The sequence below is a fragment of the Centropristis striata genome, chromosome 3 (genome assembly GCF_030273125.1).
Source record: "Centropristis striata isolate RG_2023a ecotype Rhode Island chromosome 3, C.striata_1.0, whole genome shotgun sequence".
NCBI lineage: Eukaryota > Metazoa > Chordata > Actinopteri > Perciformes > Serranidae > Centropristis > Centropristis striata.
In genome coordinates, this window is record NC_081519.1 from 17,381,803 (window position 1) to 17,670,160 (window position 288,358).

Consider the following 288,358-nt stretch of genomic DNA (forward strand, 5'->3'; position numbering starts at 1 on the left):
GCTCTGTGAGAGGTTACCTAAGGGGTTAACATCGCCAACCTTTCCCATCTGTTGCTAAGGAAGTGTTGCCTGTTGTGCAGGAAACAGGGAGAGCGGTTTCCTGTTATGAAGAGAGATTTTTTTTTAAAGGCTTGCATTCATTCAATCATGCAACAGATGCCGGTCCAGGAAGCCCGGCCAATAGCAAAAAGGCTTTGGTGTCCTAGAGAAACTGTATTTGGAAACTGCTTTTAGGAAACCTCTCTATGCACTGTTCTGCTTCAGGAAATAATACACAAGCAAAACATGGTGGAGAAAACACTGAGGATAGATTCTGAGTATCTGATATACAGTATATACTGTGTAATCTCTATACATGTTCCAGTCAGTTAAAGCATGAAAAGTATGTCATTGCACAGCTCATGTAACTGTGTTGGTCTTAACTTTCTAACTGTCAATCTGTCAGTTCAGTGAAGGGACATGCATGAAGAGACAGATGTGATTTAAAAAAAGAATTGCTTTGTGCAAAAATACTATGTGCAGATTTAAAGCTGTTGCACATTGCAACACTGGCTTATAGTCCAAATCATACTGAGTGGATTTGATTTTACTCAACTGGTTCTATAAAAAGGTACACATCTGTGGAGCAAAAAAAACACAAAACAAAACACACGACCAGGTATGGCTATAAAACAGCTCATATATAACCCTGTGCATTGCAAATTGAAGCATATAGAGAGTGGGTTTGGTTCTTGCCGTGCTGTAGCTCTGGCTATAGTCCTGCCTCAGGAAGCGCCGAGCAGCACCTCCCGTTTCCACACCAGAGCGCACCAGTTTACTGTAGCATCAGCACTGGAGGTGCACGCCGAATAGAAGCTCAGATGCGAACACGGCTTCCTTCCACACTCTCACTACTGGAGGAAAAAAAGAACAAGACATGTTTCGAAACTCAGCTTTTACAGCTTGAATTTCCCGCAATGTGTTTGTTTCTGGATTAAGTTTGCACGTTATTTCGAGTGACGTGGTCGGTTTGTGGGGAAACATGAGGATAACAGCCGGTTCCCGTGGATGATGATGCCCCACAATGAACGCAGGTTGGTTGTTAATCTTTTATGATCCTGCTAAGAGTCCAGAAACTTTAAATGTTTTATTGCAAACAAAGTGAGCAGGGTGTGTTAATGTGGCAAATACTGAAATAGCTTAATTCTGCCTGAAAACACACCTCATCTGTTTATTTACCAATTACTTTACATATAAATTGATATCCAACCATGCTGTGCTGCTTTAAATTAGTTGTTCCGTAGGTAAAATGAAATAAAAAAACAGAGCTGTATGTATATATATATACATGCATACATACATATATATATATATATATATATATATGTGTGTGTGTAGAGAGAGAGAGAGAGAGAGAGAGACTGGTGGGATTTTAATGGAAATGATGCAACTAGAGTTTCTATAAATGTCGAGGGACGAGTTCTAAATACAGTAATTTGGAGTTTAAATCCAATTTGAATAGAGTTGCTTTTAGTGGAAGTCTCGTTTGGGATTGTTCTAGGGATAGTAATATGGTTAGAGCGAGGATTATAATCACTGTCTGTGAATGTAGACAGAGCCATGGCTCTAAGGTCACCTGTCATGCACTGTCCTGTGAATCAAGTCTCTTGTGTGTGATTTCTGTCATAAGAAATCTTTCTTTTAAAAAAATCCCATTTTGTTCTTTAGCCTTGTAACTTTGATTTCAGACAGGTTATTCGGGCTTAGCGGGTGACATTTCATGATGAGGACACGGTCTGAAATCATATCCTGTGAGTTTGGCACAGCCAAGGTCCCAGTGTCTATCCCTTCCTTTGTTTTTCAAACATTTGTTTTAATTGAATTCTTGTTGCATAATTCATATCCTGTTGTTTGCAGTTGGGTGCTTTGTCAGACGGGGACCCTTGTTTTCTCTCCCAGTTTTATTGTTCTTTGACGCACTCAAAGGACCCTTTTCAGCAAAAAAAAGGAAAAAGTGTGTGTGTGTGTGTGTGTGTGTGCGTGTGTGTGCTCGTGTGTGTGTGTGTGTGTGTGTGTGTGTGTGTGTGCATGAGTGTGAGTATGTTTCGTGAGAATCAGGGAAGAATGACGAGAAGGAAGTCCATTTGTGTTGTGAAAATGTGTACTCCTAGAGAGGTTCATGGAGGAGTGATGGGGGGCCATGGTGTTAATGTCCTTCCCCCCCATGGACATCCTGTGTGGAGTCTGACGAGGCTCTGCTGGAGCAGCTAATGAACCTGGAATTCTTATAAGAAAGAGTGTGGTGGCATTATTAGAGAATAAATATACATAACTGTGGCAATGAAGCAATAAAGAGCAATAAAAGCCAGTTTCTGTAAAACTCATATTAAACTGATGTCTAGAGAGTAAGGGGGAGACACTGATAGAGAGAGAGAGAAACACTCAGAGATAGCCAGAGTGCACACAGGGTTTAATAGGATGTGCGTCAGGGCAGGTACTAAATAACAGGAAGAGACAAGGGGTGTACACACTTTGTTAAGTACGGGTGTGTTTCATGACAATTCTAAATTTCGAAAGCAACACTCTTTAATGACTTAACAATTTTAACACTTAACTAAAGGCTTCATTCAAAAGCAAAATATAGACACACAATGTCTAAATTAAAATGTTTTCATTTCAGATTGGAGCTGCTTGATTATCCATTTCAATACAGATGAGGATATTTGCAAATAATTTTGATGACAAATAGCCAATCATTTTAAAAATCTGACTCCACTCCAAGCGCCCAACCTGCATGTGTCATTTCCCAGACAGGGAGATGTTATTGTTCCTCCTCTAAGTACTCTGTGGCTCTGTTGTTTTTCCTGCTGATAATGTCCCCTGCAGCATTCTGCATGTCACTGACTATTGAACAGGACTTGACTTCCTCTAAGCATTCTACACCAAAACAGGAGCCACAAATGTATCATTGTGTAAGCTTAGATATTAGGTACAACAGAAGAAATTAAAATATTATTAATGCAGTCCCTGTGATTTGAGAGCCTCTTAGTCTGCTGTACTGTGATGTATTTCCCAGTGCAACAGAATATTTGAGTGGAGTACAGAGAGATTTAAATCAAATCCTTTGTATTTGATTGGGCTGCTAAAAAGTGTGTGGGAGTTTATCTCCATATGAATATACAGAGGACTGTTGACTCCAAACACACACCTCCCTCACCTGTTGTTGGAGCAGGTTGAGGACAAGGGAGGAATGAATGGGGAAATCTGCCAACTTTCCTTTTTTTTCTTCTTTTTTTGGTATTGATAGTGGAGAGAAATAGAGCCATAGGGGGAGACAGAGGGGAAGACACGTAGGAAAGGTCTCCTAGCCGGACCCAAACCACCTGCTTGTGAGGACTTACCCTCTGTGGTATGCGTTTCACCAGGTGTGCCAGTGGGATTTCCAAAACGTGCCAATTTTCAACTGGCTCCTCGTAACTGCAGTGCAGGCAGCACATGCAGGTGAACAGCGGCTGGCCTCCCAGTCCCTCCATGCTTCTGTTCACCTGCCAGATAAAGCCAGCATGTATTGCCCAGTAACACATTGTCGGCTGAAGAACGGCAAAGCCTCCATAAAATAGACCCCAGCCACATTGTTTTGGAAATTAAAACAATGTGTTTGCTCACTGGTATTCAAATACACACCCCCTATCTTGCTCTGGCAGATACTATGACCCACACATGGTGAAGTGCAGTTTATATGAATAGTGCTAGTCGCCCAAAATCTTGTTTGATTGGATTCATTCTTGTAAACCCCCCTGACTGCAAGATCAAGCATTGAAACCATTTTCCTAATTTGACTAGGGAAAATATCAGGAAAATATTCAATACTCGATACCATTTTCGATACCACAAGGATAAAAACAAAGACCCCAAAATTTAACAGAAATATTTTTATTAACAAGAAAAATGTAACATGTAAAAATTAACAGAACCACAGGTTAAATATTTATAATAAAAAAAAGTTGTGCAAAAAGAAACTGCAACTATGATAACAAGCTTCGGGTCTGAGGTAGTGCAAAAAATGAATACAATAAAAAAAATAACAATTGGAACAATATTTTGAGGTTGTATGCTGTGTACAGAGGAAAGCTTGATTTAAAAAAAGTATAAATAAGTTAAGTGTTCATTCCTTGGCCAGGTATCGATACTTTTGCGAATGAGTATCGTATCCGGATACAACGTTTTAGTATCGATACTTTTGACCACCGTAAATTTGACATTAAGTGGCTTTTCTTAATTCATTAATCAACTTTAACTCTGTTTTCACAGATTTTCAAAATCCTCTGCAAGTCCCTCGACCAAAGGTCCGCAGTCATCTGACCATCACAGTGCAGTCCAAACTGATGTCCAGGCCGTGTCCCCCACACCGTGGTCCAAAACCTCCAGTCGCCCCCAAGCCCAGACCTCTGTATGAGCCTCACGAACAAGAGGAGCCCTGCCCCCCACAGCGCCTGAGTAACGGAGACCTGGCTCACTCTGATGGGGAGACGGAAGATCTCCATGATATGGCAGAGGAGAATCAGGACAAAGAGGAGAAAAGTGAGGCAGAGGATGGGGTTCATGACAATGGCACAGGACACAATGACAAAGAGGACATAGCAGGAGGAGAAACTGAGGAGGAAGCAGAAAAGGAAGCAGACATATTAGATAATGATGGCGACAGCATTGGTTCTGAGGACACAGTGAAAGCAGATTCTATTATTGACACTACTGAGGATGAAAACACTGACAATGACTTGAACCAGCCTGAAGGTGGCATTCACACTGATGATGAGAATACATCAACGCCTTCCCTTCCTCCTGCTGAAAATGAGAAAGAAACAGGGGAGGAGGCAGAAGAGGAGGAAGGTGAAATAGTTTGTGGTTCTACAGGACACTCGGACGACCATGTAGAGGAACAAAATCTTGATCAAACGCAACCACTCAGTCAGGGTGATGAGGACAATGATACAGGACTTAAGAAAGTGGGCAGTGAGGACTGTGTGAACTGTGATTTACACACAGATGAGACCGAGCTGGAAGCTGGAGGATTTTCATTTGGATTCAACGTGCTTCCGACTGTAACTGAGGAGTATCCCTATGATGTGATTGGCCCTACAGATGATGCTAGTGACACATGTGAGTCATGTGACCCAGCTGAGACAGGGGAGACAGAGGTTTGGCAACCAGAGCGGGCCACCAAGGACCTCTCTGGTTGTTTTCGATTCACTGCCAGCACTGAGGATGTGTATGGGCCTTATTCGGTCATTGAAGCACTTCCGCCAGATATGACCGACACCGCTGACCCAGAGTGGAGTCAGGATGATACTGATGACAAACCTTCAAATGAAATGCAAACGACAGGTGCTTCTAACCAAGAACCTCACTATGTGTCATCAGATGACGTGGACAACCTGGAGGATAAGCAAGCCCTCTCAGAACAGGGCGAGATTGACGAAAGCGCCGATCAATCGAATCAGCACAAAGACATAGCAAAAGACAGCGAGTCAGCAGATGAGTATGCAGACATTGAGGATTCACTCTGCCTCCAAGCAGAGGAGGAGCAGGTGGAGTGCGTCTCATCGGAGGATTACGTCGAGATAGGTGACGATGACGAAGAGGAAGAAATCGAAAAGAAACATATCAAAGGAAAAAGTGTAAAAGTGAGAACGGCTAAACGAGATCAAGCTTTCCTCAGCAAGCGAACAAGCTGCCAGCCTCGCCTCAGGTTGTGCAACATCACAGTGCCAGCTGACCTAGACGCAGGCCGCACCCCGGAGCTCACCAACAGGGTGGTGTTTGCCCACACCACTGAGGCCTTTGAAGAAGACATTGAGGAACTAGACTGCCACATTGTGCCTTACTATGAGGACACAGACTCGGACAGTGAGGAGCATATATACGAAGAGGCAGGGTTTGACTCAGAGGGGGAGAACTTTGTTGCGCTTGATCGGAAGACGATTGTCACAAGATCCCGCTCCTATTCTGGGAAAGTTCCAGGTTATGTCCCAGAAACTGTTCCAGAAGAGACAGGGACAGAGTACCAGACTCATGACTACTGCACAGTGGCCTTAGATAAAAACAATGAACCACTTGGCCATTCACAGCTGCCTGGGGTCAACTGTTTGATCCCGTCTATGAAGTCTCGTCGCTTCTTGTTTTATTCCCGGTCTGCAGAGGGTCCAGAATTGACCTTGACCACTCCAACAGAGATCAACCAATCCATGAAGGATGAAATCAGGATGAAAAGGAAAGATGATAACCTTTCACTCCCATGTGTCATTACCTCTTCTGGAAGCTTCTCCCAGCGTAGCCATCGATCGTCTAGTGGTGTTTCTACACCAACCTCTCTAGTGGACATACCGCCACCCTTTGAGCTGGCATACATAACTAAAAGACCAGTCACCAAGAGTTCCCCATCCCTCCTGATCCAGCATGAGCCCAGTGAGATACCTAAGAAGAAGACTTCCTCCTTCAAGCGCTTCTTGGCACTCAAGTTCAAAAGGAAGACGGATTCGAAGGGTTTCAGTGACGGAAGTGTCCGCTCTTCTCGTTCTTCATCCGAGTCCAGCCATCATGGCCCAGCAAGAGTCATAGAGCTTGATCGTAGAAGCACTGGCAGCTCTCCTCAGCTTCAGTCCCGCATTGTGAACCCCCAGCAGCATCCTTTTGTCCTCTACAAAGACCACCAGAGGAGGAAAGGTGACCCCAAAACTTATGGCAGGGGCGTCTCCAGAGTGGAGTCCTTCGAGGAGCGTTCTCGGCGCTCCGCCATGCCGCTGCCTTTGACCAAACCTCGCTCTATCTCCTTCCCCAGTGCAGACACCTCAGACTATGAAAACATCCCAGCCATGAGCTCAGACTATGAGAACATCCAGATCCCAGGCAGACCCACCAGATCCCACACTGTGACAGAGTTTTTTGAGGACCCAAATCGCACTACAGTTGCCTTCAATGAGAACGACGGCTATGTGGATATGAACAGTTTCCCTGGGATTGACAGCATAACCCAGTCATCAAAAGCAGACACTGAAAGGTATAGTAAAAGTTCCTTAAAGTTAAAATGGCTTTGTATTATCTCATGAAACCTGAGTCCCAGTTAACAATATGTGACCTTTTCTCGAGCTGTATTTAATCATTTGTTTTTAATTGTCCAGGTTTTGAGATTGCTTTCTTTGAAATTTCTGCTAACAACTCACCTAGGTGGACCTAAATAACCTTTCCAATGAAAAACTGTCCCTGAATTGTCAATGCTATGACTGTCCCAGATTAAACTCCATTCAAGTTAGTTGTATTGGGGTTGAATCTTAAAATTCAGAGGCTGATTTCTCAAAATATTAAAAATATGTGAACATTAAACCATAATTACCTGTATGGCTTGATACCACAAAACTTATGTGTGCAAATAATTCAATATATTACATATTCTTCAATACTGTTTGAATACATCAGATTCTGGGAAACCAGGGTTACAATTTTTAACAGTTTTCATAGTTTAATAAACTACCACTAATCTTCTTATACATTAAGTGTAAAAACAAAGCATCCTGTTTGTTCATTTTGTAGTCTACAGAACAGGTGAGCGTGTTTATCTCTGGAGCCACTCTTGAAGTAGTCAGCTGAGTGGTTAGGCTTGAACCTATCCGCTCAGAGGGGCAATCTTGACCCCTGAACAGCTGACAGATATACTTACACTGTATCTCGGATGAGCGGCGGGCACCTGGCTGAGTGGAATCAGATCTCCCTCTTGTAGTAAAGTGTTCAGCGAGAGATGAGCAGCCTGCTGTGTCAGGCATCGCTGGCTTCGGGAAGATGGACAATGCTTGTGGGAGAGCTTACTTCTGTTTTTCATTTGGTAGATTTAGAGGTCACATCTGGTGCCGCTGCTTCCCATGCAAGTCTGCGGTGATAGAACAGGTAATGGTTATCGGGTAGCTCGCTGAGCGCAGGCGACTCACATTATAGTAAGTCATTATAGGGTGCAATTAAAAGTGAAAAAATGTGGGGGAGTTCCTTTCACACAAGAATGTGGAAAACGATGAGGAAAAAGGTGAGAGAGCTGAGAGAGGCGGGTGTTAACAGAAGGTGCAGAAGAGCAAGAATACAAAGAGTAAAGCGATAAAGTCATATAGAGGAGGGGGAGGGGGAGGTAAGAACAGCAGAAAGGAAGCAAGAGCAGCTCTGGTGTAATTGCTCTCCTGTACCTGACACTTATTGTTAAGTTTAGGAGAGCTTTTATTAAAGTAGGTCTCTCCCGAGTGCTTCTCTTTCATTGGACCCTTAAGGGGCCACAGGATTTACTGCAGTGTGTGATAGAGTGAGGAAGCACCGCGGTCAGACTGTACCAAATTACCTCAGCCTGTGCCACAGCTTTAGTCACTATGGGCTTCAGTCTTTCCCCAGTCTTAATAAAATGGTTATGTTTGATGACCTGTGTGCAGTCAAAGGGACAAGCCATTACCAAGAGCTTCTTAAAAAGCTTAAGATAATCTTGGTGCAAAATGCTTCTCTATTTGTTTTTATTTCTTGTGGTATCTTTTTCTTTTCTTTTCTTAAACATATTTTATGTGCAGCTTACTGCTGTTTAATTTCCACAGTTTTTCACATTATCATATCTTCCTAACGTTTTTTAGGGTATATCATATATTACGGTATTTGTGTTAAATAAATGAATACATTTATTTATTAAAAACAAATAAACGTCAAAGCTGAACTGCTGGTGATTGACATCATTGTAGGTTAGCAGGTCTACAACATTGTCAAGCCTGCAGTACTCTTAATTTAATATGCAATTAGCCTACTTAGACATCATGTGTCTAAATAATTGTAGGGGAAACTTTGCAGATATTCAACCAGCTGTGTGTGCATTGGGCACATAAACAACCTGTTTCACCAATAGAGACTGACCTCTAGTGGGGCGCGCAGTGCACTACAATACATCACCTCAATACAGCATCTCACCATCCAAGAGGAGCACCTGTATTTTTGTCAGTGTTGAAAATACTGTTGGGACAGTGACACCCCTACAAGCCTTGATCAGCTTGTAGTTTAAATAATTTATACAACTTTAGACACACACACCCTTCCATACATTCTGGGCAGCAGTCGACACTTTACTGTGATTTCCCCAGTGTTTATTTACAGTGTACTTTAAACTTTATACATATCTCAACATTTGAAACCCTTCCATTTCCCAGACAATGGTCCCTCAGTGAGGGCTCTTTTTCTCCCAGTGATGTTATCGATGTGGCCCATTGTCTGGTGGAGGTCTCACACCACTCACAATGATGCAAAGAACCTATCTGTCCTGTTGCCTCGCCTTCACCGCATTCCCCCCGGAGATTCTTCCGTTGCCAGGGCCACTCTTTGGTCTGTCTATACGGGGCTTTTTATGTTTATTTGAGTGTGTGTGTGTGTGTGTGTGTGTGTGTGTGTATATACGTGTGTGTGTGTATATACGTGTGTGTGTGTATACGTGTGTGTACACAATATAAGTCATGTGTAGTCAGTGTATATAGGTGTTTGTCTCTGCCTTTGTGTGTTCATCTTCCACTAAACACTGCTTGACATTGCCGCCGTCCCAGGCTGCCTAGCTGATGATGGCAGTGATTTATTGAGAACACATTCAACAGTCAACGTGGTTTTAGACCCACAGAGGAAAAAGTGGATTTTTGTGGTGAGGAAAATGACCAAATGGCCCCAGAGCACACAAAAACACTGTGCCTACAGTAGCAGACATGCATCTTAAAGAGAATTCAGAAAGCTGCTGGTTCCACAGACTTGGCTTGTTTCCACTAGTGTGATTAATGTACAGCACCATTCAGACACTACTTCAGCACCAGCATTCAGGGTAAGCAAAGAGACATGTTCATTAGTAAGATACCACAGTGTAGAATGGAAAAAAGGCACTAATAATTCATCCCAGACCTAGACAAGGTGTTTGTTTGTGGGTTTGTGTGTGCATATATGTGCATGCACAATAAGTTACAGCTTAATGCTGCTTTATCAAAGATGGGGCTCCTGCTGATAATGCAGACTCAGCAGAATTGTCCTTGCCAAGTAGCCTTGTAGCAACAAATGAGTGTTGAAAAAGGTGTTTTAGCAAAGAAAGCCCAGAAATTGTGATTGTGCTGACCCCATTAAGTGGTCTTTATGTCAACTTTAAGCACTTCCAGGTCGTCCAGTAACAGTAATGCAGATGTGTTTTTGTCCCTGTGCACAGAGGAAACAGAGCTATAGTGGTATGTTGATTAAGATACTGTGAATGCATGCAGAAAATGTACATTTTTAGCTTACCCTTTGGTGCCATTTTCACTTCAAACAGTTCAACATGAACTGATGACAAAGCCCTGCCATGGCCTCTAAAACAGCTCCTCCACCCACTGTTATGTTAGTGTTAGTAGTGATGAGGGAGCCATCTTAAGTACATTGTTGTACTGGGTGGTGGCTGTGTGGCGAGGTGGTGGACAGGGTGTGGCGTTTGGCTCACCATGCCTGGTGCCATGCGCTCTGAGGTCATTGCCAGGTCATCCCCGGGGAGGAAGCGTCCAGCCTAGGAGCTTCCCACCCGCCTGTTTACAGGAAATGCAGGACGAGGGCGGGGCTCTGGCGGGAGGCCGGGAGGTGGAGACAGGAGAGGACAGATGAAGAGAGGAGAAGGGGGTCACCGTGGTGGGGAGGAGGTCCAGACTCTCCCTTGAACAACAAGATGAGGTGTGGTGCCGTCAGGAATGCCAGGTCTGCTGTTATTGTTACTCCAGTCAGGAATGCCTTCAACCTTCCACCTCATACACCCACAAAGTACTCTACAAGGGATTAATGCTGGGTTTAAGTTTTTAATTGGTTTTCCCAACTCAAATCGATCTTCTTTTTAATAATCTGAAACAGATTCATAATGGTTGCACTTTATTGGGTCTACTGCTGTAGTGTGTTCATGATAAATAAAAGGTACATCAATGTATCTGTATCAGCTTTGATGTCAATTCTTAATGTACTTAATGTAAACAACAGTGCAGTTTAGGGGTAAGAGTTCTCTGAGGATCTCTTTTATTTCCAAGCATAAATGGTATTGTAGCAGGTTGAGGTGGAGCTCAATTGAACTATAAGGTATTTTATCCCATTGATGATATTTTATATGGTTTTATACAATACATTTACATATAAAACCTACATTTGAAAAGTAGCCAGTGGCTCCAGATACTAGATGATTGTAGGGAAGTTTAAAAGTATCTGTGAAATGTAGAGAAGTAGAAGAATCAAAATGGTTACCCAGTGAATCGGAATTGAATTATAAGATACCCAGCCGTAACAGGGATAGTACAATACCTTTTTGTCATGTCCGATCCCAATACCAATCTGATACCATACTTTTTTCTGTATTATATAACTTAATGATAAATGTATTAAATAATACATTTTTATGGATGCACTTTGCTTTACCTAGCCATTTAAATAGACCAGAACAAATATTTAAACTTTTTCATACAGCTGCTCATATTTCTTACTAGAAAAAACATCAAGTATCATAACATATCTGAGAGCTAAGCTAATGGACCATGTTGAACTTTTTTCTGTGATATCGAATCCATTTGGTAAATATCAGATTGGCGCATCTCTACTCAGCACCGTGTTAAAGAGGATAAATCCACTGAAAATAAGTGCCCAGAGGCTTTAACACAGTTGCATATAATATGGCCCTGATTCACAGCCTGTCACATGATTTGGGGCTACTATTATTATTATTATCCAAAGCCGACTTCTACCGTGTCACAGGTAAGGTAGCAGCAGCAGCAGTCAGAGCATCAACGTCTTCACAAATCACTTCATCACTCTGTCACAGCAGCAGTAGCACAACAGCCACAGGCTACATGTAATCATCATCATCACTAAAAGCAGCTACCTTCCAAACTACCTTCCAATCTCTTGATCCCCCATCAGTGTCCCACTCTTCTATAGTTAGCAGGCTAATGAACCTATTCAGCTGCTCCTATTTCCGATAATAGTGCCATTAGAAGTTGAAAAAGGCCTGTCTGATTGCACCTAATATATATTTTAATACTACGCAGTGTTTAGCTCAATTGAGTTACATATTACAGGCATCATGAAATTCACAGGAATTTGGTGAAATACAGGTCTTTTTCACAGAGAGTCATTGTGTCCTCCTCAGAATCTGACACAGTAGATTTAACTTTGCCATGTTATAAGAGGCGTTTCAATCTGCTGGAATAATAGTATTACCTTAATGGTCTTCTTAAAGAGTTTCACATGTTACCATATTACAGTATCACATATTTGCAGGCTTAAATACGGAAACTTTATAGTAAGCTGACTGGAGGAAAACAAATATATTAAATAAGATCAACTGCGATTTAATATTAGTGAACTTCCACAAACTTTTTAAAACCTCTGAATAAATTAAAAACATAGAGAGAATCATAAGAAAATGATCAAAATAAATTATATCAAATATGTTGAAGTGCACTGCCATATTCCACTAAAATCTCCCAAACACATATTTAACATTTTGGTTAACCATTAACATATTCCACAACTTAACTTAGGAAAGGGGTGCGCTGGATTTATAATGAGACAAATAGAGACAAAAGAGCAGCTTCATTGAGGAATGGAATGGGTCACAATAGTTGTTTTATCTTGTTTTCATAATCACTGGAAGCCAAAATCAGAATTTACTTTTTTAGTTTAGGAGACTGTGTTTGAGCATAAATATCATTAAGCCATTAAGATCAATTGTTTTTTAATTTTATGTTGGGCTTTTCTGGAAGACATTATTTTAAATTGGGCGCATCCTCCATTACTGCACAGACAGCGTGTTTTCACAGATTGTGCTGTTGATGGTCGAGGGTGAGAAGGTGAAGGTGAGAATCTGCGGTGCATTTCTCCTGAACACATGAAGGAATTCCCTTCAGTCATAGAATAAATCAGAGCTTAAGATGAGTTCAAAGAAGACCCATCCCTCCTGTTTCTCTTCCCTCCCAACATCACCCAGGAGCCCACAGCAGGTTGATCTGTCTACTCTGAGGTCAAACATGAGTAATGGCCTGTAGGTGCTTTCTTCAGCCCACCCAATAGTGCTGATGGGTGTCTGTGTGTGTGGCGTAGTGTGAAACTCATGAATTATTAGTGTGTCTGAATGGGGATGAAGTCCAGCGGGTAACTCTGTTAACCTTTGGTCTTCTAATAGCTGTCTACTCTCTGCTCACACAGGGGGCTGTTTAAGGCATCAGGAGAAACATTCATTATTCATCTGAAATGCCAGAGAAAAGTGAACAATTTCTCACAATCACAGTTTTCTAAAGCACATTGTAACGTCTTGAAAATGCCTGTTTTGTTTCCCAACAGACCAAAACCTAAGATATTCAGTTTATTATCACATAAGATGAAGAAAAGCAGCAAATTCTCACAATTGAGAAGCTAGAACTAGAGACTGCTTAGCATTTAGGACTTAAAACAATAATTGATGAGCAAAATATTGGCTATTATTTTTCTGTTAATTGATCAACACCTATATGGTCGAAAATTCATATTCTCCAGTTCTGATGCAGCTTTGTTGTTTGGTGTAAACTTTATATTTCTTTTGGATAATCAGCCAAAATGTAATTAAATAAAATACATAAATTTTTCTCAGAATCAAATGACACAGAAGGTGAGAACTTATTTAGGTTTGGCAAAACATCCACTTTCACTCACTGAAGAACTCAAGAATTGGTACACTAATTATGACAAAAAAAATCAGATGTATGTCTAATAGAATAAAGTCATTAAGTTACAAAAAAATTTTTATCCAAAAGGTCAAAGGTGAACTTCACTGCGACATCATAATTCTCTGACTATTATTCAACACCACAACACTTATCTTGGGTTCCCACCTTGAAACTTGAAACTTTAAATGATTAAAGAGAGTCATAATTTGAATTTGTCCCTTCATTGCCCCAACATCCTTATTTGAAGCTTTGTTTACTGTGTTGGCTACATGAGTCTGGACAGACTTGATGTATTTTGGCAGCAACTTGGCTAACAACATTGTCTCTGATCCCCGCCATGCCCTGATTAGTGAATATGAATTATTACCATAAAATCAGTGATACAGGGTTCCATGATTTTCTGCACTCGTAAGACTGAAGCAGTCAGTCAGTCCTAAAAATAAATATTGAGTTTAATCCCAGAAGAAATGAACACTGTAATAATTTGTGTTTGCGTTTGTTGATGCTGCAAATAGAGAAGAAAAATTTCACACTAGATCTGACAATAAAGCATCATCATCATTATCACATGGCATAGCAAATATGCTATAAAACCTCCTATAAGACAAGGTGTCCTGCAGCTGCTTTGAGAATACTTGTTATCAGGCAATATCCGGACAGTATAAATACTGAATGGGTCTTAATGGGCCAGAGGACATTAATAATTACCACAGGTAGCATTTAAAGGGATTACATGTGAAATGACCTACAGCATGCCCCCCTCAGGTACAGCAGAGCACAAAAGGATTACCAGTGTACGAACACAACTGGGCCATCTGTGAGAAGAACTAATGATGAAAGAGATTACAGTGTGCCACTGGGGGACTCCATATGAGGGGTGGACACATTCAGAGACACACACAGGAAAAAGGAAAACATACATATTTACAGGGGAATTACTGCTCAGTGTTTTGAGAATATGTTGCTGGAAGGATTACTGTACATTTGAAGTAGTGTTATCAATGCATCCCTATACATTCCCAACTGAAAACATTCAGTCTCTCTTTATGGTTGCTGTAGTGTAGATGCTGTTATAGTATTAAATATTCATATTTCAGTACCGGTGCAGTTTTTCTGTAATCATACTGTCTTTTCTTCTCTTGGCAGTGCCTACACAGAGCCTTTCCCAATGAACACCGTTTCTGCTGGGCTGTCAGCGGATGAGGACCACGGGCGTACCTCAGAGGAGGAAGAGGGGGTGGCTGAGCAGAGTTATGACCGACAGGTGAGATATAGGAAGCAGAGACAAATGAAAGCAGAAAAGAAGGTGGTTAATTCAAACCTCTGAGCTACCAACAGCAAATCAACATAATGAGCAGAAGATGCTGCAATGCCTATTAATAAGCCCTAGATTGGAATTTTAAAGTATTTTAGACATGCAGTTGTCCCATTTAAATAAAGATGACTTATAATATAACATAGAAGGAGTGAACAACAGAAGTGAATGACAATTACTTGCCAGATATGAGTTAGAATGAAAATAGACCTTTTTTCAGCACCAATTTTGTATTAATATGACTATGCAAAGTTACTCAAAAGGCTGCTTTCTTAAACAAATAAATTCATTTTAAAGTATTTAACATTGTTATACACTATGCTTACACGTCAACCAATTCTAGAAATAAAAAGGATATAAATCAAATATAGAGCAAAATAAACATCAGTACCATATGTTCAATATCAGTCAGTGCTGACAATTTAATTAAAATATAAAAAATAAATAGAAATAGCTAAATAGTGCTGTATGTTAAACATCAGTCAAATTATTTCTGACTATTTAAATAAAGAATTAATAAAATATAATAAATAGCTAAATGGTACTGTTTGTAGTATTTGTTTATTATCAGTGAATTATTGAATATTTAAATAAAGCAAAAAAATGCAATAAATAACTAACAACATTTCTAAAACAACTGAAGCAAAATATGTTATGGAAAAACATTTTTCATGTATACCAGTACCAATAGATACCAAAATGCCTGCGATGCCATGACATCATAATGGGGGTCGACCTTATTGGGAAAATGCTTCATAATGCTGTGGCTCACATTCACCTGCATATATGGCTTTGGTTGAGCTTTCTGTTGGACATGTGCAGGTCTACAGAGTTAAAACTAGTTGAAATGTTTTGCCTTACACTCCCCACACTTCTGTCCAGTAAAAAGCAGCCATTTTACAGGAGCTCAGAGACAGACCCCACCCGTCCTGCTACCATAATAATATCAGGCCACAGCTCCCTTCACGAAATGCATTTCCTTGTTTTCTTCTTCTTCAAAGACAAAAAATACAAAAAAATGAGGAAAAAACAGAGAGGAAGAGGGTCAGACAAGAGACTTGCCCCCAGGAACAGTTTCATTTAATGGAACTGTGTTTTGGTTTTATTTCTAGGAAATGAGGATCAGCATGCTTTTGAAGCACTATTTGTGAAATGCCCCACATAGGAAAAAATAACACTGACAAAGCACAGGAGTGTTGCCGGTAAACCCCCTAAATGGCTTCAATGTTATGTTTTGGCTCGGATGTTTTGAGACCCTGTGATTAGCCTCTAAATCAATGGGCAGTATTGTTGTCGCCACACACACTGCGTCTCATACATAATTCATCTGAATTTAAAAGTCCCATATTTGAGAAAGCCTTCATGTCTATGCTGCACTGTAATGAAATAATCAGTCTTATTTTGACAGTGGGAATCTAACACAAAAAATTTGCCTTTTTGCCATTCTCCTTGGCTGCTGCGTAGCTGTTCCTATTAATGTTTGGGAATAAGTGCCCACAGAGAGCCTTTAAACATTAGCTGTGTTCATTCATCTCCCACTGTTCTCCCTCCCTGTCACCCAGATTGATGGGCGATCCAGAGCGTTCTACGTCGCCAAAGAGCTCGTTGACTCAGAGAGACTGTGAGTATCTGCGCTGGGTCTCCCCATTTCCCCTGCATGTCATCACACACAAATATCAAAATCTGATTTATTTTTGTCTTTTATCGCCCTGTAACTTCTCTCCTTTTCTTCGCTTTCCTGCAACTGTGTCTCTTGTGCTCCTTTGCTAATTCATCGTGCATGCAGAGTAACTGACAGCCAATTACACAGGTGTCTTGTGTAACTTATTAAACACACCAGCCTTGCCCTTGCCCCGCTACACACTTAACCATTCTTCTGATGTAGTTTTCTCATCATGCATAATTTAGATAATTTAATGAGTCTTGTAGAAAGATTAACAAAGATGTGTAGAAGGTTGTAAATTCCTCTTTTACAGTTTAATTAAATCTCGTGTTTCTCTCTTCTTGTTTTCCAGACACGTCAGCGCCCTCAAGTACCTTCACAAGGTAAAAAAAAAAAGCTTTGCTGCCACCACATAAGTGTGGCACATTGGCTTTAAATGTCTCCTGCCTATTAAACTGTCTTGATAACATCACATCCTGTGTGTCTGCTCCCCAGTCTCTGTCTCCGTCTTGTCCTCCTCCCCCCCTGTTGTAAGGCTCTGCTCAAGTTTATCAATGTTGTTGCAGCAAGATCTACTTCCTGGTCTTGACAAAGTTGACATGTTGTACTCTGGAGTGGTCAGTTGTAAGATGACGCAGCGTGCATACACAAGCACTGTTGGTGATGCTGTCCTTGTGTCCCTCCTCTACTGATATGTGTATACCCATCTCAGCTGGCAATCTGCCACCTAAAGGTCATAAAAAGGCTGTTGGGGCCCTTTATAGTGGTTGTACTGGGTGCATAGCATGAGCTCCTTATGACCATGTTGGCCATAAAATGGATAATTTTCTTCTCAGTACGGTATCAAGTGTGGTTAATGGCGGACTGAGGATTTAAAGGTGAGCTGTGGTAAGCCCCTTGAGGTAGATGATGCATCACTACTAACATCCATTTCCATCATTTCCCACTCACTGCCTGTCAAAACAAGACCACATCCCTGCAGGGTTAGGAACAAAGATGGACATTTTTGAATTGCCCCTCCACTCAAAATTGTGATTTTCCTTTTTTTTATGCAGCCTAAAATGTCTGGCCTTGACTAAAGTTTGTCACTAGAGAGGTGTTAATATTCTTCTACTGAATGGGGAGCTGCTTGTGCATTTCTCTACGATCTGAGATTCAAAAATACGCCGGGAAGCTAGATGAGGTACATCACAGTTATAAAAAGCCAATCAAAAGGCGTAAAAGAAACCTCCGGCAAAGAGTAGGGCTGTGCCCAAATATGTATATGGCAAATATCGTGATCATCAACATCAGCATTTTAGATGTTTATGCGCATATTGATGCAGATGGAAATGCCACTGTATCGATACAACAGCAAATTATGTGATGGCACTTTTGATAGAGAAGGATTATCTATGGTGCAGTGCACAATGAAGCCGATGGGTGACAGTAAAGGTGAGTCCACATTACACAACAATAAGGCTAAGAGATTTAAGTTTAACGCTGGGATTAGAAACAGAATATTTCTGTGGGGCTGAATTATAGTTGTTTTCAATTTTGATTTTGCTTTAATACAGAATAATAAAGAACGGTTGTTGTAGTCAATTCCGTGTAGTACATGATCCCCATTTAAAATTTAACATGTATTGCAATATTTTTGTATAGCAGCTTATATTGTACCATGAGGTTGAAGGAAATACCAAGCCCTAGTTCGGAGTGAATTTGAACAGAGAGTGATAACAAACTGTAATATCATAGCAGATATTATTGTATGTTTCACAACCACTAACCCTGTGTCAGCCACTGCCAGTTACAAGCTCACAAGCTAACAAACAATATAAAAGATGCTAACAACACTTACCATTCTGTTTTTTGTGCTGAACATTCCTCGACTGAGTTTGGAGACTTAAACATGTATGGCTGAATCTGTTCAATGTTTCCTCGAACGCCAATCATCTTGATGCGCACTGCGCTTTTACTGGTCAACCTAGCACGAGCACCTGTGGTGGGCGAGGCCAACACAGAATTTAGAAAGAGTAGACATACTTCCAGCCCATACTCAGTGGTTGTTGTTGCTTTTTGTTGGGAAAACTATGTTAAACAAATATTAATCACAGTAGAATATTTACATATTTTAAGATGTGTCTGGAGGGAGAGTTTAACAAAAACACCACAAATTGACACTGAAACAGTAAAAACAATTCCATGGTGGCTCATAAATTTGGAATAAAATATTTGTTACCTCTTTCCATGAAATGATTGTGACAATGTGATTTATTCTTGACAAATAAAGTGTTTATCTTCTCAAAACGTTATTAACCAATCTCTTTCAAACATATCACAATGAAAATTAAACCACAATTAACAGAGGATTGTGTCTGAAAACTAAATTATTCCAACTTTATGGGCAACTGTGCATTTAATTTGATCAAAAAGGAAAGTCATACGGGAAAGGTCAGATAGGCAACACCTATTCAAAGAATGGTGTGGAGGAGTTGCTATTAAGGTGATGGTTGCCAGTACAAATCTGACAGGTAGAGTCATTGAACACAGAGAAGCCCATCAGTCAGCCTGTACCTTATAACCTTGAATAAGGTCATAACCTGAATTTCTTATGTGTGCCCCCTCACTGTGATTTATGAAAGCCTGCTGTGGGTACAAAAGCAGCTGCTTTGTGTAATGTGTAATTTGATGCCATTAAACAGCAAGTAATGCAAATGTTATACAATGGACGCCTCTAATAATCATAAATCTGCAATCTCATCATGATGCTCAATTATGCTAATTAGCTGCTGCAGACAGAAGCATATGCTGCAAGTAAATATGGGCATCAGTGCTTCAGAATGACATGTTGTCAGTGTAGCCTGAACCATTAAATCTATCTTTTCTTCAGTGTAAATTTTCGTTTTTCAACAACTTCTCACTTGAAAAGATACTGGGTCACCTTGGCTCGAGATCCTCTTCAGTGTTACCATACCAACTAATTGAATCTTTTTGTCACCTTTGAAAGGTGACATTGAAGGCTTTCTCATCCTGCTGTTGCATAATGCATAAGTGCAGTGTTAGTGTCTTATTATTCTTCATTCCTCAAACACAGATGCCTTGAGATATTAGTTACTGTTTGATGCGTACTGATGTCATAATTAGCATGAAACACAGTATCTCAGCTGGGAAACACTCCAGCAGCACAACATGCTCAAACACACAGTTGGGGGGGTGTTAAGTGAGAGGCACATATGAGCTATTGTTCCATTGTTTGATAAGGAATAACAAGAATACAAAGAATTTCCAGCCCCTGTCTCCTCATAGGAAGGGAGGCCGTGCTCTTCTTTTAAAGGACTTTCCCTAAAACAGCTACAGCACTGGTGGACTCGGGGAGGGAGGTTTTGCTGCGGCAATCCGCAGCAAAAGTGCCCTCTTAGATGCCCCTATGGTAGCTTAAACAAGACGCAGTGCCCTCTAGGGTGCCCTTCCATTAAAGAAAACAAGATGCAGTACAGTAATGGGTGCCCTTAAATGGAAAAAAACAGATGCAGATGCAGTGTCATTCCAGAGAAGAAAGCATGCAGGACCCTCTACGGTTTTGAGAAAACATAATGCAGTACGGGAGGCTGTAGTGCTTCCCCATTCTGGCCCACCTTCCTCATCTGTCTGAATAGCGGCTGGGTTTAGCAATTTGGCGAGCAGCACACTGAAACGAGCTAACTAGCTAGCTAGCTAGCTGACTAGCACATATTCTACTGCAAAACGTTTCTCCTGTGCTGTCAATTGACGAGGTGAGCTCATGCCAGCCACCTCAATTTACATATAACGAACAATAAGACACTTTTTGTATAAATTATGACAAGTCATGACTCTTCTTAGAGCAAAGTCTCTGCTGGCATTGCATCAAATAAAAATATTAAGTTATATCTCAATCTGGGTTAATGAGGCAACCGGAGCCACTACAGTGAATTGGCACTGGGGTAAAAAATTATAAATTTTAAATTAAATGTGTTTTTCAGAAAATATGCATTAAATTGTGCTTAATTTTGACTGTTTAAGGCAAAGTGTGTTCTTTCTTGATTAACTAATGATCGACTAGTGTACATTTAATTCATACAGTCTATTGCGAAGCTTCTGTTCTATCCGTCTGTCGGTAGGAACATCCACATGCTGATTCTGGCCTGTGTATACAGTAGTAACATTGTATATATATTAATAATAGGTTAAATTTGAGTATTATCATGAATGAAATTAGAATGGGATTACAGGGGAGAATCAACAGCTCCAATAGGCAATAGGCTGCTCTACATGCTCAAAAAGTTTCTGCCCACTGGTGTCCCACTGCATGCAGCTGGTGGTGTTTCATATTTTTCGCCCCTGCCCCTCAGACCACCTGAATCCTCCTCTGAGCTTCAACATATGAGGCTCAGAATTATTATTTTTCCTCATTTGTAACCCGTGACCTCTGAACAGGTTCTCTGTGCTGAGTTATGACCGAGCATGACTGGCTGCTCAACCAACTGCTTAACGTTGCTTCTTGACCCGCCTTACGTGAGGGAAATAGGGATAAGGTGGAGAGTGGACCGGTGAAATGGAGAGTAAAGCTCCTCTTATTTCTGGATCTGTGGGTGTGTGTGTGTGTGTGTGTGTGTGTGTGTGTAACCTGGGAGACAGAGTCAACCAGACCTGTTAAAGTAGCTGTTCTTCTCCCCGGCAGATGTGATGAATGTTAACTCATACGCGATCGATCGTGCATGATGAACGGCGTGTTCTGAAGCGACCCGTGTCACCACATTATCTCACAGCCGACTGGGACAACTCTATTTGTTTTATGTCTGTGCTTTACTCAGAACTGGAATAGATGGGCTCCAGACACTTATCCCTTACAGACACACAAGGCTTTATATATGTATGACATTAGTTTGCCAGACAGATTGCCCCTCAGAGAAAACAGAGATTTTTTAAAGCATGTTGATACCTCCTAACGATTCACCTACTTTTATCTATTTTTTGTCTTCATTTGCTGAGTAGATTAATAACCTCTGAGCTGTTTTTTTTACTCCCATGTGCCATAACTCCTCATATTAGTCCTCTTAGTCTCTGACACTGCAGCTATTAATGCCTGTTGCTTATGTTTATGTGTGCTGAATGGACTTCAGTCGACCTGGTTTCATTGTATATCAGTGGATTTTTCAGTTCTTGTCTACAGAAACATGAAAAGTGGGGACTACGTACAAAACAGCATTGTGTCATTGAGTACCAAGGTCTTTATGCAACAACACCTGGTGTGTAACTCATGTGCAAGCAGTGCCGCCTTTCCTGAATGCCTGGACAGAGCCCAAAGTGGTGGGGAGGTAATTTGAAGGGAGGGTGGCAGGAAGGATGTTTAGGAGGATCTGACCTTCCTTCCATTTTTCTCCCCCTTTTCATTCCTCCATGCCTTTCATTTCTCCTCACTTCCTCCTTTCACCCTAAAGACCATTTCCTCCATTCCTCTCTCTTTCTACCTGGCATTTTTGTCTTGTTAAAAGTCTCGACACCTTACAAATCCTTTATCCCCTCTCCTGTGCAGGACTTTACGTCAGCAGTGACAGAGGCGGTGGGTGAGGAAGGAGAGCTTGTGCTGGAGGAGCAGAGGTTAGGAGAGATATTGGGGGTGCTCCCTGAGGTCTACACCCTCCACAGCAGCATCCTTACTGAGCTGGAGGAACGCATCAGTCAGTGGTAAGAAACAGCATGGCTATTACTGTTGGGTGTGCTGTTGCCTGTAGTCATATACTAGACCTGATCCTCAGTTTTCATAGCAGTGTATTTAGTATGTTGCCACAATACACGTTTCATTTTATTTTATTTATTTTAATTACAGAAATATTTCCAAGGTTTTTACAAGGTTATTTTGCCTTAAACAGCAGCAAAAAATCAAATAAAAAAAACAAACAGCTTAAATACAAACAGCAAATTACATGTGCAAAGACGTTAAAAGCACTTTTATCAAAAGCAGTACAAAGGCTAAAGCTACTGACCCAGAGAACAAGTAAAGAGGCAGTCCATGTTAATGTTCCAAAATTCTATTTTACGGTCTCATACAAACTGCTATGATATGTGCAGAAACCCAAATCAAAGACAAATTGTGCCCCAATTGATTTACAGGTCGCTGTGATAGCAACCTGTAAATCACAGGGTAGCCCCACCATAAATCACACCCTGCTCCCTGCTTTATCATCTATTTTACTCAAAATGAGACTGTCATTTACAAAATGGACATGATGATGTATTGAAGAATAATTGAAACTAGTGATTGAGAACATAGTCAATCCTCAAAATGTTTACTGCGGTAATAAATCAAGTGAGAAGTAGGGTAATTTACTTACGACCTGTATACAGTTGGACTTCTTTTTGCAACCAGTGGAGTCGCCCCCTGCTGGCAGCTAGGAAGAATGCAGGTTTAAGGTACTTCCACATTGGCGTCACCCAAAAGAAAATGAGCTCTTGAAATGCAGTGCACAACGAAAACGTTGGGATCTTCCCTTGATTTAAATGGCAAACCCTCACTACATGAAATGATGAAAGAAAATGTACTTAATCTCTGATTTTCCTTTCTGTGTAGGGAGGAGAGCCAAAGAGTAGTAGATGTGATCCTGTCCCGGCAAGAGGACTTCCGGGTGTTTGACACCTTTATCTCAGAGTATGATCGCAGCATGTCTTTACTGGAGGAGAGCTGCAGGGACAACCAGGCCTTCGCCAACATCGTCAAGAAATTTGAGGTAAAACATTGAACAGTCTGACTGGAATGTCTTTTAATTGTGTCTCCTGGCAACAGTTAGTCTTGGAGTTTACTGTTTCACTGAGCATACTGAATGAGGAGTAATGCTCAATACCAAAAGATCCCCTCTTCAAAGAATAAGTGGAAGGAGAATTTTAACTGTCACATATTCAAATGGTTAGTTCTCAGTTTGTGGAGGGAAAATGAAGCCTTGTGTATGTTTTCAGGGAGCAGAGATCGAACCTGGTATTTCCCCCGGCATTCACTCAGTGGCTCTCAACTTAGATTTTGTCACCCAGCTTCCAAAGGGAGATAATGGCCTTTCTAAACTCCCTCTATCACGCTCCTCTCCATGGGACTGACCTTTCCACTGTCATGCTCGCATATTTTATACCCACTCAACACCAAATACTCATTCTTTGTCCAGTGCGGATGTCTTCATCCTTGATGCTCCCTGGAGAGCAGGGAAGTGGGATTTGGGTGACGGGACCAAAATCATAAAAAAGCCAATTTCTAAAGCCTTTACAGTGGCCTGCAGATTGTCTACCTGGTCCACTTAAGCAACACTTGATCGTTATGATGAATAGGAATGGGTATAGTCCAAGCGGTAACAATAAAATTGACTATTTTTAACTAAAAGACAGGATATTAAGAGAGCCTATAGATAAATCCACAGAGATGCAGCAATAGATTTATCATTTTCATGCAGCTATGTCCTGGTGTCTATAGAATTGATTCACAATTTCCAACTGCTGTGTAGCAGCACACAGGTCACCCTGAATAATAAAACAGATAAGCCTTTCCCAAGCTTCTGTCTATGTTAAACTTTGGGTTTCACAAAGCTACCTATTCAACTCAGCACCTTTCCCCCACCAAATGTACGCATTACCAGTTCTATGCGGTAGTCTGATTCACTGTGAGTGGCTGACACAATGGTTCCAGGCGTTTCTAGTTTGATAAGAAAAGCGAACGGACAAGGCACCAACTGTCCCCGCTCATGAATATTCAGAAGCAGCTGCCCCCTTACCAGAAAAACTTTGGCTCTGCCAGACTTTAGTGGAGATAATGTAAATAGAAGGGATTGGAGGTGAGAGATGAAGACTAAACATCACACTGACCTTTAGTATCTTACAGCATGTTTTCAAACCTGATCTAAGCCAGCTAATAATTTAGCCCTTCATAACCTTGATCAAAGTCAATAATGTGCCACTTTATTGTAGTCTCATGAAGGTGATATTAGTCCTTTTTCACATCATAAAGCACTAATTGCTATCTGGAGTAGTCATAAAAGGGTTGATTTGCAAAGAAGGATAAATGTATGAAATATATCTCATCTAAGGACACAAGTATACATAGTGCTTAACAAATTTATTATACCACCTGTCATAAAAACAAGAAAACATAAATATTTTGGGAATCTTTCAAAAGCTTGTTTAAAACTAAAATGTTATTGTTTTTTATTTGGCAAATAACAAACTGAATTCACCTTTTTATACCCAGATTTGCTCCGGCTCACTGGGTCTGAAATTAATCAAGCAGAACTTTCAACCACTAAAACAAATTTTTCTGTTCAGGGATGCAAGCAAATAACTATGGATTGACATCTTAATCAAGAAATAATAATGTGCTAAAACAGTAATACAATTCTGGTTAAAGATCTTCTACATACTATACATCTCATATAAAATCTGCCTTTGTTCAATATTTCTTTCCCCTTTGTGTCAATCTAAACTATGATTTATCTTACACTTCTAAAATGAACACCCAGAGGCATATTCAATAACATTTTCTCAGTGCACTGGCAGATTCACCACGGCAATGTACACACTGCATATTGTATTTCTGTTTCCCATATTGCATATAAGCCTATTGTCTGAGGACTGCCTTTCTACCCTCTCACACCAGGGCATTGCTTATGTGTGTGAGATGGATGCTTCATTGAATCAGAGCACTGTCTTGGGAATTGCAAGGTGTGTGTGACCCCGCTGTAATGAGGGAGAAGGAGGGTCGAGGGAGAGCAAAGAGGAGCGTAAGGGTCACAGGATACACTATACGTACTACTGAGAGGGACAACAGTCATTTATCTGTTGGCTGTGTGACACTTCACACATCATTATACTTTACAGGAGTGGACTTTGAATGCTTTTTTTTAACTGCTTGCAGATATTTTTGTGACTTTAAAGGGACAGATCACCACATTTTTTTCCTCTCACCTGTAGTGCTCCTTATCAGTCTGGGTTGTTTTGGTGTGAGTTGCTAGTTGGCTGTATAGATGACTACCCTCTCTGGGATACAATGGAACTAGAGGTCACTCAGCTTTTGGTGCTCAAAGCGGCAAAAATATATATTTGAAAAACTCAACAGCAATGTCTCTTTCCAGGAATAATGACCCAGCTGCAATCACTATTTGGTACAGTTGCATGTAGGAACTGTTTTCGCCAACCGTATCTGATTGCAAAAGGAATAGTTCAATGTGAACTCACCTGAGTTAGTAAAAATTACAGCTTAGCCGAGAGGATGCTATCAAACGGGACCAATTATGCTTTTTTTCAGGTTTGTACTTCAATGTGTTTACATGCGGTAATGTTTTAATGTTTTTTTATTATGTTTCTAATCCAGTATGTTTGACATTTTAGAAACATAAAAATGCCAGTCTGCTATGATTGGCTTTTATTTTATAAGTATCTAGATGTATAAATAGGGGCAGAGCCGCCTCTTTTTCTTAAGGAAGCTCAGATCTCTTGACATCTGTAGTAGACTAACTGAATTTGCCCTCTGGGATAAATTAAGTAATTTTGATTTGACTTGATGATTTCACCTCTTCAAAGGTAGCCAAACTGGAAACCCCAGACACCTAAATATATGCGCACAAGCACTGCCAAAGAAAGCTTTAAAACAATATTTCCCCTTAAATGTTTACATCTCACTGTGTCACGAGCATGAGCCTCATGCCCTTGATTGGATGCACGCTTCCCTTTGATTTGTGGAAAGAGACATTGCTGTTGACTTTTTTTAAATGTATTTTTTTGGCACTTTGAACCCCACAAGCGATGTACTATCTAGGACCATTACATTTGAGAGAAGGCAAACATCTCTACAGCAGATATCTCCAACACTCAGCAACTTACACCAAAACAATCTAGTTTTATAAATAGCACTAGAGGTAAGGGGGAAACCTTTTATTTATTAGTATTTGGGGCAAACTGTCCCTTTTAAAATGTTCATCTTCACAAAATCTGATTTTGTTTCAAACTTAAACCCTTACCTCCTTCACACATCTCTTCCTTCTCCACTCTCCCAAACCACTTATACTGCTGGACCCAAAGTCCAGCAGTATAAGTGGTAGTAATTTCATTGTGGATGTGGTGATGACAGTGATGAAGTAGCCACAGACCATGATCAGATCAGAGCTAGACCCTTACAGGATTAAAGCCTCCTCTCCACAGCCAGTTGCTTGTTTACCGCACCATCTATAAACATTGGCCAACACGTTGCAGTGTGTGTGTGTGTGTGTGTGTGTGTGTGTGTGTGTGTGTGTGTGTTTGTATGTGTGTGTGTGTGTGTGTGTGTTTGGTGTGTGTATGTGTCTCCTTTGTGTGTTTGCACCTTGTTACATTGGAGTCGGATTGTTTGGCCTGAGCATGTCTATACATTTTTGTGTTGATCTTGTGTAACTAGTTTTATGAAATCTCTTTCAAAAGAACACCAGCTTGGATTTATATTCATGCCATGGCCCATGTTTGTGTGTTTTTCTCTTGCGCAAGACGCCCCGGAGGAAAGGAGGAGGCTGTGCAGCAGGTGGACGGAGAGCGATAGAGGGAGAGAGCGATGGAGTGAATTCCTTGTAAAGGCAGCTGGGCAATGAGGCAGACAGAAGCTAATTAGAGAAGCAGCCTCCTTTACAACTCCCCAATTAGATCAGTTGTGTGTGTGCAGGCAGCAAATCAGCTGGCCGTGTCTGAGTCTGAAAGGTGTGTTTGTTTGTCCGTGCGTGTGTGTGTGTGTGTGTGTGTGTGTGTGTGTGTGTGTGTATGTGTTTATCCCCAGCACGAGGCATCACACGCTCCCTCCTCTCTCCTCCTTCATTTGGCTCGCTCACCCAAACAAACCGCTCGCTAATTACCATCTCTGGAAAAGCCACTTCCTCTGAACAAGTGTCAATTGGATGACAATTTACAAGCGACACTTGAGGAGAGCGGATGTTCTGAAGCCAAGCGCGTTTAATAATGAAGAGCTGGTTATTATTGTACTCGATGCATCATGCAGTGATCAGGAGAGAGGAGGAGGAGGAAACAGAAATGTGGGACGTACAAAGGTTGTTTCCTGAAGACTGAAGTTAAGCAGAAAAAGATGAGACATAAAAAGAAATAGAAACAAAAGAGTATTCATGAAGGCCTGCTCATTAAAAGCAGCATCAGCTCTCTGTTTTACTTTGACTCCTGCACTCCAAATTGTGATAATGAAGAGAAAGAGTGGTGTGTTTAACTCACATCCCATCCCTCCCCTTTACAGGTCAAATCAGTGTTATCTCAAGGTCTGTGTGTGTGTGTTTTTATCTGCTTGTGTGTGGCGGGGCGCATCAATAATACATTGTATGTGTCTGAGATGAGTTCAGTTTGTGTCTGCGTGGGTTCTTGTGTGTGTGCAGTGTAAATAAAATGAAGATGCTGTTTCCCGCAGGGTGCTATCTGTGCCTCTAATGAAGGATAGGACTTCATTGGATTAGAAAAGACTGTGTGTGTGTGTGTGTGTGTGTGTGTGTGTGTCTGTGTGTGTCTGTGTGTGTGTCGCGCCCCTAGTCCCCCGTTGCTCCTCTACCGCTCAGGGCATAAATACCTGTCAGAGACAATTAGATCCTGATTGATTTTCTAAAGCTCTTTTTGATTGTGCCAATTTCTGTCCCCTTTCACCTGCAAATGAGTACTCTGAGAAGGAGAATGGGAGTTGTTCAGGTTTTTTTGTGCGCTTGAAAGATGCGTGAAGGTCAGCCAGTCCGATAGTGTCCCCGTGGTGACTTGTGACCTTGACTTGCAGCATTGTATTATAGAGGTTACCTTCATAGAGCTGTGGTTTTCTGGCTACACCTTAGGGATGCGCTTCGATTAGGGCTGTACCAATCCGACTATATTAATTCGGATGACTGGGTTGTTGCGGGTATTGGCTAGTACCAAGAAACAAACCGATACCACTGTTTAATTAATGATCTGTTTAACTCATTGTGGAATTGACTGGGGTCATCAGCTTGACTAAATATTGCTTTTCTAAATTTGTATGTAATTTAAAAGATAAAAACATAGATATTAATCAATCAATCAGACTTTATTTGTATAGCACTTTTCATACAAGATATAACAACAAAGGGTCACACGGTGGTGTAGTGGTAAGCACTCTCGCCTCACAGCAAGAGGGTCGCCAGTTCGCTTGCGGCTCTTCTGTAAGCATGTTCTCCCCTGGTCAGCATGGGTTCTCACCCGGTACTCCGGCTTCCTCCCACAGTCCAAAAACATGCACTTAGGTTTATTTGGTGACTCTTAATTGCCTGTAGTGAATGAGAGCATGATTGTCTGTCTCTACTGTGTCAGCCCTGCGATAGTCTGGCGATCTGTCCAGGGTGTACCCCGCCTCTCGCCCATACAGCCCTATGTCAGCTGGGATCAGCACCAGCCCCTGCGACCCGACTGCGGATAATCGGTTAATGATAATGAATGAATGAATGAATAATAACAAAACATAGAAACAAGCAAACACCCTCCGCCCATCCCCAACATACATTTACTGAATTGTTATTTATTATTAAAAGAATAAATCATGCACCACAACTTGGTCAAAACATTTTCATTGTTTACAGTATCCGAATATTTTTGTAGCTCATGTAAACTTGTGATTTCTGTATGTTTACCTCTTTCTAAAATGTGTGTTTTCAGACGAGAAGCCCAGATGAAGCTGAAGTCCCACTGAAACACCAGCTGCTGCAGGTTATAGTGAGAGTACTTCAATATCGAATGCTACTCACAGGTAGCACACTTTTACTTTTTACTTGTTAAAGCAATCTTATGTATTATTTGATATATATTGAGACTAGTATAAGTAATTATGGGATAATAATAACTGCTTTAGCCTAGTGTAACAGCACATGTAGAGATTAAAGATATCAAGAGCTATATGCTATCAAAGCTATGCTAACGTTAGCTAACAGTAGCCACCATTAGCTACTGTTCAAGTACCAAAGGCTGTAGCAGTTAAACAGCTGAGCAAATTAAAATGAACAAGGGAGTGTTTTATTCCTCATGGAATTAAATGTTCATATGTAAGAGTAACAATGCGTTATTTCTTCTATAAAAAAGCTGTATAATCTCACTTTTAAATTCACAAATGCTGGAAAGGAGTACTAGCATAATGTTGTGGGTTAGTCTTATGCACTGAAGAAATTGTACTAATTTTACAGACAATTTGTCACCATATTGTTAGTTAAGACTCTTTCAGACACAGTGCAACAATGAGTATTGCGCTCCAAAACCTATTATTTCCAACAGCTTGCAACAGCTCATTGTTGTGTCCGGCAAAAGCAAGACAGATAGCCAGAACTGTACAACACAAGTTGTAACTACACCTCAGGAAAAAAACCTGTCTTGGAAATCCAACTAATTTATATATATATATATATATATCTCTGTCGAAGATGAAGAGGAAACTTCATCTTATATATATATATATTATATATATAGAGGAAACTTCATCTTATATATATATATATATATATATATATATATATATATGTATATATAAGATGAAGTTTCCTCTTCATCTTCGACAGAGACAGTGCTTCTCAGCCAGTAGAGATGCATCTGAAAACTATTCTGCTCTGTCTTGCTACTTTCCTGGTGAACCCAGCCGCGAGCCCAATTAACATCATGTTGTGTCTGAAGGGCCCTAAGCATTAAATTGTATTTTTTAGCAACTATACAGAACTTTCATTTTGTGTTGATTGTTGCAGCGACAAAATCAGTTGTGTTTCCGTAGGGTCCCCCCGCCTCATGTCGTAAAGATCTGGATCTGATTATATATAGCAATAGTCTTCTTGCTGATATTCTCCTCATGTAGGTCTTATAGAGGCATTAATATTAACATTGAAACTGTTTCATAACCAGTTATAAACTCCCTTGTAGTATGTGTAAATTATATTTTCACGTCTTGACTAGTCTTCTGTGTTCTCCAGATTACCTGAACAACCTCTCTCCTGATTCTAAAGAATACGAGGACACGCAAGGTAAACCTGCAGAATGGAGCTCTGTGATATTTTATAACCAGAACCATAAAAGTGTTTTTTTCACTAGTCAAAGACATACTGACACACATGCGTACACGCTGCAGCTGCTCCACATGTATCAGGCCCTATTTGTTGAGTCACAGTCACTGAGTGTGTCTTTATTGAATTCGGGTAGTGCATAAATCTCTCTCTTTCTCTGTTTGTGTTGCAGCTGCCTTGGTGATCGTGTCCGAGGTGGCAGACCAGGCCAATGACAATCTGAAACAGGGGGTGAGTTTACTCTGGATACACTCCATGTGTTTATAACATTCAGACTGTTTAGCTCCTGTTGAGTTTGATATATTCACAGCCCAGCGTGCTGTTATTGAGACACGTCTTTATATTCCGCCTGGCAATGAAAGAGCAATTTTCGGATGGAGCTCAAGCGTGAAGAAGTCAGACAGCTGAGGTCTTCCTGTGTGTGAATCCCTCTTCTAAATGACACGCTGCAGTGAAGGAGAGGTCTATCCCTCTTTGGCGTCAGCCTCCGCAGCTTGTTGATTAACGCTAGGGACGAGGAAAGATGATGTCATCAGAAAGTCCCAGGTGTATCATTACAAAGGGAGCAGTGTTAGGGTGGACATGACTTACGCTCCCCCTCAAACATGTGCAATTCATGGAGATAATTTACAAACCCTCCCCCCACTGTTTTTCTCGCCTATCACTGTCAGGATCCCCTGTGCCTTCCTTTGGCTTGCTTGCTCTGTTTATCACACTTTTTTTCCTCTCCTGTGCACATGCACCAACACACGCGCAGGCTGACAGACAGTGGAAACACAGGCCCCTTCTATCTCTGTCCCCCCCTATTCAGTTTTCAGTATCACATCCCTTTCTGCCTCCCTCCTGTTCATTCACGAACAAACAGGGACAGTTTCATTCTTTGTCTCCTCTTCCGTCGATCACTGGATAATCTCCCTCCATCTCTGTGCTCTCTCTGCTCCCTCAGGAGAACTTGCTGCGTCTGGTCCACATAGAATACAGCGTGAAGGGAAAGAGGGACCTGCTGAAGCCCGGAAGGGTGAGCATCATCTGGCCAGTGTCTCACTGTCAAAACACAGCAACACATTGTTCTGTTATGACAGGCCTTATGAGATCTAAAACAAAGTTGATGTAAGCTGCAATTTGACAGCCTAATGTGCCATTCTTGTGCTTTTTCTCTGTGTGTGTTGTTTCTTTTGGCAGATGTTTGTCAAAGAGGGCACTCTCATGAAGGTCTCGAGGAAATGCAGACAGCCCAGACACCTGTTTCTGGTAATATGTCTATCATCTTTCCATTTCACAGTTTGGACACATTATTAGGCTGTATTTGCTGGTGCTTAAGCCTTTTGAATATTGTTTTCCCCTTTTGTTTCTTCCCGCAGTTTCAAAGTAATAGTTTGAGATTTGGGGAAATATGCTTAAAAGCTCCAACAGTCTATTAGCTTAAATTTGCATAAAAACTGGAAGTAGAAGGAAACACCTAGTCTGGCTCTGTCCAAAGATTAAAACATTATCACACCAGCACCTCTAATGTTCATTAATTTCTTGGCCAGGCATTGTGACTTGCTGTAATCTGTGATGTTTTTGTCAAAGTATTTATTACCATAGACTAATGTAATACCACCATTTTCTTTGTGGAATACACTTTAAAGCCTCAAGTTTAGGCATTTTGGCTGTCGCTATATTGTACGGAAGCGTATTGCTGCCACCCTTATAAAAAAAATATCCTCCATTTATCTCGTTATAACGAGATACTATCACGTTATTTCGAGATAATGATCTCGTTATAACGAGATACTATCACGTTATTTCGAGATAATGACAGTTTCTCGTTAAAACGAGATAATGAAAGTTTCTCGTTATAACAAGATACTATCATTATCTCGTTATAACGAGAAACTATCATTATCTCGAAATAACGTGATAGTATCTCGTTATAACGAGAAACTTTTATTATCTCGTTATAACGAGAAACTGTCATTATCTCGAAATAACGTGATAGTATCTCGTTATAACGAGATAAATGGAGGATATATTTTTTTTATAAGGGTGGCAGCAATACGCTTCCGTAATATTGGTTGTTGGAACCAAAAGTAATCATATTTGGAAGAAAGAGTGAAGCTGGGCAGAAGGACGCAAGTGCTAGCTAGCTAGGTTAGCAAACCACATTGGTAATTCAAAATGAACGGATGATTTTCATGACCTAAAAACACACAGTAAAAGTGTAAAATTTCTAAGATGAAAATGAGGGTGGTATCAATCTTCTACTCTAAATGTCTGCAAGAAAGCGAAAGCAAATGTCCCAAAACTATATTTTGCAGCTTGTTAAAATCATTCCACACCGTCATGCAGTATATTCTATATGAGCTTTTTCCAAATCTTCATAGAAGCTAAATTATATTTACACTGTGAGTGACACATTTAAAGACTCAAGTAGATTGTGAAACTTTAAAACTCCATGTTGGCATCATTTTATTTCCCCAAAATCCAGCATCACATATTCTTTGGAAACTCTGGGATCTGGGTTTGACCAGAATTAGGATGCATACCATGAGTTTATCATAACAAAGGGGTAAATGGTTGTTGCATCAGTGATTGTACGTGGTGCACTACAGTAGAAAACACCTGCCATGTTGTCAAAGTAATGGTGAAAACAAAGCTATCATGTTCTGTGAAAATATGTGGGAATGTTGGGTGGAGGTTGGTCTGGGAGGTAGGTGAGGTTGGGAGTAGGGGGTGGGGGGCACGAGGCCAAGGCTGTAAGACCTCCACTTGGCACCACACCCATCCAGCGAGGGTCTCCCTCTCCGCTCTTCTCCTCTCCTCCCCTCTCAGGACTTGTTTTCCAGGTCCCCACTTCCTTACAGGATGTTTGGTGTGGGTCACTGGATGCTGGCTTCCTGTGTATTGGGAGGGGACTGACAGCAAAGTGAAGGCCAGACACCCTGTAGAATGCAGGGAGGAGGAGGAGGAGGAGGAGGAGGGGCGGTGGCGCTACACAAACACATAACGTGAAATAGAGAAGCCCACTCTATTGTTCCATGTGCAATCAGTGCTGTCTCATGTTATGAATTATGCTTGAGCTACATATCCGTAGGCGCAGCATTTATGATCTTAGTCTATCCTAGTTGATCCAAATAGAATATAACGTGAAGATATGGATTTATTTTATTTTTTTATCTTTATCTTGCTCTGTTCCGTTATTCTCCAAGTCCCTCTAAACAGCGATAGCTGAAAAGTGTTGGTGGATGATACTTGTAGGCTATTAGGGTTATATAGCCATTCCCTCCCTTGAAGTTGACGGCTTCAGTGGGTCAGGTGTTATTTATGGGCTTTTAAGGAAAGAGAATCCAAACAACAGTGAAGATGAAAGCCATCACTCAGCTCAGAGATGGAGAGAAGCTGCAGCCATGTCACAAGCCTGGGCTCAATGAAGAAAGAGGCGCAGGGTGAATGAGTGAGGGAAGGGATTAGAAGGAGGATGGAGATAGAGAAAGCTGCCAAAGGGAGGAAGAGAGTGTGAGTGAAAGAGACAGGTGAATGAGGTGAAAGGTTAGCGGATGAGATGAAATGCCACCGTTGAAAAGCCAAATATCTTCGGTGCCGAGGGGTCAAGTAAGTACATGTTGTGTATGGCTGTCACGATTCTCCAAATCCACATATTGATTTAGACAGTTTGATTTTAAGGTCATGATTCGTCCGTTATTGTCATTCACATTTTCAAAGTCCTCGTTGAAAAAATGCTACCTGGTATCAAATGCGGTATGACTTCCATATTCTCTCATGTACCACACTAAGGCCATATGGTCAATTTTAACCTTTTAACAATCTGATAGCGTGCTGGCAGGCCCGACCATTTTTTTTACCTTCAGAGGCTGGAGTAGGCTCAAGACCTAAGGAATCTATTGGAACCATGTCATGTTGTCTTCTTGGGAAGTGGGTGAAATAATAACCTCTTCAGCGCAAAAAAATGTATTTTTGCTATTGTATTTGAATATTTCTGCATACTGGGGTCCCTAAAAAGTCTTGAAATTGGGCATGACTGCAAAGTTTTTGTGGATTCAATGAGCCCAACTGTATTCACGTGTGATAATGTTAGTCACCCATAGTAGCATTTAATTGTAGTTAGATTATTTGAAACTTGACCTCACTTTATAAAATGACCTGCTGTGACCTCCAGGATAATCACAGCCTCATGAAACTTTGCAACCACAAACACGAGACCTAGAGCATTTAGAGGACATATGTGTTTCCTAAGTATACTGACAATAACTTCATTCACCAGTCAACTGAACAAACTATAAACACAAAAATAAATCGAGGAATCCCTTCCTCCTTTTTCTGTGGATCCTGCTTTTTATTACGATAATTGAAATTGAAAGCTCCTTTCAATCCACTTTCGATTCAGAATTGGATTCGTGACAGCCCTAATGTTGTGTCTCATCTGGGAAAGTCGTTTGTGAAGTCTGTTAACTTGGCACTCGGTTGGGTTTCTGTGGAAGGAATCTTCGAGTAAACGAGCGGCGCAGGGTGGAGCAGACGAGCTGTGGTGGCTGCAGCCCAGAGGTCGCGGGCAGGGCTCGGACTTGGCTATCATGCACTGTTTTGTCTCCAGCCAGTCAAGCCAGTGAACCCGTAACTGCGGCTGTTTGTGTTGTTGTTGTTGTGGTGAAGGTGGCCGGTTCCACCCAGTCCTGGTTCTCAGTGTAGCCTGAGAAAGGCTGAGGAGGGCGAGGGAAGGTCTGGAGTCCGGAGCAGGGTGGAGAATTCCTGGATGCTGCCTTTACGGCCCCAGCGGATGTTTAGAGCACACATTAGGTGTGACCAATGATGTCAACTCTTTTGTCTGGGAAGAAATGAAATACCTCTCATAACACAATGGACTTCTCAGTGTGTTCGGGGGATCACAATACTTTTGGCCTGACAAGCAAATAAACACTTTTAATGCCTTATTTTGTTGTCTGTGCATACATGGGATTTTTTTGTGCACAGACCTGTCTGGAAGCTGTGAAAGGAAACATGATCTCAATAGTTGAGCACAGAAAGTTGCTTTCAAGAAAGAATAAACAAAGAGGTGTGTGCTGCAATTTGAGCTATTTCTCTCAAGGTAACACCACCACCTTGTGGTAATTAGGGGTGTTACATTAGGAAGAGCTGGAAATTCAAGTTCCTTATTTTCTTACAAAATTTAAACAAATAAGTGAAATCTAACATAATATACCTCTTCTTTCCTCTTTCTATGTTCTTATCAGATGAACGATATAATGCTGTACACCTACCCTCAGCAGGATGGAAAATACAGGCTAAAGAACACACTATCTCTGTCTGGGATGAAGGTACATTAACATTTCCCTTCTCTGACGATCCCAGGTCATCTCCTTTACTTTACTTCTGCCTAAACTGTGATGTTTTCCCCCCTCACACACACACGCACACAGGTGAGCAAACCTGTCCTAGACAACGTGCTGAACTGTCTAAAGATTGACGTGTCTGACATCACTATTACACTCTCAGCCAGGTGAGCATCTGACTGCCAAGACCTTGAAATTAATGTATGAATTTGTTTATCACTTTCCCTCTTGGTATACTCCTGTAGTTCAAAACTATTAATTTTTATACATGAAATCTATTAAATCTAAACCCTTTCAGAATTATTGGGTGTGATTGTTTTTCTGTTTCTCTCTGCAGTTCAGTTGGAGAGAGGGAGGACTGGTTTCACACATTGAGTCGAGCCATAGCAGACCATGCTGCAGGACTCTGTACGTTTGGTGGACCCTGCAGTGAGGTAATAAGAGTCTTTCTTAACAATAATCTTTACTCGGTTTTTAATCAAGGTTGGCTCATAACATTTTACAGCAGCATGACTAGGCAAACTACATACTTGAAAAATGGATATACAAGAAGACATTGATGACTGAGTGGAATGTGGCTTGTTTAGAATTGCATAAACAGACAATAAATACCAGGTTTGAATTACTGTAATATAAATTTGCCATAACTCTTCACATTTTATCATGTCCAGTCATATTCCAGATGTTTTTTCTAAATATTTAAACAAGAAAGGAACACTATTTCACCATCACGGAGAATGTCCAAAGATTTAAAACTTCTGGAAGGATGCCTTAAAATGTTTGTCACAGATGTTTAATACCAAAGTCCCTTTAAATGTCATACTCTGTGTGCGTCGGAGATATCTGGAGGACTTCATACAAACATTGAAACAGACTAAACTTTTGGACTTCTCCAACCTAAAGGAGCTATTACACTTTGTTGGAAGAGCTCCATCATTATTGAAAATGTAGATAAAGAAGTTTTGGGCTGTATCAGTCTAGTAAGACTTACTTTCATTGCTGAGAGCAGGACTTGGTTTAGCTCTGGGAGCCATACATGAACAACATGAGAGCTGGAAATGTAGGCTTTACCTGAAAGGCAATTGTAAAAAATGTAGGGAAATATTTAGTTTTATTTGTGTTTAATTTGATGTCTGAGCAAGTTTAGTGTGTGTGTTTCTGTGTAATAGGCTTGAAACTAACGATTATTTTCCCTATTGATTAAACTGATTATTAGACTGATTATTTTCTTGATTATTCGTTTGATCCAAAAGTGTCAGAAAATGCTGAAAAGTGTACATCCCAGTCAAACTGATGTCTTAAAATCTTGTGTTTTGTCATTTCAAAACCCAAAGATATTCAGTTTAGTTTTATTCACAATAGAGAAAAAGCACTAACTAAGCACAAACTGGATTTTCTGTCATTTTTGCAAATACACTTTAACGATTAAAAGAAAAAAAATCCAAAAAACAATTCTATTGATCAATAAGTCAACTAATTGTTGCAGCTATACTGTGCAATGTATGTATTTCTCAATTTAAACTGTTGTATTGTTACCGCATATTTCTTCTATGTGATGTTTTCACATAACAAAATGACAATACAAAATGAATAGGTGGTGAGCGGGCATTTCCCTATAAAATCTATTGTATGTATTCACAGGCCCGTGAGAAGTTGTGGATGGCCCTGGGTGAGGCTGCTCCTGTACTGGTGCCAGTTTCTCATGTGATGATGTGCATGAACTGTACCTCTGACTTCAGCCTCACGCTGAGACGACACCACTGCAACGCCTGCGGCAAGGTCAGATATACAGAGCTACAAAAAAAAGTGCTGTGACTCGTTATTGTTCACCTACAGTATATGACAGTAGATGTTTCACTGTACTGGATATCACGTTTTATGGGATTACTTAACCGGACTTGAGGTACTAAAATAAAGTACATTTAAATGTATCCAATTACGTATTATACACATTTTTTTCATTTAATCTCCATAAATTATTAAATGAATCAATTATAATGTGACTAAACAAATTACATAAATTACAAATGTTGCACTCGGTTTTTTCTCCTTTTGTGGCAATTATCAAGTGTCAGAAAGTCAAAGATTGCCCATCTATGTCTATGTGATATGTAAATCTATGTTTCTGTGGTATGTAAATCTTTGTCTCTCTGAGCAGGTGGTGTGCCGCACTTGTTCCAGGAACAGATACCCACTGAAGTACCTCAAAGACAGGGTGGCAAAAGTGTGTGACCACTGCTATGCCGAGCTCAGGAAAAGAGGTGAATCTCAGCTTTGTGTATGAAGAAGTGTCTCAGTGTTAAGGGAGTACGGCAGAAAGACAAATATCTTGGTTGGAATCCTTTTCTCCAATATATTACTGTGTGTGTCTGCAGGTGGCAGCGTGTCTGGGGCGTGCGGTAATTCCAGCCCTCGGACTCACCGGGCAAGCCGTCCCCTCTCTGCTGTCTTCCAGAGCCTGCAGCCTCCGAGTTTGTGGAAGAGCAGGAAGAGCACCATTTCACTCAACCAGGTGAACCACACTGACAATCTGTACCTCTTTTTCAGTTCAAACGATTCATTGACAAGCTTCTAAATATGGCATTTTACACGCCCAGTCACAATCTATGCTAACTGCAGTTCTACTCCTCATTGTACAAATCGCTAAGGTATACATTTAAGTGAGGCAAGTAGGATTCCATTTTGCTTTAGAGCTTATTTTCAACGAAAACATGCTTAATTGCAACACATTATTATCATTAGGTGGGTTTCCATTCAGTATTTTTTGGAAAGTGGCTGAGTGTTTTGGCTACGCCCACTAGTTAGTTCCCCTTGGCCTCCTTAAACACTCACAAGCGGCCAAGTCCTCCCGCAGCAGTCTCTCCCAGCTGCAGTCAGCAGAACAGGAGCTGTTAAGCTCTCAGTGTCCAGTTTGCACCAGTCTGCAAATGAATCACGCATGCACAAAATCGCCTCCTCAACCATATCCAAAGCGGCTCACTAGAGGGAAAAGTACCTACTGTGAACTTAGCCATTAAGTCATAGGTTTACAATTAAATAGCCTGAATAAAGATTGTTCCCTGACCGGGAATCGAACCCGGGCCGCGGCGGTGAGAGCGCCGAATCCTAGCCACTAGACCACCAGGGAGCTGTGTGTGACCAGTTTGTATACTGGTATTTGTGGCATGTATGACAGCTGGAACACTACAGATGCTGGTGTGTAATGCACAACAGCTGCCAATAGGGGTCACTATCTAACTCTCTCTGCCTCTGAAACTGTGGTCAGGGGCCCTCATTTATCAAACGAGCATACGACAGAAAGTGAGCATAAAGTGGGCATACAATCATTTCTACGCAAGGCTCGGCATTTATCAATTTGGATGTGAGCGGAGGGTATGATCAGATCTCACGTCTGCTCTCAGCTCATGTACGCAAATTTGAGTCAGCGTGAAATCCACACGTCTGAGTCGGAGAACTGATCTTAGACTATAGTATCGATGCCTGGAGCTGATAAAACACTGTCATGTTTTGTTTTTTAATGGTGACAAACCAAAACATGTTTAGACTATATTATTATCATTAAAACATCATTAAGGTTAAATACACCCTGCAACCGTGAAATTCTTTAACCAGAATACTAGCTGAAGCTATTAAATGTTGTTGTCTTCTGCTATTTACCGTTCCGGCTCGGACACTGGTGCGTCAGCGTCCCCTCCACCGCCCGAACAGAAACATTTCTGATCAGCGCTGCCACACCTCCCTCTGGGAAAGAATTCTTACTAAATGTTAAGAAGTGAATAATATCTCTCCATCATAATAATAATAATAATATTTTGATATTATATAGGCTATTAGGCTTTATATATCACAATGTATAAATTAAATCGGCTATTCCAACGTCATTGGGAGTTGAATGGTCTGCTACTCTGCTGACAGCGGCACTAATTTCCTTCCTTTTCACTTTTTATGCTGCCAAACAAAACCATTTTGTTCTGTTGCAGCTGTTGGATGTCAGCGTTTCACTTTCTGCCTCTGAGAAATTCCTCTTCATTTGGGATTAAAACTTAATTTAAAACATTGTTTACCTCCTGGCTGCAACCAAAAAAAATTGGAAAATTTAAGTCTGTGGTCCAAATGTAAAATATTCAGTGAACTTGTTTGAGTATATAATAAACCTCCAAATTTCTGTAAAGTGTGTATTTCGCTCCTGTTGTTATTAATGAAAAAAAAGTCCTCTTTTTCTTCGGTGTCATACTCTTGGTGTGAGCCTTCTGAATCGGATATATATTAGGGCGTGGTATTTAAATGACGCTTGTTTCGAGCCACCACATTTAACAACGTCCGACCGTTCTTATGATGTGATTGGTGAGATACAAACGCTGGTCTCTACGCTCGTTTGATAAATGACGGCCAATGTGTAGAGCTTCTGTGCTGCCTGGTTCAAGATGTGTGCGAAGCATCCATGCTTGAGAATTTGTGGCTTCTTTGCAGCAACATCCATATATAAGTTTTGTCTACTGCCGTCTCTATATATAAGTCTGGATAGACATGGATGTACACTGAAACTTAGCTGACTGCCAGAGGCATATAAATGCATTTTGGCAATAATAAGCATGGAGGCACTGCTTTGCTAACATGGGGTTGAAGCATACAAAATAAGCTTTACCACGTGATTATTTTATATACACAATTTAGTTATTAAATTACCAGAAAAAAACAGATTGTTATGAGATATTGTTATTGAGATATGAATTGACCTATATCTGGAGAGACTATTTTGGCCATATCACCCAGCCCTACATATGTTCAAGATAGATGTTTGGGTGAGTCTTTTGACATGTGATTTGACTTTGGTGTTTGTTTGAATGAAAACACACTCATTACCTATTTAGTACTGTATTTTACAGGTTTTTAGCCAGATGGAACCTATTTATTAGGTATTAACATAGTTGTCTATTAAGTAGTGTATGTTGCAGGTTTTTAGTCGGATGAAACCTATTAACTAAATATTGTTCCCGCGGCGGTGAGATCGCCGAATCCTAGCCGCTAGATCACCAGGGAGCTGTAAGATGTAGTCAGGCTTGTGAAGGGGAATTGCTGGCATATAGTATATGACAGTTGATATGCTGCAGATGCTGGTGTGTATTGCAAAACAGTTGCCAGAAGAGGTCACTATGGGGTAGGTTAGTGTATCATTCCTATATTCATGTGCTGGAAAACAAAACAGGAAATGAATGCAATCCTGCATAAAAATGTAATTAGATATTTTTATTATCAATTCTAGATTTAACTATAACTATATGTATATCATCAAAACTATATAAAAATGTCTATTGCATATATTTCTCTTCCTCCACAACAGCTGCTGCAGGAGGCATTATGTAGTCAGGTTGTTTGTTCGGATTAACTAATTGGTGATCAAAAGTCAATCTCACTATAGTATGACCTTGTGTCTGTCCCATATTTGTGAATGTGATATCTCAGGAACATTGTGAGGAAAATTCTTCAAATGTGGTACAAATTTCCACTTGTACTCAAGGATAGACTCATTAGATTATGGAGGACAAAAGTCAAAAAAACATATTCTGGTGTGTAGTGCCAAACAGCATTTTTGGCCATAATTCATATCACAAAGCCCTATATGGGGCCTGATTGACTTTTAAGGCGAGACCAGTGATGGCTGTTTTAGCCTCAGGGTTTTGTTTCGATCATTAACATGCTTACTTTCAACACATCATTGCCTATTGTAGTACTGGTTGTCAATGTTTTTTTAATCAACTGGCCCCAATTAACTAAAGGCTGTTCGAACACGGGCCACGGCGGCAAGAGCACCAAAATCTAACTACTAGACCACCAGGGACCTGTTGTGCTGGGTGCTGGAATATCAGCCATGTATGACAGCTGATACACTGGTGTGCAGTGTAAAACAGCTGCCAGTAGGGTTCACTATCTGCCTCTCTCATCTTCAGTTCCATCATCAGGGGCTAGACAAAAAGCAGGAATGTAATCCTGCTTCTTAAGTAGAAATTTATTTTGGTCATTTTGTAGTTACATTATATTATATCTGCATTAATCTTGGTTCATGTGTATCTAATATGTTGCACATTTCATCAGGTATCGCTTACTGTGGAGGGCTCCACCATGAGTGGCAGCCTGCAGCGCCGGAAGAAGAGCAAGAGGAAGTGGAAGCGGCTATGGTTCCTCCTCAAAGACAAGGTGCTCTACACCTTCACAGACCGTGAGGTGAGGGGGCACAGAGTCTCCCACACCAGCCCCAAAACTCTCACACACTCTCATGATCTCTCAATCTCAGAGGCATTTCCTCACAACCTTGTCTTTCCTTTTTCTTCTTCACATCTGGCCGAAGCAGTACAGACCTATTTAACACTGACATTTCCACACTTCAACCTTTCCTCTTGGGCAAAAACACTTTATGTGACTAATAGCAGGATTCTCTGTGCTCTCTCTGTTTCTCTTGACAAGTGTTGCACTGCTTTGTTCTTCTTGACGCATGAAATTCTTGTTATTCACATATTGCTCTTGACAGCAAGATTGGTGTTTTTAACTTGTATGCCTGTGTCTGATGTCTTTGCTTTGGTTCCTTCAGGATAAAGTGGCTTCAGAGAGTCTACCTCTGCAGGGCTTCACTGTCAAGCTTACTGAGAGGCCAGAGGGAGAGGAAAGCAGCAACGTGTTTCATCTCTACCACAAGAAAACCCTGTACTACACCTTCAGGGCTGACGATCCACACACTGCACGCAGGTCAGCACGGTGGTTGTTCACGTTGATATGAGGGCTGTACCAATAGTTTTAATTAATTAGTGGGTTAGAGGTATGTTGAGTCGAAAGAAAGAATAAAAAGAGTTTGTGCACAGAGCCTGAGGAAGAAAGCTTATAAATAATGGCATTTGTATCTGTACTGGAGCTGTAACTGCAATTAAAATCACATTCCCTGACCAGGAATCGAACCCAGGTCGCAGCAATGAGAGTGCCAAATCCTTGCCACTAGACCACCAGTGTGTATGTAAGGGGGCTATGTGTAACTGACAGGCAGCAAGGATTAACTGCGCTGTGCATACCATTCTGTGCTTTCCTCACCCCCCTATATGACCTGTATAGGTATGTAAGATTGCTGTCCCAAGTCATAGAGAGAATGCCTCAATAAGTGTTAGTTAACCCAGTTTTTCTGGAGTCAAAACACTGCTATGTTTGATTCCATGCTGTCATGTCTGCTGTATGTTTTACTTGTTTATTCTTTCTGTATATGGGCACTATATTGCTGAGATTATAGTAAAGCATGCGAATCTGACAGCATTAAAGTCTGTATCTGTGAAAGATGATGACATCAAGTGAAGGCCTTGCACCGTTTTGATGAGTACGTGGCTTTTTGCAGCATTCCTATACTGCCAGTAACCTATCAAGATGACAGAACATTTATTGAAGTGCACTGGCTTTGTATATCTCAGTCAACTTAATCTGACCTTAATAAAATGCACCAATTAACAAAAGGGATATGGACAATTCATCTGGATCAGTTTTCCTTGTCAAAGGAAGAGTTCAAAGTTGTGTTGAGTGCATATTTTTCATACATGTACACATATATTAGCGATTTTTAGGCCAGTTTTCTACTGACTTTCATACAATCAGACTTCTTTTTGCAACCAGCAGAGTCGCCCCCTGCTGATCATTAGAAAGAATGAAAGTTTAAGGTACTTCCACATTGGCTTCATGTTTCAGACCCAGAGGTGGAGTTATCCTGAACTCTAAATCTTAGTGTGGGTCAAGCTCCAAAAACACCAGATCCTTCATTTCTCATAGTGCAACCAGTAGTATCTTTTTATGAGATCCTCCCTTGCTCAAAACAGTAGTCAGGGGCTAGTAAAGTGACTTTGTTGTGAAAAATCTAAGGCGTGACACTTTTAAGTTTTCCATAAATGACTGTGTTAAGCAAGTCTATTTCTTGTGTTTCAGATGGGTCAACGCCATGGAGGAGGCTACTGTTTTATAGCACCTGCTCAGTTCAATGAACACGCCCTGCTGTCTGTGACTGCTAGAACTCCTCTGTGGAGCACAACATAGCTACCTGCTGCTTCTGAACTCAGACCATCACATCCAACCTGTTCTGGAATATTATGTGACAATTTAATTCCCAATAAAAACTCAGACAAGGCTGCTACCCGGTGGTAGAAAGGTGAAAATGGAAGATGACACCAAGTGGAAAGGAGAAGTGGGATCATTATGTTGGAGTATGATGTATCATATGAAAACTCTTTGGTTCCCAATGCAGTTAAGTTCACAGGAGCCTTCACTTTCTAGGAGCAGCTTGGATACATCAAGTACTGCATCTCTCTGTTTCACCTTTTTACAATGACCTTCCCACACAAAAAAAGACAACTCTTTCAGCTTTGCTGTATTTTTGTTGTATTTTATCTGAGGTTCCATTGGATTATTAAAACGCTCTTTTGATTCCACAGGAGAACGTCATACCCTTCATTTTTATCTGTGTTCGGTATAAAATGACAAACAAACTTTGCTCCATAGTAGTATTAGCAGCTGGTAAAGGGGAAAATATTGGTCAGCGTTTTAGAGAGATAATCTAAATATATATTGTGAAATATACACTGCAGATATTGAAGTGAACTTATTATTAGGATATGTTTGTATAGAAATGGTGTTGCAGTACAAGATGTTCAGAGTAAGAGGTCATTTTAATCATCCCAGTGTGTGTACATCATATTTCTTGTGGAGTTTTACACAGTGTTACTATTATATTGAATCTGCAAAGCTATGGAATGACCCTCAGCATGACAACAGTGTATCTAAGGATGAACACTTTGAAAGAGACTTTGTATTTGAATTTGGAAAAAAAAAAAACTGTCATACCGTTCTGAAGTGCCAATTGATTTCTTCCATTTGAATGCTGTGCAATTTACAGTTGATGATGAATGTGCCTGAAATGAAATTGTACTCCTTGTTCGTCTTTATATTATCAAAGTACTGTACTACTGTCACATCTCCAGAAGAGAGCTTGATAACATTAGCTTTTTATCTATTCTTATATACTTTTACCTTGTAGTATTTTGAACAGTTCTGTTACAGTCCAGTAACATAAGAATATACTATTGTGCCATTTTTATTAATGCCTTTTTCATGCTGTATATACAATGCTGGATAAAATCACACCTAATGGAAACAGCTGACAAAAAAAGCCATTGTCATACTACCTATAAACTGCCAGGATTAAGATTCATCTGAGCCGCTCATGTCTTCAGCAGTAGTGACACTGGAGCTTCACACTTTTCTACTGTTCTAACATAATCCATAGTTTCTCTTAAATAACCTACCTAATGGCATCATCTGCTGTACCACATCTGGTTTTTCACCTATCAAACTGCATTATTTCTAAAGCACACATGTGTTCATCAAGTACTGTTCAGCTTTTCTACTGGTTTCTTATGTGCCATATCTATAGTGTTATTATGGATTGTACCTCTTGCATATAGTGCATTGTAAATGTTTATGTATATAGATACATATAAAAATAAACTCTTTTAAAAGTTTACTTAAGGTGCTTACAAAGTGTTGTACTGCCTTGGCTCACACATGAAGCTGTTTCTTTATTATAAATTGACATGAACAATAACATGAAAACCTGCACAATAATACCAATTCCAACATAGTAGCCCCTTTCAGTTTCTATTTTGTTGAGAATATGTTAGAACGGGTCACTTGTATGGATTTTTAATTTAATTTATAATTCTAATATGTTACTTTAAATTCTTGGCAAAGAAAAGTCAATATTTGTGAACATGAGCTACTTCCTAATATACTCAAAATGCTCCCCTGGGTGCTCTTAGTGTCATCCACAGCATCTTTGCCAATTTATTGTCTATGAAGCAGTTCCAGACTTTATACGTGATAACATCACAAATTTGATTTTAAGCTCTAGTTTTTGGATTTGAGATAATTTTTCATGTGAGTAATATTTTTCAGCTGTCTTAGACCATAGGAATACCATTTATGAATTTTAACAATGGGCATTGTTCCTCTTTAAGGCAATATTTTGTATGTATACGATCTTATTTCATCTTAACATGCTCATATAATTCTGTCTTTCTTCTCAGCCCCTATATCCACATGTATATTAGGATACAGAGTCATCTGTATACTAATATGTATCATCTGTATGAACGCTGTATGCTCAAAGCAGCAATATAAAGTAGTTTAATCAACTGACATAATCTCAGCAGCTATAATTAGTATAAGCCCCACACAAGCAGTACTGTAGTACTGAAGGGTTGTTTATAGTACATATTGTACCTATGTGTATCCTTTGTTAGTAGCTCGGATTAGTTAAATGTTTCTTTCTTCCAGCAGAGGGCAGCAGTACTTCATTCCAAATAGATCTTATTTACATGTAGTCATTTAGCAGACGATTTTATTCAAAGCGACTTACAGGGAGAAAAAAAAAAAAAAGGAAACAAAAAGTTATAGTGCAATAAGAGCCATTAGTGCAGCAATAAGTGCTGGTGACAATACTTTAAGGAGTAGAATTGTAGTGTGGTGCTAGGAGAGAAGATGCTCTCTGAAGAGCTGGGCCTTCAGGAGTTTTTTAACCCTCTGGAGTCGAGCCCTGTTGTCAACTTCTCTCTAAAGAAATGGCTTGAAACTTTACTACAGCTTTTGTTTGATTATGATTGTCTGAGTAAAACCAAAGATATGGTCAAATTTATTTAGCATAGAAATATAGAACCAGATGTTATCCTCATTTTATCTCTTATATGTTATATTTGCAACCTGTGTTCACATTAACAACATTTAAAATTCTTCAGTGAGCATGACTGTGTGTTAAAAGTAAAATAAAACACAATTTTCATACTCTAATTATCAGGTCATATAGGTGAGGTTATGCTGAAAAAATGATACCAACATGGCATGGCAAACATTGTGTGTAGGTGGTTTATAGGGGCGGATAAAACTGAAGATAAAACTGAATATGTGCTGAAAAAATATTCAGTCTTCTTACTGGAGTCATATCTGTGATTCTGAGGATGAATTGTATCAGACGTGTTAATGACTGAAAATCCTCCTGCATTGTTCTGTTTGTCCACCAATGTAGATGGCATTAGCCATGTTGGAGTTCAAGAAACATAAAGAAAATGCAATTACAAAAGTTTAGCGCAGGATATGTAATAAAAGTTCAGACAGCTCTATTTTTCCTCATTAATGTAAAAATAATTGAACATTTTTTTTGGACAAAGAAGGCGGGAGAGAGCAAAAGAAATACAAAAATGCTATTATATGTGCAAGTAATGTCACACATATTATCTACCAGGGGTCTCCTTTCTCCTCTCCATTATTCTTTGTCTAAGTATTCCTACATGCAGATGCACAAGATGAAATTTAGGCAAATTTTCTTGTTGAACTGCAACAGCTTTTGCTTGAGAATTACATTGGTGACTGTTAGAATGGCATTTCAAGATGTAATGTTGGTGTGTTTAAGATCCAAACACTATTTTACACAGATGTATTTCTAAATTGGTATTTCACACTTTATTTTCACATCTTTTTATAAAGAGTGTGGCATGCAGAAATTCAACAACAGCAGACTTTACAGCAGTAATTCCATTAGTGACAGTAAACTAACTATCCGAGCCAAACATCTGAAGTTTTGTGAATATAATATTTCAATTGACTTCATATTTCATAACTTCAGTTGACTCGTGTTAGTTTGCAATAAGAGTTCAGAATTTCACTTGGCGACAGTTTCCCAAGCTCTTTTGATCTTCTGATCATCTTCACTTTTTTGCCCTTTCTTCTTTTTTTCACCCCCCAGTGATATCCTGAGGCTTCACACGTTCAACACCTAAATGTATGGATCTACTGTTAGTACTGTTGTACTGTTGTAAAATCATGGGCTGCCCTCGGCCCTCTCATATAGAGCCAAAACATGCTAAAGGACTCTTGTCATCCTGGACACAAACTGTTTGACCTATTGCCCTCTGACAGGCACTACAGGACCATCAATACAAAAAAACACCAGACTTACAAACAATTTATGATTCCCCCTTACCTGCAATATGTCTTCGTAAGGCACACCTACTGGATTATGTGCAATAATTTATTTATTTAATAGTAATAATAGGGCAAACTATTACTTTTATTGTACTGCTATAATTACAATCACATTACAGCAGAAGTTAGGCATTTTCTAGTGCAATACATTTTCTAATTTACTAACTAACTAATTTCAATTATTTAATTAACTGTTGTATTTTTGTAGTGTTTTGTTTCTTTATTGCACTTATTAGGAACCTGTACAAAGACAATAATGGTTTTCTATTAAAGGTCTATGATCCCTCCACTAAAAACAAGAAATACTGTATTTGTCAAGCCGAGTCATGTTTGATCAGAGTTGAACATACTGCATTCCATTAATTTTCACTCCACTGATGGACCCCAGGGAGGCCCTCTAATTTTAGGTCAAATTAAGGTGACATATTTGTATTGCCCAGAGGATCATAAATGGTAACTGTTGCCTTGTTGCTGATGTCATTTGGCCAAATATAAAACACACATTCCCATCCACAGGGACCATAATGCGCCCTTCATTTCTCCAGGCTTGTCACTTCCCAGCCCCAGACAGACTGCTGGGTAATACGAGCCATCTCAGATAAGTTAATTAGTTATACCAAAGAGTTCCACTAAGCCAAAACAGCGTCAGAAAGACAGCAATGGACCTCGACCAGGAAAGCAGTGCTCACATAAATATTTAAAGACAAAGAAACAGCACAAAATATTTTGGCCTATTTCTTTTTCAACATCTGCAATATTAATGACCAGAGCAGGCCCAATGTGAGAACTAAAGAAAAGGGATGGGGCTTTAATTTATCAGTCAGTCAAGGCCCTTTGATAATTCAAAACTTGTATTTGATTAGCTCATTAATAATTCTTAAAGGCTGTCTGTACGGATAACAAGAACTGAAGGGAACAGAAGGGATGTTTGCTGAGGACACTGGATACAGAGATCAACCGCAAAAGATCACTTCCAATTAGATGAGTAAAGATGATTGCATGTCAGTCAGAAAATAGGCAGAACAGAAAATAGGAAGATTGGGGTTGCTCTAGATATGTGATCCCAGGAGTGTCAGTGACCCAATACTCCAAAAGAGAGCGAGAGAAGTGAGAAAGGCGTTGTAAGCAGGGAAAGTTTTTCATTTCCTTCAAGCACCTTTAAGTTAAAGACACCTTGTTCCACTTCTCTTCTTGAGCGTGAACTCAGTCACATTGTCACTCACAAACATGTTCACAAAACCTTCCCCTTAGTATTCAGGGAACCAGAGATGCAGAGAGTGATTAGGTAACTGCCTGCATGTTGGAATCAATAGCCTTCAATTTCTTTAGTCTCTTCAAATTGTAAGAAAAGGACCTCCAAAAATAGTAAAAGGACAGCTTCTCCTTGTACACACTCAAAGTTTCAAATGCACATCCAGGAGACCAATAATAAGTCTGAAATGTAATAGAGAGTGCCTGAAGTGCACTGCCAAAAATCTATTACTGTGCAGGCAAAATGTTTCAGAATCAAACAGAAAACCGATAAATTAATGGGAAAAGAGAAAGATCTTGTGAGATTTAATTAAGGAATGAACTCACGTAGCCCTGCATGCATTCCCAATGCAAGTTCCAATTGTAGAATGAATAATGAAGAGGATCTAAGCCCTAAATCTCCAATGATGCTAAAATTGCCCTTACTACTCCTACTTCTACTTGGAGTGAAGCTAAATGTTTCAACTGTTACTTTTAGCTAACTACTACAACTGGTTATCCACTCTATTATTGAAAAGGCCTACTGGGTGCAGGTCCAGTGATCCAAAGGGTCAGGGGCTCTGAAAAATGGATTTTACCTGCAAAATGTAATTTGAAATTAATACACAAAACAACTACAAAGAGACTCAGAACTACAAAGAGACACAAACAACCACTAAAAGACACACACTGACTAGAAAGAGACTCAAAACAACCACAAAGAAACAGAATGCAAACAAGAAAGCACAAATGACTACAAAGAGACACAAAACAACTACAAAGAAACACAACATGACTACAAAGAAACAAAAAATTAATACAAAGAGACTCAAAGAAACCACAAAGAGACACAGAGACACTTTAAGGGGCACAAAACAAATGCAAAGAGACAAAAAATGACTACAGAGAGACACAAAATGATTACAACATTATTCATAACAAGAGACATATAGGATTACAAAGACACAGAATTATACAAAGAGATTCAAAGCAACCAAAAAGTGACACAAGTGATTTTAAAGGGACACAGAAAAATTACATTTAGGCACAAAATGGCTAAAAAGAGATGCAAAACCACAAAAAAGAGGCAACCCCATCTTCGTGTCTTCCTCGTATGTAGGAGAGTTGGTGGGGCCTTTTGCACGTCTGTGTATTTTATACAGTCTGTGCCCAGGGGTTCCATGACCTTTAAGTAACCTGTTAGTTGTTATGTTTAGCTATCCAACCATGTATTAATGACTTGTATCTAGCTGTTTCAACTTCTGTGCTTGCCTGCAAATAGTTTCCACACGTTTTGCATAACTGCAGGTAATAGAGATAGATTTTTTTTCATCAGATCATTATTATTATTATTATTATTATTATTATTATTATTTTTATAACTAGTTCTTCTCCACAATCTTTCCATGACAATTACATTGAAACCAGCATAGGCAGGTGAGTAACTGCTGTAATCTCTAAAACATCTTTACACCTAACCAAACTTGAAGGTAAGGGTTTTTTGAAGGGGGAGTTTTCCATCTGATCTTTCTTTATTGTCTAATGCTCCTATTCACAAGAGATGAATGTAGAGCATGTTATACAACAGAGGCAAGTATGAATGACAGCATCAAGTAAGCAGCTGAGTACACTAATGACCTCAACACAATGCACCAAAGCACTGTTGATATTCCAGCTCAGTGTGTTATCTGCTGTGGTAGCTGGCTCTATATATTAAACCAGAGACTACACAAACACTTTCTTGTTGGCTAATGTTCTTTTGGCATTTTTTGTCACCACTTGAGAGGAAACAGTGTCTAAAAAGAGGAAAGTAAGGTAATGCTGTTTTTTAGAGAAAACCCATAATGTTGCAGCAACAAATGGTGTATGAGCTATGCCTAAGCTATCTATCTTAACACTGGTCTGGTTTACCTCAAGGCCATTTCAATGAAGAACCTGTTGAACTTCTCTTTGTCTACAAACATGCAGTCGTCGGTCTTGAAACATGAAAAGATATAAAGGAAAGAAGAGAGGACTGAAAGTATTGAAAACAGCTGAAGAGAGAGACAGAGACGATAATGAGGAAAGATAGGGAAAGGCAGATTTAGTCTGTGGCATGTCTCTTGGTGAAAGGACTGTTTCTCTCCTTTTTTTTAGGGATTGTTTTTTCATCCTTGCCTCCCTCCCTCTGTCTGTTCCTCTCATTACTCACTCTGATGTTTGCCCTGGCACTGCTGGGATGGCAGAAATGGCCATCACAACAGGAACCGTCTGGGTCCCCTGCCCAAGTCTAATTCACGCAGAAAATATGAAGCCAGTAGTTTCATACAGTTTGCTGTGTCATGTCATGCTATTAGAGTTCTTACGGGGAACAGAGACTCAACAACAGTCAGCTTTGTCCCTTTCAACTCAAGCTGGAATTCCTACAGCAGACAATAATGCCTTTAATTTAACCTTTAAAACTGCAAGGGTAATTTTCCTCTCCTGCAACCCCAGGTGTTATGGGAAATTACCTTTTTTACAGTGTAATAACTTGTGACGTTAGAAAACTATGTGCCTCTGTCCTATTTCTTCCTTAGGTGGTAATAGTGACAATTCTTCTTAGTGTGCTCAAGTTGAGGAGAAAATCTTGCTTCCCCAATTTGATGTAGGTCCTGTTGAACCAGAATGGTGGGCGGGACAAAACGCAGGGAGGGGTCACTTCAGTGCAAATCCAATGGATATCAGTTGGGAAAGGCAGAGGCAGGTTTATTTGATGGGAGTGGCAGCCAGGGGTCACAGATCGAAAGTCTGTGATTGTTTTATTGGGTGGATTTTTTTATTTACAGCTACTAGTGCAGAGTGAGGTCATCAGTGAAGATAGACAGTTTCCAGGAAGTGAAAGTTTAATGGAAAAAGTCACATTTTCCTTTCATGGGCCTTTATGTTTTTAATGGTTGTTTTTGTGTGTTAGATAATGGAAACCTTACTAGCACTGGTACAGTAAATCTTTTGAATCGGTGGGGATCTGTAAAACTACTCTTTGTCACAACCATAAATTATGGTTTGGGGTGATCTTGAAATTGTATGCTTGACTGCAAATGTGAGTCCAATTGCCAAAGCTCCCTGAGTGGTGGGAGATTTCTATTGTAGTAAAATCTTTTGTCCTTCAGATGAGTTGCTGTCCCATGCTGCAAACGTTTGTGGTGGTGATGAGGTGATGAGTAAGTCCATAGTCTTACTCAGTAATCTCTATCAGTAACAACCCAAGTCACCCATTCTGTGTCATTGTTATACCCTTTTTAGAGCTATAAATAGCCCTTTAGGAGTTGAGACAGGCTGTCTAAATTTACTGGTCCGTTCTCTTATAGTCATACAGTTTTGGTGGGTGGGGGCTGATGACTCAGCACCACATGGATTGCGCTTTGCCTTGTGTGGAGGTGATGTGGGCAGGGCCGATGTGGAAATGCATGGCTGTTTGGCTCAGCCCACAAACTGCATTCTGTCTAAACCTGTGTGTGTGTAACAGAGACAGTTGGGAAAAAAAGGCAGACCAGACCAGTTGTGTATCCGAGCATACACATTGCATTGATTTCCTGGTTTGCTGGTTCTCCTGCCATATTCTTTCTTTTTTTTTACTGAAGGGAAAAAATGTTGGTGGACATTAACACTTAATGTTCAACTGCAGAGCTCCATATTCACTTCATTAGTTTGCATTTCAACACTGATATGCTGTCTGCCATAGTGTCAAGTTCAGGGACGACAAAGACAAACTGAACCCAAGGAAGACACAACGGCTAGGAGAAGCCAATATTCAATGCAAAATATCAGGTTTCAAATGTTGTCAGTCCGGTCCTGCCAGTGCTTAAGCCGAACATGTAAATAATAATAACCACAGAGCATATTAACACCTGTCCTCAGTTATATTAGTATGACTTCAGGTATGACTTGTGTGTCTAATGACACACTAAAAAAACCATAGTCTCATTTCTGTTTGTCTTTTGTATTTATTTTTTACAAACACTGCAGACACATACTCAACATTGTGGTACAGAGGAAAAAAAGAATACTGATTTAAATAAATAAATACAACATAAAATAATAAAACAGTTTATTATTAAACTCATATTCAACTTTTTTGTGTGTTTATAAGTTTGAGAGTCTTAAAATGTGATTTAAATCCACATACAAGTCCAACGTGCAATGATATAGGCCTATTTTTTATCATGTTTAAAATGTTTAATGACATTTTTTACTCTAAGGTTTACACAATAGCTTTTATGATCTTTCATTTGAGTCCAAAATTTACTGCATATATTTAATGGTAAAATAAATGCATTAAATATTCTGGTTCATCACTGTAATCCAAAAATGTGGATAAATATAGATTTGTTGTGTTTAAATTTGGGTGTGTAGTATACTTCTTTGATGATTCAAAGTTTAATAACGCACGCCCTCTGCCAATCAGCAGGCTCCCTGTCAAACGTTGACCCACAAAGCCTGTGGAAGTATTTTTCCATTTGTCATATACAGTATTACGTTGGCCCACATGTGCATTGTTGTATCTATCTTTGATAACATCAATAAAGTTTATTTGTGTGTCCCGGTAAGTGTGCATGCGCATGTGTGTCTTTGGGAATTTACCTGGTTGACGTCACAAGTTGACTCCTATGCACCGCGCGCTGCCACAGAGCCGCAGTACAGAGCCAGAGAGAGAGAGAGGGAGAGAGAGAGAGAGAGAGAGAGAGAGAGAGAGAGAGAGAGAGAGAGAGAGAGAGAGAGAGAGAGAGAGAGAATTAACAGCAGCCGACTTGAACACTTCCTTAAACACTATTGAAGACTTTGAAGTCGAACCTCCTGGAAAACCGTCGTTCAATAAACAAACCCGGTTCAAACTCGCGACAAACAAGACATTTTCCAGCTCGGCGGGAGAGGTAAGTCACAGTTTCTTGAGAAGCGGTTAAACTTCTTCGCGGTTGGGAAAACTTGGTGTTGTTTGACAGTTTTGGACAATAGCTCTTGCTTGCCCGCTTGCCTGCAGGGTACTGGGTGTCAAGAGTCGCCTGTCTTTACTTTAGCCCGGCTTTGGCAGATGTTTTGTCACACAGAGAAGCAAAACTGGACTGCAAACCTCGGCTGGCATCAGCGGGAGAAGTAAAAGGACTGTCCTGGGAGTGAGAGGAGTTGCTGTCGCGGAATGACTCCCTCTCTCGCCGTGTTACAGTTGTAGTTACGTAACGTTAAGCCATGTTTCAATGCTTGCAGGTCCGGTTAATGTAACTCAACTTTACTTGTCTCCCCCTGCGACCTGGGAAGCAATATCCACTGTAACACCGGGAGGCTAGTTTGTTTGCTTCATAAATTCCTCTAGCGAAGTGTTGTATCCTTTGGCAACAGAGGGTCTGCTTCAGTGATGTAGCTATACTTAGTGGAAATATAAATGGAGGTAAATGACGTTTATGCTAACGACCACAAAACAGTCTCCCTTTTTTTAACATTGCAAGATGGGGCATTTGTGCTGCGTCCATGTGGTATCTGAATAATCACAAAAATGAGTGCCTGACTGGGAAAAATAATTTGAATGCCACTTCAAATCACCATGTTAAAATTACATGCCAAGCTGGAGGTATACGCTCTCCGTGTGCCTTTCTAGTTCCTACGTGAAACTGCTTACAAGACTCTGAAGTAACCGGGTCATCACTTCTGGAAAGTGGCATTGCTGTTGAATTTTCAAATGCATTTGTATGGCGTTTTTAGCACCACAAGCCAAGTCCATAGGTCCATTATATTTGAGAGTAGGCAGACATCTCTATGGCCTGCATGTCCTAACACTCTGCAACTGCACCAAAATAATATAGATTGATAAATAGCACTACAAGTGGCACTACAGGTTACATAAGAAACAGGTATTTTTGATTTGGGGGTGAACTGTCCCTTTTTAAAGTAATTTGATAACTTATAAAGGTAAACTAACAAAAAATGCTGTACTGACAATTATACGGTCTATATAAACTTACCATTGAGCGCAACATATTATATACACTGAGTAACTATTGACTGTAATATCTCATTCACATCTTTATGATTCACTGAATGTACATGTAGTCACAAAATGTGGTTATTATTGCCCATATTTCTTGAAGTTGAAATGCAGATAACTTGAGTTTGAGGTGACTGTTTTAAGTCCCAGGTTTCATCTTTTGGTTTCTGGTAGGGTTTGACTGAAAGCTGCTAGTGTCACGGTCATTACGAAGACAATACAGATAGTGACCAACAGCACTTTGCTCATTGTGTTCTAACTTGAACTGAAACCGGTTTGTGTTGTTCAGCTGAGACCAAAGTCCATGAGCCTGATGTGTCAAAGGTCCCTTCCTCATTTTACTCAGGTGTAGCAACTATTTCCATCACGTAACTCCCTTACAATCCTTCATCACATTTTCTGGTTGAAGGCAATGATTAAGAAGCAGACGTCATGTAAAACACAATGCCAACAATGTATCTGGGACCACAGAAAGAAGTCCCATGTGTCAGTAGGTTGATTAAATAAGTCTCTGTGTGAAGACTGCCCTGCATTCTTGTGGCTTTCAACAAGTCAGCCTTCTGAATCCACAGAAGCTGACATGTCTTGTCAGTTTTCAAGGTACACTAAACACATTATCCTATTTTGAAATAATCCTTCCATCGCTTGCAAAAAAGTCTTGTGTCACAGACGACACAACACAATTCTGCCTTTGTGGCAAGACTCTGTATCCTGTTGTTATCTTCTGGAGGTAATGCAGCTTTGGGAGTGCAGGTAACACTATCTGCCTGCAGTTACTGGTGTGTCAATATTGGCTTGTGGCTTCATGAGCTGCTTGAAGGACACAGTTGGGACATCTGCTCAGTGAGGAGTTGCCCATGCAGCACTGATCCCTTGATAGTACACGTATAAAAACATCACAGACTAATTGAGTTAATGTTTAGTTAATGTTAATGTTTATTAGGCTGTGTTGTGTGTATGAAGGAGTCAAGTAACATTCAATAGGTACAGCAAATGAAGAGTCAAAAACCCTCAACTAGTTACTAAGTTAGTCCTGATGCTAGTAACTGCCAAGCACTAAATGTTGACATTAGTAATTACTGATTGACTAAGATATACAAATGTGAATCTCATATATTTTTAATTTTAGGCAAAGTGGCACTGCTGAGTCAACATTCAGTTGAGAACTTTGATTCATATCATTAGCAGAAATTTGTTTTTTTTTTCTTCTTCTTGATATTGACACGTGTTATTTCAGCAATAGTGTCAGAAAAATCTACAATAGTTAAAACCTGAATATGAAAGTCAAGGGCAGTATGTTAAAATATCTACAGCAGTATTTGACACCACCTGGCTCAACACTAACTTTTAAAATGTAGGCAGCCAGGAATCAGCATTTGGTTGCTTAAACTGAAATTTAGTTGTCATTTGTATTAATTTTATCTCTGTTGTAACACTTTTGTTGCAATGTACAATACATGAATCTTCTTAAATGCACCTGCTGTTAACTACACAAACAGACAGACACTCGCACAAATACAGACCTTTGGCACAAATTGAGCTAAATCAGCACTGGATGATGGTAGCTCATGCCTTGCCCTTGGCCTCTTGTTACTACCTCTCTGTCTCTCTGTCTCTCTCCCATCATGCTATCCTGCTTGGCTCTCTGTGCTCGGATGCTATTTTGTCCGTCTTAACGGACGAAGGCTTTGTGAACTGTGAGCGAGGCAGAAATGGACACCACTCTTAATGCATGTGGAGTGAGGACACACCCACGCACACAAACACACACACACACACACACACACACACACACACACACACACACACACAGTGGCAGGATTCATTCCATGCTGGTATAGCAGGTTTGACACTGTGCCAAAGAGCTCAGTGATACTCAGGAGGAAGGAGAGAAAATCAGTAAAGGTTATCACACCACACACACTAAAGTTTGTCTCTACCTCAATTTCAGCATCCAATTGGCAGTTATTTACAGCTTGTTTTGATTTGGTCTTACTGTTTATTCAAAACACAATGTTAAAATATAACAATTACTGGAATAAGTGTATCAAAACAGCTACTCATCTGATTCCAAACTTGAAACAGTAAACTCGGCTCTCTTTCGTCTTCAAATTTAACTCCCTTTTCTGTCCTGTCCTACTTTGTGCTGATCGCTGGATATATTTACTGTACTGTACGTGTGAGAGGAAGACAGAATTTAACATCACAAATGGGGAGTGCTACACATTATCGTGCCTTTTTGTATATAGGTGTTGATTTCTCCCAAGACAACATCTGTAATATGTCTGTTGACGTGACCTCTGTGAGTGTGTGGTTCGGAGGTGGGGAGGGTGGGTGTGTTAGACATTAACCTTGGTTAGTGAAAGAAAGGAAAGCTTTGATTCTTTCAAGCCAGTCTCCACTGAAATTCATTAAAGGCTGCTTTGTTCGAGGTTATTAGTGTGTGTGCAAGCACAACCACACATAGGTACTTTGGAGGCAGTGTTAATGTGGTAATAATACATGCCACCATGCCTCAGTGGAAGACTGGTGGATTAAGGAAAGTTTTGTGAGAACTACGTTGCTTTGTTTGCATGAATTTGTCAAAATTAGACATGAAATAAGAAAATCAAGGGATTGATTGATCTCAAAAGTTGGTAAATGGACTGCACTTGTATATCGCTTTTATCCACAGTGCTTTACACTACAGATTGCGCTCATTCGGGCACACATTCATACTGGTGGCCAAGGCTATCTTACAACGGTGCCACCTGTCACCATTGGGAATACATTCACACACCGATGAACGCAGCATCAGTGGGGTTTAGTATCTTGCCCAAGGATACTTCAACATGGAGGCGGCCATGGTCAGGGATCGAACCACGACCTTCTGATCAGTAGGTGACTGCTCTTCCAACTGAGCCGATGCACCACTGAGTTTCATTGTACATGGTTGATATCAAAGAAAGTTATTTTCTTCTTAAGGCTAGTCACCAAATTCTTGTAGGCATGAGCAATTTAACATACATTGCCATAATCCCTAAATAAATTGTTATAATGCAATTTTGACCACATGTGCTCATCAACACTCACAGCTAGAGAAACATCATTATTTTAAATGGCCAAAACTCTGTGCTCTTTATCTGACTCAATTGAAATTGTATACTTTTCATCTGCACGGCCGTAATAAGCCTTAATATTCAAAGAATTGTGTATTCTGCAATGATCGTCTTTTACTATTTGGATGCAGATGATGAAGATAGAAACCGCATCAAAATAATTCATAGCTTTGAAACTTCTCCATTCAAACACACCTGGATCCTATTTGTAGCTAAAAAAAATTGTATATAGTTTTGCTCACAGCCAATATCTACAAGAGTTCTTTGATTTACAACCGAATCAGTATTTTAATAGACACAGCAGTTAGGAACAAACCTTTTCCATGAATACTGTTTAATTTCCAGTGTGGAGGGAATGTTTTTCTGTGAGCTGTCATAAAGAGCAGTTTCATGATGCACTAGTTGTTTGGACACTGAAATACACACCAGGTTATTAGCTTAAGGCCCATGTGTAGCCTGTCTGACTCTGTCGATGCTTGTTCAGGTGTAATATAACTAAGTGTATGGAGCGTGTTTGTTCAGCTCTTAATTTGCTTGGCCACTGTCTGGCCCAGCTCCACATAGCCAGGCTGCTCTGGGTCTCTCTCACGCAGCTTTGCACTCCCCCTTTCTATTTGTGTCATTGTGTGTTGACAGCACAGCCTCTTGAAGTAACTGTAAAAGGAACACAAAGTGGGAGGACAAGGAACCAAAGTTTGTGAACTGAAAATTGTTTTCATCACATGAGTTACAAGCCCAGGGTGCATTTTTTTCCTTCACATTCCATCCATATTTCCTGATATTGATTACCGAAAATACTAACCGTATACTGTACGGGAATGTGTAAAATACTTCCTGGTTGTTTGCCACGCCATGGGCAGCGTCATGTAAGCAGAAACCTCTAAGCCTGTTATACTACAGCAGTTGGTTTGACATGTAATTTTACAAGACTAAAATTGTCAAAATATGTTGTTCTGTTACCTGCGTCCTACTTTTCATCTTCTAGCTTACTTTTGCATCCTGTCAGGCCAGTTTTTATTGCTCAAGGTCTTCTTCTGTCACTGAGGCAGACATAATTTTTAGAAAGGTTTCTCACAGCCCTGTTTCTTATTAACACCAGCTAACATACCTGTACTGAAAACATGTGTGAAGATATTGAGTCAGTGTCTTTAAAATATAATCAAGTACTGGGTCACATGGGCCAGTTTGGGCTGGTCTTTATAACGTTACTCATTACTTTAAAACATTTCTCATCTGAGTAAGTTTAAAGGAATTCTTCACCTTTTACAATAACCATTTTTATATCAATTATCCTCCCTTTTACAATGAATTCTTGATTTATAAATATTTTTCCTTTGATGACACCACTGTGAATGGAGAATTTGAAAAGGGATGAAATCATTGATGAATTAAAGTAAATAGCGGTTCCAGCTAACAACAGCAAAACAATATGAAAAACATGCATTTATAATCAGTATAGTCCAAGCCCAGTTTATCCAGTTGCATACTTCAGACTACCCAATCACAGGTATTTTCACTAAAATTGCAGATGCATGACATTGGTGGCAGAGTTGTTCTACAACAGGATAAACAAGACTTGCTGCATGAGTTGTGAGAATTTGTAAATCGATGTTTTGATATAATTTTGATGTATTTCAACACGGCCCGCATTGACTTAAATTCATTAAGAATTTACTCCATTTTCAAATTCTCAATTCAGCATTGAAGCAATGTTTCTTCAAAAATTTTAGGTCACCCGGAGTGAGTAATTAATAAAGAAATGGTCTTTGTCTTAAATCTGTTCTACTGATGTGGCCTTTTTCACAGAAGCCACTCTGGTCTGTCAAAGCGGGAAAAGCACGGGTGTTAATAATGACAGTAACGATGGCTCTGTTCTATTCAATTGTCTCACTAATGCTGGGCTTACACCAAACGATTTTTACAGTCCCAGACTAAAAACTGAAAGTCTTCAATAAATCTAGGAGTTTTACTGGAGTCACAGCGCGCTCCCGACATCTCGATCGTCAAGTGTAAGGTAGTAATCTGCGCTGTTTCATATCAGTCTTTTCCTAGTCTTGGGTTTGTGATCATATCAATGGTTTGATATTATTGCAAGTCGCAGTGACGTAACACAATCAACAACCAATAGATGAGCGGGGGAAAGGTCCCCGGTTCCAGACCGGCCAGTAAAACCACTTAGACAGGAAAAAATAACATCACAATAATCATCGTAAGCTCAGTCCTAAATAAAAATATAGTGATGTCATATATTTACGGCCACAAGCGGGATTTTGGGGGCGCTGTTTCTTAGTAAAGAGAACAGTAAGGAGACCCAGTTAAAATGCATAAATAAATGTATACATAAATAAGTAATAAATAATCGATAATTAATGTTTGATTAAGTAAATGAGAGTTGAAAGAGCTGATAAATATAACTATTCAATTAAACACATAATTAAATAGGGCATAAATGTAAATCATGAATTCATTTATACATTTTCCTTTCCTTTATTCTTCCTTATATCTGGTTTTTTTTTACTTTAAACAATTTTTTTACTGTAAAATAGTCAACTTTTCATGTCAGAAAAACAGAAACCCTTTTTCAGCTTTGTGAGGGGGCATTTTGTGGCATCTATTCTTCTTTTTATTGTTTGTGGGGTTTTTTCAACACAAACCACTGCACACACTAGAGCAGCTGTCGCCAAAAGCTGCTTCTCCAATTTGTAAGTTTTTACTTAGAGCATGATGAGGAAAAAAAATTGCATGGTAGGTAAAAAATGCTAAAAGAATCTAGTTGTAGTCTTGTAAATACTCTAAACACTTGTCTTTAGATGTAAGCAGGTGTGAGGTGATAGTCTTCCAGGAGTCTTTCTGGTGTATAGGTAGCATAAGCCATGAGAGTGAGCCACCATGCACAAAAACAGGACACTGAAACTGCAGCTTTTTTGTTTTTTTACCTTGTGCTCTTCCATCTGACTTGTTCAAATGTCAGAATAGAAAAGGTACAGGAGTAATTAACACCATGAACAATGGCTGCATTCCAAAGATGAGACAGCTCCAGGGTCCTGATGCATGCTGCCTCTCTGGAATGCCTTACTGTAAGATTTAATGACGCTTACGGAAACTGAGCCATCATTATTTCTGGTTACACCTGCACACTTCCTTCTATGACAAGTCAAAATGTCTGTGCTGTGGAAAAAAAAGCCCATGTTCAGATTTAGGTGCCTTTAGTCCTAAATGTCTTTTATCGTGAAAAAAACAACAACCCTAAGATAAATAAATAAAATCTTGCTTTTTATGAAGAACTTCTAGATATACAATGTCAAAATGCTGTGCAGTCACGGACTACTTGGACATTGGCACATTTACCTTCACATCATAGAACATGTGGGAATTTTAGCCCTACTAGTTATATAATGTTTCATATTTGGTTTCTTTGTAATCCGTGACAGCAGTAGGCCAGTAGACACTTTCTGGTACATTTCCTAACGATGCTCTAACAGGCGTGCGGTGCAACCATGTTCACTTCTTACTCATTTCAGGGGTCTTTGCCTCAAGTTTGGCAAGTAAAATGCATACTCGGTTAGACTGAGGTCAGGTAACTGTCTTTACTGTTTAGTCATGAACATTCCACTGTTTGCTCATAAAAACTGCTCTTGTCTACAAGATTGTTGTCCTGCTGAATTGTCCTCAAATTGAGGGACCATACTATAAGGCTACAAGTTCTACACTGTTTACAAGGGTTGGGAATCTCAAGGCACCTCATGATTTGATTAAATTCTGATTCAAATGGCTATTAAACAACTATCAGTGCATCTTGATGCATACATTTTTTAAAATGTTGATAAATGTTTTATTTTTTGTTGCTTTTTAAAAACATAGCATATTTGAAATGAATTAAAATAAACAGATCAATTTACTTATATTATCTTTTACTAATATAATAGTTGCTAGTTCTCATTGCTTTATTTTATTTACTTCAGTCCAGAGGAACTTTTCCATTTTTAAAAAACCTGTTAGCCGTGTAAACAATAGACAACACAAACAGCTCATAATGCAAAGAAAGTTGAAGAAAACAGATGACAGTGAAGCCCAACCTTTGCAAAGCATATATCCGCTGGGGGAAATGCAACTCGATTTTGACTCCGTCTTCCCAATTATTGGCTTTTCTGCTTTTGGATACACTCTTTCAAAACTGAAATTGCAATTTGAATATCTGAATCCCTTTGAGCTGTTTTGCAGGCAGCTCTATGGCTGATGAATGAGAAAAAAATCCCTACGCTAATAATATATCAATAATCTAATCATCGCTGTCATTGATTTGTGGATTTCCTATTTGACTGCGAGTAGCAGAATGGAATGCGCTGGAGAAAGGAATGAAATTCTGTTGTTGTTGCTTTCTGTGTAATTACACCTGTCTTTGTATATTCCTACTGATTAAAGGTTGACATTCAAAAGCTCCCCAACCTGCTAGACCAGCTTGATCACTCCTTCCACTTATTCCAGTACATACCAAACCTTTGACTTATTTGCGGTGCATCACAGAGTGTGACTTGATCTATTGTAGACAGGCACGCATCTCTTTTTACCCTGTATTGTGTTGTGTTAAATACATGCTTTTTAATTGAGTATTGGTTTCACATCATTACAGGTAAAGGCTATTTCCTTGTTTATTGATCTACTTATTTTATGAGGTACTTGTTGAAATGTGTGATTGTCCTGTTCATCACAGGATTAACTGTTCCAAGAATCCTTTTTTGAAGTTGTAATCATTAACTGCTGATTCTGACTAGGCCTGGGACGATAACAAATTTTGCTGGACGATATATTGTCCCACAAATTATTGCCGATAAACGATATTATTGTCAACATGATAATATATCATAATAATGCACACCCTTTCAAATACAATACACTTTTATTTCTCAGTGTTTTTTACCATTGTAATTGTAATTTTAAGAACGTTTAAATATCCTAAATAAATAAAACAAACATTTTTTTTTTTTTTTTTAAAGGGCAGCATTTATTTTGCGATGTAGCAAACTCCACTTTCTGTGAGCGCACAGCGTTTATATTTACTTTGTCGACCAGTGTTGACTGTCGGGACGAAGGCTCTGCATCTCCAGGTGCAGTTTTTTTCCCCAGCTGGGAAAACTGGGTCGGGTGGTTCTGCTTTAGATGGGCATGCAAGTTTGTTGTGGTGGCTTTTTTTGTTGCCACCACTTTTGAACAAATTCGGCATACAGGCTCGTCCGTGTGTTGATGGGCTCACCTTTTTCATTCGGTTTGAAACCGACATATTCCCACACCGGGGCTGTGGCATTTGGCTTTGCAATCATCTTTTTTCCTCGCGTTGCTCCGCACGAGGCTCACCTGCTGCACTCTGTGTGTAGCCAATGCTAGCGGCCCAGCCTTCCCCACAGAGACAAAGAGACTGGATGACTGACAGGAGGGTTCACTCCGCTCATTCTGCTATGGAACAAAAGCGCCCAGGTGCTGAGATCGAGCACAGAGTGAACCCTCTTGTCATCAAGCCTGCTTGGAGGCAACAGACGAGGAAAACAAACACGCATGCACATGGCGATATATCGAGGCTGGCAAAATTATTGAGTTCATTTAATTTATCGTGCGATTAATTGATTTATTGATTATCGGCCCAGGCCTAATTCTGACATAGACTGCCATCAAAGCATATGGTTTATTCATTATATATAGGTCATTAAACTTCCTCTCTGATATGACAGGTGATAGGGATTTCATGTGAAGTCAAGTGTCATTTAATGGCATGTTCATATTACTTACATCTCGTTGTTATGCCTTTTTCCAGTTGGTGCATAATTTATTAATTATTTTGTGTTGAACCAAGTTAACCCATAAACCACAGGCTGGTAATCCAGCTTTACATTTACTAGTACGTGGCAGTCCTTTCTAGGACAAAAGTTAAAGACTAAAAGGCTCCTTGAGGCCATACACACGCACATGAACAAAATCCGTCTTTCTGGAAGTTGACTTCATTATGGTTGGACTTGTGGAAGCAAATCTGGTTCTATCATTCAGTCTGATTTCTCCTCATGTCCACTGGTCTGCCTTCCAGTGTTTTTTTTTCTTTCCCTCCCTTTTGCTCTTTTCCTCTACCCACCCCTTCCCCAATTGCATGTGCTCATTTTTTCCACTCTCTCTGGGGAACAAGGCTTTCTTTTCTATGTAGCAGTGTGAGTGTATGTGTACATTAAAGAGTGTGTGTGGAAAGCTTATTGGAAATGGTTTCTCAAATGTATGTCTTAGTGTGTATTTCACATCTGCATCTACATAACTTTGATAAATATTGATTTTGTGAGTGTGTCTGTATGTGAGCATGCGTGGGCAGTATTGTGAGAGCTCTAGTGTTTCCTCGACCCGCCTGACCTCACTCAGAAACAGTTGCTTGTTTCAGAGTCTTTAGATCCCAGACAGGCATGGGTCAGCCAAAGCCTTCAGCAGTAACAACAAAAATGTGTCATTCAAATGAGAATGCACAATATTCAGAATCTACCTAGCTAAAATATGTAAATATATTTATCAACTTCAGAATTTAACACAAACTGTCCACCAAATCAGAGACAAATTAAGTTATAACATGTCGATCCCCAGGTGAAATTTCACTTAAAAGCAGTTTAGTGATGACAGAGTGGACGGCAAATGTGTGTGTGTGTGTGTGTGTGTGTGTGTGTGTGTGTGTGTGTGTATACAGTCTACTGTTAGAGCATGGACTGTGGTTTACTCAACAAAAGTCGTTGAATTAGAAAATTGTCTGTATGTTGATTTCACGAATTAACATTTCAAAATGTATGCCGTGTTTCTTAGCCACAACCAAAGTTACGTCAATGGCTCCAAAGAATTATACATCAAAGACTTCACATGCCATTTTTCTAACCACTTAACATTAAAATATACTGGAATGTTGATATTTCCTCACCTATTTGCTGGCTAATGAGTACCCTCTGACTTTTGGAGCAGTTTTGGGTGAAGAATCTTGCTCAAAGTGCACCTTCATGATTGTTCCTGAGACAACAGTGTTAGTCATTCACGTCCACATTCACCTTGTCTGGGATATCAAACCAGCAAATTTTGGATCACAGGCTTTCTGGCTCCAGTGCCTTTTACACACTACTGACAAGTCATTTTATCAAGGATTATGGTCAGCTGCACACATTTATACAATTGCACACAATTTCACCTGATACCTGTGCAGTGCAGCAATGTCTTGGACTGCTAAGCAGGTTCACATAGTGATTTGGGGGGAAAAAATAGCAGAGAATTAGAGATCAGGTTTCCACTTTCAAAAACCTTTAGCTGAAGTAATAGAATACCCTCTCTAAAACCCTGAGTGTCACTCAGCTCAATATAACAACCAAGTCCCTTTGTATGCTGAGCCGCATACATGTATATTTATCACAGCATGCACCAGTTCAGTCACTCAAGACCTAGGCTTTACATTTAGCAATGTGAAAAGGAACATGAACACAGGCAAAACATGTCTCGTTATGAATGATTAATTATGAAAGCATGCAGAGAATACAGTGTATTCCAGTCCAGGAGTTTAAAGTACATATTCATACTCACTTAAGAGAAGGTTATCTGCACATTTTCATTGAAGGAATTACTGTACAGAAATGACATTTCATAAAGAAGCTAAACTTCATTGTGTAGTAGAATGAGAGGCCACTTGCCTCAAATCACAGGCATGCCATATTAAGCCAAGATTATGTTAATGGGGCAAAAGACGAAAGCTACATGAGATCAAGTTAAGGAACTTAAAAGCTCACAAAATGTGGTCTGGGGAGGAATGTTGTGGGATTTTATTGCTGCTTTGGGAATTAAGATGTAGGCTGATATGCCCTCTGGGTCCTGCTAGTCTGTGACATAGCATAAATGGCTTTTAGGTGTGAAACTTTCTTGATAACGTGAAAGGTTCAGTAACTGTTTGTTGTGGTTTTCAGCACAAGGCATGACTGGCTGCTTCCTTAAGTTTAGAAAATGTCACCCATTATAATCTGTAACAAGGCCCCTTAAAGAGGAATGTCACTAATACTGACACTGGCTGCTCCTTTAAAACATGTTTTTCTTAACACGTGATAGTTTGCTAATCTTTTTTGACATATATTTAATTGAAAATGATACAAAGACTATATTTTATTTTTAAACTGATAAACCTTTTTGTTAATATTCATTCAGAGTCCTGAATTAGATGCTTTGTGTTTTTATTTATCTCTCACACAGCGTCCCACTTGTTTTTGAAATGGGTATTTATGTTTGTGTATTTATTTATCGCCATATTTACATACATTTGACATCATGCTTACATCTGCTTTATAATTATTATGTATAGCAGGCCTGGGTGTGTACATTACTGGCATTATTATGACATTTTATTATTGTTATATCTGTAGCATAAAAATATCTTAAAACAAGAGAAATATTGTTTTTGCAAGTATTTCTGGGTTAATTTATATTTCCCAACAAAAATTAGCTATTGTAACAAGGTAAGCGTAAAAAAGGGATCACATGAACCTGGTAAACCCCACAAGAAGCACCCAAAGAGGAAGTGTGCAAAACACATGGAAAGTAGTGTTGTACAAGTCTGTCAGTGGAGCAACACATCTTAAATGATGCAAGGGGGTGGATATTTTTGCAAGCTGTGGTTTCTGTTTCAATTTTATGCTTTTGAAATGAAGTGCAGAATTGAATTTGTACTTAAAATGTAAGAACAAAAAAGCAATATATATTGTCTTATCAAATATATATATATAACAAGTACCTTGGGATAATTCTTATACTGTAATTTAACATGTGGCCTTTAGACAGAGACATTATTCCAAAATACAGATAAACAACACTTGAAATTGGCAAGACTGATCCTCGTGATGACGATTTCCCTGTGATGTAGTGCTGCAAAAGACCTTAAAGACTGGCCACTGATCCAAATGTATACAGCCAACTAAGTAGAGCCAGCTAGAAATAAGCAATTAGGATTGAAGAATTTGTGTTACAAGGAATTACAAGGAAAAAAGACTTCACTGCTTATCTTTAAACCTCTGTTTGGTCTTTTTCCTCTAATTCCGTGACTAATTCTGTGTGTCTTGGAGATGTGTGTCTCTTATCCCAAACTGTGCACACGAGAACAGGATGAGGGAATGACATAAAGGCAGGTAGTTTCCAAAGTTATGTCCTTAGTTGAAACTTCTGCTTCCTCTGTAGTTCTGATCTGAGCACATTGTTAACCACAGATTCTCTTCCTTCTTGTTTTAAGTGCAGAACTTAAGCAATCCACGTACAAGATGAATATGCGTGTGTGGGTGCATGTGATGTTCTAACTATGAGTTTATGTCTTTGTTCTAGGAAGCTTTGGTGAGTGGTCACCATGGCACCCTTCCTGCGTATCTCCTTTAATGCTTATGATGTTGGTGCTCTGCCTCCTCTGTCGGACCCTCCCATCTGCGCTATCAAGATGAAGGAGTCTGTCAACACAGGTATGTTCAGATACAAACACATGCAGTCATAATCTTATCTAGATATGGGGAATGGCACAGGAAGTAGGCAGACCAGACGTGCCGAATTTAATTGCCCTTAACAGCCACCATCTGCTGCGCTCAAAAATTTCACAAGCAAGCTCTCTGCCAACTCCAGGCTGTACTGTAATCACTGCTTTGCTGTGACTTTCCTGAGAAAGGAAAAGTTAAAGATGGACATTCTGCTCCCATTGATGATCTCATTCTTATTTCACAGAGCGAGGAAAGACCTTGGTCCAGAGGAAGCCCACCATGTATCCAGTCTGGAAGTCCACTTTTGATGCTCACATCTATGAGGGGCGAGTCATAGAAGTGGTCCTCATGCAGAGTGCTGAGGAGCCACTGGCCAAGGCCACGGTGGGCGTGTCCGTACTGGCAGAACGCTGCAAGAAGTCCAAGACTAGCGGCCGTGCTGAGTTCTGGGTGGACCTGCATCCTTCAGGGAGGGTCCAGATGGCTGTGCAGTTCTTCCTGGAGGACAGTGATGCAGGTAACATCTTCATCAGCTGCATCTTAATGTACCTGTATATCTCTGGTATACAGTAACTTTGGATGTGATTGGATAAATAAGCAAGTTAAAGTTCAGCAAAAAGGATTGTTATATAATATTAAAGATTTTATAACTCAAAAATATCTGCTTCATCTCGACTGTGTTGGTGTGGTTCGATCAGATTAAATCTGATACTGGCCTAGCAACAATACAAAGAACCTCACAACTGTCATTTAAATGTAGATTCAAATATTTGTAAATGTTGCTTGGAAATACATGACATTAAATCACCTTTTTCTAAATAAGCCCAACCCATATCACATGATTGAGAATATCACAGACAAAATCTCTCATGTCCAATAATCAACACTGTTACAACTTTGGCAGGAAACTGTGTGTTCTTGTCGGACCCCATCACTTAGTAGCTGATTCAGGGGAAAAGTTTACATGGCTTTTAAAAGAGTGTTCCCTGACCGGGAATCGAACCCGGGCCGCGGCGGTGAGAGCGCCGAATCCTAACCACTAGACCACCAGGGAGTGATGAGCTGCATGAAAGAAGATAGTCTGCTGGCATAGCTGTTTCCCTGCCCCCCTCCCCCTTTCTGCGTCTCTCCCACAACCCTCATGTAGACCCACAAAAAAATCACTCTCCTTCTGTGTTGATATGTGATGCCCTCTGCTGGAGGAAAAGATTCTTCATCTGGTGTTAATTTCCTTTCACTTTCAAAACCACAGCTTGTCATGCTAGTTATTGTGGTCCTCTCTATGGAGTTTTGAGTTGTCGTGCTCTGGGCCAAACCTCAAACTGCCATGGGTTAATCCACATGCTGGTGACATATCTCACACTAAGCTAGTCAGCTGACAACAGGTGTGTCATAAAGCCAGTGCACTGCAACAATCATTCAAGGTTATGTAGTCATTAAACCTCGGGGCTGGCTGTACTTTGAATCAGTAGCTCAAATACTGAACACAACAATTAATGTTTATGTATATGAGTATGGCTCAGAATATCTGACAAGTAGTGCTATGGCATTTCTTTTGATACAGTGTACCAATGTGTTGAGGGTTAAACAGGCACATACAGTATATTAGGCCTATATTTGTATGTCATGCTAAGATTTTTTTAAATTATTTTAGGTTGACAGGAATGAGGGTAAACATTCACCATTTAAATATTTTGGTATGATCAGGCCATACATAAATACAAAGTTATACGATAAACAATATAAAAAAGTAAAATAATTTTAATAGCGTGATTTTGCCCTCTTCCTGACAAGATTTCACTGTCTGGCAGTGCCTTATTCAACTGTTAGCTCACCACCCCTCATGGGGAACCCAGTCAATGGTCACCACTGCTGTCTGCCAACATGTGAACAGTGAGATTTACAAAATTGTGTTCAGGGGGAATTTCTGCGTGGGAGCAGCACAGTTGGGGTTCAGTGTTCAGGGTTGGAGCGGGTCATGAGAGGAGGCTCTGTCCCTCACTCACTGCGTTATGAAAGAGCTCCATACTCCATCAGCTGTCTCCTACACACTCCGCAGGTTTCCTGAAAAGCAGCCCGTAGTATTTTTAGGCATGTGTGAACAGCCCTCAACTCTGTCTGCCTCCCCCTGTCTGTCTTCTTTCACTCACCCTCTCTCTCACTCCCACTGTTGGCTCAGCTCACTGAAGCGCAGTCCAAACATAAACATCTGTCAGTAGAATGGCAGAGAGGAAATTAGTTTATCTCACTCACCTCATCACTCTTCCCACTTTTCCCTGTCTATCAATTGTCTCTTTAAGGCTACTCCATTTTTGAGTTGTCCCTCTATCTCTCCCCTCCCTCCCCCACATCCACCCACTTACCCTTCCTATCTCTCCCAGAGTTTCTGTCTTTGTTTACCTCTCTCACGCCTCTTTTGCAGTCTTCTCTGGGTGACTTTTGACCCCACCCCGTTGACTTGCGTCAGTCGAAGCCGCTTATCCAAGATGGCTTTTTTTCTGTGTTTACCCTCCATCTAACAGCAGCAACAGTGGCCTCCTTCTGTAGCTAGTTGAGCTTTTTGACTGAATACCCCTTGGCTTTTAAAGCTGATGACTAATTTATGATAATGCACACTGTGACGTCCTTTAAAGAACATCCAAAAAGCTCATCAGCTTGATTTAAAAAAACAAACTGCTTGTCAACCCCTGTGCATCCCTTTAAAAAAGGACAAAAGTGTCTGTGTCAAATAACTGCCTTTAAAATTATATATTATTTCCCACTTTTACAGAGTAAAATCTTTTAACCCACTTCAGTCCTGATCATAACTATCAAATATCCATTCATTTTCAGGATTTTAGATATTTCAAATGTCAGCTTGTTTACATATTGGCGTTGTTATTATTTATGAAAGAAAAACAAAACACAAAAATTGTATTATTTTCTGTATACTTAATGTTAGTGAGATTTTTTTATAGCATTTTTTATTTCTTTGTGCAGTGTCAGATTTAAAATAAATAAATACATTTTAAAAATAAAATAACCGCCACCTGTCTGACTTGTAAATTGATCTCTCCTGTTAGCAATGTGTCAGCCATCAGTGAAGGTTTCTCCTGAAGATGGACTCACAACCCTCAACAGGAGGAGAGGAGCCTTCAAGCAGCCCAAGGTTCACTTCATCAAAAACCACGAGTTCACCGCCACCTTCTTCGGTCAGCCCACCTTCTGCTCTGTGTGCAGGGAGTTTGTCTGGTGAGATGCCAAGTCTTGCCTTGTTTACATCACAGCTGTCACTATGATGTCACCATTATGTTTGTGTACTTTCGCAGCTTTGCAAAGATTTCTTTCACTTTGGACCTTCAGTATGTTTTGAGTGTATTCCAGAGAGAGACTATAGTAGTAATTTCCAATTAGACTGTCTGGGCATGACTTCTCCAGCAGCAGCCAATTTGGCTGTCTACTTGTTCTTGTGCATTATTATTACAATCAGCATTGTGTTTTTATTAAGATGCCACTGGAACAGCTTTGATAATTCAAGACCATTTATGCTGTTAGCTACTACATGTGCTCTGAGTACTAAATGAGACAAAAACATCATTTATCCAATCAGAAAGGTCCAGCCCCCTATGGGTGCTTCTCAAAAGACCAATTAGTGGTGGTTCTAGTTTCCTAAATGGAACTGTTGGGGGAGTTTGTAATGGTAGACACAACAGCAGGACTGCTATTGTGAGAATGAGTCACTGTCTAGGGAAATCCCACAAAGCTGTGTTCCAACTATGTCAGCAGCACTAACCTGTGAGCCAAGCTCCTCCTCCTATCTCCCTAACTCCAGTATAGTCTGTCCCCTGCAGAGACAGGCCGGAGGAAATCTGAAAGTTTCTTTAGTCTGTGCATATGTGTGTGTGACTCTCTGGCCACTTATCATCTGAGTATTTTTAAACACACACCTTTCAATCTCATGATCAAACATGTGAAAGACATCTTCTAACTCTGGTGAAAACAAATAAAACCCATGAGTCATTGCTGTACCAACTGAAGCAATGGGTCTGTCATGCCGTTCCCATGCTTGTTTTTGTACTTGCTTAATACTTTGGAGAAAAGTTGCCACATTACTGATGTAGTTGCATAACATTCATAGTAATCTTGTGCTCTGCTAATTATCTGCATGCTACATCACTGTCATAACCACAATCATTATACTAAAAACTATCCTGAATATATTGCTCTCATATCAGCAGTCATATTTTTCTTTTCATGGCTAAAGTAAATTCCTTATTTTACTTCTTCTCACCCAATACAATGATTTCATTAACATTCCTTTTTTCATATACAGGGGGCTCAACAAGCAAGGTTACAAGTGCAGACGTAAGTGTTTTTTTTAAATTATTAACTGCTACATGGATTTTTATAACATTACATCCTTTTGTATTCTTCACAGCTAACCCAATATTTATTTATTTCACCCAGAATGCAACGCGGCAATCCACAAGAAATGCATCGAAAAAATCATTGGCAGGTGCACTGGGACAGCAGCCAACAGTCGTGACACTATGGTGAGAAAAGTTTCCCAACATCAGTGCAAAACCTCACCTCACATCTGACAATGAACTGCATTAGCTCTTATTGCTTTTTCCAGCTTTGGTTCAATAATGACTTGGTATTCCCTCCTGCTTTATCTGATTGCAAATTACTTATGCAATGTTATGAGATAGCCCATTAATCATTAATTAGGTCAATATGTTTTTCCATACTTGAAACAATGCAATCTTCAGTACAAATTAAAACAAGACATCACAGGCAAAAACATTGTATTTTCAAGCACTGGCCAGTTTGACATTTGTGCTGTCTTCTTCGGAATAGTGCAAAGAAAACATCCAAAAATACACATTGAGGTGTTTATTTTACTACTCAAAGTTTTAAAAAACAACTCTGACCTAGAAATAACTATATATATATATATATATATATATACATATATATATATATATATAGTTGCTACTCAAAAGCAACCGAAAGTGGCAAAACACACACAAATATATATGGATAGCAGCTTTCTGAGCGTTTAATGGATCTCTGTGTGTTTGTAGTTCCAGAAGGAACGCTTCAAGATTGATATGCCTCATCGCTTCAAACACTACAACTATAAGAGTCCCACTTTCTGTGACCACTGTGGCAGTCTGCTGTGGGGTCTCTACAAACAGGGCCTTAAATGTGAAGGTGGGTCTAATGTGTTTGTTGTTGTTCTTTGTTTGTTAGAAATCTTATATCTGCCTTTCTTTTGCCCGCTTTCATGCCTCTGACATTTTTTTTCATTGTATTCCAATTCAATGTATCTTTCAAACCTCTGACCAGACTGTGGCATGAACGTACATAGTTACTGTCAGAAGAAAGTGGCCAATCTGTGTGGAATCAACCAGAAACTACTGGCAGAGGCTCTGTCTCAAATCAGCCAGGTTTGTACTGTAATTTTTTTAAATTTTATGTGGACTATGTACATTTTATGCATTTAAAATTGTTTTTACAAATTATTAATAGCTGATTTACAATATTAAGGAACAAACTTGTTTTATCCCTAGAAATCTGTGAAGAAGCCTGATAACTCCAATGCATCCGATATTGGGATCTATCAAGACATCAACAGTGCAAAGGTGGAGCCTAGTGGTAAGATGTGTTCATTGCAGTACACACTGTAGCACTAAGTTGTTTGATTTAAATCAAGTCTCCTCTCAGTAGGTGAAATTGGAAAGTAATGTTGCTGATAGTCTGTTTAACTAACTTCACATTCTCAAATATTTTCCTTTGTATGAGTTTGCATGTGTATTTAACTAACTTCACATTCTCAAATATTTTCCTTTGTATGAGTTTGCATGCAGCTTTGCATGTGTATTTACTTTGTGTGCAAATGTGCATTTACAGCAGATGGCACTGGCAAAGGCCCTGCCCCTGCCACAGCTGCAACTACAACTCCCCGGGTACGCCTCAGTATGAACCACCTGATATTCCACAAGGTGCTGGGAAAAGGCAGCTTCGGCAAGGTAGGCCCCCATGCCCCCATTGGTATGTCAGTTCTTGGCTGCTGTAGAAAGATGGTGTTACAACATGGTGGGCTCTATGGAAAAGGACCGCTCGCTATGTAGATATGAAGGGCTCATTCTTAACTAACAGAAACACAATGATTCCTAGCTTCAGGTGATTTAACACTATTGAAAAACATAGTTATACATTTAATTTCCCCTTTCTGCCAATAGATTTCCTGAATCTTGCACACTGGACCTTTAAACCATATTTGATTTGTTTTTTGATTTTGTTTTACAGTTATTAAATTAATTACCACCTACCTAATTTCTGGTGTACGGAGCCCCCCAGGGGACACGGGGAAAAAAAAAAGATGGGTGAAAAAAAAAAAAAATGATGGGTGAAAAAAAAAAAAGGACGGACTTTTGCGAGATCCCGAGTTACTTTTGCGAGATCCCGAGATAGTTTTTCGAGATCCCGAGTTAGTTTTGCGAGATCCCGAGATACTTTTGCGAGATCCCGAGATACTTTTGCAAGATCCCGAGATACTGACGAAAGAAGAGGAGCAATGGAGGAGCGATATTCGCCTATTTTCCAGCCTTCTAACTGGAATAGCGTCACGAAAACCGCACCAATTTCCCCCAGGATGGTTTTATTTTGTACAGAAAACTAAGACTGACATTTCACAGGCTTGATCAACTCCCCAAAATCAGCGAGTCTGGCGAAAGATTAAAGTAACCGGGCCGAATATACGTCCTAGTGCCCAACGGCAGCCAGAGTGCTTAGGGACCGTCGCAAAAGTGCAACGTCTTTCTTTTCTATTTTTAATAACTCACTGGAAATTCATCTAATAAACACCAAACGACTTCTGATGTGTTCATGAACTCACTGTGGACTTCCCACACCCTTTATTTTCAATACACACCTTTTCAATTCCTTTTATTCAGTGTGTACAATATTTAAGCCTTTTATTTTGTAATAGCTCTCTTGTTTTTATAGATAGCCTATCAACACCAAACCACTTCTGATGTGTTCATGAATTCATTGTGGATTCCCCACATCCTTTATTATTAACCCAAACTAAAGGGTTGTGACTGATTCAAACAGCTATCAAATAAGAAAGGCCTTATATATGAAAGAACTATACACACATATTACTTGTGCCTTTAAAAAAGGGGGTTTATTGAAAATAAAGGGTTGTGGGAAATCCACAATGAGTTCATGAACACATCAGAAGTGGTTTAGTGTTGATATCTATAAAATCAAGTGAGCTATTATAAAATAAAAGGCTTAAATATTGTACACACTGAATAAAAGGAATTGAAAAGGTGTGTATTGAAAATAAAGGGTGTGGGAAGTCCACAGTGAGTTCATGAACACATCAGAAGTCGTTTGGTGTTTATTAGATGAACTTCCAGTGAGTTATTAAAAATAGAAAAGAAAGACGTTGCACTTTTGCGACGGTCCCTAAGCACTCTGGCTGCCGTTGGGCACTAGGACGTATATTCGGCCCGGTTACTTTAATCTTTCGCCAGACTCGCTGATTTTGGGGAGTTGATCAAGCCTGTGAAATGTCAGTCTTAGTTTTCTGTACAAAATAAAACCATCCTGGGGGAAATTGGTGCGGTTTTCGTGACGCTATTCCAGTTAGAAGGCCGGAAAATAGGCGAATATCGCTCCTCCATTGCTCCTCTTCTTTCGTCAGTATCTCGGGATCTCGCAAAAGTATCTCGGGATCTCGCAAAAGTATCTCGGGATCTCGCAAAACTAACTCGGGATCTCGCAAAACTAACTCGGGATCTCGCAAAACTATCTCGGGATCTCGCAAAAGTAACTCGGGATCTCGCAAAAGTCCGTCCTTTTTTTTTTTTCACCCATCATTTTTTTTTTTTTTCACCCATCTTTTTTTTCCCCCGTGTCCCCTGGGGGACTCCGTACTGGTGTACGTCATTTTTTATAAATTAAGCTTATTAGACCAATAAATCTACTTGCTGCATTTTAAATGATGACTTTCCTCATGCTGAATGAGACATTGTTTTCAGTTGAGGAAAAAGATTGGTTATTCATCAATCACTATAGATGCAGGACAAAATTTGACAAAGACATACACTCTACATGAAGGCTGACCTATCTGAGGAAAACAGAGAAGCAGATGATGGAAGTTTCATCTAAATCCAATGTATTACAGCGAGATCATACATCCAGTGTCCTCCTATAGGTACACTGAGAATGAGCCTCACCAAAACATGAAGATATAAAAAACTACTCATATTTATGTTGCGTTACTGTGATTATATTCCATGAAACTGGCGTGATCACACTGATGAAGTCCTAACTCTATGTGGCTTTGACACTCCAGGTGCTGCTGGCAGAGCTGAAGGGACAGGGCCAGTACTTTGCTGTGAAGGTTCTGAAGAAAGATGTCGTTCTCATGGATGACGACGTGGAGTGCACCATGGTGGAGAAGAGAGTCCTGGCCCTCGCCTGGGAGAACCCTTTCCTCACACACCTCTACTCCACATTTCAGTCTAAAGTAAGTACACTGAACAAAGATATTAGAAAAATGTATAAAAGCTGTTTCAAATGTTTTTGTTGAGAAGCGTCATTTTCAAAGACAATGGCCATGCTTCTTTTCAAATAAACAAACATAATGCAAAAAAGATAATGAAGAGACATAGAAAGAACACAAAAATAATAATGATATAATTTTAAAATAGAGAAACATTAATGCAGAAATAAAGGAATACTATTTATAATAATAAATACATTAAGTAAAAAACAAATAATAATAACATCAATAATACTATTACTTTTAAGATCCCCTGGAACAGTAAAATGTATAACAGCATGTTCTCTGTTAGAATCAGCCTGTGCAGCAGCGACAGGACTGGCAATTCCCAGTTGTTGATAAAGACCCACACTCCCGGCCCCCCTTATCTGAATCCATTCTCTCTCTCTCACACACACACACACACACACACACACACACACACACACACTCTTCATGTCTCATTTGTCTGTGACAATGAGCTGACAATAATGTGTTGTTTGAACAGGAGCACCTCTTCTTTGTAATGGAGTACCTGAATGGAGGCGACTTGATGTTCCACATCCAAGACAAAGGCCGCTTCGATCTCAACAGAGCCACGTAAGTACACTCAAAGTGCTATGAGTAATACAGTAACTGTCATTTTCCACAGTGAAGGATCTATAACTTGAAACTGTAAAAACGGTCTTAATTGGTTGTTCTGCACATTTCAACCTTCAGATTCTATGGTGCTGAGATCATAGTGGGACTTCAGTTCCTGCACACAAAAGGAATTATCTACAGGTAAGATCCCACCGACACTCATATTCAACCTGTTTCTGTGGAGGCTGGAACTGAATCTATTGTTGCTGTTTTTATTATAGTAATTTTATCCCAATGTAATGCAGTTGAACTGGTTGTACATTGTATATATCTCTTCCTTATGTCTCTCCTCAGAGATCTGAAGCTGGACAATGTGATGCTGGACAAGGACGGACACATAAAGATAGCAGACTTTGGCATGTGCAAAGAGAATGTGTTTGGAGAAGCCCGAGCCACCACATTTTGTGGGACACCAGACTACATTGCACCTGAGGTTAGTTTCAGGACCCGGCTGATGTCACATTTCATACCACTACTTTCCTATCAAATTCCCTAAAACCTATGTATTCTGCAATTTTGTGTAGAATATATTTTATCTCCCTTTAAGTAATTTACTCTGTGTCCTTAGAGGACAAAAGAAACAAAAAATGTGTCGTAAAAATATTTTATTTTTAATATTTTTTCCACTTTCACTGAATTAAAACTTTGACCAACTTTAGTCCTATTATAGTCCTTAATATTGTTAAATTTTAAACCTTTGAACACTGGTTTGTTTATTAAATGCCACTGTTGATTTTTTAATACAAAGAATAATTTTCTGGATACTAAATGGTAAGGGATTTTTTCCCCCACAACCTGAGATACATCAGTGATTAGCACAACATTTATTTGGATGCATCACATCAAACACTGCAGTGCTTGATAATACAGCAGCAATAACCCTAGTGAAAACCAGGAAAATAGCATTTATTTGACATAAGGAAGTGGCTGACTAAGGTGGAAAATTGTAGGACCTACAGTTTTGAAGCCAGGGTTGTAGACTAAAAGTCTGATGTAATAGAGACCATGATTTCATTCTGTAATGGCAGTGGGATCAAAAATTGTGGTTTGAATGGATTTCATCAGATTTAGGCTCATACTTTATTAGGGCCACTCAAAGAGTTGCAGGACAAGTTATACATCAAAACGTGCGGTTTGATCGGGATCGGTGTGCTATTACTTTTCTCTATGACGTAAGTCGCGAAAAACTAAACAACAAAATTTTGCATTGAAGTCAATGGGACGGCCAGAAAAAAATGAGCGAAAAAGATCAATAATAGGAGATTTTCAAACATCTACTTCTCCGGCATAATTTCAGAGACTCCATTTAAACTTTAAACAGTAGACACAAGTATTGTGTATTGGTGTATTAATCCACGTTTCGATAGGTCATATAGCTTTTTATCAATCCCTGTTCAATGACCATGATCATTTTTGGAGAAATTCTGAGATTATAATGGGTGTGTATTGCACAGAATGTTCGTGTCACAGTGTGTGATGTCATCGCCCAGAGTGTAGAGTGAGAGAAAAAATTGTCAAAAAATACATTTGAAAACTGCGCTCCAGGCCAAAAATTCCACTCAACAGAAATAATTTATACATAGAAACGTAGGAAAAATTGTCTTCTCACTCACACTCCTCTTGTAAAGCTGTCAGAGTTATAGTTTGGGCGTAGGACGCACAGATGCGCCACCAACACGCACCAACAGCCTCACTGACTCCCTTAGTAAAAACGTAGGAAGATTTCTGTAGAAAGGCATATTTAAAAGTTTTTCAGATGGCTCTTACAAAGCTATTTCTTCATTTTTCTTCAATAAAAAAACATATGTAGATGTTCAGGAAGAACTCGGGACGCTCAAAGTGAAGTCGGATCAATGATAGGTATTATTGTTTTGCCAAAAATGCTTTCTGTTCGAGGCCAGAAATTCCAGTCTGTCCAATTCTGGCTGCTATCACTGTTCCGGGACCTTCTACAGGTGGCAGTTAATTCTGTTGATTGCTCTGCTCTGATTGCCTTTGATCTTTGCTCTGATTGTCTTTGATCCTTTTATGTGATTACAGTTACAGATACACGCATGCGCACAAACATGCGCGAATAATCGTGCACACTCCTTCAGATACACATGCTTCACACACATACACATTTTGAGGTTAAAGGGCATAGGTTGCTGTATAAATAAATACTTGAAAAGGAATGCTTGTTGTAGGTGTGCTCCTTGTTTATAATATAGCATCATAATATTACTAGTATTCATTGTTTGAAATCTCTGAAGAATCTCATCATAGTGTACACACACAGGCAGTAGCCCCCGTGGCCCTTTCAGAATTTCCCCAGAGGAAATTTTCTAGTTATAGACTTATTATAGGAGTTGAGGTTCAGCTTTCAAAATTCCAGAAAAATACTGTAAACTTGCCATTTGCATTAACACAGCCGAAAATTATTTAAATAAAAAAATATTTTAAAAAATGAAATTGCCCCTATGAGGCACAAGGCTTACATGTTGCCACCTATTCACCCTGTCATGCATCCTTTCATTCATTCAGGCTATGCTCCTCCTAGTGGTTATCAGGCTCTACACATGTTCACTAGGCTGCTGCAATACCAGTGAACAACAGCAGATTTCTTCCAACTAGACAGTGTGTGTCTTTATTCTGCCTTCTAACATGTAATCTGTCTCTGCTCAGATCCTGCTAGGACAGAAGTACACCTTCTCAGTGGACTGGTGGTCATTTGGTGTTCTGGTGTATGAGATGCTGATTGGTCAGTCACCTTTCCAAGGCGACGATGAGGATGAACTGTTTGAGTCGATCAGGTCGGACACCCCTCACTACCCTCGGTGGATCACCAAGGAGGCCAAGAACCTAATTGAACTGGTACTTAATAGGATACATATGTTATAAGGCACACTTTGTTTCACAGAAAGACGTGTTTACATCATACACATGAATTGATTCCAATGCAGACATTTCCTCCTTACCACATTATAGTATTATAGTGAATTGTTAGCGGTATTTGTGTTTTGAATGTCTTCTTTCTCTCCATTATTAATCCAGTTGTTTGAACGAGATCCCAGTCGCAGGTTGGGTGTGGTGGGAGACATCCGTGCCCATCCGTTCTTCAAGACCATCAACTGGCCAGCACTGGAGAAGAGAGAAGTAGACCCTCCTTTTAGGCCCAAAGTGGTAAGAACCTATGATTTTTTTTTCTAGACAAGCTATATAGGTACCTGAAATCCATTCTTCTAAATATTATTACATGCATCCAGAATAGTGATAGCATCAGCATCCTTTGTTACACCTAACCTAACTGAAATCTCTGATCTGCCACCCACAGAAATCCCCCAGTGACTGCAGCAACTTTGACCGAGAGTTCCTGAGCGAGAAGCCACGGCTCTCCCATGCGGACAAGAACCTCATCGATTCCATGGACCAGACAGCATTCGCTGGCTTTTCCTTTGTCAACCCCAGACTGGAAAACATGATCAGCAAATGAAATGGCTCCTCTGGGAACATGGTCTTAGCCCAGCACTTTGGAATAGGCTCTCATTCTATTCACGTTATCTTCATAAGTTCAACTGGATGGATAAAAAGAACATGAAATATTTGGGCTTGACTGTGACTTCTTTTGTTCGTCTTTTGTAGGATGAGAGATGAAATGAAATGCTGGCATCCTAAGCAATAATCTTGTCTCAGCTGTCAAACTGTATAGGTGTATAAAATAATATAAAGCTCCAGGAAATTAAGGGTGATTGCTATGAAACAAGGGTTACTATAATCAATGCTGGGGGTAAAAGTCAATGATGCATTATTTTTCTTACTTTTCTGTCTATTTTTTATTTTTGTGATGTTGACACCTTGAATCTATAAGAATCACCCAATGTACTGTATCTGAAAATTTTAAAATCACAGGCACAACCATGACATCTTATTTAGTTATACAAATATATACATCCAGCACTGCGCATGCAAGTCAAGAGAGTTCAGTGATACATACGGTGTTCACTCGCACTGTGTGCTTTGCCTGCTGCATGCCTCGTATTACACCCCACCTGTACTGTATGTGTTTGTGTGTTACTGCATGCATACAAATTTGTGGCTGTGCAGGTATTTTTTTGATGCAAACGGTGCTACTGTAGTCATGAACGTTGTTGAATTAGTTCTCAGTTGATCCCTCTGGTAGACATATAAGGCATCATACAAAGAACGGCTCTATAAAGTTGCAAGAGGGATTTAAATCCCTCTGAACTGAAGGTTATTGCAGAAATGAATAGTTTTTTCCATCACTGACAGCACTGTTGTGAGAAATTGAAGGTGCTCTAAGCACACCCCCGAGTCTCACATAATCTCAAAAGCATTAATCTGTTTATTTTTTATTTTTTATTTAGCACATGATTCCTACATGGCAGTCTTTTGTGTGCCATTTGTGTCAAACCTCTTGCTGTATATCAAACTGAAGCATAGTGCAAGCAATCGTTCCATACATTAATTGATTTTTGGGGACTTAAGACTTTTTGGTAAGAGTTGCAGCAATGGTATGGTACTATACCTGAACATCTATATGTGTTGAAGGATGTGTTATTTTGTGTGGGAGGGATGGGCATTTCACTGTTAACATTTGGTCTCTAAAATGTGTTATATTACTTGAATGTAGGAATTTTAACATGAAAATAATAGTGCTGTATATGGAAAATTAATATGTACATTACAATGAGCTGCCTGTGAGTTATGGGTGTACTTTTTTACTCTCTGCGTCTTTTACATCTGATTATAAATAAATGCATTGTAAACTCTTAATTAAATCCCTGTCAGACGGTGTCACTTGATTGTATTTTATATTGCATTAAAATTTTTTGGAGACCACTGTATATTGTAAGGCTTCACATGTGGAAGGTCCTACAAAAATCATATTGTAAAGACTGGCGTACCATAGAAATTCCAGTTGTAAACATTGCATTCCTGCTGTTATGGTGTGTTCCTCTGGTCACTGCTGTTTCCAGTAACTGTTTGCTATATTTTATGATTGGCCATCAACATAGATTCTGCAGTAGTTTACCTCATAAAATGTGAAGTCCTGTTAAAGGGCACCAACACATTTCCAAGTACCACAGGGACTCTTAGCATGAGATAAAGACCTGTCAGGCTTTACTGCCATCTAGAGGTCAGGTGCTATAATTGCACCTCCGCGTGTAACGTGTGGAGGAAAGGCGAGGAGACATTCCTGCAGTGCGCACGGCTTATGACCTGTTCGCGTCCTCTGTCCCCAGCAGTAATCTCCGGTTTGCTGCAGGATGTGGACAGTGGACAAATGTAAAGCAAATTTAAAAAACAGCGATCTGCACTGAACAACAAACCTGTTCAAGTTGCTGAGACATCTGCCTTCATGCAAACAGTCATATAGACTGATGCAGCATTAAAGTTGTAAACCCCTTAAAAAATAAAATGACCCCACACAATTGGTAGATTAAAATGCATGATCCAAAATGCGAAAAATAACAAAAGCATTTCTTCTCTGTTTATTTACGAACCCTTATTCCCTAATATTTGTTGTTCAGCAGTCTGTTTGAAGGCTTATATCGAGAGCCCCTCTATACTTTAATAAAATGACTGATTGAATTTGGGAGTAAATGCCTGCCCCCTTTTTTGATTTATTCATAGCTCTCCGATTGTTTCGACTGTTCAGGCAAGATCCGATCGCTTTTCTGTAGCCCACATTTATTGTACGGTTTCCACCTCAACGCGTGCATATTTTTTTCTTTTGTTAGAATAGGCATCCGAAGGGTTGGTCTTTTGTGGAGGATTATCTGAGGCAGAGGCATATATATTTGGTCCAAGTGAGCGGCAAAACATGTTTCAGGCTCTTTCTGGCTCCTACAAACGCATTTCAAACATGAGAAATACGCTTATTTAATAAAGAAATCACATTTATAATAGAAAATAGGAGGACTCTGAGCATTGCACTCACAGTGTCAAGGCAGATTTCCAGCAGTTTCTCCCGCCCTCTTCTCCAAAAACCCGACTTGATATCCCTGTGCAGTAGAAGTACCGTAGCAGCAATGACATATAGAATTGAATCCAGTCATTATAATATGGCGTAACTGTGATTTATTTAAAAAGTAGTTACCCATTCAGCCTTTTTTTGCGCATTAGTGGGGTTATTTTATTTACTTAACAAATATTATATTGAAGGAAAATTAAGCAAGTCGAGGTCACCTTCAATTGCACAATCTATATTCTACTTAATTACAGAACGAACTGTTTTTTTCGTGACGAAAAACACTCCACTTATCGAAAGTGGGTCGGTGATATGTGCAATTAATTCCAGCTCAACCATTAACTAAGTGTTGATTCCGCTGGGGATAAAACACCTTAACGACTGTTCAGGTTAACCCTCGTGTCTTCTTAAGAATTAAAGCAAACAGTAACATTCTGCTTTATTATTTTTCTTTTGTGCGTGTTATAGATTTTAGTCTTGATATTCTGGTTGTGTGATATTTTATTGTGTGTGTGTGTGAAGATGGAAGTCAGTGTGATGTAGCCGGGCTCAGAGGCATATAGGCGGCAGAACATGCGCAGTGGCCATTTGTGCCATATTGGAATGAGGTCGTGAACGAGAACTGCGTCAAGCTAGCGAGGCGTAGCTACAGCAACACCGGAAGTCTCGCGATTTAACCCGCCACGCTAAAAGAACCGCTGCTGCCTGGACTACGGCTGTAACTTCCGCTTTCATCGCCATTTTATTTTGAAACGCCTAACCGGGGCTCACTGTTTCTCTTCCCGTTAGCTTAACATTGCTGCGAGCCAGCAGGCGGAGAGGAACGGCATCTAAAAACCGACTTGGAAAAACTACTTAGCGGTAAGGAGCGAATTCTGCGACTTAATATTCACGTACTTTGTGTTGTTAGTTACAGATTCCCAGCGGTGTTTTGCATTGTGGTGGCGCATTCGTCTTTTTTCCCGTCTCTCAAAAAGATGAGTCGGGTTCGGTCGAGTGTAAGCGCCCTTATTGCTCGTCAGCCTGCTCTTATTGCTCAAGCCGTGACGTTCAGTAACTTGACTCGGACACAGGCGATTTTACCATGTGTCCAGTGAGTCCCACACGGTCGTTATACATGTAGCACCGCGTTTTTATTCATTAGACTGCAATTTGATAATTCTCTTTATCGGTATTTGCCATGTTCTGCTCAGTGTGAAAGTTAGACCGTCGGCGCTGTAGTCTCTCTGCAAAGCCATTGCGTTAATGGCCCATCTCTGCTTCTCAATGCTGCGGTTAGTCTGTGCAAGCAGTGCAATCTTAAGCTAGTTTCAGTTCATGGTTTGTGTGGAAATTTCCAGTGATTTGTCCTTGAATAACTCAGTATATTTACAATGTCGAAGCCTTACATAATGACGGCCAGCCGATGTGTGTTTATGTGTAGCTCCCATCAAACAACCCAATAAACTCAGTTGTTTATGAATGTCAACCCCCTTGGGTTTGCTTTTAACAGCTGATGGACGGGATGATGCTCGCAAGGTTGTCATTTTGTTGTCATAATTCACGCTGACTTATTGCAACCTATTTTTCTTCTGGCGCTTAACTTCCCTATTGTGCAACTTGAGTGATCCGCTGGCAGCAGCGCTGCTCGGGTTGACGTGCCGCTATGCAATGGCAACGAGCAGCAGCATGATTGCAACTGAATGAACCCACCTTGATATCTATGCGTTCTGTGAGGAGGCAATGTGGATTTTTCATTTCCGGACCCTATTTGTTGTGAAGTTCTAGCAGGTCGGCCAGTGGGCAATATTAGAAGTGAGTTAGAGCTCGTGATTGGCCGTCCACTGAGCAGGTCAGCTCATATAGCTGACCTGCTCAGTAGTCCGCAGAGCAACCGTTTGTTGGAGACCATAACGTCCAAAATATTGACGTCCAGCGTGTTTAAAATGATCTTAACCCTCTGAAATCGTGGGCTATTATGTCCTTTAAAAAATCTGTTAAAAATCTTTACCATGCCATGTTGGTATCAGTTTTTTCATCGTTATCTCACCTATATGTCCTGATAATTCATTTTTAACTTTGACTTACTTGATTAAAAATGTTGAACCCAAAAGAAACAAAAGGAAAACATAAAATCTGATCTTAAAAATTATATTTTCAATCACCCATTCAATTCAATTCGGTTTTACTTGGCCGAATATAATCCCCAAAAAATCTGGCATGGAGTTTCAAGCCAGAACTTTAGAGGGAAGCTGATGGCAAGGCTCGATGTTGCTTCATTTTTATGTCTTCATGTCATGAAAAAGTGATGTGCGGGTGGTTTTATGGACTCTTGAGGGTTAAATGCCTTGGCAGGTGTCATGTCATCACAGATTCACAGATGCCTCATAGGAACTTTCACTGGGCTGCACAATAATTTGCTTCTCACTTTGAACATAACTATTGTAGTGTTAAAACCCATCCTAACTTTATTTACCAGCCTTTTAAAAAAAAGTAATTTAACTAGTGTTGCCGCTTTTAGTCAACTAGTCGACTAATTGGTTGTTTTGGTCTTGGTGGACTAAGATTTTTTTAGTCAATTTGTCATTTCTATCCGTTTATCAAGCCCAGTAACTAAGAGGTGACCCTAATCTCTTATGATCACAAGATTTAAAGTGATTCTTTGAGGAGAAACTCTGTCGATTATATCAACTAATTGATTAGTATTAATCATATGAGTGTTAGTCGACTAAGAATTTATGGAGTCAAGGACAGCCCTAAATTACAAAATGCTCCCATATTTTTTTCCTTACCTGTACTGCTATTGACTTATCATCAAGTCTTGAGACACAGTCAATACAACGTCTGCCACCACCCCAATACAAAAGAGGGAAATTTCTATATGTGGTGCTCACAACATTGGCTGTCAAATCAGGTAATCCAGACTTTACCATGGCCAGTTTATTGGAACTACTTTCTGCTAGAGAAACTTCCTATGAAAGCTGTTGAATCATGTGTTGGTCATTTAGACTTTAGTTGCTGTTTGAATGGAACTTTTCAGTGTTTTGAGCACCAACAAGAACATTCAAATCCATTCCGTTGTGTCAGGGTAAAGCAGACATTTCAAAGATTGATATGTCAAAACCAAGCACTATAAAATCAAAACTAATTGTATGGCTTGGTCGCAAGAGACAAGAAATCAACACATGGTTCCTACATGCTCTGGACATGCTTGAAGACACTTGAATTTTCATGTGGGATTTTCAAGAATTCAAAGTGAAATTTAGGTTGTATAGGTTGCAAAGTCTATATGTAAACAGACGACACATTTTGAAACATGAAACTGTTTTAATTCATCAGCCCTCTGTAAAATGCTGTCATAAAAATTATAGTTTTTAATAGCACAATGACATTTTATTAAATGTGATGAAGAAGTTACATAATTATTATAATGTTTATACCAAAAGTGCTGTATAAAAATGTGTAATTTACCATGGCTGTAAGGTGCTGGAGAAGCTTGAAAATGCACCTTGAATAAGGCATACGAACCCTGTTTTAAGCTTTCAAGTGATAGAAATTCATAACACACACACCATGGTGTATATAACCAATTCAAATAATAATTAGAAAAACTATTAAGTACTTTATGGAAAAATCATTTTTCTTCATGTTATTGAGTGTGGACATCAGCAGGAGGACATACTAATTTTCTGCTACATTACTGTAATGCCATGCCATGATCAGCAGGTGCCATTAAATAGTGTTTGGGGAAATACTTCAGCAGCTAATTTCTATTGAGAGTTTTATTTTATTTCCTGCAGAAGCCGCAGTATGTGTTTGAATATGTATTTTTGTCAGATTGCGTTTCCCGCCCGGGGACCTCAGAGGTTCAGGAAGGTTTATTTAGAAAATGCTCAATCGAATGCTAAGTGCTGATGAGAATATGATTCAGTAAGTGCTTGTAAAGAGGATGCAGTGTGGATTCCAGTTGTCTGTGAGTGCTTGTTTGTGTGTGTGTTTGTGTGGGCGTGCACACATTCGGCCCATTCTCTTTCAGGTTCAGCCAGAGTCTCGGGTGGTGCACAAAGATTGAGGCAGACTGCTGCTAGCTGTTGTCCACACAGACCACTTGCTGTATATAAAAAAAAGGAAGTTTCATTTCTTCCTGTCTGCCTGTATAAGCCGAGGCCACACTGTTGTGCAAACTTAAGTGCTGCAGGAACCTACACAGCTAAGGCAGCCGAGTAAGAGCAAATATTGAAAGCTTGCCTATGGAAATTTAAAATGACAGCTCTCAGAAGTGTTGTAATCAATATACTTCTTAAAGGGTTCATAGAGGCTGTTTTATTCTTTTGAAGACTGACTGCTTCTATTTCATCCTGTTTAAACTGCATCAAAAACGTTCACATACGTAGAAAAGCCATAACATCAACTGTTCCAGGAGTTTGTAGGTAGACATGTCATATGTATGGCTGCAACTAACAAATTGTTTTCATTATTTATAAATCCGCACATTATTTTCTCGGTTAATCTTTTGATCTAAAACTTGTTAGAAAACAGCAAAGAATGTCCATCCCAGTTTCTCCAAGTCCAACATTTTGTCTTGTTTTGTCAGTTCAAAACTCAAAGATATTCAGTTTAACATAATAAAAGCAGAAAATGTCCATATTTTAGAAAAACAGTATTTTCAGCCATTGTTGCATTGAAAGTTTATCAAAAGATTATCAAAATACTTGGCAATTATTTATTGTCAATTGACCAATCTCCTTGATGCTCTATTCAAAAGAAAAATCCAAGAAGAACTAATTAATGAACACATAGAGCTACAATGAATAGTTGATTAATCGATTTGTTGAACAACAGAAAAAAAATTGCCAGCTACAATCCCAGTACCAAAAATGTCAGGATGCTGTGTAAAAACGTAAATAAAGACGCAATGCATCAAATTCAGAGTGTATATTTATTAACAACAAATTCTTATTAGTTTGCACAGGAAGTATATTATCTTTGTACAGATTTAAATTCAATATATGGTTAAAAAGGATCAGCAAATTATTGCTTGTTTTATTCACGTTTAAACAATGTCCCTATTTTTGGAACTGGATGTGTATTTTGATCATCAAATAATTGTTTAGCAATTTTTTTTGCTTCCAAGCAAAGAAGCCAAACATTTGCTGTTTTTTGCTTCTGAAATGTGAGAATGTACTGTTTTTCTTTGTCAAACATGATAAACTGAATAGATTTGGACTTTTGGACTCTTGTTTGGATCCAACATATCATTTGAAGGCACTCTGGGAAATTACACAGGGCCTTTTTTGCTCTCTGACATTTTATTGACAAAGCAACTTAGTGAGAATATAATTGGCAGATTAATCTTTAATGAAAATAGTTTTTAGTTGCAGCCCAACTAATACTTAGCATCAGGTGTTAGAATACAGCTCTGTATTTCTTCTCCTGTCTCCACGGCTCCACTCCGATGTCAGGAGTGTGACCCCCAGAGACAATAAGGCCCTCTGGTGTGTTTGTCAGAGGGAGGGGGAGAAAGACAGAGAGAGTCTGGGGCAGGGTCGCGGGTGAAAGGTGGCGCTGATCCCGGTGGAGCACGGGGGTCGCTGTGGCAGTCCGGTCGCCGGGAGGGGGTGGCTTTCTGATGGCGGCTCTGGTTTTAATAGAGACGTCAGACATGACAAAGACGGGCCTGACAGGCCGGCTGAATGGAGCTGCTGTGACAGAGCAGCTCTCCTCAGCATCCCATACACCGCTCTGTCCACTGTTGTCACGCCCTGTGCTCCCTTCTTTCTCATTCATGCCATCTCTCTTGTTGCATTAACTTATTTCATCGCCTTTTCACAAAGCTCTGGGTCAGTTTGATGTGTCACACCTCTATGTGTGTGACCACATTCACGTCAAAGAGCTATTTGAAATCTTCACATCGGGGTAGGAAAAGGTATACGGTTTTAAAAAGATGAGCCCAAATGAGTTTCACGAGTAGAAGTGGAGCTGGATGAGATTTGCATAGTTTAATATATTTACCGGCGATCACGTACCATCTGGTGTGTTACTTAGGTGGTAGCCTGCGCCGCCCTAATGAAGTGTGCAGCATGTAATTTGTGATGTTATTCAACACTTTCCTGTTTTGTATTGATTGAGTGCAGAACCAAATGGAAGCACTTGAATACTGATGCAGTAACATAACCAGGCTTATTGTCAAGGCTTAGGAGACCTTGATTTTCAAATGACTAAAAAAACAAAAAAAACAAATGCAAATTAATTTCATTTTGAAACCAAATTTGTGAATTAAGGCTGTTTAATCTTGTCTTTGTTGATTTGACCTCTGCTAGTTAGTGTCATGGCTGCTGGTAAATTAATGCGTTTGAATGATAATATTTGTTCTTTCTGCAGTTGTTGGTGGACACACATTTATGTGTCTTAGGTAGTGTGTATGGTAGCCAGCTAGAGTAAGCCTTGATCTGTTTCCAGCTCTTTTGTGGAACCTTTTGCTGATACAGTTTGGCTACTGAACTGCTGAGCGGGCTGTTACAAGCCAGTGGTATCCTCCGTCTCATTAATCTTACAGTTGTTAGAAACAGTAGCGAGTTCAGATTATTTTGTGATGTTAAATTCTACAGATTGTGATTCTGATTGGGCATAGTCATAGCATTATAGAGGTGGGGATCACCAGTATTCGATTATACCTCTATACAATGTTAATTACTATACTTAAATCTACTACAAGGTGTTTTAACTAATTTTCAATTTAATACCGATTCTAATCTTTATGACCTAAGCAAACAAGAGGAAATCACGCTGCTGGAGGCCCACGCCATTTTGCTGGGCCCACTGGAGGGAGATGAGGCACAGAAGAAGCAGAACAAGGGTTAATCGGGGCAGACTATCAGACCCTGCTGCTGACAAATGAGCAGTTTTCTAATGGCAGTCTGGTGCTCATGGAAACACTGGCATTTGTCCACAGGGGCCACCAAACTCAACAGAAAATGAGGGTTCCTTATAATTGCTTTAAATCACAAGACAATATTATTGAAGTATTAAACATTTTGCAATATGATGAGTATTGTGTGCCACTTTATTAGGTGAAGTGTGTACCTAATAAAGTGGCGGTGTGGTCTTGTGCTGCAGTCGGACATGTTGTGTGATCAGAGATGCTCTTCTGCATACCTTGGTTGTAATGAGTGGTTATTTGCGTTACTGTTGAACCAGTCTGGCCATTCTCCTTCTCTCACTCTCCATTCTTTGGCTCACTGGATATTTTCTCTTTTTTGGATCATTCTCTGTAAACCCTCGAGATGGTTGTGTGTGAAAATTCCAGTAGATCAGCAGTTTCTGCCTGTCTGGCACCAGCAACCATGCCACGTTCAAAGTCACTTAAATCACCTTTCTTCTTCATTCTGATGCTCACTTTGAACTTCAGCTGGTCCTCTTCACCATGTCTACATGCCTAAATGCATTGAGTTGCTGTCATGTTATGGGCTTATTAGATTTGTGTTAACAAGCAATTGAACAGGTATACCTTATAAAGTGGTCAATTTATTTTTTGGGATATATCTCAATTTATTACCTATCTTCCACTGCCTGTTGTTGACCAAAGGACACTTGTTGGCATCTCTTTGAAGCAGACAGGTGAAAAATATTATTAACTGTGTTCAATGTAGCATGCACCTGACAGAATCACGATATTATCGTATACGTAGTTCAAATCAAATTTACATAAAATAACACATTTCAACTCAGCACCAGTGTCCAGACAAGAATTGTATTTTATTATCCTTGTAGCCAAAAGCTTAATTTATATATTTGCAGTATTGGCAATTTTTATAATAAAATATGAATACATCCATGTATTGATATCAGGTGACTGATATAGCTGCAGTTGTATGTTATTTCTCTTTGAACCAGCGCTCATTCATTGACTCTCACTGGATAATAATCCTCCTCCTCTGTTCCTCCTCAGAGCTCCTACTCTCGGCCTTGAAGGGGCACCAGCATGAGTCAGGAGTCGCCAGAGTCTGGTAAGAACTACTCTGTGAACACCTGCGTGAAATGAGTAAGATAATATGTTGGGAAGTGGTTTGGAAAAGACAAATGCCTTGTGTGTGTGTTTCAGACAGAGACTCTGCTCAGGATGCGTCTGACTTCAACTGGGATGACTACCTGGAGGAGACTGGAGCCGTGTCCGTGCCCCATCACGCCTTCAAGCATGTGGGTGCTTTACAGCTAACACACTTTACAGGATAGACTTGTGCCAGATATTCATTAAGTTCTTACTAAGTTACAAGAAACTCAATTCTGAAAGTATGACTCGAATTTATGAAATGTGTCAACTGGTAAAGCCCCTAGAAACAGATGCATAAAGCAATCAGCAGCATGAAAAGAGAAGTCACTGTAGCAGCACCAGCAGTTACAAAGCTTCCTTAAATAACGGTTTGAACACATGATACTTGGCTGCATTCAGGCAGGTAGGTTTAATAGAAGTGGCAATGGCAGCATAGAATTTAAGCTTTATTTTCTTTTCTTTTCTTTTCTTTGTGTGCCTTTCCTATGTTGTTTTTGTGTAACCAGCTGCAGAACACAAATAAATGTGGTTTAAAGGCCGTGTCTCTGTTCTTCTGTCCTTGTCTCAGGTGGACCAGGGCCTGCAGACAGGACTCACTCCAGGCATGAAGCTGGAGGTTTGTGTACGCTCAGAGGCAGACAGTCCTTACTGGGTGGCCAACATCATCACCACATGTGGCCAGCTGCTGCTGCTGCGCTACGAGGGATACCAGGATGACCGGCGTGCCGACTTCTGGTGCGACTTAATGACAGCAGACCTCCACCCACTGGGCTGGAGCCACCAGCACAGGAAGACAATGAGAGCCCCCGAGGGTGAGGCATGGCTGGTGTTTTTTTTTTTTTTTAAAGTGAAAAGTACTAATCCACCTACGGAAACTTGAGAAACCACATGGTGTCTGTCTTTCACATGGAGCTGAGTGATCATATAAAACATGGTTGGTGTGCAGAGGATTAACAAATATCAGCCATGAAATGTTGGTCTGGTGCCAAATGTTAATCATTTATTACCTCAGCCAAGGAGGATATGTTTTTGGTGCATTACTTTTGTTTTTCATTTTCATTAACCTTGATGGAAGGGTGTAGCGTGGACCAAGGAAGAGCCCATTACATTTTGAAGCAAATTGTTATCATGGATAGTTAAGTTAATTTTCACTTTTGTTAACATAGCGGCATAGGACATTTGTGCTGCATTCATGTGCTGTCGGAATAATCTGAAAAGATTAGTTCCAGATCATATTTCATGGCTCACCTGATGTGTTTTCTTGCTCTTGGTTGTCATGCAAATACTGGAAATGCAAATATCAAACGACTTCCCAATTTAGGAAACGGGACCATCCAAGCACAGGAAGGCACATTACCTCAGCAGATGTCTTCTTTCTCTAAATACCATTCTGGTTTTGCTGATGTAATTCTGTCATAGTTAGTTTTGATGATAAATTGCACATCGATGATAAGCTGCAATGATTAGTCAACTTAGTAATTAGACAGAAAAATAATCACCAACTATTTTGATCATCATTAAAAGTAATTTTTCATGTAAAAATAGCAGGACATGCTATTTTTAGCCTCATGGATATTAATATTTTTATGTTTAACTGATATCTTTGGGTTTAGGGCTGACTATACAAGGCATTTAAAGACAGGAGCTTCAACCTTGAGTAACTGGGATGGATATTTTCACTATTTTCTGACATTTTATAGACCAAATGATGAACTGATTAATTGAGAAAATAATCAGCAGAATAATCTATAATCAAAAGTTAGAGCCTTAGTTTATACAAACTAACTTTAGTGCCTCCACTTTAGATTTTTTAGTGTATTTGTTTTTCTGTGAGTGCTTCAGGGACAGATGAGTGGTGGAGAGAGCACACAGTTTGTTGTACTGTGTGTATACGTTGTCAAAATGCTATTTAATGGTGGAACTCCACTAAGTAATTGCACTTCTGTTCAGCATAGCAAGTAGAAATGAATATTTCTGTTCTATACGGTGCTGCCACTGTTGTCACAGTTGTGTTGCCCTTCTCATGTTCTAGTTTTGTGAGAAATTGCAATTTCACTGTCATTCTTCTGATCATTTTTAATTAATGCAACCTAATTAGCACTTGACAATGAGGCACGCTAAAAGACCAGGCATCGGATTTATTTCGTGTGTGTGTGTGTGTGTGTGTGCGTGTGCGTGTGTGAGAACCTGAGCCCACCTGCTTGTTTGCTTAGTCAACGGAGCACTGTTTGTGTTTGATCCACCTCAGGTGTGCGTGAGAAGCACCAGGACTGGGAGGCTCTGCTGGAAAAGGCCCTGGCTGAAGAGTGCAGCGCGCCTGCCAACCTGCTGGAATTGGTAAGACAGGGGAACGCAGCAGCTGTCCTCACAAACTGCTCACACCCCGAGTGGGGAGTCAGCCTTTGTCTTTCTCTCAAGACTGTCTGTACCAAGAGTCCTCCTCAATCAGTACTGACTTGGTTAATCAAAAGACACATAATGCCATTAATAAAACTCCTGAGGATGTCGTAATAAAGTATGTTTAAGTGAGGCATGTCTGGGAAATACAACTGACTTTAGAAAAAAATCAAGTTGACAGTTTTTATCCTCAGGTGATGAGAATCATGAACTGTGACTGTGCAGTCTTGATATACAGATTTGTGCAGCTGTTATGCTTTACTTTTGTTACTTTATAGAGTAGATTTAAGTCCCCAAGCACTTTTTAATGGCAAAAAGATGGGTCAAAACACTTATAATGTCTATTGGAATAAATGTGAATTCAACTAAATAAGATTCTGTAGCTATTATGAAGTCTTGCATGCATACCTTGCATGAACTCCCATGTCTACAAAGACCAAGGCTGTGAGCTTTTGTTTACAGCACCAAGGTTATGCTGCTTGAAGATAATTGGCTGATGGATAAGCCTGTGAAATTCTTTCGAGCCATGCGTTAGCTTTCAGTGACTGAGCTTCAGTTCTGCCACTTAGTCATGCAGTGCATTCTCTCCCAGTACAAATTCCTCGTCTTGCCTAGGCGTGTGTTCATTAGTGTTTGTGTAAGTGTGTGTGTGCTATCAGCTTCTTCTTTACCACCCCCAACAGCCCCAGCGTGGTCGAGACCCAGTGGAGCTTCTTTGCGCCGGCTGCTATGTGGAGCTCCAGGACAGTGTTGACCCGGGGCTGGCCTGGGCTGCTGAGGTGGAGGAGAACGTCGGAGGAAGGCTGAAGCTGCGCCTGGTGGGCACCGAGGGCCTACCAGACACGCCCGCAACCCTCTGGCTCTTTTACCTCCACCCACGCCTCCACCCACCAGGCTGGGCCAAAGAGCATGGCTGCACCCTCAGGCCGCCCTCAGGTCAGTGGCACTGGCACGGAGCGGATTTTATATTTAGAACAAAAAGAAGAAAGGAAAAACTATGCCCAACCCTCTGAACCCCGAGCACTTCCAAATCGTTTTTTACTCTTGTCACGTATTACTCACTGTGGACTTGTTTGTCACTGCAGTATTTAAGTCCTGCACCTCAATGGAAACAGCACAATCATAGCTAGAAGTAGGGGGAATTCAGTAATGTCTTATAGCATAGTTAAAATGTGATCATAAAAAAACAAAAAGCACACAATGAATTTCTTGGATAATTTCTTTTTACAAAACACAGAATTAAATGAAATGTATATATACACATTTTTTAAGTATTGCCAATATTGTAAAGAAAAAAAAAAGGTGTGGCTCCACATGCTATACATATTGAGTTATTTACATTTTAAAGTCTCTTCTTGAAACCTCTCTTGTTCTCTTCTCTCTAATCTGTGTAAACAGCCTACAGTCAGTTCAGTCAAAATTTCACTGACATTTTTGTCATTTTTGCCAAGTTGCACTGAGTTGCACAGAATTTAATGTTTTTTACAGGATGTGCTTATTGCAAACAGGGCATGCAGATTTAAGCGTTGTACTGATCTGTTCTAGAACTGTTGGAAAGTTGAAAAATCCAACAATAACTCCTGTTTTTACAGATTCAGTCCATGATAAATAGTGTAATTCGACCACCTGCGAGTTTTGTGGTTCAGAGGGCTAGATCTTGAGGTTTAGACATGAGTAATAGTTTCTGATGGAAGGACACATGAAGAACCCACACGGCAATCATGGACTGGATGCATGTCCAAATACATAGCATAATCCAATGATTACCCATCAAACTATGTCAATTATATAGAATCACTACATTAGATCCAAAGCTTTGTCTCTAAGCATGTTGTGGGTGTTAATCGCAATTTCCAATACTTTGACAAGTGCATGGCGCTGAAACACAAAGCCGCAATATTCAAAGTGTGATGGTATCAGTAGACCTTGAAATTGATTTTCCTTGCAGGATTAGATAGATCATTGTTTTCAGGGCCACAATCTGCTAATGCTCCTCAAGTCAACAAAGTTTGTTAATATGCGAGATGTAGGAAACACCTGGTACCGCTACAGCTAAAAACTTATTGATATTTAATGCCAGGCTTTTATTGCCTATAACTAGATATGTTTCATTTTAATAACAGAATATAGTGTGCAGCAGTGGTGCAATAAACTGACTTGTAAAAAAAATATAGTTTTAGTAGTAATCATAGCCTTTTGTATTACCTGCATTTCATCGTTTTCTAAAAGAATATGGGACATGTAATGATTTTTATATGTAATTAAAGGTACAGTAACAACTAAAGTTCAGAACAAAGAACAACAGGCACATCTTGGTTCAGTTATTTAAATAAGGAAAATGCAGTGTAAAGTTTAATTAGATGTATGTTTTGCCTCTTTATTATACATGGCTTTGATAATCGAATTATACTGTACTCAAACTACAAAATAGAAAACTATACTCATCAGGGAGTCAGGTTTCGCTCTTCAGCAGCTGATTTGTGTATATTTGTTTGTTTCAGACCTGCTGGCCCTGCGGACAGAAGAAGAGTGGGCGGAGGTGAGACAGAGGATCAGTGACCTGCCTCAGGATGAAGCTTTGACTGCAGAGTTCAGTAAGGTACTGCCAACCACACTCTTACTCTGCTAGTTTAGATTTGATAATAATGCATCAAGCAAAGAGTTGTGACATCCTCCTCTAAACTGGACGCTGATATTTTGTTGTTTGTTTCAGGATCAGCCCGCCATCGCTGCTCATTGTTTCAAGGAAGGAATGAAACTAGAAGCTGTTGACCCTGCTGCTCCTATCTCCATCAGGCCTGCCACTGTCACCAAGGTAACAGAATTTCCCATCAAATCTGTCCTGCCTATGCTGCAATGTTTTTCTCTTGTTTGTTGTTTATCAGCCATAGTTATTCATGCCTTCTGTCGTCATTACCACACTAAATACAAATGATCACCCCAGAGTCTTGAAAGACCGAAAACATGACTGAAACTATGTCCTGTTTATTCATACAGTCTAGTGTCATACTATCCGTCTTGAAATGTCCTGAAACGACATCCTCTCCTCCTCAGGTGTTCAGTGAGCAGTACTTCCTCGTGAAGGTGGATGACCTTTGTGGTATTGAGGAGTCAGAGGGTGCTGGGAGGTCCTTTCTGTGTCATAGAGACAGCCCAGGGATCTTCCCCACTCAGTGGAGCCTCAAAAATGGACTCACTCTCAGCCCACCACCAGGTCTGCTCTGTTAAATGTTGTCTCTTTTTATAACCACTGACTTTATCAGTGATATCAGAAAATAAAGGAATGACAGTGATTAGATCACTCATGCCCCTCGCTCTGTCTCTCTGTGTCTCTCTCTCTCTCTCTCTCTCTCTCTCTCTCTCTCTCTCTCTCTCTCTCTCTCTCTCTCTCTCTCCCTGTCTTTATTTGCTTTCTTTATCTGCCCTTGCTTCTCTCTTTCTCTCCATTTTCTCTCTTCTGTCTTTATTTTATCATATGCAGGATACCAGGGCCCAGACTTTGACTGGGCAGATTACCTGAAACAATGTGAGGCAGAGGCAGCTCCTCAGCATTGCTTTCCAACTGTAAGTCAATCTCAGTTTTACTTTTACACCCAGTTCACACTGGTCAGGCTTCAGTGTAAAGGATTGTTAAATGTCAGGGAGACATACATACAGATCAGATATCAGTTATATATACAGTTGAAACCAGAAGTTTACATACACTATATAAAAAGACACATATGCTTTTTTTCTCACTGTCTGACATGAAATCAGACAATCACTTTTCCTGTTTTAGGTCCGTTAGGATTACCAAAATTATTTCTATTTGCTAAATTCCAGAATAATGAGAGAAGGATTTTTTTAGACAATTTTTTATTACTTTCTTCAAAGTCAGAAGTTTACATACACTAACATTATTATGCCTTGAAACAATTTGGGAAAGCCCAGATGATGCTGTCATGTCTTTGGAATCTTCTGATAGGTTTATTGACAACATTAGAGTTAATTCAAGACACACCTGTGGATGTATTTTATGGCACACCTGAAACACACTGCTTCTTTGTGTGACATCATGGGAAAGTCAAAAGAAATCAACCAAAAGATCAGGAAGATAATTGTGGACTTGCACAAGTCTGGTTCATCCTTGGGTGCAATTTCCAGATGCCTGAAGGTGCCACATTCATCTGTTCAAATAATTATACCCAAGTATGAACACCATGGGAATGTCCAGCCATCATAGCGCTCAGGAAGGAGACGGGTTCTGTGTCCCAGAGATGAACGAGCTTTGGTCCAAAATGTGCATATCAACCCAAGAACAAAAGCAAAAGACCTTGTTATTACAGTTTGCAAATGCACACAGGGACAAAGACCTTAATTTTTGGTCTGACAAAACTGTAATCTGTCTTTTTGATGTTTCTTTTGGAGTAATGGCTTCTTCCTGGCAGAGTGGCCTTTCAGCCCATGTTGGTACAGTACTCGTTTCACTGTGGATAATGACACACTCTTACCAGCTTCAGCCAGCATCTTCACAAGGTCTTTTGCTTTTGTTCTTGGGTTGATATGCACATTTTGGACCAAAGCTCGTTCATCTCTGGGACACAGAGATTGACACAAAAATTGTCTAAAAAAATCCTTCTCTCATTATTCTGGAAAAATATATATAAAATACACATTAAGAACATAAAAAGATAATATGAAAAGTAGTAAATAAATGTAGAATAATGAAATGAATCAGATATGAATGAGTGCCATCATCTGGATTATCAAAATAACAAATACTATCTTCATGGTTTAAGAAAGAAGACACAATTGGTATCTTAAAAGGTGAATAATATTATGATCCCAAAACATTTGGGGCATTTAACAATCAGAAAATATGTGAAACATTATTTTTACGAAGGCTACAAGACATTTCAGTGTCTTGTAGCAATGAGCAGGGTATGCTTTATGTAAAAGTATAAAAATATATCTCATGTTTCTAGGTACACTTTCATTCTTTCTTTGAAAAGTTTGGTGAATATGCTTCTTGTTAGCATTACCAAGCTAAAGCCTCCTTCCTGTTAATTGAGTTGTGTTATCAGGCTACTGAAGAAATCTTTTTTTGATGGTAACAAAATAAGCATTTTATAGTATACAGGTTTAATTTCATGTAATTTAAAAGTAGAATGACATTGATTGTATTCCTGTGAAACATTGTCCTGTAGCAGCCTATAAAGTGTTACTGTATTTCGTGCCCACCTGTTGTATAAACTGCTCATCATATGGAATGGTTTTCTGCTAAATGAGCCTGTTGGGGAACAAGGTTTCAGATCAACCACATCTGTTTGCAGCCTTTTAACCAATATACTTTGAGAACATAGGCTTTATATTTTCCTCAGAAAGAAATGTTCTGATCGTAACATCAACTATTTAATTATTTATGACAAAGTATAGGTAATTAAATTTTACCTATTAGACAGACAATACAATAACAGACAAGCATAACCTTCTCACACACTGCTTTTTCCCTCTTTGTTTACCTGCCAGGAGCAGGGTGAGCACAGCTTCAAAGAGGCCATGAAACTGGAGGCTGTCAACCTGCTGTCACCCGAGAACATTCACGTGGCAACTATCACCAAGGTCAAAGGTCAATACGTTTGGCTCAGCCTGGAAGGTGAGAGGGATACTGAAAGAATGTGTTTATCTTCATCTATGGAAGTACATAATTAACCTCTGATTTCTATGCAGTTCTGCAACATAGGTTAATACTTAATACGTGTCACGTAGAGCATTAACCTACAGCAAGTGGATCTAATCAGATTTTTTTGGCTCACTAGTTGAGAAGCTACCTTTCTGCTTGGTATGGAGAATGCAGGAGAGTGAGAGACATAGATTATAGTGTTTTTACAACAGTTTGTACACAAGATCACTGCTTTTGAGATTTAGAGTCTGCTACAGAAGCACACTTCAGACACAACATCTTAATATTCTCCTATATTTGAAGCACTTCAAAACTCTTTAAAGGGTGTTACCAAGGATTAAAAAAAAAAAGATGTAGTTAGTGTAGCTCTCAAAAGATTCCATATAACTGACAGTGGCGTCTCCCTGACAATATGCATTACTAGATTTTGTCACAAATGAATCTGCAAGTATAAGTAAATAATTTTAAACACTTTGGGACACATGGATGTCTGTACACTGCAGATACACTATTGTAATTTTTTAAATAAAATATAAGTGCATGTGTTGCCTTTGAAACATAGAAAAATGACTGTGTGTGCATGCATTCATCCATGTGTGTAAACTTGCTTTCATGCAAAAAGTAGATAAAGAAGGTTAAAGTTAGTTTTACTATTGAGTGACATTCGTTAAACTATAAATGTAAGTATTGCTCAAATCAAGGGCTGATTATTTTCACTATCTATTCATCTATTTTCTAGATTAATTGTTTGGTCAATAAAATGTCAGAAAGTTGTGAAAAAGATCAACCTCAGCTTCCAGGGAGTCCAGGATGATGTCTTTAAATGTCAAATCTAAAACTCTGAAATATTCAGTTTAACAAGATATAAAACAAAGAAAAACAGGAAATCTCCATATTTGAGAAGGTTTTTTTTGTTGCCATTCAACTAGCCTATTGTAGCTCTACTTAAATCTGTGTGTGTGTGTGTGTGTGTGTGTGTGTGTGTGTGTGTGTGTGTGTGTGTGTGTGTGTGTGTGTGTGTGTGTGTGTGTGTGTGTGTGTGTGTGTGTGTGTGTGTGTGTGTGTGTGTGTGTGTGTGTGTCTGTGTGTGTGTGTGTGTGTCTGTGTGTCTGTGTGTGTGTCTGTGTGTGTGTGTGTGTGTGTGTGTGTGTAGGACTGAAGCAGCCCATGCCAGAGCTGATAGTACATGTGGACTCCCTCGACATCTTCCCAGTCAGCTGGTGTGAGACAAATGGTTACCCACTCGTCTACCCTATCAAACCCTCAGGTATACAACATGAGTCATCACAGCTTGTGTAACAAACATAATACAATCAGTTTTTACCCTCACTTTGTAAATTAGTGGCATGATGCAATCGTGTTACTGGGAACACATTAGTCTGTTCTTGTTTTTCAGTTGAAAAAGAGCGTAAGATTGCTGTGGTGCAGCCGGAGAAACAGTGAGTATAAGAGGAAGGGTGGAGGTGTCTACTGGTTTATTGGTTTGAATAGATCCTATTACCTATCTGACTCAATTTTCATCACTTTACAGCCGAGCTCCACCGAAGTCATCGTCACCTGATGCTGTCAAACAGCAGATGGCCAACCAGTCAGAGACAGGTGAGTGGTTTGTCTCAGGTCGCATTGAGGGATACCAAACTGTGACATGCCCCATCCTCTGTCTGTGTGGTCTGTGGTTGATTCATCATTTGTATCCCACTGTGTTTCAATGTGCAGGACAGGGGAACGGGAAATACTGCTCTCCCAAGATCTACTTCAACCACCGCTGTTTCTCTGGGCCTTATCTAAACAAGGGACGCATCGCAGAGCTTCCTCAGTTCATTGGCCCTGGTAACTGTGTCCTGGTGCTCAAAGAGGTGAGGGGCTAGTGCAGCTGTTCAAAAGCGGGTTGATCCCTCAATCATTAAACACAAACAGGAAGGTCCATGGTAATATGTTCAGGCTTACTGTAATAGCATTGGGTCTGCCACCATTGAAAGAATTGTCATGAAGTTTGGAAGGGTTCCCACAGGATAAATTGTAAGTCATTTTTTAGTCCAATTCTTTGTTGTTGTTTTTTAAAGTAAAACAAATTCCAGCAAAACTAAAGGCATTCCCATCAGTCTCAGCTATACCTTGTGTCTATGATGGCATGTTTGCGTAACTACGACAGAGAACATGGTCAAAGTTATGCCTGCTAAGCATCTGTATGTTAACATGCTACAGTAAGCATTAAGCTGAAATCACTGGTGTGCCAAAGTCTCTAAGCTGCAACCATGTTGTAGCATCATAGCATGGCATTATATCCTTTCATTTCATAATGGATGGCCAAGAGTATCCTATGCTAAATCAGATATGATAGGAAGCACGGAAGCAGCTTTCCTTAGCATTTAGATAATTCAGCCAGCTCTCATTATGGCTGCTACTTGGGTACTTTCTGGTCATTTTACTCAGTTAGGAACATTCCTAATCAAATACAGCCTTATATTTGCCCCCAGTGTGTGCAACTAGTTGTGTTTCCTTTGAATTTACTTTGTTGGAGATGACTAATATCCTCCTCTGACACAATGGTGTTGAGACCACAGTTCACATAACCCTATTGCATTCTGACAAAGAGGAAGTTGCTACTTGTGCTCCTTTCCCCCTTAAAAAACACTTTCAACCCAATAGTCATAACTGCACTTAACACTGCAAAATGATTATGAAATTTACATATGACTTATAACTGGCACTTTATGGGGATATGGATATATTATATTCTATATCTATTCTCACTTCTCTTTCATCAGACTTTTGGTCATTCTGCCATGGTGTAATTGCAAAAAGCACAGACTTTCTTTTTAGTTTCAGTTACAATAGAAGAAGAGTCCTTTGCTTTGTGTGGAAAAACGGTTTCCTTATAGCACAAAGCAATCTCACCTATTAATAACCAATAGCACACAATGTAGAGGCCAGTGAATGCTGCTAATGTACTGTCAGAACAAAAGTCACATGTTTACAGTAATAAAAAGTCTGTGAAAGTAATGAAAGAACTGTTTGATGTTAAAATTCTCCACATGGCACCATTGTAAGGATAAAATACATAACGTTCCAGCCTGCAGATAACCAGTAAGTGTTGTGATTCTCTGCATGTCTTGTATCCAGGTACTGACTCTACTGATAAACTCTGCGTACAAGCCCAGCCGTGTGCTCCGAGAGCTGCAGCTGGACCAGGAAAGCCGCTGGCAAGGCCATGGAGAGACGCTCAAAGCCAAGTGAGGGGAAGCACCATTTAATTCTCAGCTCAAAATACTCCACTCTGGAGAAAACCTGCACAAGTAGTAGGAGTGTTCACAGCTGGCCTATTTTAGGACACATGCTGGATTAAAGTTGTACTTGGATGCACAAGCGGAAGCTTCTGATACTTCATTAAAGCAATCATTTAAACAACAGAATCCGGGTCAATTTTAAAAGAGACATTGCAGGTTGTGGTAAATTTGTTTGATGAAACCTAAGCTAAGCTTGAGTGTTTAAGAAAAGTCAGATTTGTTTTACCTTTTATTTTTAGAAATACACCAGTCATTTTTAACCAAATATTGTGTGGAAATACAAATGATTTATCACTATTTATTCACTGTTCAACCTTGGTTTTATTTTGATGTCAGGTACAAGGGAAAGAGTTACCGGGCCACTGTGGAGATAGTCCGCACTGCAGACCGTGTCGCAGACTTCTGCAGGAAAACCTGCATCAAGCTAGAGTGCTGCCCGAACCTGTTTGGACCCCGCATGGTTCTGGAGCGCTGCTCAGAGAACTGCTCTGTCCTCACCAAGACCAAATACAGTAGGTGAAACTACAGATTGCTTATTGTGGAAACTCTGAAGGATAAATCAGAGGCCTTTGTTATGGAGCAAATTCAACATTGGCGGTGTAGATTTGCCCCAGAAAGAAGTCAGCCATGACACAAAACTAAAGCCACCTCACTAACCCCTTTCTTACCAAAGCAGACGTCCAACATAAGCTCTAATTGCAGTTGTGACCTTAATTCTAAACTATATTCGAACTTCCTCCGATTTAACACAAAGCTCATTAATTTCTCCTTTTTTCAGCAACCTTCAGTTCTTCTCATTTGTGTTGCTCATGAATATGTCTTACAGAAAAAGGAAGATACCTCACACTGCTCCTGCTCATCATGACAATATATTAATCACTAACGTTTTGTCCCTCTGGACCTTCCTCAAGAGAGCTCTTGACCAGTTGACTCTCCAACCTGCACCTGAGATAGTTGGATGGGCGGATATCTTTTTTGTTGTTGCTCATGAATAGAAATGATTGAGTGCATACATACTTCCTGCGAAGCAGAGGGGGAGAATTTGTTATTGAGAAATTGCATTAACTTTCCACAGGCAGTGAATATAAAGTAAGCTGAAAATGTGTGTTTCTCAATTGGCCTCTTTTACCTTCTGCTGAACCATTTCAACAGCAAAAAAGACACAGATTTGTTGATGTGTTTACTTGTAGCTGCGCTGCAGTGTTGGGGTTAAGAAACTGATGCAATTGATAGTAACAGACAAATGATTACACTTTCTCTTTTGTCGCTTATGTTTTCACTCCAGACAGCTCATATCATCCACAGACATGCTTCTACTGCCTTTTTATTCATTTATTTTGCTTTTCCTGTAGAGAATACATTCATTAAAAAAATACAAGTATTGAACGACTAATATCCTTCTATATCAATGACATATTCAAATCCTTCAGGCATGTCAAATGCAGCATTTCACAATAAGCCTGTTGTCTTGTCTCCAGCATATTACTATGGAAAGAAGAAGAGTAAACGAGTTGGCCGTCCACCCGGCGGTCACTCCAACCTGGAGGGTGGGGTGAAGAGGAGAGGGAGGAGGAGGAAGAGGAGGAAGCAGCTCTTTGTCCATAAGAAGAGACGTTCCTCAGCCTCAGTGGACAACACACCTGCTGGGTCTCCACAGGTAACACACACTCATACTTTTCCCCATTAAGCACAAGTTGTATCAAAGTTTAACTTTAATTCTTCCTCACATTTTACTCGAATCTGTGCTAATAGACTGTTTGTTGCTCTTATTTTTGCCTCACAGGGCAGCGGAGAGGAAGAAGATCTAGATGAAGATGACTCCCTGAGTGACTCTGGCTCTGAGCTGCAGGATGATCTCCAGGACGATTCTGAACAATCAATTGGGAAGTCTCAGCCCACCACGCCGTCCCCCTCCCCGCCAGCAACACCCAGACCCACACGCCGGCGTCGGAAACCTCGCTCACCCTCATTCTCTGATGATGAGAACCGTCCTCCTTCACCAAAGGTAATGAAAGTCGCAGAGTTTCAGAGTAACTACCAAAATGTTCAATTTGGGTTTTTTGTAGTGCCCCCTTGTGGACAAAAGTGGTAGTGTTTCCATGAGCACCGTCACCTCATGTGGTAAAGATCTTTATTTTTTAAACACAGCTGTTTGAAGGAAGTATAGTGAAGAAGTAATGTATCTATTTGTGGCTATTTAATACTAATAACTATAGTACACATTGGTGAAACTAAGTACACTTTGTTCAAGTCACCAACATAAATTCATATATTGATGCAACACAATGTCTCCTGCCTGTCGAGGAGGAAAAGATCACATTATTGTTTTAAATCAAATTCCACAAATCTCTATCTGTTGAATGAGTGTCTTTTAGCTTTTGTTTTTCTTCTCTTTTCTTTGCTCATCCTACCCCAGTATCAGCCATAACTAGAAAATATAAAGTCAAAAATAAAGTTCTATCAAGAAGAAAACTTCCTTTTAACTGGCTGACATACTACTTTCTGCCTTGTGAAAATGTAAAAAAAGGTTCTTCCAGCTTGTGTGCTGCAAACACGCATAGTTAAATGTCTAATTTCACAGGTAATCAGACCCAAGGACAGGCTTTAAGAATGAAGGTTATGTATATACGCACGGTATAAAACTAAAAACTCCTTGTAGTTGCTTTAGAATAACTAGGTAACCATAAAAACAGAACATTTGAAAAACATTTATCGTCTGGTATATAAAGATCAAAGTTTACCTTTCAGACAGTGTGTCAATGGTGTTCAATTAATATTCTAATGTTTACATCTAAAATATAAATTCTTGCTTGTACAAAATTAAAGATTTCATGTGCAATCCCACCCCTTTACTCCTTCCGTCAGATACAACTGCCATTTTCTGCCAAACAAATCCATTTCAATTACATGTGGAATGAAGGTTCTCACTGTGACCTAAACTTGCTCTAAACAGCTTATGAGGAAATCAACATAACCTTAACAGCTGCTGTTTCTTTTTATGAAATGTTCAAGTCTGATACCCTCCTTCTCAGCATGAGCTGTGAGCCTTTTCCGCTTCAGCTGGGAGATCTCTCTCTGACTCACCCTATCCGTGTGTTTACAGACCTCAAAGATTGAGCCACCTCAGAAGTTGTGTTTGGACACCAGCCCGCTGGAGTGGAGCGTTACTGATGTGGTTCGCTTCATCAGGACCACTGACTGTGCACCTCTTGCACGGATTTTCTTGGATCAGGTAAGAAACACTCTCTGACTGAATGGCCACTCAATATGAGTGCTCACTCCACTCTAGTGCAATAAGTGCGTTATACAGTTGTATCCATGGTCACAAATACAAAACATCACTTTACAAGCCGTCGATAGTTAGCCAAAACTAATTTTAGAAACAGCATCTGATATGAATTTTTGTTTTTATAGGAGATTGACGGACAGGCTCTGCTGCTTCTGAACCTCCCAACTGTGCAGGAGTGTATGGACCTGAAGCTGGGACCGGCTATCAAGCTGTGTCACCACATTGAGAGGGTCAAACTGGCATTTTATCAGCAGTTTGCTACGTAGCTGTTGGGGAATGAACACGGACGTGACTACATACTGTTCTGTGTATTAACTCTGTGAAAAACACTGTATTTTACAAGTTTGACTTTTCCAACAATGGACATCCTTCAGAATCCTGCAAGTACCACCACATTGTGTCTGAAAAGCATAGACACGAGGTGGACAAAGAAATGTTTTCTGATCATTGAAAAGAATAAGAAGAGCTACATAAGGTCTAAAGTTGGTGTTCTTTTGAAAGACACTGGGAAAGACTAAAATAATTAAGACACTTCAAGACAAATAAGTGCAAAAGCCTTTGCTAATTCCAGCATGTTTTGCAACTAAAAAAAGCCATCAAGGACTTATTTCCCAGTTTTAGTTAGGTTCTAACAAAGAGAATGTGTCTCAGATTCTCCTCTTCCTTTATGAGGAGAGTGCCAGTGTTGCAACTCCACTGGCCCATTCATAATTTCCAGCCTGTCCCAATGTCTCTAAAAGGAAATACCAATGACTGACACCTTTTACTTATACTCAACCCAAGAATATTTGGTAGCCGTTAGTCAGCATTTCCAATTGTCTGCTTGAATCAGAAATAAGGTGGTCCTGCCTGGTAATATCACACTTAAGTCTAATTTCATTGGGTAAAAAAGTGCAACATTTTTAGTGCAGGTGAGGCTAAACAATGTATGTAAAAGCCCACTTACACTGAAGCACTTAAAAACATTGTTTTCACAAACCCATTTCACTGTTAAAGCTCCAAGCTGTATCTTAATGCTTTGTCTTTTAATTTCTAGTTTAGAGATTGTTATATTCTTTGAGATAAATTGCCCCCTTAATTTGCACACATAAAACTGGAAGTTGCACAGGAAATACGTTTTCCAAGGTTCTTGACAGCCATAGGCAATATTATATTAAATATACTGACCGTAAATACAATAGAACATTCACAGTGTGCAGTTGCAAGGTAAGGAATTTGAGGATACAATCTGCTCAAAAACAGATGTAAACAGGGCCTTCATCCCAAGAGATCAAATTGCTCTCTCTTTCAAGCTTCTACAGTATGTAAGATCAGTTTATATTGTAAGAACTCCGTACTACAAGCACAAGAAAACCATGTACTGTATGCTGGTGTGCAAATACAACAGTCCATGTTTGTACATAGTGTAAATAAGCAAATATCTTCTAGTGCAACAGGGTGATTAGAAAGAAAATATTGAGCAATTAACTAAGCAATGTGTAAATGCCCTAAATATACAGTATATTTGCACAGAATTTGCCCAAACTTTCTCAAATGGGGTGTATAACTAATTGAGCTTCAGTTGATTATTTGAGCCATTATCAGTTCAATAGCCATTGTTTTCAACAGTTACCTTCATGGTAAATGGGCAGTTTAAAGCAAGAAGATATTATCAAATGCTTTTGTAAATCAGTTTTTCCCTCTTTTTACCAGTTTGTGTAGTGTGGTTTACTGTAATGTGCTTCTTTTTGTGAGAAAAGCCTCCGTAGGTTTTTTGTTTACTAACTTGTAGTTTCAGCTGTATTCAAAGCAGTTGAGCAGCCTTTTATTCCTATTTGAAGATTATAACTGCTATTTAATGAAAAGACTGCAATAAAAAAAAAAGTGAACACATTTTAACCGGCTCCTGTTTTCATACATTTCCCAGCATGCAGTTCAGGCCAACGTACGTCACGTGACATTACGTCTGTCAACATGAGTGGGCACTGCTGGGCAGGGAAGCAGCTGAATATACGCGAGCCGTGACCTGCAATTTTTCCTTTTCATTTCTTGACATATACTGACGAGAACATTCTACAACCGCCAAAAATACGAGGAACCGGTGCACTCGCGGTTTTCAATGCCTGAGATAAAAACAAGTTTTGTAGCCTGGTGTTAGCTCATGGAACTGAGCGGTTAGCTTGGAGGCTAGCTAGGTAGCATCTCAGCCGCTGGATCTCCTTACTATGGACGCTTGTCTGTCGGCGAAATTCCACTTCTGGTATACCTACACATTTAAATAAGTTATGACGCGGTTTATTTCTGTTTTAATAGCTACATGATTCAGGTTTAGCTTCTTGCGTGTCTGATAGTAGTGCTAGCTCGCAGCCAGGAACTGTTCACTGCTTCACGGAGCAACTAAAGTAGCTATTGATTTTTAATGTTGCAGTGCGTAGACGAGTCACTTAAAGCTAACGGTCATTGCAACTTCTTGCAACCTCTTAGAGCGACGGCATTACTTATCCTATGGAAAAACAATTATGACTGCATGGATGTCTGAAGCAGGAGAATGAGTGGGCGCTTGGAAGTGAGAGGATGCCACCAGCTTTCACCGAAGACTGTCCAGCTTAACATATCGATTAGCTGACTAATAACTGCTGGAGAGGTCTGGGAAGCACACAGTCCGTGTGTGAGAAGCTCCTGCTCTTCATCAAGTAGTCTGGTGCAGCTCTTATGTCCAATGGCTGCTGTTAGCGGTGTCAACATGCTGTCCCAGCTCGGAGCCGTAGCATTGGCAGGTCCAGGAGTAGCAGCGCTGCCCGCCGTGTCCTTTTCCAACACATCGGTGCCCACCAGTCCGACGCCAGGTCCTGATAACCGGGGGTGTGAGAATGGCGCCTTAATGGACTCGTTAGGGATTTTCCTGCAAGGACTTCTGGCGGTGATGGCTTTCAGCACGCTGATGTGTGAGTATGCCTCCTGGTCTGCTGTGTGTCAGATATCTGACACCAGCGGCTGATGTGACCGGCAATTATCCAATAGCATCACTCAGTTAATCAAATGCGATATTGATTTCAGCTGGGAGGCTCATGCCCCAGTCTATAACAACAAAAGGCAAACATCACTCAGATATACAGACTTTCTGTTTTTAAAAACTTAAATTATTACTTCAATGTAACACTACACCTGGTGACTTCTTCTCTTGTTGAAGTTATTTGCTGTGGTTGTAATAAAAGCTGCTTACACTATATTCTTCGTGATACATGTTTGACCTTCCTGCTATGTAATATTGATAATGTCCACTCAGTCATGATAATGCCTAACTGGAAATAAGCTTATATGGTTTACACCATAGGGGTTTTGTTTTGCAGGTGACAGTCAGTTTGTAAAAAGTAATGAAGTTAAGGGAACAATGGCAGGGAAAAAGAATTTGCTTGATGATGTGAGTTGGAGGTTCTCTGAAACTGTGATTGCCCGAAGGTGACAAATCACTTGTGAAATACTGATTTACAGACAATATACTGTCCCTCTGTTAATTTAGAAAAACTTTTGCAAAGTAAGGTACCTGTAGTGGATGCTACTTAATTTATCTTTACTGAGGACTTACTTTTTGTAAGAATTGGTATGTGTGCATTTCAAAAACATTGCACAAATTGATTTTTCACAACTGTTGTCCACTAAGGTCATTATTGTTTAATTTCTCCAGCTGTTTCCACTGCACAGGTTTGTTTCCAGCTCTTTCTGAAGTGGCTTTAACATTAGATCTGGGCAGCCAAAATCATATTTAGATAGAGAGGGAAACATTTGCACAGCAAGAAAAATCACACTTCGGCTTTAGCCATGGTTCCGTTCAGTCAGTGTCTGGCACAGCACAGACAGCTGTGTGACCTAATGAGAGCAGCCTCAGTTTCTTGTGTCCCAGTAGCCTTGCAGCAATGAGGAATGTTCAGCATTTTAGACCTTTTTTTTTCCAGAGGCAGCTCTGTGAGCAGAAGGAGCAGGCTGAGGCCTCTGCCTGCGTTCACATCACACCCAGCTGCACAAAGGGTGTGTTTGGACTGAAGTCACACTTGTGTTCAGAGCAGAAACTGAGGTCACAGCTTGCAGTATAGGCTGCCTGCATGAAAGCACAAAAAGTCTTGAAGAAATAGTCAGGTACCACCACAGGATTCAGTGCAAGTTTTGAGAGGTTGGATTGTTTGATGGGTTCACTGTAACTTAAGGGAGCTTGTGTAGAAAGTAATTATCCAGCTGAGATATCACAGCTTTGATCAATGCATTAACAGTCTGTGTTAGAAAATGTACTCAGTGATGTCATAAAGTGGTGAAGCCCCCCTCTCATCATGCAGCTCTGTCTCATTTGGAGATAAAAGAAGATGGTAGTGGGGGTGTCATGGAAAACAAGCCACTATTGTGTTGGACACTGCTTTCAATGATCAGCCTTTTTACATAAAACCCTTCTTATTCCTTCACACACTGGGATTTTATAGAGTTATTTGCAAACTTGTATGCCTCATTCATACATGCATGCACACACACATTAATTTAGTATTTGCAGAGTTTTTTCTTTGTGACACAACTAAGTCCTATTTTTTTTTAGTTTAATCGTAATTTTATCAATGCTATGTTTCTTAACTTAGCCAGGTTTTGATAATGAAACATGGAAGTATTTAGAGTCTGATTCACTTTGATGAGACTTTGATCTCCCTTTGGCCATCTCTTATGACATGTTTCCCTGTTTCCTTTAACATACAAGTGAGCTGAAAATGAGAATATCAGTTTAATTATTTCACGGCTGCTGCATGTCATATTACAGGGTTTGTATGGATGCTTGAAATCCTTGAAAATGCTTGAATTTGACCACTGAAAAAGTGTGCGAACCCTGATATTAGGTCATGGTCTGGGGTAGTACTTCTGCTTCCTCTTTGACCAACAACATATTGCTCTTGCTCCTGCTCTTGCCCATATATAGATCTGTATCGTTCAGTTTGTCTCCCTTTAACTCAAACCGTTGCTAATCATTTCTCTGTCAGCACGATGAGAAGCTGTTTGATATCTTTGCTGTGAGCCTACTCGTTTTGGTTGCACTAAAGAGGATGTCAGCCCTCATCTCCAAATCATAAATATGTCAGTGAAAGGAAATAATTTCAGTTGAACTAAACAGATCTTCTATAAAACCAACAAAATGTTCATTGTACCCTTGGCAGCTCACAGGAGGGTTGTAATTTGGTTAAATAAAATGAAATAGATTCTGTTTGATTTGTCCTGTGTGCCTCTGTGTTTGTATGAGTGATCTGTATTAAAATCTTTTTGTTACACTCTTTCCTCCATAGTGAAACGCTTCAGGGAGCCAAAACATGAGAGAAGACCCTGGAGGATCTGGTAAGGCAGCTGAGCCAGCTTATATTAATTTCTGTGCAAAGGCATCAAATGAATCCTGCTGGAGTGCTTTAGAAGCATATCAACTGTCCCATCTCTCTGCAGGTTCCTGGACACCTCAAAACAGGCCATTGGGATGCTGTTCATCCACTTTGCCAATGTCTACTTGTCAGACCTCACAGAGGAGGATCCTTGCTCACTGTGAGTTGGTCTTGTTATTGAGTGTTCTCCTCAGAGCTCCTTGGGCTCCACATGTTACAGATATTTTTCCAAGAAATTGTGTTAAAATGAAGTATTTAATTCTTACCAAAGAGTCACAATGATGTCCAATAGGAAAGCTCTCACTGCAGATTCAAATTACATTCACTTTCCCGTCTGTACCAGATACCTCATTAACTTCCTGTTGGATGCTTCTCTGGGAATGTTGCTGATCTATGCCGGGGTGAGAGCTGTCAGTGCTATTGTAGAGTGGAGGCAGTGGGACTCTCTGCGTTTTGGAGAATATGGTAAGGACCATGTGTGTGAGTGATAAAGTGGGAGCTCCAGCACATTCCTCAAGTGCCTGTAATGCCCAATGGATGGCAGTAGCTGCCCTTAATACTGCAGTGCTGCAGTATCATTTCTTATAGTGCTAGTGCCTTCTTTTGTCCCTGAAACTGTTTGTGTAGCAGTGAAATCTAATAAGGATCCTTGCAACATAAGCTGAACACATACCTACGCAGATTTTTGACAGTAACCTGTCTCTTTTTTCCTCTGTGTGTGTGTGTGTGTGTGTGTGTGTGTAGGAGAGCCAGTGCAGTGCACAGCATGGTTGGGCCAGTGTATCCTCTACATCCTCATCATGATGTTTGAGAAAGTCCTCATCATGCTGGTCCTCCTCATCCCCCAGTGGAAGAAGGTTAGGAAAAAAAACAGCTGAACGGATGTTAAAATATTCAGTAGCAATTCACTGTAGTCCCCAGGAATATTGAATTATCCTTTTGAAAGACAAATTATCAATATATACAAATGTTTCAGCACTCTCCAGAACAATTATTGATTATTGACTGAAGAGAAAAGAAAAGAAAAGCACCAAAATTAAACTAAAACTTAAAGTTTGATTTCTAAAACATCTGATGAATTTTGCACATTTTGTGGCACATTTAAATCTGCAGTTATGTTTTGATTTCACACGGTAAGCTGGGGTATGAGTGTGTATGTAAACATACTTCTTCGTCTAAGAAAAGTACCTCTAAATTGTATGCAATGCTACATAAAAGACACATAAAAAGCTGTTCCCTGACCGGGAATTGAACCCGGCGGTGAGAGCGTCGAATCCTAACCACTTAACCACCAGGGATGCTGAGTCAAGTCAAGCTAACCATGAGACAGGATGATTTAGCACAAACTTCTTGACCAAAACAACTAACCATACCTTGATTTGTCACATAAATCTTGACTGTTGTGTCTAGGTGGAATACATTTAAGTCCAGTGTACTGAGACATAACATAACATCAAACTCAGTATGGTTTTTACATTGATCAACCAGTATCAGTCAACCGCTGACGGTTTAAATAAGGAATACATTTAAATGAAATCAATATCCAAATCAACAGAAGCAAAGTTTTTATATTCACGCATGTTGGAAAACACATTAGCTGATATCTAAAGATACCCATATGCCTGCGCTGGCAAACAGCCGAACGATATATCGGTCAGTTGATTTCTTTAGCATGTATGGTTTACTGGCTTGCAGTTTTCCTGTGCCTTTGTTTGCACATTAGCTCCTCATGTCTATCAGTTTTGTGCTGTGAAACAGGAATGTGTATTGCTTTCACTACTGCATATTTTTATGCGCATTCTTGAAGTGACATAATAAGGTGTTCCCTGACCGGGAATCGAACCCGGGCCGCGGCGGTGAGAGCGCCGAATCCTAACCACTAGACCAACAGGGACTTCTGGTGGGGGTCTTGTCTGTTGAATGTCATTTGACAGCTGTTGAAGCATCATTAGGTCTCTAGTCGGGGTTTAGAAGCACCAAAAGATACAGTAGCAACTAGAAGGGCTCCAGCCCGCACCCAAAAAAAATGTATGACCATGTATACAGACCAAGCCCCACAAAACAGTTCTTCATTAACTTAACAAATTTTAGATTTTCCCCCATTGGTATATATATATATATTTGTGTTTTGGTCAAACAGTGCCCCTGCAGCACACATCAGTAACAGTGCAGTTGGAGAGTGGCACTGCAAAAAGGGACACAGATGAAGTTCTGTGAGAAGTTGATGATGGAAAAGCAGCTAAAATCTTGAAGACATCACAGTAACCGTTGAAAACACTTTTTTGTGTTGAAGTGGTTGTTATAAGGAGGACGTCACTCTCGCCAGACTGCTTCTCCTAATTAAATCAATTTTTTTTCTTTTTTCAAGGTAATGAGAAACACGGTAAAAACAAAACGTGGTCTTTGGCAGGTTACGTGTTTGCTAAATTACAGGAAGTGTTTGGAAAGATTCAGAAACAATGGTGAATCTATCAGTACATCTTTTTGGCAATTTGAGCTGCATTGTTGTTTTGGACAGGGTCCTGCTGAAACACAAACAGGACAGTGCTAGCAAGCTGGCTAGCAAGGTTTATGTTTTATTTATATTTTTAACCTCATTTGTTGACTCCATCCTTCTAGTTAATCTCCGGCGGAGAGCATGCCAAATCCTAGCCGCTAGACCACCAGTTGTTCTTAAAACAACTCGATCAAGTGACGGGGAATGCAGTGTGAGCACACTTTATTTTCAACTTAATTTGTTGACTCCATCCTTCTGATTAGCGCTTGCTAAATCCCAGGACCCACTGATTATTTTTTGACAGTTTAAACCAGCCCCTCGCAGAACTTTTGTGTTGTCCTGCAGGATCCCAGTTCCAATGTACCTATATAAGGACTATCTTTCAAAGTTAATGAAAGTGAATTATAATTAATGTGCATTGTTAATTAGATTGGTGCATGTAATGGGTTCTTCCTTAACACATGATCCACCCAGTTTCATGAAAATCAGGCCAGTAGTTTTTCTGTAATCCTGTTGACAAACAGACAAGCAAACCACACTAAAAAAACCCTCCTTGTTGAAGGTAATAGTTATAAATGTGATGGCACAGTAGTTATTTTAAACTTGATAAGTCCTGTTTAGCACTTGCAACGCTCATGCAGAAATGTATGCCATTTTGGTAGCCTGCTAGGCTTGCAGATTTTCTTCTGTAAAGGTCATTAGCACTGTTAAGCATTTTAAGGTGCTATCATACAGCTTTTCTAGATGCATTACATACTTTCTTTTCTTTAGTAGACAGAATATAAACTCATGAGACACAAAGTACATTTTGTAACAGGGGTGGTTTAACCGTCACAATCCCTTCAGCAAATTTGTTGAGCAAATTATCACATATACTAAACGTTCCCTTAGGTTATTTTCGGTTCAAGCACCAGGTAAACTCATGCAGATGCAAGGTTGTGGTGTTTGCTCCAGTGATCTATCTTACTTTATTATTTCCCAACTGAACATTGAACACTTATGCCTTGTCCACACCTACACAGGTATTTTTAAAGCTGTAGCTTTTTCTGTGTACTTACACCTTTCCTCCAAACGTAAATGGCGAGAAAACAAAACAAAAAAAAGGTTTTGAAAGCCCTTATCTCCTTTGTGAACCTTCAGAAATGAGATGACATTTTGGAGGGACGTGGTCAAAATGCTGCCGGCCTCATCTTGCCATAGGGACTATTTAAACTCTTCCAATACATTGAGGAACAGAGGCAGCAGCGTCTTTAGACTTAGGAGTCTTATGAATAGCTCCAGGCTTTATAGGTGGAGAGCAATTCACCTTTCAGGTCAAGCAGAGGCAGGCAGGAGAAGTCACTCCTACATTGGTCTGGAAAGTGTGGGGCTATTCGTGAAATATTTGCTGCTATTGGCTTAGACGCCCAGGCCTAACACTGCCACTGGACAAAGGTGCTGAAAGAACTACAGAGCAATCGATGCACCCTTGAACCCCATGGATATATTTAGGTATAATAATACATCAATATTGCAGTCAGGTAGCCTCAAGGTAGACTCATATTGAGACAGAGAATATGGGAAAAAACATATTTTTAAAAAGTATTTGACAAGACATTAGTCTGAGGCTAGGTGTGCTGTCTCCGTTGCCATATATATGCTTATATCTGTGCTTGTGTGTGTGTGTGTGTGTGTGTGTGTGTGTCGCAGCTGGCTCTCCTCAACCCCATAGAGAATCCGGAGCTGGAGCTGGCCATCGTCATGCTCATCGTTCCGTTCTTCATCAATGTAAGTCTGCTGTTACGATGTGTTTTTCTTTGCACACCGATTGATTTTACAGCTCCTGCTGCACCAACAATTCATGTTTCCAGTGAGATTTTAAATCAATACTGCTTGTTCACACCATAACCATTGTCTTGTGTATGTTTGAATGTAAAATCTTTATAGTTTTAGTGTATAATATAAAAATCACATTAAATGTCGTTCACCACAGTATGCCCTGTGTTCCCTTCAGGCCCTCATGTTCTGGGTGGTAGATAATTTCCTAATGAAGAAGCACAGGACAAAAGCAAAGCTGGAGGAGAGAGAGGAAGACTCACGGGGTAACAGCAAAGTGCGCTACAGACGAGCTTTGTCCCATGATGACTCAGAGTCAGAGGTAAGTCTCAGTGTAGTAATACAGCTGTAGGGCACACCATGGATAAGACTTAAACCGTGGTTTCAGAACCAGCTTCTGTTGGAGCAGCAGTACCAACTGATTCTGATATTTTTATTGGGCTCAGACAATACACTTTTCTGTCAATTCAATACTATGACAATACTTGGGTGACTATTCCATATGTATGGGGATTTTAACTCTTTTGCACTTCAATATTACGATTACTTCTGTACCCTCCTAGACAACCAGCTTCAGCAAGGCTTTTTCTTGTGTCAGTCTGAGCTTATTTATGTCTGTAGGAATTTAATAACAAAAATCAAAGTCTTAAGTCTTCAATGGGGAAAATGATACAATTAAAAATATACTAAAAATGGTTAAACAATACAGATGCAAACAGAACCATTAATCTCCTACTTGTTATCTCCTCTTTTATTACAAGCGATGTTGATTTATAACTCAAACATGCTTCACTTCCCTTTTAACTGCTGTTGAACGGGCTGTTAAACATGTGATACCGTTCTTCCTGTGGTCAGATAATTAAGCAGAGATGAGAAGTATAGGTCAAACAGAAGTCAAGAGGAAGAAATCTGGTATGCAGGTTTTGACTGCTGATCTGTGTTTTCTGATGATGGCACAACACAGTGGGCAAGGGGTGCAATGATTAATGCATTTGACAATAAATCAGAAGATCCTAACTTTGACTCCGGGCTGACTCATGACCAACTTTACACATTATGTTGATTCATTGCGCCTTTCAATTGACCTGCATCACTGTGTTGGGCTGAAGTGGGTATAGCAGCAGACACAAGCTAGACACTCAGTAAAACGAATTATTGCCTTAATCAGACTATAACTGGACAACTGAAGTGCATGTTAACGTGTTAGTCCGACTAATTTCAGAGTTCTCCAACTCCAATTAAGACACCCAGATAATGCGAAATTCGATTTTTGCCGGCATGTATGACAAGACAACACATGTATGCATGCTGCAACCCCCTCCACCCCCGTGCTGGCGTATGACAAAAACAAAACAAAAACATCCAAGAAAGCCAGTCGCAGTAGCAGGTTGCAGTAGCAGGTCAGTTGCGACGGCACAAAGTGTCGAACCCGAAGACAGGCCACTGTTGTAGCCCTTCAACAGCATCTGGTGCTCGTGTCTATAATAAAATCACTGTCTATCTTGTTGTTTGAAAATGCCGGTTTCCCGCCTTTCTCCACTTGTTTATTTTGACGTAATAGGTCAACTGGAAAGGGGGCCGTATTAACCCGCTGAAACGACGCATATCGCCACCTAGTGTTGAGGAGGAGGACACGTTCCCATCAACTATTCGATTTTTTTCAGTTGCATGTAAACTGGGACCAGGACAGAAGTCAGATTAGACGCCAAAATTGAATTTTAAGCATAGCTCGATTAAACTGTGCATGTAAACGCACTGACTGTGTACACAATAATTTTACTAGAATGTGTTGGTCAGTGAGGGGTCAAATGAATGCCACAATCAAGGCCAGATAACATTATGTCCCTGCAGTCTGTCCTATGGTGGACTTGAAATCTCCTATTTCGGGCACATTCAGCTTTTAAGTCAACATCATTCAATCCTATTTGTGTTTGAGTTTATGGAAATGGTACATGGAACAAAAGCATTGTGCTGACTCTAAGTCATTTATGCCTACTTTTTTTTACTAATTATTTCATAAAAAACACATGAATTCAATATCAGACTGGAGTCTGAATTTTGTTTTGTTAACAGACAACACAAATCTAATTGCTGTTTAGATTATTGACCAACACAGTGTTCTTGCTGTTATAATTAGTTTCTTCTTGGTGGACAATATGTTAATATGTTTTTAGATCACAAAAGGAAATGTAAAGCTGCTATTCAAAACATTTTAACATCTCAGTGGGCAAAGCCAGCAGCATCATGGTCTGTTTCACTACCTGCTCGTGTTGTGCAGATGGCCACAGTGCTGTCAGCAGAGAGTGGGGGGGATGGGCACAGCTGCACTGAAACATGTATTGCTCTCAGCAGCGGTAGGCACATGGCGGGCCAGTGGCGCAATGGATAACGCGTCTGACTACGGATCAGAAGATTCTAGGTTCGACTCCTGGCTGGCTCGTGTAACTTTTTCCCCCTCCTGGTTTTCATGAGGCTGTAATGCAGCATTCACTCTGAAGAAGCTTTCTAAAGTCTGGAAATAACCTTTGATGATGTCGCCAGGGTTATTTTGATTTGGGCTTGAGACAACATTTAAAAAAGCTTCACCCTCAGGGCCCACTAAGGATATTTTCAGCCATTTCAGAAATTTTTCACTTTATTTTTGGCAATAATTTTGGCTGTGATACTGCAAATGACATGATTTTTGGAAGAAGGATTTCTTTCTTGATATATTTTGAAATTCTAATTTAATTTTTTCTAATGGCTCTATAATACACTGTGTACAAACTTACTACCCTTTCGAGCCCTTTCGGGCTGAAAATGTCCACCTCCAAAGAAATGCTATAAAAACTTTACAGATTAATATTTTTTTCTACTTTTTTCTGCATAAACCTCTCAAACAACTTCTGCCCTGCTCAAAACTACCAAACATTAAAAGATTTTGAGAATTTTAACCCTTTAAATGCCAGTTTGATTTCACAATGTCACTGTTTTTCAAAGAAAAAACACAAAAATAAAAATAATAAAAAATAAAAGAAATAGATAATTTTTGGCTGGGGCATTGGTTTTTATCACAGCCTTGGATAGGTCAAAGATTAAGAACAAAATTGATTTTGATGCATTTTTAGTTTTTGTGTAGTGTCAGATTTCAATTGTAAAAACCCCTTTTTGGCCACTTGATAGCAGACATGTCCACTTCTAAATAACGCTTTAAAAATATTACTGAAATATATGTTTTTCCAACTTTTTGGGGTTAAATCTTTTGATCAACTTCAGTCCTGATAAAAACTATCAAATATTCAATTATTTTCAGGATTTTAACCCTTTAAATGTCAGCTTGATTCCATGATGTCACTGTTTTTCAAATAAAAAAGATTAAAGATTAGCAACAAAATTGATTTTGATGCATTTATAGTTTTTTGTGTAGTGTCAGATTTAAAATGTACTACCCTTTTATGGCAGACATCTCCACTTCCAAAAACACTATAAAACTATTAACTGATATTTTTTTTTTCAACTTTTTTGGGTTAAATCTTTTGATCAACTTCCGTCCTAATCAAAACGATCAAATATTAAATAAACATCAGGAATTTAACCCTTTAAATGCCAGTTTGACTACATTATGCTAATATTTCTTTTGAAAACAAGATTTGCTGTGTTTTGTTAGATGTGTGTGTGTTTGCTGTTTCATGTGTCTAGACCTTACTGTAAACTTGTAATGTCTAATAAAGTTACTCCTGTCATACAGAGCCATATGTTAACTCTTTCAAGTCAATAAAAACATGGTCCCTCTTCTCTTACTAGACTTCAAAGAGGTCACAGTGGAGAAAACAAAAACGACGGTTTGTAAGTTTCTGCACCTGGCTGGAGTCCTGTCACAAACTGTCTGTAGCTTTTTTTGAAGTGCCCATGTTTTTATTGACTTGGAAGAGTGCATATATGGCTGTATATGACAGTAGTAACTTTTCAACAGTGAGGTCTAGACACACGAAACAGCAAACACACACACATCTCACAAAACACAGCAAATCTGTTTTCATAAGAAACATTAGCATAATGTAGTCAAACTGGCATTTTAAGGATTAAAATCCTGATGATTATGCAATATTTGATGGTTTTGATGAGGACTGAAGTTGATCAAAAGATTTAACCCAAAAAAGTTGAAAAAAATAGATATCAGTAATAGTTTTATAGTGTTTTTGGAAGTGGACATGTCTGCCATAAAAGGGTAGTACATTTTTAAATCTGACACTACACAAAAAAACTATAAATGCATCAAAATCAATTTTGTTGCTAATCTTTGACATATCCAAGACTGTGATAAAAAATAAATGCCCCAATAAATGCCCCAGCCAAAAATTATCTATTAAATGGAAAATAACTCAATTTTTGTTTGTTTTTCTTTGAAAAACAGTGACATCATGGAATCAAACTGGCATTTAAAGGGTTAAAATCCTGAAAATAATTGAATATTTGATAGTTTTTTATCAGGACTGAAGTTGATTGAAAGATTTAATCCAAAAAAGTTGGAAAAAATTATATATCAGTAATATTTTTAAAGCGTTATTTAGAAGTGGACATGCCTGCCATCAAGTGGCCAAAAAGGTTTTTTTTCATTTTAAATCTGACACTACACAAAAACTAAAAATGCATCAAAATCAATTTTGTTCTTAATCTTTGACCTACCCAAGGCTGTGATAAAAAACAATGGCCCAGCCAAAAATTATTTGGAAAATATTATTATGGAAAATAACTAAATTTTTTCGTGTTTTTTCTTTGAAAAACAGTGACATTGTGCAATCAAACTGGCATTTAAAGGGTTAAAATTCTCAAAATATTTTAATGTTTGGTAGTTTTGAGCAGGGAAGAAGTTGTTTGAGAGGTTTATACAGAAAAAAGTAGAAAAAAATATTAATCTGTAAAGTTTTTATAGCATTTTTTTGGAGGTGGACATTTTCAGCCCAAAGGGCCTGAAAGGGTATTACATTTTAAATCTGACACTACACAAAAACTAAAAATGCATCAAAATCAATTTTGTTCTTAATCTTTGACATATCCAAGGCTGTGATAAAAACCAATGCCCCAGCCAAAAAAATGTATTATATGAAAAATAACTACATTTTTGTGTTTTTTTTCTCATATAAAACATCAGTGACATCATGCAATCAAATTGGCATTTAAAGGGTTAAAATCCTCCAAATCTTTGAATGTTTGGTAGTTTTGAGCAGGGTAGAACATTACATTTACATTTTAAATCTGACACTACACAAAAACTAGAAATGCATCAAAATCAATTTTGTTCTTAATCTTTGACATATCCAAAACTTTGATTAAAAACCAGAGGTTTATGCAGAAAAAAATATTAATCTGTAAAGTTTTTATAGCATTTTTTTGGAGGTGGACATTTTCAGCCCAAAGGGCTCGAAAGGGTAGTAAATTAAAGTGGGCCCTGAGGGTTAATATTTTTACCAACCAACCACAAGATAATGCATTATCTGTTCATTTGTGAAGTGCAGAATGCATCTAAAGTGTCTAATTTGTCTGTCTCTCTCTCCTGTTTTATAGATCCTTTTCTCAGCAGACGATGAAATGGATGAGTCGGACGAAGATGATGTTCGTCGACTCACCGGCCTGAAGACAGTGAAGAAGAAGAAGCTTCGCATGGGGATCCCTGTTTGACCCATGTGCCTGGCTAAACTGCTAGGATCAGATTTCCTCTGGTTGCTGTTCACCTTGCAGGCCCACATATACATTCCCCATACCTCCACAGGTTCTGTGTCAGCCTTGGAGTTGGCACAATCTTTTCAAACATAGGATGACAGAAGAAAATACTGTAATTGATTTCCCGTTAATGTTGACTCCTGGAGGACTTCTGTATTTCGCACTGGGAGATATTTTTGCAGCCAAACAGGTACTTCGGATCACTGTTCATTTTGATATGGTACAAGTAGTGTTTATAGACACAGTTTGGGGAAAAAATTGTACCATAAACAAACCCAATATGGTTTTATCCTTTATGTACGTATAATAGAAAACATTAACACTGGTTTAATACTGTTTGGACTTAAGTGGCACTGTGTATGGGCGCAGTGGTCCAGGATAAGGTTGGACAAATCTAAATGGCCACAACGGAACCAAACATGATGCAAACAAACTGTTCAATGACTTTGTTACATTTGATAGCCTAACATGTCCTCTAAGTGATTGTATTCCTGATGTTGATTCTATGTAAACTTTGTCTTTGTTTTCTCATATAGATGTACCACCATGGCCTGTGATGCGTGTGTGTACTTGTGTGTGAGAGGGTGTGTACAGTTGGACCAACCTCAAAATCTAGAGAAGCATAACATCAGTGTTTGAATCACTGTATTGATGCAACTCTTGAAACTTTCCAGCACAGATACACACTTAACTACTGCATATCTTGTATGTAATTTTATCCATTTCAAAGGGAGCACATTAATGCTTGCAGCAACCTTCCAATTTTATCTCCCGACAGACTTCTTTCAACTGTTAAACCTGTAGGACTGCAAGCACCACACTGCAACAACCCTCTAATATCAGCTCCGCATGTGTCGTCTGTGTGTTGACACAAAGACTGCAGTCTCATTTTGTTTGTGACTGTTTTACTAATGTGCTCTGTGTGTTATTTGTCTTTGAATGTTGTTTGTCCCATTTAAGTTGTGGGCTTTTTTCTTTTTTGTATAGTTTTGAGTGTTATTTTTCGGGCCAAAAAGGTGACTATGCTTGTTCCAAAAGTGTTCTTTATTCCTTATATCCAACAGGGAGAGTAGATATGGGAACTATTCTTGCACAATTTCCCATTTATCACAGCTTTCACCTTTTCCTTTTGTGTTTGTGTGATTCAATTTTGTTACAATAATGTGCCTGAGTGAAATTACCAGCAGGTGTTTTTGTGTTTTTGTTGGTTTGATTTACTTTTGTTTTGTTTTGTTTTTCTCTGACGGTTTTAACCAGAGCTCCAGATGTTCAGGCATGAAGCAGCATTCAGCAGGCTCTGATGTTAAGAATGTGACATGCATAGACCTCTAAACTGTTAAGTAAGTGTGGACCAGACAGTCGGGAGAAAGGGTGTGTGTGTTGTGTGCATGCCAGTGTATATATACAGTATACCTGTATGTACTGACGTGTGTGGATGCATGTGTTCAAGTGTGACTGCTGGTCCTCTTTAAAGTAAATAGAGAGTGACATATACTGTGACTGTGACGAGTACGGTGCTGGAGGTGGTGATGATGATGATTTCATTTTGATGTTTTTGGCATGTTGGCAAGGAATAAATGACTGTGCATTATAAAGGAGGAAAGTACAGCATATTGCAGCAGTTATAGTAACTCTCAGCTCAGCCAGGACAAAGAGGGCTTTTAGTATTTTGAAAAGTGAAAACACTAGATGATTATAAAGACAAGTGATGGAGGTAAATTATCATTCTAAATGCTTTTCCAATAAAGGATGTGATAAACTATTCAGCGCTGAGAGTCCTGATTTCAAAAAGTGAGTTCCCTGACCGGGAATCGAACCCGGGCCGCGGCGGTGAGAGCGCCGAATCCTAACCACTAGACCACCAGGGAAGATGAGGGGACGCGGTTTCGCATTAGTATACAAAAAATGTATACTGCATAATTGTCAGGAAGGATCGTGAAAGTAAAATGGATTATGTGCATTGCTTGTTCTTAACCACACGAGGCCATGCTTTTGACGTGAGCAAATATTTGGAGAGGTACAGCGCCTGGCCTTCAGTCTGTCCAAAAATAAATCGAGCTATTACTTATAGCTTCTTACAAATACTTAAGGGAAGACACACATTTAGCACCAAGCGTCACCCTTCAACAGCTCTTAAGAAAATACATGACATCCTGCCTCATCAGCTTTAGTCAACACACAAACGCCAATTTTCCATTTATTACTCTGACTGTGCGCTGACACAAGCATATCATTTGTTGTGTTTGTTGTTTTTTTCCTCAATCCCTTGTAACAATAAGTGTCACGATTTTAAAAGCCACTGGTCTAACTCCAAGTACAGGTTGTAGTGAGCCGACAGTGGACTGGGTTGAGAGAGATATCTTACCGGTAAGAGTAGGTAGGAATAGGCTGCACACATCACAAAAGGGATGCTAATTACCATAAGCCTTGCCCTTGTAAGGGCCTAATAAGCACCTGCACACACGTACTTTATTGTGAAACATACAGCAGATGGCTAATATAATAACTTTGACTAGACTCAGTGGGAAAACTCACATACACGCAAAGAGACAGAGTGTGTGTCGTTGGTTTTTCATTCCTCTTAAGTTTGTAAATCTTTATGTCACCACAGATGAAATAATCTCAAAGACTATCCTTGTACTGTGATGCTGCTTTAGTGAGACTGCAGGCTTTCACATTATATTTGCATCTCCCATGTTGTTGTTTTAAAACAGTGAGTCAGTTTGTGCATCATCACGCAGTTAACGCCTCAATTTCAGATGATGATGCCAGCTTTTCTGACTGCTTAGTATTGCCATAACTTTCTACTTGTTTCATTTTCAAATATATATCAAAATATATCACAAGAAAAAACTCCCCTCTGCATTCAGAAAATCTGTCATATTCACTATAAAGCAAACCCAGTAAACTTTATAGTACTTTTTTTTTAAAACAACAACATATCAACAATAATACAATCAAAATAATGTAGTAATTTAGTACAAACATGTCAAAATGGCACATGATATCTACTTGATCTTCCCAACTTGTTTTTCTTGTTCCGAGAGTTGTTTTTCATTCATTTTAACAGGCATTTTGGAGATTCCAGCATTTGCTGAATCATATTAAGAAAATGTCCTCGAGTATATGCAGATTTTTATCACCAAACCAAATAGTACCATAATTTTAATGATAATTTTAACAACACTAAATATTTTTTATTTAAAATAAAGACCTGCAAACACTAAAAGAATGAACCTGATATGAACATAAACTATTATTAAATATTTATTTGTACTTGTTAAGCAGTTGATATTTTCCTTAGCTCCCTTGGTCCAGCCCTCATTTAGTTGCTATAGGTGTTAACTGTCTGGAATTGTTTTTTTCTTTTAAAGGCCCAAAAAGCCATTCCCTTAGGCTTGAATCAAGTTGTGGACACTCTTGATACCCCTTTCAGTACAAAGTTCCACAACAACATTTTAAAATGAGAGTATCTCTGCCAGGGTGGGAAGGGGTGTAGGAGACAGACCGCCACTTGTGTTGTGTCCAGAATGATCAGCTGTTAGCCTGTAAGCTTATCGTAGAAGATGGGAGACTCATTCCAGCTGCATTCTAGCTCCATCCCTCACGTCGCACCTAATAATAAACACTGACAACAGGCAGAGTGGGACAGGGGGTAACTGACTCACTGGGTCTGGACCAGGACTATATATAATGTCAGACTGGCTGGGAGACAAAGACACACACAAGAAAAACAACCACAGAATCTATCACTCTGGAAAGAGGTGTCTGTGGGATCGGTACACCACCTACCTTTAATCACCATGTCACAGGTAAGTTAGGTCAAATAGGTTGTTTTGGTTATTTACAGGATTTAAACACTGTTAATGCTTTATGTGTGATGAAAGGAGTGTTAACGCCATTTACTCTAACACTCATTCACTTAACACTTGTAATCATGGCATCTTTTCTAAAATCACGCCAGCCAGGCGAGGTGAAGAAGAAGAAGCGCCCCCCGATGAAGGAGGAAGACCTGAAAGGAGCTCGCAGTAAACTGGGACTGAAGGGCGAGGTCAAGAGTAAGACCTATGAGGTCATGGTGGAGTGTGGTAAGTATAGCCTTTTGTTAGTGTTGTTTCCTCAGACACTGAAAAACAACACTAGTGGTATCGTCAGTTGAGGTGATGCTCACATTTTGCCTTTCAGTCTTTACAAAAGTAAACTTTGTTTTATTGTTGCTTGGCCTGTAGATCTCAAATGTAATGTTTTTCCACAGTTAATTTAACTTACTATCCGACTAACAACTTAAATATAGAGAGGCTCTAACTAACATTGAGTAATGTGATCTGAACGTGGTGGATACAATTCAGAGTGCTATGTACTTTGGCCTCTTCTATGGTTTAACAAAACGTTACTTATTTATCAGTAAATTAATAAATACATAGATTAATGTCGAAATAAACACATATTTAATATATATTTGAGTTGATAAATTAAATTATATCATTTAAAGACAAATACTAAAATGCAAAATGAAATTGATAGATACATATTGGAAATGTATAACTATAATAAATAGATACATTTATCGTTGATGTATTAATGCGTCAAAGTTAATTGATTTCTGCAACTGTTAGCTTTACATTTTCAGTGTTGTTTTGATGCGATTTTAAAAAGCAAGTTCCCTGACCGGGAATCGAACCCGGGCCGCGGCGGTGAGAGCGCCGAATCCTAACCACTAGACCACCAGGGACTGACAGAATCCAGGTCGAACAGATCTGTTTTTAAATATGACACACATAGACACACATACGTGTATGTTGTTACTTGCTAATATGTTACTTAATTTTTTACATCTGACTGCAATAATAGACTGCGACAGGAGGCACCATGTGTTTTGCTGTTACATTCTGCTGCAAGCATACTCCTACTCTAACTCAAGTTAACATTTACGTAACATGTCTTCAGTACAGTTTTAGACAAACGTTAGTTGAAGGCTACTTTACTTGAGTAGGCTACTTTCACTAGTCTGCTAACGTTAGGCTACATCCTCCATTTCATTTCAACATTTCAATTATTGGTCCACTTGACCTCCACTTCAGTTACTTCACAGGTGAATATTGTTCAGTTAGTACCATCTTTATCACAATAACACATTGTATTTTTGCATATTAAATAACACAAACAGAAGACATTTTGCCTTAATTTTGATGTTTTAATTTCGCTGATATATAATATCACAATATTTAAAGGTATGACTTATGTAATAGGCCTATAATTGGCAAGAAGACTGATGGGTTGACCAAATATGTAACACGCTGAAATGTCACCCGGTGCTAAACCTTGTTTCATTTTTATTTGGTCAAGTGGAATTTTATGTTGCTGTGTCAATGCTGTAATGTCTGTTGTGGGTCTTGCTGATTGTTAAGAAAGGTTAACTTGGAAACACAGCAGGAATTTGTACAGACTTTGATTTAATTCCTGCCTGTATTATATTGTATAAGTCCTTAATGAACTTCTTTCTTATGGCCCAAAAAAAGAGTAATCTGCAGCTGCCTTTAAAAATATGCTTTTGATTACATAAGCTAACACCATTCACACAAACACACGCACAGACAGACACACACGCACATACTTGCTGCACTTGCATATCTTCCCCCCATTGTTAGGTTTGCCCTTTACTCAACTTTGCCCACTCACACAAATATTGTCGCAATCTAAATAAACACCCAAACTTCACCGTCTGAAGCTCACTAAGTGAAGGGTGATTTTACATGCGTGAATAGAGTTGAATGATTAAAAGAGATCATGTGAGCTGGAAATGAAAGGTAGAGTCAGTTGGCGAGAGTGCTGCATCCTTGACACAAGTACAGCAGAGTGATGGAACAGAAGCAATTGTTGCAAACATTTTCCCCCCACATATTACTACCCAAGTGCAATTCTTAATACTTGTTGAGGATGAGCAGTCACCAAGGTTTTCCCCCGATAATACATATCTGTGTCTCTCTCTGTGTTCAGAACGTATGGGCAAAGTGGCTCCATCTGTGTTTAGTGGTGTGAGGTCAGGGACAGAGACGGTCCTGGACAAGTCGGCTGCTGCCAAAGCTCCTGGAGCCAGCGTGTTCAGCAAGTAGTTCAGCTGAATCAAACAGAAGCACTGAAGAAACACACTCTGCTCTTTGTTTCTGAGTCAATGGTGATGCAGATTTTCTTCAAATGAAGTGTGAATAAGGAAAGATGAATTGGAAATAGATTGTTTTTACATCACTACTATGTAAGCATGTATTGGACTTTGTAGTTTTCAAATTGCCTCAGACTTGGCAGTGATTAATGTGGTTAATGATCTGTAAATGAGTTGTGACATCAGTGTTGACAAAGATTGTTAAAATAGTTGCTTTTTTGTTCATTTTTTTACATGACAATTTTTCTGAATAAATTATCCCCCTGTTTTGAATTTAAATGTTTTTTTTTAATCTGTAGTAAACTACATTTTCTATGGAAATGGAAAACCTAATCACAACTTTTTCAACAGCACAATCATAATGACGAGCACAGTAAATCGTAAAATAACATCTGTTTTAATTCAGATATACATACATGCAAATGGGTTGAGTAATGTAGAATGCAATACAATAGCAGACGCTGATGATGATCTATCTAGACAAAGTCAGTAACTCCACCCAAGTGGAGTGTTTTTGCAGGTTTACATAACTTAAATCCGTATATGAATTTAAATGATAGGGGCCTTAAGGAAACACCAGTCATAAGGGCCTGTCTTAGTAATTGAACGTTATACCTTCTTGGTTAGTGGCGTCTTCCAGTATCTTTGGCCTGTAGGTAACACGCAGGTTACTAACTATCTTGTGTTGGATGAAATTCTTTAATCAACACCAATACAACCAACTTCACTTTCTGTGGGTTCACAGCAACCTGTCCAACTGTGGCACGTGTTACTGCACAGTTGGATGCAACATCAACATTGCACTATCAACATTGCAACATTGCACTATCAACATCAACATTGCACTAACTTCAGAACCAACTTGTGCATCAGAATGTGTAGTGCAGGGGGAAAAAACCCTCTCTGATGCCATGTAATGGCTATCCAATGCATTAGTATAACAAAGCTGGTGGTGCTGCTGCTGTCCTCTGCTGAAGGCAGCCAGGCATCCTCGCCACAGCAGGCATCATTTGGTATCATTAATATATAATAGCACAAATGGTCTAGATGCTTTAAATGGTGCAAAACATCTTGTTAGATTTCAGTTTAGTGTCAGCCCTACCAACTCACACACTTTTCAGACTGAGCCCATAGACACTTTTTTGTCCCTCCCCCCGGGGCAGAGAGCTTTTAGCTCAGCAGTGAAGTCAGTCACTGTTCAGTGGAAGTTTGGTCATGTCTGGACTGCAGGGTGTTGGACTGCTGCTGCTGTGGGGCAGCGCCTGCCTTTGGCTGCCCGGCCTGGCCCGGGGGGCTCTGGTTATCTCCGGGGAGCATGAAGCTCTGCAGGTAACTTCACACACTGACCTTTTTGTACTCTGGTTTTAATTTTAAATTGCATTATTTATAGCAGAAATATTTGTTCTATCAAGTGGTTGCTTTAGAACTAGGGTTTTACTATTACATTCCTCCTGCTAACTGCTCTTTGTATGTATATGTGTGACGCAGCATGGAAATGTTGTTTTTGATAAGCAGATTCATGTTATATCAGTAGCTTTTTAGCTTTTTTAAAATCTTTGCACCCTGCTGTGTTTGTATTTCAGGAGACAAGAGGAGGTGCCAAATCACTGCAGGTATTTGTCAGAAACGATTTCCCAACAGTCCTTATGGTGAAAATTTTGTGCTAAAGTTGCATCTTTTAACTTGTGTATTATAATGCTTAAAATAAAATAAATAAAGCTATTTCCTAATACATAAATAACTATATAAATAGTCTTTTTTGGATTTTTGGACTGCCAAAAGAATGTCCTTGTTGTGATGTTTCTTTTTTATGTTACAGAAAAGAAGTACAAATGACGTCACAGTAAGAAAATAATCTGTTTTTATCTCTATTGATGATAAATGTTCAGTTCAATTCAGTTCTATACAGCTTAATCCTGTAAATAGTTTACAACAGCTCACCATTCAAATCAACAGATACACACACACTGCATATGATAAAAAAAACAACTATTTAAATATAATATAAAATATATTTCAAATGTATTTGGAATGGTAAGGTACTAAGTACATAAATAGATACATACATAAATATAAATATATAGAAACTAAGAAATAAGACTGTACAAAAGCATACATTTACTATCAAGATTTGAGAAGATGGACAGCAGAGGGAATTAAAGACTAACAAATACTTTTACAAGCGGATAGAATGAAGAGAGGAAAGAAAAGAGGATTCAAATTAAAGTGCTCTGGTAGTTAATGATTTGTTGATAGGAAGTCTGTCTGTCTGTTGACTCCAGATATCTTTGACGATATTTAAACAACACTGTTCAGGCTATGAACCCAGCTAATACAAGAAAAGGTCAATAGAAGCTATAAAATAAGTTAAAAGACTGGAAATGTTTCCATTATATTTATCATATATACTGTATGTCCTTGCTTAGAGCCTACAGCACCCAGGTTGACTCACCCAATCTGTCTCACACAACACTCCCAAAGTGGAATCAGTGATGTAATGTCTTTTTAAACATGTTTTCAAGCTGTTATGATTTTCTTTGGCACCAATCAGGGCAGCATACTGAAGCCTGAGCCCAATAGAAAAAAAAAACATTAGTTTGAAATAACATAAAAATAGCTATATGTGAAGTGTTTGTGAAAGGATGCTTACCACAGTGGTTAAATCTTTCTAATCTTTCTGTCCCTCCCTCTCTTTCTGTCTCAGGTGGAGGTGTACAGTGTGAAAGTGGACTGCACTGTGACGTCTCGTTTCGCCCACACCGTCATGACCTCCAAGGCTCGGAACAAAGCAAACCTTTCCCAGGAAATCTTCTTCGAAGTTGAGCTGCCCAAGACCGCCTTCATCGTCAACTTCAGCATGTCCGTCTGTCCTATTTCCTACTTGTTTTATGACCATTTGTGTGTGACATTATTTATCCTGTAGTGAAACATCACTTAACCACATCACTTGCCGAGCTGGGCCAGATCACCAGTTCTGGGTTCATCAGGTGTCTCAGATCTTAAAAAATCATATATTGTTCTTACTTAAGTTGCATAATGTCGTTCTCCATCTTTGTTCCTCACAGGGAAATTGAAGGTCAGGTGTATGTTGGGGAGGTGAAGGAAAAAGAGAAAGCAAAGAAACAGTATGAGAAGGCTGTTTCCTCTGGACAGACTGCTGGACTGGTCAAGTGAGTCAGTCAAGATAAATATATATATATATTAAATACATGTTCATAGAAACATACTGTATCTACATTCCTATGGACTTATAGGAGAAATTGATGATTTTGTGTTTCATATTTTTATTGATGCATGTACAAAAACAACAGAGGGACATACATATATCAGGGTACATTGGTGTCGACATTAAACATGTTGTACACATCCTTAGATTTAGATTTTCATAATTTTAAGAACAACGGTCACATAAAATGAAACCAAATAAACTATACAATATTTAGATATTTAGACATAGTCTGTATTAAATGACTAAACTGACCACATAAACATAACAGATAAAATACATAAATAATAGTAAAAGAGAGAGGGGAAAGAGGAGGAAAAAAAGAAAAAGAAAAGAAAAAGAAAAGAAAAAGAAAAAGAAAAAGAAAAGAAAAAGAAAAGAAAAAGAAAAGAAAAAGAAAAGAAATAGAAAAGAAAAAGAAAAGAAAAAGAAAATAAAATATAAATCTGTCCATAAACAGTTTAGTTAGTTAGGTTCTTTATTGTCCCCAATGGGATAATTGTTCTCACACAGTCAGGTTTTTTTCAGGACAGCATACATTTAAGGGAAAAAAGGCACAGCACAGTGTAGCAACACTGTGTAGCACACAGGTACCAAATACCCCCTCTTCCCACATATACAACATATAACAGATAACCCCTCTTCCCACATATGTCACAGAGAAACATATAAGAACATAGACCAGCAGCAAACATAACACCCATTCACAACCCTTCACATGACAGATAACAAACCTCACCACAAACCTCTCACCACAGAAAAACATCTAGACCAGCATAAACATGACATGGACAATATACAGTGATGCCAGTGGAATCTACATATTCTTATTCAGTGCTATGATGGCTGTGGGGACAAAACTTTTTTTGAAGTGGGCCTTTTTGCAGTCCAGTACCCTATATCTGCGGCCAGATGGGAGAAGAGTGAAGAATTGGTTTAAGGGGTGGTCCGGGCTGCTGACTATGACACATGCCAGGCGTGTAATAGCTTGGTCATTTGTTTCTGACAGGCTGGGGGTGGGGAGGTTGATTAGTTTGGATGCTGTGTGTGGGATTTTGAGGAGTCTGTTTTTGCTGGTGACAGTAAGCAGGGTGAAGAAGCAGGGGGAACAGTATGTTAGGTTGGGTTGGATGATGCTTTTGTAGAGAAGTAAGAGGAGGTGGGCACAAATAGAGGTTTTGTGAATGACTTTCAGTGCGGATTCCCACCAGCATTCTTCATGGAAAAATTGATGATTTCAACGCTAGTGTCTGTCAGTAATGTTTGTGTTTCATTACAGGGCTTCAGGAAGAAAGATGGAGAAGTTTTCAGTGTCCGTCAACATTGCAGCTGAAAGTAACGTGACTTTCATTCTGACCTACGAGGAGCTCCTTCAGAGGAAACTGGGCCAGTATGAGATTCTGACTCGAGTTAAACCCAAACAGCGAGTCCAGGAGTTTCAGGTGAATCCATGTCCATGTTGAAATCATAGATATAAAACAGTTTTATCGATGTTTCAAATCCTGTCTCTTGGTGATTTCAGATATTACATGAGTAGTTTAAGCTACCTTACAATGATGTGCGTTATTAACTTTGTGTGTGTGTGTGTGTGTGTGTGTGTGTGTGTGTGTGTGTGTGTGTGAAAACAGATTGTGACAAACATCTTTGAGCCTCAGGGCATTTCTCATGTGGACACTCATGCAACCTTCCTCACCAATGAGCTGCTCCCCCTGGTGGAGAAAACTGTCACAAACAACAAGGTACACATTACAGCAGGCCTTGGAGGAAGTTGTCTGATTATATTTGCCTGTGTCCCAACTCTTTTGTTTTTTAAGTTATCAAAATGATCTTTGTCTGACTTTCTTATCTTCACATTAAACATCAAACAAAAATACTGACACAAGAACTAAGTGTAGCTGATATAATCATATCCCATTTACAGGCACACATCTCTTTCTCACCAACTATGGAGCAGCAGAGGAAATGTCCAGATTGTGATGGAACACTCATCGATGGAGATTTTGTCATCAAGTATGACGTGAACCGAGCAAAGAGTCTCGGGGACATTCAGGTCAGTGGCCAACAAATACTGTACTCAGTATCTGATGAATGCATGTGTAAAGATACATATGTAAAAATATACAGACTATCTTTATATGTTCTGTAAAATACCATTGATTAATCTGTGATTAGATTGCACAACAACATTAAACGTATCGACTATACTTTAAAAGGGAAAACAACATTTGCAATCTCCTTGTTGCCTTGTCATTCCTTCTTGTATATTACTGCTCTTGATGACTCTCTTCCCTTCAGGTTGTGAACGGATACTTTGTGCACTTCTTTGCTCCCCCTGACCTGCCCAGAGTCCCAAAGAATGTGGTGTTTGTGATTGACAGGAGCACATCAATGAGGGGAAGAAAGATTATTCAGGTGAAAGACTCTCAGTCTTCACTCTTCTGTTATAATATAAAATACGAATACACTAATGAACACGCGCGCACACGCGCGCGCACGCACACACACACACACACACACACACACACACACACACACACATTTTGACCTCTGAACCTATAACTCTTTGCAGACAAGAGAAGCATTGCTGGCCATCCTCAACGACCTCCACGAGGAGGACCACTTTGCCCTCATCCTGTTTGATAGCCATATTGTTTCTTGGAGAGAATCACTTACCAAAGCAACCAAGGAAAATGTGAAAGAAGGAATGGATTATGTCAGAAAGATACATGAAACAGGATGTAAATAGAAAGAAAAGACACCAGCTTTTATGCTGAACAAAAAAAATCCCGTAAATACAAAAAATACACTCTCATATTATACATAATGTGTTGTGTGTTTCCCATCTAGCAACTAATATCAATGATGCAGTGTTGAGAGGTGTGAACATGCTGGTCAAAGACAGGCAGGAGAAGAAGCTCCTAAAGAGGAGCATCGATATGATTATTTTAATGACAGATGGAATGCCAAATGTTGGTGAGCATGCCATACTGGAGGATATAATGTATATTTGTGTCAGAACAAATTGAATTAACATAGTCTCTGCTCAGCATTAAATTTCTGCATGTTGTGTGTTTGAAGGAGAGACCTCCCTCCCGAGGATTCAAGAGAATGTGCGTTCTGCAATCGGAGGAAACATGTCTCTGTTCTGTCTTGGATTCGGAAATGATGTGGATTATTCCTTCTTGGATGTGATGAGCAAACAAAACAAAGGAGTGGCCCGCAGAATCTTTGAGGGTTCAGATGCAGCCGTTCAACTTCAGGTGGAGGCTCTCAAAAAATATTGATTTAGCACGTTTTGATCCAGAAACATGTAATACGATGCGTGAATGCATTTATTCCAGGGTTTCTATGAGGAGGTGGCCAACCCTCTGCTATCAGAGGTGGACCTGCGTTATCCTGACAACACAGTGGACTCCCTGACTACCAACCACTACAGCCAGTTGTTTAACGGCTCAGAGATCGTCGTGGCCGGGCGACTGATGGACAATGACCTGGACAACTTCCTAGTGGAAGTGTTCGGCCAGGGGGTGAGGAGAAGAAAATGACAGACATTTTAAGACAGAGCTGAGGTGGAGGGAAAACTTGTGTTTAATAATCTGTTGGGTTTTTTTCTCCTTTTCTGTCCCCTGTAGTTTGAGGAGGACTTCGAGGTGCAGGGCCAGGCCAGTGCTATGGACTGGGACATGATGTACCCAGATGAGGAGTACATCTTTGGGGATTTCACAGAGCGTCTGTGGGCTTACCTCACCATCCAGCAGCTCCTGGAGAAGAGGTGTGTTTGAGTTAATTCACTTAAGCTGAGACCTTGATTTCTTTATCTTGGAAATCTTTGTTTTCCATTGGTTGCAATAAAATCTTTGCTAATCTTAGGCCAATGACTGAGAGCCTAGAATTGATCTTGTAATATAAAATGATAGATTCCATGGTGGTTTTCTGACTGTCATTGTCATCTGTGTTTCTACTTGCAGCAAGAGTGATGCTCCAGACGAGAAAGCCAACACCACAGCCAAGGCCCTAGACATGTCTCTGCGTTACAGCTTTGTCACCCCTCTCACCTCCATGGTGGTCACCAAGCCTGAAACTGAGGATGGACCAGACAGCCCTCTCATCGCTGATAAGCTGACTGAGGGTAAGGCAGGGTCTGAGATGTGATACTGGTCGGGTTCTGCTGAACATGTTTGCTGTCAACCTTTCCCCCTGAAAACAAAACCTTACTGTAACACATTCACAAGCAGCACTGACTATTCTATTTATGTTTTCAACATATTGTTTCTTCAGTTCAGTTTGAACTGTGAAATGCACTAAGTTGTTTTATTTCCATCTGTTTTTTTGTGACAGAGCAAAGACAACAGGCAGAAAGAATGAGTATGGAGCTTTTATTTGATATAAAGCATAAAAAGTCTTCTGGGATTAAGTCAATTCACTGTATTACTTTTAACTTGAACCTTGTTGTTCCTGTATCTAGTATATCGATATGCTGCTACCCCTTCATATGCTTACCAGCCGCCACCACCCACATACTTTGGTAAGTACATTATTAGCAATGGCAGCTGCCTGGCTCTGCAGAAGGCAATTCATAATAAATGCATGAAAAACTTTTCACATTCCGAACCATAGGTATCTTTTGTGTTTAGCATTAATTACCAAATGTTAGCATGCTAACACATTGAACTAATATGGTTAAAAATGATTAGCATTGTCTGCTAAGCATCAACTTGTTCAGTCAGACTCACATGATGAAGACCGTTGGGACGAGCCTCTTACAGAGTTCTCCGTCCCCATTCTGCTAACTTTGCTATTTTGCAACAACACTGACGCTTAGCACCGCCCAAGACAACTGGCAGCGCTATGGAGATAGGGGTGTGGCTATGCAATAACTTGTTAGCATGCTAACATTAGTGTTTAGCCTCACAGAGCTGCTAGCATACTGTTGACATGTTGTCATCAGCATGTTCAGCCAACACTTTATTCAAAACAAAATCACACCCATTTTGTTTATGACTTTCTCTCTGGCGTCACCTGCAGTGGACGGAGATCCTCATTTTATGATCGAGCTCCCTGACAGAGACGACGCCCTGTGTTTCAATATCAACGACAAACCAGGAACCATTCTCAACCTGGTCAGAGACCCAAAACAAGGTCAGCCCTGAGTTCTAATTTTCATCATAAATGTATTTCCCCTATTTTTTTAACACATGTATAGGCACGTAAATCACATCTTGCAGTTTACCAATCCCATGATTTTTCCTCAGGTATTTTGGTCAATGGCCAGACCATCGGAGACAAGAAGATTCCCCCTGATGGTAAAATTAACACCTACTTTTGGCGTTTTGGCATCGTCCACCAGACTTTGGGGGTGAGGCTGGAGGTGAGCACTCGGGACATCTCGGTGTTCCAAGATGGCAAACGGGTCAAACTACTGTGGTCTGATACAGCTTCTGTCAAAGGACCCAAGTAAGGACCCTTCAGTGAAACAGAACTATATCTTTCTACATGAGTGATATAAAATATAAAATCCTGTTCAGGATGAATAACTATCATCTCCTCTTATTTCTACTCCAGTGTGGATCTTCTCTTGACCAAGGATCGCAGCCTTACAGTCACTCTAAAGGATTCAGTCAAGTTTGTCATCCTGCTACACAAAGTGTGGGCGAAGCACCCGTACCACCAGGACTACTTGGGTTTCTACACCTTGGACAGCCACCTCCTGTCCCCTTCTGTTCACGGCCTGCTAGGTACAACAGGACACACACATATCAGGAAGTAAATAGCCAGATAAACCTCATACTGCAACCACCTCAGAAAAATGAAAGAAAAGTTCACTAAAAGTGAAAAAAGTCGCTATAAACAATGTTCTTTCCCACTGCAAGCTAGGGTAATCTTTGAGCCAGCTGGGACTACTATTTTACTATTTTGCTCACCAACTAATTCTGCCCCCTTGGCAACCTGACCAGTGTGTCTGAGGCATTCTCTCTATAACAACCAATAGTTTGTGACTTCATGGCTCTAGGGGAATGCCCGCTTGGGGGCAAAACAAAACTGCATCCTTTTACCACAGTTAGCGAAAAATGTTGAATATGGTCGTTCAACTGGATGCACAAACTTAAGATAGATAAACTGGCCTAATACTAAGTTGGTAATAACTGGTGGAGATACTGAGGGCCAGAATAATTGCGTAAAAAAAAGATGCTTCCTTAAAATGCTGCGTTGTCCTCCAGGTCAGTTCTACCATGGGATTGCATATGAGCTGTCAGACCTGCGTCCAGGTGAAGTCCCAGAGAAACCAGATGCCACCATGTATGTGAAAGGACAGGAGCTCAATGTGACCAGGTACACAAATAAGTGTGTCCCATCTTTGTGTGGAAGAGTTTGCATGCAATGTGTCTGACATGAATAAACGATCTACATAACATTTGTGTCGGTCCACAGAGGCTGGCAGAGAGACTTCAGGAGGGATGTGAAGAACGGGGAAAATGTTCCCTGCTGGTTCATTCACAGTAACGGAACAGGACTTATCGATGGAGATGTGACAGACTACATAGTGTCAGGCCTTTTTAAAACTGTTTAAAAATGGTTAATACATTTACCCCAGAAAAAAAATCTAAATCTAATTCACACAATAAATATTCAAATCTGCCTGTACTCACACCATGAATGATCTGACATCTTGTACTGAAGCCAAACATGCTTCATTCACAGTATTGTATGGACAATTTCACAGTTTCTATCATTGTAATTGCTTAAATCCTGCATTGTAGTAAATTAAATTTTGCTTCATGAAATCTGCGCAAACTACTGATCATTAACCAGTGGTGGTGCACGGTGGGATGGGGGGCATTAGGGGCGCACAGCTCATTTTTGCCTTCAGACCCGTATTGGGTTGATTCAGCCATAGCTGAAAAGGTTTAGGTATTAAAACCAATAGACAACACAAGCAAATTCTGTCCCAAACAACCTGCTCTGCTCTGTTTAACACTGAATGTAGTGCCCAAGAAAAATTGGTATGGATAATTTTTGCCCAGCACAGTCCTGTACCGCCACAAGTGCCAAACACAGTGTCATATGATGGAAGTGATTTAATAAACGAGAGCAGAATGCAGCTCACCCACACAGTCAAATAATGTTTGTTCAAATGCTTAGTGGCAGAACTACAAATATGCAACTAAAGTAGTCTGTTGCAGTTAAAAGTACATGCAGGGACATGTTAAGGTGGTCAAGGTGTTGAGGTGCTCTTTGTCCTGGTTTCACATCACAGTGGTCGGATTAATCTTCATGCAATCTTTCTGGTGCCTAATTATTTTTGAAAATAATGAATCAGTAAAGTAACTGGATTACTTTCTTGGAGAAATAAACAGTAATCAGTAACAAATGACTATTTCTAAGTAACTTGACCAACACTGCCAGCATATCGTTCTTGTACAATGTGTACAACATTAAGTAGACAGCATTTGTAATCAAAAAGGTATTCATTCTAAATAACAAGTAAAGCAAATAAAAGCACACATCTATGAAATATAGAGTTCTACAAAGAGTGTAGGCTTACAAAGGAGAGGAAAGTGTTTAAGAGGGGGAGGCGTCCTGGTCTCTGGGGACCCAAAGTTGTGTCCCTCGGGCTGGTCAGTGAAGAAAGAGAGAGAAGGGAAGTACTGGCTCCTTATAGTAGACCAGTGGACCACCTGCGGCTTGGCTTGTAGGTGTCGTAAACGCCAAGCATTCCGGGAGAGAAGTTCCTCAAAATGGAGGTGATCTGCCATTTTGTGAGCTGACTCAGAATGCTGATGCATTTTAGTCCACAAATGTTAAAGTCCACAAATGAACCCAAGATTCACCTGTGGTACCATCACAACACAGGTCTCCAGACTATCGCAGGGCTGACAGATAGAGACAGACAACCAAGCTCTAATACACACCTACAGGCAATTTAGAGTCACCAGTTAAACCAAGGTGCATGTTTTTGGACTGTGGGAGGAAGCCGGAATACCTGGTGAGAACCCATGCTGACACAGGGAGAACATGCAAACTTCACACAGAAGAGCCGCAGGCCGGAGTCAACCCTCTTGCTGTGAGGCAAGAGTACTAACCACTACACCACCTTGTAGCCACTGGAAAGACGTGGAAATCCAAATTCTTGGAGAGTTAGTTGGTGAGCAGCAGCTTAAATATACCCAAGTGGAAATAATACTTGTTGAGGATCAGAGGTTACCTTGTTTAATCATCTGTTTTGATATTACATATCTGACTCTCTCTGTGTTCAGAACGTATGGGCAAAGTGGCTCCATCTGTGTTCAGTGATGTGAGGACGGGGACGGAGATGACTTGGACGAGCACTCTGCTGTCAAAGCTCCTGGAGCCAGTATTTTCTGCAAGTGGACACACTGCAGTCTTCATGTTTTTTAATGAAACAGGATTCGACAGAGATAAATGTGCTAGTTTTATGCCAGTAGTGTGTTGACATTGCTGCTATGTAAGCAGTAATTGTACTTTGTAGTTTACACATTGCATGAGACTTGGAAAAAGGCTTCAGTTGTGAGTAATGATCTATAAATGACTTGTGATATTTATTTATCAGTGTTGTTATAAACTATAAAAAGAGGTTCATTTTCTATGGAGATGGTAAACATCCTCTCGTAACCTAAGTATCAAGCCACCAACCGAGCCCCAGCTCCTCCCGCAAATGAATACGCAGATGACATGCAAATGACTATATAACGCCGGCATGCCCGCTGATTATCTAAAAACAATGGCAAATCAACGTGCTGCCACTGCTCGCGATTTGGATGTGGTGATCTCAGGCCTCAGGTCTGGGATCAGCATCAAGGTGTCACTGTGGCTGTTAACGCAGCCGGATCAGAGACCCGCACCATGGCAGAAGTGTCCCTCAACACACGCTCCTTCTAAACTCCATCGTTGTTTGAATAACTGTAAAACTGAGAGAGCAGCCAGTGGGTAATGTGTGCTATAAATATTTTTACGCACCAGTTTATAAGTCACTCTTAACTTGTTGTCCCAATTAAACATCACATGCGGGATCAAATATGCACCACACCTGACTTATTCAGAAAGGATTTCCCGCACGCTTTTTTCTCCGGGGGAGAGGGATCTGTGTGTTATGGATCACTATGCACCTGCAGCATTAACATCTCCATGTTAAACCAAAGGGGAAACAATCAGCGATCGGGACTATGACCAAGTAATTGAGGCAGGTTATCTGTGGTATTTGTGCGCTCCATATTAATCAGAATCAGAAGTACTTTATTGATCCCCGGAGGGAAATTCGGTATATATGTATATAAAAATAGTGAAAATAGCAGAATATAGCTATAGACTTAAGAAAATATCCAATCTTACAAAATATCCAATCTTAAAAAACATACAGACTTCAACATACTATTATTGCACAAGTAAGCAGACTGCGGTCAAGTAAGCCGTCATTCGCTTCTCCGTATTCAAACCAGCCGTCCCTATATAATGTAGTGCACCCGTATTGTGATATTTACGGTAAATTCATTGAAACTGCTCCAAGCGAGCTGACATGAAGGATAAACACTTTACTGTCATTCTTTCTCACTTTTTTTCAGTATAAAACTCTTACCCCCAGAGAGGAGATGAAGTATTAACTTTACATGAACACACCACGTGAAATAATCAAATTGCGTCGCACCAAAAATTTAATTGTTGTGTCGACGTGAGGTTTTCAGTTTTCAGAATAAAGTGTTATACAACCAGGCCCAAATATCATTTAAATATGGAAATAAGATTCATTGCATGATATTCACAGAACGGTTCACTCTGGATTGTTTTTTAAATAAAACACCTTTAGATATAGACTGTACAGTAAAATATTACATTATATTAAAACTAGAAAATTTCCTCTGGGGAAATTTTGAAAGGGCCACGGGGCTACTGCCGGTGTGTGTACACTATGATGAGATTCTTCAGAGATTTCAAACTATGCCCTTTAAAGGAACACTCCACCGTTTTTTCATATTAAAACATGTTATTCGGTCAAGTAAGACGAGTTGATAAAGACCTCTTGCGTCTCAATGCATGCACTCAATCGCCCTGGCGCGCGGCGCCACTTGGCTAGCACTTAGCTTAGCCCAGTTCATTCATTAGGATCCAAACAGATGGACAGTTAGAAGCGACCAAACTCCTCCACGTTTTCCCTATTTAAACACAGCTACACGAGTAGTTAAATGACCAAGTATGGCGACACAAAATAAAACGTGGCGCTTTTCGAAGCGGATAAAAAGGAGAACTATAATGTATGGCGGAATAGCACTTGGGAGCACTTCGACTCGGCGCAGTAATATCATCACTCCTGAAAAATCTTCTCCCCTCAGGAGTGATGATATTACTGCGCCGAGTCGAAGTGCTCCCAAGTGCTATTCCTTTAACCTCAAAATGTGTGTGTGTGTGTGTGTGTGTGCGTGTGTAATTAAAATCACATAAAGTTACTGTGTGTGTGTGTGTGTGTGTGTGTGCATGCGTGCACGTGCGTGTGTTTGAAGCATGTGTATGCATGTGTGAGGAGTGTGCGTGTTTCGCGCATGTGTGTGTGTGTATCTGTAACTGTAATCACATCAAAGATCAAAGGCAATCAGATCAAAGCAATCAACAGAATTAACTGACACCTGTTAATGAAAGAGTCACCAGAGCAGCAAGAGGTGGACTGGAATTTCTGGCCTCGAACAGAAAGCATTTTTGGCAAAACCATAATACCTATCATTGATCTGACTTCACTTTGAGCGTCCTGAGTTCTTCCTGAACGTCTACATATGGGGTTTTTTAAGAAAAATGAAAAAATAGCTTTGTTAGAGCGATCTAAAAAAACTGTTAAATGTCAGACAGCTCAGAAATCTTCCTGCGTTTTTAATATGGGACCCAATGAGGCTGTTGGTGCGTGTTGGTGGATCATCTGTGCGTCCTACGCCCAAACTATAACTCTGACAGCTTTACCAGAGGATTGTGAGGGAGAAGACAAATGTTCCTACGTTTCTATGTATAAATTATTTCTGTAGAGTGGAATTTGCGGCCTGGAGCACAGTTTTCAAATTTATTTTTTGACAATTGTTTCTCTCCCTCTACACTCTGGCGATGATGTCACACATTGTGACACGAACATTCCGTGCAATACACACCCATTATAATCTCAGAATTTCTCCAAAAATGATCATGGTCATTGAACAGGGATTGATAAAAAACTATATGACCTATCGAAACGTGGATTAATACACAGATACACAAGACTTGTGTCTACTGTTTAAAGTTTAAATGGAGTCCCTAGGTGAAATTATGCCTGAGAAGTAGACGTTTAAATATCTCCAATTATTGTTCTTTTTCGCTCATTTTTTGTCGGCCGTCCCATTCATTTCAATGCAAAATTTTGGGCAGTTTTTCATGACTTACGTCGCGAAAAATTTGTATTCTGTCAAGAAAAGTAATAGCACACCGATCCCGATCAAACCGCACGTTTTGATATATAATTTGTCCTGCAACTCTTCAAGTTGTAGGACTAGTAGCGGGACGAAATTGCGTCCGGAAGAGGAAGAAGAAGAAATCCACAGTATAACAGTAGTGCCCGAGGCCCTAATTAATTAAAATAAACTGTCTGTTTCCAGTCACTAATTAGGGCCTCGGGGCAATCGCACCGAGCACTGGTCCCATACAGCAATAGCTGTAGGGACCAGTGCTCGGGGCACTACTGTTATACTGTGGATTTCTTCTTATTCCTCTTGCGGACGCAATTTCGTCCCGCTACTAGTCCTACAACTTAAAGAGTTGCAGGACAAATTATACATCAAAACGTGCGGTTTGATCGGGATCGGTGTGCTATTACTTTTCTCTATGGAATATGAATTTTTCGCGACGTATTAATCCACGTTTCGATAGGTCATATAGTTTTTTATCAATCCCTGCTCAATGACCATGATCATTTTTGGAGAAATTCTGAGATTATAATGGGTGTGTATTGCACGGGGGTAAATGAAAAAAAGGGATATGGAACAGTTTTTTTAGATCGCTCTAACAAAGCTATTTTTTCATTTTTCTGAAAAAAAAACAAACATATGTAGACGTTCAGGAAGAACTCAGGACGCTCAAAGTGAAGTCGAATCAATGATAGGTATTATGGTTTTGCCGAAAATGCTTTCTGTTCGAGGCCAGAAATTCCAGTCCACCTCTGGCTGCTGTCACTCCTTCGGAACTTTAACAGGTGGTATCAGTTAATTCAGTTGATTGCTTTGATCTGATTGCCTTTGATCTTTGATGTGATTACAGTTACAGATACACACACACATGCGCGTAAGTGCGCACACTCCTCACACATGCATACACCTGCTTCAAACACGCACACACAGGTAACTTTGTGATTTTAATTACACACACAGGTAACTTTATGCGATTTTCGCTACACACACACACACACACACAGGTAACTTTGTGATTTTAATTACACACACAGGTAACTTTATGCGATTTTCGCTACACACACACACACAGGTAACTTTATGCGATTTTCGCTACACACACACACACACACAAATGCGCGCGTATGCGCGCACACTCCTCCACATACATGTTTCTCTCTCTCACACACACACACACACACACATTTTGAGGTTAAAGGGCATAGTTTGAAATCTCTGAAGAATCTCATCGTAGTGTACACACACCGGCAGTAGCCCCCGTGGCCCTTTCAGAATTTCCCCAGAGGAAATTTTCTAGTTCCACTTCATGATCATTCTAGAGGACCTCAGGTATATTCTCACAAACTTACAGGACTCTTCACTATAGAAATTCATAATAAAATGCACTTGAATATTTACTGTACAGTAAAATATTACTTCATATTTTAAAAATCCTTAAAATTAAACTGTCTGTTTCCAGTCACTAATTCCACTTCAGGTTCATTCTACATGACCTCAGGTATATTCTCACAAACTTACAGGACTTTTCACTCTGGAAATTCATAATAAAATGCACTTGAATATTTTACTGTCTCTGCGGTGACATTGTTGCGCCCATAAAGATACTGATGAAAGCGTTGGCATGCAAATACAATGCTGAGGCATTCCTTCTCAATTTGGGCATAATTCTGCTCTGTTGGTGTGAGCGCTCTCGAAGCGAATGCAACAGGTTGGCCCTCCTGCAACAGGACGCAGCCCAGGCCATGCTGGAGAGAGTCACTCTGGATTGTCACTGCTTTTGTCATAGTAACGCAGCACTGGTGTTGTAGTCACCAGCTGCTTCACTTCCTTTACTGCATCAGTGGCTGGCAGACCTCTGAAGGCGTGGTAGGAACTTAGCCAGGTACGTCACAAAGCCAACGAACCGCTGCACGGCCTTCACATCAGTCGGGAGGGGCATGTCCATGACTGCCTTCACTTTCTCCGGGTCAGCCTTCAGCCCCTTTGCCGATATGAATGTGCCCGTGAAAGTGAACCTCTGGCACTTTAAACTGGAGCTTCTTTATACTGAGCCTTAGTTTGACCTGTCGACATCTGTCCATGAGGGCCAGCAGCTTGGCATCATGGTCACGCCCTGTCTCTTCATCCGTATCCCCACAGCCCATGATGAGGACGTCGTCTGCTATAGGGTCCACTCCATTGAGTCCCAGCAGGAGCTTGTGCTGTATCCGTTGGTACACCTCTGGAGCCACTGAGATGCCAAAGGGGAGCTTCAACCAGCGCTTGCGCCCCCAGGGTGTCCAATAGGTGGTCATGTATCTGCTTGTCTCGTCCAGTCTGCACTGGAGAAAGGCATCCCTCGCGTCCACCAGGGTGAAGACCCTAGCCTTGGGGAGCTTGTAGAGTATGTCCTCAAGTGTGGGCATGATTTAGTGTGACCACAGCAGAGCCTGGTTGAGGTGCTTTGGATCAATGCATATCCTCAACTTGTCTGGTCTCCTGGGGCCAGTATTTCAAAATTTGTAATCCGGATCAGGATAATCCGGATAACGAAATCCTCCTTTTCTCAGTCATGGATCAAGGTGATCCTGCTGACTTTATCTGAGTATTTCAAAACATTGCCAGAGTGGATCACCGTGACGTCCATGTGGGCGGATCTGGATTTCCAAATCTTGTTGTGTCTCCGACTCTGGGATCGAAACATGGCGGACTACCTGACGAAAGGAGCAGGGAGCACCACTTTCACGTCAAAAGTGTAAGTTAACCGTCATCTCAACATATCATGCTAGCCAACTTATTGAATTGTCACCTAATTAAAACCAGGCCGCAGCGATCGCTAATTGAGACGCAGCCGTGCTAACGGTAGCTAACTCCGATTCATTGACTTGTTATGTGTGTTAAGCAGCTAGCGGGCTAGCGAGGTAGCTGCTTTGTTGATTGATTTTAGTCTATGGTTTAACTTATAAAGGAACTAATCGGACGTACATCATACCTTAACTCTTTAAACTTACACCAACTTGTTTAGAGCTTATTAGCGTTACATTATTGGCAACACGGCAGACTTAAAAAAAAATCTGCTCCATGTGTACAGAGCAGACTGCTGCAGTACTTAGGAAACGTAACGTTACACGGTACAAGTATTAACTATACGGGTCATTCAGAAGTGTCAGAATGCTCCAGTAATGCTAGTGATGTTGTCATGCTTTGTGTACATAAAGATATACTCATACACCTTCTCTTTCTTCTACTTTCAGAGTCACTCACAGCCATGGACCTCTCAGCTATTAAGGACAACCGGGGCCCTATGAGTGCTGGAAATCCTTGGAAACACTTTAATTGTATTGATCCATTCAATGTTATTGGATTCTGAATAAAGTTATTGAAACTGCTTGAAATTGTAATTGCATTACTTTCATGCTATATAGCTTGGTCAGTGACACAATAAGAAACATTTTTCATCCTAATTTGTCTCCCTTATATGGAAGACTCTCACTAAACATAATTATGGTCATTTATAGCAAAATATCATCTGATTTGAGATTAAGTAGAATAATCAGTTTGTACACAAACACCTTACTGCGTGTTTTAAAAATCACATTCAAGCTATTTCCAGACATTTTAAAGGTACATTTTTAAGTTTGACAGAATTTGTCTTCAATAATCAGAAGCATGAAAATATACCTTGAAAGTGCTTCAATGTGCTGCATGATATATCTACAGCAATTTCAGAAAGTGGGGTCAAATATATTACTATGCTTTAAATTTCTTTCAATTAGGCTACTTTAATTATTAAAAGTAAAACACTAACACTTGATTAAGTGTAATGAACATCTTGAGTAAAAATATCTAGGAGAAGTGGAGCTGAGACTTTGTCAATCTAAGTGAAATCCACCTCTGAGGTGGGATCAGAATGATCCTGAAATTTTGGTACCAAGTTGATCCAGATATCTGCCTTGAGTTTTGAAATACCCAAATCCAGCCTTTTATCTTGATTCAAGGGAGTATTGGATTACCGGAGCGGAATCCTGATCTTCAGGATCAGGGTTATCTGGATCCGTGTTTGAAATACCCAGTTTTCAGATCAGATCTAGATTTAATCCTATCCGACCAGGATAATCCTATCTGATCACTTTTGAAATACCGGCCCCTGATGATCACCATATTGCTGATACAGTCAGTTGGTTCTGTGACCGAGGTAATGTGGCCCTCTGCCTTGTATTTCTCAAGCTGAGCTTTCACTGCCGCCCTCATGGCAACTGGGACGTTGGGGGGGGTGGCACTCTGGACTGGCTAAACTGCTGCATTTAACTGAAAGTGCACCACCCCTGGAACGGATTCTACTGGCGCAGTGAAGACATCCTGATACCTCTCGATGAGAGCCTCCCTTTTCAAAAGCCTAGCCTGGGTACTACTGTCCACCGCATTCAGGCCTGCTGGGATGGTGAACTGCAAGTCTGAGGCGCTCGCATGTAGACCCGGAAAGCAGGGGCTGCTGACTGGTTTTGACTATCTCAAACTCTAAGGTGTGTCTGCAGTCCCGCACAACACATTCTGTCATGAACAGACCCATGGAGGTCATCAGCTGACCTGAGTAGAGCTTCAGCTTGGTGCTGCTTGGCATGAGTTTATCTTGTGGTGCGATTCGCGTCTTGTCTTTCAGGCTCATAACGTCACATGTGGCTCCTGAGTCTGGCTGGCATTTTTGCTTAATGCCATTCAGTTGGAGAGCAGCGGGCCACTTTTTTCGGCCCCAAAGCATTCGGTTGTGAAGAGATCATCCCAACTACCATCTGTTTCCTGGGTTAGTATTGGATTTTCCATGGAGTGAACATGTGCAGATGCCTCCGATCCCCTGGTTTTCATGCAAACTCGAGCAAAGTGGATAGCTGTACCACAGGCTTAACAGATTTCCATAAGCAGGACATTGCTCTCGTCCTCTCCCATGATGCACACCACAGTATCTGCATGCAGAGACACTGCCTGTGGCTGGGGTGTATTTCTTTTGCTGCCTCCCTGTAGCATGGGGACATTTTTTTGATGGCTGTCTGAAACCTGAATTGACGCTGTCTGTATGTGGCCTTTCTTGATCCATGGACCTCAGTGTCATGTCCGTCAGCTCTGCAGCATGGCATATTTCTATGGCGGCCAGCGGCAGACCTTTCTCTCTCAACAGCCGTCTATGTGTGCACTCATTGGTAATGCCAAGTAATATTTTGTCCCTTATCAACACGTCTCTGAGAGCCCCATAGTCACAGGTTGCTGCCTTTTCCCTCAATCGGGTAAGAAAATTGTCAATGGACTCACCATCCTCCTGTTTGCAGCAGCCAACAACATATCGCTCATATATAACGTTTTTGGCCAGTTTGAAGTATTCCTCTAATTTATCCAGAATTTTCTTCACATCGCTGCGCTCCTCCTCCGTCAGCTGCAGGTTGTGCTTGTACACATGACAACATTCTGGCCCCATTAAAATCCTCAAAGTGGCAGCTTGGACAGCTGAAGATGCATCTATCAAGGCCACCGCCAAACTGTAATCCTCATATTTAGCCCTAAAGATGTCCCAGTTTGTGCTCCAGTCTCCGCTGTGCTTCATCGGACCAGGAGGGGGAATTATGTGGTTGAATTCCATTTTGTCAACAAATCTCCGTCAGTTAGCCATGGAGCTGAAGCTGGCTAGTTTGCTGGTAGCGCTAGCTAGTAATACTGTGCTAAACTAGTCAAAACAAATTACGTAATATGCATATGCACTCACGCTGTAATTGTGCTGATACACCGTCCATTAGCTGTCAATTTGTCGCTTTTATTAACAGCTAAGCCACTTCTGACACCATGTTACATGAATGAAGACACAAGAGTGCCGGTGAACTTGACTATTCATGTTGTGGCAATCGCAGGTTACAGTGGGTAATATCAACATGTAGTACTGAACGTAAACAACCACTGGGTGGCAGTGCATCCTGTAACAATGGAGCGAAATGTCAATGAAGGGTGGCTCCCGGCTGATGACCATGCAGAAGGTGGAGGTGGGACAAGCAGCAATGCTTAGCTGGCAGTCACTTGTCTGTGCTACCATCTATACTAGACACTAAAATGGATATAGCTAGATTTTTTTTTTTACATTTATTTATATTTTACATGTATTTTTTTCTAACAAATAATGGAGAGCAACACAGATATCAATAGTTTGTAATAGTAATAGTAACTGACTGCATTGACATAATGTCCTATTTTTGGATTAGGAAATGATTACCTCCAGCAAATACACCTCCAAGCCCCCTGCACATTGAGCCCAAGTCTGTTGGTCAATACTTCATGGACACTTTTTGTCCCTCCCCCCGGGGCAGAGAGCTTTTAGCTCAGCAGTGAAGTCAGTCACTGTTCAGTGGAAGTTTGGTCATGTCTGGACTGCAGGGTGTTGGACTGCTGCTGCTGTGGGGCAGCGCCTGCCTTTGGCTGCCCGGCTCGGCCTGGGGGGCTCTGGTTATCTCCGGGGAGCATGAAGCTCTGCAGGTAACTTCACACACTGACATTTTTGTACTCTGATATTCATTTGAAATTGCATTATTCATAGCAGAAATATGTCATCTTTCTGGGGCCTTCTGATCTGGCTTTTTGTTTGTTTTTGTTTTCAAAGCTAATTTTCGCTCAGTTTTACTATCACATTACTCGTTCTGACTTCTGTGACACAGAATGCCATTTTTTTTTCTGAGAAGCTAGTCCTTGTTATATCAGTAGCTTATTTTCTAAAATCCTGGCACCATGTTGGTTCATACTGCTGAATTTATATTTCAGGAGACAAGAGGAGGTGCCAGACCACTGCAGGTACTATTTATTTACCAGCAGAAAGTCCTGATGGGCGGTAATGTTGCATATTTGTCTTTGTACATTATAATCCTTAAAATAAAAAGAATATGGCTATTGGTGCATATATAATTGAATAGCATGAACTTCAATTGCTCATTTCTGGAATTTTCAGGCTTCAAAAACACCTCTTTTTTTCTCGTCTTTTCTTTCTTATTTTATTACAGAAAAGAAGTACAACTGAGGTCAAGGTAAGAAAACGATCAGTTTGTATCTGTTAATGAGAAATATGCAATTCATTACAAATGTATTTATCCTGTGAGGGAAATGGTAGGTTGCAGTTCAGAAAGAAAAAAAACTAATTTAACCATTTCTGTCATTCACTGTTCAGGCTGTGGCAACAACAAATAAAATAAAAGGTCAATAAACTCTCAGACTAATAATAAAAAACACCCTGGGTGCTGTAGGCTCTAAGCAGCATACTTAGGTCTGAACCCAATAGTAAAAAGTTTGAAGTAAAAAATAGCTAGTCATATGTGTTTATAAGTGTTTGTGATAGGAGGCTTACCACAGTGTTTATTCTTTGCATCTGTCCTCCCTCTCTTCCTGTCTCAGGTGGAGGTGTACAGCGTGAAAGTGGACTGCACTGTGACGTCTCGTTTCGCCCACACCGTCATGACTTCCAAGGCTCGGAACAAAGCAAACATTTCCCAGGAAATCTTCTTCGAAGTTGAGCTGCCCAAGTCCGCCTTCATCACCAACTTCAGCATGTCTGTCTGTCCTACTTGTTTTATGACATTTGTGTGTGACATTATTTATCCTGGCATCATTTTCCACTTGTGCTCTGAAGTTAATTTTTATGATGAACACATATATTGTACTTTCCTTAAGTTGCATCATGTCGTTCTCCATCTTTGTTCCTCACAGGGAAATTGAAGGTCAGGTGTATGTTGGGGAGGTGAAGGAGAAAGAGAAAGCAAAGAAACAGTATGAGAAGGCTGTTTCCTCTGGACAGACTGCTGGACTGGTCAAGTGAGTCAGTCAAGATAAATATATGTTAAATACACATTCATAGAATTAGAAACACACTGTATCTTCATTCTTATGGACTTATAGGAGAAATTGATGATTATAACGCTAGTGTCTGTCAGTAATGTCTGTGTTTCATTACAGGGCTTCAGGAAGAAAGATGGAGAAGTTTTCAGTGTCCGTCAACATTGCAGCTGAAAGTAATGTGACTTTCATTCTGACCTACGAGGAGCTCCTTCAGAGGAAACTGGGCCAGTATGAGATTCTGACTCGAGTTAAACCCAAACAGCGAGTCCAGGAGTTTCAGGTGAATCATGTTCTTTTTTTAAATCAGTTTATGTTTTACATAACAAATGATCTCTGTTTTTGTGTGTGTGTGTGTGTGTGTGTGTGTGTGTGTGTGTGTGTGTGTGTGTGTGTGTGTGTGTGAAAACAGATTGTGACAAACATCTTTGAGCCTCAGGGCATTTCTCATGTGGACACTCATGCAACCTTCCTCACCAATGAGCTGCTCCCCCTGGTGGAGAAAACTGTCACAAACAACAAGGTACACATTACAGCAGGCCTTGGAGGAAGTTGTCTGATTATATTTGCCTGTGTCCCAACTCTTTTGTTTTTTAAGTTATCAAAATGATCTTTGTCTGACTTTCTTATCTTCACATTAAACATCAAACAAAAATACTGACACAAGAACTAAGTGTAGCTGATATAATCATATCCCATTTACAGGCACACATCTCTTTCTCACCAACTATGGAGCAGGAGAGGAAATGTCCAGATTGTGATGGAACACTCATCGACGGAGATTTTGTCATCAAGTATGACGTGAACCGAGCAAAGAGTCTCGGGGACATTCAGGTCAGTGGCCAACAAATACTGTACTCAGTATCTGATGAATGCATGTGTAAAGATACATATGTAAAAATATACAGACTATCGTTATATGCTCTGTAAAATACAATTGATTAATTTGTGATTAAATTGCAACAATGTATCATCTATATTTTAAAAGAACAAAACAAACAAAATTTGCAATCTCCTTGTTGCCTTGTCATTCCTTCTTGTATATTACTGCTCTTGATGACTCTCTTCCCTTCAGGTTGTGAACGGATACTTTGTGCACTTCTTTGCTCCCCCTGACCTGCCCAGAGTCCCAAAGAATGTGGTGTTTGTGATTGACAGGAGTTTTTCAATGATTGGAAAGAAAATTCAACAGGTGAAAGACTCTTCAGACTGTTGATGTGTTTCAGATATACTGATACCCACACACACACATTTTGACCTCTGAACCTGTCACTCTTTGCAGACAAGAGAAGCATTGCTGGCCATCCTCAACGACCTCCACGAGGAGGACCACTTTGCCCTCATCCTGTTTGATGACAAGATCATTTCTTGGAGAGAATCACTTACCAAAGCAACCAAGGAAAATGTGACAGAAGGAATGGATTATGTCAGAAGGATACATGAAGGAGGATGTAAAAAGAAAAAAAGACACCAGCCTTTATGCTGAACACCATCTTAAACCCCTTAAATATAAAAATCACACTCTCAGTACACTCTCATATTATACATAAGGTGTTGTGTGTTTCCCATCTAGCAACTAATATCAATGATGCAGTGTTGAGAGGTGTGAACATGCTGGTCAAAGACAGGCAGGAGAAGAAGCTCCCAGAGAAGAGCATCGATATGATTATTTTAATGACAGATGGAATGCCAGATTATAGTGAGCATGCCATACTGGAGGATATAATGTATATTTGTGTCGGAGCAAATTTAATTAATGTAGTTTCTGCTCAGCATTACATTTCTGCATGTTGTGTGTTTGAATCAGAGCCCCCGATCCCGAAGCTTCAGGAGAATGTGCGTTCTGCAATCGGAGGAAACATGTCTCTGTTCTGTCTTGGGTTCGGAAATGATATGGATTATTCCTTCTTGGATGTGTTGAGCAAACAAAACAAAGGAGTGGCCCGCAGAATACAATGATTTGTGTAAAGTTAAATGTTAATAATACCAGCGATGCCACATTCACCAAAGTTATTTTATCACTTTTTTATGATTTTATCAAAAAACTTAATGCATGGCACATTTTGTACAGATTGATGTAATACGATGGGTGAATGCATTTATTCCAGGGTTTCTATGAGGAGGTGGCCAACCCTCTGCTATCAGAGGTGGACCTGCGTTATCCTGACAACACAGTGGACTCCCTAACTACCAACCACTACAGCCAGTTGTTTAACGGCTCAGAGATCGTCGTGGCCGGGCGACTGATAGACAATGACCTGGACAACTTCCTAGTGGAAGTGTTTGGCCAGGGGGTGAGGAGAAGAAAATGACATTTTAAGACAGAGCAAAGGTGGAGGGAAAACTTGTGTTTAGTAATCTGTTGTTTTTTAAGAATATTTTTTTCTCTTTTTCTGTAGCTTGAGGAGGACTTCAAGGTGCAGGGCCAGGCCAGTACTGTGGACTGGGACATGATGTACCCAGATGATAAGTACATCTTTGGGGATTTCACAGAGCGTCTGTGGGCTTACCTCACCATCCAGCAGCTCCTGGAGAAGAGGTTAATGCATCACCTATCATTCCATCCCGTCTGTCAACTTTATCTGTACCTGCAAGATTTGATGCAAGCTTCTTCTTGAACTATGGCAGATTACTCAGACAATTTAACAATTTAACAATTTAACAAAATTTAACAATTAAATGGACTCGACTAATCTGGTCTGTATTTTATTGTTTCACAGTAACATTGGCTCTCAGCAGGAGAAATAAAATGCACACGGATTTGAGTTAACGTGTTTGAGTTATTTCACTGAAGCTGAGACCTTGATTGCTTTATCTTGGAAATCTTTGTTTTCCATTGGTCGCAATAAAATCTTTGCTTATGATAGGCCAATGCCTGAGAGACCATTATGGATCTTGTAATATTAAATGATAGATTCCATGGTGGTTTTCTGACTGTTATTGTCATCTGTGGCAACTTCAGTTGTCCTATATGTTTGTTCTTGCAGCAAGAGTGATGCACCAGATGAGAAAGCCAACACCACAGCCAAGGCCCTAGACATGTCTCTGCGTTACAGCTTTGTCACCCCTCTCACCTCCATGGTGGTCACCAAGCCTGAAACTGAGGATGGACCAGACAGCCCTCTCATCGCTGATAAGCTGACTGAGGGTAAGGCAGGGTCTGAGATGTGATACTGGTCGGGTTCTGCTGAACATGTTTGCTGTCAACCTTTCCCCCCTGAAAACAAAACCTTACTGTAACACATTCACAAGCAGCACTGACTATTAAAATTTATGTTTTCAACACATTCATTCTTCAGTTCAGTTGAACTGTGAAATGCACTAAGTTGTTTTTTTCCATCTGTTTTTTTGTGACAGAGCAAAGACAACAGGCAGAAAGAATGAGTAAGGAGCTTTTATTTGATATAAAGCATAAAAAGTCTTCTGGGACTAAGTCATTTCACTGTATTACTTTTAACTTGAACCTTGTTGTTCCTGTATCTAGTACATCGATATGCTGCTCCCCCTTCATATGCTTACCAGCCGCCACCACCCACATACTTTGGTAAGGCAATTCATAATAAATACATGAAAAACTTTTCACATTCCGAACCATAGGTATCTTTTGTGTTTAGCATTAATTACCAAATGTTAGCATGCTAACACATTGAACTAATATGGTTAAAACTGATTAGCATTGTCTGCTAAGCATCAACTTGTTCAGTCGACTCACATGATGAAGACTGTTGGGATGAGCCTCTTACAGAGTTCTCCGTCCCCATTCTGCTAACTTTGCTATTTTGCAACAACACTGACGCTTAGCACCGCCCAAGACGACTGGCAGCGCTATGGAGATAGGGATGTGGCTATGCAATAACTTGTTAGCATGCTAACATTAGTGTTTAGCCTCACAGAGCTGCTAGCATACTGTTGACATGTTGTCATCAGCATGTTCAGCCAACACTTTATCCAAAACAAAATCACACCCATTTTGTTTATGACTTTCTCTCTGGCGTCACCTGCAGTGGACGGAGATCCTCATTTTATGATCGAGCTCCCTGACAGAGACGACGCTCTGTGTTTCAATATCAACGACAAACCAGGAACCATTCTCAACCTGGTCAGAGACCCAAAACAAGGTCAGCCCTGAGTTCTAATTATCATCATAAATTTATTTCCCCTATTTTTTTAACACATGTATAGGTACGTAAATCACATCTTGCAGTTTACCAATCCCATGATTTTTCCTCAGGTATTTTGGTCAATGGCCAGACCATCGGAGACAAGAAGATTCCCCCTGATGGTAAAATTAACACCTACTTTTGGCGTTTTGGCATCGTCCACCAGACTTTGGGGGTGAGGCTGGAGGTGAGCACTCGGGACATCTCGATGTTCCAGGATGGCAAACGGGTCAAACTACTGTGGTCTGATACAGCTTCTGTCAAAGGACCCAAGTAAGGACCCTTCAGTGAAACAGAACTATATCTTTCTACATGAGTGATATAAAATATAAAATCCTGTTCAGGATGAATTACTATCATCTCCTCTTATTTCTACTCCAGTGTGGATCTTCTCTTGACCAAGGATCACAGCCTTACAGTCACTCTAAAGGATTTAGTCAAGTTTGTCATCCTGCTACACAAAGTGTGGGCGAAGCACCCGTACCACCAGGACTACTTGGGTTTCTACACCCTGGACAGCCACCTCCTGTCCCCTTCTGTTCACGGCCTGCTAGGTACAACAGGACACACACATATCTGTAAATCATACAGTAGCGTACCGTGGGGTTTCAGTCAGGGCATTCCGTAAAAAAACACAACCACATACAACATACACTCAGGCACTATATGCACTAACACCAACGAGACAGTTGATCTTCAACAACCACAGCGCACATGCACACCACTGTGAATTATAACAGCTATAGGCTTCTGCAGCATCACCACCAGATTTTCCGTTATGTCACTCAACAACTGGATTTCACACTCACACCAGATGACACAAAAACCAGCTTCCACATAAGGGTGTTTGTGCATCAACAGATTCAATAAAATATAGCAACAATAGTAGTGCACCACCTTCAGTTCAATAACAAAATGAAACATGTAAGTAGGGCATATATGCCAAATATTTACAACAGCTATTGCAGCCAGAATATTAGTAGCCTAGTTGGGAGCAGGTTATTAAGTGGCATCCAACTCTTGCAACGTGCGGCATCAACACTGATACAGCATCGCCATCTACTGGCCAAACTTGAGCAATACCAATCAGACATAACCACACAATATGCTGTGTAAAATAAAACACCACAATAACGTTATCTCTCCTAAACAGTAAGAAGTAACACTCACCCATTACTTGTTAATGAAATCCAGCCTCCGATCCTTTCTGATGAATTGTTCAATGACCTCCTCATGCAGTTGCACGTTCTGACCATAGACTGTATAGGTTCTGACACATCGCTGGGCCCCTGGGGCGTTCTGTTACTATGCATCAAAATTTGATTGGCTGATGACACACGTCAGTCAAGATTATAAACAAATAGGAAATTGCAGCTTCAACGAAAGGCTAGTAATACTACTAGAGCAGGCCCATGGAGCAGTGATGTGTTTAATGACATATGGAAAATCCAGCTGAGCTTCTCAGAAAGTAACTATATTCTTTATGGAAATATAATCGTAACACACTGTAAAAGTAGTTGAATGCAGACATGTTCAGACACACACTAATTTAATTGTGAAAAAATACTTTTTGGATTTTGACAGGCCCAACAGAGAAGGCCCCGCTGGCCCTGACAGCCCACCACTAAAATCATATATGGAATATTTTCCACCACCTACTTTGCCATCAGACTGCCCTGTTTAAATTTACAAGGGGAACTGAAGCCGTCCAATGCTCTCCTCAAAATCAAAATTTGTTTGTGATATTTTGTGACCAAAGTCACACAGTAACACAAACAAACTTACTGATTAAGGCAGCAGCAGACCAGCAACTCTTGTGTTCTGTGAGGTAAAATGACTGTTGTTGTCAATGGAATCTGGTGGATTTGACAAGAGCATACAATCAAATTCCTACAATAAATGTTGAAATGTTGTTTATAGTAAACCAAACCCAGATTAATCCTCTTTCCTGTAGTATAAACAGAGGTATAAATAGATGTGTAGTGTCTTCAAACTTTGACATTACAAATAATATGAGGCTCAAATTGTTTTAGTTTGCAGTTATCACTGGGTTCAGAGGCTGGGTTATTATATTAAATTATATTTCCTTAAAATCCTGGGTTGTCCTCCAGGTCAGTTCTACCATGGGATTGCATATGAGGTGTCAGACCTGCGTCCAGGTGAAGTCCCAGAGAGACCAGATGCCACCATGTATGTGAAAGGACAGGAGCTCAATGTGACCAGGTACACAAATAAGTGTGTCCCATCTTTGTGTGGAAGAGTTTGCATGCAGTGTGTCTGACATGAATAAACGGTCTACATAACAGTCTACATAACATTTGTGTCGGTCCACAGAGGCTGGCAGAGAGACTTCAGGAGGGACGTGAAGAACGGAGAAAATGTTCCCTGCTGGTTCATTCACAGTAATGGAACAGGACTTATCGATGGAGATGTGACAGACTACATTGTGTCAGGCCTTTTTAAAACTGTTTAAAATTCTTTGTACATCAGTGTCTACCCCAGAAACAATCTAAATCTAATTCACTTGATACATATCTGACTGTACTTACCACATGAATGCTCTGACATCTTGTACTAAAAGGCAAACAAGCTTCAATCACAGCATTTTATGTACAATTTATCAGTACAGTTAGAAGGGGAAGCAACACTATCCTAATACAGTAAGAGGAACTGGGAGAAAAATATATGAATGGGACTGTTGCAAAAAAGACTATGTTGCTATAAAAGACTAATAGGCTATGATTAAAATAAAAATATAATTCATTTCAGTGTTTCAATTTTTCCAATATTGCTCATTTCAAACCCTTGTGTTTTGGATAAGAAATAAAGAAATAAATTCAGCCATTAAAGAGAAACAAGATTTAAGTGAGGAAAACACACACACACGCACACACACACACACACACACACACACACACACACACACACACACTAATAAGTACATCTTGAAATCAACCAATGGATAAACGAGTCCCGACTGGATGAGTGCAATTCTTAACCTTACGCAGCAGCTGGATGCTCAGCATATGTGTGTTTTTGGCCTAAACAATTTGGGAGATTTATGGGACTAAGGGGATTTCAATGATGGCTGTTCCAATCAACATACACTGAATGTCTCTGTCCCAATCATTGCATAGTTGCATCACTCACGGTCCCTCTTGTGCTGGGGGAGGACCTACTCTTAGAGTCCTGAAAAAGTTCCTCCAGGGCAATAGGTGTCAGTATGCAACCTCAAAAACAATGTTCATAATCTGCCATTAAACGGGTAGAAGAGAGATGTTGAAGCTCTTGAAATATTATGACTTTATTCTCATATTAGCACTTTATGCTCTCATTTATTACAACTTTTTTCTTAAAATGTTACAACTTTATACTTGACTTCTCAGTGAACACAGATATGTGAGATATGTTTTTAATGTGCAGAATGTTTTGAACATGAGCAGAAATCTTGCAGAATTATGAAGATGCAGCTATTAAACTCCCAGGGTTTATAAAGCAATTCATTCGAATGGATAGTATGTCACTGATTGACTTCAAATTAGGTAAATCGTTAACATGAACAAGTGCCACATATACACTAAGTTACTTCCCCTAACAAACGAAACCAATTGAGACTGAAGACTAATTCGTACCCAGTTGATCTACAGAAGAATAATAATATTTGTCAAAAATACAGAATGCCTTAGGGACTAAATGCATTATTTTATATTATACTATATTATATTATGATATTGTGAATTGTCAAAAAATGGTGGCTCCTGAGGACTTTGGACGCTATAACAGTATCAGCTGCAGTGTGGGTGGAGTAAAAAAAATGTTTAGGAAGACGTGATCCTCAACTTCCTTTCACACTTGAGTTTAAGCCTTGGCGGTGCACAGAGCCATGTCTGCGCTGTGGAGACTCTTGCTGCTGTGGATTTGTGTCTGGCTTCCGGCTCAGGGAGATCTGGTTGTTTCGCGCAGAGAGGCTGTGACGCAGGTATTTAAAAATCCGCTCATGCATGCAGACTAATTTTAAAGTTTTGATATTCTTCGATGGTCTGGTACACCTCATTCGTACTGAAACGTAGATATTGCTGCCACACACAAAAAAGGGCTCAGTATCGCGTTATAACGTGATAGTTTCACGTTATTTCATGATAATGATTTTTTTTTCACGTTATAACGTGATAGTTTCACGTTATTTCATGATAACAAAAAACAAGAAGTATGTGACTGAGAAGGATTTTGAAATGCAACGCTCCTATGCGCTGTCGGCTGTGGCTCGTCTACAAAGTGCATGTTACCATGTAAAGGTGTAGGGTAAAAAAAAATCCATCCACACAATAATCCATCCTAGCTGGTAATACTGGTAACGTATGTGGATATCTATCTACCTGATTATCTATCTATTCTTGCCTCTATGCATCTATTTCTGCTCGTTTAGTTTCGTTTTGTAACGTCAGGTGAAACTATCACGTTACAACGTTAAACTTACCATGTTTTAACGTGATCGCAATCGCAACGTCCGCAATCAGTCCATAAACGGTTTATAAATGCCTGTATAAAGTTGTAAGAATTAATATTTCCCATGAAGGCACAGGGGGAGGGGCATGCTTATTGTCTGGTAATAGCAACAGTTTTTTTCTGAAAATTAATGAAAGAACAGGCTGTTCAGAGATCATATTTTACAAAGCAGTTGTTTTCAGCTGAGTAAACAATTGATATATTGATATTGATGTAGAAATTTTAAGTTAACACAGAGATATGGGCTCTCTGAGAACAACAACTTTAATGTTAATATATAATTGGGAAATTAATTGTGAAACTTGTATGTTATAAGAGACCATGGCCAAGATAACTGGTAGCTTTTATCTCACAGGTTGGGCAATATGGAGAAAAACAAATATCACACTATTTTCATCCAAATACCTCAATGTTGGTATTGTAGAATTGACTACAGGTGCTTTCACAAAATATTCATACAGTGTTTTAAATAAATAATCACTAGTAATTTTGATGTATGAATAAGTGCTTAAAGCCAGATAACAGAGCAGCAAGAACAGTCTAGATAATCAAATCAAATCAAAATCAGCTTTATTTATAGAGCCCTTTAAGACAACGTTAGCTGATACAAAGTGCTGTACATGGCAGGACAGACCAACAATAAAAACAATAAAAACAAAGAACACGCAAAAACAACTAAAACAAAGCGAGTCTCATGCTGGGTAAAACAAAAAAACAGTAAATAAAAGTGGGTTTTTAAAATTAATCTCAATTTTAAAATTTATCTTAATTTTAAAAAAACACAAAGAACAAATAAAAACAAAAAATAAAACAGAGCAAAGGCTCATGTTGAGTTAAAAGCCAGTGAATAAAAATGGGTTTTAAGATTTCTTTTAAAAGCGGACAGTGAGGAGGCCTGCCTGATGTGCAAAGGTAAAATGTTCCAAAGGCTGGGAGCAGCGACAGAGAAAGCCCGGTCCCCTCTGAGCTTACGCCTGGACCTCGGTTCCCTAAGGAGCAGCTGATCGGCCGACCGGAGGCAACGTGCAGGGGCGTAGGGGTGGAGGAGCTCAGAGAGGTAGGGCGGGGCGAGGCCATTTAAAGAAAAAAACAAATAAAAGAATCTTAAAATGAACCCTAAAGTGCACCGGCAGCCAGTGGAGGGAGGCCAGGATCGGTGTGATGTGCTCCCTCTTTCTGAACTGGAGACGTGCAAGGGAGGACTGGCTAACTCCAAAATAAAGTGCATTGCAGTAATCCAGCCGAGAGGTAATAAAAGCATGGATCACTGTCTCAAAGTGCTTGTGTGCAAGAAAAGATTTCACTTTAGAAAGCTGCCTGAGGTGAAAGAAAGAAGATTTCACTATTGCACTAATTTGGCGGCCCATTTTAAAATCACTGTCCATTTTAAAACCCAGGTTTGTGACAGTCGGCTTTGTATAAGCTGCCAAAGGACCCAAGTCGACAGGGCAGGATTCACAGGAGCCACTGGGGCCAAACACAATCACTGTTTTTTCTGTGTTAAATTGAGAAAGTTAAGGGCCATCCAGGCTTTCACATCGTCAAGACAGGCCAGCAGGGGTTTGATAGAAAATGTCTCACTTTTCCTCAGGGGGACATAAATCTGGCTGTCGTCAGCGTAGCAATGGAAAGAGACGCCATGTTTTCTAAGGATGGACCCTAGGGGCAGCAAGTAGAGGGAGAAAAGCAAAGGTCCTAAAATTGAACCCTGTGGGACCCCATATAAGAGCGGAGCGGTGGAGGATTCACTAGCCCCAAGACCAACACACATAGCAGACACTGTCTGCTAAGTAGGACCTAAACCACTCCAGTGCGCTACCACCATTGCCCACAAGCTGCTGCAGACGCTTTAACAAAGGCAGCGGTCAAATCGAGCAGCACAAGAACAACATGGTTGCCACTATCATTTGCCATTAAAATATCATTAAAAACTTTTAAAAGAGCAGTCTCCGTGCTATGCAATGTTTTAAAACCAGACTGAAAAACCTCCATGATGTTGTGTTCATCAAGGAAAGTTTTTAGTTTTGCATAAACTATTTTCTCCAGGATTTTGGAGACAAATGGCAACTTGGAGATGGGCCTGAAATTTGCTAAAACAGTGCTGTCAAGGCCAGGCTTCTTCAGCAAGGGTTGTACAACTGCATGTTTGAGGCTTATGGGGACAACACCAGAGGACAGACTGTTATTTACAATAGTCAGAACCGAGTGCCCTAGGGAAGAGAAAACTTTTTTAAAGAAGTGGGGAGGGACCACATCACGAGGGGAACCTGATGGTTTCATATGGGCCACCACATCCTCTAACACTGATCCTCAACTAGAGTCACATGTTCAAATGTGTTGAACACTGCTGTGCAAGGAACAAAGACAGAAGGGTCAAAGGTGGGTGGAGAGATGAGGGCTCTTGTGGAGGCAACTTTGTCAATGAAAAAGTCCAGAAAACTATTACACACATCGATGGATGTTTCTAAACAGGCTGTGGGACATTCAGGACAGAGTCAATTGTTCTGAACAGTACACGGGGGTTCTTGTAGTTTTTTATGACAATGCATGACAGATACTCTCTTTTGGATGCCTTTACAATATTTTGATAAAAGCACCAGCAGTCCTTTAAAATCTGAAATGAAATCTGCAGCTTGTCCTTTTTCCACCTGCATTCGGCTCTGCGACATTCCCGTCTGGCTGGATGAGTTCTTTCATTAAACCAGGGTTCAGCTCTAGCCTTAGACTGCCTGGGTTTTAGAGGAGCCACAGAGTCCATTATGGAAAGGCAGGAGGAGTTAAACCAGGAGCAGAACTCCTCCGTATCAGCAGTGGCTGAATCTGGGCGCACACAGACAGCAGAGAAGGCAGCAGAGAAGTTTCCAGCAGTGAGGGGGTTAATAGCACGACAGAGCCTGACAGGTGAACAATGTTTAGCCGGCAGACAGAGAAAATCAACGCTAAATAAGACTGGTGCATGATCAAAGAACACACAATCACCAATCTCTAATTTTGACACAGTCAGACCATGAGCAAGAACTAAGTCTAATGTATGACCATGCTTGTGCTTGGAGCCAGACACACATTGCTTCAGGTTAAAAGAGTCCACAATGTTTAAAAAGTCCTTCACCATAGGCTTATCAGGACAGCACACATGCAAATTAAAATCGCAGACAAGAAGGACATGATCATAGTTAGGCATCACTCCTGCAAGGAAGTTTGAAAACTCACTTAAGAATTCCTTATTGTATTTTGGGGGCCGGTAGATGAAGGCACAGAGCACCGGGTCTGAGCGACCAACCTCGAACACGGTCAGTTCAAAACTGGAGAAGGATGCAGGATGCTGTTTGCAATTAAAAGTTCCTTTAAAAACAGTTGCCGTTCCTCCACCTCGGCCCAGTGCCCGCGGAGAGTTAAATTAGGAACAATCAGACGGTAAAAGTTCTAAAAGTGGGCTGCACTCACCCGCGTTCATCCACGTCTCCGTCACGCAGAGGAAGTCCAGATCACGGGAGTTGAATAAATCCCTTAAGATGAAAGTTTTGTTTGCCAGCGATCTGGCGTTAACCAGGCCAATTCTGGTCGGAGCTGGAGCTTGTGGCCCAGCAGATCGCTGAACGCGGAGCGGCGTCCTCAGGTTGTGGAGATTGATCCCACACCACCGGAGCCGCTGGGAGACGCCTTATAAAGTTGGCGCCATCTTGTCCAGACTTTCATACTTTTTCCTTTACTGTAATGTAGCCGTTAAAACCAGGAAAAGACAACACTTATGCCGTATTATTATTATATTATTCAAATCAAATACATTAGTCTCATATCACATATCAATATAATAGTGGTGCGAAGGATCACAAAACCCAAGGTGCCAGTGTCATGGTTTTGATTCATAGATTGGATCATTTTTTGGATCAGCAAAAAAAGAAAAAAGGGTGAGACAAATATTTCTTTGCATATTAAAACTCAAACAAGACTCAATATGTCCATCCAGTGTTTAAATTGGAGTAGATACAAACAGATTGAAGTACAATAAAAACATGGACAGTGAATAAAAAGTTGCCAGTGAACATAGTTTTAAAATACAGTAAAAGAGTGGGTAGAGTGTATACCTCTTTGCACTCAGTATGAACACACTCTCGGTAGGAACAGAAGTCCCAGGCACAGCAAGGCTATAGCCAATGCAAGCGTATTTACAGTTGTTGCTTTTCCACCATTGCAGTGGGTTTTCCATCCACTGTAATACTGCTTGCTGCCTGTTAAGATGCCACCTACTGTTCAATGGTGTCAACAAGCGTTTTGTCTGTGGCCTCCATGGCTGGCATCTTTTGTGGAGGAGATCTCTGTGAGTCTGCTTCTGTCATGTCTGTGTCCACCCGTCTGTGGCGAGCTACAGACGGTTGCCTTGGATAATTCTTCAACAACTTTGTTCTTCTCCTCTTCAAAAAGATCTGGCACGATCTTCTCACTGAAGTGGGTGTGCGAGGAGATTTCATAACATGGAACAAACACTTTTGCAAACCATTTGTTTTCTACAACCAAATATGGAACCATCATCATCATGTTTAGGGATTTCCATATACCTCGAACGTGAGCAACACTTGTGTGTACATCTAGGCTCAGAAGTATGTAAGGAAGGCTATCAGAATTATGAATAATTATCATAAATAATAATAAATAATAATACATTATATGACTTGATTTACTCTAAGTCACCTCATAATGGGGCACCACTCTGTAAAACAGAGAAAAGATAGCCAATTCACCTAAATCAGTCTCATAAAGTCGAAATCAATTTAGAACTCAGAGGTTCTTTCTGGCCAATGATGTTTTCTCACATCACATTGACGTGATCACACACAACTGGCTTTCTTTTTTTTCAGACTAAAACAGCACACATGTCTTTTCTCTGTATTTTCACCGCAACTCTGCATTGAGATTTAGATAATTATTACTTTAAAAAGTACCAGCAGCAGTAAAATTATTTCAAGTTTTGCAATTGATTCGTGGTTCACATGCATGCTGAACTGTGTGGGGTGATCCGTCCGGATAATCCGTGAACTGTTGCACCCCCACAATGTAATAACAATATATTATCACAGTAGTGGTATAGATAGATATCTCTAAAAGTCTTATCTTGCATTTTGTTTACGTGGTTAATGGAATGCACGTGTATAGCGCTTTTGTAGTCTTTACGACCACTCAAAGCAGCTAACACTATAGACGGCACTCATTCACCCATTTACACACTCATACTGGTGGCTATATGGTGCCACCTGCCATCATCAGGAATTAATTCATACACTGATGAACACAGCATTGAGAGTAATTTGGGGTTCAGTATCTTGCCCAAGGAAACTTCGACATGTAGGCTGCCGAGGTCAGGGATCGAACCACAACCGTCCAATCAGTGGGTGACCACAGCTGCCCACATAACAGTGACCTCTTGTGGTTTTGTGACATGAAAAATTTGGTGATATTTTTCCTGACCTTTGATCCACATCTTAATATAGAAAAAACAATAAGGTGCCATGCCAGTTCTCCTGGCCACTGCTCTTGGAATAATATGTGTTTTTGCGGTACTGTAGTGAACCCCAGCCAGACAATGGTGAAGCCTACTGATGTTTCCAAAAGCATTTATTTATATTTTTTATTTTTTATTATTTACTTACTTATATTCAGCCATCAGCCTTAATTCGGACACAAATATACTTTCCTTTCCTGCACAACCCGTCTTCTAAAAATACTGTGAGAGCTACAGGACAGATAAATAACATTAATTAGCTCTTATAGACATACATTCATTCATTCTCCTTCTCCACTTATCTGCACTCGGGTCGCGGGGGGATGGAGCCTATCCCAGCTGACATTGGGCGAGAGGCGGGGTACACCCTGGACACGCCGCCAGAATATCACAGGGCAGACACATAGAGACAGACAACCATTCACGCTCTCATTCACACCTACGGACAATTTTAGAGTCACCAATTAAACCTAACCAGCATGTTTTTGGACTGAGGGAGGAAGCTGGAGTACGCGGTGAGAACCCACACTGACACGGGGAGAACATGCAAACTCCACACAGAAGAGCTGCAGGCCGGAGTCGAACCAGCGACCCTCTTGCTGTGAGGCAAAAGTGCTAACCACTAGACCACCGTGTAGCCCCCAATTTTTTTCTTTTAGTGTTTCTCTATGAATTCCAACAAGAGAGAAACCCAAGTGCAGCAGACAGTCAGGAGGGGTTCTCTAATTTACTGGCAAAAGTGAAAATGCAATGGCTCACTGGCATGGGTTGCAAGTCTGAATAGAATTAAAAAAGGGCAAGTTTGGGGAAGTTGGTATGTGGCTGGCAGAGGTAGAGAAAGCAGTGGTTAAGAGAAACAGAATGTGACACTCTGTCCATCCTTTCAGATGATGGAGGTGTACAGTGTGAAAGTGGACTGCACTGTGACGTCTCGTTTCGCCCACACCGTCATGACCTCCAAGGCTCGGAACAAAGCAAACGTTTCCCAGGAAATCTTCTTCGAAGTTGAGCTGCCCAAGACCGCCTTCATCGCCAACTTCAGCATGTCAGTCAAAACTACATATGACAGTGAGCATGGATCACCTCTTTCTCTACCTTTACAGATGTCTTTGTTCCTCACAGGGAAATTGAAGGACAGGTGTATGTTGGGGAGGTGAAGGGGAAGGAGAAAGCAAAGAAACAGTATGAGAAGGCTGTTTCCTCTGGACAGACTGCTGGACTGGTTAAGTATGTTTTACTGAAAGTGTTACAGTTGCGTTGAACCTGTGGTGGTGTCAACAACACATTGACGTAATACATGTGCATCATTACAGGGCTTCTGGAAGAAACATGGAGACGTTTTCTGTGTCTGTCAACATCGCAGCCAAAAGTAACGTGTCATTCATTCTGACCTACGAGGAGCTCCTTCAGAGGAAACTGGGCCAGTATGAGATTCTGACTCGAGTTAAACCCAAACAACCGGTGCAGGAGTTTCAGGTTGGACACACTCTGCTCTTTTATTTTTCCTAATTATGACAAGGTGGTCAGGAGGAGCTGGAATCTGCTGTCCAGTGTCAGGAATGCAAAATGTGTGTTAAGCAGCTGATGTTGTACTTTGACTCTGTGGATTCTTTATATAAATCCATGCTAAATCAAAACTTAATCTCTAGATCTTGTTCAATTCCTCTAACTCCATATCTCTGCAGGTGTTGTGCCATTCATAGTCAATAGACGGCAGAAGTTATCTGCAGAGGCCTGATTTAATATAAAAGGAGACAGAGACATACTGAGACTGTGTGTGTGTGTGTGTGTGTGTGTGTTTGTGGACAGATTGTTGTAAACATCTTTGAGCCCCAGGGCATTGATTTTGTTGAGGCCACTGCTACATTCCTCTCCAATGAGCTGCTCCCCCTGGTGGAGAAAACCGTTACAGACACAAAGGTAAAGTGTTACAAATATTTCTATACTTCCCTTTATAACGTTTAGGAACTATGATGAGGTTTTAAATTTCTCCTGAAATGAACTTTTTTGTTTCTCAGGCACACATCTCTTTCTCCCCGACACTGGAGCAGCAGAGGAAATGTCCAGGATGTGAAGGCAACATAATTGATGGAGATTTCATCATCAAGTACGATGTGAAACGAGCAGAGGACCTAGGGGCAGTTCAGGTCAGCGGCCAACAAAGACGTTGCAGCAGCACATAACTTCAACCTCTTTTCCATTAGCCTTTGTGCCTCTTTTAACATTAACTCTGACATCCAATAGGTTTTTGTTCATAGCTTATAGCATTTGCGAAGAAAAGTTTAAAAAATGAGATTTCCACATCTGTTTTATTATAAAGCAGGTCAAGGTTCTATGAAAATACTGTTAAATTATCAAAACACTCAATTCACAGAGAATTGCATACAGCCCATATTCAGAACTGTCAGAACTTCCATAAGATTATTTATGTATGTAGAAGGTACTACTACAGTGGTGTTACACTCATTGGCCCTCATTTAACAAGCGTAGAAACCAGCGCAGATCTGAGCGTATATTTCGTCTTATGACAGGGTTCATGTGGGATTTATCAAACGATCTTATCTAGCCAATCACAGCGTAAAAATGATAAGCTGTTTATAAATGTGGCAGCTCGAAACAAACATAATTTATATACCACGACCTAATATATACCCGATTCAGATGGCTTGCCTCGAGAGTTTCCGATCACTTTACGAAACAATGTTTTAAAGTAAGTTTTAATTCCAAAAGAAGAGGAATTTCTCAGAGGCAGAAAGTGAAACACTGACATCCAACAGGTGGAACAGAACAAACTGGTTTTGTTTGGCAGCATAAAAAGTGAAAAGGAAAGAAATTAGTGCCGCTGTCAGCAAAGTAGCAGTGGACCATTGAACTCCCGGCGAGTTTGGAATAGCCTATTTCATTTATAAATTGTAATATATATAAAGCCTAATAGCATATATAATATGCAAATATTATTATTAATATGATGGAGAGATATTATTCACTTCTTTACATTTCGTAAGAATTACGTCCCAGTCAGAGGAGCGTGTGGCAGCGCTGATTGGAAATGTTTCTATCCGGGCAGAATGGGTAGTGGAGGAGACGCTGACCCTTCGGTGTCCAGCAGGACAACGGTAAACATTTAATAGCAGAAGACAACAACATTTAATAGCCTCGGCGAGTATTCTGTTTAAAGAATTTCACAGTCGCAGGGTGTATTTATTTTAAATGATGTTTTAATAATAAATGATGTAGCTTAAACATGCTTTGGTTTGTCACCATTAAAAAACAAAACACCGGAGAGTTTTATCAGCATTTTTTTTATCCAGGCATCGATACAGTAGTCTAAGATCAGTTCTCCGACTGAGACGTGTGCACTTCACGCTGACTCAAATTTGCGTACACGAGCTGAGACTAGACGTGAGATCTGATCGTACCCTCCGTTCACGTCCAAATTGATAAATGCCGAGCCTTGCGTAGAAATGATTGTGCGCCCACTTTACACTCACTTTCTGTCGTACATTCGTTTGATAAATGAGGGCCATTGTCTCTAACCATTCCATACATGAAACCTGATTTGTTTAGGTCCAATCCCCTGATCAATCAGCTATCCTGACCCAAACCATGGGAGGTAAATGCCTTACCTCAACCACCTTAGTAGACTTCAAACAAATTAGGGTTTCTGGTACAGATTGAGCAGCAACAGTCAATTATATTGTGCCACAGCGTTAGAGAACCTGAGTCCACATTCTAATTATAATTTGATATTATTCTTAATCAAATGCTGTTTGTCAATTCAGATTGTGAGCGGATACTTTGTGCACTTCTTCGCTCCCCCTGACCTGCCCAGAGTCCCAAAGAATTTGGTGTTTGTGATTGACAGGAGTGGATCGATGGGTGGAAGAAAGATTGAACAGGTAATAAACTTTTTGTGTAGATAACCATCATACTCCGTGCTTCACTGTATGTACTTCTTCATAATGATTTGGGAACCTTTGCAGACCCGGGATGCACTGGTTGTCATTCTGAAAGACCTCCACGAAGAGGACCACTTTGCTCTGATCCTGTTTGATGATTCAATTGTCACCTGGAAGGACTTTCTTAGCAAAGCAACAAAGGAAAATGTGTCTAAAGCCATTGCCTACATCAGGAAACTTAAAGATAATGGATGTAAGAGAAAGTCAAGTGTTACCAACTTTATATATTTTGTGCACCTTTCAGATGTTTGATGATGTTTTTTGCACTTCTGGGGAATTTGTCAAACAAGAGAGATACTCAGATGACTTCAGTTTTAACACCAAATGCTCCTGAACAGTAATATTAACCTACTATACAATCATCCTGTGTCACTCAGGTTGATACTGATAGCAGAACAAGTATCAGGCAATTGATGCAAAATAACCATGCTCATAACGTGTAAAATAAAGTAAAACAGCAAATGCTCCCTTCGTCACAGTTTTTAGACTCCATAATAAAACCTTTTCATTTGTGAGTTTTAGGGCTGCTGATAGATGGATTTTGTTACTTTCAGGCAGAGCCAGCCTTTCCCTTGCTTCCTGTATTTTTTATTAGCTACTGGCAAGAGCTTTATATTTAGTGTACAGAAATTAAGGTGGTATGGATCCCTTTATCTATGGCTTGACAAGAAAGTGGAAAATTAAACGTAATTTCCCAAAACATGAAACTATTATTTAAAATAACATTACCATTCAGGAATTGTTATTTTATTTCCACTGTGATGATGTATGTCAAGAAATGTTTTATGTCAATCTGCTAATCATATTTTTTTAATCTTTCAGCCACCAATATCAATGATGCTGTACTGAAGGCAGTGACCATGCTGAAGAGAGAAAGAGAAAAGAAGAACCTTCCAGAGAGGAGTGCAGATATGATAATTTTACTGACTGATGGGATGCCAAACCATGGTGAGTAGTCTTAATTTGGAAGAATGTATTATATTTTTTAAAGAAAGGGTTGTGTCAAAGATTGTCAAGGGGGGTGTGTCCTTTCAATGTTCTTTCTGTTTGTCAAGACAGATGTGAGGAAGATCCTTATAGGATTTAAAGGTTGTCTGTAAACAAAGACTTATTTTTGGATCCTGTTGTTTGCTGAGTGCAATGATTTGATTCAAAATAGAATTCAAAGTTTTCAGAAGGTTGACAAGGTCTTGAAAAATATGTAAGAAATATGTTAAGTAACTGTCTTGTTGAAACTGCAAGGCTTTCATTCATGCTCACACATTACACTTGTGTGCCTGCATATATTCATGTAGGGGAGTCCCAGATCCCAAAGATTCAGCAGAATGTGCGCTCTGCTATCAGGGGGAAGATGACTTTGTTCTGTCTTGGATTTGGAAATGATGTGGACTTCTCCTTCCTGGATGTGATGGCCAAAGAAAACAATGGACTTGCCCGTAGAATTTTTGAGGGTTCAGATGCAGCCATTCAACTTCAGGTAAAAAGAAATATATACAGATTTACAGCAAATATAATGTCCATGCAAGTTTAAGGGTATTTGTTTCCACTTCAAGGGCCTTTATAAACATATAATGCATGATTTGGAGTGTGTCTTGTTCCAGGGTTTCTACGAGGAGGTGTCCAGTCCTCTGCTCTTGGAGGTGGACCTTCGTTATCCTGACAGTGCAGTGGGCTTCTTGACCAAAAACCACTACAGCCAGTTGTTTAACGGCACAGAGATCATGGTGGCTGGTCGGCTTAAAGAAAATAACCTGGACAACTTCTTAGTGGAAGTGTTTGCTCAAGGGGTGAGGATGGACAATATGTCAGTTAAAGCATGAATAAGACCCCATCCAGTAATGGAGGTGAATAAACATTGGCCCTTATTTATCAAACGAGTGTATGACACAAAAGTGAGGGTAAAGTGGGCGCACGATCATTTCTACGCAAGGTTCTGCATTTATCAATCTGGACATGAGCGGAGGGTACGATCAGATCTCACGTCTAGTCTCAGCTCGTGTACGCAAATTGGAGTCAGCGTGAAGTCCACACGTCATGATTACATGATTACTAAATGTAAAGAAGTGAATAATATCTCTCCATAATAATAATAATAATAATAATAATAATAATAATAATAATAGTATGTGCATATTACATAGGCTATTAAGCGTCATATATCACAATGTATAAATGAAATAGGCTATTCCAACCTCATCGGGAGTTGAATGGTCTGCTACTCTGCTGACAGCACCACTGATTTCCTTCCTTTTCCTCCTGTTGGACATCAGCATTTCACTGCCTCTGAGAAATTCCTTTGCTTTTGGAATTAAAACTTACTTTGAAACATTGTTTACCTCATGCAACCAAAAAGCTGTGACAACTTTAAGTCTGTGCTCCAAATGTAAAATATTCATCGAACTCGTTTGAGTTTATAACTATAAGTACTTTTATTTCATAAACCTCCATCGCTGCATAAACTCCAGCCGCCACATTTATCAATAGCCGATCATTCTTACGATGGCAAATTGCAAGGGCACGAGGATCATGGCGCTTGTGAAATTCCTGCCCTTGTATGACTGAAAAAATACAAAAGCTTGTATCTCTGCTGGCTGATGGTGCATTCACAAGCTCCTCTGATGGTCCTGTTTAGAAAGCCTTTCTTCTTACTTCAGTGTGCTCGTAAGCTTTAACTTGTAATGTAGGAAACTTATAAACTGCCTGACGGCAACTACATCCTCTTGGACTCAGACTTAACCCATTTTGTTGTCTGTTGTCCTCTCAGACTTACGTCACTTTGGAAAAAAGCATCTGCTTCTGCTTGTAAGATGAAAGAAGTGGACTGTTTTATTTGACTATTTTAAAACCTCAAGTTTGACATTTTGGTCATCGCCATCTTGATCTTTTGGAGCCGTAAATGAGCATATTTGGACGAGAGGGTGGATCTGGAAGTGAGATAGGTTATTAAAAGTGCTGTACACAGTGTTGCGAGCAAATCTATGGAGTCCAAGGCAGTCCACTCTGCTGTTGTTCTCATTCTCGATATTCATATCAGGCTCAGCTGTGCTTTGTACTAATGAGTAAATGTTAGCATGATAACATGCTAATATACTGCTAAACTACAGACTACTGACTAAATTCCTAATATATGGTAAACGTTATGTCTAGACATCAGCCTTTTAGCATCGTCATTGTGACCGTGTTACCAACCAGACGTTAGCATGTAGTTAGCATTTAGCCTCAGAGAGCTACTACGTAGTATGGCTGTAGATTCTTAGTCTTGTAATGAAATAATACAATTACTTTCTCCCCTTGTCAGTAATACCACTCATTAAGTCTCTCCTCTTTCTCTAGCCTAAAGAGGACTTCCTGGTGCAGGGAAAGGCAAGTGTGGTCGACTTGGATGTGATCTACCCAGAACAAGAGTACATCTCTCGGGATTTCTCAGAGCGTCTGTGGGCCTACCTCACCATCCAACAGCTACTGGAGAAAAGGTTAATTCATCGTCCATCATTCCATCCTGTCTGTCAACTTTATTGTTACCTGCACCAAGATTCGATGCAAGCTTCTTCCTGAACTATGACAGATTACTCAGACAATTAAATGGTCCATATATTTTATTTATTGGAAATCATGTGCATTGTATGCCATTATTAAACAATCAACTAATCTGCTCTCTGTTTTATTGCCTCACAGTGAGATTGGCTCTCAGCAGGAGAAAGAAAATGCAAAAGCCAAGGCCCTGGACATGTCCCTGCAATACAGCTTTGTCACCCCTCTCACCTCCATGGTAGTCACCAAGCCTGAAACTGAGGACGGACCAGACAGCCCTCTCATCGCTGATAAGATGACTGAGGGTAAGGGAACAGGTCATGTTTAATATGTTCACAGCAGATTTCTTTTTTTTTTTGAATCAGTACAAACAGACAAAAAGTGACGAGTAAACCAAAAATGTTTTTAGTTTTAAAGGTATAATATATTGTTACATTATTAGAAACTTACTATGTATAAACTATACTTGTCAAATACACTTATCTAACATTGTGTTGTGTGTTTTCCTTTTTCACAGATGAGCGACAGCAAGAGGAGAGACATGGTGATATGGCAATCCCTATGGGGATCCCTATGGCAAAAAGTATGTGTCATATTTGTCATATGTCACGTTGCAAACAGAAAAAAGTGACGAGTTAACCAAAAATGTTTATTTTTAAATGTATAGCATATTGTACATACAAATTACATATTAAAAACGTGTAACGTTGGTGTTCAGTAAATAGGAACCCAAAAGCTGAGACTCGTGCAAAGCAGTTGGAAACAGGGTTTATTGATCAATTTTAGGCAAAAGGGGTTTAAGGGGGAAGTGCAGTTCAAGTGGTTAAAGTTGAGTAGCAATGCGTGAGGCTGGCGGTCTACAGAGGTGCAGGCAGAAGTAGCAGGAGTCACTGGAAAAACAAGAACAAAACGTGTCACAAAACAGGAGACAAATCACAGGAGCAACTAGAAGACTGTAACGATCCACAAAGACAATCTGGCAGCTTGTAGAGAGAAGAGGATATAAGCTGCCGTTATTGCAGTCAATGACTCAGCGTCTCTGGAGGAAGTGCCCAGAACCCAAACACAAAACTAACAAATTAAAAGCCACCAGAAAACCTGGAACAAAACTAGAGAAATAAATGCACTTCCAGAACACAAAAGTAAACATCAAAATTAACTAAAGAGGTCAAACCATGACATCATACTTGTAACACAGATTTTAGATGGCGACTCCCACCCTGCGTGGGTCAACTCGCCTCAAAACCACTTCCAGACTTTTCTCTGTCTTGGCTCCCAAATGGTGGAACAAGCTCCCTACCGACATCAGGACCTCAGACAGCCTGTACATCTTCCGCCGCAGGCTGAAGACCTATCTCTTCCAACAATACCTCGGTTAAGTCATGGTCACCTAACAGATATATATATAAAAAAAAAAAAAAAAAACTCTTATTCTTTTCTCTTCTTTTCTTCTTTAACATATAGCACTCCTTTAGCAATGACAGTTAGCTCTTAAAGTTATGTACTTACTCGATTCCTATGGTCTATGTCTAGTACCATCAGGTTGAATGCACTTGTTGTAAGTCGCTTTGGACAAAAGCGTCTGCTAAATGACATGTAATGTAATGTAATGTAATGTAGATGGGAGAGACACAGGTTGCTTTTTGAAATTTTCCAAAAAACAAAAAACAATACCAAATCATCAAATTAACAGTCTGGGCCCAAAATTGAGGTTAACATAACAGAACTGAACTAAGGCGAACATCAAACTGTCCTCAAGACTAGACTAGACTAATCAGGAGCTGCGGGAAAGCTCAGGGCCTGTGCTATCGTTTCTATCCATGTATTTGGACTTGTTAGAGGAAGTGAAAGCTTGTGTATTGTGTGTCAGTTACATTAAATGTGTGTGCATGTAATTGAGATTTGGCAGCTGTGGTGGGGCTCTGTGCTCTGTGTGTTCAGTTAGGGTTAGGGGGCTTTCTTCAGCTTAAGGATGATGACAGGGGTGAATTAACTCTGAGTTTAAGTTTAAAATTAAGATTAATATTAAGGTTTCCTTTATTAGTCCCACAACAGGGAATTTTCCAGAATTATAGTAGCAAAGGGAATAGCAAAATAACAATAGATAGTAAACAAGCAGTATCAACTAAACATATATCAAAAGGTATTAACAATAAAAAAAAGTATTAGCAATTTACAATTTAAACATCTAGAAATATAAAAAGTATTAACAATTTAGGAGAATTTTCATTTTTTCATTGTGTGAATTTGCAGGAGTGTCCTTGCACTCCAAAAGACCTCAGTCTCCTGAGCAGATAGAGTCTGCTCTATCCTTTCCAGTTGATTGTTCAGGTGAACACCTGGGGGGGTAATGTGTGCACCTGCGGAAATCCACCACCAGCTCAGCTCGTGGTGGTTTTTTGGAGTGCAGGGTTGGTTGTAGCTGTTTTCAGGTATTTCAGTGCTATTGCTTGGTGTTGTTGTCTTATGGTTTGGATTGCTGTTATGGAGTGTATGTAATGATTGCTGATGTAGGTCAGTAAAGTAAGTAAGTGTAAGCCAGTGCTTTGTTTTGGATGATTTCCAGGCGCTCTAGCTGATTGTTGGAGATGGTGATCCGGGCGGCGACAGAATGTTTGAATAGTCGTTGGATGTATGACAGGTAGACTTTGATGACTGTAGAGGGAGATGCACCCTTTTCTCCACAGATGGCTTTGAGATGCTTTAGTCTATTGTCTGATTTTTTGCTCATTCTGTGTCATCATGGGTTCTCTCCGGGTCCTCCAGCTTCCTCCCACAGTCCAAAGACATGCAGCTTAGGTTTAGCTGGTGACTCTAAGTTGCCCATAGGTGTGAATGAGAGCGTGAATGGTTGTCTGTCTCTATCTGTCTGCCCTGGCAACCTGTCCAGTGTGTACCCTGCGCCCCTGTGTATCTTCAACAATGTCAGCGCAGTACAGATAAGCAACTAAGGATAATAAATTAATCAAATTTTGTTGTAGTTGCTTAACTTTGTGTTGTGTTTTTTTAACTTTTGACCTCTTTCAGATTTCATCTGGACAGATGACGAAGAAATGGACAGTGGTATGACAATCTCTTTTTGCATGAATAATGCAACAAACTTATGTGATATTAATCTGATAAACTGACTGGGTAATTCTGATGATTCTTCTTATCAAATTCATAGCACCATCATTGCATTATTATTAACAAGCTGAATTAGTATTTGTAAGTAAAAAGACATCTAATTAATTTTGTGTGCTGTGTTTTCTGTTTTCCTGTTTCATAGATTACTTCTACGACAGGGAGTTTGGTAATCCAGAGAATTTTCTTATTATCAAACTCATAGCACCATCATTGCATTATTATTAACATGCTTAATTAGTATGTGTCAGTTGAAAGCCATTTAATTCATTTTGTGTGATTTGTTTTTTAACTGTTATCTTTTTTTATAGCCTACAACTACCCACAGAATAGAGATTTCTACAGTGGTAAGATAATCTTAATTATGTGATATGATTTATACATCTTATTTTGGGTTTAACAATTACTGAAGTATGCTTTTGTCTATTTTTGATCACGGATTCCCTGGTCCATTGTAGTTGGTCCAGCTACCATTGGGGCAGTATCCATTGTGGCAGTTCTCGTTGTGTCATTTGTAGCTGTGGCAGTTTACTGTTGCTGGTCAAAAGGTAAGCTTTCTTTACAAAAGTAGTTGAACTATCGTGTCATTCCATCATAATGATGCCTTCATTGTTGCTTTTACTTGACTCTTTTGTTATATTTTTTTAATGCTGCATAGATTTTGTACCAAGTATTAAATACTGAAGAAATCTGGGTAGGCTTAACACTGCTGCACTGAGGATGTAACTAAATAATTCTACAGTTGCTTATACTATTATAAAAAATTGTAAGGGTTTTGCTTGCAGACCCAAAAGCAGAACAAAAGGCTTGCAGCGTGTATTAAGAATGATCATGGGAAAAATCACTGATAGATTCTGGAAAGTTACTGGTAGACAAGCAAACGATCTGGCACTGAATGAGTGGAGCTTGGAGCTTTGGAGGCGAGCACAGGAGCGTCTGCAGCGGGAGCGGGAAAACAGGAGGCCACTCCCACAGATCACAACCCTTTGGAAAGTCGGTCAAGGGGAGGGAAAAACAGGAAAAGCACAGGAAAACAGAAAATAGGCCGAAAACCAGACCCAGACTATGACAAAAAAAACAAACAGTATTATATGTGTTTTCGGTCTGCCATGATAGCTTAAAAGTGAAATTTGTAATTATTAGCCACATGCTCCTAAATAACAGGGGGCAGTATTTAAACTTGTGCAAGTACTGATGACACTCATCAGGATGTGTACAGTTAAACACGCAATAAACGTGTAAAGGATGTATAGCAAACCCCCCAAGCTAAAATTAAGACTGACACCCAAACTGGTATTCTGCATTAAAGAGAGTTGGAAGGGACAGGTGTTGAAAGGCCGCTCGTGCGCGCACGCACCACTCATAACTTTCACTTTTGGTGAGTCACTGAAGCAGAGTGGACTGGAGGACTGATGCTGCTGAGAGTGTTCTATCCTGTTTGTTTGCATTCATTCCTCTTATTTTAGGTTTTTCCTTTAGTTTTGACGGTGTTGGCCGATGCCTATAATCATGTTTAGTGCATTTAGTTACGGTATGTCGGCCGCAATACTAGAGGGTGCTATTGCATAAATTGGATGAATGTAAGTTCCAACGGTTACCTGTAATGTCACAGCAGACAGCCTGACTTAGAATCAGTATGAATATTTTAGTATTTTGACCACACACACACCATAGTTACCGGTGCTTGCTAGGCTGTGCTGTGTAACCTTTGTGACTACAAAGTAAAATCCTCAAAGTCCTTGGAAGACTACTGTGTGTTTTGACTGACACCCCAGGAATACACCCATCTTAGCATTACATACAGCCCAACCATTGTTCTACTTGAGTCACCTACAAAATAACGGGATCCCGAAGAGTTTAGCTCCATCCCGACAGAGGTTGGGCAAGATGGCGCCAGTGTGTGTGGCGAGCCGTCAGATGCTCCGACTATTGTGTGTGTTTCTACTGCTTGTATCACTTGTTTCGCAAACTGTCAACTCTCTGCTGGTGTATGATCGCCAAACGCTGCTACACCTGAGAACATCCAACAAACAACTCATCAACTTTGAGTATAACGGACAAAAAACGTCTCCCTTCCTACTAAACATCCCGTCATACCTCTGCCGCACTCCTGTGCTACCTCCGCGGCGTAAACGTCACCGCCGTCGAGGTAAGCGGAGTGGCTGTCTGGTGAGGCTGAGGGCCGGGTTGGTGCGTCCTGATCGAGGTGGATATGGAGCGGGACCTCGCCTTTGTATCTCCCGACGTTCGCTGGACCCTGTCGCTGCCTGGTTGGTACCGGTGGCGGGTTCGGATTGGATGTTCCAGCCCCGTGGACCCTGCTCTCCTTGTCCCCGCCGGCGCGGAGTGAATCTGGGGAACCTGCGGCCTCTGTGTCGGGTCTCCCTGTCAGCTGCTCGCCCTGACCCGCCGGCTCCTGCCCGGTTTGGCTTGGTAAACGCCAGATCGCTTGGGAACAAATCATTCATCCTTAAGGATTACTTCATGTCGCGGGAATTGGATTTCCTGTTTATTACCGAGACCTGGCTGAGTGTTGGTGAGTCCGGTGTCTTTTCAGAACTTCTACCTGTTGACTGCTCCTTTTTTAACTCTCCTCGAACGTCTGGCCGAGGTGGAGGAATTGCGACTGTTTTTAAGAGTGACTTTAAATGTAAACAGTTATCGCCGTCATCCACGTTCACCAGCTTTGAACTCAGCTTGTTTGAGCTGGGGCGTCCGCACACGGTGCTGTGTGCGGTGGTCTATCGGCCCCCCAAATATAACAGAGTTTTCTGTGTTTTTGGCAGATACCATGCCAAAATATGACCGGGTCCTTATTGCTGGAGATTTTAACATTCATGTGTGTTGCCCTGAAACCCCTTTGGCGAGTGACTTTTTAAACATCATTGACTCTTTTAATCTCACGCAGTGTGTACTGGGGCCGACACATGAACGTGGTCACACACTTGATCTGGTTTTATCTCATGGTTTGCCTGTTCTTAACCTGGAGGTCTGTGATGCTGTTTTCTCGGATCACATGCCTGTACTTTTTGAAGCTGCTGTTTGCCGTAACACTTTTAAACCTCGCGCTGCTGCTCGCAGATGTCGAGTCATTAACTCTTTCACTGCTGCTCACTTCTCTGCAGTCTTCAGTCAGAGCTGCATGATTCCTCAGTCTGTGTGTGAGGACACAGAGTCTCTCAACTCTTGGTTCCTGGACACCTGTCAAACTGCTATAGACACTGCTGCTCCTTTGAAGACCAGACAACAGAGAACTAAATCAGAGCCTTGGCTAAATGAAACGACCCGCATGGCCAGACAGGAGTGTCGAAGAGCGGAACGAAAATGGAAAAAGGACAAACTACAAGTGTCTTTTCAGATATTGAGGGATTGCTGGCGTCATTTCCAATCCACTGTAAGAGAGGCAAAAAGAAAATATTTTGCTGATATTGTTATGGTGAACCGTCATAAACCTCGTGTGTTGTTTAAAGTAATTAACTCTGCTCTTAATGCACCACCTACTGGATTTGATGCCTCTCCTGCTCTGTGTGAGAACTTTCTTCAGTACTTCACTAATAAGGTTGCCTCTACCAGAGCACTTATTTCACCTCCTGCTTCTGATCCTTCAGTGTTTGTACCCTGCTCTGCTGTTTTTGACACCTTTGAGCCTGTGACCTTGCCTTTTGTGCAGGAGATTGTGTGTCATTTGAAGCCCTCGGGTTCGCCGGGTGACACTGTCCCGCCCCGATTGTTTAAGGAGGTTTTTCCCACTGTTGGCCCATCCTGTCTCACAGTAATTAATAGCAGTCTGTCCTCTGGAGTAGTCCCTTTAAATTTTAAACATGCTGCGGTGCAGCCTCTGTTAAAAAAACCTGGGCTGGATCCTACTGTCTTGGCAAATTTCAGACCCATCTCTAAACTACCTTTCATTTCTAAAATTCTAGAGAAGATAGTTTATGCTCAGCTCATGGACTTTTTAAATGCAAAAAATATTCTTGAGATCTTCCAATCCGGTTTTAAAACATTGCACAGCACAGAATCAGCGCTTTTAAGAGTTTTTAATGACATCTTTTTAGCTACTGACTCTGGTCATTGTGTTGTCCTGGTGCTTTTAGATTTGTCTGCTGCTTTTGATACAGTGGACCATGAAATCCTGTTGGCTCGTTTGGAGCAGTGGGTGGGCATCAGTGGCACAGCACTGGAATGGTTCAGGTCCTACCTGTCACATCGGACTTTCTGTGTCAGCCTTGGTGACTCTGTGTCCTCCACTGCTCCTCTCTCATGTGGGGTCCCGCAGGGCTCTGTGCTTGGCCCGCTTCTTTTTTCCCTGTATCTACTGCCACTTGGGTCCATCCTCAGAAAACATGGAATTTCTTTTCATTGTTATGCAGATGACAGTCAAATCTATGTCCCCCTCAAAAAAGATGACTCGTACTGTATTGACTCACTCCTAAGGTGCCTACATGACATCAAAGCCTGGATGTCCTCAAACTTCCTGAGTTTTAATGAAAAAAAGACCGAAGTCATGGTCTTTGGTGGCTCTTCTGCATAACCCCCCCTGGTTGATCTTGGTTCTTTGGCACAACATCATAAGCCAATTGTGAGTAACCTGGGGGTTAAAATGGACGCTAATCTTAAATTTGACAGCCAGATCAAAGCTGTGGTGAAGTCCAGTTTCTTCCAGCTACGGCAGCTGGCAAAAATAAAACCACTCCTGCAAGCACGGCACTTTGAGACAGTAATCCATGCCTTCGTGACCACTCGGCTGGATTACTGTAACGCACTTTATATGGGGGTTAGTGGGTCCTCCATTGCCCGCCTTCAACTGGTCCAAAATGCTGCTGCACGTCTTTTAACTGGCACAAGAAAGTATGAGCACATTTCACCTGTTTTAGCTTCACTGCACTGGCTGCCCGTTCATTTTAGGATTCATTTTAAAATTATTTTATTTGCTTTTAAAGCTTTAAATGGTCTTGCTCCTCCTTACCTCTCTGAGCTGCTGCACCCCTACTCTCCTACCCGCTCTCTCAGGTCAGCTGACCAGCTTCTCCTGAGAGTGCCAAGAGCTAGGCTGAAGCTCAGAGGGGAACGAGCTTTTGCCATCGCAGCTCCAAAACTGTGGAATGAATTGCCGCTGCACATCAGACAGGCCTCCTCACTGTCTCATTTTAAATCTCTTCTTAAAACCCACCTCTTCTCGTTGGCTTTTAACACCACGTAGAGTGTTGATTTTATGTTGATTTTATGTTGATTTTATGATTTTTTGTTTTTATTGTATTCATGCATATTTTATTTTGTGCGGGCAGTACATTTTATATTTTATTTTATTTATTTTTATCCCATTTTTAATTTATTGCATCTTACTGATCTATTGTTTACTACATCTCTTTGTATTGTGTTATGTATTTATTGTTTGTGCAGCACTTTGGAAACCTTGTGTTTGCTAAAATTGTGCTATATAAATAAAGTGGATTGGATTGGATTGGAGGTTACTCGCTCATTTGAGTGCACAGAGAGGAATAGCCCAGCAGAGAGTATTTACAGGTTGTCAACAGTCTCAGCTTGTAGAAAAGGGATCAGTGTCCCGCTATAAAGGGTGAGAGAGATGGATAGGGAGAAAGACACCATGACATATGTCTGCAGCACAATACACAGACCTCTTTCACATAATGTCAAATGTTAACAGTGTTAACAGCTACACAACTGTTTTAATCTGGCCTATATTACAAATTGAACCTTAAATGTCAATTGGGCCCAGGCATATGACCTTTAGGAGTGTACAAAACCTCACCAACTGGCCTCACCCTGTCTTTGCTCATTTTTTGTTTTCATCAAATCAAATCAAATTAATTAATTGAGTGTGTGTGTGTTGAAAGACTAACCAATGAATAAAGAATTACTGTGTTTACAAAAGGGAAAAACATGATTGTTTTGCTGACTGTGTCTATCATGATGATGACAATGAGAGGCATGTTGCAATTTAAGCCTGTGACAATTTGTAAAGCTGAGTTCTTATTCCTCATTCAGCGAAGATTACAAAGGAACAGCTACGAGTCAACAACACTTCAACTCTCAGTCCTGCAACCTACGTCACTGTTCAATCTGATCATCATCAAAAAAGTGGAGAGACAGCAGACGACCATTTGTTGGGGTTCAGACGAGTAGACAGCTCTGCAGACATGTGTAATTATGACTTTATGACATTTTATACATTTTTGAAGCTGCAGTGAAAGTTCATTTTGATACTACATATCTGTCTCTCTCTCTGTGTTCAGAATGTATGGGCCAACTGGTTCCAACTGTATTCATCGGTGTGAGAATGGGGACGGATACATCCTGGACGAGCTGTCAAAGCTCCTGGAGCCAGTTTGTTCTGCAAGTGGACACACTGCAGTCTTTATGTTTCTGAGTTTAACAGAGATAAATGTGCTAGTTTTATGCCAGTAAAGTGTGTTTACATTGCTACTATGTAAGTGTAGCCCAGTCATTATTTTAAAATTTTATTTTGTTTATTTTCTCTAAACAAAACTTTTTTTGTGTTGTGAACTTTCCCAAAAAATAATTATTTTCCGCCTGTAAAAAAGTTCCTGTGGTGATTGTCAATGCATGCCTTTTGTTCCCCTGGGGAATTTTTTGGCGTTGCACCACCCAGCATCAAAGAGCTGCGTGTGCTCAAATCGGTTGAGTCATGAAATGAAGCGCTCTCTCCTTTCTATTTATCTTCACTTTTTTTCCCGTTCAAAACCACAATATGCTGATATATACTGTTATGTAACAAGCTTATGAACCTGTTGGTCAAACCCTTCAAACTAAAATTAAGACTAAAAAGTCAATCAGACAGCTGCAGCTCATTCAGAACGCTGCCTCTCAAGTCCTCACTAAGACCAAAAAAGTAGATCGTAATAATTCCAGTTCTGAGGTCCTTACACTGGCTTCATATCTGTCAAAGAATTGATTTAAAAATACTTTTGTTGGTCTACAAAGCACTGAATGGTTTAGGGCCGAAATACATTTCTGATCTTCTGCTTATCTACGAACCACCCACTCTCAGATCATCTGGGCCTGGTCTGCTCTGTGTTCCCATAGTCAGAACTAAACATGGAGAGGCAGCGTTCAGTCTTTATGCACCACATATCTGGAACAAACTCCCAGTAAATTGCAGGTCTGCTGCAACTCTCAACTCTTTTCAATCAAGACTAAATACTTGTTTGCCACTGCCTTTCAGTAGTACTGCACTGTAACTTTTATTCCTTTGATATATATATTTTTAAATATTTTATCAGCTCGTTTTTAATTTTTAAATTTTATATTTGAATATACTTTTATATAGAGATTTTCCTAGATGTTTTATCTGCTCATTTTCAGTCTTCATTTTTTATATTTGAATGTAATTTTATATATGTCTCGTCCTAGTGCTTTTACTGTTTTGTGTCAAGCACTTGGAATTGCCCCGTTGTTAAAAGGTGCTATACAAATCAACTTGCCTTGCATTGCCTTGGGTTGTGATTAATGATCTGTTGATGACTTGTGACATTTATTTGTCAGTGTTGACCAAGATTGTTTAAACATTTGAAACTTTCCATTTCCCGAAATAAATGATTCCCCCCTGTATTTAATTTGGGTTTGTTTGTTTTTAATCAGCGAGAGGTGGATCTAACGGGTGGACCTGATTGACGACCGAGGACACTGCAGTACATGCCCATCTACACCTGCAACTTGACTGCACTTGGCTAATAACTATGCATGCAAAGTCGCTGCTAATTCATGTAAACATTAACTGTAGTATTAACTGTGATGTTCATTTTGGCGAGAAAAAAACCCCAAAAAGTGTTCGTTACTTACCTGAAAAATGAACAGCCGATTCTGTTTGTGTCTGTTAGTAGAACAAAACACTGAACAAGACATTTTTAAATTAACAAAATGTTACGGTAGCCACGCCCCAAATCATACTATTCTTTATCTTCTGTTTTTTTCCAAACTGCCCCATTATTTACACAATAACATGATCTTTTCTTTAAGATTTTTTACTAGCAATTGAGACCATGTTTTTGTCATGACAAATTTTCTGAGGTGATGAACTAAGTTAGAAGTTGACTCTTTTTGTATTTAGATAGATAGGACCAAAATGTTTCTGCAACTGCCATCAGCAACCCCTGTTGGAATTTTTAAGGCACTTCCAGGTTTTCCTCACTACTCAGACCCAGAGGTTGTCGCTTGGAAGCACAGGCTGTTGAGTGAGACTCCAGCAAAAGAGGAGAAAAGTGCCATTCAGATGACTATTGTGGCAACAAATACTGTATAGCAAGGGTGTATAAAATACAGTAGGCATTATGTCGAATGTCACATGACCAAACAGGAAAACAGGTGTCATCACATCCACTTGTCAGAGAAGGCGGTAACAGCAGATGAGTATGAATGAACAGACAGGACAGCTAGCTTGACTTGATTTTTAATCAGCTAACCAAGCTAACTTAACCTAGCTATCAGCTATTCTGTAGACTTTAAATCAGCTAATCGGTCAGAAAATGTATAAAATTAAAGTACCAGAAGTGGGATAATCCTAAGAGTGATTTCTGCTGTGTTCCAATTTCAGGGAAGTTCAACTCTACTGTAAGTTTCCACCACTTCCAAAAGGATGAAACCTCGAAAAAATATGGATATGTAATGTCAGACGTGAGAATTTGGTAATAAAGAGGACCAAAATGATCTGTAATAGACATTTATTCTCCACGGATGTCATTAAAGCTGGGAATAGACGCTTGAACGATCTCTACTGAACAGGTGTGTGGGTCCATAGACGTGGTATACAATGAGATGAAGTAGATCGCACATGAAAAAACATTTCTATTTTTCATTAGTGGTTATGCAGAAGGTCTGGCTGTGATGCAGCCTTTGACGTCAAGCCACAAACCCTCTCTGTTGCTGTAAGGTGGGTCACTGCCTGGTTAAGGTGTCCGAATTCACAAGAAACTCCCAAAGCGGGAGGTAGCACTGACAGCATAGGCGCCGATCCCGCGGGGCTCGAGCACCCACTGAAAAGTTTGAGCACCCACTGGCCAATCGTGATGTCCGATCAAAAAATAAATGAATGAATGAATATAAAACTTTAAAATTATCTTTTCCAAAAAGTTTTATTAAATGAGTCCACAAAGAATATGCAAGCTTTAACAAGATTGTACAATACATTGCAAAATCGCAGTTTAATATCAGAAAGACACTAACAAGACGGCCATACTTTGGCGACAGCGACACAATAAACAAGTCTCTTTGTAAAAAAAAAACTTTTTCATGTCAAAACGTGACGTATCACGACTTTCTGTGACCTGTTGCTTTGAGTACAACCACACAGCTGCGCCAATGCGCCAGATTATTTACATACCGTTAACAGTCCCGGCCGGGTGTGACTCTGTTGATCAGCATAGCACTGCCGTGGCTCAAACTAGTAAGTATCCATATCCAATCACAGGACGCGTAAATGTCACGTTCAACGTGAGGCCAGCTAGAGCATATGAGCTAGAGGGCCTTACTGACACAACTCGTGATCTGATTGGCTATCGCAACTATCTATCAACTGTATTTGCCCGTTCACTTACAGTGCACAGACGCCCGCATTGTTGATTCTGAAGGCCCGGGCAGATTTCATACAGCCTGGCAACATAAGATAGCTGAATTCTGATTGGATAAAAACTCTAACCTAAAAACAACAGCACTGGAAGGAGCATAATATGACATAAAGAGAATATGAATACTTTTAGATATTTAGGGAAAGAAAATTAAAAATTAAATTAACCTTTATCATAATTATGATCATGATTTCTGGTTATTTTAGGCCAGCAGAGAAGGCCTTGCTGGCCCTGACGGCCCACCACTGGTCTTCACTGTGTACTACAGCACCTAGAGTCCCCAGGTAACTATGCCAAGATTCTTTTTATAGACTATAGTTCTGCTTTTAACACAATTTTACCCCTCAAACTTTTTAAACAACTCCAACAGATGAGTGTGCATGACTCTCTCTGTCATTGGATCCTGGATTTTCTGCTGCACAGGAAACAAGTGGTAAGGGTAAACAGCAAAACCTCCGAGGTCAAATATATCAGCACTGGCACTCCTTAGTGTTGTGTCCTATCCCCCCTACTGTACTCACTGTACACTAATGATTGTGTATCACATACAGACTCCGTCAAGATGTACGAATTTGCAGATGACACAACATTGGTAGGGCTTATCTCCAAAGATGTTGATGACGTGGCCTACAGAAATGAGGTCCTCACACTTGTGGAATGGTGTTCCCACCACAATTTAGAATTAAATGTCTTCAAGACTAAAGAAATGGTAGTGGACTTTCGCCGCAAGGGGCTAGTGTCCCAGTCCCTGGCCATCAATGGGGTAGAGGTAGAACGGGTGTGAAGCTTCAGGTTCTTAGGGACCATAGTCTCATCCTCAGTGAAATGGGGAGACAACCTGAGCTGTTTCACTAAAAAAGCCCACCAGAGGCTCTTTTTTCTCCGGCAGCTGAGAAAATTTGGGGTGGCCTGTAAAGGGATGTTGCAATTCTATCGTGCCACTATTGAGAGTATTCTCTCCTTCTCTATGACTGTCTGGTATGGAAACACCACTGTCCAGAACAGGCGACAGCTATACAGAATAGTGCACCCAGCCAAGAAGATCATAGGTTGCAAACTCACCCCCTTATCCGAAATCTACAAGGCCCACATGCAACGAATTACATTGCATTACGTTCCAACTAGTAAATCGTACTGCTGAACCTCTCACTCTTGCATTGCTGCTTGATAAGTCAGACATAGTCATTCCGTTTTACGGCTGTCATGACTCAGTGACCTCATTTGAAAGCCCACCACATGAAACATGTTGTCTTGTCCCACTTTATGTTATCACATACACACTCTACACACTCTACAGCTGCACAAACACCTCCTGGCTGCAGTTATTGGCCCTCATTTATCAAACGAGCGTACATCAGAAAGTCAGCGTGAAGCGTAATTTCTATGCAAGCCTCGGCATTTATCAATATGGACGTGAGCGGAGGGTACGATCAGATCTCACGTCTGCTCTCAGCTCGTGTACGCAAATTTGAGTCACCGTGAAGTGCACAGGTCTGAGTCGGAGAATTGATCTTCGATCGATCCCTGGAGGTGATCAAACTCTGTGGTGTTTTGATTTTTAGTGGTGACAAAGCAAAACATGTTTAGACTACATAATTTATCATTAAAACATAATCCAAAAATAAATACACCCTGCGATCGTGAAATTCTTTAAACAGAATACCAGCCGAGGATATTAAATGTTGTTGTCTTCTGCTGTTTACTGTTATCCAGCTCCGAAACCGGAGCGTCAGCGTCTCCATCACCACCGGTGCTGCCCGAATAGAAACATTTCCAATTTTTGATTTGATTTGAATGATTTATTTCAAATATGCAACAACAATACAATAATAATAATGCATCAACAGGAGTCAGTCCTAGTGACTCCTGCACTGATAAGGCCGCCAAGCACTCTATAAAAATGCCACAACATATTTGAAAAGGGGTGGGAAGAAGTAAAAACTTGTTCAATCCCACCCCACTTCTTTAAACAATCAGCGCTGTCACACGCTCCTCTGACTAGGACATCATTATTAGTAAATGTAAAGAGGTTAATAATATCTCTCCATCATCATAATAACAAAATTCGGATATTATAGATTATTAGGCTTTATATATCACGATGTATAAATTAATTACTCAAACCTCGCCGGGAGTTTAATAGTCCGCTACTTTGCTGACAGCCCCACTGATTTCCTTCCTTTTCACTTTTTATGCTGCCCAACAAAACCAGTTTGTTCTGTTGCAGCTGTTGGACGTCAGCGTTTCACTTTCTGCCTCTGAGAAATTCCCCTTCTTTTAGAATTAAAACTTACTTTAAAACATTGTTTACTTCCTTAAACCAAAAAGCTGTGAAAACTTTTAAGTCCGTGCTCCAAATGTAAAATATTCACTGAACTTGTTTGAGTACTTTTATTTCATAAACCTCTGTCGCTGCGTATTTCTGTAATATGTCTACATTGCCCCTATTGTTAATTGTAATGGTGCACTTTGCTAATAAAGTTGACTTTTGGGGGGGTCCTCTTTTTGGCCGTGTAGCGTCCTTCGGTGTCATAAACTCTGAAGGCGAGTCTTCTGAATCTGGTATATATTAGGGCTTGACATTTAAATGACGCTCGTTTCGAGCCGCCACATTTATCAACAGCCGATCAGTCTTACGCTGTGATTGGAGAGATACGATCGTTTGATAAATCCCACTTGAACCCTGTCGTAAGATACACTCAGATCTGCGCTGGTTTCTACGCTCGCTTGATAAATGAGGGCAATTGTCTGCAGCTTTGAATATTACTTAAGAAAATGTGATTTTACATGTTTACTTGTGAATACTCAGAGATAATTCAGAAACTTTTAAAATGCTCAGTTGAATGATTAAAAGAGAGCATTTGAGCTGGAAATGAGAGGCAGTGTTTACTGGAAAGGGATTCATTCATTAATTCATTATCCTTAACCACCAAACAAATGTGCTAATTTTCCTCTGTGTTCAGTGATGTGAGGATGGGGACGGAGATGACTTGGACGAGCACTCTGCTGTCAAAGCTCCTGGAGCCAGTATGTTCTGCAAGTGGACACACTGCAGTCTTCATGTTTCTGAGTCAATGGCAGAGTTTTTTTTAATGAAACAGGATTCAACAGAGATAAATGTGCTAGTTTTATGCCAGTAGTGTGTTGACATTGCTGCTATGTAAGCAGTAATTGTACTTTGTAGTTTACACATTCCATGAGACTTGGAAAAAGGCTTCAGTTGTGAGTAATGATCTATAAATGACTTGGAATTTATTTATCACTGTTGTCATAAAATACAAAAAGAGGTTAATTTCTATGGAGATGGTAAACCTCATCTAGTAACCTGGTCAATCTGAGGGCTTCTTTTTCAATAAGGAAAATGTACTTAGTAGGTAGATAGATGATAGATAGATGGTGTATTATAATACATATTATTTTCCTTAATCAAGTTATCACAAGCTACAAATAACTAAAACAGAAACCCTGGTGAAGTATTTGAACCAATTCAAACACACTCAAATAACCTGCTCTGCTCTGCTATGCTGTATTCCTCAAAAGGTACGTAATAAAGCTTCACAAATATGGTACAAAAATGAGTATGTTTTTTCCCGTAGTACTGTTCTTCTACCTCTTTAAACACAATCTTTGTCAAAAACACCCTGTAGTCAAGTTTGTTTGTCCCATTGTCACATAACAATGGTCTGGTTCGTCTACGTCTGGTGGAAGTCGGGTGCAGGGACTTTGTGGTAGCATTCACCCAGCACTTCCTGAAGAGCATGTGAGTCACCAGGCCCAAACTCAGAAGGGCCCTGAAAGATCTGGCTGAGGAAGCTGAGCAGGGAAGCTTCTGGCTTTGGCTAGGAAGGAAGGACCAGATGTGGGGAAAGCAAGGATCCTAGGGATAGCTGCAGGGGGCAGCAGGGAGATGTCCGTGAGATGTTCTGGAAATAATGAAGCGAAATATCAATGAAGGGTGGCTCCCGGCTGATGACCATGCAGCTACCTGCAGCGGCACCGTTGGAGGTGGGACAAGCAGCAATGCTTAGCTGGCAGTCACTTGCCTGTGCTACCATCTATACCAGATACTTAAATGGATTTTTTAAACATATATTTATATTTTACATGTATTTTTTTCTAACAAATAATGGAGAGCAACACAGATATCAATAGTTTGTAATAGTAATAGTAACTGACTGCATTGACATAATGTCCTATTTTTGGATTAGGAAATGATTACCTCCAGCAAATACACCTCCAGGCCCCCTGCACATTGAGCCCAAGTCTGTTGGTCAATACTTCATGGACACTTTTGTCCCTCCCCCCGGGGCAGAGAGCTTTTTGCTCAGCAGTGAAGTCAGTCACTGTTCAGTGGAAGTTTGGTCATGTCTGGACTGCAGGGTGTTGGACTGCTGCTGCTGTGGGGCAGCGCCTGCCTTTGGCTGCCCGGCTCGGCCTGGGGGGCTCTGGTTATCTCCGGGGAGCATGAAGCTCTGCAGGTAACTTCACACACTGACATTTTTGTACTCTGATATTCATTTGAAATTGCATTATTCATAGCAGAAATATGTCATCTTTCTGGTGCCTTCTGATCTGGCTTTTTGTTTGTTCTGTTTTCAAAGCTAATTTTTGCTCAGTTTTACTATCACATTACTCGTTCTGACTTCTCCTCTTTCTATGTGTGACACAGAATGCCATTTTTTTTCCGAGAAGCTAGTCCTTGTTATATCAGTAGCTTATTTTCTAAAATCCTAGCACCATGTTGGTTCATACTGCTGAATTTATATTTCAGGAGACAAGAGGAGGTGCCAGACCACTGCAGGTACTATTTATTTACCAGCGGAAAGTCCTGATGGGCGGTAATGTTGCATATTTGTCTTTGTACATTATAATCCTTAAAATAAAAATAACATGGCTATTGGTGCATATATAATTAAATAGCATAAACTTCAAGTGTTCATTTTTGGGATTTTCAGGCTTCAAAAACACCTCTTTTTTCTTGTCTTTTCTTTCTTATTTTATTACAGAAAAGAAGTACAACTGAGGTCAAGGTAAGAAAACGATCAGTTGGTATCTGTTAAAGAGAAATATGAAATTCATTACAACTTTATGTTTGCCGCAGTTCAGAAAGAAAAAAACGAATTTAACCATTTCTGTCATTCACTGTTCAGGCTACGGCAACAACAAATAAGACTAGAAAATTTCCTCTTGGGAAATTCTGAAAGGGCCACAGGGGCTACTGCCGGTGTATGTACACTATGATGAGATTCTTCAGAGATTTCAAACTATGCCCTTTAACCTCAAAATGTGTGTGTGTGTGTGTGTGTGTGTGTGTGTGTGTGTAATTAAAATCACATAAAGTTACCTCTGTGTGTGTGTGTGTGTGTGTGTGCTACAGCTATTGCTGTATGGGACCAGTGCTCGGTGAGATTGCCCCGTGGCCCTAATTCGTTTGAAATAAAAAGTAGCTAGTTATATGTGTTTATAAGTGTTTGTGATAGGAGGCTTACCACAGTGTTTATTCTTTGCATCTGTCCTCCCTCTCTTTCTATCTCAGGTGGAGGTGTACAGCGTGAAAGTGGACTGCACTGTGACGTCTCGTTTCGCCCACACCGTCATGACTTCCAAGGCTCGGAACAAAGCAAACGTTTCCCAGGAAATCTTCTTCGAAGTTGAGCTGCCTAAGACCGCCTTCATCACCAACTTCAGCATGTCTGTCTGTCCTACTTGTTTTATGACATTTGTTTGTGACATTATTTATCCTGGCATCATTTTCCACTTGTGCTCTGAAGTTCATTTTTATGATGAACACATATATTGTTCTTACTTAAGTTGCATCATGTCGTTCTCCATCTTTGTTCCTCACAGGGAAATTGAAGGTCAGGTGTATGTTGGGGAGGTGAAGGAGAAAGAGAAAGCAAAGAAACAGTATGAGAAGGCTGTTTCCTCTGGACAGACTGCTGGACTGGTCAAGTGAGTCTGTCAAGATAAATATATATTAAATACACATTCATAGAAACATACTGTATCTTCATTCTTATGGACTTATAGGAGAAATTGATGATTTTAACGCTAATGTCTGTCAGTAATGTTTGTGTTTCATTACAGGGCTTCAGGAAGAAAGATGGAGAAGTTTTCAGTGTCCGTCAACATTGCAGCTGAAAGTAACGTGACTTTCATTCTGACCTACGAGGAGCTCCTTCAGAGGAAACTGGGCCAGTATGAGATTCTGACTCGAGTTAAACCCAAACAGCGAGTCCAGGAGTTTCAGGTGAATCCATGTCCATGTTCAAATCATAGATATAAAACAGTTTTATCGATGTTTCAAATCCTGTCTCTTGGTGATTTCAGATATTACATGTAGTTTAGGTTACCTTACAATGATGTGCGTTATTAACTCTGTGTGTGTGTGTGTATGTGTGTGTGTGTGTGTGTGTGTGTGTGTGTGTGTGTGAAAACAGATTGTGACAAACATCTTTGAGCCTCAGGGCATTTCTCATGTGGACACTCATGCAACCTTCCTCACCAATGAGCTGCTCCCCCTGGTGGAGAAAACTGTCACAAACAACAAGGTACACATTACAGCAGGCCTTGGAGGAAGTTGCCTGATTATATTTGCCTGTGTCCCAACTCTTTTGTTTTTTAAGTTATCAAAATTATCTTTGTCTGATTTTCTTATCTTCACATTAAACATCAAACAAAATACTGACACAAGAACTAAGTGTAGCTGATATAATCATATCCCATTTACAGGCACACATCTCTTTCTCACCAACTATGGAGCAGCAGAGGAAATGTCCAGATTGTGATGGAACACTCATCGATGGAGATTTTGTCATCAAGTATGACGTGAACCGAGCAAAGAGTCTCGGGGACATTCAGGTCAGTGGCCAACAAATACTGTACTCAGTATCAGATGAATGCATGTGTAAAGATACATATGTAAAAATATACAGACTATCTTTATAGGTTCTGTAAAATACAATTGATTAATTTGTGATTAAATTGCAACAACGTATCATCTATATTTTAAAAGAACAAAACAAACAAAATTTGCAATCTCCTTGTTGCCTTGTCATTCCTTCTTGTATATTACTGCTCTTGATGACTCTCTTCCCTTCAGGTTGTGAACGGATACTTTGTGCACTTCTTTGCTCCCCCTGACCTGCCCAGAGTCCCAAAGAATGTGGTGTTTGTGATTGACAAGAGCGGATCGATGGGTGGAAGAAAGATTGAACAGGTGAAAGACTCTTCAGACTGTTGATGTGTTTCAGATATACTGATACCCACACACACACATTTTGACCTCTGAACCTGTCACTCTTTGCAGACAAGAGAAGCATTGCTGGCCATCCTCAACGACCTCCACGAGGAGGACCACTTTGCCCTCATCCTGTTTGATAGCCGTATTGTTTCTTGGAGAGAATCACTTACCAAAGCAACCAAGGAAAATGTGACAGAAGGAATGGATTATGTCAGAAGGATAGATCAAGGATCATGTAAAAAGAAAAAAAGACACCAGCCTTTATGCTGAACACCATCTTAAACCCCTTAAATATAAAAATTACACTCTCAGTACACTCTCATATTATACATAAGGTGTTGTGTGTTTCCCATCTAGCAACTAATATCAATGATGGAGTGTTGAGAGGTGTGAACATGCTGGTCAAAGACAGGCAGGAGAAGAAGCTCCCAGAGAAGAGCATCGATATGATTATTTTAATGACAGATGGAATGCCAGATTTTGGTGAGCATGCCATACTGGAGGATATAATGTATATTTGTGTCGGAGCAAATTTAATCAATGTAGTTTCTGCATTTAATTTCTGCACGTTGTGTGTTTGAATCAGAGCCCCGGATCCCGAAGCTTCAGGAGAATGTGCGTTCTGCAATCGGAGGAAACATGTCTCTGTTCTGTCTTGGGTTCGGAAATGATGTGGATTATTCCTTCTTGGATGTGTTGAGCAAACAAAACAAAGGAGTGGCCCGCAGAATCTTTGAGGGTTCAGATGCAGCCGTTCAACTCCAGGTAGATTCTCTCTTTGAATACATTTTTGAGCCAATACTAAGATTTGTGTAAAGTTAAATGTTAATAATACCAGCGATGCCACATTCACCAAAGTTATTTTATCACTTTTTTATGATTTTATCAAAAACTTCATGCATGGCACATTTTGTACAGATTGATGTAATACGATGCCTGAATGCATTTATTCCAGGGTTTCTATGAGGAGGTGGCCAACCCCCTGCTATCAGAGGTGGACCTGCGTTATCCTGACAACACAGTGGACTCCCTAACTACCAACCACTACAGCCAGTTGTTTAACGGCTCAGAGATTGTCGTGGCCGGGCGACTGATGGACAATGACCTGGACAACTTCCTAGTGGAAGTGTTTGGCCAGGGGGTGAGGAGAAGAAAATGACATTTTAAGACAGAGCAAAGGTGGAGGGAAAACTTGTGTTTAGTAATCTGTTGTTTTTTTAAGAATATTTTTTTCTCTTTTTCTGTAGTTTGAGGAGGACTTCAAGGTGCAGGGCCAGGCCAGTACTGTGGACTGGGACATGATGTACCCAGATGATAAGTACATCTTTGGGGATTTCACAGAGCGTCTGTGGGCTTACCTCACCATCCAACAGCTCCTGGAGAAGAGGTTAATTCATCACCTATCATTCCATCCCGTCTGTCAACTTTATCTGTACCTGCACCAAGATTTGATGCAAGCTTCTTCTTGAACTATGGCAGATTACTCAGACAATTTAACAATTAAATGGACTTGACTAATCTGGTCTGTATTTTATTGTTTCACAGTAACATTGGCTCTCAGCAGGAGAAATAAGATGCAAACGCATTTGAGTTAACGTGTTTGAGTTATTTCACTGAAGCTGAGACCTTGATTGCTTTACCTTGGAAATCTTTGTTTTCCATTGGTCGCAATAAAATCTTTGCTTATGATAGGCCAATGCCTGAGAGACCATTATGGATCTTGTAATATTAAATGATAGATTCCATGGTGGTTTTCTGACTGTTATTGTCATCTGTGGCAACTTCAGTTGGCCTATATGTTTGTTCTTGCAGCAAGAGTGATGCACCAGACGAGAAAGCCAACACCACAGCCAAGGCCCTAGACATGTCTCTGCGTTACAGCTTTGTCACCCCTCTTACCTCCATGGTGGTGACCAAGCCTGAAACTGAGGATGGACCAGACAGCCCTCTCATCGCTGATAAGCTGACTGAGGGTAAGGCAGGGTCTGAGATGTGATACTGGTCGGGTTCTGCTGAACATGTTTGCTGTCAACCTTTCCCCCTGAAAACAAAACCTTACTGTAACACATTCACAAGCAGCACTGACTATTCTATTTATGTTTTCAACATATTCATTCTTCAGTTCAGTTGAACTGTGAAATGCACTAAGTTGTTTTTTTCCATCTGTTTTTTGTGACAGAGCAAAGACAACAGGCAGAAAGAATGAGTAAGGAGCTTTTATTTGATATAAAGCATAAAAAGTCTTCTGGGATTAAGTCATTTCACTGTATTACTTTTAACTTGAACCTTGTTGTTCCTGTATCTAGTATATCGATATGCTGCTCCCCCTTCATATGCTTACCAGCCGCCACCACCCACATACTTTGGTAAGTACATTATTAGCAATGGCAGCTGCCTGGCTCTGCAGAAGGCAATTCATAATAAATGCATGAAAAACTTTTCACATTCCAAACCATAGGTATCTTTTGTGTTTAGCATTAATTTACAAATGTTACCATGCTTACATGTTGAACTAAGATGGTTAAAAATGATTAGCATTGTCTTCTAAGCATAATCTTGTTCAGTCAGACTCACACGATGAAGACTGATGGGATGAGCCTCTTACAGAGTTCTCCGTCCCAATTCTGCTAACTTTGCTATTTTGCAAGGACAAGCACCGCCCAAGACAACTGGCAGCGCTATGGAGATAGGGGTGTGGCTATGCAATAACTTGTTAGCAAGCTAACATTAGTGTTTAGCCTCACAGAGCTGCTAGCATGGCTAGCCCTGGCCCAGGAAGGAAGGCCATCTCCTTAGCAACGTCCAGGCTTATCGCTTTTGTTATTCCAGCGAACTGAGACGAACTGCTTGGTGCTGGACAATGGGCGGGTCTCAGGCCTACACACACGAACTTCCACATATACTGATAAGCATACATCCCCTCCTCTAACCACCCCCCAATCCACGCCTTCGATGCTTCATACCCCCAGCGAGACAGGCGGTTCAGGGAGCTGCGCCGGGTGGCTGCGGATCCGGATGGCCGCCTGGCTATGCTGCCCCCCCCCCGCACGTCATAGGTCTATTCATGTTGTGAAAGTGTACCATGCCATGTTGCTGAGGTTTTTTTCATGCTTTTTTCCTCCTTTCCTCTCCCCATGTGTGCTGTATTTCTCTCTCTTCATACCCTGTCTTCCTGTCCTGTCTACCTTGTGATATTGTTTGTGGGTGTATTATGCGTTCTGGACGGGTTGATGGCTCAATTTCGTTGTACTTGTACTCTGTGCAATGACAATAAAGGGTTCATTCATTCATCATTCAAAAAGACTCCTCGTACTGTTGACATGTTGTCATCAGCATGTTCAGCCAACACTTAATCCAAAACAAAATCACATCCATTTTGTTTATGACTTTCTCTCTGGCGTCACCTGCAGTGGACGGAGATCCTCATTTTATGATCGAGCTCCCTGACAGAGACGACGCCCTGTGTTTCAATATCAACGACAAACCAGGAACCATTCTCAACTTGGTCAGAGACCCAAAACAAGGTCAGCCCTGAGTTCTAATTATCATCATAAATTTATTTCCCCTATTTTTTTAACACATGTATAGGCACGTAAATCACATATTGCAGTTTACCAATCCCATGATTTTTCCTCAGGTATTTTGGTCAATGGCCAGACCATCGGAGACAAGAAGATTCCCCCTGATGGTAAAATTAACACCTACTTTTGGCGTTTTGGCATCGTCCACCAGACTTTGGGGGTGAGGCTGGAGGTGAGCACTCGGGACATCTCGGTGTTCCAGGATGGCAAACGGGTCAAACTACTGTGGTCTGATACAGCTTCTGTCAAAGGACCCAAGTAAGGACCCTTCAGTAAAACAGAACTATATCTTTCTACATGAGTGATATAAAATAGAAAATCCTGTTCAGGATGAACAACTATCATCTCCTCTTATTTCTACTCCAGTGTGGATCTTCTCTTGACCAAGGATCGCAGCCTTACAGTCACTCTAAAGGATTCAGTCAAGTTTGTCATCCTGCTACACAAAGTGTGGGCAAAGCACCCGTACCACCAGGACTACTTGGGTTTCTACACCTTGGACAGCCACCTCCTGTCCCCTTCTGTTCACGGCCTGCTAGGTACAACAGGACACACACATATCAGGAAGTAAATAGCCAGATAAACCTCATACTGCAACCACCTCAGAAAAATGAAAGAAAAGTTCACTAAAAGTGAAAAAAGTCGCTATAAACAATGTTCTTTCCCACTGCAAGCTAGGGTAATCTTTGAGCCAGCTGGGAGTAATGACCTAAATTTAATTTGCATTTTTACTATTTTGCTCACCAACTAATTCTGCCCTCTTGGCAACCTGACCAGTGTGTCTGAGGCATTCTCTCTATAACAACCAATAGTTTTATGTGACTCCACGGCTCTAGGGGAATGCCTGCTTGGGGGCAAAAAAAAAAGCATCCTTTTACCACACTGTTAGCGAAAAATGTTGAATATGGTCATTCAACTGGATGCACAAACTTAAGATAGATAAGCTGGCCTAATACTAAGTTGGTAATTATAACTGGTGGAGATACTGAGGGCCAGAATAATTTGCTTTTAAAAAAAAAGATGCGTCCTTAAAATCCTGGGTTGTCCTCCAGGTCAGTTCTACCATGGGATTGCATATGAGCTGTCAGACCTGCGTCCAGGTGAAGTCCCAGAGAAACCAGATGCCACCATGTATGTGAAAGGAGAGGAGCTCAATGTGACCAGGTACACAAATAAGTGTGTCCCATCTTTGTGTGGAAGAGTTTGCATGCAATGTGTCTGACATGAATAAATGGTCTACATAACATTTGTGTCGGTCCACAGAGGCTGGCAGAGAGACTTCAGGAGGGATGTGAAGAACGGGGAAAATGTTCCCTGCTGGTTCATTCACAGTAACGGAACAGGACTTATCGATGGAGATGTGACAGACTACATTGTGTCAGGCCTTTTTAAAGCTGTTTAAAAATGGTTTATACATCTACCCCAGAAAAAAAATCTAAATCTAATTCACACAATAAATATTCAAATCTGCCTGTACTCACACCATGAATGCTCTGACATCTTGTACTGAAGGCAAACATGCTTCATTCACAGTATTGTATGGACAATTTCACAGTTTCTATCAGTGTAATTGCTTATATCCTGCATTCTAGTAAATTAAATTTTGCTTAATGAAATCTGCGCAAACTACTGATCATTAACCAGTGGTGATGCCTGGGGGTGGGGTACGGTGGGATGGGGAGCATGAGGGGCGCACAACTCATTTTTGCCTTCAGACCCGTAGTGGGTTGATTCAGCCATAGCTGAAAAGGTTTAGGTATTAAAACCAATAGACAACACAAGCAAATTCTGCCCGAAATAACCTGCTCTGCTCTGTTGAACACTGAATGTAGTGCCCAAGAAAAATTGGTATGGATAATTTTTGCCCAGCACAGTCCTGTACCGCCACAAGTGCCAAACACAGTGTCACATGATGGAAGTGATTTAATAAACGAGAGCAGAATGCAGCTCACCCTGTAACAGGTTGTGTATGGACCCAATTGCAGCACACAGGAGGCAGAAACAGGAGGTAACCAGTCTTTACTCACAAGCAAAGGTTCGGTACATGGGAGTTCTTTCAGGCAAGGCAGGCAAACAATCCAAAGGGATAAGGCAGAGGCAGAGTCCAAAAACAGGCAAAAGTCAAAACCAAAAAGCACACTAGAAAAACGCTGGAGAGTAGGACACATGGTACACTAACAATCTGGCACTGAGGAAAGGGACACAAAGGGTTTAAATACAGAGAGTCAAATGAGGTGATGAGACACAGGTGTGTGATCAGTGATCAAGGGCAGCTTGGTAAACAGGTGAAGAAAGTTTGGCTGATGAGGAGGGAGTGGCTGACAGGTGAAGTGAGGAGGAGGCAGGCTCAGTGGAAAATTACAGGGAGACAGAGCTGAAACTGTGACAGAACCCCCCCCCCCCCCCCCCCCTCAAGGGACGACTCCCGACGTCCCAAAACAATTATAACCAAGCCGGGTGGGCGGAGGGGGCCCGGAGGAGGGCTAAAATTCATCGGACATGTCCATCTCGACCTCCTCAGCATCAGGGAGCGAGTTGTCCTCACCAGAAGACCGCTCTTCTTCATCCCCCTCATCATCAGAATTTACCAATGGAAGAGGAGACACAGTAGCTGTCTGGGCAGCTCCAATGTGCACAGAGGTCTTGGAGGGCTGGTCAGGATGGTGGCGGTGAAACTCTCTGATGAGATGAGCGTCCAGAATGTGTCGAGCTGGGACCTAGGATATTTCTTCTGGTCCGTAGCCTTCCCAGTCGACCAGGTATTGCAGGCCTCTCCCACGGCGGCGGGAACTAAGCAGACGGCGAAATGTGTAGGCAGGACCTCCACATTTGACTCGAGGCGGTGGTGGAGGCGGAGCAGCAGGAACCAGTGGACTCTCTCGAACAGGCTTTATCTTGGAGACATGGAATGTCGGGTGGACACTCATGGACCGGGGCAGCTTGAGCCTCACCGCTGCAGGGTTGATAACCTTCTGGATCTCAAATGGGCCAATGAACCTGTGTGCCAACTCTACCTGCAAGGGTAGGTCCCGGGTCGACAGCCACACCTTCTGGCCAACTTGGTAGATGGGGGCTTCGGTGCGACGCCGGTTGGCCGCTGGTGAGTACCGGTTGGCAGAGCGGAGGAGAGTTGTTCTGGCTCTGGCGCATAGGCGCACTGGAACGGGGACAGTCCAGTGGCAGAGCTGGTCAGGGTGTTGTGGGCGTATTCCACCCACAGGAGCTGCTGGGACCAGGATGATGGATGCTTGGAGGCCAAACACCGTAGAGCCGTCTCCATCTCCTGGTTCTTGCACTCCGCCTGGTCATTGGACTGAGGATGGAACCCAGATGACAGGCTGGCTGTGGCCCCAATAAGTGTGCAGAATTCCCTCCAGAAAACCGACGTAAACTGAGGTCCCCGGTCAGAGACCACGTCAGTGGGGAGACCATGGAGCCGGAAGACATGCAGCAGGACCAGTTCAGCAGTTTATTTGGCCGAGGGGAGCTTAGGCAAGGGCACAAAGCGGGCCATCTTGCTGAACCGATCTACCACCATCAGGATGGTGGTGTGTTCCTTGGACAGTGGTAGACCGGTGACAAAGTCCAAGGATATGTGAGACCAGGGGCGATGGGGCACAGGCAAAGATTGCAGAAAACCAGCGGGGGCCTGGTGGGACGGCTTGTGCTGGTTGCAGATGGGACAGGCATTGACAAACTCCCTGGTGTCTCTCTCCAGGGTGGCCCACCAGAACCTTCACTGCAGGACCTACCTAGTACGCTGGATCCCGGGGTGGCAGGTGAGTTTGGAGCTGTGGGCCCATTGGAGGACATTGGACCTCAGGGTCTGAAAGACGCACAGGCGGGCAGCAGCAAGGACCAGGCTGGTCCTCCAGGGCGGCTTTGACTCTCTCCTCAACCTCCCAGGTAAGCGAAGCAACCAAGATGGAGGCAGGAAGGACCGTGTCATGGCTGGAGGTGGATTCCTCCTTCTCCACAAACTGGCGGGACAGGTCATCAGGCTTGATGTTGCGGGTGCCGGGCAGGTAGGATAGAGAAAAAGTTGAAGCGGGTAAAAAACAGGGACCATCTGGCTTGCAGAGAGTTCAGTCTTTTAGCGGACTGGATGTACTCAAGGTTCTTGTGATCAGTCCACACAGGAAAAGGCAGCCTGGTCCCCTCCAGCCAGTGACGCCATTCTTCCAGGGCCAGCTTAACAGCCAGCAGCTCTCTGTTTCCAATGTCATAGTTCCTTTCAGCTGGTGAGAGCCACCTAGAAAAGAAGGCGCAGGGGTGGAGCTTCTGGTAGGCAGCAAAATGGAGTAGTCACACTTCTCCACGCTCCTGACCTACTAACTTTTAAACACGCCTAAGAGTTCTACCATGACAACATAACTAGCCATAAATATTCAGCTAGTCATCAGCACTCTCCCACGTAGGAATTATGTCTAACAGAGCTAAGAGAGACGTGCAAAAGAAGGAAGAATCGGCGACCAGCACCGTTACGGCGGCTACGCTAACGGCTATGCTAACAGACCACAAGGCGTCGCTCCAGGCAGTATTCACGACAACGTTCTCCAAACTCGAAACGAAGTTGGACAATATCCAGGCCACCTTGGTAGATCAGCGCCTCTCTTCGCTGGAAGGCTCGGCCACAACGACTAGCCAGGATATGCGTGCCATGGAGATGAAGCTAACTACAGTAGCCGAGGAGAACGCCATGCTAAAAGCTAAGCTAACTGATCTGGAGAGCAGAAGCCGCCGGAACAATATCAGGATTATCGGCCTTTCCAAGGGCATCGAGGGTCCCCAGCCAACAGCGTTTTTCTCCAAGCTCTTACTTGAGGTATTTGGGGATCATACTTTGACATCAGCGGGCCCATCGCACGCTAGCAGCTAAACCAAGCCCAGGTGAGAAGCCCAGGGCAGTCGTGATATGCTTCCACAAATTCCAGACCCGCGAGCTGGTGGTGCGCAGGGCCCGAAAGCTGCGGGGCAAGCTGAAATATAAAGACTCTCCGATCCACATATTCGAGGACTACTGTCCCGAGATACTGGAACAACGCTCGGTGTATCGCGACGTTATGAAGGAGCTCTACAACCTCGGCCTCAAGCCTGCCCTCCATTACCCGGCTAAGCTATTCATCACGACCGCAGAGGGAAAGAGGAGACGGCTCGCGTCCCCCAAGGACGCCCAGGACTTCATCGAGTCTTGCCGCCGACACTGCTCCGGGTTTACAGAGGGTTAACTTCATCGGATACGCTCTCACAGGGCTACCATGGATACCCGACAGTCTATGCTGGGGCTCAGCCCCAGCTTTGTTGTTATTAGCAATTAGCTGCCTCTCGGCTAAATTAAAATTGCTAACCCATTGACTGACGGATAAAGGGCTTCTTGGATTCAGTACAGTTAATTTGAGTACTGTGTTTTCTTTATAACGGCTATGTTCGCCTGTGTTTAGACTGCTTTCTCTGCTATTTTGTGCTAACGTTACACATCAGGGCCTGATTTTGGCCCGGGTGTTTTTAGCAAGTAGCCACGTTTGGCACTATGTTAACTTGTTATTGCTCCCCCGAAGTCACTACCGTTTTAAGCCGTACGTTATATTTTCTACAATGGTGACTGTGCTTAACTTATGCGGAACAGCTCTTCCTCTGTTGAACTTAAGAGCGTTTTTTCCCACATATTTCTCTGTAATACTGCCTTGCTGTATTTGCTCACCGGTGTCTCACTATTTACTTGCTCACTTGTATCTTTCAATTCGCAGTAGTTAACTGCTGTAGTGACTCATGAATCATCATCAACATTTTCATTTATAAAAGCTGGGAGTGCTGTGCACCATGTTTGCAACTTTACTAGGTTACTGGTTTGTTTACAGTTGTAATGTCTGTTTGGCTGTTTTTTTTTTTTTTTTTTAATTCATTGAAGTCTTGTGCCATACTAAAATATGGGCAGGTTGGAGCTAGGACTGGAAGATCCAGGCAGATGCAAGGACAGTGCATCACTGTGCAATGGACACTTAAGGCTCTGTTAACACAATGGGAATTTCAGGTCCTGGGATTGAGGTTAAGTCATTGGTCATGTATGTGTGTGTTTAATGCTTACACCGCAGCCCTGTTCTCCTATCTGGAGATGGTAAGGTATGACCAACACAAGTGACATACTCAGGTTTGTTTCATGGAATGTGAGAGGAGTAGGGGGCGCCACCAAATCTGGTAGTATCATGGCTCACTTACAACAGCTCAAAGGGGACATATTTTTTATTCAGGAGACCCATCTGCGCAATAATGAGGTGCTACGACTCAAAAGAGCGTGGGTTGGTCACCTATTTCATTCTAAATTTAATGTAAAGGCCAGGGGTACAGCTATTCTGATTCGTAAAAACATCCAGTTTGAACCTCACAAAACTGTGGCGGATCCCACAGGCCGCTTTATTATTGTCTCTGGCAAATTACAGGGTGTCCCAATTGTTCTGGCGAATGTCTACGGCCCTAATTGGGATGAAAGTGCATTTATAACCAAACTTTTTACGTCCTTTCCAAATATTGATAACTACCACATTATTGTGGGGGGAGATTTCAATTTGGTCCAAGACCCGACACTTGACAGATCCTCTAACAAGGTGTTCCCTCTGACCAAGTCAGCTAGGACGCTTAGCACTTTCGCTGAACAATTTGGGCTTTCGGACCCATGGCGCCGTGAATTTCCCACAGCTAAACTCTCTCTTCTCTTTCTTCTCACATGTACACCGCACATATTCTCGTATAGACTTCTTCCTCCTGGACAACAGACTCCCAATGTTAACTCCTGTGATTATCACAGCATTGTCATTTCGGACCACGCCCCGACCTCCCTTGACCTACATTTTCGTGTACAGATTAAACCCTTTAGACATTGGAGGTTTAACTCTGCGTTACTATCTGAGGACTGCTATCGACAATTTTTGCGCTCTCAAATAACACTGTTCTTTGAATTTAATGACTTGTTGGAAACTAAAAGAGGAGTGTTGTGGGAGGCCTCGAAAGCCTATATCAGGGGTCAGCTAATCTCTTATGTCTCAAACTTGAAGAAAATCGAAACATCCCATACGGTGGATTTGATAAAACAAATAAAAGATGTTGACAACAGATATGCATCTAACCCAGATCCTAATCTCTATAAAGAACGCCTAAAGCTACAAACAGACTTCGAGTTGGCATCTACAAACAAATTGAAGCAACAAATACTCAAATCCAGACAGCGCTTTTTTGAATCTGGCGACAAGGCAGGAAAGCTTCTGGCTCATCAGGCCAAGGCTGAAGCATCTTCGAGATTAATCTCAGCCATTAAGTCCGACCAGGGAGAGACCTATACTGATCCGGTCAAAATCAATGAAACCTTTGCCAAATTTTACACTGACCTCTACACTACTGATCATCCCTTGGTTACATACGATACATTTAGCAACATTATCTTTCCCCAAATAGACGTTGAAATGGCAAGAGGTTTAGGAGGACTCATAACAACTGTTGAGGTCCAGGAAGCCATTACATCATTACAGAGTAGTAAATCACCGGGACCTGATGGCTTTACCGCGGAATATTATAAAACTTTTTCAGATCTCCTGGCTCCAGTTCTTAGATACATGTATAATGAGGCATTTCTAGTTGGTCGGTTGCCTGACACCCTGTCGAGGGCCCCTATCTCCCTAATTTAAAAAAAAGAGAAGGATCCATTACTCTGCAAGAGCTACAGACCGATCTTGCTTCTTAATGTAGACCTTAAAATTCTTTCAAAAATCCTTGCTCCGTCTACAGCGGGTGTTGCCCTCAGTTATCTCTCTGGACCAAACAGGTTTCATGCCGGACCGACAGTCCTCCCACAACATCAGGCGACTACTTAACATTATTCATTCATCAAACTCAGAGACCCCTGAGATAGTAGTATCCCTTGACGCTGAAAAAGTGTTCGACAGAGTAGAGTGGGAGTATCTTTATGAGGTGATGGATAGATTTGGCCTTGACAACAATTTTATTCTCTGGGTTAAGCTTTTATATTCTTCCCCTATGGCCTCAGTGCAAACGAATGATACGATATCACCTCCCTTCTCTCTCCAGAGAGGCACGAGGCAGGGCTGCCCCCTGTGTCATCAGCGTAGCAGTGGAAGTTGAGTCCATGTTTACGGATAATATGACCCAGGGGTAGTGTGGGAGTTGGGGCACTCAGGTGGCCTGAGACTTAAAATTCTGACCTGAACTGGGTCATACACTGACAGGACTGGTCATTTACGGTTAGGAGAGGTCAGAGTTCAGGGAAGGTATGCATGGGGGAGCAGAGGATAGGATGTGAAGCTTCAGCAGACAACAACACACACACATAAAGTTTGATCAGTGAGATGTTCAATCCCCAGATGCTTGGTTAATGGGTGGTAACCAGTGCATATAATTTCAAAATTGACCAATTGCGTTAAAGAGCCCACCCATTGTACGGGATTTCGCCAAAATCCAAGAAGCTATGTGTAAAATCAGAGTTGCTTGTAAGCACTTTGTCCTGTGATGCCATTGGGGTCACTTGGCAGAGTCCAGCGCTGAGCATTGCATTTGGCTATGATTCTTTCAATAAATGGTTGACTTTATTCAATTGTCCTGAGTGTTTTGTAAACCAAGTTTAGGAAAAAGAACCCGGGTGAGAGGTAGAAGCTGTAAAAGCTGTAAGCTCTAACAATTTTGGTGCCAGTGACCTGGATTCTTCTTGGTTGAGGATTTTTTCCATATTTTTTCTTCTTTTCCTGACGGACCAGAGGGACTGTCCCCCAAACGACAAGGAGCTCCACAAATAAGGTAAACAGAACACCTTTTTGAATTTCTGCCAGACTTTGGTCTATCTGTCGTGTTGGGCGGAGACCTCTGGTCTGGAGGAAAAAAGATTCTAAATTGTGAGTATTATGTTGTTCTTAGAAAATGTGATTGATTATAGCCACATGTAATGTTAAAAACACATATGTACATATAGGGCAAGTAAATGAGCGTCCGAAACATAGGAATTTGGAACACATCAGGACTTCCCGTAAAAGTGGAAGGAGCCTTAAATTTAGAAAACCTGTTCGGAACGGGTAAGTGCGGTTCTGTTAGATAGTGTAAGAATAAATATATATTCATAGTTAAGTTAGGGAAAAAATCTTGTTCGGAACAAGTGGTTTTTTAACTGTCGTTATTCAGCGAAGGCAGTTAGGGACTGTCAAAATCCCATTTGGAATGGGTCGGTTCCGCACTTAAACGGATGAAGGAAGACAGCTGGTACTGTCAGGGCCCAGGAAAAAGGATATGAAAAGGTAACAGGACGCAGGGACAGATTTTTTGTTTTTCATATTGACTGTGGGGAGGTTCCTGTGCTCTAAGGTGAAAGCTCCAGGACTCACGGGTCCATTGCACGGGGCTCTTCAGAACACAGTTCTGTGGGGATTTGTGGGTGGTGACACTGCACCTGAGTCTGTTGTAAAAGGGAAAACAGAGGAGATTTTGCAAGAAAGACTAGCTAAGTTTCGTCCGCCTGAAAGGGTAGAAGCTTGACGAAAACTTCCAAAATCACTAGTTCCTCTTGTTTCCCCCGGCTACGAGGTTGGGCCCTAGGCTCCCTCGGGTGACCACTTCAGACAATAAGGGCAGTGTGTGTATAATGATAAATTTTCACTGTGCATATTGTAACTGAGGACTAAAGGAAAAGTCTGAGAAAAAAGAAGGTATTAGTATGTGTTGACAAGATGAAGTAAGAGAAGAAAAAACAATAAAAATGTAGGATTTGCAAAAGAAAAAGAAAAAAAGGAAAAACAGAGAAGAAGCAACAGGAGAGAGAGCAGAAAGAGAGGCACTGGAAAGAAATAGAGAATATGGAGAAGGATTATGGAGAAGGATTGGGATTGGGAACCTGGAGCAGAGGTCTGCTGCATCCGATGGTTTGGCAGCATCAGGAGGGTGAAGAAGACGGTTGATGGTGGAGAAGAGCAATTTGGGGTGTTTTTGTTGGTTGCTGATTAGTGTGGAGTAATACCTTGTTTTTGCCTGGGAAAGGGCTTCTTTGTAGTTCATAACGTGTTCTTTAAATGCTTCACGATGGACAGTGAGGCCTGATCTTCTGTATCGTCTCTCGAGCCTACGACCTGTGGTCTTCATCCTGCTGAGCTCAGGGGTGAACCAGGGGGCAGGACGAGAGAAAGACACGTAGTGCGTGGTGAGAGGAGCTACAAAGTCCAGGCTGAGACACAGGGCACGATTGTAGTGTTCCACCATGTCATCAACTGTTTGGTAGGGGTGGTGGGTAGCGAGATTGGTCGCTAGAGAGTCGGATAGCATGGAAGTACACACCCGTTTGATGTTCCTGAAGGTGATGGGCCGTTTGGTGCACTGCTTTGGGAGGGGCACAGGTACTGAGAATAGGATGGCGTGATGGTCAGAGACAGCCAGGTCAGTGCACTGCAGGTTGAGGGGGGTTATGCCAGCACAGCACACCAGGTCCAGGGTGTGTCCTTTATCATGCGTGGGGCCATGTACGTGTTGTGCAAAATTGAAGCAGTCCAGCAGAGATAAAAAATCAGTTGCAAGAGAACAATTACTTGAATCCACATGAATGTTAAAATCACCCAGCAGGATAGTAGACGGGGATTTCGGGCAAACAGTGGCAAGCAGTTCAGTGAGCTCAGATAGGAAGCAGGCAGAGGCTTTGGGGGGGCGGTAGATTAGAACAACCTGTAACTGTGTGGATCCAGTCAACATGAAATGTACACATTCAAAGGAGGTGGTATTCACTGGGATCTCTTTGACCAAGATGTCAGCACGATGGATAACAGCAAGCCCGCCACCACGGCCAAGGCTGCGTGGCTTATGGATATATCTGTAACCTGGGGGAGTGGCTTGGTTAAGAGTTATGAACTCTTGTTGGTTCGGCCATTTCTCAGTAAGACATACAAACTCCAGTGATTTTTCTGAGATGAGGGCATGGATAAGGAGGGCTTTGTTATTTAATGAGCGAACATTGAGCAGCATGAATGATGTTGTCCTGGTTAATGCAGTATCAGGGCTGACAGTGTTGTCCACACAAACCAAGGATCGCAGATGCATAGGTGATGGGCGTGGTTTGCGTCGATGACGTCGCCAACGTGGAGCATGGCACCAAACAGCTGGGACAAACAAAGTTTCGTGAGAGTAAACTAACTTGTGATGGGCAGCCCTATGGACAAAGGGGGGGCGACGCAGGAGATGGAGAGATTTTATCACCCCAAGGCAACTCGGAGATGTATTTGAGTTAAGACTCAAGAGTTCCACTGCGGTGTATCTGATGAAAGTCGTGGCCGAGGGGCAGCAAGCAGTTGCTAGCATCCTTGCTCGGTGTGCTAATTCCATAACGGTGGCAGGAGGAGGCCAGGAAGACCGCACACAGCACAGCAAAGAAGACGTTTGTGGATGGCAGTTTCAGGAAGACCGCACACAGCACAGCAAAGAAGACGTTTGTGGATGGCAGTTTCAGGAACCAACAGAGATGCACCTGACGGGGGATCCACGGTAGGTTACTGTACTTCAGTAGCAGGTGTCTTCATCAGATGGGTTGTTGATGTAGAAAGTTTGCAGCGGCGATAAGCAGCGTTAGACAGCCGTAACAAACGCAGCAGAACCGAGCAGAACAGAAACTCTGATCCCGAACTGATGGCACTGATGTCTCTGGGTAGCCAATGTGTTTAGGTTGGTTGTAGAGCATAAGATCCACAGAAAACCTCGGTTAGGTCGGAGAATGAGAAGCGGCGACATACACGCCTGCGTCCTCTCAACATCCAGGGGATCCAGGGATCACGAAGGGGAAAGTTTCATTGTGATTCTGTTGACTCTGCCACTAAATTCAGGAATTGTGTAGTGGCTAAACAACTAAATACTAACAAGAACTAAATAGCTCGAACAACTTGTTTTACCCACTCTGTAACTCTTTCTCAAAACCCAGATGAACTATTAACCTCTTTTAACAGTCACTGTCAGTCCGCTCTCGATCTTATTGCTCCAATAAAAACAAGAGAGCGGAAAACAATCATCTTCCCCTGGCTTAATGAGTACACCCGGTCCCTAAAGCGAAAATGCAGAAAAATCGAACGCAGATGGAAATCAACCAAGTCACCAGCTATCCACATCGATCTCAAGGTCCATATGGCAACTTACCAGGCTGCAGTAAAGGAGGCAAGATCATCATATTTTGCAGACATAATATCCAAAAAGAAACATAACCCTAAAATCTTATTTAAGACAATAAATACTGCCCTTAACGGCCCATCCAGTACAGACCTTGATCCTGATCAGGCTGAGAAATTTGCCACCCACTTCATCAGTCAGATTGAGAACATCCGGTCACAAATTTCTCCTGATCCTCGTCATCTTCCCACCTCAAGCAATAATCTGGCGGCTAATGACTAACATCCGAATGTAGCAGCATAGAGGTGCTGGCTGTTTAGTGCCACTGGTGGCGGTAATGAGGTGGGCCGTTTAAAAGCCGCCGTCCTCTCCTCGCGATTCCTTTTGCATCCGCGTCATTGGTGTGTCACTTCCCGGTTGTTTGGCCGACAGGTATGGCTACCCGCTGTTTCAACTCATTGATCGCTTGGTTATTCTGCGTGCTCACGGCATTTGTGTTTGTAGGGTGATTGCTGCATGCTGCTCTGGGCAACTCGTGTGCGGCGGTGCCTTTTGTTTGGTGAGTGTCCCCTCTTTCTCGGCGTGTTAATGCATACTGTCTGATGGCTAACGCTAGTGTGGTCACAGGTGAATGCCAGCAGCGGCCGGTGTCCTCTCTTCCTCCCTCCTCCTTGCGAGTGTGTGTGTGTCCCTAACAGGTATGTGTGTGTGGGTGTATTAGTATGGTCAACTACAGTATTATAATATCAAGCAGTAACGCTAACAGTATCTTTCCCTAACAGGAGTGTGCAATTAGCTGGTGGTTGCTGCTGCTTTGTCTCCGCGGCCGCTTTGTCTCTATTAAAGACTGTCCATACTAAAGACGTTGTCTCCACTAAAACCGTCATCTGTAATTGATGCGATCACCCTGCTGGAGCTCGTTCCTGGGCTACTAAATGCACAGCTGCGCTCAGTAGATCTGACGTGTTGCAGCCGAGCTGCTGCCTAGTGTTGACGGCCCACACCGTGCCCCCAGAACACTGATTCGGACTCTGATCCTGACCCGGAATGAGTGTTTATTATAAGTGTTTATTATAAGTGTTAATTTTAGGATTATTTTGTACACCATTCTGTTATTTTAGGATTAAAGTGGGCAGTTACTTATTTTGTTAACATTTGATTTTGTGTTTGTTTCTGTTGATTTGCCCACTAATTTGTTTATCCCTTTTTCTTTAGTTGCTGGAGACTGGTGGTGGTGGTGCTCGTGCTCGGGTGGTGGTGTCCTCCCCTTTTTCGTCGTTTGCTGTGTCCTGGGAGTGGTCTTCACTAGAGTGTGTCACGTATGTCGGGTGTTTTAAGTTGATTTCTTTATTGTTGGTGGATCTCCTCCCCCCTCTGCACTAGCACTTGTCCATCCAGTCAGCTCCAGCTCCCCCCCCCCCCCCCCCGTTTATTTTTCTTGCTTTTACATTTGAAGGACTGTTTTTAAGATCATTCTGAAGAAAATAATAAAACTGTATTTCTATTTTCATAACCACGTCTCCTGCCTTTGAGTAAACCTTACCTGTGTGCTGCTCCCAAATTAATTCCCTGGGTGAAATTCCCAGGGTGGCGTTGTCGGTTTCTTTCCTTAATTTGGCTGTTTAAATTATAAGGTTTAATTTCTTTTGTTCACCTTACACTCGCCACAAACTTGGCGTTGTCGGCAGGATTTGCTCTTTTTAACGGCTGAGACGTGTGTTCCCTTCTGTTTAGTTTTTTTTCTGTTTTTTTTCTTTTGTTGTCTTTAATTTGTTGTGTGGCCTAATTTTCTTTCTGTTTGTGCATACAGATTGGAGTAATTGGAGACAAAGCAGCAGTGGCCCTTTTGTGGACGTTGAGTTTTGGTGAAGTGCCCACTACAGGTTTGAATTTTGTGGTGCTTTTGCATCATAGTCAGTCGTAGTGTGAGTTTGTAGTAATCATGGAGGACGAAATACTTGAACTTAGAGGGCTGATTGCACAGTTAACAGCAGATAATGAGCGGTTACGACAGGGACAGGCTGGCCCTAGTGTTCTGCCATCGACCTCTTCAGCACCACCTGTTCATGGTGGCCCCCAGGGGGCTGTTCCATCCTCCACGGCTTCTGAGATGAGTGAGATGAGGGAGATGTTAAAGCATCAGCAAGCGCAGCTCAATCAGCTCATGGGGAGCATTGCTCAGCTACAGAACTCCAACCAGTACCGTCATCCACCACCACCAGGGCCCTTAATATGCAGACGCTGTAATCAGCCAGGACATTATGCACGTGAGTGTGATGGGATACGTGTTCCTTCTCGTTCTCAGTTTCCTTCACGACCCTACTTGAATACTGGTCGGCAGTCTCGCTCTCCGGTGTCGGAAAACTAGTGCCCACCGAACTGCAGAGCCACAGTTTGGGTGGGGCCGCTACTGGCTCAAAAGCTGCTTCACGCAACTTGGATGCTTCTGGATTGATTTCGTCTTGCCCCCGTTTGGATGTAGACATGGGTGGTGTGAGGGTCCCTTGTCTGGTAGACACCAGTTCCATGGTGTCTACAATCTCTGAGAGTTTCTTCCGCCAGCATCTTGAGCCTTGGGGCCAGGAGCGTCTTCGTTCGTGTCATTGGTTGGAGCTTAGGGCTGCCAATGGTCTGACTATTCCTTACCTTGGGTACCTTGAGCTCGACGTGCAGCTGTTTGGTAAACTAATGCCTCAATGTGGTGTTTTGGTGGTGAGGGACCCACCTGGTGGTGTGCCCTCTCAAGTGCCTGGAGTTTTGGGGATGAACGTGATCCGTAAGTGTTACCAGGAGCTTTTTGGCCAATATGGTGTAGATTTGTTTTCTCAGGTCTGTATCTCAGAGGCCCCCAAGCCGGTCGTGCAGGCACTGCAACAGTGCCATCACGCTAGTGACCTAGCTTCTCAGGATGCTCCAGGGAAAGTGAAGGTCAGGGGTAAGAGGGGTTTGCAGATTCCAGGCGGGGTGATGAAAATTGTGGCTGCCACATGTTCTGAGCAGTACTCTGGTTCTACAGTACTATTTGAGCCTTTAGAGGTTGGTTTGCCTGCTGGGTTGCTTGCTTCCCCGTCTTTAGTTCGTGTCATCAGGGGCCCAGCCTACATACCTGTCATTAATGTTGGCCTTTTGGGCTCTGTAACGCGCCCAGCACCTTCCAGAGGTTAATGCAATGCATCTTTGGTGACCAGCAATGTCAGTCTTTATTGTTATATCTTGATGATATTGTTGTGTTTTCCTCCACTGTGGAACAACATGTGGAGAGACTCCGGGTGGTGCTGGAGCGGCTTCAACATGAGGGGCTCAAAGCCAAGCACAGTAAGTGTTCCTTCTTTTGCAAGGAGGTACACTACTTGGGCCACGTGATATCGACCGATGGCGTCTCTACAGATCCGGGCAAGACTGAAGTGGTTGCTAATTGGCCGATTCCTGCTACTGTCTCAGAGCTTTGATCGTTTCTTGGTTTTGCCAGTTACTATCGTCGGTTTGTGGAAGGATTTGCCAAGCTGGCAGCTCCTCTGCATAGGGCTGTGGCAGAGTGTGGTGGTACTAAGACCAGCAAGAGGACTGATCAGCGGCTCTCCAGGTGTTGGACTGATGAGTGTAACCAGAGCTTTGAAACATTGAAAGCCAAGTTCACTACAGCACCGGTGTTAGCCTATGCAGATTTCTCTCTTCGATTCATTCTGGAAGTTGATGCAAGCTATGGTGGCTTGGGTGCAGTCCTTTCTCAGGCTCAGGCAGGCAAGGTGAGGCCGATAGCCTATGCGAGCAGGGGCCTGCGACCCACCGAGAGAAACATGGTGAACTATAGCTCCATGAAACTCGAGTTCTTGGCCCTTAAGTGGGCCATGACAGAGAAATTCCGAGAGTACTTGTTGGGTAATAAATGTGTTGTGTATACTGATAACAACCCCCTCAGTCATTTGACTTCTGCTAAGCTAGCTGCTACTGAGCAGAGGTGGGCAGCCCAGCTAGCCTCTTTTGATTTTGATATCAAGTACCGATCAGGAAAGAGTAACACCAATGCCGATTCTCTTTCTCGTCAGCACCCCCTGGTCCCCAGGACGTCGCAGCAATGCTTCCAGGTACCGCAGTGCCAAAGTCTCTGCAGCAAGCTTTGGGGTTGGGAAAGGCAGAGGCCACTCAAGCTGCCATTGCAGCCTGGCCACAGCATACTTTTTCTGAACTTTTTGGAGGAAGAAGCAGCGTCCCAGTCGTGACGAGCGGGCACAGCTCTCCCAGTCCACGCTGGTTTTGCTGCGGCAGTGGGACCGTCTACTTGAAAGGGATGGTGTCCTGTACCGCAAGGTGTTTCGTTCTGATGGCGCTGAAGCCATGTTTCAGCTGTTGTTGCCAAATGCATTGATAGGTGAGGTCCTGACCCAAGTGCACCAGGAGCATGGTCACCCGGGGGTGGATCGAACACTGGCGCTCCTGCGGCCCCGATGCTACTGGCCTGGTATGTCCTCCGATGTGACACGATGGTGTCAGACATGTGAGCGGTGTCAAGTGGCCAAAGATGTCCACCCAAAAGCGCACTCCTTTATGGGGCATCTCTTGGCCTCCCGCCCTAATGAAATCCTTGCCATCGACTATACTACTCTAGAGCCGGCCCAGAATGGTGTAGAGAACGTCTTGGTGCTTACTGATGTTTTTAGTAAGTACACGGTGGCAATCCCTACTCGGGATCAGCGTGCCGCCACTGTGGCCAGGGTTTTGGTGTCAGAGTGGTTTTATAAGTTTGGTGTCCCTGCTCGTTTGCATTCTGATCAGGGCCGTAACTTTGAAAGCTTCCTCATTCAGCAGTTGTGTGACTTATACGGGATTGTAAAATCACGCACCACCCCATACCATCCTGAGGGAAATGGTCAATGCGAGCGGTTCAACCGGACGCTCCACAACTTGCTGCGTACTTTGCCGGTGTCTCGGAAAAGGGATTGGCATGTGTGTCTGCCTCATGTTTTGTATTGTTACAATACCACTCCCCATCAGTCAACAGGGGAGTCCCCCTTTTTCTTGATGTTCGGCCAGGAACCCAGACTCCCAATCGATTTCTTGTTGGGTAGAGTCGAGAGTCCCGTGGGTGGGTCTATCCATGAGTGGGTTCAAGAGCACCAAGCCCGTTTGCAGGTAGCATTTGAGGGTGCAAGGGAACGCTTGAAACATGCTGCCGATCAGCGAAAGCAGGTCCATGATCGGCATGTGAGAGATCGGCCACTGCAGGAAGGGCAGTTGGTGTATTTGCGTGATTTAAGTGCTAGGGGGCTCCAGAAGACCCGCGATCGGTGGACCTGTGTTAAGTATAGAGTGTTGAGGATGCCTAAAGAGGGTGGCTCGGTGTACACTATTGTGCCAGTTGACGATGAGACAAAGGTTAGATGAGTCCACCGCACCATGCTGAAGGCTGTTGTGGGAGTGGACTCACCTGATCATGCCTCTTCTCATACCTCTCCACCAAGGGAAGAACCACCCCTAGAGGAGGAGCCTTCATTTGAGTATGATTTGTTGGTCTTTGACCACCAACAACCTGTTGGTGCCACTTCTGCCATGCCCTCCACCAGACCAACCACATCCCAAGAGCCTACATCGGTCTCAACTTCAGGAGCATCAGCTTCAGCTTTTCCCTCAGTCGCTTGCCCTGATTCCAGCAACATGGGCTCACGCCGGACCACACGTCAAACTGCTGGTCAGCACTCGAATGTGCATCGTCTTCCACGGTCCGTTGGTGATGCTCACGCTGCTAATCCTTCTGCTCCTGTGTCCAACTCAGTCTCTGCTCTGTTTAGACCCTGGAGTTAGCTTGTTGTGTTAGCCTTACTTTGTTGATTGTCGGGACGACGATCCAAGGAGGCGGGGTAGAATGTAGCAGCATAGAGGTGCTGGCTGTTTAGTGCCACTGGTGGCGGTAATGAGGTGGGCCGTATAAAAGCCGCCGTCCTCTCCTCGCGATTCCTTTTGCATCCGCGTCATTGGTGCGTCACTTCCGGGTCCCCGGTTGTTTGGCTGACAGGTATGGCTACCCGCTGTTTCAACTCATTGATCGCTGGGTTATTCTGCGTGCTCACGGCATTTGTGTTTGTAGGGTGATTGCTGCATGCTGCTCTGGGCAACTCGTGTGCGGCGGTGCCTTTTGTTTGGTGAGTGTCCCCTCTTTCTCGGCGTGTTAATGCATACTGTCTGATGGCTAACGCTAGTGTGGTCACAGGTGAATGCCAGCAGCGGCCGGTGTCCTCTCTCCCTCCCTCCTCCTTGCGAGTGTGTGTGTGTCCCTAACAGGTATGTGTGTGTGGGTGTATTAGTATGGTCAACTACAGTATTATAATATCAAGCAGTAACGCTAATAGTATCTTTCCCTAACAGGAGTGTGCAATTAGCTGGTGGTTGCTGCTGCTTTGTCTCCGCGGCTGTCTCCGCGGCCGCTTTGTCTCTATTAAAGACTGTCCATACTAAAGACGTTGTCTCCACTAAAACCGTCATCTGTAATTGATGCGATCACCCTGCTGGAGCTCGTTCCTAGGCTGCTAAATGCGCAACTGCGCTCAGTAGATCTGACGTATTGCAGCCGAGCTGCTGCCTGGTGTTGACGGCCCACACCGTGCCCCCAGAACACTGATTCGGACTCTGATCCTGACCCGGAATGAGTGTTTATTATAAGTGTTTATTTTAGGATTATTTTGTACACCATTCTGTTATTTTAGGATTAAAGTGGGCAGTTACTGATTTTGTTAACATTTGATTTTGTGTTTGTTTCTGTTGATTTGCCCACTAATTTGTTTATCCCTTTTTCTTTAGTTGCTGGAGACTGGTGGTGGTGGTGCTCGTGCTCGGGTGGTGGTGTCCTCCCCTTTTTCGTCGTTTGGTGTGTCCTGGGAGTGGTCTTCACTAGAGTGTGTCACGTATGTCGGGTATTTTAAGTTGATTTCTTTATTGTTGGTGGATCTCCTCCCCCCTCTGCACTAGCACTTGTCCATCCAGTCAGCTCCAGCCCCCCCCCCCCCCCCCCCCCCCCGTTTATTTTTCTTGCTTTTACATTTGAAGGACTGTTTTTAAGATCATTCTGAAGAAATTAATAAAACTGTATTTCTATTTTCATAACCACGTCTCCTGCCTTTGAGTAAACCTTACCTGTGTGCTGCTCCCAAATTAATTCCCTGGGTGAAATTCCCAGGGTGGCGTTGTCGGTTTCTTTCCTTAATTTGGCTGTTTAAATTATAAGGTTTAATTTCTTTTGTTCACCTTACACTCGCCACACTAGCACTGAATAAGTTAATCTCCCGAATGAAATCCTCTACCTGTGTTTTAGATACTGTCCCTACAAACATTTTTAAAAGAGGTATTCCACATTGTTGGTCCTCTGATTTTATTGATTATTAACAGTTCTATGACTTCTGGCATTTTTAACGGTTTTAAGCACGCGATCATTCATCCTTTACTCAAAAAACCTAACCTAGACCCTCTACTGCTCGATAATTACAGACCCATTTCCAAATTATCGTTTTTATCCAAGGTGTTGGAGAAGACCATGTCTGAGCAATTGATTGCTTTTATGAATAATAATATTTTTAGCAGCTTTCAGTCTGGTTTTAAAGCTCCCCACAGCACAGTGACGGCTCAAGTTAAAGTAACCAACGACCTACTTTTAACAGCTGATAGAGGTGCTGCTCTATCAAGTGCTCTGCCTTCGACACAGTTGACCACCGTATTCTACTACGTCGTCTAAAAACATATGTAGGTATAGAGGGTACTGCACTTAACCTGCTCGAGTCGTACCTCAAGAATAGAACCTTCGCAGTGGTTGTGGGTACTCACTGCTCTTCCACTGCTCCTTTTAACTGTGGTGTTCCTCAAGGGTCCATTCTTGGGCCGCTGTTATTCTCCATATACATGCTTCCTCTCAGCCAGTTAATTCAACATCACGGCGTCTCCCATCATTGCTATGCTGACGACACTCAACTATATGTCCCCCTCCAGCATTGTAACTCCACCAACCTTGACAATCTTCTGAGTTGTCTCAAGGATGTGAAGAGCTGGATGTCACAAAACTTTTTAAAACTCAATGAAAATAAAACTGACATCATAGCCTTTGGTCCAAAAAAATCATCCAACCTGCTTCAAAGCCAACTTGGTCCCCTCTCCCTGAACCTAAAGCAGGCTGCTAAAAACCTGGGTGTTATGTTTGATGCTGAGCTTTGTTTTGATGCACAGGTAAAAAGCACTGTAAAGTCTTGTTTCTTCCAGCTTAAAAACATTTCCAAAATTAGATCTTCTTTATCCCATTCTGACTTACACAAGGTTTTACATGCTTTTATCTTCTCTCGCCTGGACTACTGCAATGGACTGTATACTGGAATCAGTCAGAGCTCCCTCCACAAACTCCAACTGGTGCAGAACGCTGCTGCCCAAATTTTTTTTTTGTGTATTTATTTTTATTGTTTTCATGACAGAAAAATATAAACAAATTATATATACAAATTAGAGATAGTTGGTGGAGCTACACAGAACAATGCATGTTTTGTTTTTTGGGTTTTTTTTGACAGAGTTTTTGACATTAGACAAACAAAACTAGGGTATAACATAAATGGCACAGCAACAGAATAACACTAATTCAGTTTTTAGACATTAAATCAAGAAAAGGTTGTCATATTTTAAAAAAGACATCCTCTTTAGTAGATATTATGTACCTGATTTTCTCCAAGTGTAATACATTTCCCAGCTATCTCAACCACATTTCAAATGTAGGAGCCCTTTCAGATTTCCAAGATTGTAGAATTAACTTTCTGGCTAACAATGTTGAAAGGGAGATAGCCTTAGCTTTGCTGCCCGAATTTTAACAGGAACCAAAAGATATCACCACATAACTCCAGTTTTAGCAGCTTTGCACTGGCTACCCATTTTATTCAGAATTAATTTTAAAATTATTTTACTCATGTTTAACCCATTAAGGCCTAAAGCGCCTGGAAAAAAAAAGCCTGGAAAACCTATGGACGATTTTCAAATGACCCCCTAAAACCTGAAGTTTTTCTGGAAATTCATCACCTACTAAATAATAGATTTTTCAGCCTCTGTAGCAGATAAAAATGAAATTCAAAAAGTATTTGAGAGCTTATACCCGTGGCTTTCATACGAAGTTGAGTTTATTTGTCCAAACCTTCAATACATTTTTTAAAAAAATCAACAAACTCAGCAAATGTTACATTTGACTGAATAAAAAATCCTATGCATAATACTAATACATGCCCATTAGCAAGATGCAAACATGATATGACCACTGGAAGAACAAGACATAGTTCTCATTAGCCTACTCTAATAAAAAAAATATCATAAATATCATAATAATAATAATAAATAATAATAATAGATTTTATATATTGCACTTTTCAGGGTACTCAATGACGCATAAAGTAATATAAGACATAAACAGTCATGATTTCTTATCATCATCACAATCAATTAGCCTATTATTATTATTAATATTAATATATTATTAATAATATTATTATTAACTCCAGATGGCCACAAATCTGTCTGTTCTTTGGTGAAAATATGTCGTCTAAAAACATATTCCTCATCCATAAATCCCGGTCGATTGGTTCCGAGGGTTCAAAGTCCGGATCAGCAATTAAATCATCGGCGCTGTTTTCATCAGATCTCTTCTGTAACTTACTGCTGAGCTCCTCCGCTATAGTCGTCTTCCGTCATGATATCAAAGTTCTGGAAAAGTCCGATGTTGCATTGCGACACTCCCGCATGTATTCTGATGCATTTCATTGGCCAAGAGACCGAAAATAGGTGGAAAAAAATACAAATACTACAAAATGACATATCCGCTGTCCCGGCCTTAATGGTAGAGTGACGCAACATCGCTCCCGGCTTTAATGGTAGAAATGCGGTAGTGCTTTCCCGGCGTCAATGGGTTAAAGCTTTAAATGGCCTTGCTCCTATTTACATCTCTGATCTTCTGGTCCCCTATGTCCCAATGCGTACATTAAGATCTGTGGATGGGGCTCTACTGGTGGTCCCTAGAGCCCGGCTGGTGACCAAGGGTGACCGGGCATTTGCTGTTAGGGCCCCGAGTCTCTGGAACTCTCTACCCCTTGAGGTCACACAGGCTTAATCACTAGCCTCTTTTAAATCCCTACTGAAAACTTTCTTTTATCGCAAAGCCTTTTTAACTACTTAATCTCTTGGTTGTTTTTCTCCCCCAGCTGGTGCCACTTTCTATGTTTTGACATTTGTGATTCCAACTTGTCTGCATTGCACTTTACTTTGCTTTGTTGTTTTATTGTAATTTTTTCTGTCTTCCACTATGTTTTTGTCTCTTGCCTGTAAAGCACTTTGTAACTTTGTTAAGAAAAGTGCTATACAAATAAAGTTTATTATTATTATTATGTAATATATTTACGGCCACAAGCCGGATTTTGGGGGCTGTTTCTTAGTAAAGAGAACAGTAAGCAGACCAAGTTAAAATTTATAAATAAATGTATACATAAATAAGTAATAAATAATTGATGATGAATGTGTGATTAACTAAATGAAAGTTGATAGAGCTGATAAGTATAATTATTCAATTAAACAAATTATAATTAAATAGGACATACATGTATATCATGAATTATTTTCTACAGTTTCCTTTCCTTTATTCTTCCTTATATGTATTTTTACTGTAAAATAGTCAACTTTTCATGTCAGAAAAACAGAAATCCTTTTTCAGCTTTGTGAGGGGGCATTTTGTGGCATCTTCTCCTCTTCTTTTTGTTGATGTTTTTTTTTTCAACACAAACCACTGCACAGACAAAAATTGCATGGTAGGTAAAAAATGCTAAAGGAAATCTAGTTGTAGTCTTGTAAATAGTGACCCTGCAAGATTCACAGTCTTTGTAGAATCTCAGTCTGAGACTAGGCTGGGACTAAAAACTGAAAAATGATGATTATTAAGGCTACTCATATATAATATTTATATAGTTTTACGACAAATAATGGGGAGCAACAGCAACATAGGTATCAACAGTTTGCAAAAGTAACTGACTGCAGCACTATTTTTGGATTAGGAAATATTTACCTCCAGTAAATACACCTCCAGGCCCCCTGCACATTGAGCCCAAGTCTGTTGGTCAATACTTCATGGACACTTTTTGTCCCTCCCCCCGGAGCAGAGAGCTTTTAGCTAAGCAGTGAAGTCAGTCACTGTTCAGTGGAAGTTTGGTCATGTCTGGACTGCAGGGTGTTGGACTGCTGCTGCTGTGGGGCAGCGCCTGCCTTTGGCTGCCCGGCTCGGCCTGGGGGGCTCTGGTTATCTCCGGGGAGCATGAAGCTCTGCAGGTATGCAGGTATACACTGACATTTTTGTACTCTGATATTCATTTGAAATTGCATTATTCATAGCAGAAATATGTCATCTTTCTGGTGCCTTCTGATCTGGCTTTTTGTTTGTTCTGTTTTCAAAGCTAATTTTCGCTCAGTTTTACTATCACATTACTCGTTCTGACTTCTCCTCTTTCTTTGTGTGACACAGAATGCCATTTTTTTCTGAGAAGCTAGTCCTTGTTATATCAGTAGCTTATTTTCTAAAATCCTGGCACCATGTTGGTTCATACTGCTGAATTTATATTTCAGGAGACAAGAGGAGGTGCCAGACCACTGCAGGTACTATTTATTTACCAGCGGAAAGTCCTGATGGGCGGTAATGTTGCATATTTGTCTTTGTACATTATAATCCTTAAAATAAAAAGAATATGGCTATTGGTGCATATATAATTGAATAGCATGAACTTCAATTGCTCATTTCTGGAATTTTCAGGCTTCAAAAACACCTCTTTTTTTTCTCATCTTTTCTTTCTTATTTTATTACAGAAAAGAAGTACAACTGAGGTCAAGGTAAGAAAATGATCAGTTTGTATCTGTTAATGAGAAATATGCAATTCATTACAACTTTATTTATCCTGTGAGGGAAATGGTATGTTGCAGTTCAGAAAGAAAAAAAACTAATTTAACCATTTCTGTCATTCACTGTTCAGGCTGTGGCAACAACAAATAAAATAAAAGGTCAATAAACTCTCAGACTAATAATAAAAAACACACTGGGTGCTGTAGGCTCTAAGCAGCATACTTAGGTCTGAACCCAATAGTAAAAAGTTTGAAGTAAAAAATAGCTAGTTATATGTGTTTATAAGTGTTTGTGATAGGAGGCTTACCACAGTGTTTATTCTTTGCATCTGTCCTCCCTCTCTTTCTATCTCAGGTGGAGGTGTACAGCGTGAAAGTGGACTGCACTGTGACGTCTCGTTTCGCCCACACCGTCATGACTTCCAAGGCTCGGAACAAAGCAAACGTTTCCCAGGAAATCTTCTTCGAAGTTGAGCTGCCTAAGACCGCCTTCATCACCAACTTCAGCATGTCTGTCTGTCCTACTTGTTTTATGACATTTGTGTGTGACATTATTTATCCTGGCAACATTTTCCACTTGTGCTCTGAAGTTCATTTTTATGATGAACACATATATTGTACTTTCCTTAAGTTGCATCATGTCGTTCTCCATCTTTGTTCCTCACAGGGAAATTGAAGGTCAGGTGTATTTTGGGGAGGTGAAGGAGAAAGAGAAAGCAAAGAAACAGTATGAGAAGGCTGTTTCCTCTGGACAGACTGCTGGACTGGTCAAGTGAGTCAGTCAAGATAAATATATATTAAATACACATTCATAGAAACATACTGTATCTTCATTCTTATGGACTTATAGGAGAAATTGATGATTTTAAGGCAAGGCAAGGCAAGGCAAGTTTATTTGTATAGCACAATTCAACACAAGGTAATTCAAAGTGCTTTACATACACATTGTAGTGTTGGTTCCAACATGGCCGACGAGTGAACGCTGGCGCAACTAGCTGCCGCTGCTCGCCGGTAACTTTTTAACTTTTAACGTTCCAGGCTGATTTAAGGTCCTATGATCTAATCGGACAGTGTAATTGCCCTCATTCTGGAATACTTTTAAGAATTGCTGGCGCTGTCGTTTACGTGAGCTGTCACTATTCGCTCACCTGTCCTGTCCCGGTGTGATCCTCACCTGGCGTTTTCTGGCTGTCAGCGCTGAGTCCTCGTCCACAATGTGGGCCGGTAGGACATTCATCCTGTTCGTCTGTGTCTGGCTCTTTGTACTGCCCGTCCACCTGCCAGTGGCGGGTCTAATCCAGTACTCGGCCACTGACCTGCTCCGGCTGCGCCATCACCTGCCTGGACCAACGCCAGAGGCTCTTCACCTCCACCCGGACATCATCTTCCAGCCCCGCCAGAGATACATCCACCGAGGGTCCCGTCGGAACTTTCAACACAACACCTCAACAGCAATAAAATCCATCTGGTCCAGTTCCCGACGCCGGACTCGTCGCCCTCCACACTCCACCAGCCGGGCTGTCGACCACAGCGTGTTAGCCCGCCTAGCCCGGTCGGCTAACACCACCACCAGCTGCGACAGCACGCCACTCAACTTCGCTCTGCTCAACATCCGCTCACTGACAGGCAAGGGACATCTCATCCAGGATATCATCACAGACCGTAAACTCGACTTTCTCTGTTTAACTGAGACGTGGCAACAGCCCCAGGACTACTCCCAACTCAACGAATCCACTCCTCGTGGGTTTGTTTACATCTGTCAACCCCGCGGCTCTGGTCGGGGAGGAGGTCTCGCGATATTTTATCGCGAGAACTGAAAAGTCTCGCCGGTATCTGTGCCCGTCTCCAGTACGTTCGAGTCCTCTGTCTGTAAGCTGTCTGGTCCCACTCCAACCATCATTGCCACTGTCTACCGCCCCCCAAAACCCAATAGTGACTTTTTAATTGACTTTGCTGCTTTCCTCACCCATCTATCCTCTCACTCACCAAACATTATACTGCTGGGGGATTTCAATATCCACATGGACAATACCAATCTGCCACTTACCAAAGACTTCACATCCTGCCTAGAGAGTTTTGGATTACAACAACACACCACCATTCCCACACACTCCAAAGGACATATTCTGGACCTAATCTGCTGCTCTGGTGTCACCCCTCTGGACATAACCGCTGATGATCTCCCCATAACCGACCACTTTCTCCTCTCATTTACAGTGAAACTCACTCTCTCCATCTCCAAAACACCACGCCTCATTTTTTACCGGAATATAAAGAATATCAACCCCGCCACTCTCACTTCAATTATTCACTCCTCCGGCCTCCTTGACATCCATAATCTGTCCACTCCCGCTGATCTGGTTTGTCATTACAACAATGGACTCCACAACATTCTCGACTCTCTTGCTCCGTCTCCTTCACCGTCTCTGCCCCCTAGTTCACCCCCGATCTCCGTCTCATGAAAACCAAAGGTCGGCAACTTGAAAGACTCCACAGGAAAACTGGTCTCACCATACACAAAGAAATCTACAATAACCACATATTACACTATAAGGACTCCATTGCCAGCACAAAAACCCATTACTACTCCAGTTTAATCACTGCAAATGAAGGAAACTCCAAGTCACTGTTCTCTCTACTCAACAATACCACCAAACCCCAGGACTCTCTCCCCCCTCACTTATACACAACCTCCTCCTGCAATGCTATCATGTCCTTTTTCACAGATAAAATCAAGAACATCCACCAGAACCTTGCATCACTGCCTCACCTCAGCACCTCAGCTGACCTTCCCCCACCCACACTCTCCTCCTTCCAGCTCCCCACTCTCTCAGAAATCTCAGAACTCATCCGGACTTCCAAGCCATCCACCTGTCAACTGGACCCCCTGCCCACACAACTTGTTAAAGCCTGCCTCCCTTCTCTGGTCCCCCTCATTTCTGCCATCATCCACTCCTCTCTCACCACTGGAACCGTCCCTACACCCTTCAAAACTGCTGCCATTACCCCAATCCTGAAAAAACCTGGCGCTGACCCATCCAACTTCAACAACCTCCGCCCTATCTCCAATCTACCCTTCATCTCCAAAATCCTGGAAAAAACTGTTGCCTCCCAGCTCCACTCTCACCTATCCCACAATAATCTCTATGAACAGTTCCAGTCTGGTTTCCGCCCACTCCATAGCACTGAAACAGCACTCATCAAAATCACCAATGACCTCCTTATGGCATCTGATTCTGGACTCCTCACCATCCTCATCCTCCTCGACCTGAGTGCAGCTTTCGATACCATCTGTCACACCACCCTCCTCAGCAGGCTTTCTTCCATTGGCATCACCCACACCTCCCTGGACTGGTTCACATCATACTTCTCTGGCCGCACTCAGTTCATTCAACTCAAGTCGCACAAATCCATCCCTTCCTCCGTCACCTCAGGTGTGCCCCAGGGCTCTGTCCTGGGGCCCCTCCTCTTCATCATCTACCTCCTTCCCCTCGGCAATATCTTCCGCAAATTCAACATTCACTTCCACTGCTATGCCGATGACACCCAGCTCTACCTCACCACTAAACCCTCGTCCTCTCTTCCACCTATCTCCCTCACCGATTGCATCTCTGAAATAAGAACCTGGTTCACCTCAAACTTCCTTAAACTAAACAGTAATAAAACAGAGGTTCTCCTCATTGGTACAAAATCCACTCTATCCAAAACTGACAGCTTTTCCCTCAACATCGACAACTCCTCTGTTTCACCATCCCCCCAGGTTAAGAGTCTGGGTGTCATCCTGGACAGTACATTATCCTTTCAATCCCACATCAACAACATTACCCGGTCTGCCTACTTCCATCTACGAAACATCAATCGCCTCCGCCCCTCCCTTACCCCCCACACTGCTGCCATCCTCGTCCACAGCCTCGTCACTTCCCGTCTGGATTATTGCAACTCTCTCCTCTTTGGCCTCCCTCAAAAATCACTCCATAAACTTCAACTGGTCCAGAATTCAGCTGCCCGCATCATCACCAGAACCGCCTCTATCCACCACATCACCCCTGTCCTCCAACAGCTCCACTGGCTCCCGGTTCAGTTCCGCATTCAATACAAAGTCCTCCTGGTAACTTTCAAGGCTATCCACAACCTCGCCCCCCCATATCTGTCTGACCTCCTCCATGTTCCCACTCCCTCCCGCTCCCTCAGATCCTCTTCCTCAATACACCTGTCTGTCCCCTCCGCCCGTCTCACCACCATGGGGAGCAGAGCATTCAGCCGCTCTGCTCCCCGCCTCTGGAACTCACTACCACCCCAACTCAGGAACATTGACTCACTCCCCCATTTCAAATCACAACTCAAAACACATCTGTTTAAAACTGCTTATTCCGTCTGATGACTTTTACCCTGTCCAATATTGTATTGTATTGTTATTAATTCTGTGTATTTTATTGTATTTTATTGCTGTTTCTTTTTTATCCTTTGTACGGTGTCCTTGAGTGCCAAGAAAGGCGCCTCCAAATAAAATGTATTATTATTATTATTACATTAAAAACAGCAAGACACAATTGAAAACAGTAAAAACCGTCAATTATAACAGGGAAATAGAAATAAAAATATTGTTATGCCCAGCTCGTAATAAATGATGAGATCTCCTTAGCCCGCAGTCAGTGGCACCTGCCAATAACCTTTCAAAAGATCCAGTTTGGTCACAAATTTGGCACCACCTACTTGATCAATGCAGTCCTCAATGCGAGGCAGTGGATAACAATCAGGCCTGGTGACCGCATTAACCTTCCTGAAATCTGTGCAAAATCTGTCTGACCCATCTGCCTTAGCTACCAACAAACATGGAGAAGCCCAGCCTGAGCATGATGGTTCTGCCAACCCATGTTGCAGCAAATACTCGACCTCCTTTTCCATACGCTGACGCTTTTCTACTAGCATCCTGTAAGCATGTTGCCTCACCGGCAGAGCATCCCCCACCTCTATGTCATGCTCAATCATGTTAGTGCATGATGGCGTATCTGAAAAGAGAGACAAATGAGACAGCAGCAATTTCACCAGATCTTCCTGCTGAGCATCTGAAAGATAACTAAACTGACTGGGAAGATTGTTTAGATACTCTGAATTTTTAAGCTTTCCAGTCAGAATGGGCTCAGAGGGAACATCGAAATCGTCCAAAGTCCCATCACCAGCTGTGGCCACGGGCTTAGGAACATCACCTAAAGGAAGTGTGTCACTATCCTTCATGGCAGAGGGAGTCAAAAAGGATTTCAACAGGTTTACATGACACCACTGCACTTTCTTCCTCCTGTCAGGTGTGACAATCAAATAATCCCTCTCAGACATCCTACTTTTCACTGTGTAAGGCCCGCTAAACCTTGCCTGAAATGGTGAACCAATCACAGGTAACAAAACCAGAACCTGGTCCCCTGGCTCAAACAGCCGAAACTCAGCTTTTTGGTCGAAGCCCTCCTTCATTTTTCTTTGCGCTGCACCAAGATTCTTGTGAGCAGTAGCACAAGCAATGTACAGTCGACGACGAAAGTCATTCACATAATCCAAAACATTTCCAGGAGGCTCCTCAGGTTTCACATCCCCTCCCAGAACTGCTAGCGGCCCCCCTGGTTAACACTATACAAAAACCAAACCACTGTGAGGCTCCCAATTCTACTGCCACACAATTGCCAACATTGACACTTCCAAGATCAAAATCGGACGAGCCCCCACTTGTTATGCCCAGCTCGTTCAAGAGCACAACCAAAAAGGGAGAACCACACAGTAATCAGTTAAATTAACCAAAAGTTTATTTAAATAACAAAATTTAAGTGTAGGTCAGTAATCAGTGGTGTGGTGAAAGGTGTTGCATGTGTAAGGTGTGTGTGAGTATGACAAACAAAAGAGCCAACAGAACCCAATCAAACCATACAAAACCATGCTGGTGTGCCTGGAGGCACCAGCCTTCCAAGAGGGAGAGAGCGCCATCTTGGAAAGGCCATGCCTTTATAGATGAGCCACAGGTGGGGTGAATCTCCCAAACGAGGTGAGAGAGAGACAGGCAGGGAAAACCTGGGAAGGGAGGAGCACAGAGAGGCCAGCAGAACACAAAATGGCCAAGGGCCATCACAATATAAATAGGATAAAATAAGATACAGCAGGATAAAAAAAAGAGATAAAATAATAAAAAGCACAAGTCAAACATTGTGTAGTTAAAAAGTAAGGGCAGTAGAGTAGAGCAGATAAGTGTTAAAGTTAAGAGTACGCTTCAGTAAACAATAGTGTTTTCAGTCCTGATTTAAAGGAGCTGACCGTTTGGGCAGACCTCAGATCAGGTAGTTTGTTCCACAGGTGAGGAGCATAATAACTGAAAGCTGCCTCACCCCGCTTAGTTCTTGTTTCTGGGACACGCAACAAGCCAGTTCCAGATGACCTAAGGGGTCTGGATGCTTCGTAGAGAGGGAGCAGATCAAACATGTAATTTCGTCTGAGACCATTCAGTGCTTTGTAGACCAGCAGTACGATTTTAAAATATATCCTCTGACTCACAGGAAGCCAGTGTAGTGATTTAAGGACCGGTGTAATATGGTCCAGTTTCCTGGTGTTTGTGAGGACTCTGGCGGCAGCGTTCTGGATCAGCTGCAGCTGCCTGATTGATTTTTTGTTAAGACCTGTGAAGATGCCATTGCAGTAATCCAACCTACTAAAAATAAATGCATGGATAAGTTTTTCCATGTCTTGTTTGGACAGAAGACCCTTAATTCTAGCTATGCTTTTCAGGTGGTAATAGGCAGATTTAGTGATAAGCTTTAGATGGCTGTTGAAGTTCAGGTCTGAGTCAATAATTACACCAAGATTTCTGGCTTGATTTGTAGCTGTCAACGACATAGAGCCAAGGTGAGCGCTGATCTTAGATCTTTCATTTTTAGGGCCGAAAATGATCACCTCTGTCTTCTCTGCATTTAGCTGGAGAAAGTTCTGGCACATCCACTCATTGATTTGATGAATACAGTTTCTCAATGAGAGTAAGGGACTGTAGTCGTGTGAGGACAGTGAAATGTAGAGTTGTGTGTCATCGGCATAAGTATGGTAGGAGATGTTGTGATGTTCCATAATCTGAGCTAGCGGTAGCATATAGATGTTGAATAGAGGCGGCCCGAGAATGGACCCTTGAGGAACCCCACATGTGATCTTAGTTCGCTCAGACTCATGGTTTCCAATTGACACAAAAAAGTCCCTATCTTGTAAGTAAGATTTGAACCATTGTAGCACAGTGCCGGTGAGCCCCACCCACTGTTCCAGTCTGCTGACTAGTATGTTATGATCAACTGTGTCAAATGCAGCACTGAGATCCAGTAAAACCAGGACAGAGGATTTGCCTGCATCAGTGTTCAGATGAATATCATTTAAGACTTTGATAAGTAAAGTCTCAGTGCTGTGGTGTCGCCCAAATCCAGACTGAAATGTGTTAAAAAGATTGTTTTGCATCATAAAAGCATGAATTTGCTCAAAAACAACCTTTTCAATGATTTTCCCCAGAAATGGCAGATTTGATATAGTTAACTATATAGGCCTATAGTTACTAATTGCTGTGGAATCCAGATTAGATTTTTTAGGAGAGGTTATTACTGCAGTTTTCAAATTCCGTGGAAACTGTCCTGCTTGGAGAGAAGAATTTATTATCTGCAGTATATCCAGAGCTATGCAGTTGAAAACAGTTTTAAAAAAGTTTGAAGGCAGAATATCAAGGCAGCAGGTTGTGGGCTTTAATTTTGAAACCGTTTCCGTTAGTGTTGTGTAATCTAGGAGGGTAAAATTTCCTAGCTTGACTAGAGGATGGGAAGGCACCAGTGTTATCATTCCTGAACTGGAGCTGCACACTGCTTGTCTTATCTGTAATATTTTGTTTGTGAAAAAGCCTGCAAAGTCATTGCATGACTTGTTAGACAGCAGTTCAGGAGGGACTGATGCTGTGGGATTTGTCAGTCTGTCTACTACAGAAAAAAGTGTGCGGGCATTATTACTGTTTCTATTGATAATCTCTGAAAAATATGACTGCCTTGCATTCTTCAGTTCCTGATTATAGTTGCGAAGACCCTCTTTATAAATATCGCAATATACCTGGAGTTTGTTCTTTCGCCACCTGCGTTCAGCTTGTCTACATACTTTTTTCTGCACTTTAACCAGTGTGGCGTTTCTCCAGGGTGACTTTTTCCTCCCCGACAGAACTTTGGTCTTAATTGGGGCGATAGGGTCGATAACAGTCATAACATTGGAACTAAAACTGTTAACAAGGTCATCAACTAGAGCTGAGGGCAGGGTTGGTGATGGTGTAAAATCCTGGGTGAATAATGCACAAGTGTTTTCATTTATATAGCGCTTCCTGATTACCTCTGCTTCACCTTTTGTAGGATTGGCAAGGGTGGTCATTTTAAACAAAACACAGTAGTGATCAGAAAGAGCAACATCGTTCACCACAACCTCAGAGATATTAAGAACTTTGGTAATAATTAGATCTAATATGTGTCCTCTGTTATGCGTTGGATCTGTGACATGCTGAGAAAGCCCAAAGTTATCCAGAATATTTAAAAGTTCTTTAGCACACCCATCTTCAGGATTATCAACATGAATGTTAAAATCACCTACTAAAACAACACAGTCAAAATCTATGCACACAACAGACAGTAGTTTGGCAAAGTCATCAAAAAACCTTGCATCATATTTGGGGGGTCTGTAGATGGTCAAATAGATTGCTCTATAGGGTGATTTTAACTGAATGGCAACATATTCAAAGGAGTCAAACTGACCATAAGACATATTTTTGCATTGGAAGCTGTCCTTGAACAGGGTGGCAACTCCACCTCCTCTCTTATGTATTCTTGCTTCACTGAAGAAACAAAAATTTGGGGGGGTTGACTCAATAAGAACTGCTGCACTATTACCCTGCCTTAACCAAGTTTCAGTTAAAAACATAAAATCAAGGTTGTGCTTGTGAATAAAATCATTGATTAAGAAAGATTTGCCAACCAGAGATCTGATATTTAAAAGAGCTAAATGTAAATCCTTAACAGGAGACGCTGGCTCTCATCCCCTTGCCGAACTCCTGGTAGTGGTCCACTGAAAAACACCTCAGTATTTAAACATCGAACTTTGTTAATCAGATCAGTGAAGTCTTGCTTTAATACCTCTGATTGTTGCTTCACAACATCAAGGGCTCCTGTGTGTATGATGAGAGCATTAGCTGTTGGATGCTCAGCAGCAATGTTCAGGATCTTCTTTGAGATATCAGACACCATGTCGTTGGTAAAACAAAGTACTTTGGTGTTCTTGCTGCAAGAGCGTTTTATCTCATTCAAAGCTCCATCACCCACTATCAGAGTTTGGGGCCCAGTGGTTAGCTCTTTCTGTAGCCTTTTAGCATATGAATTAGCCTCATACCTTTCTCTGGAGCTGGAAGATGAGCCCACTTTCGGGGAGTCAGGATTCTGGGAGAGTGGAGCAAATCTGTTCTTCCGTAGAATTCCTGTGTCTTGGGGCAATTTGCTCTTCGTTTTTGTTGTAACCTTGGTCCATGGTTGCTTTCTCTTTGGTACTGGGGTTGAAGCGACATTCCTGTATGATGGTAGTGCAGGCCACTCGGTGTCATCGTAAGTCTCCAGGTGCTGGGTTCTGCCTGATAACTGTCTTCCCAAAACTGAGGGAGGTGATTTGTAGTGCTTTGGCTTTGCACCAAGAGAGTTCCAGGGACGACTTGTTGGTTTATTGCCATTTACACCCAGCTCCTGCTGCGTCTTGGTGGTGCTAGTTAGCTTTCTGTTAGCCTGCTCCCTTTCACTAGCTGTGTCCCAATGTCAAGGTTCCTTGGTAGGATCCTTCCTTCAGAGTCGGGTCCTCCGGAGACGAGGCCAGAATCCTTCCTTTCACTGGTGTAACGCATAAATGGGACAGCCTTCGGAGTGTGCAGCTGTGCGTCATTGCATAATTGGACGTCCTGCTTAAATTCAGCGCCGCTCTCTGCCTCTAGTATCTGTTCTTATCAGTTGAATAAAAATAAATAAATACATAAATAAATTCAGCGCCGTAATTTCAAAATCAGTTCACGACATGGATGTGTCTTTGGCATCAGCACTCTGACACATATTTGTAAAAATGGAAGAAGATGCTTTAAGGTTGAATCTCCACGATTTATCAAGTAAAAGCCACAAAGTGGATTAAACTTGAATATTTAACTGATCCTGGCTGAATTTGGCCGCTACTTAGTTTCATAAAAGCAGCGGAGCATAATTCATCATGGAAATATATTCTGTGATTTTTTATTTTTTATTTTACAGTACAGTACAATAGCAGTTATTTATAAATAACAATAACGGATAATAGCGGACTTTCGGTCCCTGTAAACACAATAAAGAAACGTATAACTTTCTGAATGGCATAGTTGCACATAGTACATCATCATCGGACGCATATAAATTAATTAACAATAACTTTAGCGACTGAGACGGCATTAATTAACTTAATCGGCAATGTATCAAGATGACGTTTATTATCTTTAGCTTAATATTCTGGCATTTGTTTATGTATATGTTTTTGCTTGACTTTAAACACACGTTTTGTAAGTTATGTGACAACATTCAGTATAAACTGAAAATACTTATAATATATTTAAATGCATATTGCGCCGCCGGCGTCGCTGTTTCTACGCTCGCCATTTTTAAATCTCCCGGTAGACCGGTGTGCGCAATGCTTTATGGGTAATGGGAGCGCACGGAGGATACACACATGTATCCTTGGAATTTGGGCAGAAGAAGGACTCTGTCCTCCGGAGCATCCTCGACATTGGGACAGTCCTTCGGCGGATGTCGATGACTTGGCATCCTTCAAATCCAGCCGTTTGAGCATCCTTCCTTGACATTGGGACACAGCTAGTGTTAAGGGAAATCGGCAGAGTAGTTTCATTCCCATTCTGTCCATTTACCTCCACATTCACTTAGAGCCGGTGAATTTTTGTTTCCAGTACTGCTATCTTCTGGAACAGTTTGCGGTAATCATCCATGGAAAAGGGAGGCATCTTGCTGCTGTAGTCTGCTGTAGTCTGCTAATCTTATGAGAGCTCACAAATACACGTCTGCACTCCTCTGCTGCCGGAAGTCAAGTCAACGATAGTGTCTGTCAGTAATGTTTGTGTTTCATTACAGGGCTTCAGGAAGAAAGATGGAGAAGTTTTCAGTGTCTGTCAACATTGCAGCTGAAAGTAACGTGACTTTCATTCTGACCTACGAGGAGCTCCTTCAGAGGAAACTGGGCCAGTATGAGATTCTGACTCGAGTTAAACCCAAACAGCGAGTCCAGGAGTTTCAGGTGAATCCATGTCCATGTTCAAATCATAGATATAAAACAGTTTTATCGATGTTTCAAATCCTGTCTCTTGGTGATTTCAGATATAACATGTACTTTAGGTTACCTTACAATGATGTGCGTTATTAACTCTGTGTGTGTATGTGTGTGTGTGTGTGTGTGTGTGTGTGTGTGTGTGTGTGTGTGTGTGAAAACAGATTGTGACAAACATCTTTGAGCCTCAGGGCATTTCTCATGTGGACACTCATGCAACCTTCCTCACCAATGAGCTGCTCCCCCTGGTGGAGAAAACTGTCACAAACAACAAGGTACACATTACAGCAGGCCTTGGAGGAAGTTGTCTGATTATATTTGCCTGTGTCCCAACTCTTTTGTTTTTTAAGTTATCAAAATGATCTTTGTCTGACTTTCTTATCTTCACATTAAACATTAAACAAAAATACTGACACAAGAACTAAGACTAAGTGTAGCTGATATGATCATATCCCATTTACAGGCACACATCTCTTTCTCACCAACTATGGAGCAGCAGAGGAAATGTCCAGATTGTGATGGAACACTCATCGACGGAGATTTTGTCATCAAGTATGACGTGAACTGAGCAAAGAGTCTCGGGGACATTCAGGTCAGTGGCCAACAAATACTGTACTCAGTATCTGATGAATGCATGTGTAAAGATACATATGTAAAAATATACAGACTATCTTTATATGTTCTGTAAAATACCATTGATTAATCTGTGATTAAATTGCAACGATGTATCATCTATATTTTAAAAGAACAAAACAAACAATATTTGCAATCTCCTTGTTGCCTTGTCATTCCTTCTTGTATATTACTGCTCTTGATGACTCTCTTCCCTTCAGGTTGTGAACGGATACTTTGTGCACTTCTTTGCTCCCCCTGACCTGCCCAGAGTCCCAAAGAATGTGGTGTTTGTGATTGACAGGAGCGGATCGATGAGTGGAAGAAAGATTAAACAGGTGAAAGACTCTTCAGACTGTTGATGTGTTTCAGATATACTGATACCCACACACACACATTTTGACCTCTGAACCTGTAACTCTTTGCAGACAAGAGAAGCATTGCTGGCCATCCTCAACGACATCCACGAGGATGACCACTTTGCCCTCATCCTGTTTGATCACAGGATCATTTCTTGGAGAGAATCACTTACCAAAGCAACCAAGGAAAATGTGACAGAAGGAATGGATTATGTCAGAAAGATACATGAATCAGGATGTAAATAGAAAAAAAGACACCAGCCTTTATGCTGAACACCATCTTAACCCCCTTAAATATAAAAATTACACTCTCAGTACACTCTCATATTATACATAAGGTGTTGTGTGTTTCCCATCTAGCAACTGATATCAATGATGCAGTGTTGAGAGGTGTGAACATGCTGGTCAAAGACAGGCAGGAGAAGAAGCTCCCAGAGAAGAGCATCGATATGATTATTTTAATGACAGATGGAATGCCAAATGAAGGTGAGCATGCCATACTGGAGGATATAATGTATATTTGTGTCAGAACAAATTGAATTAACATAGTCTCTGCTCAGCATTAAATTTCTGCACGTTGTGTGTTTGAAGGAGAGTCCTCCCCCCCCAAGGATTCAGGAGAATGTGCGTTCTGCAATTGGGGGAAACATGTCTCTGTTCTTTCTTGGATTTGGAAATGATGTGGATTATTCCTTCTTGGATGTGATGAGCAGACAAAAAAAAGGAGTGGCCCGCAGAATCTTTGAGGGTTCAGATGCAGCCGTTCAACTTCAGGTAGATTCTCTCTTTGAATACATTTTTGAGCCAATACTAAGATTTGTGTAAAGTTAAATGTTAATAATACCAGCAATGTCACATTCACCAAAGTTATTTTATCACTTTTTTACGATTTTATCAAAAATTTCTGCATTTGCATTTATTCCAGGGTTTCTATGAGGAGGTGGCCAACCCCCTGCTATCAGAGGTGGACCTGCGTTATCCTGACAACACAGTGGACTCCCTAACTACCAACCACTACAGCCAGTTGTTTAACGGCTCAGAGATCGTCGTGGCCGGGCGACTGATGGACAATGACCTGGACAACTTCCTAGTGGAAGTGTTTGGCCAGGGGGTGAGGAGAAGAAAATGACATTTTAAGACAGAGCAAAGGTGGAGGGAAAACTTGTGTTTAGTAATCTGTTGTTTTTTTAAGAATATTTTTTTCTCTTTTTCTGTAGTTTGAGGAGGACTTCAAGGTGCAGGGCCAGGCCAGTACTGTGGACTGGGACATGATGTACCCAGATGATAAGTACATCTTTGGGGATTTCACAGAGCGTCTGTGGGCTTACCTCACCATCCAACAGCTCCTGGAGAAGAGGTTAATTCATCACCTATCATTCCATCCCGTCTGTCAACTTTATCTGTACCTGCACCAAGATTTGATGCAAGCTTCTTGAACTATGGCAGATTACTCAGACAATTAAACAATTAAATGGACTTGACTAATCTGGTCTGTATTTTATTGTTTCACAGTAACATTGGCTCTCAGCAGGAGAAATAAAATGCAAACGCATTTGAGTTAACGTGTTTGAGTTATTTCACTGAAGCTGAGACCTTGATTGCTTTATCTTGGAAATCTTTGTTTTCCATTGGTCGCAATAAAATCTTTGCTTATGATAGGCCAATGCCTGAGAGCCCATTATGGATCTTGTAATATTAAATGATAGATTCCATGGTGGTTTTCTGACTGTTATTGTCACCTGTGGCAACTTCAGTTGGCCTATATGTTTGTTCTTGCAGCAAGAGTGATGCACCAGACGAGAAAGCCAACACCACAGCCAAGGCCCTAGACATGTCTCTGCGTTACAGCTTTGTCACCCCTCTCACCTCCATGGTGGTCACCAAGCATGAAACTGAGGACGGACCAGACAGCCCTCTCATCGCTGATATGCTGACTGAGGGTAAGGCAGGGTCTGAGATGTGATACTGGTCGGGTTCTGCTGAACATGTTTGCTGTCAACCTTTCCCCCCTGAAAACAAAACCTTACTGTAACACATTCACAAGCAGCACTGACTATTCTATATGTGTTACAACATATTATTTCTTCAGTTCAGTTGAACTGTGAAATGGACTAAGTTGTTGTTTTTCATCTGTTTTTTTTTTGACAGAGCAAAGACAACAGGCAGAAAGAATGAGTAAGGAGCTTTTATTTGATATAAAGCATAAAAAGTCTTCTGGGATTAAGTCAATTCACTGTATTACTTTTAACTTGAACCTTGTTGTTCCTGTATCTAGTACATCGATATGCTGCCCCTTCATATGCTTACCAGCCGCCGGCACCCACATACTTTGGTAAGTACATTATTAGCAATGGCAGCTGCCTGGCTCTGCAGAAGGCAATTCATAATAAATGCATGAAAAACTTTTCACATTCCAAACCATAGGTATCTTTTGTGTTTAGCATTAATTTACAAATGTTAGCATGCTAACACATTGAACTAATATGGTTAAAAATTATTAGCATTGTCTGCTAAGCATCATCTTGTTCAGTCAGACTCACATGATGAAGACTGTTGGGATGAGCCTCTTACAGAGTTCTCCGTCCCCATTCTGCTAACTTTGCTATTTTGCAAGGACACTGACGCTTAGCACCGCCCAAGACAACTGGCAGCGCTATGGAGATAGGGGTGTGGCTATGCAATAACTTGTTAGCATGCTAACATTAGTGTTTAGCCTCACAGAGCTGCTAGCATACTGTTGACATGTTGTCATCAGCATGTTCAGCCAACACTTTATTCAAAACAAAATCACACCCATTTTGTTTATGACTTTCTCTCTGGCGTCACCTGCAGTGGACGGAGATCCTCATTTTATGATCGAGCTCCCTGACAGAGACGATGCTCTGTGTTTCAATATCAACGACAAACCAGGAACCATTCTCAACCTGGTCAGAGACCCAAAACAAGGTCAGCCCTGAGTTCTAATTATCATCATAAATGTATTTCCCCTATTTTTTTTACACATGTATAGGTACGTAAATCACATCTTGCAGTTTACCAGTCCCATGATTTTTCCTCAGGTATTTTGGTCAATGGCCAGACCATCGGAGACAAGAAGATTCCCCCTGATGGTAAAATTAACACCTACTTTTGCCGTTTTGGCATCGTCCACCAGACTTTGGGGGTGAGGCTGGAGGTGAGCACTCGGGACATCTCGATGTTCCAGGATGGCAAACGGGTCAAACTACTGTGGTCTGATACAGCTTCTGTCAAAGGACCCAAGTAAGGACCCTTTAGTGAAACAGAACTATATCTTTCTACATGAGTGATATAAAATATAAAATCTTGTTCAGGATGAATAACTATCATCTCCTCTTATTTCTCCTCCAGTGTGGATCTTCTCTTGACCAAGGATCACAGCCTTACAGTCACTCTAAAGGATTCAGTCAGGTTTATCATCCTGCTACACAAAGTGTGGGCGAAGCACCCGTACCACCAGGACTACTTGGGTTTCTACACCCTGGACAGCCACCTCCTGTCCCCTTCTGTTCACGGCCTGCTAGGTACAACAGGACACACACATATCAGGGAGTAGATTGCATGGTTTCAATAGCATGTCAAAACATGTATTTCTCCCCAGCAGACAAAAAAGAATAAGATAAATTGAATTGACATTAACAAATCAGGCAGCCCATAGATAAGTTGTAAGAATATATGCAACTGTGTTTGGGGATTGGTCCAATATGACATACATACTAAGAGGAGTACTTAATACACTCCATAGTATACTTGGTAAATAATAATCATGAAAATGTAAAAGTTGCACAATGCAGTCCCAGCCCAGGCAGAATTTCACGTCATCCTGCAACAAAAAATATGATCAAATAAAATCAGTGAAAGGCAAAAAATGGATCAAATGGACAAAATATGACAATGTTAAACGGGTCTCACAAAAGAGCGCTCAGGCAGACGGTCTGTGTGCCAGACAGACTCACAGCAGAAGACAGGCAGGTTGAACCTCTCTCGGCTCATGGCCGTGGCAGTTTACCAAGGTGCTGGAAGACCTCTGACGATTGACCAGATGGGTGAGGTACTTCTGGAGGACAATCAGGTGGTCTTTGACGTAGGCACTACCTCTATGGAGAACGAAGAAGGTGACCGAACCCCTTTAGGAAGATGGCCAGGAGGTTGGCCACTGACGGAGAGGTGTCTGTTGGATGGCCACGGAGAGGGGACCTCTCTGGAGGACAGTCGTGCTTGACGTCGGAACGGAATCCAGGAAACAAGAGTATGTAGCAGCTCAGCAGGAATAACTTGCAGCTCAACAGGATCTGGTGTCAGATGGACTACAAACTCTGTAACTGACTTGACCCTTTCTACGAGCTCCTTCCTCTACATTTGTCTGGGAAATAGAGCTGACCCCTTTCCTGAGCTAGGTCTACAGTGTCAGGATCAGACTTGAGGCTAACTGGCTCAGGGTCAGGAGCAGACAGGAAGCAAGGAGAAATGGGTGTGGACTGGAGGCTAACCAACTGGAAAGCAGACTGAAAGCTAGCAGACAGTGATGTACACTGAAAGCCAGCAGGCGGGGGTGATTGTTGGGAGCTAACTGGATGGAAATTGTGCGGGAAGCTAGCACAATGCAAACTAAATGAATAAGGCAGTAAGCTAAAAGCTAACTGACTGGGGACTGGGAGACTGGCTGGAGTCTATGCTGATGATGGGGCAGGAGACTGGGAGCTAGCAGACTGGGAATCAGAGATTTTTAAAAAGGCTTACAGTAAATACAAAAACTAAAACAGAGATTAAATGTACAAAGACCTAATAAACTAATGAAACTGGAGTGGACTGTGTACTGTGTAGTGGAAAAAAGGCGTTAAAAAGACACTGACAGGAAGTAAAACTAAAAATGTCTAAAAAGGACGATAAGTTTGAAAATAAAACAGAAAAACTACAAACACAAAATCTAAGACAATGATAGACCTCTGTGATGTTCTTGGCAAAATGTGGTTGACCATAGACTAAAACCAGATTTTACAAATTGTCTGATTTAATCATCTTACATACAGTATAAATATAGGGATAATTTGTTAAAATATCTACAAAGTTCATTGTTTTAGTTGGCAGTTATCATTGGTGGAGAGATTCGGGGCCAGAATAATTACTTTAAAATGATGCTTCCTTTAAATGCTGTGTTGTCCTCCAGGTCAGTTCTACCATGGGATTGCATATGAGGTGTCAGCCCTGCGTCCAGGTGAAGTCCCAGAGAAACAAGATGCCACCATGTATGTGAAAGGACAGGAGCTCAATGTGACAAGGTACGCAAATAAGTGTGTCCCATCTTTGTGTGGAAGAGATGAATGTGTGTCTGACATGAATAAACGGTCTACATAACATTTGTGTCGGTCCACAGAGGCTGGCAGAGAGACTTCAGGAGGGATGTGAAGAACGGGGAAAATGTTCCCTGCTGGTTCATTCACAGTAATGGAACAGGACTTATCGATGGAGATGTGACAGACTACATTGTGTCAGGCCTTTTTAAAACTGTTTAAAACAGGTTACACATCAGTGTGTACCACTTGAACAATGGTAATCAAATTCATACAATAAATATTCAAACCTGCCTGTATTCACACCATGGATGCCTGGAGATCTTCTACCAAAATGCAGACATGCTTTATTCACACTGGGAGAAAGACTCAGCAATCACTTGTATTGAAATAAATGAAATACAGTTTCTAATGATGGACTCAAGCTGGATTTGAGCATTTCATTTCAGCGTTTCATTGTTTCCGACATTAATTAGTTTCGACAGGAAAGATAGTAAATGTTTATACGGCCTTTGCTTTCCGATCCAATCCAATCCACTTTATTTATATAGCGTATTTTTAGCAAACACAAGGTTTCCAAATGTGAAACACAATAAATGGATAACACAATAAAAGCAAAATAAAAAAGATAAGTAGACAATAAAATGATAAAATACAATAAGATAAAACAAAAATAGAATAAAATAGATAAAATGCCCTGCCTGCACAAAATGAAATATGCATCTATACACATAAAATCACGAAATCATAAAATCAACACTCTACGTGGTGTCAAAAGCCAAAGAGAAGAGGTGGGTTTTAAGAAGAGACTTAAAATGAGACAGTGAGGAGGCCTGTCTAATGTGCAGCTGCAATTCATTCCAAAGTTTTGGAGCTACAATGGTAAACGCTCGTTCCCCTTTGAGCTTCAGCCTAGCTCTCGGCACTGTCAGGAGCAGCTGGTCAGCTGACCTGAGAGACCGGTTGGGAGTGTAAGGGTGCAGCAGCTCAGAGAGGTAAGGTGGGGCAAGGCCATTAAAGGCTTTAAAAGCTAATAAAATAATTTGAAAATTAATCCTTATATGGACGGGCAGCCAGTGCAGTAAAGTGGTTATTCTTCCTTTTCCTCTTAAGACATGTTTGACTTACAGAATAACTTATAGCTTGTATATTTTAAACCCTTGTTTAAACACACTGGCGCACCCTGCTTTTTTAATCCAAGTGTTTGTTAATGTGACAGGAAGGAAGGTGGCATTCTAAGTGGGATTTTCCACGCAGTCCAACTCTGATGACAAGGTCTGTTACAGTTCATGTGAGGTCTACTGTAGAATTCCTAAACTTCATGATACCAAATAAATGTTACTTGAGTAGTGACCAAGTGGTGAAAACATCTCCTCATGGCCAAGCAGCCTAAAAGGCTCTGACATTTTGGTGAAATAATTATAAATAAAATAAAATGAATAATAAAATAATAAATAACTACTCATTATACTTTAGAATGATATAATCAACCACATTCTTATCTCAATTTGTGGAATAGATCATATAATGGAAGAGAAAATGCTAAGATAGAGCATGCAGTAAACACACACACACAAACACACACACACACACACACACACACACACACACACACACACACACACACACATTGTATAGTTGTATAGGTAAACCCTGAAATGAACCACAGGATAAACAAGTCTTGACTTGATGAGCGTAATTCCAGTCAATGTAATCTTCCCACACACCAGTTTATGGGAAACTACACACACTGACTCACACAAACATAAGAGGGTCCCTCCTCCTGAGCGTGTGTGTGTGGGTGGAGTAAAACTCCTGTGGGAAGACTTGAGCCCCACATGCCTCAAATTCCCTCCACTCTTGTTTTCAGCCATACCAGGGCAGAGGCTCTTCTGTTTCCCAGCCATGCCTGCGCTGTGGAGATTCATGCTGTTTTGGATTTGTGTCTGCATCTGGCTTCCAGCTCAGGGAGCTCTGGTCGTTTCACGCAAAGGTGCTCTGACGCAGGTATGTGCGGCATTTGCATGTAAACAAATGTCTGTTTTGTTAATTTCTATTGCTATCTTACACCTCATTAGGGATCAGTACACACATTGTTTATAAAAGACTGTGTCTACAGTTGTAAGAGTTGATCTTTCCCATGAAATATCCCCAGGCACACAGGAAGTGGTGTGCTTTGCATGTCTGGCAGCAGCAACAGTGTTTTCCCGAAAAAAAGGAATAAAAGAATATCTGTTTTGAGGGCATGAGGCTGATAAAAAAAAAAAAACAGAAAACAACCAACTGTCTCTCCAAATCATTGACAGCTGCAAGGAAATATTCTTTTAAACTGTTATTTGAATGTCAATGCCAATCTGTTTGTTTGGGGGGTGTAAAACTGGTTAAAGAGATACATTTAACTCCCATTATATTTAACATACAGACTTCCAAATAAACTTGAGTAAGCAAAATATTTGATATATTCTCCAAACATTTTTAGTTATGTAATACATTTCATTTGAAAAAAACAAAATAGAAGTTGCAGTTAAAATTCAGTTTATACTTTTCTTTGATAAAAATTACAGCTTACCATCATTTGATTCTGGTAATATTTAGTTTTCAATAATTCATCATTCATCCATTCATCATTTCAGTGAACATTATCTGTGTAATATTTATATGGTGAAAGCAACAGGAGTCATTCAAATTCAACGCTTAATTTTAACACCTGGTGCGACGGTGTGCAGCTCGTAGCTGGGTGATGCTCTAAATCATGTGACTGTTGGCTCCTCTGGATTTGCTTGAAAAAAGAAATAATTCAAAAAAACAATAAGTATACAAATCTAAATCTAAGGGTCTATGCCGACCCCAATGTACCCTGATATAGGTATGTCCCTCTGTTGTTTTTGTATACACATCAAAAAAATATGAAACAGAAAGACACAACAAAATGCAATTTATGCATTTTTTTGCCTTGCATTGTTATGCAAAATATAATATTATTTTAGTGGGCATGTGGTTGTGTCTACTTCTCCGTCCTCTCCGAGAGCAGACTGCACGCTACAGTGACTCACTAACACCTCTGGAGCCAACAGTGGTATTACAAGACAGGCAGCCGACAGTTAGCTTGTTACTACGCTAACTTCAGCAGATATCTTTGCAACACGATATATAGACGTCACTTCTTCTTTCTTTTTTTTTTGACGTCACTTCTTCACATTCTGTTCATAATTTTTGTTTATTTTATGAACGTTTTGAACAAAAAAAATATTGGCCAATCCAGCCAGCAGACACCAAATTGGACCAAGACTACCAAGCAGGGGGTCCATACCCATCTCTGACCTCAGCCTTTATTTTGATTTCAGCTACACAGCTGTAAAGTTTCATGACTGCAACTTGCACAGTTATGATGTTACCATGTTGTCAAGATATGTCCACAGACAGACAGATAAACGCTCACTTGCCACTTTATTAGGTACACCTGTTCAACTGCTTGCAACGCAAATATCTAATCAGCCACATCACATGGCAGCTACTCAATGCATTTAAGCATGTAGATATGGTCGCGACAACCTGTTGAAGTTTTAGTGCATCAGAATGGGGAAGAAAGGTGATTTAAGTGACTGAACCTACTGGGATTCTCACACACAAACATCTCTAGGGTTTACAGAGAATGGTCCCAAAAAGAGAAAATATCCAGTGAGTGGCAGTTCTCACCTCTGAACACACGTCCAACCTTGAAGCAGATGGGCTACAGCAGCAGAAGACCACATTGCCACTTTATTAGGTACACACTTCACCTAATAGTGAATAGTGGCAGGTGAGTGTATAAACACCTGGCAAAAATGTCTCCAGCTCAATTTTGTATGTCTGTCTCCTTAAAAAGGGCTAATAGACGATCCCCACCTACCCATTCATTAGCAAACTCAATAAACAGTTCCATCTATTAAAACTGTAAAGGCTGGAGGTGCTTTTGAGTGGGGTCAAAGACACTGGTATTTTTAAATTGGACTCATTAAAACAGAAACAGAAAACAATATGTATTAGGAACAAACTGATTTGCAAAGTCATGAAAATTTTAAATGCACCCATTAACGAAAAAGCAAAGACACCAGATTTTCTACTGCACTGGGGCTCAATAGACCAGCATGCAAGAAATAATTGATTTAAATTATTTCTTCTCCACACCTGTCGTAATTCCTTTGTCTGGTTATGGGTCCACACCTTGACTCCCAGACGTGCGGTCTGTTAATGCTTGCGTAATATTTTCGAAAAACTTGTTCTACAAGACATTTTTGTGAAGCATAAAAGAGGACACTTCAATAAGAGATCATGTTTCTTATATCACAGACATGGATGCTTCAGATAGGGAGTATGTTTTGTTGCATTGTTGGAAAGGTGTAAAATATTACTTATTGGAAACATTAAGGGAAACATCTGATGGAAAATAGTCATAATTTGGTACACATGGCTACACGGTGGAGTACTTACTTCTCTCACAGCAAGAGGGCCATAGTACACCTGTCCAGGCTGTACCACCTCTCACCCATGTCAGCTGGGATTGGCTCCAGCCCCCTACGACCCGAGTTCAGACAAGCAGTTCATGGATTCATTTTGATGCACATAACTCCAATCCTGCAGTTCTTTTCTCAATAACCATGCACTTGTTGTGTTCTAGGAGACCAAAGAAGCGATGGGCCCAAGGTCAATTAAGGTACTCAGCTTAAAATTCTGACTTACACTATGTTGTGTTTATATGTCACTAATTTTTGGTTTCACACTGGAACAGAACTCAAAAAGGTTTGGCGGTGAAAATACATTTACATATTTGTTGTCTCTTTTTCATCAACAGAAAAGGAGCACAAACTCTGCAAACGTAAGGAGACAATTTTGAGATTATTGACCTTTCCTATCAACATGTCATTTATACCTCGATGTTAATGTATTATTAGGAAAGTAATCGTGAAACCTGGATATATCAATTCAATACACACAGGACTATTGTCAAGTTGACTGGAAACTTCTATCTCACAGTAGTGGTATTGTTAGTGTTTGCAAAATGAGGTCCACACTTTATATAAACATCATTGCTTCCAGATGTCGCTCATCCCCCTGCGGTGTCCATTGCCATATTTCTTTACTTTTTGCTTTGCTGGAGACGATCAACATGCTGGAAGTGATTTTTCCATCTGTGTTTTATTCCTTTCTCTAAAAGGTTAATCTTGTATAATGTTTACATAACAGTGACCTCTCGGTTTTGCGACAAATAATTTGGGGACACTTCTCATGACATCTGATCCACAATTCAGTAGAGTAACACCAACAAGCAGCCAGTTCTCTTGGCCACTGGTCTTGCTATAATATGAGGCTTTAAACTTTTCTGGGTATGATATGTTCATGTTTATGCCGTTCAGACAGCATTTTACTCAACAGAACTACACATTTTCCCCTTTCTTTGTCTTGTCCGGTGAATGTTTGGGCAACAACGGGAGAAAAACCCAAATGCAGAGAGGCCAAGCAGACAGCAAACATTCAGTAATTTCTTAACAACAATGAAAATACAAAAGTTGATTGGTATGGGTTGCACATCTTAACAGAATTGAATTACATCCATTGGAAACAGGAATGGGGCAGACAGGCAGGCACAGGTACAGATTCTAGGTAACTGATGTAACTGATGTATCAGATTCTTGAAAGTGATAAAAACCCATTCTAGACAGTGCAACCTTTATTGTATGTTCAACTGTACACAGTCCTGTCATTGCTGCATTTCGTATATCATGATTACCTGCAAAGGTGAAATGCTGCCCCCCATTTTTGTGGGGATGTGGTCAGTAATTAAAAAATGCATGTGCAAGTGATTTTGTTGCCTCAGAGGTTAACTTTGGAAAGCAAAAATGTATGCATTTATGTCGGATAGTTCCTTATGCATTCATGCCTGATGAATGCATAAGGATAAGTGGCACTGAACTCAAGCGTTGGCTGAAATAGGGGCTGCTGAGATGATGGTTTTCAGAGGCAGACAGTATCTGTGAAACTGCCCCCACATCTGTGAAACTGCCACATAGTTATTTTCACTACCAGAAATTATGAAGGAACAAGGTAGCTTGGCTGCAGGTATGTGACAAGGGGGGAAAGGGGACCAAGTGTCACGCCCTGTCCATCCTTTCAGATGATGGAGGTGTACAGTGTGAAAGTGGACTGCACTGTGACGTCTCGTTTCGCCCACACCGTCATGACCTCCAAGGCTCGGAACAAAGCAAACGTTTCCCAGGAAATCTTCTTCGAAGTTGAGCTGCCTAAGACCGCCTTCATCGCCAACTTCAGCATGTCAGTCAAAACTACATATGACAGTGAGCATGGATCACCTCTTTCTCTACCTTTACAGATGTCTTTGTTCCTCACAGGGAAATTGAAGGACAGGTGTATGTTGGGGAGGTGAAGGGGAAGGAGAAAGCAAAGAAACAGTATGAGAAGGCTGTTTCCTCTGGACAGACTGCTGGACTGGTCAAGTATGTTTTACTGAAAGTGTTACAGTTGCGTTGAACCTGTGGTGGTGTCAACAACACATTGACGTAATACATGTGCATCATTACAGGGCTTCAGGAAGAAACATGGAGACGTTTTCTGTGTCTGTCAACATCGCAGCCAAAAGTAACGTGTCATTCATTCTGACCTACGAGGAGCTCCTTCAGAGGAAACTGGGCCAGTATGAGATTCTGACTCGAGTTAAACCCAAACAACCGGTGCAGGAGTTTCAGGTTGGACACACTCTGCTCTTTTATTTTTCCTAATTATGACAAGGTGGTCAGGAGGAGCTGGAATCTGCTGTCCAGTGTCAGGAATGCAAAATGTGTGTTAAGCAGCTAATGATGTTGTACTTTGACTCTGTGGATTCTTTATATAAATCCATGCTAAATCAAAACTTAATCTCTAGATCTTGTTCAATTCCTCTAACTCCATATCTCTGCAGGTGTTGTGCCATTCATAGTCAATAGAGGGCAGAAGTTATCTGCAGAGGCCTGATGTAATATAAAGGGAGACTGAGACTGTGTGTGTGTGTGTGTGTGTGTGGACAGATTGTTGTAAACATCTTTGAGCCCCAGGGCATTGATTTTGTTGAGGCCACTGCTACATTCCTCTCCAATGAGCTGCTCCCCCTGGTGGAGAAAACCGTCACAGACACAAAGGTAAAGGGTTACAAATATTTCTATACTTCCCTTTATAATGTTTAGGAACTTATGATGATGTTTTAAATGTAAACTTTTTTGTTTCTCAGGCACACATCTCTTTCTCCCCAACACTGGAGCAGCAGAGGAAATGTCCAGGATGTGAAGGCAACATAATTGATGGAGATTTCATCATCAAGTACGATGTGAAACGAGCAAAGGACCTAGGGGCAGTTCAGGTCAGCGGCCAACAAAGACTTTGCAGCAGCACATAAGACTCAGATATTTTCCCTGAAGCACAATATCATGATATTTAGCTGCAGGAACTTCTTTTTCTCTTTTCCCATTAGCGTCAGTGATTCTTTTCACATGAATTCTTGACTGAAATATTATTGTTGAATGAACTTTAACGTTAAATAGTATTTTACTTTTACTTCCCTAGACATGTGAAGGTGAACATAGATGTGCCCCTGTGTCATATTTCTATATTAGTCTTAATCAGATGCTATATTTCCCCTCAGATTGTAAATGGATACTTTGTGCACTTCTTCGCGCCCCCTGACCTGGCCAGAGTCCCAAAAAATGTGGTGTTTGTGATTGACAGGAGTGGATCGATGAGTGGAAGAAAGATTGATCAGGTAAAAACACTTGTTATGTAGATAAGCATCATACTCCATATTCACTGTATGTAGGTCTTTATATGTGGATTTGGGAACCTTTGCAGACCCGGGATGCCATGGTCGCCATTCTGGAAGACCTCCATGAAGAGGACAACTTTGCTTTGATCCTTTTTGATAGTTCAATTGTCACCTGGAGGGACTTTCTTACCAAAGCAACAAAGGGAAATGTGACTAACGCTATTACCTACATCAAGAAACTAAAAGACAGAGGATGTAAGAGAAAATCAAGTGGTACCAATTTTATGCCATATCTTTTGTGCACTTCCTATTTCAGATGACTAGACATCTAATTTCAATATATACATTTCACAACAACTTCTGTAACATGTCTTCTGCAGTGTGTTATAAACCTATTACATACAGTACATCCTGGGTCACTTAGGTTAATACTAATATTGTGATATTATATTATGACCCATATTTACGTTTATTGTAAAGCTGACCTCCAATAGCCAAAATAATGAGGAAATCAGGTGACCAGTGACAAAGTCCACGTGCAATTAAGTTTGGGTGGACGAATGAATCACACAATCACTTCAACCCAGGACATCGCAATTCACATTCTGTGTGAAACCAAAAGTTAATGTTATTTTAAACCTATATAATGCAATTTACATACAGTATGCCAAATATGTTACATACGTTAACATATACACAACTTATGTTACATAACAACAGCAGCGTATGTGACTGCAATAGATGGGCCATGCAGAAACCATACTTAGACAAAAGCCCCTTTCACAGTGCGGTCCCGCAAATGTCCCACTATATTGCCGGAAAGATCTGTGTCGGCCTTTCGCCTTAGGGCTTCATAATGATCCCGCAAAGGTGTGATATTCATGCCCTTTCATAGTGCAGATCTGCAAACATCCTCCCGCCCCACCCACACCCCTATCCTACGCCTTTGCCGCTTCATACCATCAGCGAGACAAGTGGGTCTGTGACCAGCGCTGTAATAGCTGCAGGACTTGATGACTGCTTGACTATGCTGGCTCCCTCCTCCCCTGTAGCATGTCATAAGTCTATTCATGTTGTGAAGTGTATTGTGTATGTGCTTATCTTGCCGAGGTTTTTTTCATTGTTTTTTCCTCCTTTCCTCTCATCGCGTTGTGCTGTATTTCTTTTCTTTCATCTCTGTCTGCCTGTCCTGTCCACCTCTATCATATTGTATGTTTGTTTTAAGTATACGTTTGGACAGGTTAATGGCTAATTTTATTGTCCTAGTACTTGTTACTCTGTGCAATGACAATAAAGGTGATTCTGAATGGGTGTCGCGGAACGAGGTGGGAGGATAGTGGGAGGAGACGATAGTCAGAGCAGCAGCAGTGCTGCGCAGTAGCACAGTGCTAATAGGCTACGCAGTTAGCTCTGTTGCATTAAAGTATGTATGTGTTCACTTAGCGACCTCCATTTGTTTACAACAACCACCGGACACTGCAAAGTTAGCGATGCCTGTTTGTTTACGATCAGCAGCACATGTACAGTTAGCATGCCAGTTTGTTTACAATAAGCGGCGGACACTGTGCACAGTTAGCGAAGGTGGCCGGAGTGAACAGTGATTTGATGATTGTCGGACCAAGTGGAATGTGTGTGTTAAAAGTCAAGCGGGACGTCAAATATCCCGCTTAGCCCGTTCATAGTGGTCCCGAAATGGCACAATGAAAGGGGCTACTGTCAGAGAATGGTCATCCTACAGGCACAGCAGTGGTATAAAAGATGCAGTACCTGATCACACAATCACCTGCACTAATATAATCATCATTCATCATCACCGCCTCGGTAGCCAAATCTGTTCTCATAAACACAATAATTAAGAGACATGTACTCTCAGGATAATGTTGCTTAATTGACTAGCGGGGATGATGACGAGCTAGCGTTAGCCTCCCACTGCACATTAGACATCGATACTTTATTTCCACTGTGGCAGGAAATGTTTATGATAATCTTCTCACTGTATTTTTTACATTTCAGCCACCAATATTAATGATGCTGTACTGAAGGCAGTGGAAATGCTAAAGAGAGAAAGAGGAAAGAAGAACCTTCCAGAGAGGAGTACAGATATGATTATTTTACTGACTGATGGGATGCCAAATGTTGGTGAGAAGTCTTAATTTGGAAGAATATAATTGTTGTGACATCATTATAATGGCACTTAAGTGACAGAAATCACTGCATATGTCAATTAATACAGTATCTTGAAATAAGTCTGACATGTAGCTAATCATATGATTTGTAAAAACAAAAACAAAAATGTATGACTTGTCGTTGTTGTCTTTTTTGGTTTCTCGTTTGCTGAACCCCTTTAGATCTATAAATGCAACCATATGATTGTCACTATAATTTAACACTTTGAAAAAGTTGACAAGCTCTTATGCTCATACATTACATTTGTGTGCCTGCATATATTCATGTAGGGGAGTCCAACACCCCAAAGCTTCAGGAGAATGTGCGCTCTGCTATCGGGGGGAACATGTCACTGTTCTGTCTTGGATTTGGAAATGATGTGGTATTCTCCTTCTTGGATGTGATGGCCAAAGAAAACAATGGACTTGCCCGTAGAATTTTTGAGGGTTCAGATGCAGCCATTCAACTTCAGGTAAAAAGAAATATATACATTTACAGCAAATATTATGTTCATGCAAGTTTAAGGATATTTGTTTCCACTTCAAGGGCCTTTATAAACATATATTACATGATTTGGAGTGTGTCTTGTTCCAGGGTTTCTACGAGGAGGTGTCCAGTCCTCTGCTCTTGGAGGTGGACCTTCGTTATCCTGACAGTGCAGTGGGCTTCTTGACCAAAAACCACTACAGCCAGTTGTTTAACGGCACAGAGATCGTGGTGGCTGGTCGGCTTAAAGACAATAACCTGGACAACTTCTTAGTGGAAGTGTTTGCTCAAGGGGTGAGGATGGACAATATGTCAGTTAAAGCATGAATAAGACCCCATCCAGTAATGGAGGTGAATAGAAAATATGTGCACTTGCTCTCATAAGAGACACTTCCTGTGATTGAATATTGAATGTGAAGAGTGAGATTGTGAATTAATTGAACAAGGTACTTTTACTTTTGCAATTTTAGAAACATCGTCCTATCTCATGGCCTCAGTAGGGATTATTAAGGATTTAATATCAGTCAGTCCACCACTAAAATATTTTAATAACAATTTTGCCGGATTGCTATGGAATTTTTAACATGCAGTCATGGTCCCCACAGGATGAATCATACAATTGATATTCATACCAACCTCAGCTGTGCTTTGTTCTAATTATTCAATGTTAGCATTATAACATGCTGAACTAGAAGGGCACTCAGAAAGTTTAGCAGGTTTATGGAAAAAGTACAACATTTCTGTAACACTTGATGGAAGTGTGTAGCATGGGCCAAAGAAGATCCTGTTCAATTTTGGAGCTGATCTGAATTATAGGGTGGATACACAAATACATTTTTATAGTCTGAAAAATGAGAAAATTAAATCTCTCTCTCTCTTAAATCTTTCTCTAGCCTAAAGAGGACTTCCTGGTGCAGGGACAGGCCAGCGTCTTAGACTTGGATGTGATCTACCCAGAACAAGAGTACATCTTTCGGAATTTCTCAGAGCGTCTTTGGGCCTACCTCACCATCCAACAGCTACTGGAGAAAAGGTTTATCATCTGAATCCTGTCAGTCAACTTTATCTGTACCCGCACCAAGAATTGAAATAAGCCTACATGCCATTTTAAAACAATCTTCTCATCTGCTTCCTTTTTATCTCACAGTGAGATTGGCTCTCAGCAGGAGAAAGAAAATGCAAAAGCCAAGGCCCTGGACATGTCCCTGCAATACAGCTTTGTCACCCCTCTCACCTCCATGGTAGTCACCAAGCCTGAAACTGAGGATGGACCAGACAGCCCTCTCATCGCTGATAAGCTGACTGAGGGTAAGGGAACAGGTCATGTTTAATAGGTTCCCAGCATGTTTCTATTAGTAAGAATAGCAAAATATGATCTGCTAAACTGGCTTGTAAACCAGAATATTCTTTTTGTACCAAAGCTTACTAACATTGTGTTGTGTGTTTCCTGTCTGTTGTCCTGTTTCACAGCCCAGCGACAGGAAGCAGAGAGAAACGGGGGTTTAAGCAGTTCTCAAGGTAGCAGTTCTCGGGGTAGCAGTTCTCGAGGTAGCAGTTCTCGAGGTAGCAGTTCTCGAGGTAGCAGTTCTCGAGGTAGCAGTTCTCGAGGTAGCAGTTCTCGAGGTAGCAGTTCTCGAGGTAGCAGTTCTCGAGGTGGCAGCTCAGATGGTAAGCTCTTCATACAGCAGTAGTTTCACTATTATATCTAATATATCAATCTATCATTGGTATGCTTTCACTCTTCCTGTCAAATCTAATTAAATGTTTTCTTACAAATTGTTACTGATGCATAGAAAATCACGTAATAAGGTGTGAGGGGTTGTTTGGGATTAAACCCCTGTAACAGCTGTGGGAACATTGACCACTGCGGGGCTCCAAACAAAGAACAAAAACCCATCTGATTCATTCCATCTCTTTGATTTTTATTGTATTTATTTGATGAATAAAAAGACAGATAAGCCTGCACTGCAGTCATAGCATACATTGAAGAATCACAGAGGATGATAACACAGTAAAGCCTGGTGACTTATTTCCATTGATTTTTCAGTCTACGATCATTCTCTCCTGCACTGGTAACTTGTACTTTTAGGATTTCAAATTAAAAGCCTTGTGATATGTATGACTGTATGCTCATGGACCTCCCATGGTTGCGATGATTCATTAGTGAATTTATAAAAATCCTATTTAAGTGGCTGCTCTTTTTTATACTGCCATTTACCGCTGACTCCTCACTACTCTTAATCGGTCAGTAGGTTGTTACAATTTTGCACAAAATCACATGGCAAAAGACATTTCTGGAAACTGGCAAGCCAGGGCAATAAACAACAACAACAATCTTTCTTTCTTTCTTTCTTTCTTTCGCTTGTGCAGCGGACGGAGATCCTCATTTCATGATAGAGCTGCCAGACAAAGACGACGCTCTGTGCTTCGACATCAATGACAAACCAGGAACCATTTTCAACCTGGTTAAAGACCCAAAATCAGGTCAGTCCTTAGTTTTACTAACTCAGTTGTTCTAAATACAGACCAGAAGTCTCTGTTCTGTGGCAAAAACCCTGTTTATTTTAATAATTTTTCAGGCTTTGTGGTGAATGGCCAAATTATTGGCAAGAAGAAAGTTAAGGAGGATGGTAACTTCAAGACCTACTTTGGCCGTTTTGGTATCGTCCACAAGAAGCTGGGGGTGCAGCTGGATGTGAGCACTCAGCATATCTCAGTTTTCTATAATGGAAAGCAGGTCAAGCTCCTGTGGTCTGATACAGCCTCTATCAAAGAAACAGAGTAAGAAGCACTGCCTTGTAAATATTTTCTAAAGTAATTGGACAGCAATACGTGTTTTAAAGTGAAATGTTTAAATTGGTATTTTGGCATTTTTTTGAAGTGGGGTTTTATCCGTAGTCAGCGCATTAACCTACAGTAGATGGCAGTCGACAGGAGCACCGGTACAGAAGCTAATTGATGTACTGCTATGAAGGGCCAGCAACAAAACAAATTACAGCTGTACATCTCCAGAAAATATGACAACTTTGAAACCCCAGCACCAGGGGTCTGATCCCGGAACGTCCATATTACCTTCCAGATCAGCAAACTTTCAGGTGCAGTAGTCTCCTTGCAGCAGGTGGAAGGACCGCAAGGTGTGCTTGTTAGTTTTCTTGGTCTGAATTTGTGAGATAACAACCGCACATACATTTTAATATGACAGCTTTAAATGAAAAGAGCTGGGAAATAAATGTGGAATTATGAAATGAAAGTCATTGAAATAAAAGGAAATTTACAAAAAGAAAAAAGTATTCCTTAAAGAAACATTTTTGTTTATTTATTGAACTATATTGAGTCATTCACATATTTATATTTCCATGTACTTAAATATTTCAGGATTTATTAATGAATTCATTATTTGTAATATCAATACCATGTCTGTACTCCTGCTTGCTTCTCCAAGTTGGGGGTGTGCAGACCACCATCTATACTGTAGTTAATAACGGACTATGGATAAGTATCTCAGACAACCCCTAAATCCAAACTATCACTTTAAATTACATTGACAAATAAATCTTCACTTTCTACATGGCTTCTGGGAATCAAAAAGAAACTAATTCAAACTTTGCTGTCAGCTATTGGTCACAACTTTTATTTTGTCTCTCCTCCAGTATGGACCTCAGGCTGAGTAAGAACAGCAGCCTGACGGTGACACTGAGGCACTCAGTTAAATTTATGGTCATTAGACACACAAAGGTTTGGAAGAGACGCCACGACCAACAGGACTACCTGGGTTTCTACACCCTGGACAGCCACCACTTGTCTGCTTCGGTTCATGGACTGCTAGGTAGATTACTGCAAGAAAAATGTCATATTACAATGCATTGGTTGTGAATCTGTTTTATATTTGTTATTCCTAAATTTACATAAATCAAGAGATATTTTCCTCCAGGTCAGTTCTATCATGGGGTTGGGTTTGAGGTGACAGACCTGCGTCCAGATGAGGTCCAAGAGAAGTTAGATGCCACCATGTACGTGAAGGGACACACAATCAACGTGACCAGGTGAATGTGACTCATAAAGTTGAGATTCAAACGTATAATGCAGGATAGATGAAAGAGAATTTCTTTTTAAATGTATACATTTTATTGTTGTTTTCTATCTCTTCCACAGACACTGGCAGAAGGACTTCAGCAGGGACGTGAAGAATGGGGAAAATATTCCCTGCTGGTTTATTAACGAAGATGGAGCAGGCCTCATTGATGGAAGAGCCTTAGACTACATTGTGTCAGGGCTTTTCAAGGCTACTTTTTGAATCTTGAAATATCAAAATCTAAGTGGCAGGCAATGCACCGGGGCCACATTATTATGGTGACAGATAGCAGATTATAGTGAGTCACAGTCTTCGTTCATATGTTACAAACAGCATAATTACAGTTTGAGCACTACATATCTTGTCTTTGTGCTGTATTCAGTTGAATGTCTCAGAGGATTTTTGCAAAATGATTTTCAAATCACTTCATTTTGTTTTTGTTACGTTATCCCAGTATCAAAACTTTTTTGGAACCTGGGTTGTAAATCTGCAGTCTTCACATACCTAATTAATGTATCTACACTTCTTTGCAATCAACAAAATATTTTTGTGTAAAAAATATTTTGCCTCCTGTCAGTGCAGCAATAACACTGTGTTTAGCCTCACACTGGGCTTTGTAAGGCTATAACTAGTTGGCATATGTGGATTGTGTGACTGTAGTGTCCCGCAAAAGGGGACCATTACACTGCTGTTTGCAAAAACCCTAGCCACATACTGTACGTCCTTGACCTTGCCAAAGTTTTTTTTTTAAATGTTACGGGTAATAACATTTAGAGTTGGAATTTATTTTTACAAAAACAGGAAAATAATAAATAAAAGAAGAATTAATACAATAATGATGATAAGCAGGCTGTGATTTACTGAAACACAGTAAAAACAAGTCAAGTAGAATGAATAATGGATTCAAGAGAAAACAATTCCGGAAAAGTGGGTTTTTAAGAGGGACGGAGTTGCCTAAGCTCCATTAGCCTTTGCGTTGAAATTACTAACAAGTCTCTGCAGGAGGATCTCAGGCTGCATTCAGACTCATCAGGGAGAGGTTAAGTTACTAAGATAATCAGGTCAGGTCAACCCTAAACATGCCTTAAAATAAATCATTAACTTTGAAAAGACATTCTAAATGTACAGGTTTTCAGTGTAGGGATGCTAAATATGTACTATGTGTGTTCTTCTGTTTGATTTTCATTTGGAGAGGTTGTATTGAGTGAGACAGGAATAGAATGAGTTACTTTAGTCTAAGGGGGATGTGATGAAAGTGGATGACAGAGATGTGAAGTTGATGAAAGCATGATTACAATTAAGGATTTTTGACTCTTATAAGAAATAATTCTTTTGACATTGGTTCTGTATATGACTACAATAAATACACATGTACACTACTTTGTGTTTCAAAGTTTTTAGGAAACAAATCAATTCAGAAAAAGAACATTATTTTCATTTCAAGTAGTCATTAAGCCCCGTGTGTCGGCTTGCTTGAGGCGTGATGGCTGGAAAACACTGAGGCAACTTTGAGGCAGGAGGTGCAGAGCCTAAACAACCCTGTCCTGATCTTCTTGATGAGCTCCCGTCTCTCTCTCTATCAGACATCATGGGAGTTGCTGGATGTGTGTCCTGTGGAGCAGCATGAGGGATTCAGTCTGCAGGTAAGGCTTGTTGGACATGGTCTGCTGAAGTCAGGTGATTGTTTTCACCTCTGGGATGTTGAAGTGGAACAGGTCAGCCTACAGCTGACACTTAATATCTTCTACATCATCATCACTGTTCACAAGAAGACCATAGTGATAAGTTAATGGCAAGGGGCAAATATACAGTACTGTGCAAAAGTCTTAGGCAGATGAGAAAAAAATGCTAGAAGAATTGATGCTGGTTTGAAGGTAAATGGCGGTCACACCAAATATTGATTTGATTTAGATTTTTTTTCTGTTCACTTGCTTTGCAATTTGTTGATTGATAAAAATGAACAATTAAAATTGCTTAAAAAAAAAAAAGCATTCTTATTTTACAGCATTTTTCACACCTGCCTAAGACTTTTGCACAGTACTGTATGCTTTTTTGATGATATCATTGTGCAACTTTAAATGCAGGGACTTTAATTAAATATTTTTTACTGTGCCATTTATTTCCCGGCAGTAGATTTTTACAATTATTTGATGGGCCAGTGGCCTTTGCCAAGTTGGTTCCTCCATGCGTAGAGAGGTATACGTGAATGGTTGTATGGCCACAGGGGGCAGCAGTGAGCTGTTCACAGCTTGTTCCGCCGCTAACCGGAGGTAAAGAAGACGCCACCTCGCTCAAAACAAAACTTGACCAGCCGCACAAAGGTGAGAATTGCACTTCATTGGAAATATTTTTAAGCAGTGTGTTCAACTTTTACAAACGAAAAGACTACGAGGATACTAACCGGTGAGTCTGGAAAATGTGACTGATGCACAAAGCCGACACAGCTAACGTGTCTCAAAACTACCCTGAACTGGCTAACGTTAACCCTCTGTAGTCTCCAAAAGCGCCGAAGCATGACTTCTTCACATCCAGACTAGAAAACGAAGCAGCGTGGAGCCCTACTGTAAATTTACCTCTAAAGTTCTGGCTGTAAACTCCATGAGGCCAGTTTGAAAAAAGATTCAAAATCACATTTTATGTTGGACTAAAAAAGACACTAAATGACCAAAAAAAGACACAAATCACTAAAAAAGGCTAAATGACCAAAAAAATACACAAAAAGACACAAAATGACTAAAAAAAGACAAAATGACCAAAAAAAGACACAAAATGACCAAAAAAGACACAAAATAACTAAAAAAAGGCACAACAACAGACACAAAATGACCAAAAAAGACAAAATTACCCAAAAAGGCACAAAATGACCAAAAAAGACACAAAATGACCAAAAAAGAAACCAAATGACCAAAAAGACACAAAATAACTAAAAAAAGGCACAACAACAGACACAAAATGACCAAAAAAGACACAAATTAACAAAAAAGACATGAAAAGGATTCAAAAATGGACAATATAGCCCAAGACTCCATAGAGTCAACGTCAATAAATAACCTAGCCATATTATAATACTTTTCTCTGAGTCAGTGCGGGTTGGGTGATATTAAAATGTATCAGCATCTTCTATATCTGTAGCCCTATAGCATCTTCGTGGTTCAGGAGGCTGTTTCTCAACTGAACAGCACCTGAAGACCAGAGACAGGTGTTGACTAATCATGTGGACAGAGGTAACTCTGTGATTTCAGATGCAGTAAGTCTAAAATCCATTTGTGCCCAAAGGCTATATTCCGTCTGATAAGTAAAAACATCACAAATACTTACAGTACTAGTAGGGCTGCACAGTTTGAATAAAAATATCTAATTGCGATTATTTTCACTGATACTGCAAATGCGATATGATTCACGATATTGGAGGGTTATATAATTATATATTTTTTTTGCAATTTTCATTAATAATATCAGTTGTGGAAGAAATATTAAAGATCCCTTACTTACATTAAAGTACTTATACCACACTGCAGAATTACTCCACTACTAATAAAAGTCAGACATTGAAAACTTAGCAAATGTATCAGCATCAAAATGTACTTAAAGAATCAAAAGTGAAAGTACTCGTTATGTAGAATGTCCTCAATCAGATAGTTATATATATTCCGAATATATGATTTTATCATTATTTTTCATGCATTTATGGAACCAGCAATGTAATGCTATCCAGGTAGGAATAATTTAACCTACTTAATATACTTCTATATGGTTTAACAAATAAACATGCGTAATCATTTCATATTGATCTCGTTTTTTCTTGACCTGAAACGTAACTTGTAGTGGAGTAAAAGCATAATATTTACCTCTAAAATGTAGTTAAGTAGAAGTATGAATTTTCATTTGTGGAAAAGTACAAGTACCTCAAAATTGGACTGTACAACCTGCTCTGATGTATTGCAGTGACTGGTCGGCTATATATTTATGTTATAGACAGCACAGAACATGTATTTTCTTTCTCTCTGACCCTTCATATCTTTCTCAATGCACGGTGTGTGTGTGTGTGTGTGTGTGTGTGTGTGTGTGTGTGTGTGTGTGTGTGTGTGTGTGTGTGTGTGTGTGTGTGTGTGTGTGTGTGTGTGTGAGAGAGAACCCTGTACTGTAACTCACCAGCTCTTATTACATGGCTCTGGTGTGTGTACTAATAGATCCAGGGCAAGTGTGTTGACCCCAGTCATGTCGGAAGTTCAGGAGTTGAGAGGGATTTTCTTAAGGGGATCTTTGCAGAAGTGTTTGCTTGTGTGTGTCTGTCTCTTTATATGTGTGTGTTTGTGTAAGCTTTGCTGATTAACACCAGATGTGTGGGGCTCAGGGTGTCGGCGATAGCTTGAGAGGGCCCCACTGTACTCCATTCGGCCCTGGTTGTAGAATATGCTCAAGCAACTTCTTCACACATGGCTGACATTAATATCTTTGCTGTTCATCCCCCAGATCCCCATGAGGTTTGAAACATCAGTTCAGACTAAGAGTTTTAATAAGGAGGTTGTGCAACAAAGGTAGGGGGTTAATGTAGGTCTCCCGCTGCTCCACTAGAGGGTGGGAGAGAGCTGTAAAACATCTGGAGTGTCTCAACTCAGCTCCCATAGTCAGGTTTGACTATGTGAGTGCATTTTTTAAAGAATCTTTTAGTAGTTTTTCAGTTCTTATAAAGCATAGGGATAGTGTGTTTTTGATTTGTGTGTGTTGAAATTATGCGTTTAAGAGAAATAGTTTACCTTTCGCATAGAAAGCACTTCAGTATTTTAAAAAAGTGACTAAATTACAGTTGTGATTGGTGCTGCCACTAAGGGTTTTTTTTTCAGTATTGATAGATTATCTGGTAATATGATAATGATAACTGTAATGTAATGACAATAATGTATTATTAATAATAATATTATTGTCTATAAAATGTCAGAAAATTGTTAAAAGCAGCCATCACAACTCCACAGAGCCAAGTCTCAAGTCACACTTACTGATTATTTTCAGTCAGAACAGTCAGAAACCAAAGGTGTTCAGTTAACACTCAGGCAAAATTGAGAAGGTCACCAAATAGAAGAATCTGGACTTTTTTCTTTACATATAACCTAAAGAATTACTCTTTTATTAAAATTGTCTGTTGACTAATTACACAACAGATAAAGTGTTTCAGCCCTGGTTATGATATATTGATGATTATTGCAAAATATTAGATACAGTTAAATTCAGTTGTAAAATCATTTTAAAATAAACACATCTTTCCTCACAATAGAATTAAGATGCTCAAAGGTATCTACTTTTTAAAAACGACAAGATCCTCGTTCAGTATACATTTGATAGTATTGAAAGCACCAGATCTGTTAAAAAGCCAGATCTACAGTCAGATTTTTGACTCAAGGCTGCACAGATGAAACAACTGGGAATGTTATCAACAGTTCCTTTTTTTTAGTTGTGGTATTGAAAGAGAAATTGAGTTTGGTTTATTCCTACCAGTATTATTTTGAAGTTGTAATGAATTTGGGACAACTTTATGTACAATATTTATATTTTTTGTTGAAGTAAATCAACAAAGTAGTAAATGAAGTAAATGTTGTATTTTGAAACAACTTTTTTCTATTTTGCCAAACTTGAAAATGCAGAACTGCCTGCTCTCAAACAGTTGTGCAGTGAGACATTGTATGAACGCTCAAGTTTGTCACAAGTTATTACTTTCAACCGCACTTTCTTGAACCCTTTCCTCCGTCCTCACCTCTCAGGTCTCCCCCCTCCCCCGCCCGTCCCTCTACCTTTTGTCCCTGTGTGAATATTTCACATTGCTGCTGCCGCTGGTGCGTGATGCGGGGGACTGAGCGCTCATTGTGTGTACGCAGTGTGGGTGCTGCGGTATGCGGCTCCTCGGCGTGTGGTGTGTCGTGACAGGCGTGTGGCCGCTGACGCCAGCCGGCCGCCTGCTCGTCTGTCTGTCTGTCTGTTCGGTTACACCTGACCGACGCTGACATCGCCGTACCCACACACACACGTATAGACATGCACACACACACTCACATATACATTGCATCTCTAGACCAAAAGTTAAATTAAGGGTCATCGACTCCTCACCACTGTAGTCTGCCCACCCGTCCCTCCAGTGCAGCAGGTTGACATGGGGCTGTGGTGTGGCCTTTGATGTGAGTGAGAGGGTGTTGCCAATATCAATCAAATTATAGTTTGCAAGTAAACTGACTTAAAAATGCAACCTGCATGATTTTACGGTAATTTAACTACAGCTGTTGCACATCTGCTGCAGTGAATAATATTTAGAAAGATTAATACTATTCCTTTTTCAGCTGCTGCACATATTTTATGTTGAATATGTTCTAACCCTATTGTAACAGTCATTTCTTGCTGCATTTATTTTATACTAAAAACGGGTTATTTAGTTTTGCGGTATTGAAATGTGCTGTGCAGTTCTGTTCTGAAACGCAGCAAATGCCGGGCGATATTGCAGCGCACGGTGGTGTAATCCTTGGTATTTAGTGTGTTCTCTCAGGCTGCCGAGGTGAAAAGTTGAACCTGGTGTTGACCTTCTCTTGAGAGAGGGCTTAGCTCTGAAGTCAGGCGCAGGCCAAACGCACAGGGAGGATATTCTCAAGTTCCTCTTTCCCTCCCTCACGTGCACCGCTCCTCTCCACGGCCACACTCCCCTCCCACACGGAAACAATTAGCATCTGTGATAAGATGTTGTACATATTTCCATCATTTTATCTCGTCTGTTTTGTTTGTTTTTCCATCATGACAAAAGTCTTGTGTCCCCTTGTCATGGCGCTGTTAATCACAATTACATCTCATCTAGGTGCAGGGAGTTTGGGAGAGAAAGAAGGAGAAATAGACTGAGAGGGGCCTCAGTTTATCACTGCAGGGAGTTGAATTCCAGATGGAGAGATAATGAAGAAAACAAGCAAACAATTATACAAAAATAGACAAAATTGGGGGAAAAGCGAGAGCAGACTGATAGACGACAGAAATTATGTTTGGGGCAATCTAGACACATTTTTATTTGTATTCCCAAGAGGCCAGTTTAAGACAGGTCTGCACTGTCACCAGAAAGCAAGAGAAAAATAACAGTATAGGTGTGTATTCTGCGCATATAAAAAAGGTGGATACCTGTGACTATCATCACACTCAGAATCACAACCAAGAGTTAAGAAAGAAAAAAAGATTTTTTTTCCTTTTCTTGGTGTTCATTGGTTTAAAATGAGTGACTTATTATTCTGTAATATATAACATATACTCTAAATTAGATTTTTATGTAAAGCAATCAAACTGGAAGACATGACATTTCAGTGCAAATTACGTCAATATTAAATACTTAATCATTTTAGTTTAACCAAATAGTACTTCTTGTGCTGAATCATCTAGTTCGTCACATATACAGTATCTACAACCCTGATTCCAAAAAAAGTTGGAACAGAATGCAGTTATTTGCTAATCCTTTGTGACATATATATTTATTTTAAAACTGTACAAAGACAATATATTTAATGCTCAGACTGAAACTTTTATTTTTGTAAATGCACTCTTGATTCTGTTTATATTGCATTCTGTTTTTATTCATATTTTAGACTGCGTCTCAACTTTTTTGGAGTCAGGGTTGTATGTGAACGTACAAAAGAGGCCTTTGAACGCTGTTTGTTTGTTGGCTTTATTTAACATCTTTTGCTTTCCTCTGTTGTTTTGGTCCCTCTGAGGGCCGGAGAGCATTTACCACTGTAAGAGTTACACGTCTTATCATGAGTCGTATCATACGCCTCAGACTTGCGGATCCACACTCACACTATTTTGTTAAAGCAACTTGACCCAGAATTCAAAACCAAAACCAAGTCTGACATTCTTCCAGTCCATTGGAGCAGGAGAATACATGGCTTAAAGATATGAGCTCGACAGTAGATGTTGAGTCGTGCTGCACTTGGTTCTCCATCTGTTTTAGTTTTGGAGTGGTTGTGATAACCTCAGCCTGACCCTTGATTGGGCTAATCTCACCCTCATCTTCTCTCGCGGGTCAGCTGACAGAACGCTGTGCTGCAATTGGTGGGTGCACTGCTGAGGAAGAGGAATTTGTTTAGCATTGTGTTGGGGTAACAGTTAGCCACTGAGAAGTTTAGTCTACTGTCTAAACCATAGCAAAGCTTCAAAACACAGAAAAACAAGGAATGTTTAGTATTCATAGAGCCAAACATGTTGGCTTTCCCAGGCAGCGGCCTATGAAATACTGTTCCCCTGCAGTGTGTGCACAACCACCACTGCCTGTCAGTAAATATAAACTTGTGTATTCAGTACATTGCTTGCAGTAATAGTTGTAAACATCTCTAAATAAGTGCTCTGTGTGTTCAGAAGTGAGTGCATTTCTGCAGTTCAAAGCAGAGAATATTACAACTAGCCCCTGATTCGTCCAATGCATTAATGAAAATGAGTTTTACTCCATTTTACCCGTTAACTGTCAAGCAAAGATCCTGCACGATGAAGTTCTTGTACTTACAGTACTTCTAAATGGCTGCAAGGGACAGGACAAGCCGCTGTGCAGTAGCTGCTCCAGGCAGTCTGTTTGGAGGGCTTTAGTCCGGCCAGATTAGATCAGAGGACCACTCTGTTTGTTTGTTTTGATTTGGGAGGGGCCAGGCTCCTGAGGGATCCCCCCCTCCTCTCTCAACTACTACTCTGCTATCCCTCCCCAGGATTCCCCCTCAGGGCACAGTCCACTGGAGCCCCCCTGACCTCTCTGTCACCCCTTCCTAACCCACGTTAGCCAAGGCATCCTGGGAACAAAAAAAGAAAACGAAGGGAAGACTCTGCTGTGTCTTAGCGTCCGCAGAACCAAATCACAACCAGACCCGTTCATCTGGGGGTGCAGGCAGTGCCACCCAGGCAGGCAGCGCCTCTAACCCTGGTCAGACCTAGAAGAGGTTCACTCCAGCAGGTTGACCTCTCTTTCATCTGCTCGTGGCTCTGATGTGTCCCCTCACACCCAGTAGTCCTTCAAAGGAAAGGTATTAGCTAAGTGAAGAGGTTGGCTGAAGGCTGTTTCTGCTGCGGTCTTTACCTGTTCATCTGTGTGCTGTTATGTAATCGTCATCAAGTTTTAAGTTTGAGCACGTACCAGCGATGTGGCTGCAGCTAATCATTTTTATTTTCGATTGATCTGTAAATTATTTTCTCTAAAAATCAATCAAATTAGTTTGCTGTAAAAAATGTAAGAAATTATTGAAAAACAGGCGCCCAAGATAACGTCCTCAGATATCTTTTTCCCCCACAAGTCAAAGATTTTCAGTTTACTGTCAAAGAAGAGTAAAGAAATCAGAAAATATTCACATTTGAGAAGCTGAATTCTGATAATCTTTCTTTTTTTTCAGTATGCACTGCTTCTCATGGTAGAAGATAACAGACAATTTTTACTTTTTTTGTATTTAAAAAAAAAAGTTCATAAGCTGTAGTTTATGCACACCTTAGTGTAAGAGAGGCTAAGGTTAAGTGAGCAAAGAAGAATGATTTAATATTTCATAGCTTTGACCTCACCAAATCTAACTGACATCACTATTAAATACAAACAGTGTTGACTCTTTAAATTTTCATTTATTATTTCTAGTACATCAAAATACTTGCCAACATGCATTGGCTTTTATTGAGCATTTAAAAAAATATTCAAATGAAATTAAAACATGTCAATGAATTCTTATGAATACGAATATGAATACTTTTTTTCCGACTTACTACTCATAGCATTTCTCGTGTTAAAACTTTTTCCCTGCTCTCACAAAATGCAATTGTGTTGACCCACTCTGTAACTGAAAAATGAAACAATTTCAGATCTCTAGTCAGCATGCTGCACTTCTTGTTCGTTTTTTATCTTCTCTTTTTATTGGTGCATCGCAAACCAACTTTAAAGGTGCAGGCTACCATAATATCAATTTCCAATTATCAACTAATAATTTATCAGCCCAATATATGCCATGCATCCCTCCTTTTTTTCTTAAAAAATTGCTGTGACAAAGAACGTAAATTGATTATCCAAATAGTTCATGGTTAATTTAATAGTGGACAAATAATCCATGAATCTTTGTGGCTCTAACCATTATGGCTGTACTCCAAATTTCATTAAAATAAGCTGTTTTTGTGAGTCTGTTTTTGGTTTGTAAAAAGCTAATTTTGCGTCTTTATCACATGATTTTCTGCCACTCGGTTGTGTCCCCGGGTCCACTGGGTCCCATGATGGTAATATATTAGTCTCCCTTTCCACCTATTTTTATGTATTTTGGTACAATTTTCCCGCTTCTCTGCCCGATCCATATATCTCTCTTTATTGGCTCAATCGACAGCATCAGCCAGGGACATACATACATACACCATAACACATACACACAGAAACACACACACAGAAACACACACCAAGCATACACACACACACACACACACACACACACACACACACACACACACCCCTCTGCTGACCTCTTCTTCATCTCCCACAAGGCCTTGGGGTGAGGCAGCCTGGCACCAGACAGTTATTCAAACCCTCAGGCAGCTTCACAACAGGTCAGCAGAGACAGAAACAGAGCGAGAGAGAGCGAGAGAGAGTGAGAGAGAGAGAGAGAGAGAGAGAGAGAGAGAGAGAGAGAGAGAGAGAGAGAGAGAGAGAGAGAGAGAGAGAGAGAGAGAGAGAGAGAGAGAGAGAGAGAGATTCACAGCTGATTACTTCCTTGACTGGTGTTTTAACTTCAGAACTTCGACTTTGTGAAGTCGTTTTGAATGAAATCAATGATTGTTGGACATTGTTTGCTGGATTTACATCAAAATTCCCTTTAGAAATGTATGAATACAAAACAAAATTTAAAGTCTAAGAAACTAATTTGCTTCTTTGACTGTAATTATTGCCTTTGTAGATTCCCTTTCAGTCTTTAAACCCATCCGTTTAAAACAGAAAAATATGTTATTCACCCATAAATTAATTTTGTTTTTTATTATGTTTCATTTAATTTTAATCCCATGAAACAGTAAAATAAAAGCAGGGGGATGCTGTGATTGGATTAAAAGTCGCCTTTGTAAACATTGTGACCCATGTCTTTGACACACCTCCTCGCTCCTCTTGAAGAAAGTCTCTTCATAACAGGAACGCCAGGAGATGAAGGCCTCTTTTAAAAAGAGGACATGGGATGGGGAGGCAGACTTTGGAGTCTTTGTTAGGCACGTGGGCCTGTGTTTTGTGTCGGTTTTGTTCTTCTAAATCCTCCTTGGTTTGTGTTTGTCTCCGAGCTCTGCTTTGAGCGATTAGGGACGAGGGTTTGAACAGCTCAGTTAAATGAAGACATAATTTCAGCCTTTATTGTCGCTTTGAATAGTCTTTCTTTGTATCAATAAATGACACTGGTTTGAATATTAGCTACATTGAAAGTTTGTTCTTTAAGGAGAAATAGCCCAAAGTGTTCACAGAATTTTACTGTTGTGTTAGACTTGCGGCTGGTGTGCTCTTTATGGGATGAGAGTATATTGTATTGGACAAGTGATGTCAGTAAACCATGCCACCAGAGATGAGCCATATCACAAGAGGCATCGCTAGAAATCTGAGTTGTGCCATTAGACAGAGAGAAAGGCAGTATCTTGAGAGAGAGAGAGCGAAAAAGGGGAGAGACACAGAACGGATTGTTCCACAACAGACTGACGGACCTTTTAGCCTTATCTTCCTGAGCTACTCTTACAGAAAACCAAGGAGAGAAGGGAAAAGAATGCCCTGCTCTTTCTCTCCCTCCCATTTCCCATTCTCTCATTTCTCCTGTCTGCCTCTCCCCTCCTTCTTCATTTCTTCTTCTTCTTTTGTCCATCAGTCTTTACCCGGCGTTTCTTAAAAATCCTCTTAACCCTTGCACTCCTTCCATTGTCTCCTTTCCTCAATATCTTACCTTGATGTTTTAGTATCTTGTTTCTTTCCTCACCCTCTACTATCTTATCCGTCTGCAGCTCTTTGGAGCACTCTTAGAGCTCATTGCTCCTACAGATTGTTAAAAGGTAGATTTGTAAGCCGCCTCCAAGTATAAGCAGCAGTTGGCTGTTAGTGTTGCACTCTTTAAAATAGATCCCTGTCTCCATCTCAGACTCTCACTTTATGCATGACAGCTTTTCAGGAGGGGTGCCATACAGACGCGGGCCTTCGCGAGAACATCTTATTTGCATTTGTTTACATGTGCCACTCTCTGCACATTTGGATTTGCTGCATGTCACGATGTTTCGGTGCAGCCCCTTGCCCAGATCCTGATACACACAGACACACACGCGCAACAGTATTTGGTTGCGATGACACTGTGAGTCGTCCCTCTCCTCCCTCTCTGACAGAATGAAACGGATGGATAATTAGATATCAAAGGGAGGCAGGCAGGGTGTGGCGAGGCGCGCGGGCCCCTACGATGGTAAAGCACTTATTAATGAGATAGGCCTTATCTACTCTCCTCCCAGGAATTCTGCCTTTGATCGGCCCCGACTCCGGACTTAATACATTTTTGATTGATAGGCCGAGATGACAGAGAGAGGCGGCGTGGATGGGGTAGGTGGGTGGGTGTGGGGGAGTGTGTATGTGCATGTGGAAGGAGGGGGGGGCAACCCTCAGATGCAACTGTAACGATGCCCTTCACATGATTAAATAACTTATGACAATAATGTTTCACATTATGTGATAGGATACATTAAGATGAGCAGACACAACTTGTTTGCGTGGTGAATACATTTCAGTTCTCCTGACATACACACACACTGTATAAATTAACACACATACACCTTCACATTCCTCTGCCCACACAGACATAAATTCACTAAGACAACCCAAACAGACAGGCCTATTCAGTCACCTTAACCCCAACTATAACTCACACACCGGGGCACCAGAAAATCTTTTCCCTAAGACAGAGCAGGCGAGGTGCAGGCCTGCGGAGAGGGACTGAGATAAGGTCCTATCCCCGTCTGGAGATGAGTTATAGCCCACCCAGGAAGATGTGGCTAGCAACGACCCACCCGGACACGCTGCTCGGCTCGCTGGGATTGGTAGGGATGGTGTACTCCTGTTAGTGAGGCAGCCTCATGGACAGAGATAACAGCCCCACTCTCAATAACACCTTGACCAGAGGGAGGAGAGGCAACCTCGAATCAGTAAGCCTCTACACACACACACACACACACACACATCCACACACATCACACACTTCCGCCTCCCCTCCCTCTCTCCGCCCGACACAGAGGTGACTGAGCGTAACCATTACAGCGCCGTGTCACCTTGTTATGAGTCTCTGTCAGTGTGAGGCGTCGGGTGAATTAAAGAAGCCATAACTGCTGCTCCGTCAACGGCCCGTCACCCTCCATTTATTACCATGCCAACAGACGTGGGGGGAAACATCCCCCATCAAGTGGACAGATCGATCAACGTGACAAGCACATTTCAGGTCTCCAAATCAATCACACTAACAAAGGCAGGTGAAAGAGGAGGTGGTTGTTGATTTTTGTCAGAGGACTACAGATATGTTTCTGGATGAGTCAGGGGAAAAGGCCTTAACGTACCCTCTGTTGTCCTGAGCCAAAGACTCAAACTTTATCTAACTTCCAATACCGTGGGCCAATGCATGGATCTCCATTCCTTTATTTGATTTTACTTTTGTCTTTCTATTATTTATTGTCAATCACAACATCGGTTTGTTGCTTCATTGTTGAAGGTGGAAAACAACCATAGGCAGATTTTAAACTCGCACATCAAAGTTTTTATTTAACATGCAGGCGGAGCTCTAATGCTGGACACAGTGTGAGAGTTCGGCTCCATGAGAGACATGATGAAACGGAGGCAGCGCTGAACACAGAAAGGGTGGGAAGAGAGACAGCGTGAGGAGGGGTTAGATGATAAGAGTGGGAAGAACTGATAGAGGGGAAGAAACCATGTAGAGAAAGAAAATGATTAAAAACAGCAATCACCCGTCGGAGACTGATAAACCAACCAGTCGTTAATTGGAAGCGTGCAACTCGTGGGGATATGGTTGGATTAGGTTCACTTCTTCCCCTCCTCTCTTTCTTCTTTTTGCTTCTCCGTGGACTTAAATGTCTCTGACACATTTTATTATCAACATTATTACAATTAATGTAATATTTATTTCTTCACATTTTCCAACCAATGGCGAGACATTGAACGGGCACTTTCATAGAGTTCTTCCTTTGCTACTGTACATCTGAAACTAACTTGGGAAGACAAAATACCATTTGTAAGCAGAGAAAATGAAAAAGGAAGAGAGTCAGAGATGGAGAGACAAAGAGCGGTGAGGTAGTAGCTATTTTTGAGTGATCTAGGCTTTTGGGGCATATAGGAGATGGGAGATGGGCGGTGGTCCATAAACAAAGGGCTGACAGCCCACCCATCACCCCGGCAGGTCTGGCTTGTGCTGCCTAGATAAAGAAGGGCTGCTGCCTCCTGTATCAACACCATCCATCATCCATCTTTGCCTGCTAGCCCGCTCATTCGCCCTCACATTTCCTACACCTGCCCCTCTGCCAGCTGTGTGTGTTCCTTTACTCATCAGATCATGCACCAAACTTTTAATACTGCAGTTGCAACCATCCGCAATTGTGTCATGAATTTCCCCTCTCTGGAAAGTGACCTAGTTTGTCGGCTTGGCACTGTTAGGTAAAAATTTGTGTACCAGTTCTAGATTTCTGGTTTTGTCGGTCCGGTACAGTGTACGCTGCAAATCAGCTGAGCCGGAATTTGTCATTATGATATGAAGCCATCAGCAGCAGCCTGTGCTGTCACAGCACTAAGTTAAAGCTGTGCAGAAAACACTGTTATAGCGTGCATTTCTTGTTGTTGGAAGTTATGTCTGGAAGTAGTGTTTTTTTGTTTTCTTTTTTTCCTAACATTAGGATAGTGGTTTTGGCGCCCAAACCAAACAGTTTTACAACTTAAACGATCAAGGCAAACTTTCAACAGCGGTCTTCATGTGCCAGCAATATGTTGCGGTCACATGTCTGTTGAAAACAACACTTGTTACATGTGTTTCTTTTTTTACCCAAGCCTAACCAATATTGGTAACCTTGAAGTGACTCAGATACCAAGTACTTTATCTGATATATTTTTATTTTATATTTAATTCGATACCCATCATGTGAATGGAAGCATTCAGTTGCTTAACCTCCTCACAATCCAAATGACTGACAAATACATTACACTGAACATGAACTGCCACCTTGGTCAAATACACTGTGCTCAACTTTACCAAACTACAGACTGTATGGGGTGTAGCTGCTGCGCTTTGCTTTGATATATCACATGTCATATTAAAGTGAAAAAACCAGACCAGAGAAGTTTCAATGCTACCTGGTACTGAGTTATTTCGGTTGATACCTTAACAGTATTGAGCACTGATACCCAGCCCTACTAGTTTGTAAACTTCTCTAGTTAACTCACACCTTAAGTGAACATATTGTATCTACTTTTGATGTTACTGTCCATCTGAGCTGTAGTTCCCTGGATTGTTAGTTATTGTCCGCTCTTTTCACGTGATGGGGGGACGCGGTCTTTCGTGAATTATGCATTTCAAACTCAACTTTGGAAGTATGAGCATTAATCATTGACATTTCCGCCATCCTCTGCGCCTTTATCGGCTGCTGCTTATTTTTGGTTTGCAGCAAACTGACAAGTGAAATGAAAGGCATTGTTTTCTTTTTAGATTATGTGAGAAGTATTCAGGTTGAATGCATTTTGCTCGTCAAATCAGACAAAGCAGGAGTCTGACTGAGCTTTGGCAAAATAGCTTTTTCCAAAACCAGCCTGACAAAATATTAAACCATGATTTAGGAAATTTTAGGCCCCTCAAAATGACCCTTCAGACCACTATTGTTCCTGCGTCAATTTGGTTTTTGTATGAGCATCTCCTTCCTTTCTTTGTTGCTCGTGGGGAATGGAAATTATGCAAATGGAGATGGGCACCCTGAAGAAAAAATGTTGACATCTCCCGTCCTTGCTGCCCCCTAAATACACGCACATCATGCACATCCCATTCAGAAGGCTCTCTTCTGGCCCAGTTTGGTGGGTCTGTCTCTTTTGGCTGTCTCTCAAACATACTTAAACAATTGTAGCCATATTGCTTGAACCCCATCCCTTCTTCTATCCATTCTGGTCCATTTGAGTCACACTGGACAGGTGCTCAGACAGGGGGACAGAATGCTGTCAGCCATTTGAACACACAATATTGGGTTATCTAACTTTGGAAGAGAAGAGAGGAAATAAAAGTTTGTGCTTTGATTGGCCACCTCCATCTCTCCATCCTCTCCACATGTTTTCGTTTTAAACACAGGGAAGACATGGGTAATGGATGAGGATTTTTTTCTTCAAAGACAGTGACATTCAGTGATGGTTTGTGTCAGACGAAACTTTGCAGATGCAGTTTCATTCAGTTCCACCAATCAGAGGGGATTTAAGAGATAGAGTAGAGACCTGGAGACTGAGCAGAGCAGGGCGGCCGGGGAAATGGCTCAACTAGAGGATGAATTAAAATGAATAAAAGCCAAGAAATGGGAAAATTGGCTATCACTTGTGCAGCATAATGAACAAAGTGCAGATACCATTGCCTTTCTGTGCCGGGGGGCTCGAGGCTCTATGTTCTCACACTAGTAGAACAAATGAGAGTGAACGGAGCCAGAAAGCATAATGATTGTCCATTAGTCTGTCCCTAAACTCTGCTTCCTGTTGTAGCTTTTGGGGAGCAAGTTTTTTTGAGCTGTGGGAACCCATCACGTGACCTCGGCACACCCTCGGAATGCCCCCCGCCTGCCCTAATGGACCCCGACACATCTCGCTGTGTATTGGCTGCAAGTTGACCACTGAGGGGGGTTAAAGTGAGTCTGGAAGCAAACAAAAAATCTAAATGTTTGGAACTGTCACTGTCACATTTTGCCAGAGATAATAGAAATAGATGTACATGTGAAGTGCTACAATATTATAATAAATATTTTATCATAAAGTGTAATTTAACAGAACACAATATATTTAATACATTTGCAGTAGGAAAAAAAATGCAAAAGGGTCATGGTATTTTTATTTTTAAATTACACAAAGTACTTACTCTACAATTAATAATAATTATACAACTTTTGTCAGATTTCCTTTCCTATATATGTTACTCTGACTATCCCACGGGTCAGGCAATATCGACAAAACCTAGACTATTCACTTTTATTAACGTTTAATCTAATTTATTAAACTATTATTTGATTTTATCCATGTTTTTAACTAACCAGATCTATGCATGTTCTTGGATGAATGTCTGTAAAGCACTTTTCTAAACAGGCCGTAAGTCAAGTCAGTTTTAATTATATAGCCCAATATCATAGATCACAAATTTCCCCCAGAAGGCATAGAAATCTGTACAGCATACCACACCCTCAGTCCTTGACCCTTACTTTGAATAAGGAAAAAAACAATGGTAAATGGTAAAACAATAAAAGAAACTTGACTGAGGAGGGATCGCCCTCTCAGGACTGACAGACATGCAATAAATGTTGGTTGTACAGAACAGGCCAACATAATAAAATTACAGAACTGACGATCCATATACACGTATACAGAATGCTAGAGAGGAGAGAGATAAACAGAGATGCACAGCAACGGCAATAATATAACAACTATAATGATGTCAAAAAATAGATGGTCTATCACTAATAACAATAGTATGAGTAGCAGTGGAAATAATAAAATGATGATTTTAATAATAACAGTTGTAGTAGAAAAAATCTAATTATTTTAATTATTCAATAATCTACCGACAAATGACACAATGGCATAAAATTGTGAAAACTGTCCACTGTGGTCCAGGAGTTTTGCATACCTAGAAAAACCAAAAGCCCAAAAAAGATAACTTTACACTGATGTAAAACATAAAGAAAATTGACGCCATCTAATATTCTGTCAATTGACCCATTGATTAATCCTTTCAGCTCTTCATATAAATAAATTATTCTACAGTTTATAGTTGAATATCTTTATACGATTACAAGCAATGTTACAAATCGATAAGCAAAACAACTTAATGCATTAATGGATTTACAAGATTTTTAAAATTAATATCATGGTATAAAACGTAAATAAACAGAATGTGATCATCCTTTTTTGGCATATATTCAATTGAAAACTGTACAAAGAACATATATCTTATTTTCAAACTGATAAACTTTTGCTTTGTAAATATACACTCAATTCTGAATTTGATGCATTCTGTTTTTATTTATGTTTTACACAGCGTTCCAACATTTTGGGAATCAGGGTTGTAATTCATTGAAATTCAGTGCAATCTGTTTACTTTAACTATGAACAGCTTTTCAATTGAATTTGATTGATTAATGATTGATGAATTGAAATCAATTAAGGTACTTTGTTTTCAGACAATCTGTCAATTGTGGTTTCATTTTCATTGTGATATGTCTGGAAGAGATTGATAAATAAAGTTTAGAGAAGATATACACTTTATCTGTCAAGAATAAATCACACTGTAACAATCATTTCATGGAAAGGGGTGAAAAATATTTTATTTTAACTTTATGGGTGACCGTGTATATCACTTTTGAACACAAAATTACCATGACGGAAGATAAATCCTCCCTTTCACCTGCTAACAATAAAATAAAAAAAATTCTTCGCATATTCAACATTTCTTACATCTTTAAGAACTTTTGTCAAACAACTTTTGTTTGACAAGAAGAATTTGTCAAACAAAATAATGTTTAAAAACAGACTATGTATACAGCATGGTGCATTTCACACTTTTCTTGAGAGAATGAGTTATTCCCCTTCATAGACATGACAAATGAGCACCATCTTCTCGTCATGATGAGCTCATCACTGCATACCCTCCGCTCTAATGATGATGATGATCTTCAGTCACGCGTGGCCGAAGAAAGAGCATTCAAGACCCCTGCACTCACCATCGCCTCCATTAACCCTCATGACTCAGCTGTTGACACTAACCCCACCCCAGTCTAATGTTCACACATCAAACAGCCATGATCAACACATTCAGTCTATATGGTTAGACTGTCGGATGTGACATAAACCGACTATGAGTGGGCAAGGGGTGTCTGAATGTGTGTGTGTGTGTGTGTGGGAGAAAGAGGGAGCAAGGCTTTGTGATATTAGTGCTGAGGAATGTGATGTGTTGGGGGTCATGTGAAACACCGCTGGCACTCTGAGTAACCTTCAGCAAGGCTATCATGACACGACCCGGAAGTAGCCAGGTCATGTGTCAGGGCAAAAGGCTCGTCTCTGTTGACAGCACGCTTTCCAATCTATACACAAACTCTCGATCCTCCTGGGAACCGTGTAGCCTGTTTAAAGGACTCGGTCCACACAGGAAAAGACATATTGACGTGACTGACCAAAGCATAGAGAGCCATTGTTGGCAGTTAGGTTATGAAGGAGCTCTTTTCTAGGGATGTGAGCTGAGAGGAAAACTTCCCCCAGGAAGTGCAGTGGTCGACTAATCGTAACCACATCTTGATGTATCTTAATGGTCATGAAACACCTTCTGGTTAACAAGTTTAATCCCAGACAGGCAAAGGTGTCCCTGGTGCGAACCGTGTGCACCACTGATCAATGTTTTCAGGTCTAAGAACAGAGAGGAATGGAGTAAAGGGAGTCGATGGGTGAAGGAAGGGTTGACGTAAAAGTCACTGAGTTCAAGTTGCATGTTAAACAAACAGCAGGGCCTTTTGAATGGCTGCAGCCTGAGGTTTGCGTAAGTTTAGTAAATTAGTGTAAATTTGCAGAAGTAACTTAATTTTCAGAGAAAACAAATGGCGGAATTTTAATTGAGCACAATAGCGGTCAGCTCACCAGGCAGAATGGGGAAAATGAAGCGAGACTGATGGAAAGACTAATGGCATGTGTGTGCTGCTGCCACGGCAATTATCACTGGCCTTTACTTTGTTAAACAGGGCAAAGTAAACTCAATAAAATGGTCTTGTCTAGTAGAGATTATGAAGAAGAGTACAGTCACCTATTGTGTATGTATGCATAAAAATAAATAAAGTAAAGACCTAATGATGGCAGAGGGCGGCCTTTGCCTTCAGAGCAGCTGGGCCAGTGCATGTTGTAATTCAGGATTCTAACATCTAACGGTGAGCGATGATGGACTCATTAAAAGAGGTGGACCAATATCGATACTGATATGAGGCCCATACTGACTCAAACAGCTGGATCGGCTTTTACCAAAATCTGAGGTATTGGTATCAGGACTGAAAAAGTCAGATCAATGCATCCTTATTCATGACTGAGCCAGATCTAATTCCTGTTTCTGACACCATGATTTCCCGGCATTTAAAATCCTGTAGCATTTACAGAATCATCTTGGTAAATGTGAGGATTGTTGTGTCTCTAGAACTCAGCTGAACCTTTTAGTCTACATATAATGATTTCTGACGTTGCTCCTATTTACTGCTGAAACTATGAGATGATTAATCAGGTAGTTGATTTATAGAAAATGATTCAGGAAGTATTATGAGAATGAATGAATCACTCAAGTCCGTTTATCAAGCAAAAAGGCAAAACATTCTCAAATATGAGAATTTGATGCTATCATCTGTATATATTGTTGTGAATTAACATGTTTGGATTTTAGTGTGTTGGTCTGACAGGATTTGAAAAATTGTGAAGAAATCCCTTTTAGATCTCAGAAATCTATTTAACTTTTTTTAGGCATTACAATATGTTTTGGTTTTTTTGGTTTGTCTCACAAATCTCGTCAGACTTAAAAAGCTGACACATAACTTGTATTATTATATTCTGCTGACCTTGGTAGCTTCTTTTGTAACTGTAAAAGCACTTGATGTGCTGTTTCTTTTGTCTTGTCTTGTTGACAGTACTTTACATCACACCTACATTAAAGGAATACTTTACCCCCAAAATGCCCATTTGTATATCAATTGCCTTGTTTTACCTTGATTTTTTTGCAGTAAAAGTTTTTCTCGTTTTCATCAACGGTGAATGAAGAATCCAGAAACGGGGAAAATTCTTGATGAATGGGGTCGCATTCAACAACAACAACAACAACAACAACAACAGCGAAACTATATCAAAACAACTATTTGCTAACTCTCACACAACTCATGCAGTATATTCCAAGTGTCAGTTATGCAGTCATATGCTCAGTACTTCCAAGAACATCAAGAACTTTTCAGATTTTCCGTTCACCATGCAGGCATGAAAGGAAAGTTTTCTTCATGAATTCAATGAAACATGGCGTGAGAAACTGATATACAAATTATCACTTTGGGGGTGAAGTATTCCTTTAATGACAAATATTAGGTAGTGTCATGCTATTCTTGTAAAAAATCAATTGGTGCATTCACTAACTTGAAACCATTAAAGTATTAGTATGAAGGCTCAATAAATCATGTTATTAATGTGTCTGCCATGTTGTTAAACTGTAGTTAATGTAAATGTGTGTGTGTCTCTGGCGTACCCTTTCTTCTTCTTTTCCTTGACAATAATAAAAAGCCTTATTTAAACAAATCCACTGCACGTCAGTTGCACAGCTTTTTAGCAAGGTCAGAACAGCTCAACTTGTCAGTGTGTGCACATCTGTGCACAGCATTAGCGTGTGTGCATGTGTGTGTGCACGCACTCTAATGTGTGTTTTAATGTTTTAACATATGCAACCCCTTATAAACAGTGTTTTGTGCAAACAGTGGCAGAGCTCCCATCAGATAAGGCTCCAGAACAGGAGAAGGAGACTGCCTTGTGAGGGAGAGGGCTGGAGGAGAGGCAGAATGAGTGAGGGGTGAACGCGGAGGCAATGTGAGAAATGAGCACAGAACACCGGGGCCAAGAAAATGTCTCTTTTGAACATTTTGGGACAGCTAAATAAATAGCCACACATTTGTCTGAGGAACCTTTGTGGCTTTTTATTTGACCTCTGAACATTTTAGCATAACATTTCTGTGACCTTGTTTCAGTATTTTAGCTACAACTGATAGCAACTTTAGCAACAACTTTACAGAATACAGAAGTAAAAACCGGGGTTAAATAGGGGTAAAAGCGTGGTTGTTGAACAGAAAGGACTGTGTAGCTTTAGTCCTTCACACTGGATTTTATTGCTGTAAAATCAGATGTTTTTCCCCCGCTTGTGATATCAGCTGTCCACTGCCGTCCAGAGTGTATCTGAGTTTTCGGTTTTTCAGTGTAATCTGCTGTGTGGTGTGTGTGTGTATCTGATGGTAAGACACGGCATGGCATTGGTCACTTTATCATTGCTAATGTAATCTCCCCTTTACTTCCTCCACCAACACGACATAAAAGACCGCTGCCTGATGGAGAAAAATATAACACAACAGCTTGGCCTAGTCACTCCAGCTATCTGTCTCCCTATCTTCTATCTCCCTTTTTTTTGTTGCTCCTCACTTCTGAGCAGCAGAGAGGAAAATGTCGCCAGTCCTCTCCGAGGTTTGATGTGCGTCTTGCCTTCTATTTTAACTTTCTCAGCATTTCTCCTCTCTGTATTATGATTTTCTTGTGTTTTTGAAGCTTGAGGAAGCACTGTGGTGTTGACTGAGCCACTCCTCTGCCCTAGATCAGCTAAATCTCTCATTTTGAACACCCCCCGCAAATTTCTGTCACTCCAGGAGACAAATGTGCATCTCGAGTTCATTCCCCCTCTCCCTGTGCCCACTGGCTCCCTGAAACTCAGTTCCTTTCGCCTTTGAAGTGCTGCGTGCAGAATGGAGATTCTTTGCATGGTAAATTTGCCCAGTTGCCCGCAGCGTATCCATTACACAAGTTTAAAGTGTGCTTCGGAGTCGTTTTGGAAGGACCCTTTTTTCTCACTTCACAACCAATTTCTCTGTGTTTTGAACTTCGGTAGTCATGAGCCATGTAATCTGTAAATTGGGCCCTTTCTTCCAAGCTTGCGCTCCACCATCGAGCAGTGTTTGATGTGCAATTATTTTGCTCATTACAAGTTAATTTTATTGTTATAGTTTGCAAATGTTTCTCGGGGTCATGATGTTAAAAGTTTCTGAAGAAGTAAGAAAGAGGGAGAATTAGCGAGTCGAGCGCACATCACGGCGGCGTGGAGAGCTCATTTGAGATGCCGGAGCTGGCTATCTCTAGGCTCACTTTCAAGCCTTTTAGAAACAACCTGCTGGGTGGTTTGAATAGCTAAGGAGAAGTTGATCTGGGATTTAGCGTGGAAAAGGGATCCAAGGCCCTTTATCTGCTGTAAAAGGTTGGGAAAATGGAGATTTGTCGTGTTTGTTAGAACGGAACCATAATCTCTTCCACAGAGAAATCTTAGCAGTATGGGAATCATACGTGCCGTTTATTTAGTCTTTTGTCCCATTCTCTCCCCACACACATCTCTGCAACCTGGTGTGATTATGCATGTTTGCAGACACCCTGTTGGTATGAGAAAGGAGGGATAGTGAAGAAGACAATCTGCCTTTTTTTTTTTTTTTTTTTTTTTTTTAAAAATGCAGGATTTGAGAGGCTTGCTAATTTTACATAGAAGAGGATCAACACATTAATTAGGTCTGGCTCATGAACAAAGCTATTTTCTGGAGCTGCTAAATGTCATTGTTCGAGCTTGGCAGTGCAGATCTGAACATCATATAACCATGCCGCTAAGCATTAAATTTATGTCACTGAATTATGCTGTCATGCTTTTTTTTTATTATTTCAATAGCTGTTAAATCCATTGATGGAAATAAGATTGGATTTTACAGTGACATTTTACTTTTCAATTTAATTTCATGATACTCCAAATCATTTGCCACTCAAACATGCTTATTGTTTTGCCTTTCTTGGCTTAAATAAATGCAGCTGCTTTAGTTTTATTGCTGCTTTATGTTTGATCCAGTCACCCTAACTCCAATACATTTATAATTAGACTTTAGCTGTGGGACAGAATAACCAACACACACATGCCCAAATTGTTTGTAGCCTCTCCTTTTCATCTGAGGAGAAGATAGCGCTCTGTGCTCTTTCTTTTTCCCTCTCTTTCATTTCTCCCCGTCTCATGGCAAAGGCAAATTCTGTTGGACTGTGTTCTTTAATACCATCAACGCTAAATAAACTTTGTTGACAACAATAGCTGCTGGCAAAGCGCCTCCACAAACAAAGGAGAGCCAACAGGTTCAAAGGCAATGCATCACTCTGCTTCTGACTCTTCATTATTCATCCTTCTGTCTTTACCTCTCATCCCCCATTCTTTTCTACACACGCACGTGTGTATGTGTGTTTTCTTTGTGGCTCTTTGTCTGTTAAACTGCTACATGGTCTGGATACTGAGGCTTATTAGCTGTTCAGTTTAATTAAAAAAGGCCATTCATATGAAAATGTGAGTCCGATAGCGATTGCTGTCCCCAGCAGCTTCCTCCTGTTACTTTTAATTAGACACCCACTTGATTGACATCAAGCCTACTGGCTGGCTGAAACCTTGTGTGTGTGAGAGACATAGAGAGTGTGTGCTCTTTTAGTGTCTCCATACATGTGTCGAGGCATTTTCTACACAAACATATACACAAACGTGCACAAATCCCAGCTCTAAGGTCATTAAAGTGTTACAGCGGGGAGACTGTACATCAAAGTTCACTTTGTCGTCATGAGGTAATTATCCGCACAGTAGCACAGAGCCCCGCTGCCCACCTTGTCACTCATGTCCAGCGGGTCACGGCCAACAATGAACAGTAACCTTGTGATTATGAACAGGGTCCACAGTGTGTTCAGTCACACCAGCACCACCCGCCATGCTGATGGAAAAGGTGATGAGCTACTTTTCAATTTGTATTTGTCCTCTCTTTCCTCATTCGCTCTCCCTCTCTGTCTCCGGAGAGAAGAAGTGGCTCTCTTCATCTGTTTTCAGTGCACGCTCCAGCTCTCGCTACCTTATTATTATACTGTCAGCGGCACGTGCCTGGCTGATAGATGTTCCTCTCAACTGTTTACTACAAGCAGATGATTTAACTAAGGCTCTCTGTTCAACTTGACCTCTCTCTTCTCTTCTTCTAAAACAAGATGACTTCATCTGTTGTTTACGACGACTCCATTTTATGGGAGCAGGCAGAGGAATAAGCTTGCTGTACGGTTGATAGTAGTGTTTTAAGATCAAGGTGTGTGTGTGTGTGTGTGTGTGTGTTAAAGTGGAAATTGAGGAGGTCCATGTATGTGTGCATTTGTCCCCCCCTTCACATCTCAGTTATCAGATTGCGTGCAGTGCAGACTCCTTTTGTGCAGCTTTTATTTCCAAACACAACAACAGCTCATGTGTGTTGGAGTAACAGTGCACCGAAAACCCTCGATGTCTCCGGCTGAATGTAGCCCAGAGTAGCAGCCTGTTTCATGTTAAGGGCTAAGTAAGACCCACCTCCATGCAGACTGGAGTCTCCAGCAGAAATGGCCCATCAGAAGTCACTGCTCTGTAAAGTTGTGTTCCTTTCTCCGTGTTTTGTTTTGATTTGCAGGACGTTTGGGAATGATTTGGGAGAAGGGCCTGATGGCGGCGGGGATACCAGAGCAGGACGTGCACCGTGGACCTAAAATGTTGTTCCAATTACTGCCTTCATTATGGGTTTGTCATCCGCTGTTTAAACGTACGGCGGCCTGCATTTCATGCTTTGGCAGGAGAGGCTGCTTTTCTTTTCTTTTTTTTCATGTCGTCCGATATCTGCTGCAGGCAAATGCAGCCATGAGTGTGGAGAGAGCCAGCAATAGGGGGCACTTTGTGTAAAAATGTGAGTGAACTGAAACTATGGAGACTAAATGAAATTGTTATTAGTCACATCAGTTTTGGTGTTGATTTTGGTCTGTTCACAGTGTTTGAAATCTTAGGGCTCCACTAAGGAGGCTATGTTATGTTTGTCTGTTCGTAGAATCACAAAAAACTACTGGCCCGATTTTCATGAAACTTTGCGGAGTGATGTAGTATAGGCCATGGAAGAGCCTGGTGAAATTATGGGCTGGACGTGAAACACAGGGCAGATACTAGTGTGGGCGATATGGCCCAAATATATAAAATGCTATATAACTGTGACAGTACATGTCATGAGTGAGTAATTTTTCTGTAAATTCAATTAAGAATTTGTTCTTTTTTGTAACTTTTGTAGGTAACAGACAAAAACAGTTGCCACACGTGACAACACTTGAGTCAAAACCAAAAGGCTTGTGCTGTAGAAACAGTATTACAAAATCACTTCTTGTGGGCCGATACGGATATATATTGCCAAACCCTAATAGATACACAAATTATTTGACAGGTAATAGGGATATTAGATATTTGTGCTTCATAATCAGAAAAACTAGCTCCTGATCATGTTTAAGACTCAACTGATTAGTTTCTTTTGCTCTTATTTGTCAGGCAAATACTGTGAACTGCTCTTAATGATTTGTTTAAAACACTCATTATAGAACACATCTTATTTGTGAAGTTTAATTAACTGAACCTTATTCACTTAAAGTTAATAAACACACCAAAGTCGAAAGAACAACTTCCCATTTCGCGAAATGAAATGAGGAACATGTCAATGCACCATTGGTCAGATCTGCGCTCTCTGAGTGCCACTCTAGTTATCATCATCACAATAAAATAAAAACTCATCACACATTGGTTCATTAGATCCACCTGGGACATAAAAATTACATAAAGTTGTTTCGTTTGCGTCAGAAGAGTTCTATTTAAATGTCCGCAGCCGTCTCTATTTTGGTACTCTGTTGCACAGTGTTCTCTCCTTCCTCTCAGACAGATTAAATCACTTGTGTTACTCGGAAATGCTCCAAGCAATAAGGCAGGATGGAGCATGTACAAACGAGCCTAACATGGCTTGAAAGAGTGAGACAGAGAGTGAGACGGAGGGGAGTGTGTGGATGTAACATATCATTGTGGCGACTCTCTTGAGTTAACACCATTAGCCAACCAGTGTGAGTCCAGCTGTCTCTCTGAGAGGCAGAGGTGAGTTACCTGGGCTGACTTACCTGTCCTCCCAATGCCCCCCAGGATACAGTGTTTCAGCCAGGCCCCGTGTCCTCCCCTCTCCACAGCACTTAGCAGTGATTAACCCCGGATTCGGCCGGCCCACCTGCCATCTGACTACCATTACAGCCCTGCTTATCTGCCTCTCCATCTCCCTACAATAGGACCGGGGCCTGGGCTAGGCTGGGAGATTGGGCTGGGGAGGGCTGCCTGCTCTGTTTAATAATAAATCATTAGCTAAATACTTTTGTCCATTTGTGTCATGTTACATGTACTTCAATTTTCTGCTCTGTCTCTGTCCATCACCCCCTCCCGCTCTTTTCCTTCCTCTCTCGTCACCACCGCCGTCTGCTGCCACCATCCAGCCGCTGCCCGTGTCTGTCCACCAGACTTCTGCTTCCTGTTTTTTTTCTCTCTCTGTCTCCTGACTGACTATACATCTATCTAATTTATATCAAAGCAAAAGTTTATCATCTTTCTCCACATGAGCAGCCACATAATTGTATGTATCTTTTAATCTGACCAAGTGGAAAAAAAACATTTGTAAGGCTTTTGAGATCTCAGAAAAAAACAAAATCAATTTTCCACCTCTGGATGATCATTCCATTATGTTGAGCGTTAATCCAAGCGAGCGTACTGCTTCATGTTTTGTGCCTGTTTCTCAGAATGGCTATATTCTGAATGGCACCATCTGAATTGGCCTGTTTTGGCTGCTGCTGTGTCAAAACCATCCATTCAGACAGATCACTGCTTTGCTGTACACTTTTTTTGTGTCTGTTTCACTGTAAAAGTACACCGCAGAGGTACACAACACACACACGTACACATTCACACCAGCATCGGCAATCTGGACAGCGAGGAGGAGATAAGTCTGTTGGTTCATCTAACTTGTATAAAGTGATTATAGACATACTGAGCCCTCCATATTTAGACTGCTTGACGCCCCCTCTTCAGTTCCCCCCTGGTCCGACTGTTGTAATCTAATTTTCCGCTGACAGAGGCCGTGGAGATCCTTGGGTCACGGTGCGAGTCCCTCCAGCGCCCCCCGACCCCCCCTTCCCTGTGCCCTCACGCTCTAACTAAGAAGTCGCCATGCAGCAGACAGCACACATTAGATCTGTCTACCACCACGCCCGGCTAACCCACCCAATCCATAACCCCACACTGCCTCAGTAATGAGAGAGAGATTAGAGAAAAATAAGGCAGAAAGGAATTTCATTTATTCTCGTATCCGCTTTTTGTTGTTCCTATCGTTGCTCAGCACCTTACAATACCTGTCAGAGTCCCTGTCAAAGTGAAAGATGAACTGTATATTGCATATAATTTTAAACCTATCAGAGATCATTCAGCAGCATGAATAACAGGGATGGAGAAAGTGTGGAAGGGTGCCTGCTGTGCTGGAGCTGAGAGAGCAGGCCACACCTGGAGAGGTCACGCTCCTTGTTGACCTTTAGTGTGTCGCCGACCTGACTCACCCTCAGCTTCACTATACATCACTCTGCCTGTCAACACTTGCCTATGGCCTCCACTGCTACTGTTATCTGCCATGGAGAGAAGTTGGGCTTCTAATCGCCCATTGAGGGATTTATCCCCAACATTTGACCTGGGGCTGGGCAATATGGCCAAAATCTTCAAATCTCAATTACAATATATATTAAATTATAGCATGTTTTCTGGTTATTCAATTAATAAATAGTCTGTATGAAATAACTACATGGTAAACCTACTGTGGTACTCATGTGTGAATTAAATACTTATTTTTTCTAATTTAATTGAAAACTTGAGTGCAAAATAAACAAAACATTGCAATTGAAATTATAGATTTAAAAAAATAGAGCTTTACACTGACTATGTTTTCAGACACAGAGTAATCAGATTAAGATAACAGTTTGACTTGACTGCACTGGGGTATTCCCATAAGCAAAATTCTTGTGTGTAGGCACTTAATAAAGATGAATGAATGATTGAATGCAGAAAATTTCTGCATACTGCTGTTTGGAAATGCTACTCAAAATATTTCACATTTTAAATATTTTGTGCTTTATTATCAATTTAGATGACGTAATTGTGTATCACAATATCTCGATTTCAGCATGATATGAAAAAACATGAGAAATCATCATATTGGATTATCGCTCAGCACTAGTTTGACCGTCACAGTAAAACGCTGATGTCAATATCTGGCATACCGACTCATAGGAAATGTTTATTTCCTGAGTTGTCTTAACCTCAGATGGCCTTCCAAAGTTCAGGCTGGTGTGGAATTTTTATTTCTGTCTTAAGTGAGCAATTACTGTTTTCTGATTTCCGTGTCGATGCAGACTATTTTTTCATTCAGTATCTTGCATTGTAGTACCCCCTTTCTTTTTCGCTCTCTTTCTTTCTCTCACTCCCTCTCTCCTCCAGGCCGTAGCATAGCCAGTAGCTGATAGGCATCTCCTCTGGAGTCTGCTGTAGTCTGCACTGGCTTCAGACAAAGTGCCTCCATCAGACCAGTGAGGCTCCCTGGGAACCTAGCAGCAGACCCACTGGCCCCACCACTGGTCCGTGTTTGTGTGTGTGTGTGTGTGTGTGTGTGTCTGTGTGTCTGTGTGTGTGTGTGTGTGGATGACGAGGGCTCAGACTGGAACCTTTTGTGTTCCAGTCCCTCGCGGTGTTGTAAATGGGTTTTGTAAACTGGGAGATGTAGAGATGTGTAGTGTCCATGATATGTAGTCCACAGTATGAATGCTCGGTTTATTCCGAGTGTTCATCTGGAAGCAGCGCTATAATACTATTACTGACTATTCATTATATATGTTTGTATTCATGCGGTTGTGTCGTCGTCCATGTGAAGGAGCAATATCAAGATTGACGGTTTCTCAAAGCCTCGAGACACTACTGAACCACACATACACACACACACACACACACACACACACACTTCATAAGTCATGCTCCCACTTCAAATCTGCGCTCGGCATCAGGGAACACTTGGGAACGCTTGGCTTTTTGACTTTCATCATAACTAGAAAGAGACGGACCAAATGGACAAAAACAAAAACCAAAGGAGGAAATCAGAAGAAGTGCTTTTATCAGGGGCCCAGTGTTCAGGGCCTGACACACACACACACACACGCACACACACACACATACTCTTCCTGTACCTGACCCCCTTGTGACCCCCATAACTTTCCAACATTTAAAAATGCAGTCAAGGAGGCTATTCTCCCACCGGGGTTTATTTGTGTGCGTGTGTGTTTGCGCGTGCGTGCATTCCTCTTAGGCTATCGCCACCATCACTTGACAAGAATTATATAATTGCTGCCTGTGATCTCATTTTCCTCAAAGACCATTTTGAAGTTTCCTTTCCTCTTTTGCTCTTTTCGTTTCCTCTGTGTCCCACTTGTTTTAATGTTAAAATGACTCACATTAAATCACTCCAGCTCTCCCCCACTCCGTTATGCCATTCTGCAACGCATTAGCTCTCCGCTCACTGTTTGTGGAAACTTTTATAGGTATAGAGAGTATGTTTGAATAGACTGTTTTTATTGGCAAGATGTGTAGTAGAAGAGAGTATCGCAAAACTTGATGGCATCCACCTTTTAATTATTCAGCAGCAATAGTGGCAGAAAAAGAGAAAACCCAGTAACTGAAATTTTAGTTATTTTTTTAATACAAGATTTTTTTTAAATGATCAGTTGAATATTTCTCTGTTAGTATTTTTTTTTTACATCAAATTATTATTTTTGTGATGATGAAAAACGGAAGCTGATTTCACATCCTCTAAATTGTTTTTTTTTGTTGTAATTTATATAATACCTAGTAGATTTCCTAAAATTAAACAAAGCTTGTGATAAGTGGCAGATGGCAAAATAATTGCTCAGCTAATATATTATTTATTATACAATTATTTTTTATTTAATATATCTTGTCAAACTTCTCCATCAGCGATGTTTCCCAGTTCTATTATTTTAGATTTTCTCAGTCATATATTGAAAAATATTACATTCAAGTAAAGGTGATGACAGTTAATTTTAAATAGAATAATTTTACAATAACAAATATGCTATAAGTCCTACTTAAACAGAGGACTTACATTTTTCTCCTCTCTTTTTTCTCTTTTACAGTGCTCCAAATACTGGCTACCCATTACTAATTGAGCAGCTAATGATGTTGTACTTTGACTCTGTGGATTCTATATATAAAGCCATGCTAAATCAAAACTTAATCTCTAGATCTTGTTCAATTCCTCTAACTCCATATCTCTGCAGCTGCTGTGCCATTCATAGTCAATAGAGGGCAGAAGTGATCTGCAGAGGCCTGATGTAATATAAAGGGAGACAGAGACATACTGTGTGTGTGTGTGTGTGTGTGTGTGTGTGTGTGTGTGTGTGTGTGTGTGTGTTTTGGTACGTATGCTTGTTTATGCCTTTGATAAATGTCTGTATATGATTGGCCCAGCTGCTGTAGATGGTACGTTTGAAGACCCTTTAATGCACAATCATACCCTATAAATATAACCTCAGAAAATAGGAAAACATCCTGGAATGTTGTCTCTACCCTCATGTATGTGTACACATACACCACAAGGACCCTATTTAAACTAATGAATAAATGCCAGTGAAGACCCATTGCATGTTACATTTCTAAAGATATATCTGGCACCATTACAGTGATTTAAATTGAAAGGTTTATTCTTACTTTTCTCCATGTTTTGCACAGTGTGTCTTCCATCTAACATCTGGCATACAGAAGCTACACAATTGTATGTAATTTGTTAAAGGAAACACATGCGAGGACAGGTAACACACTGTCCAGCTCACGGACTGTCCACATCATTTCTTTCCTTGAACACTTTAATGAAAAAGGAAAAGACTGTCTTTCTGCTCCCATAAATCAAATAGCTTCGAATGTATGGAAGAGTTGGAGAGCAGTACTGCCCCCCCCACCCCCATCCCCACCCCCCAATGTGGTTTGGTGGCTTTATTGTCACACAGGCCTTATCTCCGATTGACACCTCTGGAAATGTCCCAGGAGAGGGACAGATTTGCTGCAGGATTAAACTAATTTACCAGATGATTGAATGTGAGTCCAAAGCCACTCTCTTGGAAAAAATGCAAAAGGGGGCTCACGGCCTCCCCTCCAGTAGCCATGATACATGAATGACTTGGCAATCATGCCCACTACTGTGTGTGTACATGTGAGTGCATATTGTATGTAAATCTGCAGTATGTTTTCCCTCATGAAGACAAAATTCATGGTGTAATCACATACATGCCCTAAAATGTAATTTATAAAATAATCCACTAGACTACTCAAATTAAATAACGTGCTGTATTCTAAATACACTGGGTTACTTCTGAAATACTTCAAAATCATCTTGCTGAGCTCAATTGTGTGGGTGGCAGGTGCACTGTGCTCTGTTTAGAAGCACGTGCCTCATATGAATTTTAGAGCAAAAAAACAAAAGCAAACTAAAAGCATTTACCTCCACCATGGCCAGGCCTTATCTTGCAAAGTTAATGAAAGTGAAAAATTATTTGTGTATCCAAGCCGCAAATTTGGATCAGCTCCAAAATGAAAGGGGTTCTTCCTTGGCCATTCTACCAAGTTTCATGAAAATATGCCCATTCGTTTTTCAGTAATCCTGTTGACAGACAAACCTAACGGACAACAAAACCTTTACGAAGGTAGTAAAGTAATCCCTTCATGTAATCTGTTTTTAAGAGATTTAAAATGTAACAGAATACAGTAACCCATGTTTTGTATTTAAATATGTAATCCCATTACTTGTATTCCATTACTCCACAGCCCTGATTGTGGTTCAGCTATGTTTTAGCGATACTTCAAAATGTTGTTGCACTATTAGGTTTTTGAGATTTAGAAGCATGCAGCCTGACACCCAAGCCAGACACCATCTCTGGATCTGCAACATGAGCAGCAGACGTGAATCATCGTCGAGATATTGAGCAGATTGAGACGAGTAGAGATGGCTTTGGGTCAGACAGTTAGGGAGAAGGGGGCTCCTCTGTAAGACTCCACAGAAACCAAACATCTTTTTAACACTTGCAACTGTACGTAAACTCTGCATTTTGTTCACGTTCTTCATCGTCTCCCAAATATGTAAAAATCTGGGAACATTTTCAGTGTGTCCAAACCAATTTGTGCCTGAGGGATGTTTCTTAATTGGAACACATTCAAGAGAACACTTACACGCTCCCGAGTGGTGTACAAAATATTACATTAATTAACATGCAAAACAGTCCCGCTCGGCTCAGGCGCACACACACACACTCGCAATGCAGGCACGCAAAAAGATTGCCGCGACAGCACAAAACACACGTAGGCCGAGAGGAAATAAGGGCAAAGAATAGGAAGGAAATTTGCTCGAAAATTTAGCTGTAAGCCTGCTGAAGATCTTATTACATAGGCTGGAGATAGAGATCTCAGCTGGAATAATACTTAGCACATGCTGCCCTTTTAATTAAGCAGTAATATCTGCAGAGAGGGGTGGAGAGCAAAATCTCTCTGTTTCTGTCTTCATCTTTCTCGCTCGCTCTCCTCCATATCACGGATCCCCATCTTTACCCTCTGCTCCTCTCTCTCTCCCAATAATCTCCTATGAAAGCGATGGGCCGAGGTGTGGGATGGGGGAGGAACAGGGGACACACTCCTCTGTGAAGTGAGTGTCTTCTTTAAGGCCTTACACATGTTTCTGTGTTTCTGCCTCACTGGGGCTCCCTGAGCGCCCCGCCGATGGCCTTGGGGCTTTCACTTTGAGGTGCGTGAAGCGTGTATTTGTGCAAGTTACAGCTGATATGCATGTATGCACTTTTTATGCACACAAATTCTGCTCCTGTGTGTGTCGGTGAGGACCACCACTAAAGCCGGTCGAGGCTTTCTAGCAGCGTGTTAGCACAGAGGCCCGGCCCCAGTGTGCCCTCGGGCTGCAGGGCCGTCCTCCTGTGGCCGCGATGCTTCATGTGGGTGTAGGATAGGAACCAGTTGTCCAAACAGGGCCGTCCAGTCTGGTGGGGTCTGAATATCAGGATCTCTCACCACGGGGTCTGTCAGGGACAGACCTCCGGCGTCAGGTCCCCAGACCTCATTAAGTTTAGTAGCCCAAGTGTTTTCATGTGAAGCTCAACAATAGTTAGGTGTTCTTTATTTAACCTGCTGTGTCACAATAACTCAAGTCTCCTAATATAAAGTTTTTATGTTTGTCAAGTAAAAAGTGGAAGCAGACATCTGTCTCAAGTCACTCGGTCCAAGTCTCAAGCAAGTCCCAAGACATTTTTTTTTTCAAGTCCCTAGTTAAATCTAGTCAGAAACTTTTAATATTATTGGGCAATTTTTGGAGCCTCTTCAAAAAATATGACCATGAATTGTATTTGTATCATACAATGCAAACATTATTTTCTGGCTATTGGGTTGATTATTGATTTGAGTTGTTATGCAGAGTCGTGAGAGAATCAGTTTTATTTGGCATTTTTCTGAATCAAATGAGTCTTTAAATGATGAAGTTTGATTTTGTGCTGTGGCCGTTAGAAATCTTTGCAGCAGCAACTTTTTAAATTTTTAGATTATTAGTGTAACTTTTGAACCTGGAAGAGACTCTTGTCACAGTCATCATGATGATGTTTTGATCTGATCCATAGAGACAGATTCAAGAATTAAATGTGCATTTAAGTCCCTGCCCCACCAGAGTCGCTCTCCATTCACTTTGTTTTGTGGGAAGAAACCTTTTTGTTGATTCTGTTGCAAACAACAAAAAAAGGCCTAAAAGCTGCTGTGTAGTGAAGAATTACCAACAAGGTAAAGAACCAACACTGAGTCTTTAAGAGGACTGAAGTAGATACAGACGAATACAGACATGAAGTATCAGCAGTAGGAATGGGAAAACTGTGGCATCCTGACACTCAGTATGTTTAATATTATGTTCTATATTACTCTAAGTTAAGCTAAAACATTTTGACAGTATGCATCTTGTGCTGTAGTGGAATGTGCCTTAGCTTGCATTAGCTCACTAAATGAGCTCGTTAACTTATCCTCTCTGGTACACATAGAAAGCTAAAATAATCCTTCGACTTACTTAAATCTAATGGTTCTAGCTAGCTACAGATATTTTGTTAACATTTCAGCCCTCGGTTGAATATTGTGGCATAAATTGTTTTTCTGGTTATGATGCATTGCACTCTGCCTTGATGCTATCTTTAACTTCCAAGTCGAGTCTCAAGTCTTTTATTTTCATTCAAATGAAGTTACCAGTCAAATTGTGACTTCAGTCTACAAGTCGAGATGACTTCCACATCTCTTGTTGGAAGCGATGTGTTTTAATAATAGTGATATGAGTCTGTGGTAGTAAATACAGTACAGCTGAATGCCCTGTTGTAACACTTTATACTTAGGTATAAAGCCTTTAATCTTCTGAGTATGCTATTTAATCTAGTGGCTGAGTGACGCTTCTCTGCACTTCCAATTGTACGACATGTAGCACATAAAGCCTTTATTCAGATGTGTTAACCATTGCTCTGTGCTCCATACAAGTGCAAATCAAGTTAACACTCTCTGTTCGCCTGTGTCTACACACCCTGTGCCTGTGTCATTACTCTGCTCACACTGGCAACGGAGTTCACTCTGTAATTCTGCGCGCACACACACACACACACACACACACACACACACTGCGCACACACACAGGAGCTCCAAAAGGCCACATGTTAATCAGCTGTGAGTTAAACTTGCAGCAGCAGAGAAAAGACAACAGATCAGCTCAATTAACACAAAAAAGAAAGTGCTCTCTACACACACACTCTCATACACACACACACACACACACACACACACAAGGCCTTAGCCATTGCACCTGCAGCTGAAGGGGCATTGTTCCAACAGCCCCCTCCTCTTTCTCTCCCTCTCTCTCTCACTCTCTGGAGGAAAGCTGTTTTGTGGACGCTCTTTTCTCTCCACTCCGGGCCTTGGCCTTTCCACAGAGCACCCCTCCTTTCTCCCATTTCCCCGGGTCGCTACTCTCTTTCGGAGGTGTGGGGTGCCCCTCGCCTGCCTCACTGCAAACACAGCTGACAGAGGGCTGCTCACGTGCCGCTCCACAGGGCCCCAAAATCCCTTTGAGTGTGTATATGAGAGTGAGTGTTGAAGAAAAAGTGGGGGTTTGTGTGTTTGAGGAGGATCTGCGCCATTCATCCTATTTCTCTTGATGCTGCGGATTTCTGTCCATTTTCAAATGTTTGGCTGGATTGCTCCCTGAAATACACCCAAACATATCATGATATATAATCTTTTCTTTGTAAAGATGAGATGTATCAAAGGCAAGAGTGGAAGCAGGTCTGATGCTGCCAGTGTTTTAGCTTATATTCTTCTTATGTAAGAGCTTAATTACATTGTAGACTGTTAAAATCTGTAATCCAGACTGTATTCCGGAGTGTTTCACTGTTAAACAGGCTTGAAACTGAGAAATGCGAAATAGAATAAATGACTAAATGACTGATATCGGGAGGTTATTATTGACCTGCTCGTTCTAAGAAAGTACGCTTCATCTCCACTCCTCTTGGAAAATCATTCTGTCCTTGGCTCTAATGCCGTTTTGCATTGCTCTCCTCTTTGGCTCCCTGTCCCATTTGTCACCGCAGCCCGTATTGCTCATTCTCACTGATCATCCTATCACAGTGCTATTTTTCATATTTCTCATATCCGCTCGCCTTATCTCTCCTCCAGCGCCTGGGCCAGACACGCAAAGCTAATACAGGCTCCCAATACGTGCGCAGAATTCAGTGACCAAAGATCACAGCGGTGTGAAATACATATAGATTTCATACGTTATTCTATGTTTGCTTGTAATAGGATCAGGCTTATCCCATTTCCAATAACTCTGGAGATAACATGAGAGTACAAATTGTTGATCAATGAGAAAGTGGAATTTCTAACAGGGTATGTTTCAGATATGAATTTACTCAACCCACATAAATTGGGACAGTGGCGGAAATGGCAACTTTAATAAATATTTGCAATATCAGTTATTCACTGAACACTTGACAATCAATTTGTGTAGTTGCTTACTAAGCCAGGGAAGAACTCTGCATGCATGCAGAGATGATAAGGCTGTATATTTGTGTTTCTAAGCACGTGTGTGTGTGTGTGTGTGTGTGTGTGTGTGTGTGTCTGTGTGTGTGTCTGTCTGTCTGTC

At 40.9% G+C, this 288,358-nt stretch overlaps 8 protein-coding genes, 6 non-coding genes and 2 pseudogenes across 16 annotated transcripts; 11 read left to right on the plus strand and 5 right to left on the minus strand.

The window, feature by feature from the left end:
- The first annotated feature begins 819 nt into the window (after positions 1 to 819).
- On the plus strand, positions 820 to 45,608 carry fgd5a (FYVE, RhoGEF and PH domain containing 5a). 2 transcript variants are annotated; one of them, XM_059329489.1, is made up of 21 exons: positions 820 to 1,073; positions 4,291 to 7,036; positions 14,868 to 14,985; positions 16,599 to 16,657; positions 17,052 to 17,082; positions 22,236 to 22,387; positions 23,271 to 23,427; positions 29,351 to 29,441; positions 30,643 to 30,693; positions 30,905 to 30,963; positions 31,679 to 31,750; positions 31,915 to 31,983; positions 35,964 to 36,047; positions 36,150 to 36,229; positions 36,400 to 36,496; positions 37,704 to 37,841; positions 38,221 to 38,323; positions 38,438 to 38,574; positions 42,156 to 42,284; positions 42,649 to 42,803; positions 44,013 to 45,608. In XM_059329489.1, exons 1-21 carry the CDS (start codon positions 1,064 to 1,066, stop codon positions 44,047 to 44,049), a joined length of 4,575 nt encoding a protein of 1,524 aa, XP_059185472.1. In that variant the 5' UTR covers positions 820 to 1,063; the 3' UTR covers positions 44,050 to 45,608. The 2 variants fall into 2 exon arrangements, with proteins under 2 accessions (XP_059185472.1, XP_059185473.1); XM_059329490.1 differs by having other exon boundaries at positions 42,156 to 42,257.
- Positions 39,118 to 39,189, minus strand: trnae-cuc (transfer RNA glutamic acid (anticodon CUC)). The gene has a single exon. It is a non-coding gene; the product is annotated as a tRNA-Glu (tRNA).
- Positions 45,609 to 54,099: 8,491 nt separating the features above from the next.
- Positions 54,100 to 81,920, plus strand: LOC131968805 (protein kinase C delta type-like). The gene is made up of 17 exons (XM_059329831.1): positions 54,100 to 54,238; positions 67,800 to 67,930; positions 68,187 to 68,459; positions 71,005 to 71,173; positions 72,255 to 72,286; positions 72,389 to 72,474; positions 73,009 to 73,138; positions 73,274 to 73,374; positions 73,498 to 73,582; positions 73,838 to 73,956; positions 76,296 to 76,469; positions 76,993 to 77,084; positions 77,205 to 77,267; positions 77,421 to 77,559; positions 79,791 to 79,979; positions 80,160 to 80,288; positions 80,440 to 81,920. Exons 2-17 carry the CDS (start codon positions 67,822 to 67,824, stop codon positions 80,596 to 80,598), a joined length of 2,049 nt encoding a protein of 682 aa, XP_059185814.1. The 5' UTR covers positions 54,100 to 54,238; positions 67,800 to 67,821; the 3' UTR covers positions 80,599 to 81,920.
- Positions 68,925 to 68,996, minus strand: trnae-cuc (transfer RNA glutamic acid (anticodon CUC)). Its single transcript has one exon. It is a non-coding gene; the product is annotated as a tRNA-Glu (tRNA).
- Positions 81,921 to 83,809: 1,889 nt separating the features above from the next.
- On the plus strand, positions 83,810 to 106,076 carry sfmbt1 (Scm like with four mbt domains 1). The gene is made up of 21 exons (XM_059328951.1): positions 83,810 to 83,958; positions 91,025 to 91,082; positions 91,178 to 91,272; positions 91,695 to 91,938; positions 93,375 to 93,463; positions 94,207 to 94,459; positions 96,025 to 96,122; positions 96,237 to 96,338; positions 96,578 to 96,737; positions 97,005 to 97,087; positions 99,032 to 99,158; positions 100,339 to 100,452; positions 100,582 to 100,624; positions 100,717 to 100,784; positions 100,902 to 101,041; positions 102,309 to 102,418; positions 102,809 to 102,984; positions 103,951 to 104,129; positions 104,256 to 104,477; positions 105,576 to 105,704; positions 105,887 to 106,076. Exons 2-21 carry the CDS (start codon positions 91,058 to 91,060, stop codon positions 106,025 to 106,027), a joined length of 2,598 nt encoding a protein of 865 aa, XP_059184934.1. The 5' UTR covers positions 83,810 to 83,958; positions 91,025 to 91,057; the 3' UTR covers positions 106,028 to 106,076.
- A 1,635-nt stretch (positions 106,077 to 107,711) lies between these two features.
- stimate (STIM activating enhance) lies at positions 107,712 to 122,913 on the plus strand. Its single transcript, XM_059328952.1, has 8 exons — positions 107,712 to 108,685; positions 111,053 to 111,101; positions 111,204 to 111,299; positions 111,483 to 111,604; positions 111,884 to 111,996; positions 115,326 to 115,403; positions 115,630 to 115,773; positions 120,996 to 122,913. Exons 1-8 carry the CDS (start codon positions 108,460 to 108,462, stop codon positions 121,107 to 121,109), a joined length of 942 nt encoding a protein of 313 aa, XP_059184935.1. The 5' UTR covers positions 107,712 to 108,459; the 3' UTR covers positions 121,110 to 122,913.
- Positions 112,962 to 113,033, minus strand: trnae-cuc (transfer RNA glutamic acid (anticodon CUC)). The gene has a single exon. It is a non-coding gene; the product is annotated as a tRNA-Glu (tRNA).
- trnar-acg (transfer RNA arginine (anticodon ACG)) lies at positions 117,819 to 117,891 on the plus strand. Its single transcript has one exon. It is a non-coding gene; the product is annotated as a tRNA-Arg (tRNA).
- Positions 122,914 to 122,947: 34 nt separating the features above from the next.
- Positions 122,948 to 123,019, minus strand: trnae-cuc (transfer RNA glutamic acid (anticodon CUC)). The gene has a single exon. It is a non-coding gene; the product is annotated as a tRNA-Glu (tRNA).
- A 2,792-nt stretch (positions 123,020 to 125,811) lies between these two features.
- trnae-cuc (transfer RNA glutamic acid (anticodon CUC)) lies at positions 125,812 to 125,883 on the minus strand. The gene has a single exon. It is a non-coding gene; the product is annotated as a tRNA-Glu (tRNA).
- A 2,601-nt stretch (positions 125,884 to 128,484) lies between these two features.
- LOC131968240 (inter-alpha-trypsin inhibitor heavy chain H3-like) lies at positions 128,485 to 137,323 on the plus strand. Its single transcript, XM_059329033.1, has 22 exons — positions 128,485 to 128,640; positions 128,895 to 128,924; positions 129,131 to 129,154; positions 130,016 to 130,170; positions 130,377 to 130,481; positions 131,817 to 131,979; positions 132,166 to 132,276; positions 132,459 to 132,587; positions 132,833 to 132,949; positions 133,107 to 133,275; positions 133,385 to 133,510; positions 133,616 to 133,797; positions 133,879 to 134,064; positions 134,170 to 134,309; positions 134,506 to 134,666; positions 134,876 to 134,902; positions 135,003 to 135,062; positions 135,563 to 135,676; positions 135,790 to 135,991; positions 136,100 to 136,272; positions 136,756 to 136,867; positions 136,967 to 137,323. Exons 1-22 carry the CDS (start codon positions 128,527 to 128,529, stop codon positions 137,103 to 137,105), a joined length of 2,739 nt encoding a protein of 912 aa, XP_059185016.1. The 5' UTR covers positions 128,485 to 128,526; the 3' UTR covers positions 137,106 to 137,323.
- Positions 137,324 to 148,300: 10,977 nt separating this feature from the next.
- Positions 148,301 to 156,717, plus strand: LOC131968244 (inter-alpha-trypsin inhibitor heavy chain H3-like; annotated as a pseudogene).
- Positions 156,718 to 157,821: 1,104 nt separating this feature from the next.
- LOC131968242 (inter-alpha-trypsin inhibitor heavy chain H3-like) lies at positions 157,822 to 182,165 on the plus strand. 2 transcript variants are annotated; one of them, XM_059329036.1, is made up of 20 exons: positions 157,822 to 157,938; positions 164,850 to 165,007; positions 165,085 to 165,189; positions 165,276 to 165,438; positions 165,772 to 165,882; positions 165,981 to 166,109; positions 167,745 to 167,861; positions 167,946 to 168,114; positions 168,744 to 168,869; positions 169,217 to 169,398; positions 169,523 to 169,708; positions 171,255 to 171,394; positions 171,597 to 171,757; positions 171,970 to 172,035; positions 174,480 to 174,515; positions 174,721 to 174,744; positions 174,887 to 174,922; positions 175,034 to 175,123; positions 180,582 to 180,737; positions 180,830 to 182,165. In XM_059329036.1, coding segments are annotated over exons 1-20 (2,253 nt in total). In that variant the 5' UTR covers positions 157,822 to 157,842; the 3' UTR covers positions 180,832 to 182,165. The 2 variants fall into 2 exon arrangements, with proteins under 2 accessions (XP_059185019.1, XP_059185020.1); XM_059329037.1 differs by lacking the exon at positions 157,822 to 157,938 and having other exon boundaries at positions 164,871 to 165,007; positions 165,085 to 165,184.
- Positions 182,166 to 188,516: 6,351 nt separating this feature from the next.
- Positions 188,517 to 196,621, plus strand: LOC131968241 (inter-alpha-trypsin inhibitor heavy chain H3-like). Its single transcript, XM_059329035.1, has 22 exons — positions 188,517 to 188,655; positions 188,949 to 188,978; positions 189,184 to 189,207; positions 189,714 to 189,868; positions 190,025 to 190,129; positions 190,265 to 190,427; positions 190,618 to 190,728; positions 190,910 to 191,038; positions 191,280 to 191,396; positions 191,487 to 191,655; positions 191,778 to 191,903; positions 192,007 to 192,185; positions 192,376 to 192,561; positions 192,668 to 192,807; positions 193,233 to 193,393; positions 193,600 to 193,626; positions 193,727 to 193,786; positions 194,831 to 194,944; positions 195,058 to 195,259; positions 195,368 to 195,540; positions 196,054 to 196,165; positions 196,265 to 196,621. The coding sequence occupies exons 1-22, from the start codon at positions 188,542 to 188,544 to the stop codon at positions 196,401 to 196,403; spliced, it is 2,736 nt and encodes a 911-aa protein (XP_059185018.1). The 5' UTR covers positions 188,517 to 188,541; the 3' UTR covers positions 196,404 to 196,621.
- A 21,607-nt stretch (positions 196,622 to 218,228) lies between these two features.
- On the plus strand, positions 218,229 to 236,968 carry LOC131968243 (inter-alpha-trypsin inhibitor heavy chain H3-like; annotated as a pseudogene).
- Positions 236,969 to 237,108: 140 nt separating this feature from the next.
- LOC131968239 (inter-alpha-trypsin inhibitor heavy chain H3-like) lies at positions 237,109 to 251,715 on the plus strand. The gene is made up of 21 exons (XM_059329032.1): positions 237,109 to 238,667; positions 241,318 to 241,353; positions 241,492 to 241,515; positions 242,812 to 242,969; positions 243,047 to 243,151; positions 243,238 to 243,400; positions 243,719 to 243,829; positions 243,919 to 244,047; positions 244,330 to 244,446; positions 244,533 to 244,701; positions 246,460 to 246,585; positions 246,903 to 247,084; positions 247,207 to 247,392; positions 247,992 to 248,131; positions 248,246 to 248,406; positions 248,569 to 248,766; positions 249,469 to 249,582; positions 249,678 to 249,879; positions 250,749 to 250,924; positions 251,030 to 251,141; positions 251,251 to 251,715. Exons 1-21 carry the CDS (start codon positions 238,350 to 238,352, stop codon positions 251,390 to 251,392), a joined length of 3,069 nt encoding a protein of 1,022 aa, XP_059185015.1. The 5' UTR covers positions 237,109 to 238,349; the 3' UTR covers positions 251,393 to 251,715.
- Positions 251,716 to 288,358: the final 36,643 nt, after the last annotated feature.

Excerpts from the sequence above, each read along its gene's own strand:
- fgd5a (XM_059329489.1), top strand. Across the intron at positions 37,842-38,220 it reads ACTGCAACGCCTGCGGCAAG|GTGGTGTGCCGCACTTGTTC; the intron begins GTCAGATATACA and ends CTCTCTGAGCAG. Across the intron at positions 38,324-38,437 it reads TGCCGAGCTCAGGAAAAGAG|GTGGCAGCGTGTCTGGGGCG; the intron begins GTGAATCTCAGC and ends GTGTGTCTGCAG.
- LOC131968805 (XM_059329831.1), top strand. The coding sequence starts at position 67,822 with ATGGCACCCTTCCTGCGTATCTCCTTTAATGCTTATGATGTTGGTGCT. Across the intron at positions 67,931-68,186 it reads GAAGGAGTCTGTCAACACAG|AGCGAGGAAAGACCTTGGTC; the intron begins GTATGTTCAGAT and ends CTTATTTCACAG. Across the intron at positions 71,174-72,254 it reads GTGTGCAGGGAGTTTGTCTG|GGGGCTCAACAAGCAAGGTT; the intron begins GTGAGATGCCAA and ends TTTCATATACAG.
- sfmbt1 (XM_059328951.1), top strand. The coding sequence starts at position 91,058 with ATGAGTCAGGAGTCGCCAGAGTCTG. Across the intron at positions 91,083-91,177 it reads TCAGGAGTCGCCAGAGTCTG|ACAGAGACTCTGCTCAGGAT; the intron begins GTAAGAACTACT and ends TGTGTGTTTCAG. Across the intron at positions 96,123-96,236 it reads TGACTGCAGAGTTCAGTAAG|GATCAGCCCGCCATCGCTGC; the intron begins GTACTGCCAACC and ends TGTTTGTTTCAG.
- stimate (XM_059328952.1), top strand. The coding sequence starts at position 108,460 with ATGGCTGCTGTTAGCGGTGTCAACATGCTGTCCCAGCTCGGAGCCGTA. Across the intron at positions 111,102-111,203 it reads AGAAGACCCTGGAGGATCTG|GTTCCTGGACACCTCAAAAC; the intron begins GTAAGGCAGCTG and ends ATCTCTCTGCAG. Across the intron at positions 111,300-111,482 it reads GAGGAGGATCCTTGCTCACT|ATACCTCATTAACTTCCTGT; the intron begins GTGAGTTGGTCT and ends CGTCTGTACCAG.
- LOC131968240 (XM_059329033.1), top strand. The coding sequence starts at position 128,527 with ATGTCTGGACTGCAGGGTGTTGGACTGCTGCTGCTGTGGGGCAGCGCC. Across the intron at positions 130,482-131,816 it reads CAGACTGCTGGACTGGTCAA|GGCTTCAGGAAGAAAGATGG; the intron begins GTGAGTCAGTCA and ends GTTTCATTACAG. Across the intron at positions 131,980-132,165 it reads AGCGAGTCCAGGAGTTTCAG|ATTGTGACAAACATCTTTGA; the intron begins GTGAATCCATGT and ends GTGTGAAAACAG.
- LOC131968242 (XM_059329036.1), top strand. The coding sequence starts at position 157,843 with ATGTCTGCGCTGTGGAGACTCTTGCTGCTGTGGATTTGTGTCTGGCTT. Across the intron at positions 165,883-165,980 it reads AAACCGTTACAGACACAAAG|GCACACATCTCTTTCTCCCC; the intron begins GTAAAGTGTTAC and ends TTTGTTTCTCAG. Across the intron at positions 169,399-169,522 it reads ATGCAGCCATTCAACTTCAG|GGTTTCTACGAGGAGGTGTC; the intron begins GTAAAAAGAAAT and ends GTCTTGTTCCAG.
- LOC131968241 (XM_059329035.1), top strand. The coding sequence starts at position 188,542 with ATGTCTGGACTGCAGGGTGTTGGACTGCTGCTGCTGTGGGGCAGCGCC. Across the intron at positions 191,397-191,486 it reads GTGGAAGAAAGATTGAACAG|ACAAGAGAAGCATTGCTGGC; the intron begins GTGAAAGACTCT and ends CACTCTTTGCAG. Across the intron at positions 194,945-195,057 it reads GGTCAGAGACCCAAAACAAG|GTATTTTGGTCAATGGCCAG; the intron begins GTCAGCCCTGAG and ends ATTTTTCCTCAG.
- LOC131968239 (XM_059329032.1), top strand. The coding sequence starts at position 238,350 with ATGAGCGTAATTCCAGTCAATGTAATCTTCCCACACACCAGTTTATGG. Across the intron at positions 243,401-243,718 it reads AACCGGTGCAGGAGTTTCAG|ATTGTTGTAAACATCTTTGA; the intron begins GTTGGACACACT and ends GTGTGTGGACAG. Across the intron at positions 246,586-246,902 it reads TGATGGGATGCCAAATGTTG|GGGAGTCCAACACCCCAAAG; the intron begins GTGAGAAGTCTT and ends ATATTCATGTAG.